We start from the raw sequence: 288358 nt of genomic DNA, 5'->3' as shown, positions 1-288358 counted from the left end.
CTATCTATCTATCTATCTATCTATCTATCATCTATCGATCTATCGATCTCCACCCATCTATCTCTATCCATCCATCTATCCATCCATTCATCTATCTATTTACCCATGTTGTATGTATAACATACACTCTCAGTAAAGCCCACCAATAGTGGTAAGCAAAGAATACTAGCAATAGTTGAAAACAGCACATACAAACTATATGCTAAATATTATAAACCATTACAATCAATAAATTATAAAATACAACATTTTTGTCTGTGATATCAGAACCCACCCTTTACCACTGTATTTTTAAAAGAAATTCCTACAAGAAAAATTAAGGATAATTCAGTGACATATGCAGTTGAATCCTAACCAAGAATGAACATGGAGGATTTAGTCTATATTACTATATCCCTTAAAGGCCTAATCACATCTCGAGCAAAATTACTTTAAAAATGAAGATAATAACATTGATTATTAGGTAAAAGATATTGGTGGAATAAAGTGCTTTGAATATTATACACTTATAATATCATATAATTATAATTGCTTCTCAAATGCAATAATGGAATTTCATATGGCTTCTATCAGACAGTCTTGGAAATGTTGAATGATTCATTTAGAGCTGAAGAAATGGCTGAAGCCATTACCAAACTATTTTTAATTGGGGCAATTTCTATTAGCACTTGATACCCCTATATCATCCATTTTCCAACCATCAATTTCCTGTACACGATTGGCAATATTTTTGCAAAATAAATTAAAACTGAACTGTCATCATTATGGCCAAGTACATTGTATGAATTCAGCCAAATATTTATTCAAGAAACTATAGTTGTCTAAAATTGGGACTTGGTACAAATTTGGACTTGTTCCAATAGTAGAGTCCATCTGAAATGAGTTTTGAATTGCCCCTGTTGCAAAATGATGCTCTTTTTCCCTACAATGCTAAGGCGTTACTCTAGATTCAACCATTCTATTTTGCATTGCTTTGATGATAAGGATAAAAACACATGTGGATGTGGGTTCTCTCATTTTCTCTTTCACTGATTGGAATCAATAATCATCAGGAATTCAATTAAGCATACAAAAACATTTGCACTTCCTTCAAAGGTGCTATGGAGATGAACAAAATCAAAAATAATGGTTTTGATCTAGAATCAAAACTTGGCTTTAAACAAAAAACATCACAGAAGTCCTACAATGCTCTTCTTTCAGGTTTTCATATTATCCTGACTGAAAACTTGCCTTTTTTAAAAAAAAAAAGTCAATCCTATAAAGACAAAGAAAAGAAAATGAAGTTTTTGTTTCAGTTACCACCTGGTAGTTATCTATCTGTTATAAGATTCCAGAAGAAAAGATGTCAAGGTATTTGACCTGCATAGTTTCTTCCAATCAGTGGGGTTAAAAAGAAGTTCCTGGCCTGCAAAATAATTATTTACACTGATAACACAAAAGTCCAGGAAAGCTAAAGGTTATTATCTAGTGTCAGCTCCCATGCCTGGTCCACTTCTAAAGGAGAAAGGGATGTTCAGAAGGAAGCCTCTAGGAGAATTGAAGACAATGGGTGGAAATGTGTGGAGATTCTCAGAGACATGTTTATAAAATGAAAAATGTTACAAATGTACATTTTTTTTCATATGCAAAGGAATATTGGCATTTTTGCAATGTTGAGTAATTACTTTTGTTTAAGTAATGTGAGAAAGGCCATCTGTATGGAGAAAATATTTGGGAGTGAACTTGCCATTGCTAAAGAGACAATCCTACACATACGTAGGTAAAAAAGCATCTCTGTGGTGTCAATAAGATTTGCTTCTGAATAAACAATTATGTAGGATTGTGTAGGAGATGACCAGGCTGACCACAAGGAAGGGGTCAAACGCATCATAAGTCACGAGTCCTTGTGCGCTCACAAGAGATGTAAGTCCAGCCCAACTTGAATGCCCCTTTTATCTCCCATGCATTTCCCTTAATGGCCAGTTGATCAGATTCTTGTAGAGAGCTGAAGCTTGCAATAAATCTTTACACTCATTTGAACTGCCTGTATCTCCTGATTTCCCCAGCGCTTGACAGAACGTTCTATATAAAGTACTAGCTGATAACTCAGCATTGCCTAGTTATTTATTTATAGGAAATGTCCAGACCAAACGTAATTTGTAATGTTGGATTTTCCCCCTTACCAGAGGGAGCCCCCTTGTGGAGTACTGTGAAACCGTTACTACCATGGCAACTCCTCTGCGCTGTACAGTAGAAGCCATTTAGAAGCCATTTAAGGCATAACAAGCTGTATCTTAACAGAATGCACACCCTGAGGGTTGTTAAGGGTGTCTTTCACCCACATTATTTGTTTTCAGAGAGTAAGTCATCTGTGTACCAAGTTTGGTTGAAATTGCTCGAGGCGTTCCAGAGTTATGCTGGAACACACACACACACAGCCATATATATATTTATACAGTTGTCCATACACACACACACACACACACAGAGTATATGGATAACTGTGCTGCTTTTGTTGTTTGGAAAACTCTCCTAACATATCAGTTTATCATGAAGGACACTTGTTACAAATACCTTTCAATCTCTCCAACTATTGGCCATGTTAGCTGAGGATGCTGGAACTTGTAGCTTAGCAATATTTGGAGGGACCCTGCTGTTTATTTGGTGTCAGGTCTCTACAAGTAGAGAGAAGCTTAAAGGATGGCCACCAGGACATTTTGCAGGACTCCAGACCTCCAGCAGGTCCATCTCGATTTTTTTCTTGGCTAACTAATCTCTCATAAAAAGAAATGTGAAAGAGAGAAGAGTAAAAGTACTGGAGTTAGTTAAACTAACATCTTTATTCTCTCCATTGGAAGATCTAGAGCTTGTGGTAATGTGCTAGTAAGAAGAAGAAGATTTCTGAAAATAAATTCCTTCATATTTTCTATTTGTATCGCTGTTTTTCTCCACTGCCTAAATTAAATATTGTGTTGTTACATTAAAAGCCAATGCTGAATTTCAACATCAGAGTATTCAGCAACCATCTACATTTCTGTAATGATGGCATGTTGAGGGTTGTTCTAGCTTCTTATGGGGTACGAAAATAAAGCTCTGAGCCTTCTCTTTTTTTTAAAGTCCATATGTGCCAGATTAGCACATGGAATAACTTCATAACGGCTTCAAACAGAAGTTTTTTAATGGAAACTGCAACTCATCCTTAACTACGCCGATGTGAACATTGTGTTCTAGTATGTATGATGAAAAGTTATAAAACTGGCAGGACCGAATATTTGACTGCAGTAACTGTGTATTAACAGACAATAAAGCACACATCATTTATAGAAAATCCAGCTGGTTATAAATTTCAGGATTTACTGCCATTTTATAGCATCTATAATGAATAAGAAGCTGTGATTGTGCATTCAAATTAGGCATACAAGAAGCCATTTAGAGAAGAGTTTACTGTTTTCATTAACGCCGGGCATGGATCCCTTTCAGTAATGCTCGGAGATTCCATTCAGAGACAGTTTGCAATTCTCGCGTTTTTCTCACTTTTGTATCATCAATCCATCAGTGACCAGATGTTCATGATCACTAAATTATATCTTATAGCAAAGAACTGCTCTGTTTTTAGCCCATTGTTCAAATTACGAAGTTAAGTGAAATATGGAATATGTCATAGTACATGGAATCCTTGTATGGAAGAAGACATGGAAGCAAACTTTTACTTTCTGGAGAAGAGGTGGGAGGGAAACCCTGAGAAAGAAAGAAAAATGCTAATTCTTATTTTACTTCTATACAGCATGCTTAACCAGTACAGATAAAGATGTGGCTGATGCATTTGTACAGCATGCTAATCAGAGGTGAATTTCTGCCAGTTCGCCCTGGATCAGGCAAACCAGTAATGGTGGCAGCAGGAGGCTCCACCAATCCACCCGGATGCGTCTGCACATGCGCAGAAGTGTCACGCGAGCACGCACGAGCAAACCACTAGTAAAATAAATTGAAAGTCTCCACTGATACTAATCATAGAAAGTATTAACCTTATCTTGTTGGGGGAGGGGTTGGCTTAGTGTATTATGTGAACTGAAGAATCCCATTTCAAAATGATGATGATGACGATGACGACTCTGAAAGGGATGTGGTGGCTCAGTGGCTCAGACGCTGAGCTTGTCGATCAAATGGTCAGCAGTTTGGGAGTTCGAATCCCTAGCACCGCGTAACGGAGTGACCTCCTGTTACTTGTCTCAGCTTCTGCCAACCTAGCAGTTGGAAAGCATGTAAAAATGCAAGTAGAAAAAATAGGAACCACCTTTGGTGGGAAAGTAACAGCATTCCATGCGCCTTCAGCATTTAGTCATGCGGGCCACATGACCACAGACAGCGCTGGCTCTTCAGCTTTGAAACAGAGATGAGCACCCCCCCCCTAGAGGCGAGAATGACTAGCACATATGTGCGAGGGGAACCTTTACCTTTTATTATGTAAACTCACTTTGTACTACTATAAACCTCAGTGGTTTGTGAGAAGCATGTTGCGCAAATGCAGCCAATATGCAGGTGACGCGACCTATTACTGTTTGACTAGTCTGGTTTACTGCATTGTGGTTTGTAACCCATTTTTTATGATAGAGCTTGGCTTGTGAACCCAACTAACTGCAACCTATTTAATTAACATGATTCAATGAACCACAGTTTGGCATGATGTTTGGCTGTCTATAGGCTGCCTTTCAGTATGTTCGTTTCGTGGTCTTGATGTGTCTTTGGTAATCTAAAAGGAAACATTAGAAGATATTGCTAGGCAGAGGACTTAACTGAAATGCAAACCATCAAGGCAGCCTTCATTTATCTTTTGCTAGTTATTTCTTGTGTGTCTAATTACACTTGGCCAAATAAAGTTTTCTATTCTATTCTATTCTATTCTATTCCATTCCATTCCATTCCATTCAGGGGTGGGTTCTGGATTCTTTTACTGCCGGTTTGCTCAGGGAATGCACTTTGCGCTTTGGGCATGCACATGCTTTGGGCATGCACATGCTTCGCGCACATGCCCAATAGTAAAAAATGCTTCTGTGCATGCGCAGAAGCAAAAAACAAGATGGTGGCACCTATGGCACCACCAATAGAATTGGTTCGGATACATGGGCAGCCAAGTTGCTACTTACTCATCCAAACTGGTCCAAACTGGTAGAAACCCACTTTTCATTCCATTCCATTCCACCCTACCCCCATGAGTTGGCTGGATGGAGTCACTGAAGCAGTCAGCGTGAGCTTAAATGGACTCTGGGGGATGGTAGAGGACAGGAAGGCTTGGAGGAACATTGTGCATGGGGTCGCAATGGATCAGACACAACTTCACAATTAACAGCAACAATATACATGCATGCATACATGCTACACATACACACACACACACACACACTGTTATCTTCCCATGTTATATAATATATATGGAGGCCACATTGAGTAACAAATTTTCTTGCTCTGATCTGTCTGCCAGGATTGACAGCAGTGGGTGGGCTCTAGCTGAACTGGTAATTATTCACAGTAAATTTCCAATGTTCTCAAGCTTGGGAAGATAAGATGGTGTGTGTATGTACATGTGTATGTATATATGTGTGTATGTATATATCATTTCAGGGGACATCTAAAAAAACATCCTCAGTATCCCCCATGAGCATAAACTATGTAACGCATAAGTTAACCTGTTTGGACAGGTAATGGTTTTAACAGCAGTGTTAAGAAACAAACCCAGCAAACACCTGAAATGAGTTCTAATATTTCAGTTCTTTGCCAACGCTTCTCAAGTACTTAATGTTTTCTCTCACTTCCCTTTAATTAGGCTCATCCCAAAGTTAGTCACATCCCGCTCCACTAAACAGATTACGTCTGAAGTGGCAAGAGACATTTTGCAATCAGAATAGATTTTTATTCATTTAATGCTGGAGCTGCTAAATGTTACAATTTTGCAGGCAGCTCTCATGAGAAATTGAACAATTTGCCATTTAGATTGCCCATGTACAGTTATAAACTGGAAACAGCCAACGGTTTGCATTTCTGCAAAAAAAAAAAGAAAAGAAAAACTAACTAACTTCCCAGTTGATTTTTGCTCTGCTTAGCAAACCAGTCACACATGTCTTCATATGTTCTTTATTTTAGCTATCTCTGCTAAACTTCGCTTGAAGCTATTTAGCATCTCAAACTGGAATTTAATATGATGTAACACATTCTTTTTTTTTTTAATGCGGCCAATTTGTTTATTCTGTTTCAGAGGAGCAAAGCATTTTGTGTTCTTGCAATCACTCCTTTTACAATGAAATTGGTCTTTATTATCCTGGGATATTTTCCTGACGTTTAGGAAGTTAGTGGAAAAAATTGAAGTGTGAAGAAACAACTAAAACAGTTTCATTTCGGATGGCAGTTCTACTGGAAACTTCAGTTTGTTAATTCTACTTTGTGATTATGGCAATCGATAGCTTTGAACTCTGGGCCCTGTCTAACAAAATTAGGGTATTTTTCAGAGTGTAAGGCATACTCCCTCCCCCCCACCCGCTAAAAAGAGGCAGAAAATTTGGGTCCGTGTTATACTGCTAATGTAGCTTTTTTGAAGCTTTTTTTCAGCCCTGGTGAGGTGCTAATGAGTGAAGCAATCTTCCCTGCTTTGCCTGCTTTTCTCATTGCTGCTCCCTTCGATGATTAGCTGTGTTTTAGAAGCTGTTTTTTTTAATCCCCAACCAGGGGATAAAAAGCATGTGCATGTTAAAAACCAGCAAACTTATGTGCTGAAGCTGACCAGATTCAGGATGCTAGCCAGATGAATACCTGGTAGGCAGAATTTTTTTTCCTATTTTCCTCCCCCAAAACTAAGGTGCATCCTATACTCAGGTGCATCTTATACTCTGAAAAATACAGTAAATTCAATGTAGACAAAAGCAATATTTTACACCTAGGCAAGAAAAACCAAATGTACAGATACCGAAATTTGGCTCAATAACATAACTGTGAGAGAGATCTTGGAGTCCTAGTGGACAATCACTTACAGCTAAGCTGTATGAACAAGAGTTGCAGGAATTGGTTATGTCTAGTGAAAAGGACTAGGGATGACAGCAGTGTCCCAATATTTGAGAGGCTGTAACTTATAAGTGTAACTTTTATAACTTATGTCCCTAAGGAAACTACAGCTTGCATTTCTTATCAGCAAGAATACATATTCACATAGTTGCACTCAGAAGTTTCAAAATCAGAAATTAGGTAGGAACTTCAGGATCTTCAGTTAATTTAAGCGCACCAGTGTGCCTACCATCCTTGTCCTACTGTCCCATTTATATTCACTCTTTTTATGTGCTTATGGCTATGTTTTGCTTATTTATGTCCATTTATTTGTGCCATTTTTCATGTGTTTTTATACTTGTTTCCTTGTACTTGTTGACAAATAAATGAATGAATGAATGAATGAATAAATAAATAAACAAACAAATAAATAAATAAATAAATTTGTCCACCAGGAATTGGTTTCATACTTAATACATATCCTCAGAGATACATAGCTAGATCTTAGTCACTGGGGCTCCAACCCCTTACTGGGAAATTGTTTATTTATTTTTCAAATGTATATGGCCACCCAAGTCACAATAATTGATTCTGGGCATGTCTTGAAGGATTTCTGGAAAATAAGTAGGGATGGAGATGAATGGTGATGGCAAAGTGGTTAGAATGCAGTATTGCAGGCTAATTCTACTGAGTGCCAGAAGTTTTATCTTGGTGACTCACAGTTGACTGAGTTTTCTTCCGATGACACTAAAATGACAGATTGGGGCAACATGCTGACTCTATAAACCATTTAGAGAGGGTTGTAAAGCACTGTGAAGCGGTGTATAAGTCTAAGTGCTATTGCTACTGCTTTCTTCCATAAGACAAGTGCCATGGAATTGAACTCACAGATTCTTCTACTTTAGATGACTCTAGACAGTACATTAGTTTTAGGAGGTATCCAGGTTTTGGTGGTTAATAGTTCAGACAAGAAGCACAACCAGATGTGCTAGCTCTATTTTTATTGTAAGGCTACATTAACAGAATCTTACAGGTGTTATATAACATATCCCCCCCTCCTTCACCTTTACAGCTAAGAAACTAGAGGAGGTCCCTTCTGAGAAGTTTTCAAATTCCCATTCTTTCTGCACACTCATCTGCCTCTTATCTGAAGTTGCCTCATCTGCAACTCTTCCTCCTGACTCCCAAGGTCATTCCCACAAACCATTACACCATCGTTCATTAACAGTCAATAAACACGTTGTGCAAACCCAACCATTTGGTATGCAGAACACATTTAGTTTGGAGAATAATTCCCATGGTGTGATTTGAAATAAGGATGCATAAAATGAGTTTTTTTTCCCCCAATTTGTACAGCTCTTGCATGTTTCACTCATAATTTTGCTCCATCTTGGGAATTTCTTTTAAACATTCCTTTCAATTTAAATAGAAAGTTTATTTCTAATTACTTTTGCATAAAACAAAACATATGTTTACATTTTTTAAAGTATAATATATGGGGGAGGGGTTGCTAAACTATATAAAACTAATTTGTAGAGCACATTTAAATAAAGTATCAATGAATCATTGAATTATGAGACTGACTATCAATCTCTCTATCTATTTTCTGCCTTTATTTTATTTTATTTTTACAAACAACCTAAGGTAGTGGATATAACCAACACATCTTCCTCCTCTGACTCTCCCCACAGCAAACACCCTGTGAGGTGAGTTGGACTGAGAGAGTCTGACTGGCCCAAGGTCACCCAGCTGGCTTTCATAGCTAAGCTGGAACTTGATCTCACAATCTCCAACCTTTGAGCCAGGTGCCTTAATTACTACACCAAACTGGTTAGTTTCATATATCATATATTGCTATAGTCATTATAGACAGACAAACAGACAGACAGACAGACAGACAGACAGACAGACAGACATAGAGATAGATATTGTAGATGATAGGTAGGTAGGTAGGTAGGTAGAGATAGAGAGATAGAGAGATAGATAGAGACAGAGAGAGACAGACAGAGACAGAGACAGAGAGACAGGAGGGGGAGGGAGGGAGGGAGGGAGGGATAGAATAGATGGCTAGATATGACCTATCGGGACTAATACAACCCAATGAAAAATAAATTTTTATCTCTTTAAAATTTATTTATTTATTTATAAATAAATTTGTCCACCAGGAATTGGTTTCATACTTAATACAAATCCTCAGAAATACATTGTATTCGTAGTAATACAATACAATACAATACAATACAATACAATACAATACAATACAATACAATAGCAGAGTTGGAAGGGACCTTGGAGGTCTTCTAGTCCAACCTCCTGCCTAGGCAGGAAACCCTATACCATTTCAGACAAATGGCTATCCAACATCTTCTTAAAGACTTCCAGTGTTGGAGCATTCACAACTTCTGAAGGCAAGCTGTTCCATGGATTAATTGTTCTAACAATTTCTCCTCCGTTCTAAGTTGCTTCTCTCCTTGATTAGTTTCCACCCATTGCTTTTTGTTCTACCCTCAGGTGCCTTGGAGAATAGTTTGACTCCCTCTTCTTTGTGGCAACTCCTGAGATATTGGAACACTGCTATCATGTCTCCCTAGTTTTCATTAAACTAGACAAACCCAGTTCCTGCAATCATTCTTCATATGTTTTAGTCTCCAGTCCCCTAATCATTGTTGCTCTTCTCTGCACTCTTTCTAGAGTCTCCATATCTTTTCTACATCGTGGCGACCAAAACTGAATGCAGTATTCCAAGTGTGGCCTTACCAAGGCATTATAAAGTGGTATTAACACTTCACGTGATCTTGATTCTATCCCTCTGTTTATGTAGCCTAGAACTGTGTTGGCTTTTTTTGGTAGCTGCTGCACACTGCTGGCTCATATTTAAATGGTTGTCCACCAGACTCCAAGATCCCTTTCACAGTTACTACTGTTGAGCAAGGTGCCACCTATACTGTACCTGTGCATTTCGTTTTTGTTGCCTAAATGTAGAACCTTACTCTTTTCAACATTCAATTTCATTTTATTAGATAGTGCCCAATGTTCAAGTTTGTCAAGATCCTTCTGTATCTTAAGCCTATCTTCTGGAGTGTTGGCTATTCCTGCCAGCTTGGTGTCATCTGCAAATTTGATGAGTTCCCCATTTATTCTCTCATCCAAATCATTGATTAAGATGTTGAAGAGTACTGGACCCAAAACAGAGCCTTGGGGTACTCCACTGCATAATTCCCTCCATGTAGATGCAATTCCATTGAGAACTACACATTGAGTGTGGTTGGTCAGTCACTTACGAATCCATCTGGTGGTGATGCTGTCCAACCCACATTCTTCTACTTTATCTAGTAGTAGGTTATGGTCTACCTTATCAAATGCTTTACTGAAGTCCAAGTAAACTATATCGACGGCATCCCTCTGGTCCACTAATTTTGTCACTTTGTCAAAGAATGCAATAAAATTAGTCTCGCATGATCTAGACTAACCCATGTTGGCTTTTGGCTATTACTTTGTTTACTTTTAGGTGTTCGCTAATTCGTTGCTTGGTTATCTTTTCCAGAATCTTTCCTGATATTGAGGTCAGGCTGATAGGTCTATAGTTTCCTGGATCTATTTTTCCCCTTTTTTTGAAGATGGGAACCACATCAGCTCTTTTCCAGTCCTCTGGCAGTTCCCCGGTGCTCCAGGATCTCTGAAAGATATAGTTCAGTGGTTCTGAGATCTCATTTGCCAGTTCCTTCAGAACCCTGGAGTGTAATCTGTCCGGTCCTGGTGATTTGAACTTGTCACTTACCATTTTCTTCTCTATTTCAACTTGTGTTCCTAATCTGATTTTCATGGTGCTGTTTTTGATAGGTTGGACTGTTTTATCCCTTTGTGTAAAGACAGATGCAAAACATGAGTTAAATAGTTCTGCTTTCTCCCTGTTGCTTGTCACCTTCTTGCCACTTTCTCCCAGCAATGGACCAATTGTTTCCTTAACCTTTTTCTTGTTTTTAACATGTTGGAAGAAGCTTTTTTGTTATTTTTTACTTTTGTGGCAAGCCTTTATTCATTGTGAGCCTTAGCTTTCCTTATTTCATCTTTACAGGCTCGGGCTATTTGCTGATATTCTGGCTTAGTTATGTCCCCCTCTTTCCACTTTTTATACTTAACTTTTTTGTCTTTCAATTTGTCAGAGAGTTCTTTATGCAGCCATGCTGGTTTCTTTTGGGAGCTGTTATTGATCTTCTTCATTGGTATCGTGCTAGACTGAGCTTTTGTAATCTCATTTTTTAAAGTTTCCCAAGCTTCTTGAGTTGTTTTCCCCTTGAGGATTTTCATCCATGGAATTCTTCCCAAGCTCTCTCTAAGTTTATTGAAATTAGCTCTCTTAAAGTCCAAGACTCTAGTTTGACTTTGTTCTACTACTTCTGTTTGCATAATGTTGAATTCCAATATTGCATGGTCACTTGCCCCCAGGGTTCCTGTGGCTTCAACACCTTCTTTCATGTCCTCTATGTTAGTGAGAATTTAGTCTAATATGACCGATCCCCTTGTTCCCTTGTCTACTTTTTGGGAAACAAAGTTGTCTGCTAGGTTTGTTAGGAACCTGTTGGATCTTCCACTTGGTGCAGAGTTTGTTTCCCAGTTGATGCCGGGGTAGTTAAAATCCCCCATTACTATTGTGATGTGCTTCCTACATACCTTAGTTAGCTGACTAGCAAAAAGTTCATCTACTTCCTCTGCTTGGTTGGGTGGCCTGTAGTATAGACCTATGGCAATGTCATCCCCCCCCCAACCTTTAATATTGACCCAAATGCATTCAAGATACTGTAGTTCTCATCATTATTTTGCTCTATTTCTGTAGAGTTGTAGTTATTTCTTATATATAGTGCAACTCCACCACCTCTTTTATTTGGTCTATTTCTTTTAAATAATTTAAATCCTTCTAGCTGTATGTTCCATTTGTGGGTTTCATCCCACCAAGTTTCTGTAATGGCAACAATATCGTATCTGCCCTCATTTACTTGAATTTCTAATTCACCCTGTTTTTCCTCATACTCTGTGCATTGATGTATAGACATTTGAGTCCATTTTGATTGACACTGTGTTTACTGTCTACATAACCTGTGTTATGCCTGACTGCCCCTATTTTCTTGCCACTTGTATGATTCATGCACATGGTATGGCACTCACTAGTAAATGCTTGGTTTTGCTTGACAGCAGGAGTAATAATCTTACTCACACAAACATCTATGTTACATGCACTGATAACCCTATGAGTTTTAGATTGCTGGGGACAGAAATCTTCTGTATCAATTAATTCTCTGTCCCCGCTGTTCAGTTCAAATGTTTTTCCAGAAAATCTGTGAATTTAATGCAGAGAGAGAGAGAGAGAGAGAGAGAGAGAGAGAGATTATAGAGAGAGAGATGATGGATGGATGGATGGATGGATGGATGGATGGAAGGAAGGATAGATGATAGAGAGAGAGAGAGAGAGAGAGAGAGAGAGATGAGAGAGAGAGAGATTGGATGGATAGATGAGAGAGATGAGAGGGAGATGAGAGAGAGAGAAAGATTGGATGGATGGATGGATGGATGGATGGATGGATGGATGGATGAGAGAGATGAGAGACAGAGATGAGAGAGACACAGAGAGAGATATGATAGAGAGAGAGATTGTTAAGTAATTAACAATTACTCTGCATACTCGCTCTCCCGTTAGGTGAGCGAGTATGCAGAGAAGCGTAATTAGAGTGGTATGGAAGAACACGCACAAACCAACACTGAATAGTACAAAAATATAGTAGTTTACTATGTAGAAATATAGAGGTATTCAGAGTCCGGTTAACAGTCCAAGTCATACACGGTTCAGTAATTCAGTTATCAAAATAGTCAGTCTAGCACACAAAATATAGCTAACAGTTGCAAACCACAATACCTCACAATACATGTATCAGCGTCTAACAAAACAGAGCTAACAGCCATTCTGGCTCCTTCATATGGCTGCTTGAGGTAACAAACCAATTACATCTCTTAAGCATTTAAAGTAACAGATACATTTGTTACAATCATAGCTTATATACATTGCCAAGCGAAGCCTAGGGTTACATCCCTAACAGAGATGTTGGATGGATGGATAGATGATAAATAGATATAGAGAGAGAGATGAGAGAGAGAGAGAGAGAGAGAGAGAGAGAGAGAGAGAGAGAGAGAGAGAGAGAGAGAGAGAGAGAAAGATTGGATGGATAGATGAATAGATGAGAGAGAGAGAGATGAGAGAGAGATGAGAGGGGGGTAGAGGGGTGGGTGGTGTGGTGGCCTAGATGTGGAGCTCTCGCCTCACAATCAGGAGGCTGTGAGTTCAATCCTGGGTAGAGGCAGGTATTTCTCTGGGCACAATATATCTGCTGAACAAAGCTCCGCATTGGCGACAGGAAGGGCATCCAGCCAGTAAACACTCAGCTCCATTTAGTTGCCCCGACTCCACCTCGCAAGGGATTACAAGGTCAATGAAGATAGATAGATAGATAGATAGATAGATAGATAGATAGATAGATAGATAGATAGATAGATAGATAGATAGAATCATCTATCAAACAACATCCTCATAGGAAGAGCATGTTGGATTGACAGTCTGCCTAAAATTGGGATTCTCAAGAGACCTCAAGAGTTTCCTTCCCTGCATAGGAAATAAAATCCAAGAAAAGTGGAATTAAATTCCAACACAGATGAAGAGCATCAGGATGTTCAAGGTTAAATAATATTCTTTCTTTTATCTGAATGAAAATCTGTATAGCGCCAACCCTTTTCTCCAGGCTGAAAGCAAATACAGAGCAGAATGGGAGTTGAGGTAAATTGGCTGAAAAATGCAACTCGTCTTCAATAAAACTGTCTAGAATTTCCAGGCCAAGAACAGACAGACACAAAAAGCTCCCCTTACAGACATAAGCAGGGGTGTTCCTGACATAAACCCAAGGAGAATGTGCTTCATTTGCAGGAAGAAGATATTGGACGAATATCTGCCAATATCCTCTTTGTTTATTTTGTGGTAGAATTGGGAAATTATTCACAACTCTACTACAAGGAGATATTTCTAATTCATGGAAAGCACCGCCAGGAAAGACATAAATATTCCACATGGTACCACAGGATGAAAATAATGGCTCCTTTCTGATTCATTTTTTTTGACTCTCCTATATAATACTTTCAAGTCAGCTTCTACTCATCCCGGCAGACATAAATTCAAAAAAGCAATTAATTTCAATTGTGTAGAATTTATTTTTTTAAGTTGCACTGTAAATGTAAATTGTGTTCACACAGAAATTTACAGTGTGAATAATGGTTGCGTGTGGGGGTAGGAGTGAGCAAGGAGAAGGATGAGTTAAGATACTGGTAGTCCTTGAGTTACAACTGTTCGTTCTGTGACCGTTTGACTTTAAAACAACACTGAAAAAAGGGACTTATGACCGTTGCAGCAGCCCCAAGATCACGGGATCAAAATTCAGGGGCTCGGCAACTGACTTATATTTATGACGATTGCAATGCCCTAGGGTCATGTGATCACTTTGGGCAAACTTTGCAAACAAGCAAAGTCAATGGGGAAGCCAGATTCACTTAACAAATGGGTTAGTAAACTTAACAACTGTGGCGAGAAAGGTGGTAACATGGGGCAAAAATGGACTTAACCAATGTTTCACTTGGTAACAGAAATTGTGGGCTCAGTTGTGGGTCGTAAGTCAAGGACTACCTGAAGTCTAAGGAGAGTGCCAGGCTGGTACTAAGAATCTCAGATTCAGCTCCTCGTGTTCATTAGACAAAACTGAACAAATTACTCTTTCAGCTGACCTATGTTCCAAGGCCATTATTTATTTATTAGTTTGTCAAACATGTACAAGTTAACAGGTATAAGTATAAACATGGCAGTGGTGGGTTCCTGGAGGCATCCGCATGGACATGTGCAGCACGCATGCACACACGCATGCATCTTAACGCCTCCATGAGCCACCGCGATGCTCTAGCTGCTCAGCGGAGTGTCGCACAGGCGCTGTATGTGCCGTGGGCAGAAGCACCGAAGACTTAAAAGACTGGTAAGGAGCTTGGGCGGGAGGGTGGGCCCTCCAGAGCACTGTACCGGAACGGTATCCGATATTCCGGGCAGGCTCTGGTATACCCGTATCGGGGCATACCGCCTGCAACCCACCATTGAAACATGGACATGAACAAAGGAAATGAATACAAATAAATGGAGACAGTAGGACAGGGACGGTAGGCACGCTGGTGCGCTTATGCACGCTCCCTTTACGGACCTCTTAGGAATGGGGTGAGGTCCATGGTAGACAATTTAAGGTTGAAGCTGTGGGAGTTTGAGGACGTAACAACGGAATCAGGTACAGCATTCCAGGCGTTGATCTCTCTGTTGCTGAAGTCGTCTTTTCTGCAATCAAGTTTGGAGAGATTTACCTTGAGTTTGTAGCCCATGTATTATTGAGGTTGAAGCTGAAGTAGTCATTGACAGGTAGCACTACTGGCAACCTTTGCAGTTGGCTTCCAACAAGCAAAGTCATTGGTGAAGCCTGATTCCCTTAACAACGGTTGATACATTTAACAACCATAGCAAGAAAGGTTGTACAACTACCTTGTTTAGCAATGGAAATTTTGGTCACAGCTGTGGCCAAAGACTACCTATAAGCATCTGTAAAATAATAATGGATTAATGTAGCCCAAAGCAAAAAAAAGAACCATTTTTTCAGTCCATTTTTCTCAAGGACACAACAGTCCAAACAGACATCTTGTTGTCCTAACGATTGGACAATTCATGTCCTGTATTAACAAACTTTTTTTGTGCCCTACAAGCATCTGTCTTTTGAAATTTTGCAGAAAATTACAAAAGAATGGGAATCTAGGTGGTTTTAAGAAAGAAAATAAGGAAAGCAGACATTCAGTTTAACAGAATAACAGAGTTGGAAGGGACCTTGGAGGTCTTCTAGTCCAATCCTCTGCTTAGGCAGGAAACCTTACACCAATTCAGACAAATGGTTGTGCAATCTCTTCTTCAAAACTTCCAGTATTAGAGCATCCACAACTTCTGGAGGCAAGTCGTTCCACTGATCAATTGTTCTGTCAGGAAATTTCTCCTTAGGTGTAAGTTGCATCTCTCCTTGATTAGTTTCCATCCACTACTTCTTCTCTTGCTTTCTGGTGCTTTGGAGAATAGGATTATCCCCTCTTCATTGTGGAAACCCCTTAGATATTGGAACATTGCTGTCATATCTCCCCCTAGTTCTTGTTTTCATTAAACTAGATATGCCCAATTCCAGCAACCGTTCTTCATATGTTTGGCTGAACAGACTTTCTAATTGGCTGAACAGATCTCTTACAAATTCAGCACTTATTCCAAAACTGGGAAAAATAGAGACTCTCCATTTCATGCAATGTGGTGGCTTTTTTTGTTTGCTTACAACTACATGTATCTTCATGTGCAGCTATAACATTTACTTCTACACTTATATGAGCGTCAGCTGAGTAAAGCATTTCTACTCTTGGAAGCCTAATTTCAAAAGATTCTCCTGAGAACAAAGAATCCAGTACTGAGATCTGCAAATAAAGGATGAGATGCAAGTGTTATTAAAAAAAATAATGCAGATCATTAGAGCGTGAATTGCCAACATTTTGGATGTAATGGATAGTACATTTCATTGTGTTTATTGAATACTCAAATATTCCATTGTTGTCTCTTTAATTCAAAAAATTAACAAACTCACTCTTTCCTTACTCATTGCAAGATAATTATCGAAACAACTCTTGATAAAGTAATCAACCTGGTAGTCCCATGTTGGAACAATGTTCTTACAAGCCTGGCTAATCGGTAATAGGAAAAAGCAGCCATGCTTGGTGAAGTTGCTCAAGCTCTCTAAAAAAATCTTGGAGTCTGATATTTGATAGCCCATTAAATAATCCATAAAATGTTAAGGATGATTACACCTTGAAGGATTGTTCCCAGAGGCCTCTTAACATCAAAAGTGCAAGGGGTAGAAGACTCCACAATTTCACAGCTGGGGTTCTTTAAACAGTGTGTGGAAGTTCACCTTTAGAACACGCAATTGTCCAACAACTGGGCCATGAACCGTTTGATGAGTTTTATCTTTATGATTTGCAATATGACTCAATATGATCTCCATGTCCCAAATGACCTCAAGGATTAGAACATAATTATGCATCAGCTTTTGCAACACAAAAATGTATACACCGTATTTGTGGTTTATTTGTCCCTTAGGCTTTTGGAGAAGTGTGTGTATGAAGGAGGTGAAAAACAGAAGAACACAGAGACTCCTATGTACGTATGTGTGTCTGTTTATATACATAAAACTACATTTGTGTGTACACACACATATATATACACAAACACACACACTTCTTGCTGTTCTGGTAATGGTGTTTCATGTGTTGCTCTATGAATGCAAAAGCTGAAGTCGGAAGAAGCAGGATAGAGGGACTTTTGATGTATCTGAATTTTCAGATACCAACAAAATAGACAATGGACCATAGAACATATCAAACCTGAGTCTCAATCGAAGCAGCAATGTCCAAGCTCAAACTATTGTATTTTGGCTACATCATGAAGATACTCCTTTTCCTTGAGTATGTTCATCAGGATTGGAATATCTGAAGGACATAGAAGAGGATGGCTAGTGACAGCAATGAATGGACACTGCGAGACCTAAAAGGCCAAGTTGAAGACAGATCACTCCAGAAAGAATCTATCCAAGATCAGCATCAATTTCATGGCATTTAATTGCTCGATCAATTAATGACAAACTGAACACACTAATTTATTTCTTTTGAAGAGATTTTAGGCTGGAGAATCAAGACATAGTTCACTTCACTATCTAGTCCTAATCTGTGAGCATTTGTAAGGAACCAAAAATATGTAGACATTCTATTACAATGGAAAGATGGCCATAAATATTGTTAGGGACAAACAAGGCTTACGTAGGTGAAATTCCATCAGGGCAATATAGCAAAAAGTAAAATGGGCTTACTCCCATGTAAGCAATTCTAGGATTGCAAATGAAGATGGAATTATAATGGTGGCATACTAAGGCATCAGTAGTGGGATTCAAAAATTTTTACTACCAGTTCTCTGGGCGTGGCTTGGTGGACATGGCTTGTATTCGTGGGGGTGGCTTAGTGTGTGTGGCAGGGGAAGGACAATGTAAAATCTCTATTCCCTCCCCACTCCAGGCGAAGGTTAGAGCAAAATCCCCATTTCCTCCCAATCAGCTGGGACTTGGGAGGCAGAGAATAGATGAGGGTGGAGCCAGTCAGAGGTGGTATTTACTGGTTCTCCGAACGACTCAAAATTTCTGCTACCAGTTCTCCAGAACTGGTCAGAACCTGCCGAATACCACCTCTGTCAGGCATCCAGTAAACCTTTAGCAGATCACTTCACGTTTGATTTTCACCCACTGATTCTAATTTTTTTTGGGGGGGGGAGAAAAACACACCTGTGTTGAGACACCGCAGTTGAGAAAAACAGCTACAAGTACAAATAAAGTACACTTCTTCAAATATGACTCATTAAGAGATAAGTTATCTTCTCTCTAGTGCTCTTGCTAAGTCCTTTTATTTTTTCACATTCATGGTAGTGGATTCTGATGCAAAACTCCAAGCTCCCACATTTGATTGCACTTCAATTTCTGAAGGAGATGCTTAATCTCCTCTATCTTGAGTGAGTCTGGATGGAAATGCAACCTCTCACATCCCAGAACAGCGTGAAAGTTTTGGGGAAGAGTTGTGGTTTAGTGATCAGAGTGTATGCTTTGCACGCCAAAGATCTCCCGTGACTGACTAAACCAGATTCAGCCAAAAAATGCCCCTCAGCCTGAAATCTCAAAGAATCCTGGTCATTTTTAAATGTATTTTATTTATGTATTCATCAAACAAAAATTACACATTCAAACAAGGAAAATAAGAAAATCAAAATGGGACAGGGACGATAGGTGTGCCAAGGTACTTATGCATGTCCCCCCCCCCCACTGAGAGATCTTTTAAATATGGAGTGAGGACCACAGAAGTTAAATTAGAATTACAGTTGTGAAAGTTAATGGCAGAGACAACTGAATCAGGTAAGATATTCCAGACTTTGACAATTCTGTTACAAAAATCGATTTTTTTTTACAATTGAGTTTAAAGTGGTTTGCACTAACTTTAAACCACTTCTTCGCACCTGTTACATTACAATTAAAGATTAAAAAGTCATTTATGGATAAAGTGTTACTATGTACAATTTTGTATACAATATCTGAGTTTGGTCGCAAGTGCCGCAGTTCTAAACTATCCAAACCAAGAATTTTATAAACATGAAGCATGTTTACCCATAAGTGTTGAGGCGTCCATAGGTATTTTCCTCGTAACCCTTTAATATCCCTTATGTTATTTCTTTATTTTATTTTACAATATTTACAGTACACCCTGAGACTGATATTGTAGGAGAAGATCCATGTAAATTTATAGCTGCAAAAAATCAGGAGTCTGGTGGCACCTTTTCATACACACACACACACACACACACACACACCATGGTGGTTTTTTTGGAGTATAAGACGCATCTTTTCCCCCCCAAAAAAGAGGGAGAAAATCTGGGTGCGTCTTATACACTAAATACAGCCTCCTGAAACCCTGCCCCCTTCACAAAAATGGATGTGCAGAAGGCTTTGGGAGGCCTCCAAAGTGCTCCTGGGGCCATTGGTTGCTCGTTTTTGCCCCCCCCCCCCAGCCCCTAGGAGCACTCTACAAGCTTCCTAAAGGCTATGCATGACCTGTTTTGGCAAAAAAAATGGGTCCATTTTTATTCTTCGCACTTCTAGACCGCCCCCTCTCCCAAAGAGGACTCGGGGCGGTGTACAGTCCACACAGCAAATAATAGATAATAAATGCAAATATAAATATAGATATAAATATACATATGGAGGAGGTTAAAAAATTAAAAGAACTGTACAGAAGAATATAAATATGGCTCTAAAAGCCCTAAAATCAATTAGATTTAAAACAATACCCTTAAAATACCAGTTGAGAATATATTTCCAGGAGGTAACAGTTGTAACAGTTATAATTATGCCAGGCCAGCTAATCGAAACAGGGTGTTTTTTGCTCCTTTTTGCCCTCCCCCCCCCCCCCCCCAGCTCTCAGGAGCACTTCGCAGGCCTCTCAAACTCTCTGCATGCCCTCTTTTTCACAAAAAAATGAGGTTTGGGAGGCCTGCAGGGTGCAAAAACGTTTTTTAAAAAAAATAGCTCTTCAAAATGTTGGTGCTTCTTATACTCTGGTGTCTCTTACAAGTCAGGCTGGCTACAAGATCACAGGCAAAACAACAATTGAATTTGGTTGCTATATCAGATGTGCCTGTGAGGCGGAGGAGCGGGGATGTGTGAGAATACGGTTAAAGCAACATCTGACTGCTCAGCGTCATTCCCTGGGGATGAGTAGCCCAAGCGGTGTGTGATAGAGGAGGAAGAAATAGGAGCTAAGCCTCCATCGATTAACATGTCTGAAGCAAAACTGACAGAGCTAATTATAGGTGGGAGGCGGGTGGGTGGGCCTATCTCACGTGCAATGGCCAAATTGATCAATGATGCATAAAGGCGAATATCTCTTCAATGGTAGTTTTTACACTCTGACGATGTTAGCAGAGGCTAATGAAAGCTAAGTGAATAATGTATTTTAAGTTCCAGAGATCACGATGTCTGTCTCTTCTTTTATAGCTACACCTGGAACTCGTATTTTTAGGATAGTTCAATATATATATACCTATACCTATACCTATACCTATACCTATACCTATACCGATAGATGGATGGATGGATGGATGGATGGATGGATGGATGGATGGACGGACGGACGGACAGACAGACAGACAGACAGACAGACAGACAGACAGATATCTCTAGTCATCCCATGACATTCTTCTGATTTTTTCTCCCCATATTCTTATGAGTTGTGATTAAGGTACAACATGTTAAGGTTCTTTTCATTAAGAACCATTAAATTTATTTGCAGGAATGCCTCTGGCATCCCACGGGTATTTCTGCTAAAATAAAGGGCAACTGATTACAGCTCCAGGGTTTGTTTGAAAGGTCGTTTCAAAAGAAGGAAGACTGAATGATAACATTATTTGGCAAAGAACACCCTGGAGAATTAAAGAAGACTAGAGGAACAATTTCATTGGATGACTTCAGCTAAATGGTTGTTTTGTGATTGGCCAAATATACCTGGGAAACCTTGTTGTGAATATTAGTCTTCTGTCACCACCTTGGAGGCACTCATTCAAAATTCCAGGCAGCTCCATCCATGCCGCAAAAGTTAACTTTGATAAGACACGCACACAGAGAGATTATCTGTCTCAATATATAATTAGCTTCATACTTGATATATTTGGTAAATCAGTAATTTGTGAGCCTGGCATAACATCATGACTAAAAGGACACCTTCACTTTAGCCCTTAATCTACTGTAGGGGGATGATAAGGCTAGCTTAATTTTAAGAAGAGGGACTTTCTCAAGTGAGGTACATGAATTTCATGGAACCTTTGAAATGTACTCGATAAAGGCTGAGAGTACCATAAAGCCAAATGCAATTATTCATAAATCCCATTTCAGCTGAGAAGATTAGAGCATGGGTTAAACAGTTCTTTCACTTAAATGTGTCTTGGACAGAATTACTGTCAGTTTGAGTTTTTTTTAAAAAAATGGCTAAAACTAAGCTTCTCTCCCCACTGTTCCTTTCTTTCCTTTCCAGGAGCTTAAATATATTGTTGTGTCCTACCAGCGGCCAGCAGAACTGGCAGCAGATTCGGACAGTGAGGAGGTTGGGGAGGAACCTGGGCCGGTCCTGGAGTCTGGGGAAGGCTCTGATGAGGGCTCTGTGTCAGAGGCAGAGAGGGGACCAGAGCTGTATGCCAGCTATCAGCTACCTTCAGAATCAGACATCAGTGAGGCAGACGGACAGCTGGAGCCTGTTCCTAGTGTGTGCATGCACACAGTTGCCAGATGAAAGGAACAGCTAAAGAACAGGGGTCGATTTGGGAGTAAGGCCACAGGTGGATGATGAATGGCCCCTCCCAGAGGAAATAAAAGAGGAGCAAAACAAGAGTGGAGTTTGCAGGAGACAATTATTCCACTTAATTGGTTTGCGACTCTCTGAGACTCCTTGCCAAGTTTTGCAGATATCAGCCTGTCAGCTCTCCAAGCCAGATAAGGTCTGTGACTGTAAATCCTCCCTTGAAAGACTTTGCTGGATGTGAATGAGCAGAATTCACAGTAAATTAATAAAATGATTTTTTGTTGGGACAAGGAGTTTGCTTCATGCTCTCGGGAAGCCTTGGTCAGAACATATTTTAAGGTAAAGACCATTCAGGATAAGGAACAATTCCATTTCAACCTTAAAAACTGCTACTTTGTACCTTGAAGTTGAGGGAACTGAATGTGTGTGTGTGTGTGTGTGTGTGTGTGTGTGTGTATTCCACAGTGGAGGGTTCCAGATCCCGTTGCAACCGATAACTCTGGAACGCCTTGAGCAATTTCAACCAAACTTGGTACACAGATGACTTACTCTCTGAAAAAAACATTGTGTGTACAGATCTAACCTGTTGTGCCTTAAAATGGCTTCTACTCTACTACCGTAAAATGGCTTCTACTGTGCAGCACAGTGGAGTTGCCATGTAACTGCTTCACAGTATTTCACAAGGGGGCTCCATCTGGTAAGGGAGAAATTCCAACATTAGAAATTATGTTTGGTCCGGACATTTCCCCCCTATAAATAAATACTTGGGAAACACAAGGTTATTGGCTATTACTAATAAAATCAATATGGATTTGAATTTAGATATCCAAATGATCATCTCCATGGACCCTCTTTCCATCATATCTATCTATCTATCTATCTATCTATCTATCTATCTATCTATCTATCTATCATCTATCTATCTATCTATCTATCTATCTATCTATCTATCTATCATCTACGGTATCTATCTACCTACCTACCTACCTACCTACCTTACCTACCTACCTACATATATGGTCATTTTCTGAGATGTTCTAAATCCAAGTTTAACTGAATTCCAATTTCTATCATCCATGCCTGATCATAGTGGATGGAGCTCGTGATGCAAACCCAAGAACACTATGCATTTCCCTCCGCTGTCCTAAATAAATAACAGTGAAAATGTTTTGCTTTTGCCCCATGCAGGTGCTATTGAGGAAGCCAATCTCCAGAATGATTTGATATTCATTGTTTTATTTAGCATGAGTTAATCCTAGGAACCTGTCACATCCCAGACTTCTCATAGAAAGCTGAATCCTCTATGTCATGGAAACACATTTGTTTAAGTGGCTTTTAACCTCCCTGGCTTTTAAAATCACAATTCTATTTTATTTTCTCAGATGCTGCTGTATTGGTCTTGCAATGATCTGGGACTTGCTTTGAATCCTTACAGTGTAATTTTTCATGCGTTGTGTCTCTGCAGCAGGACTATTTGTTAACTTGCCAGAGTACCAGTAATTGGTTCAAATGCTTAGGCTCTATCAACCTTAATCATATTACAGAAAGTAATTTTTTCACTCTTCTTTAAGTACTGTGTCCAATTCTGGGCACATTTAAAAAGGACTCTAACAAGTTGGAATAAGTTCAGAGGAGAGCTATCAAAATGGCCAGAACTCTGGATAGAAGTCCTTTGACAAACAAATGCAGGATTTTGCAATGTTTAGCTTGCAAAAAAGCCTTCAGATATTTGAAGAGATGGACTTCAAATTAGGGAGGGGGTGTACTTATTTTATATGGCCCAATGCTACAGACCAGAACCAATAAATTGAACCAGGGGCGGGTTCCAGCCGGCACTACTGCCGGTTTGCTCGTGTGTGCACCATGTGCATGCTTGATGTGTTCTACATGCGCATGTGCAGTATAATTAAAATTGTTCTGCGCATGTGCAGGACCAAAAAATAAGATGGTGGCGCCTACAGTGGCACCCAGAGAGCCAGTTTGGGGGCGTGGCAGGCCTGGGTCACTGCCGGTTCCAGCGACCCAAGCCACCAAACCACTACTGGTTCAGCTGAACCGGTTCGAACCAGTAGGAACCCATCACTGATTGAAACTAAGAAGGATAAATTAGAATTATCTGACTGCATGAGTTGTCACACTGCTACATGAAATGATGCGTTCTATTTTACTAGTGATCTTTAAACAGAAGCATCTCGAAAGATGCCTATCTTCCACCAAGTAAAGGATTGGACCAGATGACTACTAAGTACTTTCCAAACTTAATTTATTTTTTTTTGTACTGCTGATACTTAATTTAGTAAGCCACTTGGGTGCAGTGGTTGAAGCATCAGGCTAGAAACTGGGAGACAATGAATTCTAGCCTTTGGCCTGAAGTCAACTGGATGACCTTGGGCCAGTCATTTTCTCTCAGGCCTAGAAAGGAGACAATGGCAATTACATGGTAGATTTAAAAAAAAAACCTTACTTCTCAGCTCAGACACAAGGAGAGAAAAGAATGCACTATAAGAGAGAGAAATACCCTCTAATAGCCCCCTGTATATAGACCATAGCTGCAATGAATCAGCCTTATTTCATCAGCCTTGCCTTACATTGCAGCTTACTGATTACAGCTTACAACCTTTCATCAGCTGGCAGCTATTAAATCCTCAGCACCTTGACAAACCACTTCTGAAAAACCATGCCAAGAAAACTGTAAGGACTTGTCCAGGCTGTCTCCAATAATCAAACATGATCGAACAAAAGAAAAAAAAAACCAATAGCCCATGTCCCGTTTTTTATTTTTTCATTTAAATGTCATATCAACTTTCTTTGGTGGTGCCATTCAGTGCATTTTGAAAAGTCCAGGAAGATACATTTTTTTTATTTGGGGCAAATGGAAGAAACCAGGGGTGGGTTTCAAAAATTTTAGCAATGGGTTCACTACCCAGTTGCTGGGTGGGCGTGGCCATGGTGGGCATGGCCTAGTTGCCCTCCTGCACAATGGCAGGGGGTTGTTTTCACCGTCCCCAGGCTCCGGAGGCTTTCCTCAAGACTCTGGGAGGGTGAAAACTGCTTCTCCTAGGCTCTGGAGGCCAGAAATGGACCCATTTCTGATCTTCTGGAACTTCCAGGAGGTCCGTTTTTCCTCTCCTCAAGCCTCCACGCAGGTTATGCACTTATCTCACATCCAAAACGGGCCTCGTGAAGTTTCCTGGGATGGGCGGGGCAGGGTGGGAGAGGTAGCCAGGGGTAGGATTTGGAGGTTCTCCAAATGGGCTATAACGTTAGCTATGGGTTTTCCCAAACCTGGCTGAACCCGTAGCAGCCCACCCCTGGAAGAAACACCAGACAAGTCTCTCCCCCCACCCAGGAGAAATGAAAATGCAAAAAGCAATGCCTGAGAAACAAAAAAGGAAGTTAGGAACTCAAATTGAATTAGTTTGCCTTTCAGACTTTTCAAATATTGTTTTACTTTGTTGATACATGAAATGCAAATCTACAGGAATGCTTATCTGGCTTTCATTTAATCATAACCTGGATTCTCTCCCCTCCCGCTCAATGCAAGAATCCAAATTAAAACACCACAGACAGATGGCTATCTAGATTGTGCATAAACATTTCCCATCACCTCTCTGGGTAATTGGTTCCAGTGTTGACATTTTTTTCTAATATTCAATCAGATTTGCCTTCTGGTAACTCAGATTCATTATTCCAAGTCCTGCAGACTGGAACACGGAGAGAATAGGTCTTAACCTAATCTCGGCATCATCCTTTCACATAAGTGAAGAGCGCTATGTGCTGTGAAGACACCTTCAGCCATCCATCTCACGGCTGAATATACCCCCTGCCTTCATAGCATTTAGTATCTAATCTGATTATTCTTGTTGTCCTTCTTCAAACACGTTTCATGTTTGCTGAATGTTTTTAAACATATGACGCCCAGAACGGCACACAATAATTAAAGTGGGGTCTGACCAAAACAGAATAGCTTGGAATGACGATGCCTTGTGATTGGAAATATATGCTTCTATCAAAATCCCAAAAAGGCTTTTCCAAAAAGCTGGAATTCATTGCCTTTTGTCCAGTTGCCTTTTGAAAAAAAATACTTTTTGGGACAACCGTGACCTGGATGACTGTGAATCTCCATAGATACTTCTATTGAAGCCACATAAAACTGCAGTAGACTTCCTACTGCTGGATCATATTTAGTTTTCTATCACCTAGTATTGAATTACCATTTTTTTGGAGTATAAGACACATTCTCCCCCCCTAAAAGAGGCTGAAAATTTGGGTGTGTCTTATACTCCAAATGTAGCCCCTCCCACCAGCCGGGCCCCACCCTTCGGCCTCCGTGTGTCCTCTTTCTGGCTGCAGAGATTGCCACAGATGGCTTGAGTTTTTGGTTTCCGGACCTCACATTTTCAGCCTCCAAATGATCCGTTTGAGACCCGTTCAAGGCTGCTGGGATCACCAGAGCACATCATCACCAATCGTCACCTCTGCACACCACCTTTTCGGGCAGCAATCAGAAAGTTTGGAGGCTGAAAATGTGAGGTGCAGAGCCCAAAATGGCAACCCGGAACAGCTTTTGCCTTCTCTTACCTCGCCTGCTTTACTAATTGTAGCCCCCTGCGACAATCAGCTGCTCTTTAGAAGCTGCTTTTCAGCCCCAATGCTTTAGTGCGCTCGCTCACAACCGGCAAACTAATGTGCTGAAGCTGTGCTGAAGGATGCTAGACAGATGAATACCTGATAGGCAGAAATTTTTCCCCCTATTTTCCTTCCCAAAAACTAAGGTGTGTCTTATACTCTGGAGGATCTTATACTCTGAAAAATACGGTATTTTCTTCACAAGGACTATTACAAAGCCAGGTATTCCCATTTGTTTCACGTTTATAAACAAAATCTTGACAGATGGAGAACTCTGCTATCTGCATCTACCATATACTCTGAATTATTAGGGAGGGATCCACCCTCTTGTCTCGCACATAATATCTGGATTGAGTTGCCTCTTACTCCTTTGGAATGTATCCCCTTCCTTTCTGGGAATCATCTCATCAGATACATAAAAATGTTTTGCTGTTATAGGACCTTAAATACAGTGAGTTTAAGAGGGGAAAGGGTTTAAAAAAATAGGTGAGTTTTTCACAATTGCAGAGACTGGAGAGAAGACACCAGGGAAAGTTGGGATATCACTTTGTAGATACAATGGACAGAAAAAATATGATTTCCCCACAGTTAAGAAGGGCAAAGAGAAGAAGATCAATTCAGAATACCTCAGAAAATTATTTCCTTAAAGATCAGTCCAATATAGGTAAGAAATCAGTCCAATATAGGTAAGAAAATTACTTCCTTAAAGATCAGTCCAATATAGGTAAGAAATCAGTCCAATATAGGTAAGAAAATTACTTCCTTAAAGATCAGTCCAATATAGGTAAGAAATCAGTCCAATATAGGTAAGAAAATTATTTCCTTAAAGATCAGTCCAATATAGGTAAGAAATCAGTCCAATATAGGTAAGAAAATTATTTCCTTAAAGATCAGTCCAATATAGGTAAGAAATCAGTCCAATATAGGTAAGAAAATTACTTCCTTAAAGATCAGTCCAATATAGGTAAGAAATCAGTCCAATATAGGTAAGAAAATTATTTCCTTAAAGATCAGTCCAATATACGTAGGTAGTTGTATCAGATGGGATATTCACCACCTCTCACCATATCACGGTGGGGAAAATAAGAGAAGGAAGGAATATTAAATATGTTAGCCCTTTGAGTTATTTATAAAAACAATGAAGGTAGGATATAAATAAACACAAAAATGAAATCAATTCTTGATTCCAGCATTTTAAGCCAAACAGACACCCACACAGGCTCAAACACACACACACAAAACCCTAAATCTAATATTTTGTGTTATTATCTGCTTGACCTGCTTAAGCATACTGTATGAACACAGCTACTTCCTTCACCACTTTTGTCTTTTATTCTGTTATTTGCTAAAATGTTAATCCTTTCTTCAGTATATTTGAATAACATACTCACAGCTACAGTTAAAAATCATATCCAGTTAATAAATATAAATCAGATTTTCAATTCTTGAGTATTTATTCAATTTTACTCTCACACTCTTTTTTTATTAAAAGTTTTTTTTTTTTAAATTTTCAAAACAAACACAACACAAAGAATCCTCCTTCTTTACATACTGTAGAAAGTGTATCAGTTGTTTACAAAAAGCTTTCGTGCGTCTCTTCCACTGTTGTCACAAAATTCATATTAACTCAAGTATTTTAAATCAGATATTTTTATACATATTACCATCATCATACTTTCATTTTCATTTGACTATAATTGTTTAACCGTCCTTCATCATAAAATGTACCAAGATTTAAAACCTGACAACATACTGGCATTTCATTTGTTATTTCTAATATCCTCCAATAACATTATATCCTTATGGCCTATTCAGACTAAATATCAATAATATTTAGTAACAAAAATTTCTAATCCTCCTTTCCAAATCACTGTTTACAATTTACATCCAATTTCCTTATGTTGTACCCATACATATATATTTATTTATTTATTTATTTATTACTTGAACTTATTAGTCGCCCCCTCTCCCCACAGGGACTCGGGGCGACGTACAAAGGTATTATATAGCATATAGAGGAGGTAAGAATAAATAAATAAGTTACAATACTTAAAAAGTTAAAACCCCAGTGAAATTAACCCTTAAAAACTAAAATTACAATTAAAAATGCCCTGGGCTGGGGAGGTTGTAGAGTTATGCCAGGTCAGCTAGTCGAAACAGGTAGGTTTTCAGCTTCATACGGAAGGAGCGAAGGTCGGTTGTAGTTCTGATGTCTGGGGGGAGGTCATTCCAAAGGGTGGGGCCCACTACAGAGAAGGCCCTACTTCTGGGCGCTGCCCTCTGGCACTCTCTGGAGGACGGCACCCGGAGTAGTCCCTCTCTGTGTGAGTGGACGGGTCGCAGGGATGTATGGGGCAGGACGCGATCTACATTGTTAGCATAATCCCTCCTTTATTTAACTCTATCCATTATCATAGCATTCCCCCCCAATAATCAAAACTTAGCTAAATTCAACTTAGTTCTTTTTTATTAACCTTTATATATGACGAAATAATTTCTAATCTTCCTTTCATAGGTACCATTCAATATTCATATCCAATTACTACTTGTCATACCAATGCATATGTATACATTATTATCATTATCAGTTGTTTATTTAACCATATCTATTGTCACTAAATTTCACTTAATTTAACTAGTTTTAGATTATACACTTTCATCTATCAACCTATATCTTTCCAGTAGCAAAACAATCTCATGTCTTCTGCCATTTGTGATATCAGTCCTCTAATCATCTCCTTAATCAAATTTGCATGGACTCCTCTTTGCAACTCATTGCTTATTTAGTCTCTCATGTAATTTCGATGCCCTTCTTCTGTTTCCTTGATCAGCTTATCTTTAATTGTCAGTGGTGTTAGCAATGATGTTGCTAATAAAATTTCTCTCTTTAAATCCATAAATTCATTTGTTTTTTCTTCTTCTGTATCTTACCATCCATTTAATTCCCTCCATTTAATTCCTCTTTCTGTATTCCACTCTTTCCATTTCCAGACACAAATCAATCACCATAGATATCAGCGGATTTGATTTTGTTGTGGTCATTTTTCTCTTTGGTTTTTAGGACTCTAACCTCCACTTTTTCCACTTGATAAACATCTCCAACTTCTTCATCATATTTTACTGTTAGATGCTCTAGATTTTCCAACTTCTTCTCCGTCCTCTCAAATGTGTTTGATAATTTCTGAATTTCAAACATTATCTTTTGCAAACTTAAAGCTTCTTTCTGCTGTTGAAGTTGTGCCATAATTTCCAGCTGACAAATACTGCTGCTCTGGCTTGAAGGATTTTTACAAGGTTACACATAAATTCACAGTAAAATCTTCTTTTCACTTTCTCTGGTTAGAGATATAGTTCAAAAGGACACCTGTGTAAACAATTCATCCTTTGGTTCTTATCACTCTCTATAAACAAACTGTGAGACTTTGAATTGCCAAACCAGACTGTTCAGTGAGTAAAGTGAAAGTGCTTTGTTCCCAATACACAAGCCTCCAGCCTCCGAGCAGCAGCACTAACTTTCCCTCTGTTGTTAGAATTCTCTTTGTTTCCTTCTTTTCTTTTCTTTTTATATTCCAAGTTAAAAAAATAAAAATCAAATTCTTGAGTAAAATAGAGGAGAAAAAGAGGAAAACACACGTAGTAATGAAAAAGGAGAATTTTAGTCCATAGGTTGCAAAAATAATAATAAAAAAAAAGATAGAAGAAGAAAACTTAATCCATTCGTTTTAAAAGGCTTGCATAAATTCCATCCATAAAAATAGCATTTAAGAGCAAGATAACGCACTGACCAAAACCATTCAAAGCTTAATTCCGCCGCTTATTTCTTCTGTTCTCAGATTTAAATTAATTTTAAGGTTTTTTGTAGCCAGTCTCTTTTAAAATGGTAAAAATTCCTCACCAGCTGTAACCACTTTCCGTTTCCTTCTGTTTGGAGCCATCCCAACTTCATCAGCCTAGGGGCTGTGCTTTTATCGCCAGCTGGAAGAACTTCTCCTGGGTCGATCAGGGACTTTGCGGTGTCCCTGACATCAGCAGGACATATTCTTCCTGTTCCCCATCTCTGCGGGATGGTTTAGGTCCAATTAGACCACCCAGCGATAAATGTTTCAGCAGCGATCTCAGAGCTTGAGATCGCATGTCCATCTCGTAGCGACGTTGGCTCCTCCTCTCTACTCTCACACTCTTGAGGCAATTCTTTTTTTCTTGTTAAACAAGCATCAGACATAAAATTAGCTTCAAATCATTAAAAACATTTTAAAGGCACTACCTCCAGAAAATATAGTGTGGACATAATAAGCCTTCATTCATTCATGTGTGTGGATAACTTTCCTAATCATTTAAGTAATGGGAATTTTATATTTATCTACAGAGATTTATGAGAACAATTAGCCCTAGCAGGAATTTCTAGAATGAGAATTATTAGTAGTAATAATTAACCTGCATGGGAATGAAGACTGATTACTTACTCTATTGGCTTAATCATAATTAAGAAAATGATTAAATTTGCCATTTTGGGTATTTAAAATAAATCTGAACTCATGTTGATGATAATTACAACAGGGAGAAGAAAAATCTGCACCAATATTCACTTCTAATGGATTGCCTTTCCAGTAAACTTCAGCCTTTGATTCCAGAGATCAATTCAGCTGGATAATTTGACTCTATTCATTCTAATTTTGTTACCAATGTTTTAGTAGTCCAGCTTCATTTCAAACCTCCAGGTGAGTTTGAAAAATGGCTTGTTAGTCACACTGGGAAAACAGAATTCAGCTTCTATTACAGTCAATGAAATTTCCTTCCTATTTTCTAAAATAATCCTGAATCTAATTGCTGTAGTATATCACAGATATCTATGAGACAACTTGTCTCTACTTTATGCCAGGGGTGAAATCCAGCAGGTTTGGGTAGATCAGAGAACTGGTAACTTAAATTTTGAATAGTTTGGAGAACCGGCAAATGCCACCTCTGGCTGGCCTCAGAGTGGGGTGGGAATGGAGATTTTGAGTAACCTTCCCCTGCCAGACCCATCAAGCCACACCACGCCATGCCCACCAAGCCACGGCCACAGAACCAGTAGTAAAAAATTTGAATTTCACCACTGGTTTATGCCTACCCAGTACATTCCAGTAAAGTGTGTGTTTTCCATTAGACATGACTTCTATCAAGGAAGTGTGCCTTCTGTTTTGTAGCTCCTACCTTCTGACACAGCATCCCTCCAAAGATAAGGTTGGTACTCTCTTTTTTTAAGTTCAGGAAAGTTTTGAAAAACTTGGTTTTGATCCTAAGTCTGAGATTGAAGTTTATGATTTGTTTAAGGTCCATGTTTTGTTGATTTTGTTGCTTATTAGACTATTTTACTCCCGGTTGTCCGATTTATGAGGGTTTCTTTCCAGTATGGTGCCCAGAGTGTAATAGAATTGGGTGGCCAATAAATTTAAAATCATCATCATCTACATCATCATCATTATCTTTGAATGTCCAGCCATCAATGTAGTTAATCCACAATTCCGAGTGTTAAACATTTGGTTAAGTAAGTAAAACAAGCTAAGATTGTGTTCTCGTAGCCAAAAAGTGGTCTCTAGACTTCTTCTAAAAGATCTGAATCTCCAGTCCTTTTTCAAAATCTATAGCCACAAAATAAGGTTTAAGACTGTTTTCACTAGCAATAACCATAAAGTAGGATTAAAAAACCCAAGATGGCAGCCAGAAAGATACAATCAAAGCTAACAATGGATTCATATATGTTGGGAGGGTTCACATCAGAGGTGGGTTGCTCCCAGTTTGGCCTGGATCGGGATCAGCAAGCATACACAAGCAAACCTGTAGTAAAAAAAAATGGAAACCCACCACTGATTCACATGCACCTAAATTTATAATAATAAATAAAATGCAATTGGGCGAAAGGCAGATAGTTGGCCATTAGTCTAGCACGGGGGGGGGGGGCAAACTTAAACACTCAAAGAGCCATTTGGACCCATTTCCCACAGAAAAGAAAACACCGGGAGCCACAAAGGTCCTAACTGGAAGCCCTCTGTTCAATTCTGGAGCTGACCGGAAGTTCATTTCCCCCACCATAGAGTACTTTTTCCTGTCATAACCGAAAGCCCTCCCAATTGTGGAGACAACTGGAAAACCCTCCCCTTGCCATAGAGTCTTCTCCTGGCGTACTGTGCTTCTCTCCCCCCGCCCCCACCGGAAGCTCCTCTCAAAATTGTGGCGCCGACCAGTGACGGAGCCGCAGCAGAGGGAGGAAAGAGCCACATGTGGTTCCAGAGTCGCAGTTTGCTGACCCCTGGTCTAGCACATTGTAGCTATTGACAGGTATTTAAAAATCAAATGAATAAATACTGTAAATATTTCCCCCCAGTAATTTGACTTTGTTTTATATTTGTTGACTGAAGCTGTTCTTCCATCACTCAAAATAATTTATCTGAAGTTCAGCTGTAGTAGCAACAGCTTCTTGAAAAATATTTCCACAAGCAATTGTTTCTCATTTCCCTATAACCACTGAATTCTGATTTCAAAGGGAGAGATAGAAAAAAATATTCAGAAACTATCTTTTCCATAAGCAAAGAGACACACCTGGCAGGCTATTACAAATAACTTCCATAAAACCAACTCACCGTCTGGTCCTTTTGCCCTCCCACCCCATTTAACTTTTCTAAAGAACATTTGGGATCATCTGGTCATTAAAACCCCTATTTTTTTCTAAAGTCTTTTTTATAGCAGGCAGACGATGAATTCTTAAACACGTCCAGAAAATTATTTGAATTTCTTGTAACATGTGAATAAAAAAAAATTGCAGCTAAGCTTCAGCAAATTCTTACATTCTTTGACCTTCGCATTTAATAGGGAAAACTGCTTTCTGCTTCTTTTCCTCTGATTGATATAAATTTTATGTGGTGTGGTGATGGTGATAGTATTCATGCAAACATAGTTAAGCAGCTTAGATGCTTAGACCTGGCAGATGTAGTTGCACGATATGTTGATTATTGCTGATTTGAGTAGATTTATGTACGAGATGACCTGGCTGAGCCCGAGAGCAGGGTCAAACGCATAGCAATAGCACTTATACTTATATACCGCTTCACAGTGCTTTACAGCCCTCTCTAAGTGGTTTATAGAGTCAGCATGTTGCCCCCAACAATCTGGGTCCTTATTTTACCCACCTCAGAAGGATGGAAGGCTGAGTCAACCTTGAGCTGGTGAGATTTGAATAATCGAACTGCTGGCAATTGGCAGTCAGCAGAAGTAACCTGCAGTACTGCATTCTAAACGCTGCACCACCCCACACCATAAGTTTGGAGTCACTACAGCCCTATAAGAGACCCTAGTCCAGTCATCCTTGAAGCCCATTGACTTATCCGGCACCAATTTGCCTTGATCATTAGTAGAACAGATTCTTGTATATAAGATTCCAGATTGCATGGAACAAACTCACAGTGCTTTTGAAGTCTACCCTGGATCCTGATTTCCTACACCTGATAGTTTGTGTATAATTCAGCATAACTAGGTTAAGAGCCACGGTGGCACAGTGGTTAGAGTGCAGTACTGCAGGCTACTTCTACTGACTGCCGGCTGCCTGCAATTTGGCAATTCAAACCTCAAGGTTGACTCAGCCTTCCATCCTTCTGAAGTGGGTAAAATGCAGACTCAATTGTTGGGGGCAATATGCTGACTCTGTAAACCACTTATAGAGGGCTGTAAAACACTGTGAAGTGGTAAGTCTAAGTGCTATTGCTACTGCATGAACAAAGACACTGATTAAATAAGCATAATGAAAGCTTGTTAAAGCTTTTAAGAGATCCCAGGACAGAATAAATACCAGCACCAGCACTTACACAACTTTTTTGTCCATTAAAACAAATGGTCCCACTGAAACTCAAAATACAAATAACCTGGATATAGTATAACATTAGTTTTAAAGAAATCAATCAATTAAAAATAGGGAGCCATACTTGGGGGGAGGGTCCTCTCAAGGGATAGGGACCAAGGATAACAGATCCCTTGTAATTTTTTTTCTCACAAATATCTAAATTAAATCCTAAGAGAATCCAAAGAAAGCAAAATGTGGTACCTTTCTCAATAGTAGTGACTGTGAGAGGGATCTTGGAGTCCTGGTGGACAACCATTTAAATATGAGCCAGCAGTGTGCAGCAGCTGCCAAAAAAACCAACACAGTTCTAGGCTGCATAAACAGAGGGATAGAATCAAGATCACGTGAAGTGTTAATAATACCACTTTATAAGGCCTTGGTAAGGACACACTTGGAATACTTGTCTTCAAAGGAAAAAAACAACAAGAAAATCTTGTTGCCTCCTGAAAAAGCACTTCATGAGTTGTGATGGTGGGAGATGGAAGGATAAGTCACATGAGAACAGGTGTAGCCCTGAATGCTTAAAGCTTTATTCCAGAGGTCTCAGACTCAAGGCCCGGGGGCCAGATCTGGCCCACGGGCTGCTTAGATCTGGCCCGCAGGGAAACAGCAAAGGAAGCCATTGCAACCAAAAATGGAGTGCAGGAGCCCGTTTTCACTGGCAGAGCACTCAGGCCACCACAGGAGTCCTTGACACAAGTTACATTGAGTTGGCCATGCCCACCCTGGCCACCCAAGATCAAGCACAACCCTGAGGCAGCCCTCCGTGAAATTGAGATGGACACCTCTGCTTTATTCCATGACTCTATCTCTCTTCCCAGAAAACCATCCTGGGTAGGATACATTTCTGCCACAGCGAATAGACGCCCATCAAAATTTGCTCTCTCTTCAACCAAGGCATTTGTGATGGTGACGGGGGAGATAATTGTTCAGTTTGCATTTTCAAAGACGGGGGAGAGAACCTGTTCTCAAGCTTAGAGAGCTCACACGGTTCCACCCTATGTATTTCACTTTCAAACTTTTTTTTTTTTTTTGCACATGGCTTTTACGAAAAGAAAGAGGGGGAGAAGCAGGGTAGGTTTCAAGTTCCATCACACCTCAGATTCTGAAGTAAACCTCCAGCCCTATTCTTACGGTGCCTGAAAATACCCACGCTAGGGAAATGGAACAACATGCCATTAGTTCTGAGCTGAGAAAATGACCACGGTGATATACGGCAACTGTGCAGGCAAAGCAAGGCAAGGCATCCCTCGTGGTGAATATAATTTAACATCCATGTCCAGACATCCCCTGTCATTCTTTCATCACCAGATCAGCAAGCAGTGACATTTTCCAGCAGAGAAGCTTGTTATGCCCCACACTTTACAAGGGGCCTCAGCTTGTTTAAGACAGAAGAGAAGCTGCTGGGTTTCAAAAGAGAACCAAACGAAGCATTCTAGCTTTAAAAAAAAAATAATAGAAGGCAAAATCAGCTCAGAAGGTCCGTTTCCTTTCCCTTTTCTGATTCATATCCAGTCTCCAAATATAACCTGCCTTGAACTTACAGCAAATTGCAAAAAATGGAAGTAATGCATTTGATCTTCCAGAACAGCTGGATTCTACTCTGAGTCCCTACAGAAGTTAATGTATTAGTTGGGGAGGGGGGAATCAGATAAGGTTTCTATAAACTCAGAGTTCATAAAAAGGCACCTTTTAATTCATTTTATCCATTAGCCTGATTTTAACATGTGTTGTTTTTACCAGAAACTAACACCCACTCAGTGGTGGGTTTCAAAATTTTTTAGAATCTCTTCTGTAGGTCGGCCTGCTTTGTGGGAGGGGCTTGCCAGCCATGTGACCAGGTGGGCGTGGCCAACTTGTAAAATGTGGTGAAACTCACTTAACAACGCTCTTGCTTAGCAACCAAAATGTTGGCTCAGAAACTCTGGCATTTGAAACACGCAAGTCTTAAAGCTGTCAAGTTACAACAGCCTTGCACCCCTAACTGTTTAGAAAAAAAAAAACCAGGGATGTTTGAACTTGACAGCTTTAAGACTTGTGGACTTCAACTCCCAGAATTCCTCTTCCAGTCACGTTGGCTCAGAAATTCTGGCATTTGAAGCACGCAAGTCTTAAAGCTGTTAAGTTACAAGATCCTTGCACCCCTAACCCTTTAGAAAAAAAAAACCAGGGGTGTTCAAACTTGACAGCTTTAAGACTTGTGGACTTCAACTCCCAGAATTCCTCCTCTCGCTCTTCATCTTGATGATGTGCGGACAGGTGGGGGAGGGAGCTGGAACCGGTTCTAAACGGCACTGTAGATTTGTGGAACCTCTTCTACAGAAGAGGTTAGAACTGGCAGGAACCCACCCCTGCACCCATTTCAAAAAAATGCCCATTTGTCTCTTTGAGCCTCCCTATTTAGCCCAAACAAGTTACTGTATTCATGCTAAGGCCAACTTCTTGGTCCATTATATGCCATGGAAAATTCTGCATAAGAGTTTCAGAATGCTTGAATGGATGGATGGATGGATGGATGGATGGATGGATGGATGGATGGATGGATGATGGACGAGCAAACAAAACTACATTCATTTAAAAGAAAGTGGAAGAAAACCCTGCTTCCAATGGCAGCTGTCTGTTATTTTTGGAAGGTGCTGCTATTTGCTTTTGCTAACTAGCATTGTCAATACTGTTTCACCCATACACTCCTCATACATCCGGTTGTACCCTGTTGTTACAATGCATGCCCATCACCTTGATAACTATTGTGCAAATTTGCATATGTCTCAGCCGAACAGCCTAGCTAAATATTTATCATGCTTAAAACTTTCCCTGGGAAATTGTGAAACAGAAGGTGGAGGCCATCTAGTCATTTATCATGATCGGTTAAACTACCTTGCTGCCACGACATAACCGAACATCTGTTCCTGCTGTGGTGTGTTGGCATCTTCCCTTGTTTTTCTATAATAAAGGTGAAAATCATATGCCGCTGTTCTGTGCTAATGCCGTAATCTTCGCGCTAATGACTGCTGTGTTAGGAGAGTTTTGCCATCCGATTTTTGATTGCAGAAACTTCCATCAAGGGTGCTTCTTATCACCTGTCAATTCTCTAGCAGTGCCCTCTTTTTCTCCCTCTGGATGCCCCTCTTCTAGCTAGAGAGGCTGAACAAGCTTCATCTGACTCAGGCCTTTAGAAAGGAGGGGAAGGCTGTGATTGAATGAGACATTGAAGTCAGAGGTTTTATTAAGTACTACATGAGCATTTGTACTGCCTTTTATCCTTCTTCCCCAACAGCTCTTTAAGCAAGCCTCCATTTGACTGCAAGGTGAGCGGCTCGAAATGAGAGCTTGTTGCCTTGCCAATTCCTGGGATGCCATCACCACTTCTGGAAATTCAGAACGATGGGTGCTTTGCGTTCAGCTGATGTGGCAAGCCACAAAGCATCTCAACTGATGGAAACACAAGTAGAGGCACACCAGAGCATCGCATGTAAAGAGGGTGGCAGACGGAGCTAGCTCTCCTGCTGAAGAAGGGAAGGATGTTTAAGACTGACTTTCCCAACAGTTTATTTAAACAGGGCTCAGTGGCTAAGCTTGTTGATAAGAACGATCGGCAGTTCGGCGGTTTGAATCCCTAGCACCGCGTAACGGAATGAGCTCCCGTTACTTGTCCCAGCTTCTGCCAACCTAGCAGTTTGAAAGCATGTAAAAATGCAAGTAGAAAAATAGAGACCATCTTTGGTGGGAAGGTAACAGTGTTCCATGCACCTTTGGCCACTTGAGCATGGACACATCTTCGGACAGGGCTGGTTCTTTGGCTTTGTAACAGAGATGAGCACCAGCCCCTAGAGTCAGGAACAACTAGCATATATGTGTGAGGGGAACCTTTACCTTTACCTTAAGCAAAAATGGTTCCCATATATACAATACATCATGCACTTTGACAGATATAAGCATTTCCACTTTCATTTCTAAGGGAGCCTCCATGCTTTAAAAATGTCACAAATTAGCAGAAGCACACAAAGTTAGAAACTCTTTTTTCTCCAAGTTTTTTCTTCTTTTTAGTTGTTGTTTGCTTTGTCTATTTTTGTTTCCAAGCTGCACCAATAATGATAATTAGCAACACAGCCAAGACCTTCACAGTAGAGGAATCAGCTTAAGGCAGAAACCCTTATTATAGAACAAATATTTTGATGGAATTTGCAAGTTTTTTTTTTTACTATAATGTTTTATTTAGTTCTGGATGAAAAAGCTAAATAATCTTATGCCTATTAACGTTGACACTTTAGGTAACAATTAATATTGATAATAGCTCTTTTTTCTATCCTTAATGTCTAAGTTACCTAAGCATTAGGGTGTTAATAAACTTTAGTCAATACTCTGCAAATACCACTACACCACAATAATATCACCTGTTGTGTTTTAAACAATATAATAACAGTCCTTCATTCTCCCAGGACGGGTTATTATGAAAAAGTCAAAATGGTGATTATGATGATACATAGCATTTATTCATTATTTATCTTTTTATTTCAAGGCTGCCTGACTCCAGAGAGACACCAGAGAGGCCAGTTTACAATTAAAAACTGAAATAGGGAAAAGAATGCAATTCACTGGGAGACAGAACCAAAAGCCACAAATCATACACTTTCCCCCAAATACTGGGAGAATAGCCAGGTGTTTTAACAGTTTGCAGACAGTCAAAATAGGGACGCGGTTGCTCAGTGACTAAAACGCTGAACTTGTCGATCAACAAGGTCGGCAGTTCGGCGGTTCGAATCCTTAGTGCCGCGTAACAGAGTGAGCTCCCGTTACAATGATCACAGAACCTTGTAAATACATGCCAGTTGGCAAGCACTTGATTTTTGATGACATGAGTGTGGAAATGTTGGGACAGTCGTTAAATGCAAGGACTGAATGTAGGTATTTTTTTCCCAGCAACATTGTAATTTCAGGTAGTTATTAAACAAAGAAAGTTGTAAGTCAGGGACTAGCTGTATTTGCTCTTTTGTGCGTATATATGGAAGGGTCACTATCTTATTTTCTTATTGGCATTTAAAGCCTAAACTGAATCAACATGTAAGGCCAATAGTTAATTATGCAGATAAATTTGCTGTTATTTTTCTTTTTTCTAAATTTCAATCAAAGTCGATGCATTTTAGCAATTACATGCTCATCCGTTGCACACAATTGCATTTCAAACTCAGTCTTAAAATATTCAAACCATAACCTCTGTTGCCTACTTTAAATCTTTCTAGTACAGGTAGGTAAGAAAATCATTGGCAACTACCTATAGTTGGCACCCAGATTTTCACCCTCTTTTTTGGAGTAAAAAAGTGCGTCTTATAGGGCGAAAAATACGGTATTTATCTCAGCCACCAGTTCTTCTCTTGAGTTTTTGTATTTCCCTTGACAAAATTCTAGTATCTCATAAAAGGTTAGCCATCCATGTTTGCCTGTTATTTCTCATCTATAAAAAATACTGCTTGTGCTGAGAGCCACCAAGGTGTTTTGGATCTTTGCCATATTCTCAACATGGGACAACTAACATAACGATTTTTAAAATCCACGTTAACCTTGACATTGCCATGCCTCAAATATCCATGCCACCCAAATCTCAGGTCATGTCCTTTTAACTCCAGAGGCTTCCTGTTTCTCAGCAACACTCACTCTTTCGTCCAAACCAAACAGCAAGCTGCAAAATACAATTTCAAATCAGGTTGATTCAATCCCCCCCTCTTTCCTTTCCATCTCGTAACACCTTATATTTAACTCATGATTTTCCCCTCCTGCCGTACACGTTTAGATATACCCTTCTGCCATTGTTTAAACGGTGCATCAGTTGTCAAAACAATTATTGAGTTTTAAAGACTTTATCCGTCACTCTCGCTCTCTGGTACAAAGGCAGGGGTGGAGGTGGGGAAGTGGGAACAAGCTTTACGTCATCAGGTTTGGTTCTTTCAGGAAATGGAGATTGGGATAATGAGAAGTTAATTGTGTTTAATTTCAGGAAAGGGAAGGTTTCACAAATTTAACAAAGGTGAGAAAGAAATGGCAGTGTTTTCATACCACCTTGTATCCAACACACAGAACTGTGTGTTTCCTGTTTTGCTGCCTTATTTCACTTTCTTAGAAAACTGGCAGCTAGTTCTCACTCCTAATCCATTGTTAAAGAAAAGAGACACAATATCAACATTACAAGCCTCTCTCTCTCTCTCTTTCCCCCCTCCCTCCCTCTCCCTCTCTCTCTCTCTTTCTCATCTCTCTGCAAAGATGAGAAGAAAAGGAAGGTACCATTGATTTTATGCAGACTGTTAAGTCGATTATATTAGATTTTCAGTCGATTATATTAGATGTGGGCTGCACAAATTCAGGGTGTGAAACCTGCACATAGGGGCAGCTATTTAAGCTGCTTAGACAAAAATATTCCTTCGACTCAGCTTCAACTCCACGTAACTTCAACAATTGACACAGGGGACTTCCTTGGCAATAGCATGGAAATGGTTTGCCCTCTTCTGGATATTTTTGACTTCCCAGACAAGTTCTAATCATCTCTCCAATCATCCAAATAGTAACCATCTTAGCTCAGACAAGTTCAATGAGGCACTGCTTACCTGCTGAGGTAAGCAACTTCTTGCTAGCAAAACTGAAGTTTGATTCATTTAGCCCAACAATGTGTCTATGCTGTGTTTCTCCAGAATTCCCATTTCATGTTTCCCCAAAAGTAAGACAGGGTTCTTTTAACCTCCCCGAAATAAGCTCTTGGCCTTATTTTTGGGGTGGTTTTATTATTTTTAAGGTGCAAGAATCCCCTTAACATTGGCCCGCAGATCAGCTGATCCAGAGAGGGCCAGAAGTTTTGTATCTGTTTCTGGCACACTTTTGCCAGCCCTACCAAAGCTGGGCCTACCATTCTTTTTGCGGCTGCCACTAAGAGAAGGGGTGTGGTAGCTAGGGTTTGTGGGAGCGGCCTCCGTGAGGTTGTTCCTCATGGATGGCAGGTGCATGTGTGGTGCATGGGGCATGTTCCCCCCTCCCCCCCAGGAAATGACGGGGACCGGCTGTGGCTGCATTTAAATATTTTAAGGGAGGGCTTATTTTCAGGGGAGGGCTTATTTTAGCGCATGCACTCAAAAGCCCAATTGGGTTTATTATCCGGGGAGGTTTATTTTGGGGGAAACAGGGTAGATGTTTCTCTGCTGCATCCAGACGATATCAAGCACTGGAATTTGGATTTTCCACAGCCTTTCTCCCACACCGATGCTATCAATTTCCCCCCAAAGTTAATGGAATGGAGGTAGCACATTCACCTGATATATTGATATTGACTATCCTGCCCTACATTCAAACAGCCTGGGCCACTTACCAATGTGTCATTTAGAGGTGGCACCATTTTGTAAGCTTTCCTGCTGTTTTACATACCTGCCCTTTGGCGTGATTCCTCTCTCTTTGAAATGGATGGGGATTGGATGTAAGGAAAGAATCTTGCTATGTGTTGGGGACCACTAAAGTCAGAAGAAAGGGGGCATTGGTGGTTTGAAATTAAGTCTAATTGCTTTGTCAGGTTGAAGGAGCTTCCTTGTATCATTACTCTGAAGGGTTACAATCATGGGAGATTTATACCGTTGTGCGTATCTGAACTTGTTATTGTATTGTGGTAATTTTCAGAAGCAATAATGAGGCTAGGTCAGTCAAATTAACTTTCAAATATGCTTCTATCTTCTGCCAAATAACCCATGAATGTTTTTTTTTCATTACATTGTTCTCCCCAATGTATCTAAAGGACATTTTTGCAGATTAAAATGGATTCCATCCTTTTTTTTCTAGTGCCTGCACTGTCTGCATTTTGGTCATTATCATGCCAAGATTTTTTTTTCCAATTGATCCTTAAGTTGAAATGCTGCAGAGTAACCCATGCTACAGTGCTTCAATGCAAGAAGTAGCATGGATGTGGTTTAGGATTAGGTCTTTTTAAAAAAAAAATAGCCCCCATTAAGCAACTACACTTGTAATAACTAATACAAAAACACAATGAAAGATTGAATGTTAGTTAATTCACATCAATTAACCCCATAAATTCAGCCTGGGAGGAATTGGGAAAGAAGTCTGCTAGGCAAAAATGTTGCTCTTGAGTCATGATTACAAGGTAATGTATTAAATCTTACATGTTTAAATGGATCAAAAGTGACCACATCAGCAGGGCTAATGATTCACAGCTTCAGTGTTGCCACACTGGAGCTGAGGGATAAGGAGGGGGAATTTGAGATAGCTGGGATTTTGTAGCCAAAACAAAATACTTTCTCTTGGGAACCAAGGACAGTCTCACACCTGGTCAGAGGAAGGCAGAGTGATGTCACCAGATAACCAGACAGCATCATGATTGGACCATGTGACTGATTGTTTTGAGAGAGGGACTAACTTTTACTTTTAATCGGATGAAAATCGCGGGAACCTTTAGAGTCGATTTTCGCCACATCTGTGCCAATATAATATATCCAATAAAGCTATTCTTTGAGGAATCTACCTGTCTCAGAGTTATGCTTGATATAGGTCTATTATTTGGAATCCTGACAGTTAGCTTCTGCACGGGGACGCTATTGAATTATTCATATATTACCCTATGATATATGAGTATAACTAGGTTGCCAGGTCTGCTTCCCAAAAATAGTGGACAAGCGGGGGAGAGGTGTTAAGTAGTAAAAAAATTTAAAAAATTTTTTTACAATTAAATTTTATATTTTCTTACAAACATTTTAACACGTATTAAAATAATCACTTCAAAACTTTACTTAAAATTCAAAACATCAAATATATTATAATAATATGTAAAATATTAAATTACATTTCACTTTGCTGTCGTGTGTTTGACAAATTCGCGCTCTACATATTGAGGCTAGTCCTCATTGAACCTCAAATGATGATACGTTATTGAGTGTTCCAAAACATACCTATCCAACTAAGAAAAAAGTATAATATAAAAATAATAGGTAAATGCAAGTTAAGAAAAATAGTATGTAAATAATTTTATATACTTTTATTAAATGTCTTATGAAACAATTGAGTATGATTACTAATTTTTTCGGAGAATCGAGTTCAATGGATATTTGATCTTTGTCTCATTCTAACTTATGAAAAAAAAGACAAAACATGATTCTCCTATCCTTATTCTCTTAGACTGTACAGCTTTAGATTGCGTACCATTTCATCATAAAGCTTTTGAATAAAAAAAAATGTCCACTATTTTGTGAAAAAAAATAGTGAACATAATGTGAAAAAAGTAGACTGTCCGCTCAAATAGTGGACACCTGGCAACCCTAAGTATAACTACAGGCAATTTACAACATAAATATTATATTGTTTTGTTATATAAATAGGAAAGGAAGCTATACATGAATCCCATATAGTCTTAACTCGGTTAGAAATAGAGTGTAGGGAGACATGCTGGGATTCAAGAGAAGTTGTCTTCTTGGTCAAATAATTCCTGATGATGCCCTTGAAATTTGGCCTGATCAAGATTCCCATAATGCTCAAGAACCATGATTAGCTGGAGCTGCAGTGGCACAGTGGGTAGAGTGCAGTTTTGCAGACTACTTCTGCTGCCTGCCGGCTGCCTGCAATTTGGCAAACTGAATCCTTCTGAGGTGGATAAAATGAGGACCTAGATTGTTGGAGGCAATATGCTGACTCTGTAAACCACTTAGAGAGCAGTGTAAAGCATTGTGAAGTGGTATATAAGCCTAAGTGCTATTGCTATCAATGCTGACTTAGATATTAGAAAGTCGTGGTCCCAAAATTTCAAGAGGAGATCTCTAACTCTTTAGATGCAAGATTACTACAAATGACAGCCACGAAAACAAGTTTCGGGGAGGGCTTATTATGGGGGAGAGGGCTTATTTTAGCACACACGCTCAAAAGCTTGCTTGGGCTTATTATGTGGGGAGCAGAAAAAAGTTTTTACTACCATTCTGTGGGTGTGGCTTGGTGGGCATGGCAGGGGAAGGATACTGTAAAATCTCCATTCCCTCCCCACTCCAGGGGAAGGTTACTGCACAATCCCCATTCCCTCCTGATCAGCTGGAACTTGGGAGGCATTAAATAGATGGGGATGGGGCCAGTCAGAGGTGGTATTTCCCGGTTCTCTGAACTACTCAAAATTTCTGCTACCGGTTCTCCAGAACTGATCAGAACCTGCTGAATACCACCTCTGCAGGGGAGGGCTTATTTTCAGGGAAACAAAGTACATGAAGGGAAGGCAGAAGCATCATTTAGCTTGCTTTATTTTCCTATCTTCCACTAAGAATGTCCAAAATGTAGGACTGATTCATTATCTTGATTAGTGTTATTTAAAGAGGCTGTTATCATAGACAAAGGCCTGGCCGCTGCTTATTATTGATTGTCAGTGGAAAATAAAGCAGAGGTTTTATCTGACCTTCTACTAAAGTTGGATGGATTCCTATTTAATTATGTAATGTACTGCACTCTTAAAACAAACTCTCTTTTCTCCTGTGTTTTTCCTTCGAGCAAGACCAGTTGCAGCATTTAGCAAAACCAGGAATGAGCCCGAAGAAGAGCAGTCAAGGAATGGGGTTGATAATGGTGGAGAAGTGAGCTGTAGAGCCAGCTAGCCTGCTGCCCTCCAGTAAATCACAGGGTTTGCTTTCACTGCCCATATGGAAATAAAGAATCCAGGAATCCTCTGCATTGCTTCTAGTTGAATGACAAGTAGGGCAGAGAAATATCTGGAAAAGGAATGTATCCAGCAGTGCACTGCTAAAAAAGCCAACATAGTTCACGGCTGCATAAACAGTGGGATAGAATCAAGATCATATGAAATGTTATAATGCCTTGTAAGGCCACACTTGGAATACTGCATCCAGTTTTGGTCGTCACAATGTAAAAAGATGTGGAGACTCTAGAAAGAGTGCAGAGAAGAGCAACAAAGATGATTAGGGGACTGGAGGCTAAAACATATGAAGAATGGTTGCAGGAACTGGATATGTCTAGTTTAATGAAAAGAAGGACTAGGGGAGACATGCTAGCAGTGTTCCAATATCTCAGGGGTTGCCACAAAGAAGAGGGAGTTAAGCTATTCTCCAAAGCACCTGAGGGTAGAACAAGAAGCAATGGGTAGAAACTAATCAAGGAGAGAAAGCAACCTAGAACTAAGGAGAAATTTCCTGACAGTTAGAACAATTGATCAGTGGAACAACTTGCCTCCAGAAGTTGTGAATGCTCCAACACTGGAAGTTTTTAAGAAGATGTTGGATAGCCTTTTGTCTGAAGTGGTGTAGAGTTTCCTGCCTAAACAGGGGGTTGGACTAGAAGGCCTCCAAGGTCACTTCCAACTCTGTTATTCTATTCTGCTCTGCTCTGCTCTGCTCTATTCTATTCTATTCTATTCTATTCTATTCTATTCTATTTTCTGATTATTAAACTGAAGACGAATCTATGCACTGGTAGGCTTCTACTTTAATGAAATATAAATCCTCTCTTTACAACAGCCTGCAAAAATCAACCGTTCTTGAACAGCTTGGGGGGAAAAAATCTTAAGAAGGTCAGGGAAGGAACTGAGGTTTCAACATTCTGCCTAGTTCTCCACCGCCGCCTAAAGTGGTAAAGACCAGTTCAAACGCAGAGGACAAAAGGCATTTGACCCTCTCTTTGCTCTTCCTTGCGGTGAGCGGATCAGCAAGGTTGTTTAGCTGGTCCTTTCTGGAAGGCTAGAAGAGTGCTGCACAGGCAGAGGACTGTAAATGCTGAGCCAGCTTTTTCAGCCTGGTAAAAATGCAGCGCTTATCACAGTGGCATCCTTGGAGAAGTCTTTTAAGTGCTTTTTGCTTAGCTGGACGCAGATGCCACTGGTATTGACAAAACAACCCTGACCCTATGGTTTACAATACTCAAAAGCACACCTGGGGGTGCATTAGCAAAAACAGATGGGCAAGACATAAAAAATGGCAAAAGCTAATTGGGCGCCTTCCCTCCCCTTCCCTCCCTAGCAAATGCTTGAAATAATCAGGGCTTTATTGTGGCATATGTTAAACCTTTTCACTCGTGTCAAATATACTGCTTTGCTACAGACCATAAGGAAGGCTCTCAGGGGTGTGACTTTGGCACCTGCAATTGCCTGTCCAGTTGTGTATGTGATGCGTGTGAATTAGAACTGAGGAGAAACTTCCTGACAGTTAGAACAATTAATCAGTGGAACAGCTTGCCTCCAGAAGTTGTGAATGCCCCAACACTGGAGGTCTTTAAGAAGATGTTGGATAGCCATTTGTCTGGAACGGTATAGGGTTTCCTGCCTAGGCAGGGGGTTGGACTAGAAGACCTCCAAGGTCCCTTCCAACTCTACTATTGTATTGTATTGTATTGTATTGTATAATTAGCCCGTGCTACGAGTAAAATGTGTGTTGGCTTGTTTGCACCGACTCTTCTCTGACTGTCAGAAAACCACCTTTACCATAAAAAGATCAGCTTGAAAGTCATCCTAAGCTGACTTTTTTTGGGGGGGGCACGCTAGCAACATCAATACATGTACAAAAGGGGGGAGGACAATTTTCAGTCATGACCACCATCGTTTTGATGCTGTCACCAAGGTGCTTCTTCTTGTTGAAAAACAAACGGTGGCCTTGTTTACAGAAATCCAATTTGCAATCTCCACTCAAGATTTTCCAAAATTAAACAAGGCAATATTTCTTCTTAACTGGCAACATGGATTTGGATAGAAAGTATTTGGTCCGTAGACCCCACTCTGCCCACGGAACGTCAATGGTGCCCATCAGGCTTCCTGCCCCATCCAATATATTATTTTGTTTTAAACAATTGTTTTAATAAAAGCCAATAGGATGCTGTAAATTATACAGCCAAGTTTGAGTGTCTTATTTACTTCTAGCAGTGGTGGAAGAGAAGGGACTTAGAACGTAGACTTAGAATAACTTTATTGTCACTTTGAATGTACACTAATTGGCGTACATTAAAATGAAATTTTGTTGCATACAGCTCTCAAAAGGTCTCCACCTCTAATATACACTACAAAAAACATGACAAAGTAAATAAATAAATACAAAATTATGCACATACCCACACATATTATATGACAGGGAGAAAAACACAGGGGAAGGGGAGGAGGAAGGACAAGGGGGAAGGGAAAGAGAAAGAGAAGGAAAGTAAAAGGAAGGAGGAGAATAGAAAGAGAAGGAGGGCAAGGGGGGGGAGGGGGAGAGAGATGAGAGACAGAGAGAGAGAGAGGGAGAGAGAGAGAGAGAGAGATAATAGAGAGAGAGATGATGGATGGATGGATAGATGATAGATAGATAGATAGATAGATAGATAGATAGATAGAGAGAGAGAGAGAGAGATATGAGAGAGAGAGAGAGAGAGAGAGAGAGAGAGAGAGAGAGAGAGAGAGAGAGAGAGAGAGAAGATTGGATGGATGGATAGATGAGAGAGAGATGAGAGAGAGAGGGAGGGAGGGAGGGAGGGAGGTGGGTGGGTGGGTGGTGTGGTGGCCTAGATGTGGAGCTCTCGCCTCACAATCAGGAGGCTGTGAGTTCAATCCTAGGTAGAGGCAGGTATTTTTCTGGGCACAATGAGAATATATCTGCTGAACAAAGCTCCACATTGGCGACAGGAAGGGCATCCAGCCAGTAAACACTCAGCTCCATTTAGTTGCCCCGACTCCACCTCGCAAGGGATTACAAGGTCAATGAAGATAGATAGATAGATGATAGATAGATAGATAGATAGATAGATAGATAGATAGATAGATAGATAGATAGATAGATAGAATCATCTATCAAACAACATCCTCATAGGAAGAGCATGTTGGATTGACAGTCTGCCTAAAATTGGGATTCTCAAGAAACCTCAAGAGTTTCCTTCCCTGCATAGGAAATAAAATCCAAGAAAAGTGGAATTAAATTCCAACACAGATGAAGAGCATCAGGATGTTCAAGGTTAAATAATATTCTTTCTTTTATCTGAATGAAAATCTGTATAGCGCCAACCCTTTTCTCCAGGCTGAAAGCAAATACAGAGCAGAATGGGAGTTGAGGTAAATTGGCTGAAAAATGCAACTCGTCTTCAATAAAACTGTCTAGAATTTCCAGGCCAAGAACAGACAGACACAAAAAGCTCCCCTTACAGACATAAGCAGGGGTGTTCCTGACATAAACCCAAGGAGAATGTGCTTAATTTGCAGGAAGAAGATATTGGACGAATATCTGCCAATATCCTCTTTGTTTATTTTGTGGTAGAATTGGGAAATTATTCACAACTCTACTACAAGGAGATATTTCTAATTCTCGATCGATCCAGCCAGCATCTCACTATCCTCCTAATGTACATTTGTGGTTTTGGGGTTTTTTTTATTCATCAAGCCTGCTAAGCAACCATATTGTAATCATTCCCCATATTCTAAACATGCCCTGTCTGAAAATGATGGGATGTATGGATATATATACAGTGGTGGTATTCAGCCAGCTCAGACCGGTTCAGGCGAACTGGTAATAGCGACCTGTCTTATTTAGCCACGTTTTCTAAGCCGCAGGCATGCATGCAAGCCACGCACACAAGCAAAGCGCATGCGTTGAAGGCCACGCATATATGTGGAAGGCGCACTCTCTCATGAAGCAAGCATACGCATGCATGCTCACAGTTTTGATGCATGGCAAAGCGGTGGTAAAATTACATGAAACCCACCTCTGGATATATACAGTATAACATTTTAGATCACTAAACTGAAAAGAGAATATCAGGATCCAATGATTCTGAAGATCTCTAATTGGTGCCCTCATCTACCTGAGATGCCACATTAGGAAGCCGTCTCAGCATTTGTTCCCAGTTAATTATGTCACCAGGAAGACTTGTTAGCAGGAAGGATGCTTTTAAGAGAAGAAAAGAGAAGACCAGATAACTCTAGTGCCTATTTAACAATGGCTTGCTGAAGTACCTGACTATGAAGATGACTTGGTAGTTATTTTCATATCTAGAGTTCCCAAACTTTGTCCTCTATAGGAGAGGGACAGCCTGAGTGTGGCAGGGACTGATTTGAAAAGAGGACCATAGTAAAAAGTGGGACTAGGCAAAAATCTGGGAGTGGGTTTTGTTATATTCTTTCCTCCCCGACTTACGACCGGGGATTCCCCCTGTTGTCAGCCAGCAACAGCCATGCTGCGCCTTAGCCAATCAGGCGCGGCATGGCTGAAGGCGGGCTGATCTGCTCTCCTGATTGGTTCCTCGGCCTGACAGCTCTCCCTTAAATAGCTGTCAGGCTAAGGAACGGGCGATTCTCTCCTGTATTGCTCGTTGTAGTTAATTCAAATAAAATAGAGTTGGACGTTCCTCAGTGTGTCAAGCCTCGTCTTTCCCCACCCTTCTTCAGGTTTTCTTTTAAAAAATCAAGATGGTAGCCACGAACATCTGAAGTCCTGTTTCCTGTTACATGGAAATTAACTTCAGTTGTATGGTTTTACTTTTGAACTTGGCACTAAAATTAAAGAAAGTGGGTTGGTTGGCCTACCAATTTGTTTTTGGGTGGTGTTTTGTTTTTACATATTCATACATACCATAGCAGGGACACGGTGGCTCAGTGGCAAAGATGCTGAGCTTGTCGATCAGAAAGGTTGGCAGTTTGGCGGTTCGAGTCCCTAGCGCTGCGTAACGGAATGAGCTCCCGTTACTTGTCCCAGCTTCTGCAGTTCGAAAATATGTAAAAATGCAAGTAGAAAAATAGGGACCACCTTTGGTGGGAAGGTAACAGCATTCCATGCGCCTTCAGCATTTAGTCATGCTGGTCACATGACCACGGAGACGTCTTCGGACAGCCCTGGCTCTTCGGCTTTGAAACGGAGATGAGCACTGCCCCCTAGAGTCGGGGACGATTAGCGCATATGTGAGAAGGGAACCTTTACCTTTATCTTTACATACCATGGATGCCACTGGGTTTCTTTTGATCTAAGGAAGGGGGTTAAACTGGTGGCCCACGGGCCAGATGTGTCATGTGTAGGCCACGCCCACCCCAGCTCCGCGAATAGGAAAAACATCGTGAAACATCACGTAATGGCAACGTGACGCTGGAAGTTTGTCACCTGTGGTCTAGGAGAACATTTTGGATGGGAGTACTTTCTTTGTGATATAAATGATCTTAAATTAACAATGCGGATTACATTATACTTCTAAATGACTAGAACGTATGCCCCCAATTTTGAACAATAGGGGTACCAGGTGCTGTAAAATAGAGACTGAAATGCAGACTCACTCCTCCAGCAGGTCAGCAACTTTTAATTTAATTAGCAAACGTCATTTACTAATCAACTGAGTAGTAACATTTATGTTATCTTGCTGGACTTTTGTTCCTGGCAGTCTTTCTGGGGAAAATAAATTAATGAAGGCATTTGGGTTGTGCCAAAGAAATTATAAGGTGGAGGCATATCATTTGTTTATAACAACAAAATGCGTTGAAAACTTATTTATTGTGTAACAAGTCTTTGAGGGTAATGAGAATGTTATCCTTCCTTCACTTCCCAAAAAAAATACATGAAGGAGAGCAACAAATATCCCAGCCTTAAATCAGTATTAGACATGTAATGTGAGATTTCTTGGAAACATATAGGAAACACATTTCCAGATTCTTGTTCTGAAATGTCCACGTTTTGACAACACCAATTAGACGTGGAAAATACTGTGCTGTGTGAGATTCTTTTTCTGAATATATTCTTTGGCCAACAATTTTTTTCATCCCCCTCGAGAACAATTACCTGATCTTACAAACTGTGCTATATTCTCATGAAATGCACAAACAAGGAAGTAGAAGGGTTCTTAGTTTTTCAAAAGTGAACTGGGATTTCACAACAATCATGATTTAAATCCCTCTGACTCCAGCCTATCTTTAAAAATAAATACATACAAAACCTCCTTTTGCAAGAGACAGTTATACTTCAGCATAAAGCACAGGAGAAATGGCTCTTCTAGAAAATTGCTGTCTTTAACACAACTCTATATTCTGAAGCTAAAATCCAAATGTCATTTCTATTACAATTGAGAAAGGTCACAACCCTTGTTGGAAGGAAAATCCATGTGGTTCAGCTCCCAGCGTGAGAGAAAGGAGCTGGAAATAAAATGAAGTCTGATTGGAAAGAAAGCTGGTTTATTGATGAAGCAGCAACTTATGGTTCTGGGTCAGCTGACCAAATGGCTGGATGAGTGGATGGATCTTTATAGTTTCTGTAACTTTGAAGTTTGGGATTTGTGCAATATGGCCTTTGCGTTCTGAAAGGGTGTTGGGTAATTCTTATTGTTGCGGATGGCTTTGTCCTGTGTTAGATTTTTTGGAGGGTGAGGGGCTGCTTGCTCTAATCCTATCACTTTTGTTAGCTGTCAAAATTGCCGTAAGGGGTTTCGAAATATCCTGTCTTGAATGGACTTCTGCAGTATTTGCTTTGCTTATGAATGGAGCCATCTAGATAGATGGCTTCCTCTTTCAATAAGCTCATTATCTCCTTAAATGCAGGCAGTTAGCTTCTTGTTACAAGGTTTTCTTTAGGTGTCTAGCTGGAATGTGGAATGGGCTTCAGGCAGTTTTTTTATTAGCATCTTGGTCTTTTCTGAGGTGTTTACTTACGGCGGATATTTCTGAGGATTTTCCTTATGGTTAACATTTTATTTGGGATAAGGGGGGTGAGTTTGACTCCTTCTTACACCCTTCTCAGACATTTGCAAAGCAAGTAGCTTCTGACTTTATTTATCTATTAATTTACTCCTGAGTAGATCTTTGGCTAATCTGATGGAGTCACCTCCTGGGCAGGACAGGGGAACACATCAAATTACGTAATTGTTCTGACCGAGGCTTCACAAAATCACGAAGCAGACTTCTTGTCCCGACAAAACCCCTTTTTATTAAGCTAACGGGAGAGCCTTCTCTGTGGGAGCGCCTTCCCTCTGGAATGAGCTGCCCCCGGAGTTTCGCATAATCCCTGACCTCCGGTCCTTCCGACGCGCCCTAAAAAGTTGGCTTTTCCAGCAAGCCGGCCTGGCCTGTTAATTTTATCTCATTTTTTAAATGTTATTGTCCTATTAATTGGGTTTCTTTTTTGGATATGTATCTAATTTCTTTTTAACTTTCGTGATATGTGTTTTTTAATGTTGCACGCCGCCCTGAGTCCTTTGGGAGAAGGGCGGCATATAAATCCAATAAAACAAACAAACAAACAAACAATTCCTCTCATTCACATCCATCAAAGTCCCGGCAAACAGTCTTTCAAGGGTAAATTTACAACCACAGACCTTATCAGGCTTGGAGAGCTGCCAGACTGATATCTTCTTCCAAACACAATGCTGTACAAGAAAATACTTGGCAAGGAATCTCTGAGGGTCACGAACAAATCTTTACACTAATTAAATGAACTAATTGTCTCCTGCAAACTCAATTCCCCTTTTGTTCCTCTTTATTCCTATGGGAGGGGCCATTCACCGTCCCCCTGTGTCTTTACTTGCGAATCAATCCCTGTTCCTTAATTGTTCCCTTCTCCTGGCAGCTCTGCGTATGCGCACATTGGGAACAGGCTCCAGCTGTTCTTCTGCCCCAGTGATCTCCAACTCCGAAGGCAGCCGATAACTGACCCACAGCCCCGGCCCCATCTCTGCCTCTGACCAGAGCCCTCATCAGAGCCTTCCCCAGACTCCTGGACTGGCCTATGTTCCTCCCCAACCTCCTCACTGTCTGAGTCTGCCACCAGCTCCACTGGCGGGCCACAACAATATTGTACACAAACAGACACCTCTGTTTTTCGCCAACTTCACCAACTCCCCATCTCATTCCACTTTGCCAACGCTCTGCTGCTGATATGGATGCCTCAGTCTTCTTTAGGGTAGAGATGGTCAAGACTTCGTTTTTGCCTAGTATGTTAACTGTCTTCTCAGATGATATCAGGGAACAACACTAGAACCGTATTCTCTAACATTTATTTGTTTAACGGATTTATGACTGCCCAAGTCACATACGAGTGACTCCAGGCAGCTTACCACATTAACAACCCACAACACCAAACCCCGCCCAACCCCATGGCAACAGCAACACAATCAAATCAATAACTTGATCGGCTCCATCTCCATTTGTGGTTCCCAGGCCCACTGACAAAACCACGTCTCCAGGGTCATATTTTGAAGAAACAGGGAGGGAAGTTGCATAAAGACTAACATTCCAAAAATCACAGCAGTTGCATTCTATGTCAAATGTTCAGGGAATTTAAAACAGGAAAGATATTGCCCCAGAGTTTCTTCCTTTCTTTTCTTTTCCTTTCCTTCCCTTCCCTTCCTTCCCTTCCCCTCCCTTCTCTTCCCTTTCCTTTCTTTCCTTTCCTTCCCTCTAATTACAGTATGATTATTGAGTTTTCTGCCATTTAAGATGGGAAAACACATAAGCGCTGTAGTGGATGCATCCCAACAGGAATGTCACAATTATAAAACAAACTTTCAAACCTTCACACCAGAAAGTTACCCTGTCTAAATATTATTTATGGGACTCACCCATTTTCTCTCTCACAGACACCTTTTCCTCAAAATTGATGCTTAGCAACAAGAGTTTTCTTTAAGTCAAAGTGCCTACTCTGAGCCAATATGTGCCTATTCTAGCTACTTGAGGTAATGTAATTATACATATATAGGTTTTTTTTGTTATTGTTTATTTTTGCAAGTATAAAGGCCATGTCCAATTGCATTCCTTCTCGGAGGCAACTGGAAAAGGTAGCAGAGAGCTGTCTTCCATTGCCTGGAGTTACTTTAGCTGACAGGAATTTAAAACATGGGAGACAACGCTGAAAGAAAAGCAATGGATTTGGATTACTTCTGTCAGTTGCAACCGTGACAGACTGAGAGACCAAGCTCTGAATGTAAAAACTAAAATAGAGCCTAGTTGTGGTTGTAGCTCATGCATTATTTGGATAGAAGCCACTGTGGTGGTAATTCTCTTCTAGCTCAACGTAAGAAATAAGAACAATCTTCAGTCCTTTTTGGACATGCTTAGATGCAAAGTTTGATGCAAACGACACAAGTAAATGAATGGTCTCCCTTCATCCATTCTCCTTTGGAAGTTTTTCCAGAGTATTACGTCCAGTATTCAATTTAAAATGCCTGAGATCTTGTGGGACAAACAAATCTTGTAAAAGTTCAGGATATTTGCACATTTTTCAGGCTCTTGAAAGAGAGCTCGGAACTGGAGCATTCTATGGGATTTTAGCCCATTTTAAAATACATATTGGAGTATTGTGGAATCTGTGGTATTGTAGAAGATGGCCTTACCTTGTTCCAGGGAATGGATATCTTTACATAAAATAGTAAAAACAGCACATCTAACGATTACAGATCTTTCTTTGGCTGCATTCAGACTATTCATTTAACTTGGTTAATAAATAAAAATAAATTAACCAAGTTTTTCTTTGCACAATACACTGAACTATAAAGTAACCAAACAGGGTGGTTTTTGGTAACATACAGAGGCTACAAAAGACAGAATCAAAGTCAATACTAACCAAATGTAGCACCTACCCCAATATTTAAACATAGGATGTGAACCCAGATCTCTCTACTGTTTCATCCCAGTTTAAAATATAGGCAAATGTTTTGGGAGCGAAGCTGAGATTATTCCTCCCACCACCACCTTCCTCACTGTCTCTGCTAATGAAATATCTTTCTCACAAAAAAAAATATGATATACGCTACGGTAGTTAAAACAGAAGCAACTTACCTTTTCACAGATAAAAGGGATTGCTAACATTTACAGCCCTCCAATGACCTATGGAGGATTAGCAAGTGTAACTAAGCCAAGGGCTAAAAGAAGTAGAACAGGGAAAATGGCTTTCAAATGCCTACACATTACCAAGATCTATTGCCCTCTTATGAAATCAATTGATCACTCATAGGGGTAAATGTTCCCAGCATGGATATATACACACAGTGAGCAGGTAGATAGAAAAGAAACTGCTTGATAGAATTTTAAAACAGCCTAGCTATTTTTATAGAAGCATATCGGTAGGTAGAAATCCGGGAGGAGAAATAAAAGGCATTTTCTAGAAAGATGCCGTTTATGGAGAATATAGTACAGGAAGTCCTCGACTTACATTTAGTCACCCTTACGACCTCCTCATCGTCCTTTGATCAAAATTCAGACGCTCGGCAACTGGTTCGTACTTATGACGGTTGCAGTGTGGCGGGGTCATGTGTGAGCACCCTTTTGGAACCTTTTGACAAGCGAAGTTCATGTAACAGCCGTATCACTAATTTAACAAGCGCAGTCATTCACTTAGCAACGGAAGAAAGGGAGTTTATAAAATGGGGCAAAATTCATTCAATAAAACTCTCACTTTTAGCCACAGAATTTTTGTGGTTGTAAGTCAGGGGTGTCAAACTCAATTTCATTGAGGGCCACTTAGGGCTGTGGCTGACCTCGGGAGGTTAGGTGGGCATAGCCGACTGGGTGGGTGTGGCTGACTGGGTGGGCATGGCTAGCTTGATGCCACTCACCCAGTATGGCCAACTGGGTGGGTATGGCCAACTGGGTGGGCGTGGCCAGCTTGACACCACTCCCCAAACTGTTGGCATGTTTCCCCTTTGCATTGGGTAGACTGGGCCAAAGCGACATGGGCCGGCCCCTTACATTTTCCAGGATGGCCCCATGGGCCGATCTGATATCATAGGCTGGATCCTGCCTGCAGACCTTATGTTTGACACCCCTGTTGTAAGTCAAGGACTATCTGTAGCTGCTCCTCTTTTCAGTCCCTGCAATTTTTCCACACCAACAGTAAGAGCTGTGGAAGGTATGAAAGGAGTTTCCAGTTAAACCCTCTTTCACAGCTGCTTCTCCAGGTAGCATCACTCCCTTCTGCACTTTTAAAGAGCACACCATTCCTGCTGACTTATTTCACTTTGCATTGCTCCAATAGATTTTTCTTCACTTTCAATGAAGCCTCTAAAAGCTGCTGGAGAATTATAGGAAGCCCTCAGAGCAATGCATTGTTGATGGAGACCTCCAGCGCAGCAGACTTCGGAAGCACCAGGCTGAATTTCAGTTGTATTTACGGCATTGGCCGACTGACCTTATTATGCAAATGGAACAAATCATTGTTTGTGTCAATTTGCATGATGGTATCATTACGTAAATGATGGGCGATGGTACAAGTGCTGTGATTTGCATCAACAGCGTAAAAGAGATGCAAAGATGACGCCGCAAGAGATGAGATATTCCCCAGTTTAAAAGGCATTTTGTAATAATGGCTACCCTCTGCCCCAGTTGGTGCAGTAAATCAAGGTCGTCCTGAATTTGATACAGTAAAAATGCATCTGTGCTGTAGCTCAAGGAGGGAATAGATCTAAAAAAGGTTATTACACACCTCCAGAAAAGTTTCTGTTCTAGACTCTAAGTTTTGGTTTAATGAAATGTTTAGCTCTCAACTTTGCATTGATCTTATAAGACATTATGATTCCATGAAATTTAAAATAGACAAAATTACCAACTAAGCCATAGCATTTTGCATTAAAGTTCTAATATAGCTAGTCCTCAAATTACAGCCATTTGTTTAGTGACCGTTCAGTTACAATGCCATTGAAAAAAGTGACTTATGACCACTTTTCACACTTATGACCATTGCAGCATCCCATTATAATGTTGCCAGCAAATATGAGTGACCTATTATGGTAGTTTTATTTCCAATGGGATCCCAGCCCTCTGCTTTTTTATCTATTTTTTTTTTTGTTAGTTTTTCTTTTGTTTTTCTGATATTCCGAATTGATTAAATCGTTAGAACATTATTTACAAAGTTTGCTTTTGTTGTTGTTCTATTCCTACTTGTCTTATTAAGAAAATCAATTCAAGATTTGTTTTAAAAACATGCAGCAAGTAACACCACCTCTATGACAAATATTGCTGACCCGAATTGATAACATCGCTAATAGTGTCATTGGAGTTAGCTTTCAGAGTAATAGAAAGAAAATAGAATTAGTTGCCAAAGTAGATTTGGCACAGAAGATAGGTCTGCTAGGAAAGAGAATTTGTTGTGGGCCTTGCCATTGAAGGACTGTGTGTCAGGCTTGTCCCAACTTGGGTACCTAGGAAAGAAAGACCCTCAACTCCATGGCTGAAGTGAAAGGTTCACAGCATAAACAAAGCTGGATCTGAATATTGCTCTGCAAGGCCTGCATTTTTCCTCTTTCCTGGCCTGGTCCATCAATGTCCAATATATTTCACTTTAGATATTTTGGGAACGGCTTTGAAGTTTCGTGCCTGTTTGTGGAGTTTTGCATTTCATTTTCACAGCTCAGTCTTTGGTTGACTGGTTCCTTCTGGATTGACACCTCTGGTTCCTGACACCCTGTCATTCCCCCCTCCTTCTTCCCCCTTGCTGCTCTCTACTTCCCCAATCTTCTCCTTCCCCCTTTGTTTTATGGCAGGATGCCAGCAAAGCTAACTGTGCTGAAGATGGTAGATCTGACATTGTGCTGCGCAGGCATCCTATAGTGAAGTTTTCTCAGTGATTGCCCTCCTTTTGTGAAAAGGCTTGCTTCTGATATTCAGACTGCCCCATCCTTGTTGGGCTTCTAAAGAGCTTTGGAGAATTGGCTCTTCAGAAAAGCATCTGGGGCCAATGAGGACCAGACTTCATTGGCAAAAATGAGGGATAGCGGCCCATATTTTAGAATAGAATGTTACTTACCTGCCCCTCAAATAGCAAGCGTAATAAATGTTTTATGATGAGTCATAACAATCATTTTGTGAAAGCCTTCCAAATACACTCCCCTCCACACACATTTTTGAACTTTGCTCTAGTGAGGTCATCATGTTTTCTATAGTTCCTGAACATCCTTTTTGCAGATGGACTTTTGTTATGATTTGGAACCCAGAGTAATCAGGTTATGTAGGTAAATTCTTAGCTCATGTTGAAGTTCATCCATTTTTTTCTCATTATGCTGCATACGCAGAAGTTCATTTTGGTTCTGATAAGTAGACCTGCCACCAAATGCCTAGAATTTACTTGTCATTCTGACATTTGATTCAGTATTTGGGATGTTTTCCAATGCTGGAAAAAAAAAAAACTACTACAGGCTAATCTGCTTGGAATGGCAAGGAACCTAGGGCTAAAACATTGATGTATGGATTGTCTATGCTGATAACTCTGTACTGGGTTTTGATGAATGTATATATGAATATATATGAATATATATATATATATATATATATATATATATATATATATATATATATATATATATATATATATATATATATATATATATATATATATATATATATATATATATATATATATATATATATATATATATATATATATATATATGATGGATGAATGAAGGTTTTATTAAGTCAGCCCGAACATACTTAAACTTCAGTGCAGCTGTGTATTTACAGCCCACTTGCTCCTTATGCGTGAAATTCTCAGAAAGAGCACTAAGACAAGACACTAAAAATATACATTGTATGTCTAGTTGAAATTCTGGGTTTGTCTTTCCCACTGAAATTTTAAAGGAGTTTGAAGCAAGCAATATTTCTCTCCCTCTCCCTCTCTCTCCAATTAGCTTTGTAATCCAATTAGTTTTAATGCTTTATCATTTTTGAATTCATCATTCCCATTAATAAATGAAAATGCTTCTGTGCCAAAGGGTTCTCTATTATTAATTTTGTATAATCCAGATATTGCCTGTAACTCATGGTTCATTTCCATCCCAGCCAAAGGAGACCCTTTCTCTTTTGGAAACGAGTAATAGTGTCCTCTTATTTCAGAGGATCACAATTGCAGTTGTATGTGTGAAGATTTGTGTCAACGTTCATGTCATCACTTTTTATTGTGGTCTCTCAAAACCCTAAAAATTGTGGATAGGCAACTTGATATTGTAAATACCAAGAATCAAAGAAATAGTTCCAGTTGGCATCCTCCACCCCTTCACCACAATTAAGGAAGGAAGGAAGAAAAAGAACTAAAATGGTTAAATATTCATGAGGTCATAACATCTTTTGGGATTGTTCCTTTACTCATCCAAAATTTCATCCAGCTTCAAGTGAAAACACCAAGATGTATGAAATTACAGAATTATATTGCTGACATTTAACAATCAAATATTTATTTATTTGTATCCACCTCTATTATTTTTACAAATAGCTCAAGGAAGCAAACATATCCAATATTTCCTCCTCCTATTATCCCTACACCAGGGGTGTCCAAACTTGGGAACTTTAAGACTTGTAGACTTCAACTCCCAGAATTCCCCAGCCAGCCATGCTGGCTGGGGAATTCTGGGAGTTGAAGTCCACAAGTCTTAAAGTTCCCAAGTTTGGACACCCCTGCCCTACACCAACAACACTGTGATGTGAGCTGAGCTGAGAGAGAGTGACTGGCCCAAAGTCACCCAGTTGGCTTACATGGCTAAGGTGGGTCTTGAACTCATGGTCTCCCGCTTTCTAGTCTGATGACTTAACCACTAGCACAGACTACCTGAACATTTCATTCACTTGAAGCATTTAATGTTTTGATAAATGTGTCCACAATTTGTTGTGGGCCGCCAGCAGCCAGCACAGCTGGCAACAGAGTCGGACAGTGAAGAGGTTGGGAAGGAACATGGGCCAGTCCTGGAGGCTGGGGAAGGCTCGGATGAGGGTTCTGCATCGGAGGCAGAGATGGGGCCAAGGCCATCTGGCAGTTCTCAGCTTCTTTGGAACTAGACAGCAGTGAGGCAGAGGAACAGCTGGAGCCTGTTCCAAGTGTGCACATGCGTAAAGCTGCCAGAAGAAAAGAACAGCTCAGAAATCAGGGTCAACTTGGGAGTAAAGCCACAGGTGGATGGTGAATGGCCCTTCCCATAGGAAATAAAAGAGGAGCTAAAGGGGAGTGGGCTTTTGCAGGAAACAATTCATTCATTCATTTCAGGAGTGTGAACATCTGTCCGTGAATCTGAGATTCTGTGCCAAGTCTTTTCTTGCACAGCACTATGTTTGGAAAATATTTACATGACAGCTTTCCAAGCTAGATAAGGTCTGTGGTCATAACTTCACCTTTGAAAGACTGTTTACCAGGCCTTTGCTGAATGTGAATGGGAGGAATTCACATTCGTTTAATAAAGGGGTTTTTGTCGAGACCAGGAATCTGCTTTGTGCTTTTTGGGGAAGCCTGGGTCAGAACATAATCCTAGGGAATGACACCGTTTACCAGAAAACATTTCTCATCCATAGTTTTTATCCCTAACGAAGGCCACTCCTGTGGAGGATAGAGAAAGAAAATTTGGATCTTCATGATTGGAGCTTCCTTCCTTCGAGCCCGCTGGTGGAGTTCCCATCTGCCCATGATGAGGAGCTGCCTGCTTTCCTTTGGCAGACAATTCATTTGCTCCATACTCTTAATGATCTACTTAACCACTGCAAACTGGGAGAATCAGGATTGCAATCATTGAGTGACGTGGTCATAGGGACATCTTACTTAATGACCACGTGACTCAACGATTGAAATTCTGCTTCCAGCTGTGATTGTAAGTCAGGGACTCTGCATTAGAGCGACCAATGTAAAAAAAAAAAAAAAAAATCAGCAGTTTCATATCGAAATTTTCTAATGATTCTCCAACAGGAATATATTCGTTTGTGCCTCTTTATTCTTTGGATTATCTTCTTGAAAGTTGGGTGTAGATCTTGAACTTCACTTTAGAGTAGGGGAACAAAAGAGTACATTCAACTTCTTACCAATTATCTTTCTTTTGTGCACTTCTCTAATTCGCCTAACTTCTAGCCTTGTCCTGAATAGCTTGACCACTAAGCCATTGTAATAGTATGGCTGGGGAAACCAAATTCAAACCTTCATTTAGTCAAAATGTTCCGCCATAACTTTTTCTCAAATCCCCTTTTGTTGTTGTTGTTGTGAGGATAAAATAAAGCTTAATCTCGATACACATTTAAAAGCTTTAAAAGAAAGAAATTATAGCCAACTACAGGTTGCATTTGGAGAATGAGTAGCATTTTTTATTTTTTTTGTTATATTCATTTAATATATACATTTACTTATAAAATGTAATACCGCCCATCTCCCCTGTAAATGACTCTGGACGGCTTTTACCCAACATTTCTTTCCTACCAAAAAGGAGCATAAAATCTTGATGATATTTTCAGTCTCAACTCTAAAGGATAATTAATTGTGAACTGGTACTCTTCCATTCATTTTCCCACTGGTTTTCTCTGACAACTTTTAGATACTAAGCCTACGTTGTTTGATTGTTTTTCACTTTAAGTGAAGCTTCTCATTTCTGAGACACGTCAGTTCCCCTGGCTGAGTTGGGAACAGGAGATATTCATGATCAAAGCTACCTTGGAAATCTTGGATTTTAACTTTTTATTTGGTCATTTAAATTCACTTTTAAGAAGTTTCATCACATTCCCTCTGACCACTGATGCTAATATGCACTACAGCCACTTCCCCTGGAAGTTATGCTATTCTATGAAGTCAGATTAAATATGGAAATCATCATGTTCCCTTTAAATAGACTCAAAATTCAATTTTAAACTCATCTTACAAAATGCTATCCCTTGTTTAAATTATTTTACCTTATATGGTTTATCTTTCTTGTTATTTCTCTCTTTTTTTCTTCTTAAATTGAGATACTTTGGTGGTACTTGAGATACTACTTTGAACATTTGAGTCATTCTGTTTGGATCTTTTTGAAGTCTTTGGTTGAAAGCAAATCCTTTTTTATTGTGATCTTTAGTTTCCATCTACACTTTCAGTAGGCTAGGAGGAGACCCAAATCCTGGACTCCCCATCCAAAACAATAATCAGTGTAGAAGTGGGTAATTTCTGGACAAATGGCAATTCCAGCTTACTAGGTTTTAGTTCCCATCCAGACTCTCGCAGTCTACAAGCACTGCATCAAGACTTCCACAGCATCCAAAAGAACCTTAACAGCCCATTTTACTACCAAAAACCTCTTCCCTCAACTTCCCCCCTCCAGAATTACAAACATCAAACATACTTATATAAACAAAGAAACAAATATGAGGCATTTTGTATTCCAAATGGAACGGTTCAACTTTGAAATATTTTAATTTAAACTACAAAAGGCGGAGGGGGAGGAATCATATATGAATAATATATTTTTTCTTTCAAAAAACTGAGGTGAGCACAAAGGGATCTTTTATCTTGCATTTGCTTCTTACTAACAGACAGGAGTTGACTGTTTCAGTGAGGGGAACTTTAGATTCACAGAGACTACGCTTTGTTAGAGTTCTTAATTTTAGCAAAAAAACGCTGTTCAAAAATGTAGCCAAGCACAAATCACAGATTTTAGAAATTCTGGTTTTAATAAAATAAAAAAAAATATAATAAGAAAGATGATATGGGAAGAATCCTTAAATGCAAAGATGTTCAGTTGGCTGTGCCATCTTGAAAAAGTAATTAGTAAACTGCTTACTTCAAATGCTTACTCCAATCAGATGACCAAAAAAAGCTTGGGAACTCAGTTCCGAGTTTGCCTACGTCCTTCCATCTAAAGGATACAGTGACTTGAATAGCACAGTCTGGGAGCAAACTTAATGTCAGCGTTCCAAATATCATCCAAAATTAAATCAGAGGTCAAGGCAGATCTTTCCTCAAAGTTCCAATTTATTAAGAGAGACATGTTGGTACATCTATGGAAACCCGAATCTGAAAACATCCCGGGGTTTCCACCCAGTTGAAAGTTCATGATCTTGCCCCCACACCCACAAGTCCATCACATGGTCCAATCTTCCATTGCCACACTGGCATCTCCACCCATCCACTTCCAGTCAGGTACAGAGGTGCAGAGACAAAGAATGACCTTGGGTTTCTAGAAAGGAATGTTTTATTTTGACAACAACACATTCTACTCCTTACTATTCCCCCTCCCAATTACCCCACTAATGAAACAGCATAGTAAAATAACAGAGAGTGTGACAGGCCAAAGATCCAGCAAGGAATATGGCTGCAGGCCTGACAGGGTACAGGTCAGTAAAGATATGCTGAAGAATCTTCTACCAAATTTGAATGCCTTCAATCCCAAAGCCAGGCTGGAATGTACTCTACAACACAGGTATCAAACCTGTGGCCTCATGTTACCATCATGTGACGTTTCACAATTTTTTTCCCTTCACGGACACTGGTGGAGGTTGGCCTGGGCGTGATGCACCCGGCCTGCCAGTTTAACACCCCTGCTCTACAGTTCTGAAAGACCTGCTTGAAGAACTGTTGGGACCTCCTGGAAAACTGAGGAGATGGTGGAGGCCTAGAGAAATGTGGTCTCCCTCTTCAAGAAAAAGAGATTTCTCTTCCAAAACAGGTGTGTGGAGGGCATTAAAGCCAGACAGAGTTGAGTCTCTTCTGAATTTGGGGACTATAGTACGATATGAATGTGAAGCTGCTATAAATGATAAGATGTAGTTATTAGGTTATATTACAAGAAAAAGCAGCAGCTTCTCTTTGGCCTTCTACATTTAAGATACTTTGCTTTAATATTGATCAAGGTTAAGCTGAATCTAAGGTTAAGATAGAATGCTCAGTTTTTTTTAAAGTAACTACCGGTATTTTCCAAGAAAATTTGAAATTATTTCCCAATATTAGGTAGGTCAATCCACTAGGGCTGTACAATAATTTTAATCAATAGGTAAAGTTGTTTATCCAGAGACTAGGGTCAAGTTTACTAACTCCTGCTTCCTGTTGAAATACAGTATTGGGAACAAAACAGATAAAATGGAAAAATTGTTCTAACCTAGGCTTCCCAAAAGCACAAAGCCGACTCCTCGTCCCGATAAAACCCCTTTTATTTGGTTTAAAGTGTATTCCTCTCCAGTAAAGTCCCGGCAAACAGTCTTTCAAGAGATTTCACAATTACAGACCTTTATCAGGCTTAGAGAGCTGCCAGGCTGATATAATACAATACAATAGCAGAGTTGGAAGGGACCTTGGAGGTCTTCTAGTCCAACCCCCTGCCTAGGCAGGAAACCCTGTACCATTTCAGACAAATGGCTATCCAAACGCCACTCTGTAGCAGACCATACTTGGCAAGAAGTCAGGAATAGATCTTCACTCTAAGGAATTGAACTAATTGTCTCCTGCAAATTCCCCTCCAGGCAGAAAACCATTTTTTTTTATTTTTAATGTTGCCTTTTTATATTTGTGTTGTATTTGTACTGATAAATAAATAAAGGGAGACTAGTATAGATATATGGTTTTCTGCCTGGATGGTTTTCTGTAATGAGCCGAAGGACAGAAAGGGGGAGTAGTGAGCTCCCTCCCATATTTGGGCATACCAGGGGTTGTAACACAAATACATACCTATTTCCCTGGCTCAGCTGATAAGGAGGAGAGCCTGTGGCTTAGTGGCTAAGACTCCTGCCTAATATGGAATACACCCCAGGTTCAAATCCCAGTAAGGGTATGGCTAGCTGATGAGAGCTAATTAGCTCGAAATAGATCTATACTAGTCTCCCTTTATTTATTTATCAGTACAAATACAACACAAATATAAAAAGGCAACATTAAAAATAAAAATATGGTTTTCTGCCTGCATGGTCTTCTGTGATGAGCCGAAGGACAGAAAGAGGGAGTAGTGACCTTCCTCCCATATTTAGGCATACCAGGGGTTGTAACACAAATACATACCTATTTCCCTGGCTCAACTGATATACTAGTCTCCCTTTATTTATTTATCAGTACAAATACAACATATATATATATATATATGTTGTATTTGTGCTGATAAAATAAAGGGAGACTAGTATAGATCCATTTCGAGCTATTTAGCTCTCATCAGCTAGCCATACCCTTACTGGGATTCGAACCTGGTATGGCTAGCTGATGAGAGCTAAATAGCTCGAAATGGATCTATACTAGTCTCCCTTTATTTTATCAGCACAAATACAACACAAATATAAAAAGGCAACATTAAAAATAAAAATATGGGTTTCTGCCTGGATGGTTTTCTGTGATGAGCCGAAAGGACAGAAAGAGGGAGGAGTGAGCTCCCTCCCATATTTAGGCATACCAGGGGTTGTAACACAAACATATATATATATATATATATATATATATATATATATATATATATATATATATATATATATATATATATATATATATATATATATATATATATATATATATATATATATATATATATATATATATATTATCATTAATTTACCTAAATTATGTAAATTTAAATAATTACCTAAATCTCTCTCTCTATTTATTAGTTTTTCATCCCGCCCTTATTATTTTTATATATAACTCAAGGCTGCCAATATACTTCCTCCTCCTTCCTCCTCTTTTCCCAACAACAACCTTGTGAGGTGGATTAAGCTGAACGAGAGTGAGTGACCGTAGTGACCCAAGGTGAAACCTGCAGCTTCCATGTTTAAAGCAGTGCTCTTATACAGGAGACCAGAACAATTTTAATACACAGGAAACTGATTCAGCTTATTCACAAGTAACACACGGGCAAAATGACTTTGAAAAAAACCTAAAAATTATTTAATGAGAGCAATGAAAATTATACATGTTTCATAAATATATTTCAGTATAATAATTGCTTTTGCTTAATAGCCGGAACTTCTCTTTTCAATTCCAAAAATTATGTCCTTTAAAAGTACAATCTGAAGTAGAATGAAAATCTGAAAATTTAGAAAAAAATGAAGATCATAAAAAAACTCAATAAAATGAAACAACACTCATACTAAAACCCGAGAGAAAAAATTATAGAGACACGTACCTAGAAATACAGAGTACTACAACCTTCAGATTTTATACAGAAGTTTGGATGTTTACATTACATACATAAAAGGCAGATAATAAATTTGCCAGATTGTTGGAAAAAATAATTTTACTAGTGAGCGTACACACAAAATAAATGGAGATTGTACAGTACCAAAATTTAATGGACTGCACATGGTGGGAATAATTCACTGAACTATTCAAGCTCTAGCGGGGGAAAAAAAAACACCCCAGGTAACTATGTAAGTTTTCAACTAGTTTTCTCAGCTTGTCTATTGAAAATAAATGCTAATTAACCTTTTAGTTCTGCTGTAAATCCACAGTGTACTATTTATAAAGCACTATTCGGTATAAAATCTAAGACTTCCCACATTCTAGTTTTAAATTATCACAGAAAACATAAACTCTTCTTTTTTAAAAAAAAAGACAACAGTAATCACACCTGATGGCTAGCAGCAGCTTCTTCTTACTGATTTTTCAGAAATAAAGCGGCACCACATTGGATCCATTGATCTTGATTCCCTCCACATGGGACATCAATATTTGTCACCACACAATCTCTTTCAGCACTAGTGTAAACAGGCAGAGAGATGCACTCTTCAGGGGAATAGGGCCCATAAGTATTCTGTCAACAAAGAATCAACCCTTTGAATTAGACGATATGGTTACAATCATTTTTACTTACACACACACACACACACACCATATTAGCCTGAAAATAAGACCCTGTCTTATTTTTTTTGGCCACCAAAAAATGGGATCATGTTGTCCACTGACTCACCTCAGTTGCATGCATCGGCTCGGGCGTCCTTTTCGGAGCTCTGTTATTGGCTATAGAGGCCTTTAGGAAGGCCTTGCCAGATGGAGGAGAAGAAATAGGCCAGGTGTTGGGGTGTGTGAGGCCTGGCTGCAACTGTCCAAAGGTAAGTAGTAGGAAGCTTCACCCACCCCCCATCCCCACTCTAGCTTAATTTTTTACCCATGCGCCCTGGAGTAGGCGGGGTCTTAATTAGGTCTTATTTTTGGGGGGGGTACGGCTTATATTGGGTGCACATGTAAAAATCAAGCTAGGACTTACTTTCAGGGTAGGTCATATTTTCAGGAAAACACGGTGTATATAAATAAACACACACACATACAAACATACACACATACACACACGCACAGACAGACCGACCGACCGAAAGATATAGATATAGTCTTTCAGGTACTTCTAAAACTGCATGGAATTTACTTCTGAGAAAATGTAGCAGGATTGTTCTGCACGGTCCTAATGAGGTAGGACTAGAACTTAATTGTGATCACTTCAATTCTGTATAAACAGGCTTGGTAGTCAAAGACATTCCCTGGAATAACCTACAATTCTGTCTATAATCTCTTGCCAGGTTCCTAAAAAGAACTTGGGATGGGGTTGAGGAGTGATCCTGAAGCTGCAGCTAGTGAAGGACTGGAGGGTCAAACTACCTAATACTCATTGCATGGAAGAAACAGCAGGGCTGCCTATTAGCTGCTGAGCAAGCATCAACATTTGGCTCTCATAAGGTCCAAAATAACTTCAGACCAGTGCTTGGTAAATTCCCTATCCTCATGCAGATCAGGATAAGATAATCAGAGGCTATCCTGCTGTTTGTACCATGATTTACAGAATGCTATCTTTGAAATTACTTGCAGGCAAGGCTTCCCTACTGCTATACTCGGTTTCAAAATATCTCTACCGTCATGCTCTCCCTCACAATATCTGGTTGGTGTCAACCGTGAAATGGCCTTAAGACCTGCTGAAGACGGCTCTCTTTAAAGAACCTTTCCTGTGTCCGTTTGATGTATAAATAAGCTTTTCTTCTTCTACGGCTTCATATTACAAGAGGAGGACCAAAAGTCTGGCCCTGTAGGCCAATCACAATATACATTATTAATTTCATTAATTTTTTCCCACAAAAAAAATGTTATTGTACTTAGGAATAATCAAAAGCCATGCATACATGAATAAAGGTTTGTAAGAAAACGGCAACTGATTCAAAACTTTAATGTATTTTATATAATAAACTATGCAGCCTGATTTTTTTTTTTGGATATTTTCTGTATATGTTTTCATATGGGGTCTTTTTAATATATCATAATTTCATTTTTTTAATGCTGTAATAAACTTCATTTCACCTGAGCTGTGTATTCTGAACCCTTTTTAAAACTGCATATTTTTGAAAATGTCTGCAGCCCATAAATATTAAACAAATGCCTCTCCATATAGGATTCAATTCACACAGGCCTGAGAAATTTAATTAATGATGAGAACTATGTCATTAATCCCAGAAAACTGTAAAGATTAGGATTGTAAGAAATATGCAGACAAAGCTTAGTTTTCGTAGGTAGACAAATTGCTGAACTGTAGTCTAACAGTATTTGTTCGTTTGTCACTCTGACAACTTGGCAGCAGTAGTTATGTTTGGTTTGGAGGTTAATGTGAGAATATGTGAACATTTTATAGAACTGGATCAGGAAAAAGTACATTTTTATGCTGATGTTTTACATAATAAATTATTTCGATTGTATGGGCAATTTTCTTTGCTAAATTAACTGTATGGAATTCTTCATGCATTTTTCAACGTGGAAAATTTAGTGTATCTTTGGTGGAATGTGTAGCGGGAGAAGTAGGGGGGAGGGTTTTAAGGAATGGCTCCTTTTTACACTTGCTATTTTTCTCTGTTATTGTCTGACTCTTTGTCAGGCCTGGTGAAAGCCAGATTAGAAAACAAGAACCTTCAAAAACCCAGATTGGAGAGCAAGGGACCAAGAGAGCTAGATGTGGTATAGATTCAATGTCCTTTTATGACTATGAAAGGAGGTGGTGTTGTGAGAGACACTGGGAAAGGAATGAAAGTAGACCTGAACAGTGACAGCTTATCCTATAAACAACATCTTAGCTGAGGTGGCCAGAAATCTTTTTAAAAGCATCTTAAATAAATCAATATTCATTATTGTATTGCTCCCTTTCTTTCAGTTTTAGCTTTTTCCCTTTATTTCTTCTTCGTTCTATTTTCAGAGTAAAAATAAAGGGAAAACTGTTCCAAAGAAACTTAATTAACTCAGTATAAATAAGAAGAGGACAAGCCTCCTACGTTTTCAGGATTCTTTGATTACCCAAGACATGCATTAAAGATACCTTCCTGATATCCATGTAGCTCTTGCTTCATGGATCTTGCCCAGGTATGTTGGGTTTGACACATGTAAGAATTTATTCTACTTGTTTGTATGAAAGAAAATCAACCTTTCCAGAAGCGATTACTCTTCTTTTCCTTTTTGTTCTTTCCCTGTTTGATCTTTTGAACTACATTCTAGTGTGGTCTCATTTTCTTCTCTCTTTATGAACTTGCGTTCTTAAAGAATCAGTGACAGTCATTCAGCACAAGAGGACCAAACGTTTTTCCATTTCATCAGCGTTTGAAAGAAGGAAGATTGCCAATTGCCTCTTTCTGAGTAAACCAGAGCAGAAAAGATTTTTTTCTGGGGGGAAAAAGCAGCTGGTGGCAGCATTGTTGAATCAGCTCTTCTCCAAAGTTTCGGGCGGGTACAGTAGGTTTATAAGGGGAAAGTTCAACGATCCCTCTCTTGAATGCCAGTGGGCACCAGGCCACCTTATTCCATGTGCAAGAGAAAAAAATAGTCTGGTTTGGGTTACTTCTGAAAGGTTAACAGAATAACAGAGTTGGTAGGGACCTTAGAAATTGTATAGTCCAACCCCTTGGTTCAGGCAGGAAACCCTGTATCATTTCAGATAAATGTTGTACAATCGCTTCTTCAAAAACTTCCAGTGTTGGAGCAGTCACAATTTTTGGTAGGAAGTTGTTCCATTGATGAATTGTTCCATCAGGAAATTTCTCTTTAGTTCTAGGTTGTTTCTCTCCTTGATTAGTTTCCATTCATTGCTTTTTGTCTTGTTCTCAGATGCTTTGGGAAATAGGTTGACCCCTTCTTCTTCGTGACAGCCCCTCAAATATTGGAATAATGCTATCATGTCACCCCAATTCCTGCAACCATTCTTTATATGTTTTAGCCTCCAGTCCCCTGATCATCTTTATTGCTCTTTTACTTTGTGGATTATTTGCACATGAAGTTATTCTGAGAAAGATTATTCTCAATCTTCACAGCAGCAGGGGTATCACTAAAATTTTCAGGATTTTGCAGGAATGATTTCAATGTGCATACATTTATTTCAGGCTAATTTTGGGTTTTTTGATCTAGGATTGGTTTTCTTTGGGCGGGGGTGGGGGGATCAACCAAGTTTTGATTCATTGGTTGCAAAAGAAAGTGAACAACTGGCTTGTTCGCCCATTCATGACATGATGGGTTTTCAGAGGGTAACTGGCCCAAAGTCAACTCACTGGCTTTCATGCATAAAGTAGGTCTAGAACATACAGTCTCCTGATTTCTAGCCTAATGCCTTAACTATAACACCAAACTGGTTTGCTTGTTGTTGTTGCAAAGTCATCTTCGACCCATCGAGACCCCATGGACAATGCTCCACCAGGTCTTCCTGTCCTCTACCATCCCCTGGAGTCTATTTAAGCTCACACTGACTGTTTCAGTGACTCCATCCAGCCACCTCATTCTCTGTCATCCCCTTCTTCTTTTGCCCTCAATCTTTCCCAGCATGAGGCTCTTCTCCAGTGAGTTCTTTCTTCTCATTAGGTGGCCAAAGTATTTGCGTTTCCTCTTCAGGATCTGGCCTTCTAAAGAGCAGTCAGGGTTGATCTCATCTAGGACTGACTGGTTTGATTGCCTTGCAGTCCAAGGGACTCACAGGAGTCTTCTCCAGCACCACAGTTCAAAGGCCTCAATTCTTTGGCGCTCAGCCTTTCTTACGGTTCAACTTTCACAGTCATACATTACAACTGGGAAAACTGGTTTGCTATTTCAGGCTAATCCCACAGGTGCAAATCCACCAGAAAAGGCAGTATGATCATTTGAATGTAAGCAAAATATTTACACAAAATATCTTAAAATTGGTATTTTCTTGAAAATCTTTTGTTGGCTAATCAGTTAACTATGAATTGGGATTAAAATATTTATCCAGATTTATTTTAAGAAAACATGACCTTTCCATACATCTCTTTTACAAGTCCACTAATTCACTTGTGCTGTTTTAATAGTGATTAAAAACAAAAAGCTTTCTAAGAAATGGACAATCCACTTATAAAACTACAAAGAATGGAGTCATTAAACTCTAAAGTACTTGATCTTTTCAAAAAAGAGGAAGAAGAGTGTTATCAGTCAACTACTGAAAACCTCGTATTTGAAAAAAAAAAATTGCAATCTTAACATTTTGAGCCCTTAAAAAGAAAGTACCTGGGGAATCCAAGCCATGTAACAAGGCGGAACAGTTGAAACACTGGATGAGTCATGTTGGTTTTCAGAAAGTCGATTTCCATCAAAACTACAGCCTTCCAATTGAAGGCCACTGATCTGTCATGGAAACACAAAACATTCAATTTGGCTAAAATGTGAGCAATGACTACATTGTATTTTGACATAAGTTAAAACTTAGTTCTCTGGATGGCTCCAGTAAAGAACAATATCTATGGAAGATTATTACAAGAGAAGCAAGGTGATTGTTGCTTGAAAAGTATGCTTTTAAACAGATCTCCTATAGCTGTGATGGCAAACCTATGGCACGTGTGCCAGAGGTGGCATGCAGAGCCCTCTGGCAGCGCGGTTGCCTCAGGTCAGATCTCCGTGGCGTTTCTTTCGTGAGCTTCTGTTTCCCTGCAAACGACGAAACAGAAGCTCACGAAAAAAAAGAAGATCTTGCCGTGCTGCCTGTGTTGGGATGCCCCACTTCCTGCTGGCCAGCTGGTCTTCGGGTCTCTGCTGCGCACAGGTGCATGCATGTGTTCGTGCGCACACACACACACACCTTTCAGTTTGGGCATTTGCGTGTGTGCAGTTTGGGCACCCGGTGTCTAAAAGGTTCGCCATCCACCTCCCAAATGGGCGTCTAGAGAAGGACTGATGACTGATGACGGGTCCTGTCCCTAAAAGGTTGCCTGTCCTGGTTTCTTTCAGAGCCCTGGGCATTAGGGCATTGGAAGGAGGCAGAAGTGGAGGAGGAGTTAGGGTTGCGAGTCAGCGGCTCGAAAGGACTGCTTCCGAAAGGAAGAATTTCTATGGTACGGTTTACGCGAGACGGAAGGCATAACCTTTCACTTGTCCTTATTCTCCACAGTCTAAGGCATCCCCAAACAACTTGCCACCCTTGAAGGGAGCAGATGCGAGCTTTCATTTAGACCTCATGTCCGCATTCCAATGGCGGAGCCATAAGAGCCGGCGGGAGGTGATGTTAGTGGCCATGGCTCTGGAAGCAAACTTTGCTGCGTTAAGGGATGCGTCTGCGGTGTATTCAGTGCTGCCATTATTTTGTTAACATCCTGGCGGAGCCTGATATCCCCCTGGGGAATACGGATGAGCAGTTGATGCAACCAGGCAATGGAAGCCCTGCTAAAGAAAGAGGCCGAGGTGGAAGCCCTAATGGCCCATGCTGCAGCCTGGTGTGTCTTATGACAGGCCCTTTCCGTTCTCTTATCTTCCGCCTTGAGCCCTTCCAAGAGATCTTGGGGAAGAATGGAATTAGAATTCAGGGCCACTACCAGAGCACCAACCTCCGGCAATTTGAGAAGATCTTTCATGCCAGACTCTATGGCATAAAATCGCTTGTCATTACTCCCTCGGGGTCGCCCAGGTCCCCGACTGCACCCACTGATGTTGCACAATGTCCTTGAATAACTTAGGTGCAGGCACCAGGTCCTGAGCTTAGATGGTTTCATCAAACAACTCCCCACTGGGGTCAGCAGGGTCTGTAGACTCCTGAGTAACGGTGGGGGTCGCCTCCTGGTGAGTAATGACTTTTGCCTTGTATAATATAGACTTAAATAAAGAAGGCTTGAACAGGCCGGTAAAGGCAGGCTTATCAATTACCACCCCCTCGTCCTCAGACAGATCTGGTTCAGCCAGATTTTCCCCCTCCGAGACTGATTCAGCACTAACCATGGAGGGTGGAGGCGAGGAAGGTCTGGGAGACTTTGACTTGCTCTTGTGACCCTGGCCCGACTTTTCAGCATGTTCCTGAGGCTGAGAAGCGTGCCGCTCCATCCGGAGCGAATACGGCTTCTCAGGGCAAGGCAAACGATACAGCTAAAGTAAGGAAGGCTAACTAACTGAAAAAGAAGGTAAAACAATAAAGATTTAAGCTAAGGAAAAGTAGTATTTGAATTCTGTCAGCTAAGGCTATTAAATACATCCGATGGGCTTTGGACTGAATTGAAAAACTGAGGATGGAAGGAGCCAGAGGGCATGGCCAAATATTTTCAATCCAGTCCTTGGGCAGTGGGACAGAATTTAATCCTTGCTTGGACACTCCAAGCAGTGCACCGGAGAAAGAGAAGAAATAAATCCCAGAGAAGATATGGCATCTTTTAAAAAGTATGACAGCTTTCAAAAAATAGTTTTTATAGGTCAATAAAGTTTTTTCGTCTCTCTCTCTCTCTTTCTCTCTCTCTCTCTTTAAGCAACAGGCCAAATAAAGGGATTTTAACTCCATGAAGAAACAAAGCCTTGGAAGAAATACTGTTCACTTTATTTCTTCTCTTGGGACCATCGTGCAATGAGAAACATGTTTTGTAACTTTAATTTTAGGAACTAATCTTAATAGCAATATATTTCAAGGCAAATTGCTTTATTTTTAATTTTAGTGGAAAAAAATGGATCTGCAGGATTCAATGATAACTTTAACTACAGCATCTGTATTAATCTCAAATATATTTTGAACATCAGCATTTCCATTTTCTCTCACAATCTTAGGGGCAGATTCCTTGGTATTTTAATTTTAACTCAAGCCTTGGTATGATAGTTGTCTTCTGCCTTTTGCAGTCAGAAGTGATGGGCAGATAGTCCTGTCGAAATGTCTCCTGAGATATAAGCATGGAATAATAGAAGTGAATACAGATGCAGACCCCTGCTGCTATCTAATTCGTTGTAAACATGAAGCGTGCATATTCTAGACCAGGGCTGTCAAACTCGCAGCCTGCGGACCAGATGCGTCATGTGCTGCCCACGCCCGGTTTAGTGAAGGGGAAAAAAAAATCACGATATGTCACGTGATGATGATGTGAGTTTGATACTCCTGTTCTAGACTAACTATATGCACAGGCAGGTGAACATCAAAACAAGGAAGAATTTTTTTTGTGATAGTATTACTTGTCAGGGTTCTGACCAATGCCCTAATAAAAGCAGCAGCCTCAGGCCAATTTTCAAGAAAAATCCAGTTGTTTATTAGGACTGCCATATCGGTGCGAATCAAATGAAGCCAGTGCTGACTTCACCCAGTTCATGCCTTGCCTCTGACTCTGTTTGCCTCTCCCCCTCAAGGTGTGTCATCAGTCACATTCCCCAACAAAGCAATTTTGCGGGTCGTGGCACTCTCTCCGGCTGTTACATGTCTCCGTGGAGGTGGCCTTGGCTTCAGCTGGCTAGGATGTGTTTTGTTTTGACTGAGGTGTGAATTCCTCGGTGCAGCTGTGAGGCCCGATTTCCCATCACCCTGCCTATGGCAACTCGGGAGCGGGTCAGGAAAGCTTCGCGAGTTGACATTACTATTTAGAAATTTACTCCCATAGTTTAGACAATACTAGGTTACTGAATATCACCATAGAAAACATAAACTATTGCTATATTAGAAGCAGGAATGCTGCTCTTATTAAATAATCTAAATAATGTATATGATTTCAGACAAATATTTGATATATTACAGAAAAACCTCTAAGTCCTCACATGTTCCAATTGTAAGCTGTGCCTTTCTTTAGGATGCACAGATCCAAGTTTTAAACATTATGTATATTTATATCCACAATTTAACATATTCAGACTTTACTTCTTCTTACTGGGTCCCTAAACCCAGTTTGAATTCATAACACTCTAAAAATATTCTTCAAAGCATTTCCTCATCAATTCCAAATGGTTTAAGATATCATAAGAGGCATGAGTTTATGTTAATAAATCAAAAAATGCATTTTCACATGCATTGTCGGGTAACAGTTTCTTTACAAGCAACTCTAAATGTCATTAAATAAGATTTAATTATATACAAATTGATTCTGAATCAAAAATTTATCATTGTCATTTCCGGAAAAAATTATTCTTGTAATCAGGTCTTGAGGCTATTGGTTGAATTAATCAACCATTTCAAGGATGATAATATCTCCGGGCCAAGTTGTAAACTTGGTTCAGTCAGTGTGCCTATTTTAATATGCACATGCATTTCAAATTTTCTTCCAGAAATGACAGCAAACCTTTAAAGGTCAAGCAGTAATGTTGTATTTGAAATCTACATGACTGAAACATTAATTTCTATATTTTTGCAAATCTTTTACAAGATTCTTTTGGTACTTCAGGTTTAATATTCAATAAAGTAAAAGAAGAACTTTAATTGAAGAACTGATTTGCAAAATGTAGGCCATATCTATTTGGTCTATTTGTTCACTGTGTTCAGCAGGACAAATTAGATAGCTGTATAAGGTAAAGGTTCCCCTCGCACATATGTGTTAGTCGTTCCCAACTCTAGGGGGCAGTGCTCATCTCCGTTTCAAAGCCAAAGAGCCAGCACTGTCCAAAGACATCTCCATGGCAGGCATGACTAAATGTCGAAGGCGCACGGAATGCTATTACCTTTCCACCAAAGGTGGTTCCTATTTTTCTACTTGCAGAAGATGGGACAAGTAATGGGAGCTCACTCCATTACACGGTGCTAGGGATTTGAACCGCCAAACTGCCATCCTTTCTGATCGACAAGCTCAGCATCTTAGCCACTGAGCTACCTTTTAGATAGCTATATAGTAAAGTACAAACTTCATCAATTTCTATTACCAGCCAGAGATAAAGAGAATATTTTTTTTCTCTTTAAACACCTTTTAAATAATTTTATCCCTGCTAGCTAAGCTGAAAATGTTGCTATTGGGAATTGCTCATTTTTTAGAAAACTCCCCACACTCCAATTATTTTCTTGGTCAGACTTTTTCTAAAACGCATAGCATGACTTGGGAAAAACCCAAAATGTTTGTGATATTTTACAGAGAACTGAACAGAGCTCATTGATAAAAAGAAGGAGCAGTGTGGATAGAATAGCAAAGGACAGAATAAGTAACACAATTATATTAACAGATAACAGATTAACAAATAATTAATATTATTTTAGGTTCTCTTTGAGGTTGGAATGGAGTGAGTTATGCATTTAATGAAACAAAATAATAAATATTTGACTATATTTAATTTATTTATAGATCTATAATCTCATAGAAGGCTTAGCAAGTATAATTTCAACAGGTTGATTACCTGAACTTGGAGTTTTGCTTCTCTTATTTGACCTTTCCAGGATGCTGTAAATTTTAGACTATCTACAGAACAGGTCATTACTCTGGAAGAGAATAATAAATGAAAATATAAATAGTTTATTTGAAATGAAATAAACCATACGTTATCTCCCATACATTAAAAGATAACACACAGCTGCTGATTAAGTGAACCAGATTCCTAAAACAATCCACACCACTCCCACTGCTAAAAAAAGTACAGCATTCAATAAAACAATACATTTGGATTAATGAAAATAAGATGCTGTATTGTTAATAATAGTATTTTATGCTAAGTAAGAATGTGACACTGTTTAAGAATATGCACAAATCATTTAGTTTAATGAAAAGAAGGACTAGGGGTGACATGATAGCAGTGTTTCAATATCTCAGAGCCACAAAGAAGAGGGAGTCAAGCTATTCTCTATTCTTATATTTTTCATTCCATTAATGTCTCTTTGAATGCTATTCTCAGGGCTTTTTTTTAAATGCATTAATGCTAAAAATCAGAATCTTTTAGCATTTCTAGTATTTCATTTTGCTTGTACACAATACTTTGTGGCACTAAATTTACTTCTAGAAAGACTATCATGTTATTAGAAATGAAGGTTTAGCTGCAGACTTGCAAAATCTGTTTCCTAAAGCATCATATTTGCCATCAAGTTAACAAGTTAAATATATCTGATTTATTTTAGGAAATGTCTGTGCTTTTTTTCACTAGAAAGGACTCGATATTTTTTTTCAAAAAATTATGAAATGAGATAAAACATCAATAGAACAGATGACAGAGGATAATAAAACCAAACAGTATTAGTGGCAAAACACATTTTATGGAAGTAGATGAAAAGCTTTGCCACCAAATCTGTTCTTTACATAAAGACAGAAGACATGAGAGAGAGGACCAACTGGACTTCCTACTGAAGACAATCCTATAGTGTAGTCTTCCATAGACAATGAAGATGAGAAAATGAAAGAACGAATGAAGCAATAGTACTGAGAGACACATACATGACATGCAACAGTTCACCTACCTTGCAGTCTCTTGCCTTAAGGCATTCAGAAAGGTATCTGGATGGAAGAGTTCTGAGAGGTCCAGAGTATCCAAAAGTAAGGTCTGCTTTTCTGCTTTACTCACCCAATTCTAGAAAGATAACAGCAGTGTATGCTAAGAGGGAAAAAATCTAGCTAACTGAACACATTCAAGTGCCTATCCAGCATTTTCTGAGGAATTCAATGAGAATTAATATGGAATAACACATAGGACTGTGACCTTAGAAGTAAGTGACAACATAGTTCAAAACTGATTACATAAATGACTTTGCAAGTCAAGTATGTGACAAAAATGATATTGCGGGACATGATGCACAGTGTTGCTAGGCTTCATTATTAATATGGTTCAAAAGATAATTTCTGATACACTGGCAATCATGGGAAGGGAATGGACCAGTGGTGGGTTACGGCCAGTACACCTCGGCCATAACTTACCACTGGTCCATTCCCTTTGCACAGGTGTACTGGTGCCTGCTGGGGGCACTAGGTACCGTTCTGGTACAGTGCTTCGGAGGGCCCACCTGCCCACTTTCCCAACTGGGCCATTTGCGCACGCCGAGCAGCTGGAGCGTCTCAGGGCGGTGTTGTGCATGCACGTGCAGCATGTATGCATGTGGTGGTTGCCCAGCCCCGTCGCAGCGCACCGGTTGCGACGGGATCCGGAACCCACCACTGGAATGAACACCTTGTTTTATTCATAAATCCCAATTTTGGAAATATCAGAAAGGAAATGTATTATACATAAATGTCTCCCACCTCATTTCATGATGGAATGACATCTACAAACCAGGTAAATGCCAGTCAAAAACCTGCCAGCATGTATGCCAACACACACAGCTTTATAGAAAGAAAACAAATGGATTTGACATAGGAACCCAAGCCAATTAATCAGAACGGTAAGTTACAAATTTAAAACTTCTGATGTGTCTGCATTGGGCAAACACATAATTTCTTTTTTTTTTTTTTAATAAAAAATTATATTTTCAGACAAACACAAACACACAACACATATAACATAAAAGCCTCTTCAACTACACACAGTGTGTCAATTAGTTACAAAGTCTTTCTGTGTCCTTTCCGTAGCCTTCACTTGAATTTTATCAAAATTCACATATTGACAATCAAGATATTTTTGTATACATTGCTATTATGCTTCCTCCTATTCTGTCATTCTATCATTTTAGCATTGATTACATTCTCTAATAATTTCCAATTCTATGGTTTTTTCCCCATTATTAGTATCATCAATCTATTATACATGTATACAAATTGTTATAATTAGTAAACATCCATTAAGCCTAGCTATTATTACATCCTTTCAACATAAGGCATATTAAATTTGAAGTAAATTTATATTATGACATTTTATTACATCATCCTGAAATCATCCAATAATATTACATCTTTATATTCTATTCTATATAGAATTGTTTATCTTTTATAAAAAGGCTTTTCAATATCATCTCCATGATCCTCACTTACAGTTTGTATAAGATTTCATATTATCAATCTAGTACATATAAATGCTTTGTTATCATTATTAATCATTTATTTGACTATAGCTGTTATTATGTTGTACATGGCACTCAAAATGTAACTGTATTTAACTAAATTTATGTCCAAGAGAGGAAAAGAAAAAAAAGTGTAAAAATTATGCTCCTTCTCAGCCTTACGAGAGAAGAAGCTTTTAATCCACAAATACAAAAATGGAGAAAGTATAGAGGAAGAAGGAAAAAAAGAGACCAGTCCATCTATTTTTGTCTCTCTTTGTAAATACCAAGTTCTGAGAGAGAGAGAGAGAGAGAGAGAGAGAGAGAGAGAGAGAGAGAGAGAAGTAAAAATTAAGCTCCGTCCAAGCTTTACGAGAGAAGAAGCTTTTAATCCACGAATATAAAAAATGGAGAAAGTATAGAGGAAGAAGGGAAAAAAAGAGACCAGTCCAGTTTAAAAGTAAGAGGCTTTTGTAAAGATTCCATCCATAGAAAACAAACAAAATTAAGGTAGAAAAGATAACACGATTGTCTTAAACCAGAGTTAATTCGCCGCTTCTTTTCTTCCGCCTTCAATTCTATTTTAAATTCCAATTCTTTTGGGTTTTCCCTTCTCTAATAATAAAATTTTTTCTCACCAATTCAACACCACTCCTGTACTACTTCTGTTTCAGAGGCTTGTCCCAACCTTCGGCAGCCATTTTGGTTGCTTCTCTTGTAGCTGGCAAAAAGAGCTTTCTCCTGGATCAATCAGGGGCTTTGCGATGCCCCTGAGATCAGCAGAACATGCTCTTCTCTATCACTGTTCCTTCCAAAAGGACCGTCCAGGAACAGAGATATCGACAGCAATCCTGGAGACCAAGATTGCAGGTCGTGTCATTGCGACGTCAAGACCCGCCCTCGGGCAAACGCATAATTTCTTAATTCACAGTAAAATATATTCAGCCATTCTTAAATAGACACTGCAGTATTGTGTCTGCCTCTGAGTAAGTTTTACTGAACATAATTGTATCATATACCCTGTTTCCCTGAAAATAAGACCTCCATGGATAATAAGTCCAATCGGGCTTTTGAGCACATGTGCTAAAATAAGCCTTCCCCAAAAATTTTGCCTCCTCCTCCACCTCAAAAATAATAAGAACTCCCTGAAAATAAGGCCAAGTGCTTATTTCGGGGGTCAAAAGAAAATAAGACCTTGTCTTATTTTCGGGAAAACACGGTATTCAACTTCAAAAATAATGGAGCATTCTGCTACATAATACACATGATGCCATTTGACATAAGCAAATAAGTCCCTAAATTTTTATGTATGAAATTATGGTTCATGAATAATCTTATCAAAAAATAAATAATAGTTTGTTTGATAAACAATATTGGTTTGAAACATGCGGAAGAGGCTTTTATCCTGCAGTGGATAGACAATGGCTAGAATGATGATGAAGAAACAATAATTTATGTTGTTTTTCAACTTGAAATATGCTATGAAAAACACAAAGCCCCATACAAATTTTATAAAGACATATAATGCCCGTATAATTTTTTTAAAAAAAAGACTAAAATGGTTACAATAAATTCCTCTTGTTAACTTAATATGCTATATGTAAACAATGATATTGGTTACAAAAACTGCATTTTAAAGCAACATACCGTATTTTTCGGAGTATAAGATGCATCTTTTTCCCTCAAAAAAGAAGCTGAAAATCTGGGTGCATCTTATACACTGAATACATCATTTTTTGCCTCCTGACACCCCGCTCCCTTCACCAAAATGGCTATTGATGCCTTTGTTTGAAAATAACTGGGCCTGTTACCGCGAAAAACGGGCCGATTTTTGGGAGATCTGCAGAGTGCAAGAACATGTTTATTTAAATTTTCCTCTTGAAAACCTTGGTGCATTTTATACTCCAGTGTGTCTTATACGTCGAAAAATATGGTATTTATTGTAAAATGAAAATCTATCGTAAATTCATCAGGAAATCTGGGACAATGCAATAGTTATAAATACGAGTCAGTTGCCAGGCGTCTGAATTTTGATCCAACCATGGGAATGCTGCAACAGTCGTAAGTGTGAAAAATGTTCATAAGTCATTTTTTTTCAGTGCTGTTGTAACTTTGAACAGTCACTAAACAAACAGCTGTAAATCAAGGACTACCTGTATAGCAATCTCTCCAATTTTATGAAATAAAATTAATTAATAATCTAAAATCCAACCTTATTCAAAGCATGTTTCTAATACAGAAACCTTTGGACTGGCAGTAGAATATGAGCAAACTTTATATCCATGACATTTTAAATCACTATTTCAAGCTATGGAAAATGTTTAGATTCAATTTTGTATGTTCCTTAGCAATGTGTCACATACATCTTTTGCCAGCATTTTGCTGAATATTTCCAATCCTAGTATAGATACACTTTGTATTTCACAAGAACATAATGGAAAAAACACCAAGAGCTTCATATAGCATTTTTTCCCAACAATTTACTGCCTTCCTTCAAAATAACTGCCTAAAACCAGACAATTTTCCAATCAATCAATCACATTCTATTCTTTTCTTTTCTTGAATTTGTATGCCACTATTTAAATTGAGACCATATGATTCCCCTATTTAAAAAAGGTTCATTATCCAAGATGAAAGCAAACATGTCATTTCTATTTAAATATTCCTCGTCACATTTGATTTCAGATAGAATCTTTTAGCCTAATAACACCAGAAAATTTGCAAGTCTTAATTGTTCTATAAATCTCTTTCTAGTTCTACTGTTGAATGTCTATTGCAAATGACAAAATTGGAAAAAGAGGCTGAGATAAATTAACAAAAGCGCTCTTATTAAAGATATTGCTACCACCCTATGAATAATGGGGAGAAAGGCCATTGAAGTGATAATCACATAAACTACATAAATAAATAAACTACATAATTTGTTGTTCTAGCATAGTAACTCCCCACATTGCTGTTTTTTTCCCCCTGAGACAGAACAATTTAATCAAATGCCCTTTATATGTGTCACAACATAGATTACAAATGTTTCTCCCAGATAATTATGAATGATCTGAGTGCTCTCTTCCCCTCCCCCCAATTCTATTTATACTCGTGAGCTTGGTCATATCTGCACGATTCTTTCAATGATGTATCAGTTCCTGCTATATTATGGCAGTAATTGCAGTTTTTCAACCAGAAAGATAGCATGAAGTAAAGTGTTCATGTCAAAGTGGTCATTAGAGTCATTTGTAATTTCAGATTAATATATTCATTTTATTAGTGTATTCAAATAAACATTGGATTCAAGAATTTCAGACATCTATGGGCAAGCAATTATATTCAATTAAATTCTAAGCAACTGTAATGATTAACAGCAGCAGTTTGTTTTCAAATATGAAGTAATTATTTTGTAATTTGCTTGTTTAATAAAAAGTGAATTACATGGTGGCTAGTATTTTAAAACTATATCTGTCTGTCTATCGATGTTCTGATAGCAATGCCACTTAGACATATATACCGCTTCATAGTGATTTACAAAGCCGTTTACAGAGTCAACATATTGCCCCCAACAATCTGGGTCCTCATTTAACTGACCTTGGAAGGATGGAAGGCTGAGTCAACCTTGAGCTGGTGAGGATCGAACTGCTGGTAGAATTAGCCTGCAATACCACAATCTAACCACTGTGCCACCACATCTCTAATAATAGTTCACTTCTAATAGCTCACTTTTAGTTATCAGACATGAGAAAATACGATAAGCAAAAAAAAAAAACAGTTTAATTTCTGAAGCAATAAACTGCATCATTTTTAAAGCATCTTAAAAACCAAAAGGCTTACTATGTAGACTTTTTTCTTGTCTTAGATGGCAAAATATCAGCTGCAAAGGATGTGTGTATTCAGCCTGGACATCATTCTATGTAACATAATTTAACTGAGGCTTAAAATTGGTGAAAGTAGCATTTCACGAAAGGTTTTACATACTGATACATTTTACATGTAACTATATAGTTGATAACTATAGTATAACAGTGTAATAAAAACACAACAGAGATGAAAAGGAATGTGATATTTCGCAAAATTCAATTTTAAAAGAGAGCCAGGTTTTAAAACATTCCATCACCACCATCATCATCGTCGCCGTCTGGTGGTGTTACATTAGCCAAGAGACTACAATTCTATTGCAGAGTACTAGTTTGGTTGCCTGTTTACCACCTCTGTCAGGTACCCGCTTGCACACTTCCCATGGTGCACCACAAGAGGGCGAGCTAGCTTCGCACCAGAAAAAAGAAGAAGAGTGGCTCTTCCTGCAGCAGCATTTTAGTCCCCCTCATAAACAGGGAAGGTTCAGAGCAGACAGGAATTAGACTGCCTGCATGGAGCACCAACTCATCTTCTCACAGAAGTGGTTCCCATTTATCTACTCGCATAGAACATGCAAGCTGGACAGAAACTGAGGCAAGTAATGGGAGTTCACTCCACCATGCAATGCTAGGGCTTGAACTGCTGAAGCAGAGACCATCTCCAGCATCATTAAGCCACTAAACTACTGTGCCTCAAAAACATTCTGTTATCATAGCTTGTATCAAATGTAGGATTCCAGGAGGATTCTAGTATTTCTTGTTGAGTCTGTTTCCTGACCTGCTTTATCTTGAAGGTTGTCATTAGTCTTGAAAGCTTACCTGTGTTTCTATTCCTCTCCTCTTATACCAAAGAGAGTTAAGGTAGAGCCAGTTTAAGATTCTTTCTAATATACTCTTCTTTCCCCAAATTTAAGCCATGTTTTCCAGTTTCTAGTTATCACATTCCTTATCCAAGGTCATCTGTGTGATTTTCTATACTTTAGAACTTGAAGCCACTGGGTGGGCAGTATGGATACTCTATTCCAAATGTCTTGTATATTATCGCCATTTATTTCTGTGATGTTTTAAAATGTATGGCAGTAATACATTGTTGCCTTAGCCTCAATGCATTCATTGAATGCATCATGTAAGATAGTAGCACCAGTTTTCCATCCAAGAAAACCTCAGAGGTAATAGAGCTTCTAATGAGATTTCTGAATGAACACTATTACACCCAAAGATATAGCAACCCCCCACTCTTTGCAAGGCCAATGATAATCTATTTCATCATAAAGCCATATAGTTCAAAGGTATTGGGATGAAGGGTTAGTCTTTTCTGACACACAAAGGTAATGCACCTGCCTGTACATTTGTACAGTTGTACTAGCTCTGACACCATATCACTGTGCGTCCATGATTTTAACATTACAGCTTCAATGGAAAGCCTTGTATTAGAATTCTGTGCAAGAGAGATGAATGCTAACGATTGAAAACAATTCAGACAAAGCCAAGGTACTTGCTAATGTAAGATTACTTTTTTTTGCAAGAATGTGGAAGGATGAATGTAATGTAGCAATAGGAAAATTGGTGGGATGGTTATCACATGGTTATGAAATGAAATGAATAAGCTAGGAAAAAATAAAATGAAATAAAAGGTATTTTAAAAAATGAGAAAATGAGAACTGGAATACCTAACAATCTCTAAAAGATTGGTCATATTTTTCCAGAAAGTTTATTTCATAGATGATGAAAATCTTCTGCTACTATTGCCTTTCTATCTGTTGGAGCTCTCTCCTTCTATGGAATAAGTGTTCCTGCTACTATTACTGTAGCAGAGCCTACCTGTTGGTAAGATATGCTTCCCCAAACATATAAACAAACAAATTATTTCTCTAATTAGGGAGATGAACAGAGTGTCCAATTTACAGCTAATGCAAGAAAAAGCAATATAGTACAAAATTATTCTTAAAATGTCTCAGAACTTTCTTTGAAAATTGCTTCCTGCTTAAAAGGAAAGAAGGGACTAGCTGGGAAGCTCCTATTAACCCATGACATAAGGACGCTATCTTTACCCAGCAAGGAACAGCATTTTCCAAAGTACTGTATATATAATAAAGAATACAGATAGTTCTTAAATAATGACTACTTGTTCAGTGCCCACTTGCCGTTACAATGGGACTGAATGAATGATACTTATGATCAGTACTTTATGTTCCAGCCACCCCAGCACTCCTGCAGTCATGTGATCACAATCTGGATGCTTGGAAATCAGCTTACATTTACGATAGTTACAAGACCTCCTGGTCAGGTGATCATCACTTACAACTTGCACAAGCAAAGTCAAAGAGGAAGCCAGCAGGGAAGATCCCAAGTCACTCCTGTTAAGTCACTTCCACCATTTTTTCTCCTGAGAAACAGCTATGTAGAGATACTGGGAATCTTGTACTTTGTGGCACGTGCCCTCCAACAGCACCTCTCCTCCCCACACACCTGCCCTCCATACTGCATGTCTGCCAACCTGCCAGCATCCACCTGTGCAACCTCCTGCCCCTTGCAGCAGCCATACCCACTCTGGCTGTGTTTGCACCCACCTACCTCTTCACTGGTCTGCTTGCAAGCTCCATAGGACTTGCAGTTTTTTGTTGGCTTCCCTATTAAGTTAGGACTCTGTAAGGAGGAGATCTTAATCCCTAATTTTCACTTAGCAACAGAAATTGGAACTGCTGGGACTGCTGTTGCTAAATGATGCAGTCATGTGACACCACATTTTACAACTGCATTGCTTAGCAGTGGAAACTCTGGTCCCCATTATTGTTTTAAGTGAAGAGTATCTCACGGATGAAGGTGAATATACGTGTCCCGGAATAATGCTGCAGGATCCAATCTGGGTCGGTCACTGGGACCAGATGTTTTGTCTTCTGTGCTTTTGGATTCATGCTGGAGGCCATTTTCAGGGAATTTTTCCTTAGCACCAGTCTGAAACTCGGAAGACAAAATCTCTGGTCCTGCCTGGTGACCGATCCAGATTGGATCCTGGAATAGTATTTGTAGACAACAGTGCAAGATATGCTTCCAGGGTTTCAAACTTTGATATATCAAGTATTGTGACATTATTAAGTGCAAAGTACTAATGTCACACAGCTTCCCCAAGGTTTAATATATTTTCATGTCCATACAGTTGTCTAATATCTCTAATAATCCTTAGCAATATGACAACCTGAAATGTTAATTTGCTAGTGCATTTCTCATTTCACTGTGCGTTCCCAAGAGTAAAGCAATTTTCGTTGAAAGAATAAAATTAAAATACTCTTTTATTATAGTACTTCCTAATGCAATATCCATCCGCTACAGATAATTGTAGGGAGTTTATTATGCGAATGAATTTGGGAACAGACAATAATAACCTTTTAAATGCAATATGAGTCCAGGGACGTGTTGTGAATAGACCTTTAAATCAAAGCCTTTAAATTGGAGAGCCTGTCAAGGTATTTTACAATATCAAAATCACTGATTTTAAACAAATAAGTTCACTTGTGTTTTTGAAAACAAGTAATAAAATGTTACCATTGTTTTCACTAAGCATGACAAATGTTATCTGACTGTGTGAAATGTTCATATTTGTATTTTTTATGCAAAGGATGCATAAAAAATTCCAGATGCAATTTATTTTTTTAAAAAAATATAAAACTACTTGAGAAAACGTATGGGTCTGAAAGACGTACTTGAATTTAATTACCCAATAAATATTCAATAAAGATATATGGTAGACTAGGAAAAGCATCCAAGACAAAATATCACGACAGAGATACCATCAAGAAATTTCCTAATGCCTAATAGTAATCTTTTTACAAGGATGCTCAAAGGAAATATCAAAAACCTATTAATTATTCAGAAATAAAGTAAAGGTATATTTGAAATTGACAACATATACAAGTAACATAATCAATTTTAAGGACAGTAGCAGAAATAAATCAGGCAATTACTTTTGTTTTCTCATTATTGCTGAATATATTATGATGCATTATTGCAAATATATATATATATATATATATATATATATATATATATTTTCAACCCAACCACCCGTAATCTAAGCACAATAGTCAAGATGCTATGTAAAAATGATATAAAGTTAATAACCTAAGACATTTTAATGCATTCTGGGCCATCCATTTATTTGTTTGTTTATACAATTTATTGGCTGCCCATCTTTGTCATAGGGTATTTCAGGGAAGCTTACCCATACCCACTTGGGTCATTCTTTCAGAGATATGTCTTGACCAGATTCCTTAATGCCTCCAAAAATGACACAGCTTCTAATGTATTGCCTTCTCAGGAAAAGTTGGGATGCATTCAGAGATGTATCTGCCTTGAAAAAAGCCCATGCTGAACTGTATAGCACAGTCAAGCATTAGCCCAGGAAATGTTTTATGACATTTTGTAAAAAAAAAAACCTGCTAGGTGATAATGCTTATGTCATAAAATGTTTTATAAAATTTGCCAAATTTCAGTTACACAAGAGTCCTTGGTCCTGGATTTTGGGCACATTCTGTAAATTAGTCCATTTAAGATACCTTAGTTCAAAAGGTTTTGCCCTATGGTGCAACGTTTCGTCCAATTAAAAATTATAGGAATCAGAGTTTAGTAGTAGCTACATAACATAGCATATTATCTGGTTCGCTTTAGATTTCTTTTTAAAGCGTTGCTATCACCTGGACACATTTTTAGAAGGGATGTAGGGTCAGTATTCAGTAAGAAACCTTATTATGCCATCAAATGCATATATTCTATAAAAGATCTATCAATTTAGCATTACAGAAGTCCCAATCCAGCTCCATGCTAGTGTATCTTCACTGCTGGTGCAATTCCACGGTATAAATGGTTAAAATGAATCAGAGACCTAAGCCCATTCTATCCTCATTCAAAGGTAACAGATCTGGGCCTCTAGAAAAGTAAACTCATTGCCTCTCTGGAAAAAAATATGACGGCCAAGGTGAGATTTTAAAAAGCTCGTACCAACTATGCACACAGCTATGATTCAAATTAGTTTAGTACATAGTGACACGGGGGAGGCAATGTGGCATGAAAGTCGCTCTCCAGGCTCGCGTTGGACAAACTTAGCTCGTGTAAGGAGCTAATAATGGAAATTGATGAGAAAAGAGATTCTGCAAAATAAGGCGCTTTATCTACTTTGCCTCTGAATATTTAAATAAACTGCATACAGCTAATATTGGCCTTTTCAGTAATCTTCCAAATGTATGCCCACGCAGATGCAACATCACTCTGTACATTAAGGATAAGCAAAAGAATGGAAAATTTATGGTATAAGTCAATCTGTTCTGAGTATCTTTCTTATTGCTTTTTATCCCTTTTGTCTTTGAGAGGTTTTTTTTTTAAAGATTTACAAGAAAAAAAGCCCTTCTTCCAATGGAGCTGGGAACTATATCCGCAAACAGCTGGTGGACACCTAGCCTTTCACTCCAAACAATGCCACCAGCAGCTAAATGTTCATGAGCTCTTTCCTCTTGAAATATCAGTCCATCAACACAGAACATAATCTTCAATACACATATCGAATCAGTTGACTTAATTTCTATTCTTATTTTTTCGAGATGGATGATATAAACTTACAAAGACTTATTGTTACCTAGTAGATAATTATGGAGGTAAAGAAATAAGGGTTGTCACAAATGAAAGAATATTAATGGTAACTTGAACACACAATGCTCAATGAAATATTTAACTATGTTTAATGGATAATCAGTGACTTTATTCCTAATTGTAAAAACCGTTGCACAAAAACTTGTAACCAAACGACATGCTTGATGAAATTGTGTTTCTTTTTCTTTTTTCAATATCTTGCTCTTGTTCTGTATGTGTTGTTTTGTCTTTTTCAAAGAAAAAAAAAACACATATCGAATCATAGCGCAGCACCTAACAGAAAGGAGTACATATCGATTCGTTACTGCTGCCTCTTTTCAAACAGAGGGCAAATACATGAACAGTAACTCCAGATGTGTGCTCTTGTTCGCGCTCGTTTTCTTTTTATGAAGGAAACTGTACATCGAGGGCCATAAATTTTTTTTGAAAAAAAAACAGAAGGCATAGAATGTTGTGTTGTGGCTGCTGCTATTGTTTGTTACACTGTATGTGTCTTCTATTTTCTGTGGGCAGCTTCCCAGCGACAAACTTCTGCAAACTCAGGCTGGTTCAGACTTGCACCAGGATCAGGCGGCTTTGAAATTTTCCAACTTGCTTTGTCTACAAAACGGCCTAATACCACTGATCCCTTATGAAGCCTCAATGCATTTTACACTATTATCCCCAACGTACCAAAGGAACTCAAATATAAAGACATACACTCCATGCCATTCTGTGTGATATTTTAAAAAGGTGAATTCCTATAGGTGGCTTTATAAAAGAAGTGGTGCAACTTGAATCTGTGGGGGGAGACGAGCTGGAACTGGAGCTGACAGAGATCGAGAAGGCGGCTTCGTTAGCTTTGGAGGAAAATGGGAGGAGCAGGCCCAGTCAGGCCAGGGCTTTTCAGGATCAGGACAGCTTGTAAGCATGGAGGAACAGGAGCAGGATGACCAAGAGAGACTAAGCAGTGAACATGAGAGACAGAGCTCAGGCAATGAGTATGGACCACCCCCTCCTGATCGGCGAGTACGGAGAATGGAGAGAAGGCGGGAACAGCACAGACTGAGGCGACTACTCAGGAGAACGCCCCACCCCTCTTCACAAGGCATACCTGGGACTGAGACTTAAGGAAGCACTGTAGGGAGGGTCATTTGTCTGGAATAAACGCTGAATTCCTGGAGTGTTGAGTGCCAACGTTTGAATTTTCCTGGATTCCTTGTATTCTTTCTAGGTTTCTGGATTACTTGCCTTTCTCCTTTGCTTCCTGGACTCTTCAACTTGCCCTGCTGGATTTATTGCTGTGCAGCTGTGATGTTCACAGCATTGGGCTCCACTATTTGCAGCCAGAGCCTGTTTGAGGGGTATGTGTGTGTGTCCGTGTGCGTGTGCGTTTGTCATCACTTTATTCTAGGACTTGCCAGAAACGTGGGAGCATTTGGGGAAATTTGGAGCAATAAAGGGGCGGTTTGAATTGCCAGCTGCCTGTCTTATCTCTGTGTCGTGCCCTGGGTCATCACAGATATCTTATATGTATGAATTTTACTACATATTGTAAACCTATTAAACTTTAAAAAATGAATAATGTTGCAATGGGACACTACCTGAATAGCATGTGCTCGTGCTACAACAGCTCTCAGATACTGTAAAGGATCTTCTGGGCCTTCCCATTTGCTCTGCCATGTTAAAGGACACTGAAAAAAAGAAAAAAAGAATCACCACTAGAAATCTTGCTGACTGTTCTAATTCACAAATCTTGTCTGCATTTCCCCAGTGGATAGGAAAGCTTTTTACCTCTTTGATTAATAAGTAAACGTCATCCTTCCTCAATTAGATGTGGTTCAAGTTTATTTTAGTTACTCAAAAATTATGCATCTTGTACCCAGAGAATTGAAACATCTTACCTTTTGGTTTAATAAAGCGCTGGCTAATTTTTGAACTTCTGAGCTTAAGAGTGAGGTTCCTCGAATTACTTTACTGAGAGCAGCAAGAGACTGATGAATACCTTGAACTAAGCGGATGGCATTAAATTGTTCTAAGATAATGAATGAAAGGATTGGAGATCCTTGACGTTCAGAAGGAGGAGACACTTTCTGATGAATCAGATTGGAATTCTAAAAGACAAAAATCCACCAATGTTCAGTTAATAGGCTGAATGAAATCATCCTTGAAAATATACAGAAATAGATACTGATCCCAGAAAGGGGGGGTAAGGTAATGGTAAAGCTTCCCCTCGCACATATGTGCTAGTCATTCCCAACTCTAGGGGGCGGTACTCATCTCTGTTTCAAAACTGAAGAGCAAGTGCTGTCCGAAGAAGTCTCCGTGGCCATGTGGCTGGCATGACTAAATGCCAAAGGCACACGGAACACTGTTACCTTCCCACCAAGGTGGTCCCTATTTTTCGACTTGCATTTTTACATGCTTTCGAACTGCTAGGTTAGCAGAAGCTGGGACCAGTAATGGGAGCTCACTCCATTACACACTACTGCCAACCTTTCTGATTGACAAGCTCAGTCTCTTAGCCACATAATTGACATAATTCCTATCCTTCAAGGTATATATCTAAGTATCCTGGAAAAATATCTTTCTCAGAATTGGAGATGTCTGCATTGCTGCAGTGATAATGAACAAAGTAGGAAAGTGGCCACTGGATCTTGAAACAAGCAGAAAACGATAAAGCAAAAAGAGGCAGTTATGTTATTATACTCTTCAAAATTAAAGATTTTGAATTATTCACTAAGACTTGGTAATCTGAATAAGAAGATATAACAATAAATTGCAACAGTTAACTCAGTTTAATTAAATTCTTCCTTACATACAAGGCCACTCTTGTCAATTACTGTGAAGAGACAACTTATCTATTATTTTTTAAGACAGGAAAAAAATTCTCCGGAAGCTCAATTTTCAGAAAGATTTTTCTTCTTATTCTGGATGGTACAGCATTCACTCAGCCTGACCTTAATATCACGTACTCAAGTGGTAGTAGTGACAAGGCATGCTTTTCTAGAACTTTGAATGAAATTCAAATCAGATTAGGCTATTAGAAAATTCAATCTATTCGGCTGGCTTGGAAGGATGTTGGAAAGTATAAATGGTGCAGAATTCAATTGCCAGAAGTAGAAATTGATGATTTAAACTATATAATAATCATATTTGTTAAACAACATTTGTTTCTCTGCCAAATTCAAAGTGCTGATTATGACTGTTAAAGCCATATCCTGTAATAAGTCTTTCTGAAAGCTTCTTTGCTTCCAAATACGATGGTGTGGGCGGTTAATGGCATTAGTTTTTTTGACATATGTTACATTACTGCTCTGCAAGCATCTTTGGCTTCCAGTGTGATTCTCAGTGCAATTCAAGAAGCTGATAGTAATTTTTAAAGCCCTTCACGGCTTGAGACCATGGCTACATATCGGTCTCCCCACAACTGTTTCTACCCATTGTACCTGGTTTGGCAGGATAGGCCTGCTCTGAGTGACATTGGCTAAAGAGTTTTGGCTTGCGGAGCCCAGAAGGATGAACTTTTCTGTCATGATGCCAAACCTGTAGCCCATCATTCCATTTGAGATAACATGAGCTCAGGCCTTTCTGGCTTTTTGTTGTGTAATGAAGTGCAGTTGGAAACTTTACTATTATTTTGCTATTAATTTACTAAGTCACTTTTGCTAATAATCTATGAAATTTCTTAACATATTAGCATTAGTGCTTTTTTAAAGTTTATGTTGATTTTTGTTTGTTTGTTCAATTTATATGGTCATCCATTTCAAGCAAATGGATGCTTGAATGGGTGGCTAATAATTTTAAAAAAACAGAGCAAAAACCCAACAATTGTCAATATAATTGCAGCACAAATATTTCAATAGAACGCAGTGCACAGGTTCTAAAATTGGTGAACTGATTTATTAATTTTAAGTTACCAGATTAGAGCTTGAAGCAGAGGTGGTATTCAGAACTTGAAGCAGAGGTGGTATTCAGCAGGTTCTGATCAGTTCTGGAGAACTGGTAGAGAAAAGTTTGACCAGTTCGGAGAACCGGTATATACCACCTCTGACTGGCCGTGCCCCATCTATTTTCTGCCTCCCGAGTCCCAGCTGATTGGGAGGGAATGGGGATTTTGCCATAACCTTCCCTTGCCATGCCCACCAAGCCATGCCCACAGAACCGGTAGTAAAAAAAAGTGAATCCCATCACTGGCTTGAAGGCATTCTGACTGAAATTAATGGAATTTACCGGTAAATTGTGTCACAAGTAAATTGTCAGTTTAATATGAATTAGACCTCAGATCCATTAATTCTGGATCCAATACAATATATGGATTATTGTATTGCTTCTAAAACATAATGCTGTGTTTCCTATTTGAAGATAATTCTGGCTGAAAAGCTATAGTCAGCCCAATGCATTCATTTTCAAAAGTGCTTAGTATGGAAGTGGGATTCTAGTGATGCAGGAAGAGGAAATAATTGTTTTAAAGGCCCAGACTTAGTACTTACTACACAATAGATATAAATATAAAAGTCTGAAAATGTTTATATCCCAACAGCAACCCTTTACTTCTTTTCTGCACAGGCAAAATGGCAATCTATTCATAATGTGTTACGCCTCTTGTATCATGTAGTCACCGAAAATTTGACATTCACAAATCTGACCAAACTGCAATTTTTAATTTCTCAGATTAGTTTTTGTGGCTCGGGAGCCTTGACCTCACAAAAGTGGCTCAAATCTTAATTGTGGTTACTCCAAACCTACCATCCAGTTTCTGGTCCGACTTTTGTGATTTTAATATGTGTTAGGAAAGTATAAAGGTTTTAGCAATAGAAGAATCATAGGATTGAAAATCAGTCTTCAGTCCAAGTACGTATATACCCCAAATCTTTTGTCCTAACAGTATAAAATATCATTCTGATATCAGAAATAATTATCTATTATATAAAACAAATTCTTCTCAAATTTTAATAAAAAAAAATCTGGGGAAGCTGGCAGAGAAGGGTGCAAATAGTGAAGGATCATGATCACAGGATGCTTGGTAAGCAGTTGTAAGATTAGGTTGTCAAGCACCCAAAATGTGATAATGTTACCCCAAGAGTGGGGCAGTAGATATCACTTCAAAGATGGGCCATTAAATAATCATTCCTGAATCTCTCATAATTTCAGACAGTCATTTGCGACTGATTGTAAGTTGAGCACGACTTGTATAATTTCGTTCTCTTTTCATTCATCTCATATTTTCAATCTCTTTGGTTTACCATAACTTAGTCCTTTACTATATTTTGCATAACATTGTATAATCTGAGAGGAATAACCTGTTGCTTATAAAATCTCAATATGTGTGAAAAATATGGTTATTAACATCAAATGAGTTTTTTCTATCCTCCAGCTGATCTTACCTGATTAAGCTTTTTCCATAGATTGAGGACTGGAGAAAGCTCATTTGACCAGATTTCTCTGTCAAATTTGCAACCGGCAGTTACAGACCTACTCAAGATCCGAAGTTGTGAAATTACCTGTAAGAGAAAAAAACAAACAAATGAGAATATGGAGACAATTCCCAATAAAATTACAGGAGAGATTCATTCCTACTGTACATATTTTGATAAATATCTTCGGAAGGGTATGAACCAGATCATAATTACAAATAAAGATTTAACCATAAATTATATGAGAAATGTCTCATCAAAATGAGCAATTATTGCTAGCAAGTATATTTAGCATAGAGTGTTTTCATTAATTGATTATTTGTATTAATAATTACATTACCAGAGATATTTAAGGCTGATTACAAAGGATTAACGTGATACTATTGTTTGAGATCGTAAGAAAGAAATGTTGATCACAAGAATTCATATGAGATAAAGCTGGTTAACTTGAATTAGAATTATGTGACAATTTCTAAAAGGTTTGAAATCAAATCTGTTTGAATAATTATTTGAAAACTTGCGTAGTGCTGTGTCCTGTATTTGTTCTTGTAGCCATGTAAACATTTAGACGTTGCAAATTATGGAGTTTATAAACAAATACTAATTAAGAAAAGACTATGGAATTTTTAATTGCAAGTTTTGAAAATATATTTTGCACGATAGTTTTAAACATGCTGATCTAGGACATAAAGTCATATTGAGAAAACTTTGAATTTATCTCTAATGAAAACATAGTTTAAAATAGTCAAATATAGAACAATCATGTATATAGACATCAGTACAACAAATTTAAATCTTGAATGTGGCCACCTGGCCACACTCTGTAGAACTTGCCCATTCGCCTGTTTGTCAGCCTCCTGGCCTTTCAAACAAGGAACATCAATTGGAAAATTAGGAGAAAGTTGCAAGTTGCAATCAGTTGAGGTCCTCAAAATAATGATCTGCAATCCTTGCTTAACAACAGCAACAGAAATTGCTAGGATTGCTATCACTAAGCAGTACAGTTATATGACATTGCCTTTATAAGCACATCACTTAATGGTGGAAATTCAGCTTCAAATTACTGTCAGTAAGCAAGAAGTATCTCCAAAGACAAGCCATTCATATCCATATCCATATCCTTTTTATGTTTATTTGAGGATCTGAAAGTCAGCTTTTAAGAGTTCTCTAAAGGAATATTATAATATAATCCTTATATAGGTTACAATGCAGTAGAAAATGCAGGACAGTATTTTATTATAAATATTTGAGTTTCTATATGTAGCTACATCTGAGGTTTACATTACAATTTACCATTGTTGAAATGCTTAAACATCTCTTTTGTTTTCTTCTTCTTCTTCTTCTTCTTCTTCTTCTTCTTCTTCTTCTTCTTCTTCTTCTTCTTCTTCTTCTTCTTCTTCTTCTTCTTCTTCTTCTTCTTCTAATGGTAGTAACCCTTAAGTAACTGAGTCGGTTCACTTGAGTCAGGTTTACTTTTGGCGACATTATGGCTATCCAGTTTTTTGCTTGGAAATAACATGAACAAATCAACTAGGGGCTATCAACCTGCCAGGAAGTATCTTTCAAAATCATTATTTGTGCTTTTAACAATAGATTGATCATGCCTAAATTAAGTTCCATTGACTTCAGTGAAATCTATTCTAAGCACAATTAAATGTGGATTCAGTTTAATAGTTACAGAGTACCATAAAGACAGCTCACACATGAAAATCCATTATACTTGGTCTCATTGACATTTTGTTATCTGTATCTGTGTCATCTATATTGATATCCATATCTAACTACCGTGTTTCCCCGAAAATAAGTCCTCTCCAGATAATAAGTCCAATTGGGCTTTTGAGCGCATGAGCTAAAATAAGCCCTCCCCGAAAAAAATGCACTTCCTGAAAATATTGCAACACAGCAGCAGCCATGAGGAGACCATGTTCGCCTCCTCCTGCACCTCAAAAATAATAAGACCTCCCCGGAAATAAGGCCAAGTGCTTATTTCAAAGGTCAAAAGAAAATAAGACCCTGTCTTACTTTCGGGGAAACAGGGTACTGTCTATCTATATCTATTTATTTATTGTACTATATGAGACATATCTCATTTCATGAGGCTGCACTATTCAGTTGTTCAGTACTCTGAATTAAGTACTTAAAGTTCACTTGCTTCTGTATTTTTGATAGAGTTTCTAACTTAAAAAATGTGCAGTGATGCAGTGTTTCATTTTGTTTGATAAATTGAATACTTTTTAGTTTATCAAAACAAATTAAAACAATTTATTACACTTGGTGGAACATGAAGCTTCACTGGTTTGTAAGCTGTGTTATTTTAAATTGTATAATTGTTGTTATTAACTTATTTATTACATTCTGAAAAATTAGTGCTTTAAAAATAACAGTTTCAATTTAAGTAGAAAATAGAGAAAACTTTTAATACTTTCTTTTACAAACTAGACACATATTGTTAAATCTTAATGAAAATGAATCACCTTGTATATGAAAATGTTTTTCTTCTTCACAGAAATTGAAATGGAAATTGATATGTTTGCTGAACAATAACTAAATTATAGTTATAATAGTATAGGATCTCCAAATTAGATACTTCTTTCTTTTCTAGTATAACCAGGGCTAAAAAAAAACCTCTTGTCAAATCAGTTTATACTTAAATTAGCCAAAGTATCTAATTTGAATTACCTTCCATTCTCCTTACAATTATTATTCTCCATGCTAAAATCTCACATAGAAAATTCAGTGGGGAAAAAATTGTATAAGAAATGGAATCAGGATTTAGGCTCGACATATGCTCAGGCAATAAAATGTTTGTAAGGAAACAGATCTTTCTGGGCAATTTGGACAGTGGTAGAAGTAAAACAGATGAAGGAAGCAACTGAAAGATCCTGGAGTTAAGTACCATTCAAATGAAAAAAGCATGATATGTAAGAAGTCCTCAATTTATGACTGCTCGCTTAGTGACCATTCAGAATTATGATGGACCCAAAAAGATATTTACAGCCCAAATTTGAAGTTCTTTTAATCAGCCTTTCCCTCCCAGTCACATGATCACATTTTGTGTACTCGGCAACTGGCACACATTTATGTGAACATGATTCAATATGTTTCAGTTTCTGGCAAAAAAGCAACCATTGGTAACAATGGGTTCACTTAAGGACAGTGGTGCTCATTTAATGACTGCAGATTCACTTAACAACCATGGTGATTCGCTTAATGACTGCAAACAAAATATATAAAATTGGCTCGATCATGTGATGAGCTACTTAAAAAAACTGGCACAACTTACAACTGTAATTCCAGGCTCAATTATGGTCGTAAATCAAGGACTACCGGCAGTGGTTAAACAATTGCAATGAGATTGATAAAATCACCTTAGCAACAGAAGATCACCGAGTAGTTTTAAGCAATCTTTGTCTCGGTCTAAAGATCTATTTCCCATCTTTTAGGGTGTTACGCTTGGTGGTTCTAAGAGACATGCCTTCTCTGCTGTGTCATCACAGTTCTTCCCCCCTTAAGGAATGTTCTCCCCACTCCCCCAGAAGTGGGTCTCGCTCCATCCCCTTCAACATTCTGCAGATTTCTCAAGATCTAGCTATGCTGTCAGGCCTGGAGATTCCAGGGGATCCTATTATGGCTCCTTTACTATGGCCAACGTTATCTTCTTTGCTCAGGTATATTTTGTAGCTTTTAATTATGACAGTTGTGTATGTTTATTGGTTTTCTTTTTAATTCACTATTATATAGTGACGAGAGTCGTGTTTCTGTGGAATGGGCAGCCATATGAATATGATAAATCAATAGATTGCTGATAGCTAGATGTCTAGCTAGACAGACACACAGACAGAAAATGAGAGCTCTGGATCTGTGATGACTCCCCCACATGTGTCCCCAGATACCTCTCCAGATATCAGCTTGGAGGAGGATGAACCAATTCTGGGCACATCTGGAATGGAGTTGGTCAATGGCTCCAAACAGCCATCTGAGAGGGATTTGGCTGAAGCGCAGCTGCAGGAGGACAGCCCTGAGGCTTCAGGTGGGAAAACCATGCAGCCGCAGCTGGTTAGTGATGATGATGATGATGAACTGCCTTCTGTAACTGATCCGAGAACACATAGGGCACAGAAAAGGCAGGAGCAGCCACGGTCATCCCAATTACTCATGAGGAGGCAGCCTTGCCTCTCTCGATTGGCTGCACCAGAAGTTGGCTATTTAGCACAGCAGACAGATGGAGACAATATTGGGAACAATGCGTTCATTTCCTAGCTGTATGTTTCCTGGTCGTTGTGATCCCTGCCTTGCTTTGGATTGACACTGTGACTTGACTTTGGATCAGGCCTTGGGATCTCTGGATGTTTCTTGCTTCATGATCCTTGTTATGTTGTGGATTTAATTTTTCCTGGTGGATTTGTCTTGTTTGGGAAACTTTCAAGTGCCTTGTGGACTCATTGGTCCTTACTCTGTGGTTTAGCTTAGGTCTACTTTTGGCTGGACTTAATTGGGAGAGTTCTGGGTTTTTAGTAAAGGGAATTGCTGTGGGATACTAATAAACCTACTAAGCCAGAGGTGTCCAAACTTGGGAACTTTAAGACTTGTGGACTTCAACTCCCAGAATTCCCCAGCCAGCCATGCTGGCTGGGGAATTTTGGGAGTTGAAGTCCACAAGTCTTAAAGTTCCCAAGTTTGGACACCCCTGTACTAAGCCACCTTTAAATGTGTGTGCGAGTGAGCAGGGCAGCATAGTATGTTACCTTAAACTCTGAAAGAGGAAAGGTAGGACACAATTCTAACAAATAAAATATATGCTAGATATGAATCATTGCAAAGTTGTAGGCAGCTTATTGGGCATATATATCATCCGCACATAAAAAAAGGTACTGAATCTATTCTATTTGGAATTGGATCCATTGTCGTCTCTTTTCTAAGAACAGTGAATATTAACAGACCATCGGTTATTTTAGTAACCTTCTAGAATATGCATTCTAATTTTCCATGTCTCTGAACTATAATTTATGATAGTTATTTGGAAGATGAGGGTTTTACTAAATATCAGAAGTTAAACGTGTAGGCTTTTTATTTTGTCAAAAGACTGTATCAGCACATTTTTTTCAAGGGAATTAGGTCTTAAAAGCTTGAATACAAATCGTAGGAGACATGCTAGCTCATGCAATTTTTAACTTAAGCAAACTAAGAGTGAATCTTTCCGTCACAGTAAAGGAAACACTGCATTCATGCTGTCAGCTTTGAATTTTATCAAACTTCCAAACAAAATGTCTCTTGTTTCTTTGAAGAGGCCATGCGTGGCATGTTATAAAAATATGGTCATTTTACATAAAGCTATGTCATTATGAAGAAGATTCTGTCCTCCACTTCCAAGAACTAGCAAGCAACAGAAGATATCTTGGGCATAAACAGCCCAACTGAATATGTACATTTCTACTGCTCCAGTTGCTTGTGTAGGAAAGAGAAAGTAGAATAGAATAGAATAGAATTCTTTATTGGCCAAGTGTGATTAGACACACAAGGAATTTGTCTTTGGTGCATATGTTCTCAGTGTACATAAAAAGACATGAAAATATACATTCGTCAAGAATCATAAGGTACAACACTTAATGTTAGTCATAGGGTACAAATAAGCAATCAGGAAACAACCAATATCAATATAAATCGTAAGGATATAATCAACAAAGTTACAGGCCTGCAGTCATAAGTGGGAGGAGATAGGTGATAGGAACCACAAGAAGATTAATAGTAGGAGAGAGATTAAGATTAAGCATTTATCCTTCCTTACCATGAAAGAAATATTTCTCAGCAATCGTTTTCAAAGAATACATTTTCACAAAATCATTTCCATCTCATCCCTAAACCACCACTGTCTTCAGTTGCTCCACTGTAAAATGATGTCTTCTCCCAACCCCAAATCTTGTGCTACTGACAATCTATAATACAATGAAAACATGGATGGTGGCTTGCCCAGTTCCTGCTGCTCAATTAAGCAAGCTGTTTCCCATCTTGCTGTTGGCCCTCTATGGCTGTTTTGGCCAAGGCTGCAAGAGAGACTGAACACCTGGCTTAAACAGAAGCATCTGTTTGCAAAATACCTGGCCACCACTTCTGAAATCATGGTGACGCATTCTAAATGATGTGCCTACCAATCCTCTGGAAGATGGCAAGGCCTGCTTTTAAACATGTAAACATATTTTTTAAAAACTGATAGTTTGTTATGTATGTATTTTTGTATGTGTCTGTGTATGAGTGAGTGAGTGAGTGAGTGAGTGAGTCTGTCTGTCAGTCTATCATCTATCTATCTATCTATCTATCTATCTATCTATCTATCTATCTATCTATCTATCTATCCATCCATCCATCCATCCATCCTCCCACCCACTCTTCACTGCCAATCACCTTTTACTGAGGAAGAGCGATGTCACTGAGTCTCACATTAATCAAAAGGTTTTATGCAATCTCATAAGATCTCAACAAACACAATCAAATTACAATTGTTAATTTTGATAAGGTACTTTTAAATGGTTTCGCATGTAATCTGTTTAACCAACCCTGACTTCAGTTTGCTTTATCCTACCTAATCCAATTTGGATCTTACAATAGGCACTATGCATCTGATGAACTGGTTAGTCTGAAAATGTGTCACCAGACTTCTGACTTTTTGTCGTCTTATGTGCACATGTAATATTGACGGGAAAGCAGAGGTATAGTCCATAAGCCAAAAACACTTGTCAATATGCCTAAGAAATTGCTTTATTTAAAAAAAAAAATTCTGCAATGGGAAGCCAGAGTTAATATTGGGAGGTGGCATATGTATTGTATGTGATTCATCTATAATATAAATGTTTATGTGTTTTATATGAGAGTACTCTACTAATAATGCTACGGAAATGATGTAAATATAGATATTACTGTATTAGTTTTGCCAGATTTGGGGAGGGTAGTGGATGGGCATAAGCCTCTGCCAGATAATATTAACATTACTCATGAAGTTAAAAGAAGCTTCTCTTTTTTTGCCCATATCCACTTCTATGTATAAGCAAAAATATCAGCAACGAAAACACTTTTGCTTCAAGAAAAGCGATTTTGATAAATTCACAGAATGATAAGCAAGATTCCATAGCAAGAGAAACTAATAGGAAAAAAAAAAAACCAATACATATTGGAGTTCTTAAAAGAAGAAACTATTGTACTAAAAGCACAATTGCCAGCAATATTAATCAAGAATAAAATGAATAATTAGCTCTTAAGCTATGGACATTTTAGGGGAATTTCAAAAATAGACTGGCAATAGAATTGGAAGCTCTGATAAGGCCCCACCAATGACTTCATATTCTTAAAAATGCTACAACGGTATCAATGGATTTGAGTTTCAGTTCATTTATCAAAAATTATCAAAAATTAGAATATACTGAATGCCCCAAGGAATGCATTTGAAAGGATGTACATCAGACTTTCTTTGTAGAGATGGTTAAAAAAATGTGAGGCTTTAACAAACCTTATGATATAGCCCTTGAATCATTTGTCATTAGTTTGGAAATATATTTTAATGAACATCAGTAGATTTATGTTTTAAAAAAAGTTTAAATTTTAAAGATGTTAACATGATGTTGAATTACATGCCAAATCTTGGAATTTGTCTATTAGGAATTATGGTTGCATTATACGTGAAGGGTAGCTGAAAGTATAATATTTGGAAATTGGAAAAAGTGATATTATTCCAGCTGTTAAGGAAAAGTTTTTGGAAATGTGTAATTCATTTGTCCTGGAAAAAGCAGTATCTTTCTTTTTAATTTACTATTCATGCTTTAAAAGAAAAACAAAGAGTGAACAAAAAGAAAAAAAGAAAAGAAAAATAATAATTGGTACATAATTATATTTATAAGTGGGCAAAGTATAATCAAGTTTATACAGTTAGTAAATCTTTGATTAGAAATTAACCATGGAAAACATTAAATTACATTTAAATACATTAAGTTGTTTTAACCCTGTAGGGAAGAATTTAAATCACTATGACAGCTGCAACTTCAAGGAAAGTCACTTTCCCAATTTCTCAATATTTTATTAGATTCTTTCAATGCAGCAAGAAGAAATCCCTGCTATTAAAGGAGGGATCAGCTTCAGTGATCCTTGCAGCCAAATGTTCAATGATTACTACCCATTTACAGACGTACTTTTCTTTAAAACCTCATCAGCAAATATATTATTACTTAAATGGGTCATTCTATCCTTTGCTCAAGAAATAGACGTTAGGATAATTCAATAATTCTTTTTAACCTTACTTCTATTTTTTCATGATTTTGTTCTCAAACTGGCTATCAAAACAGGCCAACATAACGCTTCATGGAGTCCACTAACTTATTCCATCAGTTTTCTTGTGGGAGAGTTAATTCGGGTTTCTCCCATTTCTTTCACAGCAGCTGATTTCAAAATGGTTATTTTTCCAGTATTTACAGTAACTCTATTATGGTAACTATCTATACTATCTATACTATACTGAAGTCTTTGTCTTGTCGTAGTACTAGATAGGTCAAGGGTGTCCAAGCTTAGTAACTTTAAGACTTGTGGACTTCAACTCCCAGAATTCTGCAGCCAGCATGGCTGACTGGGGAATTCTGGGAGTTGAAGTCCACAGGTCTTAAAGTGGCCAAGATTGGACACCACTGAGGCATTTTAACAATATAGAGAAGGATGGAGCATCTTCAAACAAATGCCCGCATTGCTAAATATTCACAGCAGTAATAGAAGCTTTAATGAACTATCAAAATAATTTTAAATGCCAACTATCACTTCTTTTAGTATTTTGAAGTTTCTGTTTTTCAGACATGCTTCCTCCAGCATCTTAAAATACAAAATAATTCTCATAATGAGCCATATAATGCAACCGCACCTTACAATTTTTGGATGCATTATTTGCTTTACATGTATTTCCTGGCATACCTTCAAGGAACTTTATCAAAATATTCCAAATGCTGACAAAGTCTCTTTTACAGTCTGCTGCTTTATTCAATATTACAAACATTTCTTGATTGGAAAATCTTCAGAACCAAAGAAATGAGTTTTCCATTCTATTTACTACACAACTATCCTTTCCACTTATATACAAAGCCCTCTACGTTGACCTCTATGGTGACCTATTCCATCACCTTTTACCCTCGTTGATCTTCCCATTTTTAGAGAAGTTACCATATTCACTTTCTTTTATCATAGTACATTGTGATGGTGTGCTTCATGGGAGATTTTATGATTGCAGTGCTGCAGCAAATTTTTGCATTCCGTACCAAAAAAAAATTGAGCTATTCTAAAGCATTTAAACATTTGTTACTGTAAAAGTGCTAACTATGCCATTTCCAAATTAGAAGTTTCATTAAGTAAAGATAATATTTAAATTGGCTGTCTAAATATTTCTTGTTTTTAATATGCTACTGTGGAAGGATGACATATCTAAACAGAAATGATAGGAACATCAACATAAAATTTAAAAGTTGCGTAAGATATTGATCCCAAGCAGATTGTCCATTTGATTTCACATTTTAGTAGAAAAGTACAAGGAGGAGACAGAATAATCACAACATACCATCCAGACAAAATACACACTGCACCCATTTAACATTGGCTTCAAATAAACTGTATCTGAAATACATATTTCACTATGTACTGAAATATGAAAATTCAGCAGTTTGAATGAAAATAATATCAATATAGAACCTAGGAAACTATAGCACAACTGTGGGGCTGCTTCACTCTCTAATAGCCCTCCTTTCAACTTTCAATTAATTAATTTTTAACAGTGCTTTAATCCCCCTTGCTTCCTTTAAATTTTCAATTTTTATATATTATTTTCAAGTTTTAATTTATTAGTGTTTTTTTTAAATTATTATGTACCGCCCAGTCACTCTATAAGGGAAATGGGGGCAAACATGTGATAGAGATATGGATGGATGGACGGACGGATGGGTAGGTAGCTAGATAGACAGACAGACAGACAGACAGACATAGACAACATTACATTACGCCTAAAAATCATTTTAACTTTTTTAGTCTATTTTCTCTTGGTAAAGGCCATAATTTTGTTTACTTTTTAAAAACTGTGATATGTACAGTATTTAATCCATTCAGAGACATTTTGGACTGTAATGGCATATAAACTCTAGTGAATAAATGTGTACATGTACTCCCTGGAGTTTACTATATTCCTTTTAAAACTTTACTGTGACATTTTCCTTCTCACAACAAGTGATAAGAGTCCTAATCCCCTCCCTTGCGTCCACTGATATTGCCGAAAGAACTGCATAAATGAGTATCAGCTTAAGTTCCCTCCCCCCCTTCCTATTCAATTGTCTCAATTTCTTGAAGAGTTGCATGGACAAGTCCCTCCATTTTTCTTGGCAAGGTTTTTCAGAAGTGCTTGCCATATCCCCCTTTCTAGGCTGAGAGAAAGGTCAAGATCATTTTTTTTCTGGGGAACCCAGCCTATTTGTCCAAAGACTGGGAACTCCCCTGAACACGTCCTATCGGGTGGACTGAGTTTTTAAAACTGACCCTAGGGAGGCAAAGGAGGCGTGACCAGGGGAAAAAATCAACTCAGTCCTTGGGCAGATAGGCTGTGTTAACCCTTCCTTGGACTCTCCAAGCAGCGCCATGGAGAAAGGTCAAGATCACCCAGCTGGCTTTGTGTGCAAGGCAAGACTAGAACTCTCAGTCTCCCAATTTCCATCCTGGTGCCTTAACCATGGGACCAAACTGGCTCTCAATCTGTTAGGGAAATGGAATTCACTTCTAGCACTAGGGGAGACATGATAGCATTGTTCCAATATCTCAGGGGCTGCTATAAAGAAGAGGGAGTCAAACTATTCTCCAAAGCACCTGAGGGTAGAACAAGAAGCAATGGGTGGAAACTAATCAAGGAGAGAAGCAACTTAGAACTGACGAGAAACTTCCTGACAGTTAGAACAATTAATCAGTGGAACAGCTTGCCTCCAGAAATTGTGAATGCCCAACACTGGAAGTCTTTAAGAAGATGTTGGATAGCCATTTCCTGCCTAAGCAGGGGATTAGACTAGAAAACCTCCAAGGTCCCTTCCAACTCTGTTATTCTATTCTCATCAGAAGTGCCATGCCGTTTATATAGCATTTAAAAAGAAGGAAAACCAAAATAAAACCGTGCTTAGATTCTTTTGATGACGAGCTCCAACTTCATATTCTACCTAAATTCTCGCTAGCCTGTACTGAAGTGCAATTTAATATAAATTCTTCTAAAAGAACAGCATCAAAATCTAATTTCAAGTTCTACAAAGAGGATTCTCTGTGCTGTAGGATGAGGGACTGATCTAGGAGTGATTTTCTCTCTCTCCTTCTTTGGACTTGGTTTCAGCTCTAATTGGCATTTCCATTTTGACATTAATTAAGCAGACAAAATTCAGAGGACAATTGGCTTGCTAATTTTATTCAGTTTTGCTATGCTTTTTTTAAAGTGAAGCAGAGAAATGCTTGTTAGAAATCCCTAAGGAATCTACTAAAATGTAGCATGTGATTCTAAACAGAGGAACGTCACAAATTTGTGAACAAAGACATTTTTCAGAAATGTCTCAAAAAGAGTGTTTTATTTTATAAAAAAAAAACTTTACAGATCCTGTCTCTTGTTATCCAGCAGAACAATGGGAAGACGGGACTAGTAATTATAATCATCATTGTCTCAGTAAGGAAATACTTGTACATACTGGGAAACATTTACGTTTTCATGAGTATACATTACTATAGTAGTAGGCACTTCTCATATTTAAGGAATCAATATGGTTTACACACCCGAAGCTGATAACCATTCAATATGTGCACAGACAGTTACCACATGCTCTGTTTGAGGTTCAGCTCTTTCATGACATGGAATGTTGCTAGTCAAGGTTTTTTTTTTTTTACCATAGTTTTAAAGGGAACTAAGATTTGGTGGAATAGAATGTATGCCAGGATTCTTGGAAAACTGATTTAAAACTTACAATAAAAAGACACAGTCTCTTTATAAATGATATGTGCATTATTGATAGTAATTAACGTCTTCCCCACAAAACTCTACCAATAAGGAAAACTCCAAATCTTACCAAAGAACTGATCATTCGTTGAGATGAACGTGCAATATTGGCAGGCAAGCCAAAAAAATCCGGCTTGTCATCTTCTGGAAGGCTTTCAATCACATGGCGGTAATCCTATGTAGAAAGTAGTAACAGTAAACATGTGTAAATATGTGGCTTATATATTTTGGAAATAAATTTTAGATTATTAAATTAATAATCCTTTGTTCTGACCTAGGCTTCAGAAAATCACAAAGCAGACTCCTTGTCCCGACAAAATCCTTTTTTATTAAGCTAATGTAAATTCCTCTCATTCACATCCAGCAAAGTCCCAGCAAACAGTCTTTCAAAGGTGAATTTACAACCACAGACCTTATCAGGCTTGGAGAGCTGCCAGGCCCATATCTTCCAAACACAACGATGTACAAGAAAATACTTGGTAACGAGTCTCTGAGAGTCACAGACAAATCTTTACACTAATTAAGCGTACTAATTGTCTCCTGCAAACTCCACTCCCCTTTTGCTCCTCTTTATTCCTTCATTCATTCTCCAACTCCAAAGGCAGCTGATATATGTCGGAAGGTCCTAGCCCCATCTCTGCCTCCGACGCAGAGCCCTCATCAGAGCCTTCCTCAGATTCCAGGATTGGCCCATGTTCCTCCCCAACCTCCTCACTGTCTGAGTCTGCCACCTGCTCCACTGGCCGGCCAAAACAATCTTAAGGAATTACCTAAATCTAACAAGGTGCTGGACAATGATTAATGCATCTTTAAAAACTAAGAAAAAACCAGAAACTATTATTAAGCTTATTATTCAACTAGTGAATAATAGTTGAACTATTACCCTGTTTCCCTGAAAATAAGACCTCCCCGGATAATAAACCCAATCGGGCTTTTGAGGGCATGCACTAAAATAAACCCTCCCTTAAAAATAAGTCCTCCCTGAAAATATTGCAACACAGCAGCAGCCATGAGGTGACCACGCTCGCTGCCTTATGCACCTCAAAAATAATAAGACCTTCCCAAAAATAAGGCCAAGAGCTTAGTTTGGGGGGTGGGGTGTCAAAAGAAAATAAGACCCTGTCTTATTTTCGGGGAAACACGGTACTCAACTTTATTATAAGTTAAAAGTACAGCTGAAAGAAGTGTGAAACATGAACTCGGAAAAAGGCAGATAGGAATAGGGTGGATCCTTTTGAACTGTTAACGCTGGACGCGATTATTATGCATCCCATGGATTGGAAAAATAACAAACAAAGAAGTCCTAGATTGAGCCTCACCAAATGTACGACTTGAAGGCAAGATCACCAAACAGAGGCTGTGATACATCGGTCATGCCATGAGAACTGATTCACTTGAAAAGTCAATCATGCTGGGAGTGATCAGCGGGAGAAATAAAAGGGGTCACCCTAACATTAGCTGGCTGGACACTATAAAGCAGGCATGTCCAAAGTGCGGCCCGGGGGCCAAATGTGGCCCTTTTTCAAATTTCAAGCGGCCCGCAGCCTCTTCTCCCCACTGGAGTTATTTGTTTAGTCTTTCATAAAATACCGTATTTTTCAAAGTATAAAGATGCATCTTTTTCCCCTCAAAAAAGAGGCTAAAAATCTGGGTGCACCTTATACACTGAATACAGCATTTTTTGCCTCCCAAAACTCTGCCCCCTTCACCAAAATGGCTGTGCATAGCCTTTAGGAGGTTTTCAGAGTGATCCTGGGGGCTGTGGAGGGCATAAATGAGCAAAAAACGGGCCATTTTTTGCTCAACTTTGCCCCCCCCCAGCCCCCAGGAGCACTCTAGAAGCCTCTTAAAGGCTATTCATGCCCTTTAAAAAAAAGGCCCATTTTCGTGAAAAATGGGCCATTTTTGGGAGAGTGCAAAAACCTTTTTTTTAATTTGCCTCTTCAAAATCTTGGTGCGTCTTATACTCCGAAAAATACGGTAGTTAATTTGCATTTAGTGTTAAGGGTTCAAAGAATGTCAGGCTGAATGATCGGCCCCACACATTTTCACATCACCAAATCTGGCCCTCCTTGCAAAAAGTTTGGACACCCCTGCTATAAAGGATGACACCGGGATGACCATGGATCTGAAGCAGGTGGTATGAGACAGAGGGGCATGGAGGGTGCTGATCCATAGAGTGGCCAAGGGGCAAACACAACTAAATGACTGTCAACAATGACTTTAAAATACATGCTTTTAGTTTTGCTTCTTGGTTAACAACAATGTTAAAGGGGGGGCTTAAAACTGTGGCTCCTTTCCTGTTCAAACTCTGTGTGTATGTGTGCATCTGAGAGGCTGTGCTTGGAAGTTCTGACAATGCAACTGACGTGGTAGTTACTAAAAAGTTCCTGTTTTAATCAGACATGTCTGGCTTATGGGACAATAATTTTTAAAAGGTCAGTAGATAAAACACATCATCAATCGCATCAATAGCTACTTTGGGAATCAAAAACAACAATAATCTACCATTTTAATAAAGCCAAAGAGAATTAATTTTAGTGTGACCATCTGATAAGTAGGGAATATACTTACTAATATATTGCAAGAGCTAGGTAGAGAAATAGAATAAGGAAATCTGCTCATCTTCTTGCTCCGGAAATTTGAGTCAGCAATGACTCTGGAGTTAAAAAATTGTTCCAGGTAAGATCGCAGGACCCTCATATCAAAGTAATTATCTATGCGACCTCCATAAATAGCATTTTCCAATAAGCCATGCACAAACTCCCACTGAAAATCTTTGGTACCTGAAATGAGTAAATATAAAGCAGGTTACAAAGTAGTGCAATGATTTGATGGCAGATTATTTTTTTCGTTAAACTTGAACTTAATGTAGGAAAGCAATAAATTCTGCTCCCATAGGACTCATGTCTATACAGATGACTGAAGGCTTTTATGTAATTGTGACATTCTCCACATTATACATCTTTATGGAGTCCTAACAACTTTGCCTAATGGATTCTAGTCAGTTGCCTCTTTCCTTATAGTCCCTCAAAACTGCTAAATATATGCATAAATAAATATATAAATCTACAATTGGACAACAGTCATAGTTATGAGAACAATTATATTAATATCTTTATTTATTCAGAGCCATCCGTTCTATATAACTGTTCATATAACTCTTAGCTATGAGCTCCATATTGTTGTACAAAGATTTTCTTATATAGAATAAACTCATGAGTCATTAATGTGTACACTCCTGTATTTTTTAATAATTAATTTGAAGCCAACTTTCAAGGGCAATAAACATCATAATGAATAAAGCACCTACATATTTATTGTTTCAGAAAGCTAAGCCACATAATGGAACAAGGGTTCCTTAAGCATATGATGACTCACCATCAAAGAGTCTGTCAATAATATCATATCCTGCACGAAGATCAGATAAGGAAAATTCATAAAATTTGGTCCATCCCTTGAGAAAAAGGATTAGCAAATGGTAAATATTAAATGTCCACGTCACATATCACTTAAAAAAATATTCAAAGGCATCTATGCCAAATTTCATATGAAAAATGTAATGGAAAGCAGAATAAAATAATTAAATGCCAAGTAACTTAAAGTAAATTCTCTTTGGAACTGTCGACTTTTACACACACACACACACACACACACACACACACACACACACACACACTCGCTCTGGCAGAAGAAGCATGCTCCAGATGCCATTGGCCAAGGAATTGTGTCTCGTGGGGTCAAGAGAAGAATCTTTTCTATCGTGGCTCACACCCTTTGGAATATCATGCCTCCCCCCGGTGAGATTTGACCCTTCCCTCTTGACTTTGAGAAAGAGCAAAAACCCATAGTCTTGCCTACTGGCTTGGCATCCACCATTTTGGAAGTGGCTAGTAGATTAGTACAGCATCTCACCTCCACCTTGTCTACGCATTGGTTTTTTAAATCTGTTTTAATATTAATTTAATTGCTTTAACTTTTAATGCCTAATCTTATAATTGCTGTATTCTGTTATTTATGGTATCATAAGCCATCCAGAGTCACTTGGTAGACGGATGGGCAGATTACAAATTTAATAAATAAATAACATAGATTGCCATGGACACAGTATATATTTGGGAGGGCAAACTTTTTGATTCTTAGTGTAGGTTACTGGAAGACTGGTTTCCAGTCCCTTTTTAGAACTGCCAGGCTTTCAAATCAAAGACTTCTCACTGAAGTAAACAAAAATCCGAATCAGGTTGCTGCTGAGATACAGTATGTGGGTATACATAACCTGCATCTCAAATTTTTCGTTCCTGATGAATCAGCTCAACATTCTTAATTTTCCATGAGAGTTAGCAGTGAAAAGCCTATTATCTATCACACCCAGGCCAGTTGATCACACCCGACAATATATGTCAGGGGGAAAAATAAGTTTGGTGGGAAGATATTTTTTTAGCCTGTGGCCCGTAAGCTACAGATTCTCTATCTTCAAAGGTACTTTTGCAGAATTTACATAAATGCTGTAGAGTTGGAGAAGGCTAAATTAATTTTATAAGGCTATAAAACAGGTTTTCTGTTTTGGTGGGAGGAAAAAAAATCTTTAAAGTTCAAAGAGGAACTTAAGATACCAAATATGTAGGATGTAATTAATTAGAAAAGGACAACATAAGATAAACTCAGTTTTATGAAAATAAAACTTAAAAAATACTTATTTAAACCACCACGGCCTCAAAGCTTCTTCCCCCACCATCTTTAAGGCATTTATCAAAAAAAAAAAAAAAAAAAACAACCAAAAAAAAACAGTAAGCATTTAAAATATACGCATGCAGTGATTTGAAGCAACTTCAATCACCTAAAAAGGAAGTTTGGAAAAACAAGCATCAATTCTGACTCTTTCATAGTTCATTTTAAAATTACTTGTGAAATTAATAAGATTAAATCAAAGGAGTTGAAGATACAATATATAACAATAGGTATGATGTAAATAATTTCTTTACAGTACTTAGCAGAAATACTTAGTTTAAACAGAAGGGAGAAAAATGAATTAAATTAGATTTTATCCCCTTTAGGTGTTTATAGCATTATAGCCTTTATTTGGTTTTTATGATCTTGGCAATCAAGAAAGCAGTTACTATCCACAATAATTGTTAATACAGGGAAGAAACATGAATAGCACAACAGTACATTAAATGAGAAGGGAAAAAATAGTAGCAATTAAAACATTTTTTTACCTGGGGGATATAATTCCTTCGTTCTTGACAAGCAGCATGAAACCAAGCCAGGCTAAAAAGAGCATGAGCTCGAGCTAAATTACCCTTTTTACTAATTTGTTCTGGTGTCCAAGATTCATATGTTCGCATTAGGTTCTTTTTGAGGCCTGGAGGTGCCTGGAAGAGAAAATAATCTCTTATCATAGCATTGAAGCATGGTGACTGGTATCACAAAGAATGCAAGCAAATGTCTGCTTGTACTATATAGCTTTTCCCACTTCCTTGTTAGTTTAGTTTATTACATATGTTGGAAAGAGAGGCTGCAGGAAGCTGCAATGGGGCCGAGGAAGAGAATGGCCCCACAACTAGAACATGCTTTTCAATGGATAGACAAGGTTAGAGTGGGGAAAAGGACAGACTGCATTCCTCTGTAATTTGGGCTGCAATCCGATGTATTAAATGACACTGTTTGGAATTGTAATTATTTTGCCAATAAGGCTAGAATTCCTTAGAGTTTCAAATCTTACTTCGTATGTTATCTTCAGACTTGATTGGAGTAAAATGGGAGAAAAGCTGGGATGGACTTCAGCTGTCAACCAAAGACGAAAGCCAGGCTGAGGCTGTAGGTTATTCAGCTCCTATTGTAAAAGAATTGATGCTCAAAAGGCAAAGAAATGATTTACATTCTAATGTCAAATTGCTCTCTGAAAAATATGGACAACAATTACATTTAATATACTGAAATATGATAATAGAAAGACAAATCAATTTCATCATAAATTGAACAATCCTTTTTTTATCCCTGACATGAGATGATTATATTCTCTTGAACTGATTGTTTGAGAAAAATCAGGATTTGCAACCACATTTTGTCTTCCGCTTGATTATTATTTTCTGAGTCAAGATGTCAAAGGGAAGAAAGGAATAGAAGATATACAATATATATAAATAAAAAATTCATATATGATCAAAATGAGAAACAATGTCTTCCAAAAGCAATTTTTGCTTTTATTATTTGAATATCACAAATTGAAGGATTTATGCCAACTGTAACTATATTTTTTTGCCAGTTAATTTTTGAAATATAAATATATTTATTTGGTATGAACTACAAGTTACCCCCTGAATGAATCATCTGTGGCTTTTTAAAATATTTCAAAAGTATGTAAACATCCTTTTACCAAACTCTGCCTTTATTATAAATATCACAGTAACGAGGGAGTTTATATTTGTAATACACATATTTCCAGGGAAATAATTTTAGGGAGTAGAACAATTTGACATAAGAAAATAATAATTTGTTTAAAATAGCACGCTCCATTTTCTACATCATCACATAGATTTACATCGCTGTAACTTTTACAATAAGAGTTGCCTCAAATACACTTGGGAGCAATTTTGCAGAAAGGATACAACTCCTGCTAAACCACACTTCTGAGATCTTAGAAGTACTACACCTGAATAAATTACAAATCCTTTAATCTGTTTAGATTTAAAATAAATCACAAATGCTAATTTGACATGCCCAGTACACAGTAAACTATAGGGCATCTATCCATTAATCACTGATGACAACTTTTCCAAGGCATAAATGTCAGCGAGTCTCCAAAACATAGGAACACTTCTTTAACTATTGTGAGACTGTAGAACTGGGCTACAAACAAAAATGTACTATACTGACCTTCCTTCCGTCCTTCTTTCCCTCCCTCCCTCCCTCCCTCCCTCCCTCCCTCCCTCCCTAGTGGAGCAATCAAAGCTGGGAAATAATTTAAGAGGAAACCAATTGGGGTGGTCTGATGGTCATGCACTGAGGCAAGCACCCATCTTCTCTTGGCTCCTGCCCGCCTAGCAGTTCAAAATGCAAATGTGAGCAGATTAATAGGTACCACTTTGGTGGGGAGGAAACAGTACTCTGCCACCTCATGCTGGCCATCTGACCGTGGAAGCATGTTTGGACAGAGCTCGCTCAATGGCCTTGAAATGGAGATGAGCGCTCATCTCATCGACGATGACTAGCGGAGTAAAATCTGCCATGGTGGCACAGAGATTAGAGTGCAGTACTACCGGCTACTTCTGCTGATTGCTGGCTGCCAGGAGTTCGGCAGTTCAGGTCTCATCAGCTCAAGGTTGACTCAGCCTTCCATCTTTCCAAGGTCAATAAAATGAAGACCCAGATTGTTGGGGGACAATATGCTACCTCTGTAAACCACTTAGAAAGGGCTATAAAGCACTATGAAGCAGTATATAAGTCTAAGTGTTATTGCTAAGTGCTGTTACAGGGACATCTTTCCTTTCCTTTTATCCTTCCAGATACAAACAAGGTGGCTATAGAGTAGAGAGAATGTGGATACACAGCTATATAGCAGGGAGAATAGTGGTTTCTCAATTACTGTAAGGTTGGAACATCTGTGCATTTTTTCTTATCAGGTAAAAGGGTAGCAACACTTCAAGAAGCAGAGACTCAGAGGAATAAACCTTCTATAATATACTAATGTATGTATGTATGTGTATATATATATATATATATATATATATATATATATATATATATATATATATATATATATATATATATATATATATATATATATATATATATATATGATGCTAAATTATACATACATATATATGTACGTAAGTACATACGTACGTAAATATAATTTTCAAGATTATGTGATCTATCCACCATTTTCCAATAAATAAGTAGGAACCTCAGAGAATCTAATTTTCTCAGTGGCAAGCACTTGTTATAAGAATCATATTCTTGGTTTCCATTTATTTATTAATTAAGAGTCAAAAATCAGCAAGACAACTATGATTTAATTAATTTGTAATGGTTTGAGATAAATTGTGAATGTCACCAGTCCAACCGATCCCTAATAATCCTTGCATTCTAATGTAAATTAACAACTGGAATTATTTGCTTCACAAGAACTTTACCACAAAATCCTTAAAAGGGTTATCTAAACTTCCCACTGAGTGCAATGTAACTCTCTTTCAGGAAAATGTGAGAGGATTGCAAACTATTCCTTTTATGATTCTTTTATTAATTTTGGGGGTGGAGGTTTGTTCTTGGAGCTTGTGGGTTAGTTTCCTAATGTTTCGTTACCAGGCTACAGTAAAGGTAATGTCTTTAACAGAATTTAGGGGATATCAGAGTCAGTGTTCTTATGCTTAGAAGGGCTTTGTGTAGTAGGTCTTGTGATGGGGCAGTCATGTCAGATTAGGATCACGTCAGATCAGGGTCTTGTGATGGGTCAGGTGTGGGTCATGTCTGGTCAGGGTCTTGTGATGGGTCAAGTGTGGGTCATGTCTGCTCAGGGTCTTGTGATGAGTCTTGTGATGAGAAGGTCACCTCAGATGAGGGTCATTGAGAAGTGAACTGCTGGTTGGGGGAGTTGCATGGGTTGGTTAAGGGTTGATGCCATCGCTAGTAGGCTGTGGTTGATTTGAATTCTACAGGGCTCATAGGTTGGTTGTATGTCAATGTGTTTGCTGATGGAATTGCTTGTGGAGTTTTTATTCATTTTATTAAGTTGATAGATGTCCTGAGCACTACAATAATATTGATAACATTTTTTCCCCATTTGCCACAAAAAACAGCCCAAAAATTACTGAATTCTGCAAAATACCTTACCTTTTCCAATATAGGCAGCCACGATACAACAAGGTGCAAATTCTTCAAGCACAACCATTCTCCATTCCGGGCACAATCTTTTACCATCTGAATAGCTAGATCAGCTTGACCTTGGCCCATGGCCACCTACAAAACATAGTAGAATATTGTTCTTTAACCATAGTTTTAAAATGTATATATTTGTAGGAGTCCTGCAGATTAAGCATTGAAGTACTGAATTTTAACACTGCGACTACATTATGACATTGAAATTGTAATAATGGCACAAAATGTCAAGTGTGAAATTACTGCCGTTTATATGTGGACAATTTTGGATCATATTTGTAATTAATGGACATCATTATGTGGTAGTCTCATAGAAGATGAATTATCTCATACGTAATATATAATGGAGACAACATATCAATTAAAATACCATTGCCATTTGTCTTGTATCTTTATTATCTCTAGAATTGTTTCAGTATAGCTTATAAAGAGGAGAAAGGTCTTTTATTTTTTTTAGAAGAAAACATATTAATTATTTGTCCTTCGCAACCCTAACCCTAACCAGCCTGTATGCAGTTGTGTGGCTCAGCAGCAACAGGTTGATTGGCCAGTATCTGCTTGTTTGTCTGAATCTGGAGGTTCTACAGGGACTTAGTCCTGTTATTCTCCACAACCTTCTGTAGAATCTCCCATCTGGATATCGGAGGATCTGGCTCATACATTGATATTCTTGTAAACAGCACCAGCTATTTGATTGTGTCATTCAGTGTATGCTCTTCCTGCCTACCTCTTGCATTCTGCTGCAGACCGTGTTGGACTGTCTCTGATACACCTCAGATCCTGTCTAGTGTGGTAGAACCATGCTTCTATGGACTGGGCCAGTTTTTGTGCTGCTATGATCAATGCCTCAGTGCTGCCTTTTAGTCCAGACCTTTCTAACCACAAGTAGGACTTCCCAATGTCTGCCACCTCTGCTATCTGTTGATGGTACACTAAAGATGTGTATGTGCATGTATGTATGTATGCATGCATGTATGTGTATGTATGTGACACGTACACACACAAACACACCAAGGAGCAAGTGTAATCAATAAGGTAAAGGTAATATGACAAATTGTGTGTTCAACCCAAGAACCAGAAACATGGGGAGAAAAGCATTTCCCTTCAACTGATGCACGGCGGTGATTCACCTGGTGGTAGCATTCTCCATTTCTTTCGGTGCTTGCAAGCTCCTGCAATTCTTGAGAAGGATCAGCCCCAGGGGAAATAATAATCAAGATGGGTTCGATTTCTAATGTCTCTTTGTACAGGCGTTTCAGATTGAGTGGGGGTGGTGACAGCTCTTTAATCCCTAGAAATGGAAAGCATTTATAATAAAAAAAAGTAACATATTCCAATTCCAGTAAACCCACAAATACATTTTGAGTTGCCATTGTCCTCTGAACTGTTCACAGAACTGCCCTGAATATTCTCAAGCTCCTTGTCCCTATATAAATCTTTGAGATGGATGCTTTATAAAATCAAAATAATCAGATAATAAATCTATGATAGTTTGGATATAGACACATCTGCAGACCCTTGTTTTTGCTGACCCTGCAAATGATAACTTTAAAAACTTCTTAAAAAGCTGAAAACATGAGATTAAAAATACTGTAATTCAAGTAAGTGCTCATACAAGTTCCAGAAATGCAAGGCAGATCCATTTTGGAAAACCCAATTTTAACAAAACATTTGTATTGTAAAATACACATTCTTCATAAAGATGTCTCCTAATAACAATTATCTGCTAAAAGTAGCACAAATGACAGAATACCTGTTTAATATTTTTAAAACCCCAATAGAAAAGAATACCTCCCGCTCAGGATTGAATTGTGGAGCCCTTGGGACTCTCTGGGTTGGTTGTTGGTGCTCCCAGTTGCCTGCTGGCAGACACTTCATTACCCAGCTAGCAACATAATCAGTGTCGTTATGTTACCTAGTCAGGTAAGGAAACAGCTGCCAGCAAACAACTAAGCTCCGAGAACATGAAGCATTCCACATTTTTCAAACTATTTTGAGAAAGCACAAAGTTCTAATTTAAGGTCAGCATCCATAGATAACATCAAAGACAGCAGGACAAATAAAATATTAGTATAAAAATATGAAGTAGAAAAAGGAGCTACATACTAGGGCTATAAATGTTTTAAACCATTATTTGGAGATATGCTTCAGAATTCACATGTGTGCAAGCATGCACCTCTCTGCTGCTTAGTAAAGCTTCCATAGATGCTTCAAAACTGCATCTACTTTAAAATGAACATGCCTCAGTCTGTCTTTTCCTTTCTTTATCTTGATTGTTTATACGCTGCTTTGGCTGCCAGAGTCTTTACTGATTCAATTAATGGCATAGGGACAAATTATTTGTGGGACTTCTACCTACATATGCCTATTTCATCCATCAGATCTCCAGGAGAGGCATGATATGACTCCTTTCTATTAAAGAATATCATCTGACTGAACCAAGGGAAAAAAACTTTTGGTGCAGTGGCAACATCATTCCCCTGGCAGATTAATATTAGTTAAGGAGAAAGCGATTAGCACAGCCAGTTCCAATCAAACGGAGTCTAAAAAAGCGGGCGCATGCTCCTCAGAGGCGATATCATCACTTTGGTAGACTCAGTTCTATTGGTTACTGACTGAGTTAACCCATGCATGACCGCTGTTTCCACCAACTTTGGAGAATAGTTCCAATCCTACTGACTTTTCATAAGGTCTTGGACTTAGCTATGTCTCTGGGCATGGGGATTGGAATGTATGGCAGAGACTGTGAGATGATTATGTTGATTTGATTTGATTTATTAAATTTCTATGCCATCCATCTTCCCTACAACTCCGGGTTATGTTGATGGATGTTATCATGTATTTATTGTTATGCTGTTGTTTTGCTGTATTTTTATCTGTCATTAGCTACCTAGAGACAAAATGGGTGGCTAACATGTGACGTAACGTAACATGACGTGACATAACGTAACATGATGTAACGTAAGGCGACATAATTTATTACGATTTGTTTACCACCTATAATATAACAGTAATACATGCATGTGAAAGCCTGCGTTATTTTACACATTACTCTTTAGATGAATTAAAGTGGAAATATATACCTTACTATATATGTTCTGGAAAATATATCAACTCACCCAAAGTTTTACAAGCAAAAAGAGCCATTGCACTCTGTAGCCTATCTGGCCTGACAGCCTGGACCACAAGGACCTGCAAGTAAAAATGTTCACATCAGGCTCCTCAGCTGATTAGCAAACATCATCAAACACTTCCACATGGTTGGCGCAAAGAGTTGGATAAGTGAAATGTATCATAAAGATGAGGGTTTTTAAAATTACAGCTTTCTAAAAAATGTGATAAAAGCTGCTTCCAATATTATTTATGCAATAAATTAATCCACTGTTTAATTAGTAGTGGAGATAAACAATGGAAAATAATAACCCTTATACAATTATGCATGGTATGCAAAAAATGCACAGAGGAAAAAGTTCCTGGAACTTAGAAATATGCAATGATATTTAGGAAAATTACTTTGGAAAATTATTCCCAGATTTCTCTTTACCTGGGCTAGTTGCCATTTATGAGACAACAGACTCACTCAGTGCTTTCTCTTCCATTCTTTTCTCAGCCTCCCTACAATCTTTCATAACAAGGCCGATTTCAGTTTTGATACAGCAGACCATCAACTCAATTCCAGACAAACATGGCAATATTTCTAGCACTTGTCTTTCATTTAAGAAAGTTTTCTGGTTGATTTACTCTTGACATTGAGCAGTTAAAAGAAACATTTCTCTTATATTTCATACTTCAGATCTTAAGATATAGTAGATATCTAATGAGGATAGCACATTCCTTAGTTAATATTAACAGATAATGTATTATTTATAAAAGCTTAAGTGCAGGGCATGAATGAGAAGGTACTGTATATAAATTATTTAAATGCAGTCATCAGCACTGATCAGCCTCTTTAACAGAGACAATTCCAATTAAAATCTGATTAAAATTGGCAGTTCTGAATCTATGATTACTAAATGAATATACAGTATTAATTGTGCTGTTCAATCAGTTAATATTTTACTTTCCACTTTATTAAATGGCAGCTTCAGTGAGCTGGAAAAAGCTAGCCAGGCAGCTAAATTTAGGGAAAATAAGCCACCTGTAGGAAGGATAGCAACATTTTCAACGTTTACACAGTAAACATTCGGTTGATATGGATAGGTTGATATAAAACATAGGTATGACCATTTACTGAGTAGCTGTTTAGGCTAAGATCTCTTTGGAATGCACAGTTCAAACACATATCTATTTTGAACTACAAAGAGCAAGAAAGAATATAAACTTAAATTCATGATCAATTGGATGGCTTATGATTTTAAACATTTTAAAAAATAGTGAAAAGTACAAAGATGATGGATTCTGAATGTGGAACAGTCAATGTTTTGATACTGTCATGAATAGATCTTGGGAAGAAATAAGCAAGGGAAGAAAGAATAAAAGAAACAAAATGAAATGATAGGAGGAAAAGCATAATATAATATAGATTGTTCTCCCAGATGGAAAGCTTACATAAAAAAGCAGATGTGATGGCTGCTTCGGGCAGATTGAAAAGAGTTTCATTATAAAAGTGCCAAAAGTCTGTGAAGTTGAACTAATAGGAATTATGAAGAAAAAATTTGCTTAGTAAATTGATAAAAGAGGCTGTTGATGAGAAAAAAAATAATGTAAGAGAAAGATTTCTGCAAAAAAAAAAAAAAAATTGAAGCAAATTTAACAAAATATTCTTTTGTCGTATTTACTAGGTGCCAAAAAGATTCCTTTAAAATACTGGCTAATAAATTAACCGTGTTGGAAGGGTAAACAGAATGGAGGAACACCTACTCATACTTTTCCTCAATTTACTTTGATATCTATACACTTGTTAATCTGGTATTATAAAGATCAATGTAATTTAAAAATGTGAGTATACCAGAACATTGAGTATGGAAGCAATAGAAATGAGCCCAGATTTACAACTTGCAATCAGTCTATGCTTATTTTATGTTTATGAGCTGGATGTATCATGGAAAGTGTGATCAATATTATCAATACCATGAAAAGTTGAACAGTATGAATTTAATGTGGTCAAGATCTGGAAGTTAAGTTGAATAAGTTCTCGTAAGCATGTTTTTGCTTGGTTTAAGAAAGATACACTTTATTTAATTATACATATACTAACTGCAGCGCGCATAACCTATGCACAGCATTGGAAAAAAGAAAATACACCATCAGAGCTAGATATAATCAGAAAAGTGTTGGCCTGTGCAGAAGCAGATAGGTTCACTCTTGAACTTAAAAATAAAGGGGAATCAGAATATTTTGAAGTATGGAACAGATTTTATGATTGGTATAAGACAAGATGACAAGACTGGAACAAATGTATATATTGTGATTGGATAGAAGGACAGACAATGAATTAAGTAGATTAACTGTTAATGATTGAAACTAGCTGTACATAATGTGAATGTATGGTCACTCCGACTCCGCGGTATTGCATTGTTTTAAATGTAAAAATAATAAAAATATATTTTTTTAAAAAGCATGCTTTTGCTTGCCTTCATTTTTCCCCCCTGATTTTTTTTTGCGGGGAGGGGGGGTTTATATTGAACCAGGGTATATTGACTCCCTGGAGAAGAGCCTAATGCTGGGAAAGACTGAGGGCAAAAAAAGAATGACAGAGAATGAGGTGGTTGGATGGAGTCACCAAAGCAGTCGGCGTGAGCTTAAATGGACTCCAGAGGATGGTAGAGGACAGGAAGACCTGGAGGAATGCTGTCCATGGTGTCGCAATGGGTCAGACATGGCTTCACAACTAACAACAATAACAATAGTGAACTAATATTTTAAAAGAAAAAAGAAAAAACAAACACAGTAACAGTCAAAATGGTGAAGCTTCTGGTTATAGGAAGGCTATTCACCTCAGGTCTACTGTAAACAAATGGACCACTTCATGTTTCTTTGGACCTGTTCTATTCATCTGTTCTTGCAGGTATATTAAGCCAGGTGGTTAAGAAAGTGACAAGAAGGCAATCTTATCTGTAATTAAAATCTAGAATCCAATTCAACGTCAGCAATTTACAGAGTCAACTTTACAACTCTCTTGACATCACTGCAGAGATCAGAACTTCTTGTAAAAAAATCAGCTGATGTTTTCAGTCTTCACATTATTAAGATGGATACTTAAAATATTCACATTTTCAGCTCTGGCTCAATCAATGTTTTTTAACTGAGAATAACAGTGACTGAATAAGAGATGTTAATATGGAAGGCTTGTACATTCAATTGGTGACTTATGGATCCTTCATAATGGGGGGAAAGCATCTAAAACTGCTTGCCTTGGCTCAACAAAATGAAAGATTTGAATCTACAGCTCCAGTAGGTTCACATTTAACAAATTAAGTCACATTTTCTTTGGTGTTTTATAAGATTTATTACGCCATAAAAGCTGCAAAAGCATGCTTTGAATAAACATGAAATCCAGCAGTGTAAGAGAAAAAGGATGGAGAAATATTCTGTCTCCTGTCCTCTCCAACCACTCCACCCCCAAAGATTTGCATATGATTTATACTTGTCTAAAATTGTAGGTCGAAAAATACCTGCTGAAATAGAGACATTCTATTTGCTATAATAGATGGAAATTCTTGTTCACACACTGAGCTCCGTGAGAAAGGCTGCCACAGTGCTTCATCTTGAAAGCAAACCGTTTGATACAAAGTTGGGAGAGAGATCTATAAAATAAATCAACAGGTTTACATGTAAGAGGGGAAACATCTATTTTTTTATGCTGAATTGAAAAAATTAATTAACTGTCATATAATTTTAATTCTCAAACCATGCCATTCATTGCAATTCTGTAAAACCACACTGGAATAGTTGCTTTCATTAATTTTCAAGGAATGGTTGTCGTGTGGCTTAATAAATGTACCTGGTGTGTTGAGACAATATAACAATTGGAAAACCATATGTGTAGAAGTGGGGTTTCTTGTATTAAAGTAGAATTCCAATCAAAACCTCAGTGGGAGCCTGGATAAATCAAACTAGCCTATTTTCATAAAGCTGAATGTTATATTTAAACCCTTTCCTTACATCTAATCTCAAAAGAGCTTACATATTATATAATATGTAATATAATAATAATATTTATATATCAAAAGAAGACAATATATGTAGTTCAGGCTAAATTATGGAGCTCTTGGTGCTCTCTGAGCTTGTTTGCTTGCAGACATTTCACTGCCCAACTAGGTAACACCATCAGTATAAGTGAATGGGTGTGTGGGGGGGGTGTTGCACCTTGTTTAGATACAACAGCTTCCCCTGCCAGTACAATACAATACAATACCAGAGTTGGAAGGTACCTTGGAGGTCTTCTAGTCCAACCCCCTGCCTAGGCAGGAAACCCTATACCGTTTCAGACAAATGGCTATCCAGCATCTTCTTGAAGACTTCCAGTGTTGGGGCATTCACAACTTCTGGAGGCAAGCTGTTCCACTGATTAATTGTTCTAACTGTCAGGAAATTTCTCCTCAGTTCTAAGTTGCTTCTCTCCTTGATCAGTTTCCACCCATTGCTTCTTGTTCTACCCTCAGGTGCCTTGGAGAATAGCTTGACTCCCTCTTCTTTGTGGCAACCCCTGAGATATTGGAACACTGCTATCATGTCTCCCCTAGTCCTTCTTTCTCTTAAGCTAGACATACCCAGTTCCTGCAACCGTTCTTCATATGTTTTAGTCTCCAGTCCCCTAATCATCTTTGTTGCTCTTCTCTGCACTCTTTCTAGAGTCTCCACATCTTTTTTACATCGTGGCGACCAGAACTGAATGCAGTATTCCAAGTGTGGCCTTACCAAGGCATTATAAAGTGGTATTAACACTTCAGGTGATCTTGATTCTATCCCTCTGTTGATGCAGCCTAGAACTGTGTTGGCTTTATTGGCAGCTGCTGCACACTGCTGGCTCATATTTAAATGGTTGTCCACTAGAACTCCAAGATCCCTCTCACAGTTACTACTATTGAGCACGGTACCACCTATACTGTACCCGTGCATTCCATTTTTGTTGCCTAAATGTAGAACCTTACTCTTTTCACCATTGAAGTTCATTTTATTAGATAGTGCCCAATGTTCTTGAGTTTGTCAAGATCCTTCTGTATCTTAAGCCTGTCTTCTGCAGTGTTGGCTATTCCTGCCAGCTTGGTGTCATCTGCAAATTTGATGAGTTCCCCATTTATTATGAAGGAGTTTTGAAGTGTTGAAGGAGTGTGATTTTTCCCCCCTGATAGTGCTAATTTTCAGGGTATTTTTGATACCTTTGGTTCTATTATAATTAGATATTAAAATGAATGGAATTATGAACATATTTATTAATAATAGTCTAGATTCATTGAAACATAATATATGTGTATTTGGGACATAATTTTTTTCTAAATAAGCAGAACAGAACATAGAATACTAGAATTATAGGTCTATCAAATATGTTATTTTCAAACATATTTCTAATTATATTATTTGGTCCACACATAGTTCTTTAAAGGTCATTCTGAAACATCAACAATAAAGAACAGATTTAGGATTTTAAAGACCTTTTAGAGACAACACAATACATCAGCTACTTTACTTCTTTAGGGGTTCAGCTTAAAGTGTTGCTTTTGGTTTTTGAATCTAGCTAAGCATGGCAAAATGAAGATTAAAAAAGGAACCTAATATGATTTTTTAAAAAAATAGACAAGGTTTTCAAAATTCAACTACAATTATTTGGAAATGACCATAGTGAAGCATGACATGAAGATTATAAGCATAGCCCAAAGTTACTTTTTAAATAATATTTTAATTCACATAATTTGAGAGGTAGGGAAGAAGGAGAAATACTATTAACAGAGGCATTTTTAAAATTAGCTAATTACACATCACACATTAACATATATTACTGACCCTCCCAAACGATCAATTTCTGCATCATTAACTTGAAAACAAAGATGCTACTATGGAAGGGAAAAATAATACATGACTATGATTTCAGGGTACAGATGTTTGGAAGTAAAACTCAGGTTTTCTTAGAGGTAAATTATTTTTCTGCAGAAAAAAAATAATCAGTTAGAAGTGTACCTTTAGAGTTGCCACTGCCCAGCTTCTTTCCTGTTCTATCCAAGGGGGAATCTGATCTCTGATGCTTTTGGTGGAATCCTGAATGATACAAAAATAAATTTTATTGCAAATGTTACAGGGCATGTATGTAAGGAAGAGAAACAAAATATTATTTGGTTGTGACAACCATTATCCCCAGGGCAATCACAAATGACTTGGTCAGTCATTCAGCAGGCATTTTTCAGTTCTCCCAGTTGTCACAAAAGAGGCTGTCACATTCTGTTCAGATCTTTGCCAAATATATCTGTGAGCCTTAAGATTTGTCAATAAACATTAAGGCCAAAACTCTGATTTCTAAGACAGTGATAATACTAATGAATACATGATTCATCATTCTTCTTTTTTAAAAAAATCTGCTTCTCTTAGACTAGACCCATCTCATCCCTCTGCCTACCCCCATGAATTAAATTTTAAATGTCAAGACTCTCGTTAGCATTCACCATGAAAATATTCAGGGTTTGTGACTGTTTCTTTTGCAGGACCAAATCTGGTTTAGGGATGATGGAGAGGGATGGTGAGAAGTCAGGAAAAGAAAGATCGAGCTGAAAGTTAGCCAGTTCTGGCTGCAAACTGCAGAGAAAAACAATCTGGAAAAAATTTTTCCCAATGTGTTGTTGTTTTTCCCAAAAAAAACTTCCCTGAAGTAAACATTTATCACTAATAACAAAATTATGAAATGTCTGATATAACTTCTCCTGATAGCATAAAGAGATTGTTATCATTGAAAGAACTCTTACCAATAACAGTTAATATTCAAACATTGATTATTTTATTAAATATAAAAGTTTATGTTGAAGAGAACAGAGTTATGATCTTATTATGGCAGAGAATAATCTATGGCAGACCAAACTTTTTGTCATTGTCAGAAAGATAATGTTAGATAGTACTTTTGCTCAGAAGAAAAAGGTGTTAAGTGACACTTACTGATTTTCTTAACATATCTCCAATAATCACACCGGTAAATGTGTCCCATTCCTGTAAGAACAATACAATTTTTAAAATGCTAAAGCATAATGGAAATACTCAAACTGCAGTCAAGGTTGACGTTTTCAAAGAGAAAATGGGGACATGACTAAATGGGCGTACTTGGAATTAGAAGTGCCAATTTTAATTTCCTTTCCTACTTTTGTTCCATTCCAAATTGCCCCTTCTCAACAAAACATTTATTGCATTTAATAACGTGTTGTTAGAGATTAAGATAGCCCCAACCCAGTTGCTGTTCTCCAAAGCTTAAAAAACTTGACTATTCCCTCAGGCATTCAGATAGGATTCAAGATGAGCCTGACTGATTGTATTGTGGTTGTTGGATTAAAATCTTTTTGAGGACCTTGGCTGCATTGCATAAATGTGTCTTATAGTATTGAGGTTTTATGCTCAGAGTCATAGGAGTAAGATAGTTAGTCAAATAATGTTTTTAAAATAAATTAAACAAATAAATATTAGACTTCAGTCTGAAAGATATACACACATCTATATCTATCCATCTATCCATCCATCCATCTATCAATCATATACATCTGAGTGGTACAATGATGGCAAGTGCCCATGTACATTTTTTCTATTCCCAATCTCTTCTTCAATTAGTACTAATTACAGTAAAACATTACATTGGCAACAACATTAAAAATAACTATAATAAACAGTAAATTTTAGTAAATTCTAGTTCTCGCCTTATATTAACTCTCAGATCATACTGAAAAGGACATCTATGCAGCATCTCCACAAAATGCCTTAAGCTGTTAACAGTCTCACTGAGGTTGACAGAGTCTGTGTAACTACAGTTTTACATTTGAAAGCAAACAAAAAAACCTGAATGACATCACTTGACTTATGACCACAATAGGGATCAGAATTTTAGTTGCTAAGCAATTGGTCATAAAGCAAAACATCAGATGACTGCATTGCTTAGCAACCACAGTCCCAGCAATCCATATTGCTGCTATTAAGCAAATTTTACCAGTTGTTAGCCAAGCAATCATCCCCAATCCAAGCTACTCTGGGCTTGGACTCTCCCAGCCCCCAACATCTAGTAAGGTAAAGGATTGCCTTCAATTTCCCCCACCTGCTTCTCTTCTCCCCACCCTCCCTTTTGGTGTCCCTCCACAATGCCAATTCACTGACACCGTCTTATTCCTAAGGTTGACAAAGTGTGCCTGGTCTGGCTGCTGGACCATATGAGGCTTGCACTGTGCAGCATTTTTTTAAAAGCACAAAGCAGCTTAAAGGGGCCAGAGTGAGATATATATATATATATATATGGCAATATATATATTGCCATACTCTTGGGGCATATGGGGATGACCAAAAACAAAGCACAGCTTCCCCTTCTGGAGTCAGAGAGATTTAAAATGCCCCTTTTTGTTCTATTCCTGGATCCCATGCAACTGGCTTTAAGGGGAATAAAAGGCTGCTTTCCACTTTTTTTCCCTGCAGCTCAAAGCTTGCTCCATGTGATCCACTGCAAGAGTGCAGTGAAGAGGCCTTTTGATGTACTCGAGCTCAAGGACGGGCTGCTTCGTGCTTCCCTCCCAGTGGTGGGATACAACTGGTACGCCCGGTACGGACGTACCGGTGACTGCTGGGAGCACCAGATACCGTTCCGGTATGGTGCTCCGGAGGCCCCACCCGCCCTCTTTACCTGTATTTGAGCCGATTGGGGCTTATGCGCATGCACACGGAGCGTACGGCGCCTGCACGATGCTCCACCGAAAAGCTGAATGTTGCGGAGCATCATGGGCAGTAAGTATGAATGCGCGCTCTGCACGTGTGCTGCAGGTGTGCATGTGGTAGACACCCAGCCGCGTTGCACTGTACCGGTTGCAACGGGATCCAGAACCCACCACTGTTCCCCCTCCCCTTTTTCGTAGGACAAAGCCAGCCCCATACAACTCAGCAGTCATGTTGGTCATGCCTTGGCAGCAGTGGGAGCAAGAAAATGGTGGTGAGTGTCAGCTGGGGTAGCAGAGCACAGGTGTGAGGGGGCCAGAGGGCATATAGATGGCGGGGGGGGGGAGGAAATAATCAGGTGAGATTAGCTGCAGTGCCCCTGTGTCTTAAGTGTGGGCAAGGTGTTTGAATTTAATCATGTGTCTGGGGGGATGCTGCAATGGCTGTAACTTCAGGCACGGGCCCAAAGTCCTTCAGCGCCATGGTAACTTTAAATTTCCGCTGGATGAACGGTCATTAAGTTAAGGGCTAATATTGTAAAAACCATCAGAAATAATGGCCAATTAAAATTAAAGGGTAAGCATTACTATGTGACTTACATTGTTTTGAAAAAGTTCAGGATGCATTCCTTTCACAAAATGTAATGCAAACATTAGCTGATCAGCCTGTAATCAGAAGACAAAGCATTAATAACATCTTATGCAATGTTCTCCTTGGAAAATAATACCCTAGAAAGTATTTTTTTTTATAGAAACAGATAAAGAAACCATGCAGCTGGTTACATATCCTCAGCTTTTGCTAAGGAAAATTCTAAACCGGAGTATCTTGGTTGAAGGCAATGTGATATTTTATTTCAATATTTTTCACTCCCGTGATTTCTGTGACTGCATTTTTTATCTCTGATCTTTTAAAATAGAATCCTACATTCTTATTCTTATTCCACCATTCTCCAAAAAAGTAATCTTGGGCATCCTCATTTTTAATGTAATATACAATGATTCCTTTAAGCAATAGAAATGATGCAAAATTGAATTGATTGTTCAACAGTCAAAGGTAATATAACTTTGGTTTGGAAATCTTTTTATAATACTGAATGGCTACATTGTCAATATAGGAAGCAATGCTATATTTCAGCTGAAGTGAAAGGTAATTGAACTAGCTCATTTCTGAACCAAGCAACTACATAAATCCATAACTATTAGTTTATAGTTTTTCCAATAAATTCACTTTCTGAACTAACCACCACCATTTTAAAATCATCTGTGATATCTAGCTCAAATAGTCACACACTTAATGCTCGTGATCTAAAGTTCCACTGTAATAAAAGCAAATGGTATTCTGAGATTTAAAATGATTTGTCTCCTTCCATATATGTAATCATACGTGCAAGTTTAATATGATGACACTGAAGATGTGTAATATAGGGTGAGTATATTTCATTGTTTAGGATAGTGGAACTTTCAAGGATTGGAAACAATTTACTTTCAAAGGTTTTAAAATAATGAATATTGAATGTTCTCTAACGATGGGAATGATCAATAAAACCTCCTATCTAATTTGTGTGTTTTTGTTTTGAAAAAAACTGTTGATGAATTTTATATGACGTGGAAATCATATAAAATACTTGGGAAAAATGCACTTATATCCGTGATGGCAAACCTATGGCACGAGTGCCACAGGTGGCCTGCAGAGCCATTTGGTAGGGCATGTGAGGTGTTGCACTGTCAGCTCCAGCACGCATGAGTGCGCTGGCCAGTTGACTTCAACCTTCTTTTAAAGCTGTTTTTCACCGTCCAATCCAACATGCAAACCAGAAGTTCCAGTTTGCGCGTTGGGATGTTTTTCGCCCTCTAGAGGTTTCAGGGAAGCCTCCTGAGCACAAAAAACGGCCATACGGGCAAACCGGAAGTCCGTTCTGAACTTCCAGTTTGCCTGTAAGGGTGTTTTTCACGCCCTGGAGGCTTCAGGGGGAGGTTTAGGGTTAGGGTTAGACTAGGCTAGGGAGGCTGTTTTTGCTGTCCCCAGGCTCCTAGAAAGCCTCTGGAGCCTGGGAAGAGCAAAAAACGGGTCCATCATGTGCCCAAAGCAGGGGGGAGGGGGAGGGTCACACACGCGCATAGCATTATAGCTCCCCCTTATGCTCCCCCTGATTTTGGCATGCGATGGGAAAAAGGATAGCCATCATTGATTTACATTATTTGATGCAATGTCAAAAGTAAGTGATGTTGAACTCAATTCTCGTGATTTTATGTTGTCAATTTTCTTGACAATAATATGATGTGTTGCCATTGCATTCTTCCAGGAGTTTTGTTACTAAGAATATTCCTAATGATTTTACAGTCACACAACAACTAAGGTCAACCTTAATTGGGGGGGGGGGAGGACTTGCTTGCAAATTTATGAATAATTTCATGCCAAAATTTCTGATCTCTAGGGGTAGAACCAGGGTTGTCCAGATTTTAATGCTAGTTCACAATATATCCATATAAATAACAATTGAATAGTTGATTGGCATATTTTGTAACCTATGACTTTCAAAAAAAATATAGTAAAAATGTCATTGTGGTCAATATTACTTCACACCTCTACCTGTACTTGTATTTTGTAGTTAGATTGGCTTCAAAATACATAAATACAGTCAGAAGATTGAGAACATATTATATTGGCTTAACCAATATTATAGAAACAGTAATTTTCCAATATAACACATTAAACTTCCAAGGGAGTGAATTTCATAGTCTGGGAAACAGAAGGCTTTCTTTTGAGTAACTACCCTAATAGTGGAGGCACATTCAATGTATACAGGAATGGCTCGCAATAATGAATATGCACATATCACATGAGTGGGCATATATAGAATGAGACTGAACAGCCCAATTGAGATATCTATCTTCCTTCCACTTGAGGATATAATTGTGCCTATTCTTTTCTTCTAAATGCTACGCATGTCAGCTAGAGCCATCCACTTGAAGAGAATAGGAACAAAGAATTATAATATCTCTGGGAAAAGGCAGAAATGGCTATGGTGGGTGCAAGAATACAATGTTCCACAGCATGTAAAACAATTATAGGCCAGAAACTGATAACCTTATGAATAAAACATTCCATATATTTCAGAAGGACGTTTTATTAGGATACCAGTTAAGAGATCCCAGAAAGAATGTCGTTTTTTTTGTTTTGTTTCAGATAAGCTTCAGTCTCTTATCAGCTCATTGAAACAAATTTTCTTCTTAGTTTGAACTTAGTGCTTCAGAAGTTATTATTGTCTCGGTGCTGTAATGAGGCAAGTCCCATGGTGAGCAAAAAGACTGTTCATAAACCAAGAAAATTTGTGCTGCCAAGCGGGACAAAAGGATCCTATATACAATTCACATGACTTGAAAAGTACCATTTACTAACAAAAAACAATATTTGGCATCTTTGTATATCCGCTGATTCATATTTTCAAGTGAGCCAATTTATGGCTGCTCCGGAAATATAATTCCACATTCAACGCAGTGAATCAGTGCAAAGGAAAACGGCAACTTACCTTAAATAAACAACGACAGACATATTCATACACCAAGTGTTTCAGTGAGCTGATAAGAGACTTTATTCTTTCCTCGGTATTTCCCAAGTCCTGAAAAAGAATGGTCAGATATTTAACAATATTAAGCAATACTTTATGGATCAAAAATACCTAAAAACAATTTAAGATTGAAGGGTTTTGTCTGAAAGCACACACATTTCAGAACAGTGGTCACACAAGTAGAGCTGGGTGCATGTGGATTCTCCCCTGCCACTTATGTGACCTGATTCTGAATATTGAATCCAGCGGTTGGGAACCCCTTTTTTTCAGAGAATGGGCTTGATCTATAATCAACGATTTAATCCAAAATATGATCTAACTGCATCATAAATTCTAAAAGAAATCTGGGCCCGAGAGACAGTGTACATATGCATAGTTCTCCTGCCGATGAATATTAGTCTTTCAAAATTTGTAATAAGAAGCATTACAATGTAATATCAGAAAGCTTTATTTTACCTCATTTAAATGCAGTCTGAGGTAACCTAATTAGCTTAAAACCGTTTGTGTTTACAGTAAACTGTGTTTACAGTTCTTTATTATTTAAATTTTGCTAATTAACCTGACAAATGAAGATGAAAAAAACATTCAAGGAAAACTAAGATCTTCCATACCACAAATAATTGGTGTTGGTATAATTGGGCACCCCTTAATCTTGAAGTGACACCTCTCTCTAGTACACTAAAAAAACACAATAAATTCTTCTATCAGGTTCTCTAGCCTACCTTTTCAGACTAATTGCCTTACCTTGAACAAGGTATATAAGTTCTAAACTGAGTAACTTAACATTAAAACAAGGCAGTAGGACATCTGTCAAGAAACTGGTTCATGTCCACCAAGAATCATCAGGAGTCAATTAGAGGAGACACTTCTCTTTTTAAAACAGGAATTTCTGCCTATTGTTTCAAAACTAGCAGAAGCCAGGATCTACATGGTCCTAAATGGAGATTTCATTATTAATTAATTAATTGTGGAATTAGCTGATTTCAGAAGAATCAGAAGTTTGCTATAAAAAAGTTTGGTTGTTCCAAGGTTAAATATACAACATTCCTCAATTACAAAATGGATTAGCATTTTAAGGTGTTAGTGCCTTGTACAAAATTTTACAATCAAAGAGATATCTGAAGATGAAGACAGATTTTATTTTACAATGTGTTGCTGAATGTAAGACTATCTACTAAAATTATAGCAGGTGTGGGGAGGGGAACATGGAGGCCCCACAGTGACATAACCATATCACCCATAATGATGCAAGCTCCCCCCTTTTCTGTGTGGATTGTCATGTGACCTGCCTGCCCCAAAGAAGTGAGACTTGTGATGCAGCACTGTGATGCTTTCTTCCTTCTGATTTAGTGGTGAGATCCAGCAGATGTTGCTGTATTACTGTATCTAGAATAGAAAATCTGTTTTTTTAAATTGTTGCTGCATTATTGGAAAATGTGATGTGTTTTCCTTTTCCCACTGATTATTTTTTCTTAAGGTTTGAGACACTAACGGTATATACTTACTTCATCACCTGGAAATTGTAAACTTTGATAATGTACTTTCAGGTGACTGAAATAGAGAAAAAATAACTACATATTCCAACTTGTTTGCTCTGCTATTCGGTTTACTCAGAATGCTAACATTCATCACATTTCCAACTGTTTTGTTGGAACAACTGAACTGGAGAAACATAATACACTTTCCTACGGCTTGTGCAAAAGGGAATTAATTTTTAGGCCCAAAGGGAACATTAATCCCATCTTATTTTCATGGAACATACAGAACTGAGGGTTTGAAAACTGGGCTCCAAATCCAAAAATAATGGTAGTGGTCATAAGTGAAAAAGCTCTCTTGACAATGGGATCCGACTCCAAGAATAATATGATCCTCCTGCAAGTCAGTCAATCTGGTTCATACATTGAAACAGTAAAAAGCTGGTCATATTATGGGTATCTCAGATAGTGGGGAACTATGAGTATGTCTTTTTTCCCAGTCTCTTAAATTGAGAAGGGAAGGTAATGCATACAGTAGCTCAGTCTAGTTCAATCAATTTTCTCTTAGGTTTGGAAAGCCCTGCAATATGCTATGTCTAATCACTCTGCAGTTCCAGTCAACTTAGCGTTTCCTTTGGGAGTTTGTTCAGAAAAGTTAATTGCTTATACTTTGCTTCAGACAGAAATCTATATGGATTTGCTTTTTCCAAACCAACAGAAGAAATGTTCCAATCGTTCATTCAGCCATATTTCGTTAGCAAACAAAAGAGAAGTAAGATTTGTCCAAAGTAAGATACTAATAAGCATGCTTTCTCACTACCTGATCAGTCCTGACTATCAGTTGTAATGTGGGTGTGCTTTTGATGCTATGAAAAAAAGCAACTATTTGAGTCATAATTTTCTTTCCTGGCTGCTGAAAATCGCTTATTTTGCTACCATTTTGGCACTTCCGAAAGTGAAATCTGCCAATTTGGATCACGATTCTGAGTCTGGAGCTCAGAATGTTGCAACTAGGTGTTTCAACTTTTTTTACTAGAGAATCTATGCTTTGGTTCTAATCCAAACCATTGAGCAGAAAAACATTCAAAGAAGGACAATGCTTTCAAGTTTGTTCAGTAAATATTTTTAAGGCATTCTTAGACAGTTTAGGTGTGAAATTAGGTGCAAAGGATGGAGAAAAGATTAAGGCAAAGGTTCCCCTGCACATGTGTACTAGTTGTTTTCCGGCTCTGGGGGCGGTGCTCATCTCCGTTTCTAAGCCAAAGAGCCAGCGCTGTCCGAAGACATCTCCGTGGTCATGTGGCTGGCATGACTCAACGCCGAAGGCGCATGGAATGCTGTTACCTTCCCACCAAAGTGGTCCCTATTTTTCTACTTGCATTTTTACATGCTTTCGAAATGCTAGGTTGGCAGAAACTGGGACAAGTATCAGGAGCTCACTCCGTTAGGTGGTACTAGGAGAAAAGATTACATCTGTAGTAAAATATGTATAGAATACAGCTTGGACTTCAAATTCTTGTATATATTTGCCTTCACATGTGATCTTGGGGGTATCTCTTGCACCACTTGGAATTATCATGATAGTGATGGCTGTTACCAAAGTATCAATAGAGATACTTGGAGCATTTCAGGAAAAATATAGAATTCTTTGGATAATTTATGAACTTGCCTTTTTTAAAAAAAGACCCAACGTCAACATACTGTTACAAAGTATCCTGGGATTAAAAGCTTTTTAATGTATGAGGGTCACTTTTAATGTTTTAGAGGAGTCTAAGAGCACTAGCTGGAGGGATGATGATTCAAATGAATCGTGTTGGGAATTTTTTTTCTTGATGTTTTTAAAAGAAATTTTCAGGTCTTTGTTTTCTAGCCTGTATTAAGTTCACTGTACGACATGTGCTGATGTTTTCACGGGCTTCCTATAAAAATTGCAGAAAATATTACCACCAGCTTCAATAATTACAGCTGGTAGAACCTGTGGTGCCTTTAAAATATGGGCTTAGGAGTGTACATGGCTTTCAGGCTGTAGGCTACCTACCTGTAATTTAAAACAGGCAAACAAACCCTATAAAAAGTCTGCCCTGTCCTCCTATTGGTAAAAATTCTTAATTTAATGATGAATTGTGGTACTGGGCTGGGACCGTTAAGAAAGATTGTTGTTTGAAAATTAAGAAATACATGAGGAATTTGTATTTACATAAATAGAATCTCATTTGCATTCTCTTGACTATGGAACTATGCTTTGTTTAGCCAAGGAGAATTATATGTTTTATTTAGGTCTTTTGTCAGGTAATTTTATACAAATATACCAATAAATTTCCTTCAAATACAATGATTATTGTGCAATGCACTAGGTATCAATGGTGTGCACTCACTAATGGAAGGAGTTCCTTTATTTCATTTTTTAATGTTACTTCAGCCAGCCCTATTTCTAGTTCTTGAGGCAAAAAAGGTAAATGCAGTAAGTGTGTGTATGTGTGTGTGAGAGGAGGGAGGGAGAGAGGGAGAGGGGAGATACACGCACACACTGGTTTGAACTATTGGCACATACCAGTTCACTTTGCAGAGCCCTTTGAAAAAGTCTCAGGAAAGAAGCCAGACTAAAACGATACATGTTGTTAATTTTGGACAAGTCAGAAATAATAAAATACATCTTGCTACCACTTTCAGCCAGAGTCAGATATGCATCCCTTTCCTGAAAATAAAGAAGATTAAATGTTAGAGCTCTATTGCCACCTATTGGAGATGTATACACACAATGAAATTAAAAATACAAATAACATACAACAATTCAATAGAATAGAAGGTACTTTATCAATGTCAACATGCATTCAGGTGTGCACATGACAAAGCAAAATATTTATGTTTTATTAGATAGTCAGTTCTAGCCAAATGGGCAATCGCCCCTTGCCCCAATATTGACTTATAGCAAGTTGAAAGCGGTAAGAGGATGCACAAACATCTTATTATATTTCTACATCATTTGCAATGGCCAATATTGGCTACAATCCACTACGGACAAAAAAGACAGAGTCATATATTATTCCTAGTAATTGACATCTGTAACAGAGGATCTCTTCCTTGCCCTACTATAACATGCTCCCTGTGCAGTCATCCTTGGAAACAACCTGTAAAGGCAGTTAGTACAAAATTGCCGCAGCTTTTGTTGGTAAGACACCACTGCCCATGTAGAAGAAGTTCCTGCATTAATTACTAGCAGATGTCTGGGCCCAAATCAAAGTACTGGTCATTATCTTCAATGCCTTACTCAGTGTACCTCTGGGATATATAAGACAACACCATGGCTGAACTGACTCTGCCCATCTAGTCCAGACATTTAGAGAAGGGCTGACAATAGTACTTACCTGCTAAGTGGTACATGGGATATGAAAAAGATAAGTGAAGGGGGGAAAAACCCTTTTCTGTTATAGTTCCTACCCTCTGAAAATTTTCCCATTGGTGGTATGCGCAGCCCTAAACCTCCTGGAATTATGTAAGCATGCTGGAATCAATTATGTCTTGATCTTGATTGTTATATGTCATCAAATCTTTTTTTAGTTTACTTTATTGTCATTGTACTTTGTACGATGAAATTAAATGCAATCTTCAGTGTATATTATAACTATAAAAATAAAACACACACATCCTCCACATTCTATACAATTGAACTGAAAATCAGATATTGCATTAATATTGCACTATACAGTGGAATTCAATATGGTTACTGCCCTGGGATAGAAGCTGTTTTTCAGCCTATTTGTCCTTGTTTTTATTATCCTGTACCGTCGGTCAGATGGTAATAGTTCAAAAAAATGATGCCCAGGATGAGATGAATCTTTAAGAATGTTTTGAACTTTCTTAAGGCAGCGGGAGCTATAAAGCTTTTCCAGGGAGGTTAGAGGGCAACCAGTGATGCTCTGGGCAATGATGTTAACCCTCTGTCCTATCTGCCATTGTGCAATTGGCAAATCATACACAGGTGCAGTAAGTTAAAATACTCTCTATGGTGCAGTGGTAGAAGGTCACAAGCTCCACTATGAAATCATATGAAATTGTACTAGGATTATTTGGATATATTTTGCTTTTATAATGTTTCTTTCTTTCTGCTGTTCACCAACAGACTATTTAGGGATCGAGATGAGCTAAAAAAATTATTAAATAAATAGCAGTCCTGATGCAAACGCTGGCGTTCTGTACTAATTTATTTATTTATTCATCTGTTTATCTATTTAATGAATTTTACTGTGGATGATGTATTTGCTGTGTGGACTGTACACTGCCCCGAGTCCCTTTTGGGAGAGGGGGCGGTCTAGAAGTGCAAAGAAATAATAAATAATAATAATAATACTGCCTCAACAACGGCACAAGTATTTAAATCACAGTATTTAAATGATAATACTATCACACAGAATACATTACTGGACCCCTTCCATAGGTTCCTGTTCTGATAAATAATGTTTCATAAAGTTTTCAGACTTAAATTATAACTGTTGAGCACCCATTTAAGCAACCAGGGAAAAACAGATGGGAATGTATAACATAGGAGTGAACTGGTAATTTAGTGTTTGGCTATTTATGGAAAACCACTTTAAAATTCCAAAGAGCTTAAAATGCCATCTGTGATTTGGCATATGGATTTTCTATCACAACCAAAGTCTAAAATATAACTGGATGTACCCCAAACCCTCAAGAGAAATTTTGAACTGCTCTTGCTAGATATGTACTCAGGAACTATTTGTGAATTAATCTACTGTACTTTCAATGAACTCTGAAATTTCAGAACTAAATCATTAAAAAAATTATAGGAAAAGATTTATTCTCACATTCCCATTAACCTGCAGGTTTCTCTTAATTGAGGTATTTATCCACTAGCATATAAATTGTATTATATTGCAGCAAGTCAAGACTTAATGGATCACTTCCTGATAGGAAATGCAATGAGGCAGGCGTTAAAAGAGAAAAACAGCTCTTGATAGTTGGACAAAATAAAAAGAAAGAAAGAAAAAGGTGATAGACATATAAAAGGAAAAGACAGATACTAGTATCTTTGTGATAAATTAACCAGTTTACCTATAAGCATGAATGAGAAATTTTCTTCACATATCTTTTTAAAGAGGAAAAAAAATACATTCTGTATTAAATCTTTTTTGTAGGTTAGTAAACTTTTAATTGTTTAAAATAGAGTTCCCAACCTTTCCAGCTTTGTGGGTGGGTGGAGGGAGAGAGACCGTTGGCTTACCTGAACGGTCGTTCTCTGGGCGCTGCGGGAGAGTCCAAGCATGGGTTAACACAGCCTAACTGCCCTAGGACTGACTGAGTTTTTTCCTTGACCACGCCCCCTTTGCCTCTGGCAGGTCAGTTTTAAAAACGAAATGTGCAATAGGACGCCTTCAACCAGTCTCTGCAGAGATTTGGATCTGGATCCTCGAACCCTGGGTGGGTTTGGACTCTCCCGCAGCGCCCAGAGAACGACCGTTCAGGTAAGCCAACGGTCTTTCTCCTGTGCGCTGCTTGGAGAGTCCAAGCATGGGACATACCCAAGCTATCGTGTCCCAGGGCGGGCAGAGTCATTGACCTTTGTAGCCTCCACAACCCTTTGTAGTATACGTCTTCCAAAGGAGGCTTCTGCCGAGGCAAAGATATCGATCTTATAGTTCTTGATGAACGCCGTAGGCGAGGCCCACGTGGCCGCTCTGCAAATGTCTATGATGGACGCCTGGGTCGCCCAAGCAGCTGAAGTTGCAGCGCTCCTCGTTGAGTGCGCGGTTACTCTTCGTGGTGCAGTCTTGCCTTGTGTCTCATAGGCTAGCTTGATGCAAGCCCTCAGCCAACGCCCAATTGTGTGGGATGATACTTTGCGACCAAGGGACCCAGGGTGGAAGGAGACCAATAGGGATTCGGATCGCCGAAAATCCTTTGATCGATTTATGTAAATTTTGACTGCCCTTCTTACATCTAATTTATGCCAGATTTTTTCCTTCTGATGTACTGGATTTGGACAAAAATTAGGAAGGATCACTTCCTGGGCTCTATGAAACTGAGTATTCATCTTTGGGATGAAGGATGGATCAAGTCTCAGAATGATTCTGTCAGTATGAATAATGCAAAGGTCCTCCCTCACAGACAGCGCAGCCAATTCAGAAATTCTGCGAGCCGATGTTATAGCTATGAGGAAGGCCGTCTTAATAGTCAGATGATGGAGGCTTGCCTTCCTGAGAGGTTCGAAGGGAGCCCCCGTTAAGGCCTTCAGGACATATGGCAAATCCCAGGAGGGATATCGATGAACCACCTGAGGAGAGATGTTCATCGCCCCCTTGAGGAAGCTCTTTACTTGTGGGTGCTGACTAAGTGATCTAGCCGATTTACAGGTAAGAATGGTGGATAGTGCCGCCACCTGTCTCTTGAGCGTATTGGGCGCGAGACCTTTGTCCAGACCCTCTTGGAGAAATTCTAGCAAATTTGGCACTGAAGCCGAAATGTCTTGCACACCCTTGCCCTGACACCAAGATGAAAAAGCGTTCCATGTATACTCGTATATCCTAGTAGTGGACGGTCTCCTGGACGCTTGAATAGTTCTGATGACCTTGTGTGAAAATCTTTGCTTCCTCAGGAGGTCCCCCTCAAGCGCCAAACGGCTAGTTGCAGCCACTGGGGATCTGGATGCTTGATGTGACCTTGGCTGAGGGAGATCTGCTCCTGAGGAATCCTCCACGGACTTTGGATGGAGAGGCTGACAAGGTCCGCGTACCAGGACCTCCTGGGCCAGTGAGGGGCCACTAGGATTAGATCGGCCTTTTCTGACAGTAATTTGGTCACTACTTGGGGTATGAGAGGGAGCGGTGGAAACGCGTACAGGAGTCCTGAGGGCCAAGTGCTCCTCAGCGCATCCGTCCCTTCCGCTAAGGGCGAGTGGTATCGAGTGAAGAAGCGGGGCAGATGTGTGTTGGTGCTTGTTGCAAACAGGTCTACTTGCGGTTTGCCGAACTTCTCCACGATCTGAGAGAAGATGTCTGGATGCAGCCGCCATTCTGAGTGGTCTATCGTCTGCCGACTCAGCCAATCCGCTTCTTGGTTGCTCGTCCCCGATATGTGGTCCGCTGTTATGGACGCCAGATGTCGCTCCGCCCATCTGCACAATAGTTCCGCCTCCTGCATGAGATTTTTGGAGTGCGTGCCTCCCTGCCTGTTGATGTGGGCCTTTGTGGCAACATTGTCTGTTAACAACAGTACATGATGACCCACAATCTGAGAAGCAAAGTGACGTAGAGCGAGGCGAGCGGCCCTCAGTTCTAGCCAGTTTATACTGTGGGCCGCCTCCCTCTGTGTCCATTTTCCTTGCGCAAGATGTCCCTGGCAGTGCGCTCCCCATCCCTGTAGGCTGGCATCTGTTGTTACAACCAGCCTTTCGGGCTCCTTGAAGAGGCACCCCTTCCTGACCGCCGCTGTGCTCCACCAATGCAGGGAGCGAAGTACTTTTGGCGGTAGTTTCACGCGTCTTAACGAGTTGCTGTCCCTTGATCTCTGCATTGGCAGAAGGAACCATTGCAGCTCCCTTGCGTGAAGCCGTGCCCAGGGAACCACCTTTAGGCAGGAGATCATGATGCCCAGGAGCTGGGATAGTTGTAAAATCGGCACTGACCTGGGAGCTTTGCATAGACGAAGTTTGTTCTGAAGATTCGCCATCCTGTCTGGAGACATAAATACCTGGCAGGAGACGGAGTCGATTATTGCGCCAAGATGTTGGATTCGGGTGGTCGGTTCTAGGTGACTCTTCTGCAGGTTCACTGAAAACCCGTGGTGTTGTAGAGTCCGTATGGTCACCTGAACGTCCCTTCGGGCCTGTTTCTGATTGGAAGAATGAATTATTATGTCGTCTAGATAACACTCTAGCCGAATTGGTCGATTCCGGAGGTGGGCCGCCACCACTGCCAAGATTTTGGTGAAGGTCCTGGGGGCAGACGAGAGGCCGAATGGGAGGGCCCTGTATTGATAATGCCTCCCGTCGTAGTGGAACCTCAGGAACCTTCTGTGGGCAGGGTGGATGGGGACATGGAGGTAAGCTTCCTTCAAATCTATCGATGTGAGGAGATCCCCCTGTCGAGTGCAAGCCAGGATGGAGTGGAGGGACTGCATCTTGAACCTTTTGTATGCCAGATGCTGATTTAGGCACTTTAGATCCAAGATGGCCCTCCACCCCCCTGAGTTCTTTGGGACTAGAAAGAGGATGGAATAATATCCTCGTTTCTCCTGCTCTTTGGGAACCGGTTCTATGGCCCTGATTTCGAGCAGATGGAGGATCTCCTTCTGCATGAGATCTTTCTTTTGGGGATTCTTGGGGATGGGGCAGCGAATAAATTTTTGTTGAGGGAAGGATAAGAATTCCAGCACTAGGCCCCTCCTGATCGTGTTGAGGACCCAAGTGTCCGAAGTTATCTCCTCCCACCTGGCGGCATATATTTGGAGCCGACCCCCTATGGGAGGATTCCTGTGATGGTCACTTCCCCCTACGAAACTGTCGGGAATTGGATCCCCCACGAAATGGCTTCCGAAAGGAATGCTGTTGTTGCTGCCTTCCCCTGGATCCGAAATTTGTCCTGTCCTGTCCCCTGTCACCTGTCTGGGGAAATGGCCTCTGATAAGAAGAATTAGAGCCGGAAGCTTGAGAGTTATCCTGCGCTCTAAAGGGCTGTCTCCTGAATGAACCTGAACCCTTACGTTCGGCTTTCTTCAGGGTGGCCGGGAGAATTTTGCGTTTGTCCTTTGTTTCTATGACAAACTTCTCCAAGGCCTCTCCGAAGAGTTGCCCTCCTTTAAATGGGGCGGAAGCAAGCTTCCATTTGGCCTTCATATCAGCCTGCCAGTGGCGGAGCCACAGCAGGCGACGTGATGTCACATTGGACGCCAAGGCCCTAGATGTGAATTTGGCCGCATTAAGGGAGGCATCTGCTGAATACTCTACGGCGGTTATTATTTTATTGATATCATGCCGCCATCTAGAACCTGCTGAGGGAGGTTTGGACCTGAGTTGTCTTAGCCAGAGGAGAGAAGCCCTGGTGAAGAATGATGCCGAGGTGGATGCTCTAATGGCCCAGGCAGCCGCCTGGTGCGTCTTGTGGCACGCCTTTTCTGAGCGTTTGTCCTCGGCCTTGAGTCCCTCGAGTAAATCTGCTGGAAGATTAGAAGTAGAAGTTAGAGAGACCACCGGGGCATCCACCTCAGGCAACTTCAGCACCTCATCCATTTTGTCCTCTACAGCGTAAAGGGATTTGTCCCCCCCGCTGGGATTGGTCAGGGTACCAGGTTGGACCCACTGCCTTTGGACTACGTCCAGGAATAAGTCCGGCACGGGAATCATTTCCTGGGTAGGTGAAGGTTCCTGGAATAAACCTTCCTTGTGGTCCTTAGTGGGAGGGGGGGTGGCTGAGGCACTCTTGGGAGTGGGCCCAAGTTCAGTGGCTGCTATGGCCTTGTGAAGGATGGATTTAAACAGGGATGGTTTAAATAACCCTGTAAAGGCCGGTTTATCAGGAGGAAGGTCCTCATCCTCCGATAATTCAAAATCCTCTATTTCCCCCTCCTCCAATCCTGTGTCCTCCGTGGCAATAGAAGTGCCAGGCGAAGCAGGGGCTTGGTCTCCTACAGGGGCAGGGGTTGCCCTGGCTTTAGGAGTGCTAGCAGAACCAGTCTCTTTCTGTTTGAGACCATCAGCTATTCCTTGGGAGATGGCCTTAGCTATGATCTCCTTCATTTCAGCTGATAATGCGGGACCCTTGTCCTCCTTTGGGCGTCCCTTGGAGCCCTTGGAGGTTCTCTTTTCCTCCCTCTGAAATATATCCTGATATGGTTCCAATTCCTCCCTAACAGAAGAACTGGGAGAGTCTGGGTACCCCAGGAGGCATCCGGGGAGGAGTCCCTTGAAATCCCCCCAGTTGATGGAGGTGATCCATCCTGGTGGGGAGAATCCTGATCCTGAACCTTCCCTTGGGGAGAATGAGGCCTTGCCCATGCCTCCTCTTGATCTGGGGACCTGCTGGCTTTCTGGGCCTGTGAGGTATGGCCTCTACGGGTTCCCTCCTTACTGGTGGGTAAGTCCCCTGAGGCTCGGGAAGGGGATCTATTGGGATTGCCTCTCCCTCCCTTGTTTCCTTTGGGGGGGGCTCCACTCTGGGCCTCTTGGAAGAAGGCCCAGCCTGCACCTCCAAACCTTCGTCTGCCATTGTTCTTCAGAAGTCACAGGAAGGCTGGATGGGTCTGGAGGGCACCGCTGGGACGAGCCAGACGGCCACGAAACGTCCGCGGTTGCTGTAATAGGCAAGGGAAGCCAGCCGGCGAAATCCCTGCCTTAGAGTGCGAAAGCGGCTGTATTCAAGATGTTCGGCCTTGCCGGAGCCCCGGACAAGGCCCTCAGTCACTAAACGTCGCTGCTGCTGCTGCTACTGGCGAGGTCCGACTGCGAGATCTGCAAACTCTGCCGTTTGAATCCTGAGGCAATTTGGTGCTGTAAAATGGCCGCCGCTGCGCGCGCAGCCTCAGTAACCAAGGCAACCCTCTCCGAAGTGGAGAAAAGGGCGCGAAAGGTTTAAAATGGCCGCCGCTGTTGCCAGGCAGAATTTAGAAGCCGTTAGGACACTTAAGGTTCCGAAAAGGCTTCCGCGGCTTTAAGGAAGAGATCCCCAGCGCCAAACAGCTGGTAGTCCCTTGTAGCGATTCCGCTCGCCAGCTGGAGCCGGACAAGCCTCAATCCTACCTCGCTCAGCCTACAAGCAGCAGACAATGAATATCAGACCTCCTGAGCTGTCAAGAAAAGCCTTAGCTGATTGTCAAAAATAAATGGTCAGGAATTTCTTTAAATGCTGATGTGGGGAGTCCAAGCAAAAAGCCTAAACTGGGGAACTCCCCTGCAACAGTCCTATCGGGCGGACTGAGTTTTTAAAACTGACCTGCCAGAGGCAAAGGGGGCGTGGTCAAGGAAAAAACTCAGTCAGTCCTAGGGCAGTTAGGCTGTGTTAACCCATGCTTGGACTCTCCAAGCAGCGCACAGGAGAAAGGGATGGTTCTGCATTAGCAATCGGCAAGCGTATGCCCACAGATCCATTTGGATCTGCAGCATCCATTTGCGAGTATGTGTACATGTGCTCAGCCACTGCTGGTGCAAGTGGGGATGCGTGGGCATGTGCTTGCCCGCTGTTTTCGTGGCCCAGTGGAAAACAGCTCATGGCCCACTAGTGGGCCGCAGCCCAGAGATTGAGGACCCCTGGTTCAAAATAATTTTTATACTGTTTGCAAGTAATCTATCTATCTTCTCTATCTCTCTCTCTCTCTCTCTCTCTCTCTCTCTCTCTGTGTGTGTGTGTGTGTGTGTGTGTGTTCCAGCATAACTCTGGAATGGCTCAAACAATTTCAACCAAACTTGGTACACAGATGACTTACTCTCTGGAAACAAATACTGTGGGGGTAAGACAACCCTAACACTTCTCGGGGTGTGTATTCTGTTAAGATACATCCTGTGGTGCCTTAAAATGGTTTCTACTGTATTGCCATAAAATGACATACTGTACAACGCAGTGGAGTTGCCATGGTAATCGCTTTACAGTACTCCACAAGGGGGCTCCCTTTGGTAAGGGGAAAATCCAATATTAGAAATTACATTTGGTCCGGACATTTTCACCCTATAAATAAATACCTGGGCAATGCTGGGTTATCACCTAGTTATCAATAAAGGAGACAGTACTATTAATGGCTCTCTTGTCTCCTTGCAGATGTCAAAACCAGGGTGACAGACAGCAAAGTGAAACCTGTGAATCTTGGCTATGTGATACAAGTGGACAGTGGGCTATTTTCTTTGATAAAGATGAGAAAAATCGGATAGAAAGACAATTGATAAAACAGATGGAAAGCAACCAAAGGAATATTAGAATTAAAACAAATTATTATCAGAGAGAAGTAGATACAGTGAACATTTGACCATAAAGTCGGCAAGAATCAAGCCTGACTTGATCGGTCTTAACTAGTTCAATCAAGGTTAGATACACTGTCACGATGGATTAGACATGTTGGACCTCTATCTGACTTGAAAGCCCTAATATTCTGTGCCATCCACATTTCATTTTTCCTTATATTTTCCCAGTCGTTTCTACCCACCCAGTTCAGTCTGGCAGGTTGGGAATGTTATGGGTACCATTATTCAAGAATTGTCAGGTAGTGAGTACCAGAATATGTGGTCTCTTTGTTATAGCCCCTGCCGGATGATTCTAATCCTTGTGGCCTTTCATAAGGCTAGGAAAACTTGGTGGTCAGCCTGAGCTTGGGGGCTTATTTTTTGGGTGTATTAACATCCTTGGCAATAGATCTACTCGGTGACCATGTATATTTATTTTCTATTGCTCTAATCATTTTAATTTGTGTTAATGTTTTTATGATATACACTGCCCAGAGTCATTTACTGTGAGGGGCAGCTCTAGAAATCAAATAAATAATATTTAGAAAAAAAGATAATAGTTTTAGGTTTCACTCTGATATGAGCAAGAGAAACAAAAAATATTTAACATAAGGCTCTAAAATCCTAGGTTTTTTTTTTTTACTCACATACATTTATGATAGGTTCTTCTAATTAATATATGTTATTTGATATATGAAGGAAGCTAATCAGGATAACCTTATCTTTTCAACTGTCTTTCAAATCTATAGGTGCATACCAGACATAATTTAAAAAATACATTCATGTTCATTGAGAGCAGAACTTCAGTTATATTATCTGCTTCATCACTGAAAGCTATCCCCCAAAAAAAGGAATATAGGAACTGTTCAGTTCTATACGGGATCTAATGAGTCATCTTGCAATATTTTCTCCACTGAAATCATCATAACTTAGAAGTGCCTTTTTTGGGATGTGTCATACAAATGGATTATTTTAAAATAGACTTTGAAGTTTCTCATGGTGAGATGGCAAAGGAATATTTTTTACTGATATTACGCATTTTCAGAATAAAAGATAAAACTCTTTGGGTTGAAAATAACCTCAGGAGACCACAGAAGATTTTCTAACAGACAGCAAAATCCAGTTCTTGAATTTATTAATCCACTGGGAGCTAAAATAAAACATGTTATTTAAGTAATGTATCCTCTAATAAACCAAACCAAATACCTACCTGATCAAGGGAAATCTGAAGTCTATAAAACTCAACAAGAGATTCTTGAATGAGGGCACTACTTGCTTTAGTTTGATTCAGAGATTCAATCAGATCCTTATTTTCAAGTATATTTCCCTTACAAGTTGCAAGCGTCTGAAACAACAACAAAAATTCTTTCAATTTTTAGAATGCTTTGAATCGTTGACAGATAACAAAGGTATTTAAATCCACATTGTCTGAATAGATCACAATTGGTTAATATGTCATATCTTTCAAATGCTCAACTTTCTTAATCAGGTCTCAAACTCAAAGGTGCTTTTTCCAAGAGGCAACTGGACTTTCTGGTTTTTCTTAGAAGATGTTTTGCTTCTCATCCAAGAAGCTTCTTCAACTCTTGGATGAGAAGTGAAATATCTTCAAAGAAAAACCAGAAAGTCCAGTTGCCTCTTGAAAAAAGAACCTTTGGGACAACCATGACCTGGATGACTGAGAATCTCCATAGACATTCCTTAATCAGGTTTTTGTGGAGAGATACAAAACAATATACTAAATGTAAGAATTCTTCCTACTCTCTTCCAAAATTCAGCATTACCTGTTTCTAAAACAACATTGGTCATATTTTGAATTTATGTTTATGATAAGCATAGTCAAAATTAATTCTACCAATTTCTCATAATTCCTGGTTTGAAATTTCAAACATGAAAAAAAACCAATAAACTCACAATACCCATAGAATTTTTAAAATGTCACACTATGTAATCATTTCAATCAACCAGGCCATTTTTTAAAAGTCATTGTATATAGTACGTCTTATGAAAACATTGGCCATGAGCTATGCCAAAGAAATGTTATATACTCATATAGTAAGATGATGAGTGAATGTTTTTTGAATTCTTCCAGGCTCTCTATAAGCAGTAGCTACAGGCTCATGTACACAGGACAGGATAGGCTAGGGCAGTGATGGCGAACTTTTGGCTCATGTGCCAAAAGAGGGGGAGCCACACCCATAATGCAATGTGCGGCACCAGCGTGCATGACCAATGACTTCCGGTTTGCTTGTAGAGTTGTTTTTTGCCCTCCGGAGCCTTCAGGGAAGCCTCCGGAAGGCCCCTGAAGGCTCCGGAGGACTAAAACCGCCCTACGGGCAAACTGGAAGTCCGTTTCTGAACTTCCGGTTTGCCCGTAGGACTGGGTTTTTTAGTTCCAGGGGCTTCAGGGAAGTTCCTGAAGCCTTGGGAGGGTCTCCGGTGGAGGCTGTTTTCGCCCTCCCTAGGCTCCTATAAAGCCTTTGGAGCCTGGGGAGAGTGAAAAATGGCCTAAAAAAAAGGTTGAAGTCAGCACGCCTCATGTGCCCTGACAAATGGCTCCGCATGCCACCTGCCACGCGTGCCATAGGTTCGCCATCACAGGGCTAGGGCGTGTCAAATTTTCCTACTTTCAATTTCCAAACATTAGGGATGTTCAAAAGTTGTGACATACCTTGGAGATTGTAAAGATATTTTGGTTACTTTAGATGCACTTGGTAAGTTACTACATAAATATCACAACTTTTTAACATTTTGTTTGTTTCTGCTCTGGTTCATTTGATTGGGAAGAAGGAAGGAAGAGAGCTTAGAATGATGCAGTCCCCAACATCCTAGACCACAATCAATAGCTATGGAATGTCTCTTCCATAGTTTGCAGTGTAAGAATTTGGGGGAATGTTTTAATCATCAGATCCCTATCCAGATCCAGCCTAATGCTGAAGTTGATTTTCTCTTTGCCAATTTCTTCTCACACCAAATTTGGTCTTTTTCTGTTTAGTTTCCAGAGAATTATCTGACAGACAAAGTATGACAGTACTTTACATCATTTCTTTCCAATAGTTTGCTGACTTGGAAAGAATAATAAACCAGCACTTTTCATCTTGAGAGGTTTAAAATGCATTTGCAACTGTAACAGTTACAAAAGAATTCACGGCAAAATGAAAAATGTTACGGCCTTTAAAAATATTTCCCATTCCAATTACTTTTTCAAAGAATGAATTTTGAGTGCAACAGCACTTCATCCTAAAAGCTAACGATTGCTAGATTTTGCCTATAAAAATACTAATAGTATAATTTCATGCATTTAAATATTTCCACATAATAAAAAAAGAAACATTTACAGTACTTTTTCATGTAAAATGTCAGAGCTGTTCAAATCCTTTCAAATAGTGATTTCAAAATATACTAATGTGTGCTTAAAGTACTTTTAAAAAAACATTATAACAGTTGTGTGTTTTTCTAGGTTCATCCAATTTCTTTGGAAATTGTTCTCAGGTATGTTCTGCAACCATGTTCACTCTTTTAGGGGGGAAAAGGGAAGTGGGATGTCTCTGCACATTTGAAAAGATAATTAAGAGTAGTTTCCAAATTACCTACACAGGCCTGAAAAGTCATAGATGCTTTAGTAAATGTTGTGCAACTTTATGGGTGCAAGGATATTTAAAACTTGGGTTAATATGTCTCTGGGAAGTAAACAGGAAGAGGACAGCATTCCCAGGGGTGGGATTCAGCCAGTTTGGACTGGTTTGGGCGAACTGGTAGCTCCGACGATCAACTGAGAGTGAACCAATTCGCTCCGATGATCAGGTGGACCCGCCCGCCTGCCCCTGCTCTATACTGATATATTCTTTCTTCTGAAGCATAGCTGATAGGCGTGGCAGAGCGGATTACCGTGCCTCAGCTGTTTTAATGCAGTAGAAGGTAAGTTTTTGCATCTGTTTCCAAATCCACTGCACGCACGCAGAGTGCGAGCTCAGAGAACCGGTAGTTACACTGGTTGAATCTGAGCATTCCTTGAATCTTCAGAAAAATTGGAAGACACCATCTAATCTACCTTAGTGAGATTTTCAGACCAGGAGAAAACAGGAGAAAATTCCTTGAATCTTTCATAGATGAAGCACTAATCTGAAGTATTTAGAAAAAAAAAAATCAGGAAATTCAGAGACAACTGCACTTTTAGTCTGGTGGATGAAACATCTCAAAAAAAAAAAAAAAGCAGATTACACCTGGATGGCTCCTTGCAATAAACAAAGTTACATAAAAATGTTCATGTGAGATTGATATCTCTTACCTCCAAAAGAGATTCTTCAAGTTTGGCCAGCTGTATTTTCTTTTCTTTTTCCTGCTGTAATAATTTTGTTTTTTGTTCTTCCAAATCTGGCTTTTCATGTTGGATGGTCAAAGCTAAAAGCTGGAAGGCCAAGGTATTTTTGAGAAGGCAGAAAAGTACACAAGCATTATTTGTTTAGCATTTATATAGCCTTCGATCTTATGTTATGATAACCCTGGGCAGCTTAGAAACAATAATAAAACAATAAAAAGCACAAAACCAATATTAAAATTCCTAGCTTCCCCAAAGACAAACAAACCTTTCTTGTCCAACAGAAAGCTTTCCTCAGCTCCAGCCAAAGGCTACAGGAAAATACAGAAGTCCAGAATGGTGAGGGCTGGGTGGTTTTCAGGGAAAGAGTGTCCCTAAGTGGACACAGGTAACATAGAACATTATAGCTTAAGTCCTACTAGTTGGCAACATTTAAGAAAAGGAGCATGCCCATCCTACTGGATATGATGAAATAGGAAGATACCCTCAGTGAGAGGCAGTCCCCCAGCTAAGCTAGAAATTATCCTTACTGCTGTTGTTTTAAACAACGTAATACTTCCCTTTTTACATGTTTTGTATCCAATGATGTTTTTTGTGAATAGAAAAGACAATTTTCCTCACACAAATTGTTCTCACTGAATCCTAACAATTTTCCTTTCTTGCATTTCTCTATTCTTCATTCATGCTATTTTAGAGAAATCTCTTACTTATGAGCAGTTTTGGAGGAAACAGCAGGAGAGCATAGTACAGTGCAATGAATGCAAGAAGTTCCTTTATTCAAGAACACTTTCACTCCCACTGCTGTCAAACTTATTTTCCTATAGATTTCAATAAATTTTAAGAGCATGAAATGTAATAACATTCTAAATTTATATCTCTAAATGTAGGGTGAGCAAAACCAGCACATCAAAGACATAGAGACAGTGAGAAATGCAGAGTGACAAATGTATCTTTCTTTATTCTGTACTTCATGCATTAATGGTTAAAAAGATCCATTGATTATTTTAAAATATAAATAAATATACATAGCAATATATGTATAATTTGCTTATATATTTACTTGTATGTTAATTTTTGTATAATAGCAATACAAATTCAAATTTAAGATGTTTGATAATTAGCATCTTCCCATCTCCTAAAACTAAAAAAAATATTATGATCCTTGTAAATTGCCATTCTAGAAATACAATAAATAATATTTTTACACTCATGTAAGATTGCTAAATATTCTAATATTTCCTCTAATGGTTTATCTTCAGCGCAACAAAAGAAAGACTAAGAGAATGAAAGGAAGGGAATACATGCCCATTGCAATCTTATCAAATCCTAATCTGTAAAGTTTGCCAACTTTTTTGAATGCAAAAGAAATTTCATCCATTTTTGCAAATAAATCCCAATGCAGTGCAAAAAAAATTGAACAAGCTAATTAAAAGCTGCTTGTATCTCATCTTAACAGCACCAGTAGGCACAAGGTAAAAAGAAGAGAGAAGAAACTGGAATTATATATATTTTTAAAACCCAGATTTTTAAAGTAAATTATATAAATCCTTTTACCGTATATCATTTGATTAAAATGAAGGGAATCTTATTGGAGATGTGCGTTCTTACCTGCCCTCTTAAGCCACTACGGGTGATTGTAAAATTAACCTCGGTAACAATAGATGCTGCATCAGGTGGAATATATGGATTTGGGTTTCTGGTTGACAGAAATAGGTTGAATTCCTCATTATAGTCTATTATTTTGTCACCTATCTGTACAACATAACGGGGTCCTACAGGAAAAGGGAGAAACACAAGTAATGAAAATAATGTATTTAGAACAGAAACCTTCTAAATCCTAGTGTTAAAGTTAGCCCAGAAAGAGATACATTTTTTTTAAAAAAAAAGCAAAGGCTAATTGTTCTATACAATCAAAAATCAGTAATAATAACAAAACAATCAGTATCATGATTTCCTATGTGAAGCAAAGACCATGCTGATTGGAAATTATAGGAGTTAGCCCAGCATAGCTAGGTCAGCATCAGTGTGAAAAAGCTAAACTAAACCATGAAAAAATAGGCAGATAAACTATTCACTATCCAACCTTGATTACTTTAATTTTGATGTCTTGTTTACTCAAGATTTCATGTTTAGAAAAGATGCATTCTTGGCTGTTGATTTCAATGAACCTATTCTAAACATGACTAGGTGAATCTTAGTTTTCCTAGTATAGAAAAGACAACTTGATGACCTTTAAAAGTTCTGTACTACAAATTCTACAAGCCTCAGTCAGCAGTATTAAAAATAAGAGATTATGTCCAGAAGACACATTCCAGTCAAATCTAACTCTGAATTATGTACAATTACATCTGTGTTACTCTGTTACTCAGATTAAAATTGAAAACAAAGTACAAATCCACATAATCCCACACAATTCCATCTACAGGAATCGACACCACCAAAATTAAAACACCTTCCATTGTTAGATGGGCCAGTAATATCAGGGTCTTAGTGGACTTTTGGAATATTAAAAGCAATTTGGATGTCTGGCAGGACTGCTGTTGCAAAGAAGGAAGTGGTTCAAAAGGTGTGCTTCTATGTGGTCCCTGAAGAAGACAATCCCTGAGTAAGGGAGCACAGAATTCACCATACTTGATGTAATCAGATGAGAAGATATTAGTAGTAGGGAAAGGTCAATCCTGCAGATAGTCAGATCCTGAATCATGAAGGGTTTTAAAGGAGGAATCTAATATCTTAAATTGCATCTAAAACTAACAGGTAACCAGGGATATATGGGCACATTGGGAAGCATGTACAAAAACATCAGAGCACTGAAATATATAATCAAGTAAAAGAAATATGTGAAAATACAGAACTTTTTTCTTTGAGATATAGGAAGAACAGTGAAAAATCTTATGGCCAGCATTTATTGTCATCCTCTACCTAAGAGCAAAGGGGCTCAACACAACCCTGGGAAAAGCTATCATCTGCAGATTGTTTCAGATAAATTTGATGCTTTGGTTTACTACCTTGTGACATAAATTTTATCTGCATATTGTAACATGTAAAATCCTAAATAGGATAGGTACCAACTCACCAAAAATACACATTTTTTTAAAAAAAATACAGCACTGTGAAGCAATCATACGTAACTGTCAGAAGCAAGATAAAGAAAAAACTTATGTTCGGTTTCTATGATTACATTTCACAGGAAAGGCCATCTGAAAATTAAGGTCAGGGGGAAATTCTGCATGGCAAAATTGTTACTATTTCCTCAAATAAATCACTTCAAAGTCTGAAGACCCTGAGATCAGTACAGAATTGGGGGGGGGGGGAAGCTAGCAAGAATATGAAGAATACAGTAGTTCTCGACTTACGACTGGTACCTTAACAATGTTAGAAGTTATGATGGATTTGAAAAAAGTTACTTTCAACTACTGTATCACCCCGTAGTCATGTGATCGCATTTCTGGCACTTGGCAACTTTATGGCATTTGTGACCAGTTGCAACTTCTATGATCTCATGACTGAATTTTGTACTATTTTTTCCCTTTTCCCAGCAAAAACACCCTTTCAATAAAATAGGTTCATTCTTATGACTTACAATATATGATTCACTTAATGACTCTGATGACTTGTTTAACAACTGTCAAAAGAACAGTTGCAAAATTGTATCTAGTTAATGTGGTGTCTTGACTCATGACCCCAAAGACTTAAAATTGAAATTCCAGTCCCAATTTTGATATATCATGGACTATTTGTTTATTCATTCTACATTCCACTATTACAAATTCTAAACCAAATGGGGGGGGGGGGGGAGCCATAGTGTTAAAATCAATTTCATTTGCTGCCCTCACATCTGTAGGACAAAACACATACCGAACTCATATAAATTTCAATTATTGATTTAGATTATTTTCATTTGCACTCCATCCCTTTCTGTGCAACTTGTCTTTTCTACCCCTGCTGGGTAGGAGTCATAATAGAGATGATTTATTCCTTTAGATATTTTTATCCTGCCTTTATTTTATTTTTAATAAACGGTGAACATAATAATCTTCCTCATCCTATTTTCCCCTTAACAACAAGCTTGTGAGAAGAATTGGGCTGAGAGAGAATAACTGGCCTAAAATCATTCAGCTAGGTTTCATGCCCAAGACAGAACTAGTAATTCATAGCCCTCCGTTTTCTAGCCCAGGACTGTCAAACTCCTGGCCCGTGGGCCAGATGCGTCACATGCTGGCCACGCCCATGCCCAGTTTATTGAAGGGAAAAGTCCTGATACATCACATGACGCCGCCGTGACGACGTGAATTTGACACCCCTGTTCTAGCCTGATTCCTTAACACTAGAAAATACTAGCTCTGATGGGCAGCTAACAATGAAGTATACTTTAGTTCAGATCCCTGTCCTGAGTAGGAGATTGAACTGAATTGCCTATGATTCTATGAACAGATTTCTGCTCCCACCTAATGTCTCAGGTGAAGAAGCTGAAGAAGTGGGATCTTTTGTTGACGGATGCCATTAGGTCAACAAACTGACACAATTGGTAGAATATATGTTAGACAAATATAATAGTAAATATGGGTAACAGATTGTAAATAAATCTTTTTAATTCAATATTTTACCTGAGAATCAAAACAATAGTTACATATACCGCCACATACTAAGTTGGAAATTTACCTTGGGCAACAAGATCCTTTCTAAGCAGAGGATAAAGCACAGGCTCAACCCCATCCATTTCCTGTATAATAAGAGTTTTTCCAAATCGCACAGCCAATTCAAGGGCATTAATAAAGTTTGTATCCTGCAAAAATGAATTTTTTATACAATAGATTTTTTTTATAAAATACAAAATACTATGAAACTATTTTTGCCAGAACTATGCTTGTGTACACGTTCTTCACTCTTTTTTGCCATTTTAAATATAACCTTAAAATTTTCACTCCAAAATCTCTATTTTCTTGGGGGGAAGAGTGGGGCGGGAAGAAGCTAGACCAAACCAGAATTTAAACTATCACAATAAATAAGGAGAAAAATGCAGTATAGTGTAGGTGCCCTCCCCAAATAGATCACAAAAGAAGACTTCCATGACTGTAGATCTAATGTCTGATTCTGTATTTCTAGACATACTAAGCAAACAGTAATGATTTACCGTATTTTTCAGCGTATAAGACCCACCGGAGTATAAGACGCACCATGGTTTTGAAGAGGTAAATTTTTAAAAAAGTAGATAGGTAGATAGATGGATAGAGAGGGAGAGAAAGAGAAAAATACAGTAGGTAGGTAGGGAGAAGAGAGAGTAGTTAGGTAGGTAGGTAGATAAAGGGAGAGAGAGAAAGAAATAGAAAGAAATAGAGAGATAGAGAAATACAGTAGGTAGGTAGTGGGAGAGTGTAGGTAGATTGGTAGGTAGAGGGATAGAGAGAGAGAAATAGAAAGAGATAGAGAGAAATACAGTAGATAGGTAGGGAGAGAAAGAGAGTAGGTAGGTTGGTAGATAGAGGGAGAGAGAGAGAGGGAGGGAGCGGGAGAGAGAGAGAGAGGGAGGGAGAGAGAGAGAGAGAGAGAGAGAGAGAGAGAGAGAGAGAGAGAGAGAGAGAGAGATACAGTAGGTAGGTAGGTAGGTAGATGTTTCCAGGTGTATTTATCCATGTGCTGGAGAAGGAAAACGCTGACAATCTGCAGCACCTAAGACTTTGTTTCTGCTGGCACAGCACTTGATCAATGTAATTTTCATCAATCAGTTAAAGAGCTTTCCAAAAGGGAAAAAAAAGTCTTTGCACTCTGCAAACCTCCCAAAAACGGCCCTTTTCTCGCAAAAATGGGCCTGTTTCTCCCCCCAAAAGGCATGGATAGCCTTGGAGGACTTGCAGAGTATTGGGGGGGGAGGGGGGGCAAGCAAAAAGCAGCCCGTTTTTTGAGAAAACGGGCCCATTTTTTGTTAAAAAAAATAGCATACATAGCCTTATGGAGGCTTACAGAGTGCTGCTGGGAGCTGGGGGAGTAAAAAATGGCCCATTTTTTGCTCATTTCTGCCCTCCCCAGTCCCCAGGAACTCTCTGAAAGCCTCCATAAGGCTTTGCACAGCCATTTTGGTGAAGGGGCGGTGCTTCAGGAGGCAAAAAATGCCGTATTCGATACATAAGACGCACCGATTTTCAGCCTCTTTTTTGAGGAAAAAGGGCGCGTCTTATACTCTGAAAAATACGGTAGTTGAATAAATTTTGGTTATTGATATATTCCAGATGTCTCAACACTTTTGCACAAAGGTGGAAGTCCACACATCTATGTTGCATGCAAACTGAGTTTTTACAGATTTATCCACTATGATCCCATGATAATTTTTTGGGTTAAATTCTCACTTCTCCCCCTCAATGTTTATATGAAATTTAAAAAAAAAATCAATGTGATAAAAATATCCTTTTGGAGTTTTTTACAATCACTTTTCTTTTTACCACCCATAAAACTAGGTAGCTCAGTCTTCTCCTATGTCAATATTGTTTATCAAAGAATTGAAACCCTGATCTCAATAAAAATCCTTAAAATATGCCACTTCTTACTGCCCTCCATTGAGAAAATGGAAAATTATTAGTTTCAAAAGCTGATTATATAATCATTGTAATTAACGACGTAAAAATTCTCTTTTTCTTGGTCAGTCATTTTAAATGAAAGAATGAGTGAAGTATTCTTTCTACTGTAATCCAGAAGAATTTATAAGGTTCAAATAATACCTGTTGGTTGATAATTTCCAAGCGTGATTCTTTCAAATGTGTTTTTAACCATTCTGTAGCTCTGGAAGAAGGGTCTATCAAAAATGGGCAAACTTTACTCTGTTGAAAGAAAGAGAGAGTTTTATTTTATTTTATAAGGAAAACATTCAGGAATAAAATTACATTTAAATATCTCTCTTATCTTTTTCCACAATACTAAAGAAACATTTGGAATATGGGTACTGGCAGTTATTTAGATAATGTACACAGGAAGAAAGATAACAGTAATGTAATTGACTAGTATCACTAGTCAAAAAAAGTATGACGCATCCTACGTTTTAGAAATGGAAATTTTTGCACTTCTTCGATACTTAGCATTTTAGATTTTTAATTACGTAATGGTACACTTAGATTTGTAAGCGGGGAAAAAATATTCCCAAACCATCCTCCGATAATGCAATATAGCATTAATAGGTTTTCTTGACTTCCAATTCTTCATAAATATCAGAAAAGGATATCTGTAAATATTTCATCAAAGAAATAAATAAACAAGAAGCGACTTCTTTGCCATCAATCCAAGATATAGAATTAAATAACCTAATAGCAACAGCAATAGCACTTAGACTTATATACTGCTCTATAGTCTTTTACAGCCCCTCTCTAAGTGGTTTACAATGTCAGCATATTACCCCCAACAATCTGAATCCCATTTTACTGACCTCTGAAGGATGGAAGGCCTTGAGCTGGTCAGGAACGAACTAGTGGCAGTCGGAAGAGTTAGCCTACAATACTGCATTCTAACCACTGCTTTTTTGATTCTATTGTATTCTATTTATAGTCAAATAAATGTAAGTCAATCACAGCTTTAGACTTTCTTAATCCAACCCACAGTTTTTAGAGATTGGAGGGTACAAGTGTCAGTCAAGCAGATTTTGGGAGTAGAACTGGCTCATAAACTCCTGATCTAAACTTTGGTAAATGTGAATGCATGCTATTCGAGTGCAATTTCCAAAACGTAATAATACAAGTACAATTTACCTGAAGTATTACAAGAGCATTTTCTATTGACAGATCATCAGAGGGCAAACCTTCACTTTTCCAAATCAATTGCTCACTCTCTGTGCATAGAAACCGCCTAAGATCAAATTCTAAAAAAAAAAAAGGGGGGGGGATTCTTTTAATGTTCCTGAGTTTGCTTAGGCATTATACATTTCTCATTAGTACCTAAGAATTTTATTCACTAGAGCAAATAAATCACATTGTATCATATGCCATATTTGCTTCATGATACTGTACAACTACCACTTCCTTAGGAATTGTTGATAATGACTGTGTTATATATCACATATACTTAATATATATATTTAGAGAGATTAGAGTGATTATAAAACATTTATATAATATAATATAATAAGGAGGAACAGAAAATCTGCCTGGATTGAAACATTAGCTTCAGTTCTTGAAAATAAGGTTTAAGGTCACAGAATCCTTAAACTGGTGTAGATATAAATGTATGAGCTCCCTTAGAATAAAAAAGAGGGAGAACATGACAAAGGAAAAGAGAGAAAAGAAGAAAAACATTTTGATTATTGAACCCATTCATAACAAACTTATAATTATACAGTCAGAAAGAAATATATTTTATTACACTCAATTTATGTCCTATGAGCAACCCATTATTTATCTCAGTATATAATACAGAAAGACTGAAACTGTTTGTAGTAAGCAAGAACCATCCACATCAAGGTTACATTTCAATATTACCCTGACTGAAATTTTTGCTCCTATTGCAACTGAACCTTAAACTGAACTTGACTAAACTACTAAATGTGATTCCTCTAAAGAAGAAAGAAGTAAACCTAACAACGAGACCTCATTCCTCTGCCTGCCACTCCCTTTAAGCCAGGGGTGTCCAAACTTGGCAACTTTAAGACTTGTGGACTTCAACTCCCAGAATTCCCCAGCCAGCTCTGGCTGGGGAATTCTGGGAGTTGAAATCCACAAGTCTTAAAGTTGCCAAGTTTGGAAACCCCTGCTTTAAGCCTTTAAAATTGAACAAAATCAGGCAAAATATTTTCCTTGCCACTCAGAGGACAGATATTTATGCTAAAAATATTTTTTCCTAAGATTCAAACAGAATATTTCTTGACCTGGGGCAGAACAAAGCAAAAGCTTACAAAGAACACAGTATTCTTATACCATTATTCTTTCACTATCTTAAGAAGAAAAGCTGTGTATGTTTTCTTCCCTTCTGTGCTCAGCTTGATATCAAGAATCATACATTCCTGAAGAACAGGAATTGCATAGATATTTTTTTTATTGTACTTCTCTATGATTATATTCTTGGAATGATAAGAGATTGTGTTTAAGGTGGTCTAGAACTTAATTTCAACGCAATGATCTTTGATTTCTTGGGAAACCTGTGCTTTGAACTGGTCAAGGAACAGGGATTCTTTTTTTTTTTTTGACAATCCTGTAATCCAGGACTGTCAAAGTAGCAGCGGGTCAGATGCATCACGTGCTGGTCCTGCTCCCGCCTCGTTTAGCGAAGGGGGAACAAAGTCCCGTTATGTCACGTGATGCCGCCATGACCATGCAAGTTTGACACCCCTGCTGTAATCCCTTGTTTCAGGGTGAGGTCAGGGCAATTGAATGGAGCTGAGCGTTTACTGGCCGGATGCCCTTCCTGGCACCTATGTAGAGTTCGCAGAAAATATTTTCTTTTTGCACGCTGATAGAGAAACATCTGTCGCTGCCTAGGATTAAATAAGCTGCTAATTATTTCTCTCTCCCCCCCCCGCCCTCCCCCATCCCATTAATCAGTTATGGTAATGTTGAGATTTTGTGTAACATTTAAAACTGCAATTTAAAAGCAGAGCGTGAGAACAACTCTCACTTTCAAGATTAGCAGATTTTGTCCATGAATCCAAGCTTGCTTTTCTTTGGTCTTCGGGTGCAGCTGAGAGGTAAGTGATAAATGCTGCAGACAGTTGAGCTCTCCTTGGCAGTGTACTTAATTCATCCGCTATTTCTGACACCTGAAACAATTTCCAATATGATTATTGATGTAGCTAGTCAATATATTGATATGCTAAATGACCAGATCTTTCACTGAGGGGGAAGTTGAGTTAATCAGTTTGTGCAATTTGCTTCTTCGTCTCCAAAAATACAATGGATCTTAAAGACCGGCATAATGTGGAAACACTCACCATCTTTCTTATGTACCAATGTTTAATGGACTAAGGTGAAGAGGTCACATTTTAATTTACTTCTTTTCTATATATAAGCAGAAAGACATTTAAATCAGGTGCGGGCAACTTTTTGATAGCTGAAGGCTGTACTTAATATTTTGTAGAATCGAAGAATGGTTTAAATCATGCAATAAATATGGCAGGACTGGGATTTCTTCTTTTTTTTATAGAAAGTTTTTTATTTTTTACCACATCTTATATCATCATTAGTCATACAGTGTGTCATCTGGGTACAATTTTTGTGTCATCATATTTAACATTTACTATCATCTTTAATATATCTTTATCTTATCATTTACCTTTACATTTCACTGGGATTTCTGTGGTTTTTGTTTCCTGGTTTTGGGAAAGTTTAGTTTGTAGTTGAGTTTACTTTATTGTCATTGCACATGGTACAACGAAAGATTTCTATATCTTTGAGTTTTTTCTAAAAATGTTCAGCCTATTTTAAGGTTTTGTCTATAAAGCTAGAGGATGAAATGAAATTATTTCCTAATTAATCACCAAAGAGTTTCATATCAAAAACACAAGAATTGAAGGAGGCTAAAAATGCTTTCTGGAATAAAACACTGACTTCTTTTGAAGTAAAATGGCAAAAATATGGATCAACTGAAAGTTTAATAACCAACCTGTGCATTCCATCTTTTATGCTCCCTATCAAGCTGTTTAATCAGTATCTCTGCAGCTTTCACTGTCTCTTGAGCCTTCGCAAGTTCTGTTTCCAGTTTAGCAGCTTCACTGGTTCTGGCCTGGAACCTGCATACCAATTGCATTTTTAAGATAATCAACTAATAAAGGCAAGTTGAATTAAAGTATAATTCCATTTCAACAGGAAAGTGTTAATTTAATACAAAAATGGTATAAGAATAGTATTAACAAGTCTTAAATACATACTTATCTTTTAATTCTGCCACCTTCTGACCAACGGAATTAAGCAAATCTTCTAACTTCCGTTTTCTATCTTCTGTTTTTCTGAGATTACTAAAATATATTAAAAATACTAATTGAAGTGTTGACAAGAACAAACAGTAACATAAAAATAATCAATTTCCAGAAATTAACATTTTTATCAGTCTCTTTCAGAGACTAAACAATGCTAAATTAGTAATCTATAGCATAATAGGATTCTGGAGCAATGCTAAAGGCAACAAAACCTCACCGTTTTCTTTCACAAGCTTTGTGTCTTGATCAGTTTCTACGATTTTATTTTAACTAATAAAACCTTAGTGACTTAAAAAAAGTTGGAAAGCTCTTTCCTTAGAACAATTTTCTGAATCTATTCCCTGCTTTAAGCAATATGTCTAAACAAAATAGGTAAGCAGACAAAGCACAAAATAGGATTTAGAAATAGCAACAGTTTTTCTAAGGAATGATGCTTAACAGGCAGTATTTTGAAAGCAGACTTGAACACAGTGTAGCTTTCTTTCCAGAAGAGCAGGGGTGAAATGCTACTGGTTTGGACAGGTTCACCTGAACCGGTAGTAAAAAAAATACTACCGGTTCAGGTGAACCAGTATTTCCAATGATCCGCTGTGATGCGCGATTTATATTAGCTAGCAAGTAGAATTTCCTGCTTTCTAATCTAAATTGCATGGCACAGCGGATTCTCCTACCCCTCGTTGTTCTACTTAGCTTTGCAAGCGCACTCGGTAGCAGGCACCGCCCACCTGCCCAGACATCATCGTGTCCGCTTTTGACGCTCTGTGCATGCAGAGAAGGTCCTGCGCATGTGCGGAGATGGGCACGCGCTCACATTTGCGAACCGGTAGCGAAGATAAGTAGATTTCACCCCTGCAGATGAGGCTATATTTGTTTTTAAAATTTGAGCCAAACTTTCTTCTGTCAAATCAGGCAAAGAAAGGAAAGTTTTCCTCTTTTAAATGTAATGGCTCTCTTGCATTTCAGAATTATAATGATAATGATATACATACACACATAGCCCTTTATCCTTCATGCACTACTTACGCTTGTAGACCAGATTGTTCGGTTTCCAGAGGCTGAATTCGTTCTAACACATATGAGTACTGAACGTTAGCCTTAACCCATGCTGCTAAGGGTGCAGCTGCAGTACTGGCCCTTTTTGCATTCTGAAATATTGAAACATACATGTGACCTGAAAATATGCACCAGATGTTTTAGGTAACATCTAAAATACTCTCAGAAATAATATACTATCACTAGCTGATAACCCGGTGTTGCCTGGATATTTATTTATAGAAGGAAAATGTCCAGACCAAACTTAATTTCTAAAGTTAGATTTTGCCCCTTATCAGAGGGAGCCCCCTTGTGGAGCTCTGTGAAGCTGTTACCATGGCAACTCCATTGCACTGTACAGTAGAAGCCATTTTAAGGCACAACAGGCTGTATCTTAACAGAACATACATCTCAAGGGATGTTAGGGGTGTCTTACCCCCACAGTATTTTTTCCCAGAGAGAAAGTCATCTGTGTACCAAGTTTGGTTGAAATTGCTAGAGGCGTTTTATATATATAGATTGATTATATTCATTGAACAACCAGTATATCTATTCTGGGAATTTAAAGCCAAAAATAAACTTTTGGTTGTTCAAAAATAAATATAAAAACATTTTCTTTATCCACCAGCTATTGCTGTGCAAATTATTATGTATTGAGTAAAGTATCTGCAGTTTCAACAATGAACTATTATGACTTGTGACTTATTTAATTAACACGTGTTAAACATTTCCAATTACCTTTGAGTCAAAAGATCCCTTGTTTTTAGTTAGAAGATCTTCTACACTCTCACGAATTTCCTTTGGAATATTTCTAGCATCAAAAGTTGCGATATCTTCTCTCACACCTCTTTTTGCAAGGAAACTGCAGAATACATATTAAATAACCATTCCAATGTGGTAGAACAACTTAGTGAAAGTAATTATTGTACAATCTAGGGATAATCTATTGTTATTATTGCAGACTTTTTCTGGCATTCAGATGAAAATAAATTAGGATTTCAAAAGAAATAGAACATTGTTGTCTTCTATTACCTCTTCATGCTCACCCATGATGTATCAAAGATACCCATCAACCGTAAGACACCTTCTAGTATGTCCCTAATGATATCAGGTGGCATACGTAAAGAACGGATTTCAGATAGAGACTCTGGTTTGATATTTCCAACTGCTAATTTAGCTTCATTAACCAGTGGCTAAAACAGAAAACAAATAGCAAATTAAAGTGGCTTAATTTTTAACACATTCGTTTATCTTTTTAATCACAGAATTCATCAATATCTTCATAATTTGAAATTTGTGACATAAGAGTCAAAATTTTGCCACTATGCTGGCACTATAATAATTGGTTACTAATCCTTTCCTCCTGATTTTCCTACTTTGTTCTTAACTATAGCCACTTTCTTACTATCCAAAATCATTTCTATTTTCCAAACCATTTCTTTCACAATAATTTTTCTGTCTCCAGTGGGACAGAAAGTATGAGTTCTCTTGTCTATTTGGGAAACCATACAGTTTCGGTATTAAAGGATTAACAATCAACATAAAACGGAAAACTAGGAAGACATTAAAAAAATAAAAATAAAATACATCAATTAAGAAGGAGTAATCAGAAAATCAATAAAAGTCAAAAGAGGAATACATGTAATAAAGAGAGACATGAAGAATCATTGCCAAACTATATTACTAGGAAAACTGTCAGACATAGACCAAAAAAAAAAACAAAGATATAGCTATGATAAAATGAAGAAAACTACTCTTCCCAATTTCTTCAAAAAACCACAGCTGATGTTCCATAATTGAGAAAATAAATAAACACTGCATGGAAGTTGTTCCAAGACGTGCACGACATTTAACCTTAATGATTATTCCAGCTTGTCTCAGTACTATAATAAAAGCAGAAGTTGTTTCAGAAAGTTATATGAAATATATGAATATTCTCAGATTTTAATATGTTTTCTATAACACAGGCAATTACTATTCAAATACTCTTAAAATCTTAACTACTCTTTATTGTATCAAAAGAAAAATAACAGAGAAATTACAGAAAAGTATACTTCTTAATAGGATTATATTATATTATATATATAAAGCTGATTACCTGAACCTCTTTCAATTCATCCTCAATTATTTTTTTTCTTTCTTCAATTTTTACTACTTCTTGGGCTATTTTCTGTTTTATTTTTTCCATTTCTGATTTTTGTTCACTTGCATCCTACGACAGGCATTAGTCAAGACATCAGTTCAGACACCTATACATTTCTTCAGAGTGAATGCAGACAGCCATTTTTCTTTGCAACATTTTTAAACTCTTTGAAACTGAACAACTATACTAGGTGACCACCTATGTACAGAATATATGACATTTGGACAATATTTTTGACAATAAAGATGAAAAAATTTCTTCTGTAAAAAAAACATTTACAGCCGTAACTTAACAAAAAAAGGCTCAAAGTTATTAAAGGCTGTCTCATACTGATTTGGGTGTAATGATACATAAGCAACTCTGCCTAAAATCTAACAATAATTTGCACCAATCTAAAACATTTTTTCCTTCATCTTTTTCTTCCCAAAGTAAATTCATGTAGAAAGTCCTGGTCAGTTTAGAGCTAGTGCAGTTTTGTACTATTGAACATACAATACAAAGATAATTTTTATAAAATCTTTTTTTCTGTCAAAGCACCCCATGTCCTTGTATGCTTGCCACTTCCTGTCCTTTTTTTACCTGCATAGAAACAGTGATTTCTTGAAGAGCAGCATCTGCTTCGTCTTGCTTTGTTTTGAGTAATATGCCTTGTTCTTCTGCTTTCCTGTTTAATTCATCAACAAGTGCTTTGGCTTCATTTAATTTAGCTACTCCAGCCTACAATTTATAAAGAGAAGTTGGATGAAACTTATCTGCAGGGAATCAGATCCATAAACACATATTTCATACTAAATAGAGGCAGTCCTCTAGATATGACTGTATTGAAGCCTGCCAATGGAGGCACCCATGTCACCTGTTAAATGAAGCATCTCACTTAATAACCCTCCATCTCTGTTTTCTCCAATTTAATTAAGCATGCAGTCGTTAAGTGGAGCACAGGATGCTTCAAAGGTGGCGGGAGGCCCTTGCAGGCCTAGCACAGGTCCAGGACCCCTCTATGGTTGTACGCTCTGCAGGCAGCTGCCCACAACCATAGAGCGTGCACCCAGAGCGGCCACTGCCGAAAGACTCGGGTTGGAAGCCACAGAAAAAGCCAGGCTGGGATGGCGGTGGCGGCAGAGGTGCCCTGGCTCCGTAATGAGAGCTGGGCCATGCATCATGAGGCTGGGAGGTGGGTGAGCGAGAGCGGAACAGCCGCTCACGCAACCGCCCTCTCCAGCCATGCAGGGCGCCATTCACTGGCATTTGGAAGGTGCCAAGCTGCTGGAGCCGGGTGGTGGCAAACAGGCGCTCACACGGCTTGGCGATACCCCTAGATCAGTGAATGGCGCTGTGCCCGGCTGCAAAGGGGGTTTGCCGAGTGGCTGTTCATGAGCGTGGTCGCTTCATGGCTGTTGTGTTGCGCTGCTGCGATAGTGCAACACAGCCATTCGCTCATGAGGCTGTGCCCGGCTCTTTGGGAGCCAACTCACAAGAGATCAGCTGCCTGGCAACCCCCCTCTTCAGCTGGGCACAGCGCTGCTCACCAACCTAGCGGTATCCCGAGGCGCCAAGCAACGTGATCACCTTTGCCTCCTCCCAGGTTCCTGCAGCTTGGCACCTTTAGGATACTGCTAGGTTGGTGAGCAGCGCTCTGCCTGGCCGGAGGTGGGGGGTTGTCCAGGGGGCTTATATGCAGGGGGAGGGCTTATATTTTTGCCCACCAGAAAAATGTGGCATGGCTGTATTATGAGGACATGTCGTATTTTCGGGGAAACACGGTAGGATATTGCAATGATCAGATAAGTAAGAATTTTTCTCAAGTACGTTTACGGCAATAAAAGTGAAGAAAGAAACCAAACAAAATAATTAAGGGATTCTTATGAGGTTGAATAATAACATTTTTTTCCAACTTAGACAAAAAGAAGTTCATGGTGGATAAATACATGCATCATTTAAAAAATATAATGCAAATCCAAGGTATCCAAACATACCTGCAAATGACTTTGCCTTTTTATCAACTCTGTCCTTTTGCTGTTATGAATAGCAAGATATGTATGCAGGAAAGTCATGTATCTTCTGGGTGTAGCTCCATAAAGTTTACATGACTCATGAATCGTCAAAAAGGACTTAATAAATTCCAAGTCACCTACAAAGTTGTAAATGCACCAAGAATATACAAGGTAAGTACTGCTAAAGACAAAGCTGGTATTGAATAAACAGAATGGAATGATGATTTAAGTATAATCCATTATTTTTAAGATTAATTTTATCCTTTTGCAGATTTCATTTACCATATAGCTATGTTCAACATATATGATAAATGCCAATTTGACTTCTCAAACATTTGAGAATGTTTGTAATATTATAAATAATATTTTGCTCCTTTCTCAGAAGTAATTTTGTTATACCTTTATGAAAAAAGGAGAATGTTACATTTATTTGATTGGTCTTATGCTTTCGTGAAAGAAAATGCACTAAAACTGTATTACACAATAGCAACTTACCAGAGTTCTTTTTTTTGTGTTCTTTTGATGTTTTAGCCACTTTTTCCTTTTCATCTGCTTCAGCAAATAACATCTCAGGTATCTAGAATGTAAAATGTAAGCTAAGAACAAGCCGTACCATTAGAATAATTTCTTCCCCTAAAAATTGGCCAATGGCTTCATGGTTACCACTCTTCTTCAGCTTAAGAAATGATGCTTACTCACATGGCTGGCTCAGTTCAGTTGTACACATTAAAAAAAATGGAACTCAACAAAAGATGTAGAAATAGCTTTTTGCCAAGATTCAGCTGAAAGGAGATTATATGATTTTCCTACTTTAAGACACAGTTTTCCACTTATGGAAAGGAGCCAGAGGTGATATTCAGGAGGTTCTGACAGGTTCTGGGGAACTGGTAGCGGACATTTTGGGTAGTTTGGAGAACCGGCAAATGCCACCTCTGGCTGGCCCCAGAGTGGGGTGGAAATGGGGATTTTGCAGTATCCTTCCCCTGCCATGCCTACCAAGCCACGTCCACAGAACCCGTAGTAAAAAAAAAATGAATTTCACCACTGACAGGAGCTATGAATACTGTGAAGACTGAAGCTGGCAACATCATAAGTAAAAAGCCTGACACCAGACAGAACCATTATCAAGATGGTATTCAATGCCTTCAACATCCATGGTCAAGAAAAGGAGACAAAATACTGCCACATAGCAGCAAAAGAGACTAATGTAAAATTTAAAGCCAGGATCTGACATACTATAGAACCATGATGGCGAACCTATGGCACACATGCAACAGGTGGCACGTAGAGCCCTTTCTGCTGGCATGCAAGCTGTCGCCCCAGCTCAGCTCCATCACACATGCGCACACACCTCCTGCCGGCCAGCTGCTGCATGTGCAGAGGGTGCAGTGCACATGGGAGGGGCTGTGCCAACTTACGCAGGGGGACGCATGCGCGGGGGGCATTGAAAGGGTGCACATGCATGGGGGTGGGGAGTGCGAGGGGTGCACGGGGGGGGCACACATTGTATTATGGGCGTGCACGCACACGCATTTGGCACTTGGCGACAAAAAGGTTAGCCATCACTGCTATAGAATCACAGGAAGATTCCACAGTAGCTGTCTTTCATTCTAAGAGCTCCAATCTCATCTGCAATGAAAATGACTCATCTACTTGACCTTTGTCCTTGAAACTTCCACTGCTAAACTCATGACTGTGCATTTGTGTTCCTAGAAAGTGATTGATTGTTGTGTGTAGGATAAAGCTCTGAAACTACCAATCTAGATTTCTCTAAAACAAAAAACTTCATACATTATTGAAAGAAACTCCAAGGATACATCTCTAAGCATTTCAAATGTATGTCACCTCTATTTTATAATCGAAATTAAATTTTAGGACATTCAATGAAATATGAAAGGGCAGAACTCAAAAAGAAAGTATTATGGTGAGTGTGTCCTTGTTTCAAGTTCTTCCACTTACCTTTTTCATACTGCTTTCAGACCAGCCTTCCATCCAGAGCACCTGACACTTCTTATGAAGTGCAGGGTTACTTTCACAATTTATTGTGAAATTCAAATTAGTGGAATCCATAATCAGTACAACGTGAAGATTCTGCTGAATTCCTAAAAAGTTACAAAAGCAGTGTAAAATACGTAAAATTATCCCTGGATAAAATTACTTGCAACTACTTCAGACAGAGCCCTAGGAAGGGGACAATGGCAAACCACTCCTGAAAAATATTACCCCCCCCCCCACCTGCATGGATCTGTCCGGGCGGTCTCTGAGAATTGAACACCATTGAACATAAGAAAAAAAAATCAAACTACTTTCAATATTTGAAAAGTTAAAATTAGAAAACAATAATATATTTAAAAATAATAATATATTTCCCAATAATAAATAAATGTATCGGTATCTTGCAACTCACAAATATAATACAAACGGAGATACAACTACCTTATGTGCTTTAACGATGACGTAATTAAAATCTTGGATCTTAATGTTAGGAACTTGAATTATTTGTATATAGTCATAAATAAAGTAAAAAAAAAAACCAACGAGGAAGCAATGATAAGAATTTAAGTTTAGTTTGCAGTCTCCCTAAAACCTTTTGGGGATGCTTAAGACTATACCAATGGCGATTTACTCACACATAGTTGTTTGAGAATGGGATGGTTGCTCATTCACAAAAATGATACCATGGCAGATCTAACTAATCATAAAGCACCGATATACCAGAATGCTCACTGCAATCCCCTCACTGTTCCCATCACACTACCAGAATACTCCCTTCCTCCCTAGCTTAAATGTTGCCCCTTTTCTGGGAAAACGGGCGCAATTCCAAACAAAGTACTTAACAGCAACATCCTCCCATTCCTATTTTGTAAGAAACTATACGGAGACCAGTGACATTAATAAATATTATGATCTAGCACTTCGCAGCATGCCAGTTGTTTCTTTTTTTTTAATGTTAAGAAGTCTGATGGGACACTGTTAAATAGTAAGCAATGTGTAAATGTTGTAACAGAGATATGTTAAAGATTTTCTTGAATCATAGATTCTAGCCACAATGAAATTAATCTTAAAATTCAATTTCAAACTAAAAATATTTAATAAAAGAAATCCCATCAGAATGGTTATCATTATTTATGATCGCTTTTCACATTCAATTTGAATGTACCTTTTTTCACTATTTCTATAATAGCTCACGTTACTATATGGAGTCATTCACTTACTGTAAGTAAAATAGTTGAAAACTGGTCCCGTAAATCCATCCTGTGATGCTTGATCTTTCAAAGGGGACAGGAGTGGCTCTAATTCTTCTATTGTGTACAATCCAGAAACTTCGCCTATTTCAGATAGTTTTCACAATGTTTTATATGTGCCAAATTAAAATCAAATTACTACTGTATCTTTGAACATTATATTTTGTAAGAAGTTGAGGGAAATGTTATTAATTTCAAAAACAAATAGATCCTAAGGAAAAGGAAATATATAACTAAATAAAAATTATTATTACAATAATTTTCAGTTTATACCATGTTTTCCATTTTCACTTTAGGTTAGCCACATTATAGGATGTTATTTCATCTTTCAATTGTAGAGTGAAGAAAGGAAAGCTCAAGATTTGCAGAAGTTTGCTCATAACACATAGATTATGTTTTGACTTACATTAGGAAAATTTTCATTCTCTTAATCCAGGGCTGTCAAACTCGCGGCCCGTGGGCCAGATGCATCACGTACTGGCCACGCCCACGCCCAGTTTAGTGAAGGGGAAAAAAGTTGCAATATGTCATGTAATGACTCTGTGACAACGCAAGTTTGACACCCCTGTCTTAATCTGATTTTGCAGCACGTTTCCAAATCTTAAAAATATTTGCATGTAACAGAATGTATAGTCTCCAATCATACAGTTAATATCGCACTAACACTGAGAAGTTGTGAACATCTTACAATTAATCTATTTATGTTTTCAATAAACAACCCATGATCTACTGGCTCATCCTTTCAGAGTTATTTCCTTACCAGATACCTCAAAATCTTCAGTGACAGAGCTTCTAATGTACTGCCTTTCGCTGGAAAATTTGGGATACCTTCAGACATGTATCTGACTTGAAATAGCCCATGTTGTGCTGTACAGCAGCCAAATATCACCATAGGAAATATTTTATGACATTTTGTATTGTGTCATAAACTGCTTTATGATGTTTATGTCACATGTTTTTTTTTAAATTGCCATATTTCAATCCCACAGGAATTACAGATCTCAGATTATGGACACAATCAGTAAATTAGCCCATTTGAGGTACCTTGGTTAAAAAATTGCCCTGACATGCACCATTTTGCCCAGGGTAAGGATTACAGGAATTAGAGTTATAGTAGTACATAGATAGACTCTCTATAGTAGAAATTATTCTGTGATCATTTGATAGCAATGTGCTTTGTTGAGTATTATCCCTAAACTCTTATCTAATTTTGCAACAATATTATTATTGATGATCTAACTATAGAATCAGAGTGTAATTGATCACATCTAATATACTACAGACCCAATGTCTAGTGTAATTTGAGCAATTATTACTTTAAACAATTTATAGTGACTTTATTTACAAACTATCAACCAATTACATTTATTTATTTATTTATTTATTTATTTATTTCTTGGATTTCTAGACCGCCCCCTCTCCCGAAAAGGGACTCGGGGCGGTGTACAGTCGATGCAGATAAAAAATACAATCATAAAACAATTAAATACATTTGGATGGAGGAGATAGGCTGTACAAGAAATAAATATATTCTAAAACCCTAAAAAACATCCCCAATTAAAACCCAAACCCAATTAAAATAAATCCCCGGGAGATAAAACTAAGAGAGTGCCAGGCCAGCTGATTGAAATAGGTGAGTCTTTAATTTTTGACGGAAGGAACGGAGGTCGGTGGTAGTTCGAATGTCGGGGGGGGAGGTCATTCCAGAGGGTTGGGCCCATCACAGAGAAGAACCTATTCCTAGGTGTCGCCCGCTGGCATTGCCTAGCGGACGGCACCAGGAGGAGTCCCTCCCTGTGTGAGCGGATAGGTCGCAGGGACGTGTGTGGTAGGATGCGATCCTGCAGATAACTAGGTCCTATGCCATGGAGCGCTTTAAAGATGGTAATCAATACCTTGAAACGCACCCGAAAGGCCACAGGTAGCCAGTGCAGCTCGCGCAGGAGAGGTGTTACGTGGGAGTAACGTGTACTCCCCATGATAACCCGCGCGGCTGCGTTCTGAACTAGCTGCAGTCTCCGGATGCGTCCCAAGGGAAGCCCCATGTAGAGGGCATTGCAGTAGTCCAGGCGAGACGTCACCAGCGCATGAGTGACCATGCGCAGGGCACTCCGGTCCAGTAGGGGGCGCAATTGGCGCACCAGGCGAACCTGGTGGAACGCCCCCCTTGCCACGGCTGCCACATGGTCCTCCATTGACAGCCGGGCATCAAGGAGGACGCCCAAATTGCGCGCCCGCTCCACAGGGGACAGTTGTTCGCCCCCTATGGCCAGCGATGGTGTCAGCTGGCTGAACCGAGGTGCCGGTACCCACAGCCACTCAGTCTTGGAGGGGATGAGTCTGAGTCTGTTGTCCCCCATACAGTTTTCTGACCTGATGATAATAAGCTGTTGATCATCTCAAGAAAAGTGGGCTGGACAAACTGATAGTCTTCCAATAACAGTACAACATGTTGAGCTTCAATTCCTGCAAGTTGCATGACCTGGAGAAAAAGCATTCTTTCTTTATAATCTGAGACTGAACTAGAAAAAGAATTCAGGTTTCATATTATATAATTCCAAACCAAAAATATCTGTGATAAGGTCTACCCACTAAAACAAGAAGGACTTTAAACAGTTTGCAGTGAAAAAGAAATGGAAGAAAATGTAAAAGTAATAAAAATAGTAATCTAATATATTTTATTTAAATGAATACTAAAATTTAATAACTTTATTGAACATGGTACCACTGCTTTATTATAATATATTGATTATACTCTGGAAGAGCTACTTTTTCACCTGATTCTAGAAGCCATAAGGTTTTTTTTTGGGGGGGGGGGTGCGGTCATCAGGGTGCAAACTATTCCAAAGGAGAGACATACAGAGAATACCTGCTGCTGAGAACCCTCCAACCATAACTCCTGAAAGACAGTTTAATAGAATAGGAAAAAGAACTGATTCTTGGGGCACACCAACCCAGCATTTGGTGGTGGTGGTGGGGAGCTCACACAGTCATAATTCTTGTCTCTGGAACTACAACTACAGCTCCTTTATAGCTTTTGAAAGCACTTGAGAACTTGAACCATTTCATCCAGCTTCATTGCTGATACTATCATTGGTGTATAGTTCTATATTTCAAGCCATATGGCCATTGCCCCCCCACACACACACACACTCTTTCCCTGAAAATAAGACAGTGTCTTATTTTCTTTTAACTCCCCAAATAAGCACTTGGCCATTTTTTCGGGGAGATCTTATTATTTTTGAGGTCCAGGAGGCAGCGAGTGTGATCACCTCATGGTTGCTGCTATGTTGCAATATTTTCGTGGAGGGCTTATTTTAGCGCATAGAATCTTCTCCCTGTCTTTTATTTACTTCCTCGAGAGACAATCTTAAATGATACAAATATTTGATAAAACTTACATGTTTCAAATCATTTTTGAACTGTTTCATTTCATAGCCTCTGGAAATCTTGGGTGTAATCAGAATGGCCCCGTGCATGTGACTGACTAAAGATGTAATGGTTCGACGACCCACTCCGCTCTGCCCGGCTAACAGAAGGGAGCCTCCAGGAAAACTCAATACTCTATCAATTCTAGACACATAATCAAAGACTTCCGTGAAAAGTAAAATCTCTATTTCATGGTTATCTCGTCCATAATGAATAATACCCTAAGGAGGGGGGAAAAAACATTAGTCAATATACGAAAGTGAAATAATGAAATGAAGCAATATAGAACACTTTAGAAAATATTGTTCTTGGAATTGTATTTCTGTGAGGTATATAAAACGTTGAAAAAAATCTAGTCAAAATGGAACATTATAAAAATCTTTCATGTCCTCTTTCTTCATTTCTCTTTTGCGCCACTGAGTTAGTGCAGTGTTGGCAACTGCCTGAACTGGTCCCTGCAGTTTTCCTATCCTACAGCTCATTAATTCATTTTTCAAGAAAGTAAAATGTAGCAATGTAGAAATGCTTGTGGTTTAAAATGTTTACATTCCTGCTTGGCTTGCTAAATCTTGAGACAAATTTGTCCAAATGGGAAATTACCTAAATCTGTTCACATTCTACTGCTCATTAATTCATTCTTTTGACAATTCCCATCATCTTTATTCAGGAAGCAATTTTTTAAAAGCTAGAATATGGTAAGGTAATGAGATTTGGTGGCTCAATAGAAATGCTTTTGAAAAAGAGCATTGATTGCATTGCTATTTTAATGCTTGTGTTATTTCTGGTGCTCCGTAGGGGTCTTCCACCTAGTCTCCTTCTTCTGCCATGAAAACACTCCACTTACTGCTTGCTGAGGACACTTTCTCCTAAAAGAGACTCTGTTTCATGGGCAGCCAACTGCTGAAGTAGGCTAAAGCTGTTGAGGGAGATACTGGCATGAAAATAGCACTCTTTTTCTGGGAAAATAGAAAAAGATCCCCATCTGAACAATTCATGGTGCACTGATATAATCAAAGCTCATAATCTCCTTTACTACAATTGGCCTGACAGATCTGCTATGAGTTTGTTCCTTTTGGTCCAGTCCCTAAGTTCACTACCTGTTCTGCACTGCTGCTTTAGCTGTTTTTAACTGGGTTAGTGGACAGTTGTCCTAGAGCAGTGATGGCGAACCTATGGCCCCCGTGCCACAAGTGGCACGCGGAGCCATTTGTCAGCTGAGTTCACCTTTTTAAAAGCTATTTTTCGCCTTCCCCAGGCTCCAGAGGCTTTATAGGAGCCTGGGGAGGGCGAAAAGAGCCTCCCCACCCTCCCCGGGGGCTTCAGGGACCATCCGGAGGGTCGTTTTAAGCGCTCCGAAGGCTTCAGGGACTGTCCGGAGGCTTCCCTGATGCCTTCAGAGTGCTTAAAACGACCCTCCGAGCAACCCGGAAGTCACTTCCCGTTTGCTCGGAGGGTGGTTTTAAGCGTTCCGAAGGCTTCAGGGAAGCCTCCGGACGGTCCCTGAAGCCTCCAGAGGGCCTCCGGGGGGGCGGGGGAGGCTCTTTTCGCCCTCCCCAGGCTCCTATAAAGCCTCTGGAGCCTGGGGAGGGGAAAAAGCATGTAAAAATGGGGGGGCACGCGTTGTGCGCGCATGCGCACTGGGGGATCGCGCGTTGCATTATGGGTGCGGCACGCTCGCACACGACCCCCCCACGCTCCCCCCCACTTGTGGCACGTGAGCCCAAAAAGGTTCGCCATCGCTGTCCTAGAGAATACAAACCTCTGAACTTGATTACCTTACTTGTTTAACACATGCATCTGGAAAGTGTCATGGAAAGAACTAGCAGTATTGGAAAGGGGCAGCAGAATTAGCAGTCCTGTATGCATCGCATCCAAGGACATGGTGGCTCAGTAGCTAGGATGCTGAACTTGTCGATTGAAAGGTTGGCAGTTTGGCGGTTCGAATCCCTAGCGCCATGTGATGGAGTGAGCTCCCGTTACTTGTCCCAGCTTCTGCCAACCAAGCAGTTCTAAAGCATGTAAAAATGCAAAATAGGAACCACCTTTGGTGGGAAAGTAACAGTGCTCTGTGCACCTTTGGTGTTTAGTCATGCCGGCCACATTACCACGGAGACATCTTTGGATAGCGCTGGCTCTTTGACTTTGAAACTGAGATGAGCAGCGTCCCCTAGAGTTGGGAAAATCTCACACATATGTGCGAGGGGAACCTTTACCTTTTTACACTTTATTCATCGCATCAGATTGCACTCGTGTTGGAGGTACCAAAGCACTTCCGGTTTTAAAGGATTAGCCGATGACATGACCATTGTCTGGGAGATACCCAATTGGGGGGGGGGGGGGGGCTTTCATGTCCCTGGCAGGAGCTGGACCAAAGGATGGTAGTCCCTGGCAGCACTTGGGTCTCGAAAGCGAGCTTGCTTCTTGCCAAGCCAGCAGCCTAACCACGCATGCCACCATGCTCTCCTGTATGCATATATTTTATATATTCCATGAATGTTCAAAGCCTCCTCATAGCAGTATAATCTTAATATGCAGAACATGACTTGTCTTTCTGAAAAGTCACCCTTTGAAAAAATAATCCCCTTGTTGTTATGAAGACATTTTTGAAATATGCAGACAAATGTGAAAACCACTGAATTCCCAGTGATCAGAATTCTACTGAGTCTTATGCCCTACATCTGAAATAAAAACCTCTGAAAATGCCCTCTCTGAGTATATATGTGCTTATGTGCGTGTGTGTTTTAACATACCTTCCTAATAATATCTTTTAAGTCTGTTGAGTTAAGTTTGCCAAGTGGCCTCCCATGAGGTGGCAGGGTCTGTCCAGGAGCCATAATGGTTCCCAAGTCACGGTGGGCTCCCCATGTCGCATAAAAGGTATCTGTGTAAATACAAGGTAAGTGGAATTATACTTCACATTCTGAAATAACCCTGATGGGAGAAGAGGAAAACAAATCTACAGTATTTTATCTTACCTGCCATGTTGTCCAAAATATCAGATCCCCAATCTCCTTGAAATACTTTCATTAAAATATTATCAAATACATGAACTTCTTTAGCACCAACAATTTTGTCACGGAAAAGCCGTTTTGCTTCATATGCAACAATTTCCAAGACAGTATCTACCGAGTGTGTAAATCCCGCTGTGAAGTACACATTAACAACATGCCATTATACATTACAGTAATCAATTTCTGAAATTTTGTACTACCGTGTTTCCCCAAAAATATGACCTGTCCTGAAACGAAGGCCTTGCCACATTTTTTGCATCGGCAAAAATATAAGCCCACCTCCGAAAATAAACCCCCTGGATAAGCCCCCCCCCTCTGGCCAGGCATAGCACCGCTCACCGACCTAGCAGTATCCCGAAGGCGCCAAGCCACATGGCGCTCTGCCCGCCCCCCCAGCTCCCATGGCATGGAACATTAGGATACCCCCTTGGTCAGTGAATGGCGCTCTGCCCGGCTGGAGAAGGGGGTTGGGTGAGCGCCTGTTCTGCCCCCAGCAAGCATGCCTCAAAGCCTCACCATGTCCTGGCCCAGCTCTCCCTGCAGGGCTAGGGCGCCACCGCCACACTCCAAGCATAACTTCTTCTCCGGCTTCCAAACTCCAAAACTCGCCTGCCAAGTCTTCCAGCAGCGGCCGCTCTAAGAGTGCGCTCTATGGTTGTGAGTTGGCTGCTGGAAGACTCTGTCTGGAAGACTCTTTGTCTGGAAGACTCTCTGTCCGGCAGCCGGCCCATAACCATAGAGCACACTTCTAGAGCGGCCGCTGCTGAAAGACTCAAGCAGCCGAGCTTTGAAGTTTGGAAGCTGGAGAAGAAGTTATGCTCATAATGCGGCGGCGGCGGTGCCCTGGCGCTGCAGGGAGTGCTGGGCCAGGGAATGGTGAGGCTGGGAGGCATGCTTGCTGGGGGCGAAACAGGCGCTCGTGCAACCCCCTTCTCCAGCCAAGCAGAGCTCCATGCACTGATCTAGGGGGTATCCCTAATGTGCCAAGCCGTGGGAGCTGGGGAGCGGGCAGAGCGTCACGTGCCTTGGTGCCTTAGGGATACCTCTAGGTCAGTGAATGGCGCTCTGCCTGGCTGGAGAGGGGTTTTGCCAGGTGGTTGCTCATGAGTGTGGTCACCTCATGGCTGCTTCGCCCCTGAGGCTGTGCCCGGCTCTTCAGGAGCCAGTTCGCAAGGGAGCAGCTGCCCGGCAACCCCCAAACAATAAGCCCTCTCCCTATAATAAGCCCAAGGCCATATTTCGTGGGGCAAAAGAAAATAAGACCCTGTCTTTTTTTTCGGGGAAACATGGTACAATTTAAAGACATAAACAAAAAAGGATGTCACATACCAGAAGACAACCATCAAAAGGCAGCAGAGGAAAAAAAATCCAAGAATGAAATATCAGAGTCATTTTATGTTTAACAATATACAATTCCATTTACTTTATAATGAATAATTCATACAAAATCCAAGAGAAATATATTTTTATTTAGGTCAGTGCTGGTTAATTATTGAAGAAAACTTGTCAGTTAGTCTTTCTGTAAGCAGGAATGCAAAACAATTTGACATGAAGAACTATTGTATTCAGAATGGATTCAAGGTACATTTGTTGGTCATACGTTCAAAGCAGTTAAATCTATTAGGTCTGCTCACCCCCAACCAATCCTGACAAACTGTTTAGAGCCCAAAATGCCATTGTATTTAGAGAATGAAGAGGAATACACAAAAAAAAAACCCCAAACCTGCAAGTTATCATTAATCAAAATTGCTAATCTTTTTTTTTATTGAAAAAGTTTTATACAAACAAATTTTCCCCCTTTTAACCCCCCCGCCATACAATGTAAATCACATACAGATACTATGCCCCCTCCCCTCCCCCCAACCCCAAAAAAATTCTCATTCAAATATTATACCAGATACTTTACCCCCTCCCCTCCCCCCATCTTAAAGTAGATTACTCATTCACATATTGTACCCCCTCTCCTCCCAACAATCATAATATAAGTTTCTCTTAGAGTAGCAATAGCCCATTAATCCCATCTTCTAAAGTAATTAAACATATATAAATCATAATATAAATTTCTCTTAAGATAACAATATTTCATTAATCCCATCTTCTAGTTTAATTATGCATATATATTACCCCACCCTCCACCCTAGCCCTCCCCCACCTCCCACTCAAACCCCCCCTGACTTCCACTATACACCACTCTAACAATTCCAATCTTTAATGCACTAGAGAAATCTTATTATTATAACCACAAACATAGATATTATGTATTAGATTAAAAATTTATTTATGATTAATAATTCTGTTTCCTGAAATCAAACATGACCACTGCTGCTTCCTATATTGCCAAGACAGTACCAGTCATGAAATAGTGCAATAAGGAAGTATGTATCAGAAGCTCAAAACGGCATACATGCTCTTATTTTCCACACAAAAGCAATCTTGTGAGGTAAGTTGGACTAAGAGAAGATAAAGTGGTCCCAGGGAGCATCCACACCTCCTGAGGAGATACTAGAACTTGGTCTCCCTGATTCTAGCCCAATATCTTTACCATGATCCCATAATGCCTCTCAGAACTGGGGTACAACCATAGTTTGGACAAGTACAAACTATTTGCAGGCAAACCCCCACTAATAATAGGAACCAGAAGTTCTGTAGCAAACTGCAGTGACATCAACATGAAGATACATGTGCTTTAATATCAAGGAAATGCTGTGATTATGTCTTTGAGTTCTGGGATTTAACAAATGCATTAACGTACAGCACTGGTATGATGACATCAATAAACCTGTGGGAGCAATTCCCCCCTCTCTCCTGACCCATTAAAACATATTTTAAAATATTTTTTAAAATGCTATGTGTTTTGTCAGCATGGAATGCTGACTAATTATTGCAGGAAATAATGGACAGGAAGACAGATTAAAAACTAGGTTAAAAACAATAAAATGAATTTTATAATGAAGGAGGGTCTCATTGACTGGATTAATGAAAAACATATTGAAACATTTTGTCACTTCTTGATGTTATCTCCAGCTTCCTTTATAAGTATCACTATAATATTCACAGATAACCTGACAAAGCTACTCAGAAATGAAAAACTGGCAAAAATCATAATTAGGTATTCTGACATGCCAATTAAGCCGGGGTTACTCACCTCCTGTTAAATCGTATCTGAATAAACCTAGAACCCACTGAGTAAGAATACAGGGTGTAAAAAGGTAGTGGCTGTAGTCATCAACTGTGAATTTGGCTCGAACCTGGAAAGACAGATGGGGTCAATTCTACAGTTTTAACCCTGCCGTTATTTTTTGCAACACATTGTAGTACTACTTTACATTGGTTCAAAACATTTTATGGACAAATTTCCATGTAAAACAATCACAGTCTAAAGCAGGGGTGCAATCTCATGGTCCGTGGGCCAGATGCGTCCCATGCTAGCCACGCCCAGGCCCTGTTTAGCAAAGGGGGAAAAACTCATGACACATCACATGACAACACCTTGCAAGTTTGACACCCCTGGTCTAAAGTCTTTAGAATTTTACATTCGTTATTGAAGACTTAGATCGGAAGCTCTCTGAAAAAGTGATTGAGCAAGGCTACCCAAATTATGCCACAGAGATTTAAATGCATTATTTTATCCATGTAAAGTTATCCCAGGAAGTGACACGGTGAGAAAGATACTGTACAATCTGGAAAAGAAGGTACCATCGGCTTATATCCTCATAAAATCTCTCATACGTGAGAAATAAATTATTAAGTAAATGTTATATTGGAAGGCATATAAAAGGAAAGCATATGCAGCAGCCGTGTCAATTAAATGGGCTGATGGGTTAATTATTTCTTGCACAAAGTTTGGATACACTAGTTGCACAATTTATTTTATAACTCTTGACATAAATCGGTCTAATGTACAGTATTTTCAAGCTAAAATCAACACACTGTGTTTTATACACCTTACAGAAGCACTCTGGGTGGCTACAGTTTGGCAGAACCAAATTCCAAAACGTGATTGATCCAGATTTCAGGCAAAAGAAAATCCCGAGGCTTCTTGGAGCAGGCAGGACAAGGCTGGTAACCCTCACCCTTCCTTCCAATCCTCCACGACTGTGGTTTGCATAAGAAGCATTCCACAATTAAACTTTAATTCAGAATTAGTAAAACAAAACTTTGATAAAATATGCAAATTATCATTTATTCTATAAAATCCATCAGATAAGCTAATAAATGGCGAGGCAAATTGTTAAATAGTGTATGTTTCATTGCTGAAGGGATAAGATCCTGAAGAAAGGAAGGAGAAATTTATCAAACAAACAAACAACCTAAACCAGGCACGAGGGCAAAAAAAAATGTCCTTCAAGATTTCTACGAAGGTTATGATTAGGAATTCTATTGTTGTAATCATCTTGATTTTTATTAATTTGCAACAATCTCTTAAAACCAGATCTCCTGGCAAAATACATTTCAATCAAATATGTGTTCAGTTAAGAAATACTTTCTTTTCTATCTTGAATCTCTTACTAATATTTTACACTGAACCACTCCTACAATTTACCTCTCTTTGCTTTCATAAGGTATTGTGTCTATTTTGTTTTTAAAACATCAGATTTTTAATTTCTAAATGTTTAAAATAGCTGAGATACAAAATCTCACTTGCCCGTCTCCTCCTTTTTACAGTACTTGTAACAAGAAACAGCTAATCATCAGTGAACACAACACATCCACAACAAAGAACATCACAGTTACAAAATAGTTCATTTTAAGTCATACCTGCTCGTATACTTGAACCATGGATCCCGCTAACTGGTAAATTTTTGCTAAGGATCCCCAAGCAGGATGATTTTTTAGATTCTTGTGTAGAACTGGTTCTAAGTATGCACTGTAAATGGTCTGTAGCTGATCTCTTTCTGGATAACTAAAAAAAGGAAAGTTTAAAATTCAGTTACAATTTCAAAGTTTATTAAAATCTAATTCGAAAATGCAAGTTAAGAGCAGAACGGTTGTTATCTGGCTGAGAAACAATAATGTCTAGAAAATATTCTGTAACAAAACCTGGTGCCTGAATACCTGGCCAAATTTGACTTGTCCCATATGAATTTCGAGGGAAAGAATAAAATAGGATCTCCCCCAACAAGAGACAATGGGCACTCATAATACAACAATTGTCTTTAGTTAGTCAGATTAGCTTATATGAGCTACTGGTTCTACTGGCTTTTTATTCTCTGATTTCAAGGCTGGTTTCTCTAGGTCAGGGGTCACCAACCTTTCAGACCTCAGGGATCATTAAATTCATAATTTTAAATCCGGCGGACCACTAATATGATCTGCCTAATGACTGGCGGGTGGGTGGGTGGACATGCCTAATGACTATGTGGTCATGTGACCAACTTGATATCATCTATGTCGAAGTGCATCTCGCCAGCCTCTATTCGCCCCTTCCCTGCCAGCCACTCCTTGCCTGACCGCCCAGGCTCCTTAGGCCCACAACAGAAAGCAGTTGTTGGAGCTAAGCAGCCAACAGGAGAAAGAGTTGGCAAAACAGCTGGCTCAGTTCAAATTGGATCTGACCAAGGAGGAGGCTCAGCAGAAGCACCTCACTGAGGACTACGAGCATAGGCTTTCCAAGCAGAGGGAAGACACATTGTGGTTGTGCAAGGCCAGGTACTGGCGTCTGGAGGCTCAGCAGGCTGAGATGGTCAGCCAGTTCCAGGCCATGATGCAGTCCCACTGGAACAAGGCCCTCCGGCTCTTCGTCACCAGCAGCACTTCCCTCCAGCCATCGTCCAAAGTCCCACAGCAGGAGACTGAAGCAGGCCCCAAGTCAGAATTTCTGCCCCCCTTGTGCCTCGCACAAAAAGACCTTGAAGGGGGAGACTCTCTGCAGCAACACAAACGTTCATAGTTTGAGGATCCCTGATTTAGTGCAATATAAAAAATGCAAATAATTTTTCTGCGGACCAACAAAATTTTCTTGCAGACCACTAGTTGGTGACCGCTGCTCTAGGCATTTTCCTCCTTAAAACCTTAAAGTTGACAGGTAACAGTTTTTCCAAACTTGCTAAACTTTTTCAATTATATTACCCAGAAATAGATGCTGTACCTCCATTGAGAAATAACGTGCATTTAGATTAAATACTGAAGTTATTCTTGAGATTGTAAAGAGAGAGAGGAATAGATAGGTGTACATAGATGCTTACTCAATCGCACAAAGACGGACTATAGAAGTAAACCTGGAAGTAAGTTTATGTCTTCCCACTGTTCCTCCAGCAGACATGGATGCCACAATTTGGATGTTTTCCAACCCTACCCACTCAAGATTTTCATCATAAAATCCTTGATATGTAAGCACCTTGGAAATTAAAACAACAAATATGAGTAATGTTTAATATCTCTAAGATACACTATTTGGATTATGCAAATAGCATTAGAATAATACATTCTTATCAGCTATGACCATTATGGATCAGATTACCAAAATAAAAAAAGAACACCAAGGAAGATGCCAGGATGCATGTAATTAATAACAATTTATTAGATGGTCCCAATCTAAGCATCAAAGAGGTGTCCCTACATTGAGCAAGGTAGTTAGTCAATGGATGTGATGTAAAGACACCATTTGGGGTAGCTCCTACAACCTCTAATTCACTCTTCTGCTCCTGGGCATGTGCACTCCAACTCAGGAGATTAATTTTTAAAAAGTTTACTATTCACCTTGATCAAATTCCAGTAAAGGGCAAAGAGGAAAGGAATACAAAAATAGGTAATGGGGTAATCCTGCTGAAAGGAATAATTGTGCAGGCTCTTTGTCTTGCCAAATAGCAGTGGCAAGATGGGAGTCATGCCAGAGGTGAAAGCGATAAGTAATTAACTTATTAGGGTCAAAACCAAGAGCCTGTTAATAACCAGAATCAGCGCAGCAAGACAGAAGCTATTCCAGAGGTGAATAATATAATACAATAACTTATTACTATCAGAACATTTTTTAAAAAAAATACTAGAAATTTTAAATGGAGTTTTTGCTGAAAGAAGAAGAAAACTGAATTGATGCTTTTTGGATTTGAAGATATAGATTAAACAAGGAGGTGAAGGGATCTGCAAAATATTTAAGAAGGAGGAAGTAGAATACGATTGTCATCTGTTAAAAAGAAGATCAGAGGTTATTAATTTATTTCTTAATTTTAAAACTTCTTGCAATTTGTAGGTTTTTCTTTCTTTTTCTCTCATTCAATTAGATTATTAAAACTCTTAATAAATATAAATTTAAAAATAAAGGTTAGAGTAGAAGGATTGTTAATTTGGGTTTGTATTTGTTAAGCAAGCAGTGCACTGGGAAAATGCTACACAGTAAGAGATGTCTTATATAAGTAATTTCCCTGCATTAAGAAAGGGGGGTGGGAACCCTCAGATCAGTCATTTAAAATAAAATAACAATATTATTAAAGCTACAATGGCACTGAAAAAAGTCCCTTATGACTGTTTCTCATACCTACAACTGTTGTCATGTCTCTGTGGTCATGTGATCAAAATTCAGACACTTGGCAACCAACATGTATTGACAATGGTTGTAGGGGGATTCCAGCAAGCAAAGTCATTGGGAGAAGCCAGCTTTGCTTAACAACCACATGGTTCACTTTATTATTCTGATGATTCATTTAATGACTGTAGCAGAAATCCATAAAATCAGGCATTACTCACTTAATAACTGCATCCCTTAGTAACGGAGGCTCTGGTCCCAATTGTGGTGGTAACTCAAAGACTATCTATATACTTATCAGAGGAGGGCTTCAAAAAATTCAACAACAGGTTTTCTGCCCGGTTGCTGGGTGGGTGTGGCCATGGTGGGCGTGATCTAGTTGGCCTCCTGCACCACGGGGGGGGGGGGGGCGTTTTTGCCTTCTCCAGGCTCCGGAGGCTTTTCTTGAGCCTCTGGGAGGGCGATAACCGCTTTCCCCAGACTCTGGAGGATCTCCAGAGCTTCTGGGAGGCCTGTTTTTCTCCCTCCCCAAGCCTCAGTGTGGGTCCTGCACTTACCTCACATCCAAAATGGGCAGCATGGAGACTCCTGGAAGGGGAGGGGAGGGGTGGACAGGGCCAGTTAGGGGTGGGATTTGGAGGTTCTCCGAACTGGCCATAACGTTAGCTACGGGTTCTCCTGAATTAGGATGAACCCGTAACAGCCCACCCCTGCTTTTTGTCATATTGTAAACCTAACATTTAATATCAGAAATATGGAAAATATTTGAGGGGACAATTAAATAAACTTATTATTTAAAAGTTTTAAAAAAACTTATCTTCAACTTAAAACAAGTTTTAAAAAACGTGTCTTCAACAAAGAACAAGCTATCAACGAAATAAAGCACAGTGTTGTAAAGGTAAGGAAAATGCAAGATGAAACATTGTAATTTTTTTTGGGGGGGGGGAGAATTTATATAAATGTTAACAGATACAGAATTCAGTTCTATTCCACACAACTATTTTAAAAAATGAAGAACGTTATTCTACTCACCTGCTGTAGGAAAGCCACCAATGTGCTTGTTCCCCATTTGTCAGGCTTAGGCAAATTTATATCTTTCAGATATAAAACCAGCCTTTCACAATCCTTTGGCCTATATACTCGTCCCATATTAGTGCTAATTACTAAACATGTCTGACTTAATTTTTGCAGAAGATGCCGAGATGTAGTCTGTGCACTGCAATGAACTGTAGCAATCTGAGTAGATCGAAGCTGGGAAAAGGCATAACGGAGTAGCATTCTATAAAAATCAAAAAATAAAATAAAATAATAAAATATTTACAGAAATTATATAAAGTATGCCTTAGGCTTGTGAACTCTATGCAACTGATATAAAATCTTGTATTCATGAACATGTACTTCTCTCCCACACATACACAAATGGAACATGTACTTCCCACCAAAAGAAATGGAATAAAATTGTTTAAAATGTATATTATTCATGTATGTATGTATGTATGTATGTATGTATGTATGTATGTACATACATGTTTCACTCTATATCATTCCCAAAACAAACAGACAATTGTGGCTCTAAAACATAGTTGCTGCTTAGTATTACACTTTGCTTTATTGCTTTTGCTTTATTGCCTTGAATTAATTTCTCTTTCACTTAATTTCTTTTGGGAATTTTTCTATTGTCCAATTAGTTCACTGCTAGATTAAATACCATCCTTTTTTTCTTTGCCATCCGATATATTATTGGTTTTACATCCAAGACAGTGACTGACTTTATTTTGTGACTTTGAGCTGGGCATAATCTCATGCTCCAATGTACTCTATAACATTAATTAGGTAAAGTTTATTACTGGTGGAGATCAATATCATAAAATGAATAAGCATAGCTGATATGCAAAGTTGTGTTTATAAAGTAAAATAGAATGCAGACTTATGCATCCAGGGGAAAGGCAGGATATCATGGCTAGTAAACTGTAATTTTAAGCTATAGGATAGATTCATGACAGAAACTTTAATTTCCAATTATACTTCCAGCAGTATAATTTTTAACAGCACCACAACAGTATTTTTAAATAATGTGAAAACACAAATTCTTACCCTTTACCACATCCTTCAGGTCCAACAAGAAGAAATGGTTGCTTGCTATCAAACCCTAACCAAGGCTTAAAATAATCTAATCCTCTTTGCATATCGGGTGTTTGAATTACTGGAAGCGTCTGAGTATTGCTGAAATCATCTGCCGTAAGGTTTTCAGGCTTTTTCAGTTGGTAGGATGCTAGCTGTTGACTATCAGGATCAAAGAAGGTATCCATTGGTTTGTTGGGGTTTGGAGGGGATTCTCGGGCCCAGGAAAAAACCTAAACGCATATTTTCATAAGACTAAAATTAAAACATTTTTTTCAAATAAGTGTCCCTATTATGTCAATTATTTTTCAAATAAGCAAAGATAAAACATAACATCCAGAGTATATAGTATAACTTCAATACTAGGAAGAAAAAAATAAATTTGACTATTGGCTTCTCCCCTGCTGGTGGCCTCATCAGACCAAAGTCTCTGTAATGTCCCATATTTCTGTCTTTAATTAAAATAAATAAAATGCACTGCTTAAAGAAAAATTCTTTTTTTTAACCTAAGCACAAAAAAGATCATAAGTTTTCATCTCATGAAAAATCCCCTCCCCAAAAAAAATGTCTTGCTGATACTGGATTTGAAAAGATAAAAGGTACATCTACAGTACAGACTGCATGTGAAAATCTTCACTGACATCTTCATTAGTATTTCACTGATTGGGAATTATAACAAAGAAAAATGAACTTACTTGAAGTCACCAGGCAGAGAAATCTGATTTGTGATCTCAACGTTATGGTACTATGTTTTAACACATTTTCCCATTACAGTTTTGAAAGAATCCCTACTTAATTTGATATTTAGATTGGACAGTTACATATTTTATAATTGAATGCTAATGCAATTTCTTACAAAAAAGATCCTTTCTGTAGCTAATGAATGAAAATGCTAATGATCTGCTCTGTTGTATCAATAATTACCTCTTTGGTAAATTCTTGCCGTGATTTCATATTGAGATTTCCCCCAAGTCCTCTTATCAGGCTTATTATAAACTGTCCACGTTCAGTGCATCCATGAAGATGGGACAGCCCATTCATCACAGTTCCAACCAAACTTGTTTCTATCACATAGTCGTTCTGTAAAATACAAAATGCCCTAAGTATTCCAATAGGACAATTTTAATGGAGACTTTTTAGCAGAAATAAAATACGAACCTATTTTTACTATTTATTATCATTCTGATAATAATGATTCTAACAGTGATCTTAAACAACATTTATGTTATTTCTGCTATTTTAAAATGTTTCTTTTGATATATGCATAACAGCTATGCAATGGTACATCGGTACCCATAGGTAATTCGTTCCGAAATACCTGGCAAATACTAAAACCAGTGAGTACCGACAAAACCACATGACTTACCACATGATCTGCTATTTCGACCAGAAGAAATAGTGAGTCATGAGGCAGCCAATGTGAGCAGGTTCTTCCTTGTGTGTCAACTACTGGGAGGATGACAAGGGCCGGGACAAGATTTTTGATTCAGAACACGTTGAATACCGAATTCAACGAATTTTGAAGCATTTGGGTACTGAAGTATGAATAAAGTAATGTATTCCCTCAGCAAGACCCAATCCTGCTTAGTTTCCGAACACAGACAAGGTAGGTACCTGCTGCCACCTGCTGATAATAAAGCATAATTAATAAAGGGGCATTTCGCAGATGCAGATAAACTATTACAAAGATGCAAACAAAACAAAGAGTGAATGAGGAAGAAATCTAGTTCAGTTGGAAAAAAATAGTCAACTAGAACATATTAATACAAATGACAGAAAATGTACAACTCACCTGCTTTAGTACCCAATTTAAAGCTTTCTCAAAATAATCTCCAATCCAGTTTTCAAGATTGTGTCTGCATTCTTCAGGTTGGTTTCTCAACCAGGATTTGATCAGTGAATTAAGATCAGTATCTTCATCGCTAGAAGGAGATACACTTCAATTAAAGCAACACATTTTGAACAATTGGAATATAAATATTTTGTAGTAAATAGCTCTCATTTATAAGTATTACAACAAAATTAAATGTACAGTATTTCAATAAAGCTTATTCCCAGGCAACACAGTCAGCAAACAAATAAACAAGAAATAAATAGAAAATATAAGCAAAAAGTGAAACTATCTAAATGAGCAAAATAAAATGAAACATGAATAGAATATCCATAGCATTTCTACCCAGGCTTCTCTGCCTACTGTATCCTTTTTCCCAGACTTTTAGATATTATCTCCTGGAAATCTACTGTCAAGCAATACTTTATTTTGGATTTTAAAAAGCTATAGACTAATATAATAAATTGGTCTTTACAATTTGTTCAGATATGATTTGTTGAGTTAAATATATTTAAATATATAGTCACTATTTCAGTGGCTTTAAATTTGTAAAGTTTCTACTGATGACAATATTTCAAATATCTAAGAAGGACCTGTTGAGATCCTCCCTTGTTAAGTGGTTCAGCAGATGTGGACCTGCTGCTAGGCCTTATAGTGATGCCCAATTTAATAAACTTAAAATTTAATAAACAGTTTATTTTTAGGAGCTTCGGCAGTCCCCAATACACCTTGCTTTGGGCAAGTAAGCTAAGTAGGAAATGTTCTTTTGCCTGGTAGCTCTGTTGGTAAAGTCTTTATACTTCAATATATTGAGCCCTGGTGGTACAGTAGTTAGAATGCAGTTTTGCAGGCAAACTCTGTCCATAGCCTGGAGTTTGATCCTGACAGGAGCTCAAGGTTGACTCAAACTTCCATCCTTCCAAGGTCTGTAAAATGAGGAGTCAGATTGTTGGGGGCAATATGCAGACATTGTAAACTGTTCAGAAAGTGCTATAAAGAACTATGAAAAAATATATAAGTACTATTGTTACATTCAATTAATTCTTAATATTTTAATTGTGTTGATTGTGTTATATTTCAAATTGTTGTACGCTGTTTAGAATCGATATGAATTGAAGCATCTTATAATATTTTAAAGAAAAAATAAATAATTTCAACAATATGGTAATTGTAACAAAGTTTTATGTTAAACTATTTCACATTACCTAAGGAAAATCATTCCCATTCGAGATATTGTGGCAGGAGAAGCACAGCTCAAGTCATGAGTTTCAAAAAGAAAGTTAACATTTGGACCAAACTGAATTCTTTCTCCGCTAGGCATAGTAAGTAGTCGATTATCATCAAGGACAGAATTCAGAGATTCAATCCATTCAGGATCTATGTCACCATCACAGATTATCCATGAAGTAACATCTGTTTACAGGACATAACAAAACATTTCAAGTTGATTAAAATTTCTAACAGTTTTTTAGAATGAATTCAAATTCTCTTTATTCTCATGGAATGTATATGAGTAAGAAAGGAATAATCTCTGTTTCTTACAAGGATATTTTTTATTTATTTATATGAATGAAACTCATTTAATAAATATAAATAGAATCAGATTGCTATATACAACATAAGTAGAATAAGTTCTACTTAAGTTCTACATAAATTTGAATAAATTCTTATTGATCATTAGGCTTTACTTTGTTAACCAAGTACAATGAGATGATTTATTGCTCTTCTATAATGTAATTTAATAAACAGTGGTATTATTATGAGTTTTAATCTGGTAACTTTGTGAAAATAAATGTGTTATTATAAAGACAGAAAGTATGCATATGCTGCAACAATTAGCTTGGCATTTTAGTGATTATCTATCTATCTATCTATCTATCTATCTATCTATCTATCTATCTATCTATCATCTATCTATCTATCTATCTATCTCTCCAAACTAAGCCTCTAAGCCTGAAAACTATGCATGTTTAACATGTGGGGGGAAATCTAATTAAAGCTATTTCTGCATACATTCACACATAAACAAAAGCAAGAGTCCTTTTTAAATAAAAGTTACTACCTGCAAATTTAAGAAAAATACCTGGAGGTTCTCGTACTACTTGCCGAGCACTATTTGTAAGCACACCATCTGACCACTCCCTTGTGTCCATATCAATATGACCGAGTAACTGACGACGGGGCATAGCTTTAGGGTTCATGGTATATTGCTTCACTACTTTGCCAACCTTTCCAAGAGCTGCTCTTAATGTCCGCCAAAGGGTTGATTTGCCTGCACCACTTGGGCCTACAATAACCACACCCATTCTTTGACGGAGTTGCTCGTACAATTCCAAAGCCTTCTTTACCTTCACCGAAAATAAAAAGATAATATATGTTTATATTCCTTCATCATTAGCCACAGTCCAAAACTATTTTCTGAATTTCATTTATTATGAAAGAAGATGGTCTAATAAATAAATAGATTTCTTTGTCCGCCCAACTCAACAGAGTGATTCTAGGTGGCATATAAAAATCAAATATTCCTATGCTAATCTGAAAGGGAGGGAGGGAGGGAGGAAAGGAAGGATGGAAGGAAGGATGGAAGGAAGGATGGAAGGCAGACAGACATGCAGGCCAATTATCAGCATAAAATGGAGATTTTATTGGGATTCTACTCTAGACCCAAAGGCATGAGGAAAGGCAGGATTGGGGACAAGATATATGGGAGGAGCAGATTATTACAAAAAGTAATAGCCATCATTGAGAAAATATATGAAATTACTGCTTAGAGTATTCTATCACTTTCAAATGTGTTTTTTATTCTATATATAACCATTCAAAAGTATGACTTTGCCTTCAAATGTGCAGCCATGAGTGTCATAATAATTAAGAGGACATAGTAAGGTACATTAAGCAAAGGTTTGTGGCCAAATAAACTGACTGGATGGGACTTCCTAAAGGACAGGTTGAAGTCACAAATCATATATAAAGATGGAGGTTAATGTAATTACTGTTGTCTATTGTAGTACTCAATGTTTACCTGGGAAGATATGATTTCCAGATTGGCCTCCTCAAAGGTTTTTTGCAAAGCACTATTTAACTCAGCATAATCTACATCATTGAAGTCAATTCCAGGAAAGACATCTTTAACCAGTGCATCAAATCGTGCACAATCTGCAAAGGTAAGCTTTGACATGGTATTAAGACGCAAAGCTTGAACCACAATGTGGCTTTCATTAACTGTGTGGAAACAAAAGAGACATAATACAATTTATTTTTGCTTAAAGCTGCAGTATAAGCAAACGAGTTTAAAACCCCCACAGAAATGCATAACTTTCAAGTAACAGACTTTTAAGTTTCAAGTTTTAGCAATAGCACTTAAGACTTATACACCACTTCATAGTGCTTTCACAGCACTCTTTAAGTAGTTTTACAGAGTCGGCATATTGCTCCCAACAATCTGGGTCCTCTTTTTACCAACCTCAGAGGATGGAAGGCTGAGTCAATGTTGAGCCGTTCAGGATCAAACTGCTGTCAATTCAGTGAACTTTTAATGAGTATATTATTATACAAACAAAAACAACATGGTCAGATTGCGAATCTTAGGGGGGGGGAATCATAGAATAATGTTCTTTACCTTTCCTTTTAATTCCGTTCTTTTTCAGCTGTCGAAGAAGATTTCCACATCCCCTCAGAACAGTCTTTAATGCTCGCAGTCCCCAGTCATAGTGCTGCTGAGGAGTCAAGAGCTCTCTGGGGGGGGAAAAATGAATTTTAATGTTTTTCTTATTACTATTAATGTCTGTCCTTGTTGAAAAGAATATTTTGATGCATGAAAGAGAGGGAAAACTGGTTAAGAAGGCTAACAAGTTTTCACAGACAAGGTGAATGAGGAAATAGCATTCATCCATCACTGCCACCTTTTTATCATAGCCCTGCAGAAAAAGACCAAGGTCTTTGAGGTAAGGGTTCACATTCTATAAGCCATTTCTATGACTACAATGGTAACAAAATGGGTGGTATAATGGAACTTCCTATTTTTGTGTATTGCACACAGCAGCTGAGCATTTAGCCATTTTAGCATTTAGCATTATGAGGGGCTATGTGAAAGTGACTTTTTTGTTGAAATGTTGAGGAATGCACTTAGTTTAATAAACTGTTATAAAAAATAAATCATATATTGGTATTATGACCTCAATGTGACTAAAGTTATGAAAAAGCAACATTGTGATCTTTGGATAAGGAGACATATTTGACATCTTTACTTTGTCATGAAAAATTTCAGAGGAATAGATTATTTGCTGAAAGCTTGATGCTATCAAAGTTAGTGGAAGAAGAATTCAAGAAAGGGCTTTTCAGGATTGACTAAATATAACTTGTTAAATTTCAGATTGGGAAGCCTATCCTGACCATAATCCCTTTCTTAAGACTTTTTTTTTACTTGAAATATAATTGTTATTTTTTTTCATTTGTGGGGATGGTATTAACCTCATTTTTTTCACCATTTTTATCAACAACCTGATTTAACAACAGCATTTGGCATCAACTTTAAAATCATTCATTCTTTTTTTGTTCCACCAAGTTTTAAAGTACAAGAAAATAAGGATTAGAATCTATAATCTATTTTCAATTTAATAAAGCCTATCTAATTTGAAATAGAATTTCCAAAGGCCTTTCAGCCAGAGAAAAATAGCACTATATTTCTCCTTTTATAGATATTAAAATATATTATACATATTTTACTGTTCCCATTGATTACACATTTTCAATCACATTTTAATCTATTATACATTATAAAACAGCACTAGCACTGATGATGTTACCTAATTAGGGTAATGAAATATCTGCAAGAAAATAAGCAACTTCAGAGAGCACCAAGGACCCCTCATTTCAACCCTGAGCCACAAATATTCTCCATTATTGGTAAAACAGCATTAGATAATATTATTTTCCATAAATTACATAATATACATATATCTTGCATATTATGTTATCATTAATGGCTTACGTTTTCATAATAAAATCCTCTGATTCTTTATATCAACAATTTTCAGTCGCTCAGATACACTGGCTTAAAACTGGCTTGCTAAAGATCCTCAAACTACTTTCTTGACTGACATCTGAACTAGTTGAATCTAGTTCAAATGTCATGTTGTTAGCTGTATAATATCAAAACAATATACCAAAAATGTTAGTGTATTGTATGGCCTAAATTTTATGATATTCAAGAAAAACCAAGTGCTTTTACTGTAATACTGAAGAGCATCCAAACAGAATAAAGAGTCAAAATGCTTATTTCCCAAAGACAAAGATGGAGGAACAAAAAGAGGAGGAGAAAGAGGTAATAAAATGCCTGGGGATAGGGAAATGAAAAAATATATATTCCCAAACGCTTACCGTGCTAAATTGAAAATATCCACCAGTTTTCTTCCCAGAGGTTTAGCATCTTTAAAGCCTTCTGAATATAGTATCACTTCTGCAATTAGCTCATTATCAGGACGAGTCATAGCAACTGGTCTAAAAAGCTGTTTAAGATTGTCAGGCAATTTCTGTCTGCCTCCATAGCCTTTCCCAGCAGGATTCATGGTGATAAAAATTCCGGAATTATGATCCATTTCTACCTGATATTTAAATATGCAAATATCTTCAATAAAAACTCAATAACCTATATAAACCATTAAATAGGAACTTGACAATCTATGTAAACACCAAAGCATGCTGTATATTTTATATAGAATTAAAAGCATCTGAAAGACATTCAAATGGCTGACATATTTCCATACATTTTCACTGACCTTTTGCCAGTATGACAAGATCACTTCAATCTAGCCATTTCTTGACTTTGTCTTGTAATGTATCAGTTCCTAACTCAATTCAAATTCTAAGGGACAACTGTTTTGACCTAAAGAGACTAATGCAACAGACTTAAAACCCTTAAATTATTCTATGCAATTCTTGCAAATTTGCATTTCCATAAAATTTATTTTTAAAAATCCAATCAAGTAAAATTTCTGGAATTGTGATTTTATCTGAAAATAGAATAGAAAATAGAATTGTGATTTTATCTGAAAATGTTCAACTTTTTTTATTTTATTTTAAGGAACAGGAGCCACATGTTTAAATAAAACGAATTCCTTCACACATGAAACTGAGACAGATGTTTATTAGTTATTATGGATGTCCCTAATTTAGAAGGTATTCGACCTGTTTCTGAAAGTCATACATTACATCCCATATTTATGTTCAGTTTCCTCTGTCTGACTATAGCTTGATTGCTTCTTGGACCTGTTCAAGACTTTGCCCTCTCAGGTTTTGGCTGAGATAAATTATTTGGGGTGAATTTCTGATTCATTGACTCTGAAGTTTCCTATTTGCTGAGGTTGCAGCAAAAGTAAGTTAAGTAAGTAAGTAAGTAAATATTGTACAAGAGTTTAAGATTGGTACCTCTTTTCCAAGTAACTCACAAACAGGTTGATGTTTCTTCAAAGCATGTTGAATTGTCTGAATCTGCATAGATACAGCAGAAAGCACTGCTTCTTCCAGACGATTAAACTCATCAAAACAGCCCCAGGCGCCACATTTCACCAAACCAACAAATATACGCCCCATTGATTTCACGTCAATGCCCTTAAAATAAGCAAGGAATGCTACTTCAGCTACATGATATATAATATTCCTTTTCCCAACTAAAAAAAAAGTGTAATGAAGTTTTAAAGTTTGTAACAAAAGTATCAATGCTTTGGGGGAGTGAAACATGGCTGATTTGATCATTTCAGGGAGCAAACATTTGGGTTTGCGGTTTCTTTTTCTGTTAACAATAAAATCTCAAATCCTTTAAAACAAAAGATTTTCAAAGGAAACAAGAAAATACATTTAAAAAAAGAAATACTACACTCCCGATCTCATCTGTTACAAACATTGTGGTGGAAAAAGTACTGAAATCTGCATAAATATAAATTTGATAAATATATTCTATGCCTTTAATATTATATAATTATAACTTTAAAGGATTCGAAGAGAACAATTATCATCACTGTCATCTTAATGTACTTGACTATGCCCAATTTCAGCCTTAGCCACCCCAATTTATAATTTAAATTAGATTCATTCATTCACTCAATCATTCATTAATTTTGCAAATGTATATGGTCAACCATGTTATCCCAAAAATTCTGGGTAACTAACAAAGTCATAAGTAGACTTTGAAGATGAAGGATAGGAACAATATTGATGCTTTTGCCATTTGGTTTTGGAGAAGACATCTCAGAATAAAGTCAACAGCCAACGGGATAAATAAAGTTGAACAAAAATCAACTCATAGTTCTCACTTGAGCACAATGAGATTCAAATTATCCTATTTCAGACATATATAATATAACTTAGCTGTCCAGGAAAAAAATCTAATGGTGTAAAGTTGCTAGGAGTCAACAACTTGATGCCACCCAAATATGCTATTTTTAAAGGCAACTGAAGCTCTGAAGCAAAACAAACTTATTGGATGAGAAGCAAAACGTTTTCAAGGGGGAAAAGAGAATCCAATTGCCTTTTAAAAAGTACCTTTTAGACAGCACCTGAATTATTGAGAATCTCCATAGACAACTTAATGACATATAATCAATCAATCAGTCAGTCAACAAGACCTATGAGCCATCTTCATACAACATGTAGACATATTTTACTTCACCTCATCACAATTAAACACCAAAACTTGTCTTCCAAGTAATCCCCCTAGAGCCTTTACAGATTCTGTCTTGCCAGTTCCAGCTGGGCCATAGGGATTTCCTCCAAGGCCCATCTTCATAGCTTGAGTAAGCGTAAGGTAACACTTGTCAGTTAATGGTGTATAAACAAGCTTTGGTGAATTTCCCTAAAAAAATTTAAAAAGAAAAAAATGCAATTAAATTTATGAACTCAACCTAGTTGTCCAAATTAACACTACCACAAAAAGTAAATTCTGCTCCTTTTTTCCTTAAGTCTACTATTTGCAGTGGAAGGAAACCAATTAATGGATACTTTGTGAGAATGAGGAAGTTCCAATTAGAATTATGAATTGTGTTAAAAATCAGATGGTTGCAGTTTTCTTCCAGTAAACCAAAGTTCATCTCTAACCCAGGCCTCTATTATTGAAGAAAATATTTAAAAATATCCATTGCAGCAATAAAAAAATATTCTTAGAACCTTGCTCAATTGTATTTATTTATTTATTTGTAATGAAAGTTGATGGGAACTGTACTTTAACAAAAGTCATACTTTAAAAAAATATGTTTATCACAGCCAAGAAAAGTTTCAATAACTGAAACCCAGGAAGGATTTTCCTTTTTCTGTCATATTGCGTGTTGAGAACGTCAGAGCCGCTCCGCTGCTTCAAAGGAGCCTCCGACACTCACAGAGAATAAAAAAAGCCTCTGACGTTTTGAAAAGGTTTTAAAGCTGCGCGGCTGGCTCCGCGGCGTGGGGCAAAGCCCCTTGTCGACTTTGAGCACTCCCCTCTGCCTGCAAGTCTTTAAGGATGGCAGAGGGCTAAAGATTAATTTTGGCAATGTCCAATTAGTGGTAAAAAACAGATAAGTCACAGAGAATTCAACTACACATCCAGTCCAAAACTGGCTAAGTCTAAAGCTGAGGAGCAGCTGCACAGAGGATGGTTTTATAAACTGTAGACTCAGCCCTATTGGTTTCTGGATGGAGTTAACCCTATCTGACTGCTGTCTCCACCAATCGTGGAGAAGGTGATGGGATTCTGCAAACGTCATAAATATGAGCCAGTTGCCAAGCATCTGAATTTTGAACATGTGACCATGGGGATGCTGCAATGGTTGTATGTGTAGAAAACAATCATAAGTCACTTCGTAACTTTACCATTGTAATTTGAATTGTCACCAAATGAACTGTTGCAAGTCAAAAACTACCTACAATGCTACATGTCTACTCATAAATAAATTGTGCAAAGCTGAATGCACCTACTTCAGACAATTGATTATAAGACTACAATCTTAAACTAATTAAAACAACTTTCTTGCTTTTGTACATTTAGTTGAAAGTAATATGAGGATGGGAATGAAAGAATAAGACATAATTTACACTAAACTTAAAATACCTGATATTCATAAGTGTACTGAAGTTCAGCATCCACCATCTGAATATAACATTTTTTATCCTTAAGATAAAATCTGAGTTGTTTCTTCCAGGCCCAGTCATCAGTACTATTGACCTGAGCTGCAATAAGCTGTTGTACAGTATCAATGTTATGAATAACATCCAAAATCAGGGCTTTAAGCTTTAATTCAAGGATTCCAGATTCTGGGGGAAAAAATATTACAGTTTAAAATAAGGTCAATTTATATGGTTTCATCCATCATAATTTGGACATACAGTTAGAAATGAAAAGTAATAAGGGGGAAATGGTAACACCAACAAATGTTAATAATTATTTAGTAATAACTAATGATATAAAAGACAATTAGTGCCTGTAGTTTTCTGAGAATTTAAAATTAAAAGTTATTATGCAGTGTAGTTTGTACTTATAATTTGCACAGAAGAACAGGATAAAAACTGAATGAATTAATGAAGGAAACATTAATAAATAAATAAATTAAAAGAAACTGAATAAATAAAAATAAAGATAAGAGAAATACTCAATTCAACTGAATTGGAGACTCAAACCAAACCCAGGATAATGCTATTTTACCATTTTTCCAGTCATGTAACATGAAAGGTTTTGCCCTTTAGTTTATAAATTATGCTTTACAGTTTTATGTCATGTTTGGAACGGGCTACTACAGCTCAGTAAATAAACCATGGTGTGAACAAAATGGTGGATTAACATAATAGGTGAATTCCTTGTTAGTCAAATGGAGAAAAAATTAACAAATTGCAATATCAATTCAGATAATGCAGTGTTTGGTGGCCTACAAAAGAAAGTAAAAAAAAACAAAAAACAAAGAAATCAAGACCAACAAATGCAAAAAACAACACAAATGGCAAGAAGACAAAGTGACTATATTGTGAGGATGATTCAAAGTCTATATAAAGAATACAAAGTCATTTTAGAATATTATACCTGCTATCTTCTTCCATACCTGCATTGCCCGAGTCTTCTATATTAGTATCTATACTGGTGTAATGTTCCAACTTAGCCATTAATTCCAATTCTATCTGTTGCAAATTACATTCCTTGACTGCACACTCAACATCTTCTGTGAATTGAATTTGTTCAGCCAAACATAAAACCTATTTGAAAAACGGAATGCATAAAGAAGAATAGATTATAACATTTAATAGCATCCATGTTGGCTATTTAAAGAAATCACACCACCCCATTTATTCACAAATCCACAATACTCTCCTACTGCATTTTTTTTAAATAGTTCATTTATATATTTTCTCTTTACATACAATAAGTGCTTAGTGAACAGCGTACTGTCTGGGTCAATTTGCTTACATAATAATACTTTTTCAGTTCCTAGTTTCTACGTCTATTATCTAACCATTGATAAAACAAGTTCCAAATTCTAAAATATTCTGTGTCTTCTTTTTCTGTTATCTTCAGTGTTAGTCTATCCATTTGTGCACATCTAATATTTTTTGATTATATCTTCTTCTGTAGGTATTTCTTCGTTTTTCTAGTATTGTGCAAAAACAATTCTTGCTGCTGTCAATGTATGTAAAATTAAATATACTTTTTCTTTATCATATTTTTCTGATATTATGCCTAACAAAAATAGCTCTGGCTTATATCTATATGCTACCTTAGCATTTTTTCTAACCATGTATGCACTTTCATCCACATTTTTTTTGCTTTTGGACATGTCTACCACATGTGATAATACGTGCCCAGTATTTGATTATATTTCCAACATTTGGCTGACATGTTTTTAAACAGTTTTGCTAACCTTACCAGTGGTAAGTGCCACCTATAAAACATTTTATACAGATTTTCCTTATAGTCCTCCTAGATGCCCGGCTGTCAATGGATGACCATGTGACAGCCGTGGCAAGGGGGGCATTCCAACAGGTTCGCCTGGTGCGCCAATTGCGTCCCCTATTGGACCGGACCGCCCTCTGCACAGTCACCCACGCGCTTGTGACGTCCCGGCTGGACTACTGTAACGCTCTCTACATGGGGCTCCCCTTGAGATGCACCCGAAGGCTGCAGTTGGTTCAGAATGCGGCCACGCGGGCAGTTTCGGGAGTCGCTAGGTACTCCCACGTAACACCTCTCCTGCGCGGGCTGCACTGGCTACCTGTGGCTTTTCGGGTGCGTTTCAAGGTGTTGATTATCATCTTTAAAGCGCTCCATGGCACAGGACCTAGGTATTTGCGGGATCGTATCCTGCCCCATACATCCCTTCGGCCGATCCGCTCACACAGAGAGGGACTTCTCCGGGTGCCGTCCACTAGGCTGTGCCAGCGGGCGACGCCCAGGGGAAGGGCCTTCTCTGTGATGGGCCCGACCCTCTGGAATGACCTTCCTCCTGATATCAGAACAACTACAGACCTCCGCTCCTTCCGTAAGAAGCTTAAAACCCACCTGTTCAATTCAGCCGGCCTGGCCTAATCCCAGCTTACCCACCTCAAGTCTGCATTTTTAAATTCTATGGGTTGGTTTTAGGCCGAGTTTTAATTTTTATCAATTTGTACAGGGTTCAAGGTTTAATTTGATTTTAAGGGTATTTATTATGTATATGGTTTTTTAATGTGGTTCCTGTACATCGCCCCGAGTCCCTTCGGGGAGAGGGGGCGGTCTAGAAATCAAATAAAATTGAAAATTGAAATTGAAATATGTAGTTGCCATTATCAATTTATAGTTTCTTTCCCAAAGTTTTTGCAATTTGTCTAATTCTATGGTATATCCAAAAAAATTGCCCATACTAATAGGTAACAGATTGTCACACAGTTTATTATATCATTAATTATATCATTAATCATTAAAGAGTTGCATGCAATGTTGTTTATCAGCCACTAGAAGAGATTCTGCTCTTTTCCACAATCTTCAGTAAATATCCCAAAGATTCAGTGCAGATTGCAGGGATACAGATGGCTTGAGGGATGGGGATATGGGCAAAGGAAGCACTTTTGTCTGATGTTGCATGAAATCCAAATTGCAAACCAAATTTAATTCTTTTCACATCAATTATTGGATAGATATATTCAAACTATTATTTATTTTAGATTCAAATTCAATTCCACTGAATAGTTGAGCTACAAATTAATAAGCAAATGCCACTATATACTCAAAATCCCTCCTTTTTTGCATAGAAAAAAAAACAAACTTACCTGTGAAGGAAAGAGTGATGGATCAATTGAACCCTGCAATCTTTTCCCAGTGGCAACACAGTCAATCAGTAGTTTCTTTAATGTCTCCTTCATCTCTAAAGACAATTTGTTCAGCCATACCTAGCAAATAATATATCAAGAAAACCCAATAAGCAATGTTAACATAATTAATTTTGACAAATGGGAAATTGGGGTGGGGGGAGAGGAGGAGCTTAATTTCTTACCTCAACGTCATTGGATAGCAGAATTTTATTTTTGAAAGGTACGGTTTCACCTTCTACAGATTTCATTGCAATAATATTTTTAAAATCTTCATCAAAGCTTACACTGTGAATTCCTGTTAATTAATGGAAAAGTGTAACATTGATTAGCATTAATTAATTTAATATAGGAATGTGTAAAACCTTCTGTGTTCAGAAAAACTGGTTTTGAATGGTCCATGGCTGAGAACCTGTTCATACATAGAAGAAAATTGATCTGGATAATTAAATTATTCTACGCAGAAAAGGTTTGAAGTGAGGATGAGACTGGAAATAAGCCAAAGACATCAGTTACAGCAATTGGGAAAAAAATAGAGAAAATACTGAGAATATCAGGGATGGGAAGTGGGATGTTACAATGCGAGTCTGATCCATACTGCTGATTCCACAATAAGGAACAAGCATGTGGACACATTTATTTATTAGCACCTATTCTTTGCAATTAAATTTTCCTTGGAATAATGCCCAGAGTCCTATCTCCTGAAGTTTAAAAGCACAAGAATTTATCAGGTTTGAAGAATGATGACAATCAAGCATTTGATTATTACATAATTTACTTGATTGTATTGCATTGTGATTTGTATTGTTGCTGTAGTGTGCTTACCTATAAGCACATGTGAAATAAAAGCATAATTATTGAGTGACTGATGTAATTGCCCTGCCTATCCTGTAAATCAAAATTTTGATATTCTATTAAATATTCAAATTTTGTTCTATTATTTAGATACTAACCTGCAACAGTTTATCGGACATTTTGCAATGTGATGGTTTGTTTTAGGTTCAGGACAATGCCTATTTTTTCTACTGTGCACATCTCTAATATAGTTATATCTCTTTTTACACAAATATGAACTTGGATTATAATATGGTATTTAAAAATGGAAGTTTATTTGACGTCAAATTAAGGCCTTCAGACCTGCCATATGTTCTACTGTGAGAAAATCCTTACCGGCAAACAGCTTCTTCAGATGAGATTGGATAACTAATGGATTAGTAGACTGACCCAAGATTTCCAGAAGATCATCATCTCCAATGAAATAAAATCTGGGGAATGCAGAACGCTTTTCCTATTTAAAAATAAATAAATTCAGATGGCCACTCCAAGACAGCACAGTAATTATTTCTGAGCCAGTTAAACTAACATCTTTCCCAAAAATGAAATCAGGAATATGTGTGAACTAGCATCTCTACTTTTACACCCAACTCCCCAAAATCTCTCTCTATCACTTGCTTATTTTTCAAAAAAAAATATTAATATTTAGTGGTCAAAGTACTTTGGAAATAAGAAATGAAGACTAAAAGTAAGACAGCAAATATATGAATCAAAAAGCATAACTTGAAAGATGTTAGGTTTGTGCAGCACTTCAACTTCAAAATGAGTATAATGACACAGGTACTTTAAGATGTCACAGAAAAATGCTATATTTGCACTCCCACGAGGGTTTGCATATGTATGAACACAAAGGTTTATTAATATTCTCAAGGAGATGCACACAATTTTACTGTTCATCATTTGAATTCACAATTAAATGGAGTGATCAGAAATGTTTACCTCCAGGAATTCATTTAAAGATTTTTGACATCTCTGAAGCTGGTCAAGGATAGTAATTAAGGCAGTCCTTATTCCTGCTCGAGTATTCAAAGAAATTACACGATTGTCTTGTTTGATATCTGCCATTATTGATCTTTAAAAAGAAACAACATGGTGTGAATATATGCTGCTATGAATTATTTAGTTTTAATAACCCCAAAATAAGCAATTGAAACTATTATTTATGACCTGAAGTATGAAAATACAAGAAATTGATTTAAATTTTACATACAATGCTTATGCTTTCCTCTGAGGAATGTTAAGTTGCATTAAAAGACAGAATATAAAGTCAACTGACCTAAAGTCTTCATCTACTCTGTTGAAGCGTGCTTGCTCTTTAGGCAAAGCTCCACGGCCAAAAATGGGCTCTAGATATACCCATTTCCTCTGAATTTGATTTAGGTTCTGTAGATATTCATCCAGTTCAGCAAGTTTCTTTTCCCAAACAGAAACTTTATCTTGGAAACCTTTGTAATATGGAGAGTCTTTCAATGACTGAAGTAGGCAGCGATTGTCTCCAACTTGATTGACTATGTCTTTCCAATCTTTAATCAATTTGATCATCCGGTTCTGGCTATCTTCATAATCTGTTAACGTAAAGACAGCTCCAACGCCCCAAAGCTCAAGCTCCCGCAAGGCTTCTCTGATTGTAACCTCACCATGAGCCCTGCTGTTCAAATCCTGTTAGCAAATATAAATTAGCATTAATTTAAAAAAAAACCTACAAAGAAAAGAAAGGGGAGAGAGAGGAAAGGAAAAGCAAATCAAAACAACTCCAAAAATGTAAAATCATCTATCTAAATTAACATTAATTTAAGCTAATGATATAACTACTATTATAGGTAAATCCAAAGAACGAAGAAATGTCAGACACTGATTTATAAAGCACTATATTTATGTTTTAACTAAACATTATGGTGTTAGCAATAGCAATAGTACTTAGACTTGTATACTGCTTTACAGTGCTTTACAACCCTCTCTCAGTGGTTTATAGAGTCAGCATATTGCCCCCAACAATCCGGGTCATTTTACCCACCTCGGAAGAATGGAACACTGAGTCAACCTTGAGCCTGGTGAGATTTGAACTGCCTAATTGCAGGCAGCAGAAGTAGCCTGCAGTATTGCACTCTAACCACTGCACCACCATGGCTCACTTACATATTGCTATGGTATACAGATTTGTGATATATTTCCGAGGTCTAAATAAAATCAGTAACAAAATAAAATCTCTAACAAAATTATCTTGAATAATTAATCTTTCTATATTAACCAGCCAAATTATTTTATCAGATGACTGTTCCCAAATAAATATGAGGATTTTCTATAATACAATGTACTAGTAAGGGTCACTGTCTTCAAGGGAGGTATAAGAACATTACTAGAGTATAATGGAATTTCTGTACTACATATGAATAATAATATATCAATACTACATGTTGAAAATTATGATTTCTTCCTTTATACAGAAAGAACTGATTTAGTAACTATTTTTATTAAACTTAGATAATAACTTCAGGGCATTCTTTGCTTTAAGTGGAAGCCAAAATTTCTTCAAATCATTTTCTTTATATTAAAAGACAATTCACACCTTCAGTTCTGCTGCTTTTTCCACAATGACATCTGCCACTTTTAGGAGGTCTCCAAACAGCAGAGTTCCTAGACTGGTACCCCTAGGAAGACCAAGAATACGAAAGAGGTCCAACCAATGATCTGATGACAAATGTTCTCCCTTAACATACTTCAATACAGGAAGGGTCAGCTGTAAAAAAAAAAAAGAGAGCATATATTAGCAGTTATTTTTCCTTTTGTAACAAGGAATGTATTTTATGCTTAAACAAACGACTATGAAAAAATCGTGAGTAACAAACACTTGGATCAGGTACATTCTTATACTTACACACTGACCTTAAATCTAAAAAAATAATATTATTTCATACTATTTCACATCATTTTAACTTGGCATCTTTCTGTTTATGAAGTAAATCTAAAAATTATTTCAAAATTGAATGTTTTAAATTTATTTCATAAACAGCAAGATACCAAGTTAAGATCTCGTACTTACTTACCACTGGATCTGAACAATACAGGTAAGTCTTCACAATGTCTATTTCTTCAGCAACCAGTCAAAAAGTTACAGCACTACTGAAAAAAGGGACTTGCAATCCATCCTGCATAAACAAAACATTCTAAACATTCCAATATTTCCTATTTGTCTTAATTCTCTCACACAACCATTTTACCTTGTACTGATCCACCTCTTTTTGCAACTTCACAGTCATTATTGTGTGTTCTTCAATCTTTCTCAGTTTTTCATGCCAGTTCAACAAGAATTCTTCAAACAGGTAGGTCTTACTCCTGTATGCAATATAAATTAAAAGATGTTCAACCGTTATTATAATTAAGAACTATGTACAGGTAGTCCTCAGGTACCATGGCAATTGGGACTGGGATTACTAGAGCTAAGATAATGTAGTTGCAAAATGTAACACCATGTGACTGCATCTCTTAGTGACAACAATCCCGGCAGTCCCAGTTGCCATCATAACCCCAAGATGCAAGGATTGTTAAGTGGGAAGCGATGGGAGTCCACAGTTAAGGTGCATGGAGTGATGAGGGGGTTGCAGGGAGGTAGGGGAGGCTCAGAGCAGGATGTATGCAAGTTGGGAAATGTTGTGTTCTGACCCAGCTCCCCAAACACGACCCTCTGAAGTGAACTCAAAGATTCCCTTATTAGGAGTGCCAGCAGCCCCGACAAAAGGTTTCTCTCTCAACGCAGGCTAACAAGGCCGTCCAGCCAGAAGAATAGTTGTCTGCACATCTATTCATCTCCGCCCCCTGCCTTTTATCCCCAGAGCTATGGCGGGGCTTCGTTAGCAGCGGTGGCTCTTCCTTCCAAAGGCTCGGCCCATGGATTTTCACTGCTCTCCTTTCCTCTGCTTCTGGGCATCCACGTGTCAGGCACTGGACCCAGCTGTTCCTCCTCTTCCTCATCAGCCACCTCCAGACCTGGGGGCTGTTGACTCTCCATCTGAGGGCTGACCAATAGCCCAGGCTCCACCTCTATCTCTCTCTCTTTGCCAGCTCCATTCCTTCTTCCCCCTCAGAGCTCTCAGGTTGCCTTGATGTTGGCCCTGACTCCCACGCCTCTTCCTCCTCTGATTTGGCTGCTGGAGGGGCCACAACATGCTGTGTGAAGGGGGTGATACAGCACTAGTGTAAGGAGGCCATGGTAAAGGATGGCGTAACACCACAAGAGCATGGGGAAACCGCCAGAGGGGACTTACCAGAATGTCAAGCGACTTTCCATGCCAGCTTCCCCTTTGACATTGCTTGTGGGGAACCAGCAGGGAAGGTCACAAGTGGCAATCATGTGCCTGTAGGGTGCTCCAAAATTGTAAGTGTGAGCTTATTGTCAAGCGCCCAAATCACAATTGCATGACTGGTGGTAGCACAATGGCTGGAACTTTGAAGTCTAATTGTCAGTTATCACTTGTTCAGCAGTGCTGCAACTTCAAACTGCAACTGATCAAGTGGTCAAATAAGAAAGCAAAGACTACCTGTAATCTTAAATGTACCTAAATGTAATCCAATCTTCGTTGGCTTTTTCTTGAAAACCTTCATAAAATTGTTCATACAGTGACCAAACTTCAGCACAGCATTCAATGTCTCTGCGTACTTCATTGGCTAAAGAGAAATCAGGCTCTTCTAATTCAAAGTGACAACAGTCATTACTGAAGGAAAAGAACACAGCGATGAGTTATTTAGAAAAATAATAAAGGCAGAATACAAAAAAAAAAAGGTTACATTGTATGCCAAATAAATATGTCTAAATATAAAGGGATATAAATTGAATTAAATTGACAGCATCACCACCAGATGGATTGGTAACTGGCTGACCAACCGCACTCAACGTGTAGTCCTCAATGGAACTGCATCTACATGGAGGGAAGTATGCAGTGGAGTACCCCAAGGCTCTGTTTTAGGCCCAGTACTCTTCAACATCTTCATCAATGATTTGGATGAGGGAATAAATGGGGAACTCATCAAATTTGCAGATGATACCAAGCTGGCAGGAATAGCCAACACTCCAGAAGATAGGCTTAAGATACAGAAGGATCTTGACAAACTTGAACATTGGGCACTATCTAATAAAATGAAATTCAATGGTGAAAAGAGTAAGGTTCTACATTTAGGCAACAAAAACGGAATGCACAGGTACAGTATAGGTGATACCTTACTCAGTAGTAGTAACTGTGAAAGGGATCTTGGAGTCCTAGTGGACAACCATTTAAATATGAGCCAGCAGTGTGCAGCAGCTGCCAAAAAAGCCAACACAGTTCTAGGCTGCATCAACAGAGGGATAGAATCAAGATCACGTGAAGTGTTAATACCACTTTATAATGCCTTGGTAAGGCCACACTTGGAATACTGCATTCAGTTCTGGTCGCCACGATGTAAAAAAGATGTGGAGACTCTAGAAAGAGTGCAGAGAAGAGCAACAAAGATGATTAGGGGACTGGAGACTAAAACATATGAAGAACGGTTGCAGGAACTGGGTATGTTTAGCTTAAGAGAAAGAAGGACTAGGGGAGACATGATAGCATTATTCCAATATCTCAGAGGTTGCCACAAAGAAGAGGGAGTCAAACTATTCTCCAAAGCACCTGAGGGTAGAACAAGAAGCAATGGGTGGAAACTAATCAAGGAGAGAAGCAACTTAGAACTGAGGAGAAATTTCCTGACAGTGAGAACAATTAATCAGTGGAACAGCTTGCCTCCAGAAGTTGTGAATGCCCCAACACTGGAAGTCTTTAAGAAGATGTTGGATAGCTATTTGTCTGAAACGGTATAGGGTTTCCTGCCTAGGCAGGGGGTTGGACTAGAAGACCTCCAAGGTCCCTTCCAACTCTACTATTGTATTGTATTGTATTGTATTGAATGCAATAAAATAAAAGATATAGTGATATAGATCAATCAGCAACATCCTGGAATTATGGGAACGGTGAGAATATATATCTTCCACTGTATATAAGAAAATGTTTTTTTCTTCTATTTCCTTTCAATAGATACATCAATAGATACTTTAATAGACATTAAAGAATAACCATGGCATATCTGAGGAATAACAGAAAAAGCTAGAAACTAAAATAATATTTATAAAATAATGTAATATCATATGTATTACTCAATTTTAAAATAATAATTCCTAATGCTGATTCTTCTAACTAGAGATCAAATAAGTGAAAATATGTATTTTCCACAGTTGATTATTTTTGTATACAGCTTACATAGTAACAAAATAAATAAAAATCATTCCAGCCGCCTCCAAACTCTGGAGCTCTGATTGCTTTCAAAAATTGTATTTACAAAACTATTCCTAATATGCTGATATTTGTTCATACTTATACAAAAATAAGCATACACAAGTGTTTGCTTTGCATCCTCAAGTTCATCGAACTCAATTTTCTTTTCCTTTATGATCTCAGCACTTCTCTGTAGCACATCATGATGTCCTGTTTCAATGACATCATCACTAGGTTTCAACTGGTCCCACCGAGCTTTAAATTTTTCCAGTTCCTGAAGGTAAGTATTAACACGGGTTTTCACATTGCCTTTCATCACTTCGACCTGAAAGCCAAAGAGTAAGTAAAACAGGAACAAAAGGATTATTATTAATTAGGATTACTATAAAAATAATGATTAACATTGCTCTAAGGGTAGTTTATCAATATATCATACTATTCATTTATAGTCTCAAATACAATTTCAAATTAGCAACGTGGTGTTTGATACTTTCTTTAAAAAGAGTTAAAGGAATCCTGAAACTGAAGATACAATCCAGATCTTGCCTTACCACTTCAAAGTGGAACACTTACAGATTCGAGCATATCCCAGATTCTGGGAAACAGTACCAATAACAACCATATGCTGGAATCTCATTTTTTTCATGAAATGTTTCCTTTATCACATTGTATCCTAGGTTTAAATGGAGAATATTATAAAAATTCAAAAATTCAGAACAACCCCCTAGAAATCTGGGCATTTTATGTCAAGTTTTGAAGACGAAATAGCTGTTCTTGGCTCAGACATGCGGGGTGTGTCTGTGCATGTGTACATGTATGTATATTTGTGTGTATGTGTGTATGCATGTATATGGAATGGATTTATTTATATACACATACATACCTAAATACATGTATATGTGTGGATGTGTGGATGTATGTGTGGATGTATATATGTATGTATATAAGTCTGAAAGCTATGCATGTTTATGCTATGCAAATTAAAGCTATTTCTGCATACATTCACACATAAAAAAGCAATAGTCCTTTTTAAATAAAATTTACTGTTCCACCCAGACCCATAGTCAGCTACATAGGCTCACCTCTACAGAATCTTGCCAAATTCCTTGCCAAACAACTCCAACCCTACGCAGAATCCATCACCTCACATGTACAAAACTCACTCCACTTCATAGAAACAATAAAGAAACAAAACCTACAACACAGCGACCTTCTCATGAGCTTCGATGTCATATCCCTCTTCACCCAAGTGCATATAAAAGAAGCCTTGACAGCTATCCAGAACAAACACAACCCCCTAACTAACACATACTCATCCATAATGGACAAAGATACAAGCAGATAGAAGGAGCACCCATGGGATCACCCCTCTCACCTGTCATCTCAAACTTATACATGGAACATTTTGAAACTAAAGCCTTAGATAAATCTGAACACAAACCCAAACTCTGGCTTAGATATGTTGATGGCACTTTCCTGATTTGGCCACATGGGAAAGAAAAACTGGACAACTTCCTCACACATCTCAACAGCCTACACCCCAAAATACAATTCATCATGGAAATAGAAGGAAACAACCAACTTCCCTTTCTGGACGTCCTAATCTACAAAAACCCCAATGGCTCCCCAGGACACACCATCTACTGGAAAAACACACACACACCAACCGCTACTTAAACATACAATCCTATCACCACCCTGCACAAATCAACTCTGTTGCCAAGACCCTCACTTCCAGAACCAAACGCCTAGCTGACAAAGACCACCTGAAAATTGAATTACAAACTCTCACCAACGTATTAATCTCCAACAGATTCCAAAGAAAAATAATTACCAACCTAATCCAAAGGGACACTCTCCCCCAAAACCAAGACACAGAACAGGACAACGGCATCGCCCTCCTCGCTTACATCAAAGGCACCACAGATAAAATCAGCAAAATTCTCCACAAACACAATATCAAGACAGCCTTCAACACTGACCAAAAAATAGCCAACATCTTAAGAAAACCCAAAGACAAAATCCAGCTAGAAAACCAAGGACTCTACGAAATACCATGCAAAATCTGCCCTGCAACATACATAGGACAAACGAACAGGACAATAAATGCACGCATCGCAGAACACAAGAACGCAGTAAGAAAAAAAGAAAAAAAAATCCTCCCTTTTCCAGCACCTTAAAGCTACAGGACATGAAATTAATTTTGAAGGAACTAGGTTAATCTCCAAAACACTTCAACAAGAGAATAATTATGGAAGCTATCAAAACAGCCCACAACATGACGATACCTCCCGCCTACCAAACATCTGAAAACCAGCCTTAGTCAACAAATGAGCCCCACCCACCACCCACGCCATTACAACACAAAACAACAACGGACATACAGCCAGCACCAATCAGCACCAATCTACCAATCATGATACAACCACACAACCAATCATTCCACTTACTGAAACAAAGCCAACACTCCACACACACCCCACCACGATTTATAGAAAGGCGGCAGCTCCGACCACGCTTTAAGCCCAAAATCCAGCCTGAAGATGGCGAGTGAGACCTCGCCGAAACGTTGCCAAGACAATCTCAATCTTACATGGGAAAAGACCCGAATATAACAAGACCAGCATATACATATACATATACATATACATACATACATACATACATACATACATACATGGAACGACTCTTAGTTACCTGTTCTTTAATCATCAGCTGATGACTCTCCATCATTAACTCAAATTTATCCCATGTAGCTCTCAAGCTGCTAATTGTTTCAATGCCCCCACCAGCCACAGTTCGGAGAAGCTTGTTTTTACTTTCTGCTTCTTGAAAAAGAAGAAAGACCTAAGAAGAGAGATTTTATAGTCACATAAAGTTCAAATGCATAAATACATTTGTATGGGTCAATAAATAAATTAACATCATCTTTTATGATTATGCAATATTTGGAGTAGAAGAAAACACATGTGGATGCGTACATAGGATGTAGGGAACCCTTCAAACGAACGTGCCTTTTCTTGGGATTGTGCAATATTGCCATAATGAAATACATATGGCAATAATGAAACTCAAGAAAGTCTATTAAGAAATAATTAACAATTTCAGATAATATTCATATTCCAGAAATATTCAAATATCAAATTTGTTCAGTTCTTGATAGTAGAGAAAAATATTACCTCTTCTTTTTTGTCTTTTACATTTTTATATTTTAAACTATCTTCCGTTATTTCTTCCACTGACTGGGGCCTTATTACTAAGATATTCATAGCGTCATTGAGAAATGAAGAAATATCATGTTGATGACCTACATAAACATCAAGAGAAAAAACAATAGAGTCAAAAATAATAGCAACAACAACACTCAATAGGTGGACAAAAATGACAAATCCAGTCTAAAAAATTGGTTGACATTCTATCAAACATAATATTCCTATGGACTAATTTGTAACAATCCATCCATCAAACATTTAGGACTAAATATCCCATTATATCCCACATTCTCGCATGTGCCAGAATTATAGGTGAGATACTAATTAGTGTGTGTGTTCATTGTTTTGTTATTGATTGTATAATTGAATGATACTAGACCTCTGGTATATATTTTATTGATTGTTTCCAGTTCTCCTTTTTTTAAATTAATTATATTGCATTGCTGGTCTTTATTTTAATTTTCTGTTCCTCATCATGAGGCATCATTCTAACACAGGTAGCCGTATAAATTGCTAAATAAATAGACAAATAAAGCTTCTTTGGGGCAAAAACATCTTATAGTTAGACATTTTAGACTGAAATGAAATGTACGTCTCACAAACTTGTATTATCAACCAATCAGGACACAAAACAAGTGAAAAAGCAGAAAAGAATGCTGTTTTGTCTTTGTCTTTGTCTTTGAGACTTTATTCTAAAAGGAAAATATCTGGCTTATAAGAGAATACGCCAGGCATTAAAATATTTGTGTGATTACTGTTAGATGTGGGGGGGGGGGGGGGAGGTATCCAAGCATTTTGCAACACCAAAAAGCTTGTTTATATTTATTTAGTTTCAATTATAGCTTGCAAATTACTGATTCAGACTAATCTAACCTAAACAAAGCAATAAAGTTAGGAATTATGCTAATCCTCAAAGCTTGGTTTTCCTCCCATTCATTGTAAATGAAAATGTCAAGGAAGAAAATCCCTGAAAATAGCTGAATAAAATCAACCATAACTGTCTCCCTCTATTTGCCAGAACAAGGTGAAAATTATTGGAAAAGACGGTGTTTTTCTTGCTTCCTCAGAACTCCTTGCTATAGCCTACAGCCATGATGACAAACCTATGGCACGCGTGCCAGAAGTGGCACACCGCGCCCTCTCTGTGGGCACGGACGCCGTCACCCCAGTTCAGCCAACTGGTCCTCGGGTTTCCTAGGCACGCATGTGTGCTGGCCCAATGGCCGTCGGGTTTCCGAGGCGCACATGCATGTTGACCTGCTAGTCATCGGGTTTCCGGCACTCTGGCGCATGTGCACCTTCTGGTTTGGGCACTATGTGCCTAAAAGGTTCGCCATCACTGGCCTACAGTGTTCATTTAGGGTTACAACTGCACAAAAAGACCAGCTTTCACTAAAAATTAACAACAGTAAAATCTAAGAAAATTTATTTGGTGAATTAAAATTTCAGAATATTTAGTCACATTGAAATTAATATTAATTCTGGAGCTGCAAATTTAAGAATGGCTTCTTGGATACAAAGCAAGATTAGAAGGTACTCCTGCTACAGTAACACTTTTTGATATATATATTTATTCCTATTTTATATGATTTTTAAATTTATTGAACATATTTAAATGTTACAAATTCATTTCATTTCAAGTACTGTATTTTTCCGTGTATAAGACTTTTTAAAATATTTACCTAAAAATGGAGGGGTGTCTTATACACAGGTTGTGGGGAGAGGAGAACCGTGGCTGTGAAACTGCTGATACCTTATCTTTACAAACTAGCTTCACCAGCAAAACTTCCAATTGCTTAAAATATTGATTTCTGAATTTGGGGTATGAAAAGTGGGGTAGGGGGTTCCTATACATGAGGGTGTCTTATAGACAGAAAAATATGGTAATTAAAATAATACTCTAGGCAAAATAATAAATGTTCTTTAAAGAAAAAGCAGGAATAAATGAAAGGCTACCTTCTAAATAGTTTTTCTTCTGAACATTTACCTTGTATAGATTTTCTCAAAGACATCACTAGAGCATCATACAACTTCTGGATAAGATCATCGATGACAGACTTCACAGGATTACAGTTCACTATGAGGCAATCTACCTTAACAATGCTTCAAGGATTAGAATAAATTCATTATATTTCATGTTATTATATGACATTTAAAATAAACCCCAAATTCTAATAAGTGTTATTCAAGCAACTACATTAAGATCATTGTTCTTGATAGAAGTATCTTGAGATTTATTGGGTCAGGGAGGAAGCAAATGTTCCTTAGAATCCTGGATAATGGGACAGTAGCAGACTTATTTTTATTTATTTCATTTATTTTATTCGATTTATAAGTCGCTCCCTCTCCAGGAAGGGACTCGGGGCGGCATACAATTAGATATACAAGCATATGACACGGAGGAGGAATATACATAAAACATTTTTACAATTCATAAATAAAATAGCCATAAAGTTAAAAGCAGTCACAATAAAATTAAAACAATTAAAATACCCTAAAATTTGAAATTTATCATTTAAAATTGCCAGGGGGATTAGAGAATATAGTTCTAATTTACGCCTTGATCAAAGCAATTTTGAAGGGAATTAGAAAAGAAATGGATGGAAGCCACTGGCTGAGATTTTCCCTTTACAACAGTTTTTGAAACCTAGGGCTAAGTACTGTATTAAAAAAAAAAACAGCTATTTCAAAAGACTTATGCTTGTAAGTCTTTTACTGTGCAGTACCTTGGAAGACGTTCCACTTCTTTTCCTTTCACTTTTAGGGTTTTGAAATTTTTCTCCCAATCCTGTTCTTTGGAAAGGTGAATCTCCACCAAAGCTTCCATATCGACTTGTCCAATTATCACCCATTCCTTCAACAGAGAGGACATATTTTTTATTTAAAATGTATATTACTCATTTCAGTATGTTCCTATATAAATCCCAACCATTTAGGTACATAAACAGTAAAAGAAAAATGCTTCAAATGCATTTCAGTAAGCACTTTAATCCAATACCTTTGGTTTGAAATTTTAGGCATGCAGCTGTTCACCACTGCTTATACCATTCACTACTACAGCTACCCCTCACTTACCACTGGTAATTGTGATTGGGAACTCCATTGCTAAGCAATAGGGACATAAGGTGTGACATCACATGACCACACAAACCTACAATAGCAGTCCCAGTTGCCACTGTTAGATGAATCCTGCATGATCACAGCCTCTGTCAGCCACATGATCACCTGCCAGTTTCCTCATTAATGTTGCTTGTCAGAATATTTCTTTAATGTTTGACTGCAGTCTATATCTCAAAAATGCCACAATTAGAACAAGAATTGTTATTAGGGATATATAATGTTGCTTCTCAAAAACTACTTCTCAGCATGTGAAAGCAGGAATGCATCACTTATTGGTGAACTGCATATATAATTCCTTTAATGAGTTGACAACCCAGGTGTTGGGTTCACACTCCTATGCATTCCAAAGCAGCTCTTCTAAATTCACGCTGAACCATTGCACCAAGTATTCTGCTGCTACAGGATGCACACATCTGATTGCATGGTAAATATTACATTAGTGATATACACAATTTGAACTATGTTATAAATATTCCAAATTCATGTCTGCTTTTGACCTCTTGCGTTGCGTATATCACCAGTTTATGACAACAGGAAATGACTGGCCTGTGCCATATGGAGCAACTGCCAGTGCTTGATATGAACAGGCAAAGTAATTATACAAGTGAATACCAAAGAACTTCGAAAACATCTGTCCTAAAAGGTGTTTGAGCAAAAGCAAGAATTTACAAACCTTAAATTGATCTAAAACTTCTGCCAGTCTGCGGAACAAGTCTTCTGCTTTATTAAATGTGGTCAAAAATCCACGTGCATTTCTTTCAGTCATGACAGAAAAGATGCACTCTTCATCGGTCTCACTTACTCCCTTAAATTGATTAGGAATAGAAATGAATCTCTTCATCTCTCTGTAATATCTTGCTCGTACTTCTTCAAAGGGGGGTTTGAATTGCAATCTTCCTTGTCTGAAAAATATTTTTAAAATATTATTAATTAACATTTTATAACATTAATAACCCTATCAGAACCTGTGCCTTGGAGTAATCTGGTTACACTTACTCCATTCAAAGATACAGACATACATACATTTTTCATTGTGTTATCAACCTCAAGAATATCTTACTTGTAAGTTAAATCAATGTTTATTTCTGGCAAATTTTCATTGAGTGCTTCCAAGCCCATCTGATACTGATGCTCCAAAGCTTTGTAGAGTTGGTGGTTCCAATGAAGTCTCCATGCTTTCATGTCATTTGAAAGGAAACCCTATAATTTGATGATATTCAGGTTAAACATTTTGCAATTAATCATGGACAAATTTATTGAGAGACTATAGCTGTGATGGCAAACCTACGGCATGCGTGCCACAGGTGGCACGTGGAGCCCTCTCTGCTCTGTGTTGCCCAGCTCACCTCCACCGCGCATGCACACCCGCCTCCCGCCAGCCAGCTGTTTTGTGGGTCTCTGCCACACATGCAGAAGATGCATGTGCAGGGAGCAGGGGGAGCGCAGGGCAGTGGCACTTCCCCCCATGCCCCGTTTTTGGTCCCAGGAGGCTGCTGGGAGACTTGAAAGACCCAAAACAGGATGCAGGGGTGTCGTGCGTTCATGTGCAGGGGGGCAGGGCACATGGGTGTGTGTGGCATGGCCGCATTGCATTATGGGTGTGGGCACACACACGTGCGCTATCGCACACGCTTTCAGCAGATGAGGACAAAAAGGTTAGCCATCACTGCTATATAGAAACTTCTCTCAAGAAAACTGTATTTAGACAACTCAGAAAACTCTGTGTCTATGGAATAACTCAAAACGTGGCAAACAACTAATTAAACAAAAATTCAGATCAATAATTTCCAATTAAATCAGCTCAATGCAATTTCTTGGAGGAACAGAATATATTCACATGCCTTACATTAATAGTCAATGTAGACTTTCCCCAATATTGAAATTCTTAGGGGTTATTGTAATGGTATATGGGAGTGACCCTGGAAGACAGGGGGAAGAGTCACAATCAGGACAATAGTTAGATAAGAGGCTGCTTAGTCCTCAGCAAGAAGGTCTCAGAAGGAACCCTCCCTAGTTTGGGGGAATGTAAAAGCAATGAGGGGGCAGAAATATACTTTCTGACTTGCAAGTTTCCCTTACTATCTAATCTACAATAAAATAGAATTAGTTCATCTGGGTGTGCTTCTTTTCTGGACTACCTGGCAAGACTGACACGCTTCATGAATACCATTCCTTGAAAACTTTGTTCTGGATTATTTGATTTAAAAGATATAAGTAAGTTTCAATTTTCACAACAGATACTTTGCTTTGAATTACAATGACACTGCTTTGATGGGTTTCCAGTAGTAAGTATATAGTATGCAAGTTCATCTATTCTACTATAGAACAGTGCTGGATAGGAAAATACAGAAATATATTGTAGGTGCCTAGGTGGTTAAGAGTTGTTTCCTAGAAATCCCAACAAATTATAGCATATGCTTCTATTTTACTGTTTACTTTACCAACTATTCTGCCATGAAAAATTAGAAGAAATATCCTCAGTCACATCAGTAAATTACACAGACAGTAGCATTTTCTGCAACAAACCTAGATAATTCCACGATTTTCCTAATATTTTTTCAGTTACATGACAAAGTGATAATTCTGTAATAAGCATTTTGCAACTAATGTTTTGTAAGGTTAGCCATCCATTCATCCACACAAACATTCCTATCCTATTTTACTTAATACTTAAGTAGCAATAAATTCATGCCTGTGATTCAAGGCTAGAGAATCCTCCCCGAAGTTCTTGTAAACCATCTTTCCAACGCTGCTGTTGACGAAGCAGATCAATGTTCATCAGGCCAACAACCTATCAAAAAGAATTACAAGCATGCCACACTTTATTACTGAAATAAAAAGTAAAAATAATAATAATAAGGAAATAGATTGAGGTGATGAAACATACCTTTTCTACAAAACTCATATGCCATTTTCTTAACTTTCTATTTTCTGTGGCAAGCCGTTCTGCTGAACTTTGGAGTTTCTTGATATACATGTCTAGTTCTTTAGGATTGTCCCATGTTATTTGTCCTTCTGCTTTTGAGTGCTGTCAAAGAAATACTTCAAGTAAGTAAACAATGGAATTCTAATGATGCTCATAAAATGAAGAGTTCTCTCTCACCATGTTTACAGAGCTTGAAATGAAAGAAAAGACAAGAAGTAAAGGGAAGAAACCAGACAAAATATATATTCAATTGCAAACGAACTGTGATTTTCTGTATTTTATTTTTTGACAGTTTACAATGTGTTTATTCTACTACAGAAGTTTATAATGTATACTACTTCTATACAATATTCAATATTGTTATATCCTTCATGGAAATAAAGGTTATAGCAATAAATATTCGAAAAAAACCTTTCCCCATTCTATCTCTGTTCCTGTAAAAGCTGCACCAGAATCAACGTACCATATTTTTCAGAGTATAAGATGCACCGGAGTATAAGACACAGCAAGGTTTTGAAGAGGCAATTTTTTTTTAAAAAAGTGTTTGCACTCTGCAAACCTCCCCAAAACGGCCTGTTTTTCGTGAAAACGGGCCTGGTTTTTTTTTCAAAAAAGGTGCATGGATAGCCTTTATAAGGCTTGTAGAATGCTCCTGGGGGTGTGTGTGTGCCAAAAATGAGCAAAAAACAGTCCGTTTATCACAAAAACGGGCCAGGTTTTTTGTCAAAAATAGGGCATGGATAGCCTTTAGGAGGCTTATAGAGTGCTCCTGGGAGTTGGGGGGCAATTTTTTTTGCTCATTTCTGCCCTCCCCAGCCCCCAGGAGCTCTCTGAAAGCCTCCATAAGGCTATGCACGGCCATTTTGGTGAAGGGGCAGGGTTTCGGGAGGCAAAAAATTTAGTGTATAAGACGCACCCAGATTTTCATCCTCTTTTTTGAGGGAAAAGGGTGCATCTTATACTCTGAAAAATATGGTAGGTGGTGCTTGATTCCAAAACAATAAGCAAATAAGATTAAATGACAAGAATTCAGCATTTTCATCTGATTTTAGTCCTGCCTCTAGGGCAAAGTCACCCATAGGCAAACATTTGGGAGAAAAACAGGTATGTATATTTCTATCACTTAAGCATGATTATTGCAAACACTGCTTCCCAACAATTTGTAATCTCTGGCCTTCCCCCAAAATTCATTCAAAACATCAGATCTCAAGAATCCAGAATCAAATCCCGTGTTCAATCAGGAAATATGTACAAGCAGAAAACCTTCAAGCTTTTAGAAGGCAAAACAGTAATAAAAGTGAAAGTAATAAACATGCAATTACTTTAATTATCTGTTCAAATGCTAAAGCCGACTGCAACATCATTGGTTTCTGACTGGGAATCATTTGCTGATCGATGCTGTTATAAAAGTGTGCCACCTGTTAAAAAAATATAAATCCACAGGGTTTAAATGCCACGTTCATATTAAAAATGATTCCTTTTTAAAAATTATTTTTATTCATCACTTTAGCTTTCCCTTTAACGTACAGTTTTAAATTTCAACTATAGAAGATTCTTAGTAGAGTCTTCTATAGTTGAAATTTAAAACTGTACATTTTAAATCTCATTGATTTTCAATTCCAATCACTTCTTGGGACTAGGCTGGACTAAACATTTTAAAGGTATTTTTGTCCTCTATAAAGCCATATTAAAAATCTCCTCTGTTGTTTGCTTTACACTAAATGGGAGGTGGGATCACACTCTGAAAGTAATGATATACAGACATGTTGGAGGGTTCAGATTTTTTGCACAAATATATGAAAACATTCTAAACTGTGAATTAAAACTTTGACAAATGGAAAGCAATTTAAACGAATGCTTAACAATTGCATGGCGTTTTACATTTCTTCTATTGCCTTGCTGCACGAATTAAACTGGCAAAGATACAATGAAGCTCAATGCTTTAGTGAAAATTTTACTGCAAATTCAACCGTACACTTTCAATTTAATATCACAATCAGTTAGAATTCTACATGAATTTTACATTTTTTGGAAATCAGGCAGAATTCACGCTTTAGCAGTGCTCACATATGTAATGAACTCCAACAGTAGTATACACTTAGAATAAAACTACCATTTATCTATCTATCTATTTTGCTTTCTATCTATTATACATATATTATGTCTGTTACACAGCCTCCCATCTCACGCAGTGACTACCTTGAAATCATATCTAAGAATCAATCCATGAATTTCAAAACTTTTAATAAGTTATTATACCTGTTTGAGAATCACTGCTTGTTTGCAAAAATTTTCAGCAGTGTTTGAAGCCTGTTGTATTTTGACAGGAATGACAAACCCAAGTGCAGAGAGCTGACGTACTTCTCTAAGGAGAGTTACCAAGCGATCTGAATAATGTATTTTTAAGGCTCCATCGGAATGATTAAGTTCCATGACAGGACTATTGGCCTGTATACTAAAATAAAATTAAAATATTAGTCATTATATTAGAAAATATTATCTTTTTATTCCGTACAGTATCTACGGTCTTCTATGTTCTAGCTATTAATTTGCCTAAGTAGATTTTGAACAGGGTTATGCAAAACATCAGATGTTGTAAACTGTCTACGGAATAGGAAGTATAAAATCAATTTAAATAAATAATATAATACAATTTCACTTTTGGACTGTACCCATTTGATTGTTATATGTATGAACCAGCAGTTTTGCAGAACTTAATCTTCTGAATCAGAAGCAGTTTGTGGTATTCTTACGTGATTTGGCCCATTTCACATTGAACTACCTGTTTAGAAGCCCAAACCCCAAGGACTGGCTAGTGCAGGGGTTCCCAAACTTGGCAACTTTAAGACTTGTTTTATGGGAATTCTGGGAGTTGAAGTCAACAAGTCTTAAAGTTGCCAAATTTGAAGACCTCTGGGCTAGTGGAAACCTGCTGGACCATCCTCTGATGTGCTGCAGTTCTTCAAAACAGTTCACCCGTGGACTTTTTTGTGTGTGAACCTAATTTTAAGATTGTTCTTACAAAGTCAAATATTTTATACTTACCAAAGACCAGACTTTGGGTTTGAGAGACCTGTTTGAATGTCCCTGGACCAATCATCAAACTGTTCTTGTTCATACATTTTTAATTGTTCTAGAAGGTCATCTGCAATTTGTCGGAAATTTTGAAATCCAGATAGGTCTGAAAGAAGGGCCTCTGCAATCTTAATGGCATCATCCACCTTAGATATTGAAATAATTGAAAAGTTTAATTGCATTTGGCATGTTTTATGCTACTAAAATATTCAAAGCTAACACATAAAATATACAAGGTTTAAAATCTCAGCATTTTACACTATGGAGATTATACAACCACAGGATGGGTTGCTTAACAAAATTCAAACAATCCAGTTGCAAGAGCAACTAAATATTATTGCATAATTGTAATCAATAGGAACGCAGGAGTTGTCCATGCAAAGCACACAGACTAGGCTTTAGATATCATACATATTTTCTTTTGTCTAATGCTAACTCATTCAGTTTTCCAGCATTCTATAATCATTAGATACAGAGTGGTCCATGGGAATCTATGATAATCTTCTCCATTATATTATACCTCTATCTATATAACTATTTTCAAAGGGCAAAATGTAATTTGGAAGGTATATAAAGTATATAATACAGTTATATTATATACATAATTATATATATTATTGTAAAAACCTTAAACCAAGCATGTCTTTTCCCAAAGTTGCAAAGTAGCTATGAAGGCAATATGCAAGCTCATTCCTCCAAGCATACATTAAGCCTATTAGATTCATTTGATAGCAACTGAAGGTTTCCTGCTTCTAGTTAGCAGCATCTTATTGGCAATAGTTTAGGGCCATGATGGCGAACCTATGGCACGTGTGGCTGAAGTGGCATGCAGAGTCATCTCCCCGGGCACATGAGCCATCGTCCATTGCTCTTCCGGGTTTTGGCACGCTGGCCAGGTAGTCTTCACGCATGCAGGAGTGCCGGAAACTGGAAGAGCAGCCTCCCGATCCACGTCCGTGTGCCAGGAAGATGATCTTCCGGTTTCCGGTGCGCAGGTGCATGTGAAGACCAGCTGGTTGATGCGCATGTGCACGCCGGAAACCGGAAGATCATCTTCCTGTGCACCAGGCAGTTGCTCTTCTGGTTTCCGGCATGTGCGCGTGCACTCCGTTTCAGCACTTGGTGCCAAAATGATTCGCCAACACTGGTCTAGGGAATTGGCATCCAACTAGTTACAGCAGAAATGGAATACAGAGTCTGAATACAGGGCTTCAAGAAGATCTAATAAAACAATATTACTAATAAGTCACAGAAACCTATTGAACAGCCTCACTTGGTCACAGAAGCATCAGAAGGACACATATACAGTAGAAGCAGCTGATGATGATGAAAAGGTTTCCACTGAATCAGAACTAATCTTCAGATTTCACTCCATAACATTTATAACGTTTATTTAAAGATCATATTGGGGGTCAGATGTACATCAGTTTTAAGACAATCCTTGAAAGTAATTTAAAAGGTTATCCCTATTTAACTTATGTGTCTAAAATACATCACATTATTTCTTATAGGTTAACATACAACATCAAATGATAGGTTTAAGTCAATACCTTCAATTCTAGCTGGCGCACCCAGACAATATTATTCACAACCTCAGAGAGGTTCTTCCCAGCAAGCGGCCCTGATGCATCGCCTGGAGTGCCATGGCAACGTGTCTCAAAATCAGTCTGATAATCTTGAAACAGCATTAGGGAGAATATTAGTGAGTTCTGCAAATAGCACCAAATACTGACGCGTAGACTAAGTGCTACAGTGTAAGTATTACAATTCTTTATAGGGCAAGTGTATTTTGTTTCAATAAAGAAAATGAGCATGATTTGAAAAACAGAATTTTAAACAAGAATTTGTACCACTCTGTAATCAGATTTATTCATACAAACTGAGTGTGATGACTAAACATATGACAAGTCATAATAGTTTTTAGAGAAATTACGTACAAAATATACACCCTATGTATCAAATAATTGCATATTTTCATAAAAACAAGAGGTGATGGAAGCACTCATATTATTTCATATATACATGCATATATATTTGTATACCTTTAACTGCACCTTGAAGTTTTGCCAGTAAAGTTTCTCTTTCTAAAAGCAATTCTTTACTAATGCTTGGACGTCGTACTAATTCTTTGTATTTCTGGAAAGCCTGAAGAAGCTAAAAACATAAAACATGTACAAATACATAAAATGAAACAGATTACTGTGGATTATGTTTATAAAATTAATCTACGAGTACTCCTTAATGACCTTAATTTGGACCAAAATTTCAATCACTAAGTAATCATTGTTTAAAACATCACACAACTGCGCTGCTTAATGACAGCACTTCCCAGCAACAAAACTGATATAAAATAAGTAATGCCGTATATACTTGAGTATAAGCCGACTCGAGTATAAGCCGAGACCCCTAATTTTACCCAAAAAAACTGGAAAAAGTTATTGACTCGAGTATAAGCCGAGGCTGGGAAATGCAGCAGCTCACGGTAAATTTCAAAAATAAAAATACAGGTAGATAACAATAAAATTGCTTTAATTGTGTGTGTGTGTGTGTCAGTCTCTCTCTGATTCCCTCACTCACTCCCTCTCTCTGTTCCTCTCTCTGTCTGTCTGTCTCATTCACACACACACACACACACACACACACACTGTGGTCACCTTGTTGAGTGTTCCAATCACTGTGTGTGTGTGAGTGAGACAGACAGACAGAGGAACAGAGAGAGGGAGAGAGAGAGGGAATCAGAGAGAGACTGACAGAGACGAATCAGAGACGAACTTTTAACTACCTGGCAGCGGCGTTTTACCTTGGGGGGCTCCTCAGAACATCCCAAGACTTCGGAGGGAAGTTTACAGCCCTCCCTCGGAACGCTTGGGAGGGAAGCTTCTGCAAAGGCGAGTGACAAGTCTCCCAGGCTTTAATTTGCCGAGCTGTGCGCACGCGTCTGTTTTCCACGGCGTGGAGCAGTGGCGAGATTCTGCGCAGCGAGCGATGATTCCAGGGGCCATCCGGGAAGATGAGGAACGCGAGGGGGGACCCTGCCCCCCCCGCTGATGGCCCCTGGAATCATCGCTCGCTGCCCAGAATCTCGCCGCTGCTCCACCCCGTGGAAAACAGGCCCGTGCGCACAGCTCGGCAAATTAAAGCCTGGGAGACTTGTTGTCACTCGCCTTTGCAGAAGCTTCCCTCCTTTTTTTTGTTCACTGGAGTATAAGCCGAAGTGGATTTTTCAGCCCAAAAAGTGGGCTGAAAAATTCGGCTTATACTCAAGTATATACGGTAATTACAATCAGGGTTTGAAATAATGAAAATTAAAACATAGTATCAAAGTGTACACAAAAACTCCCAGTTTTGAAAGAGGCACAGTGAAGAAGCATAAGGAATATGAGTTAATCATTTTAAGGTATAGTTCAACCTCTCTTCCAGCAGCAAAATGAAACTCAAAACTATTAATATAGAAGTTAGATGTACAAAATGTTTTTAATAAGCAAGTCATTCAGCATCAGGTTTTGTGGTCAATAATATATTTTTTTAATTACCTGTTGTGGACTATCCTGGATTTCTGAAATAAAGCTTTTCAACTTGCTTGCTATTTTTTGTTCTGCTGGAGCAATAATTCTTTCATATTGACGTACTGCTGCTTTCCATAAAGGCTAGAAGAGGATAACATATTTTTATTCTGGTGGACTGAGATAAACTTCATCTAACTGAAGTTTAATTTATGTATACAATATTTTACCTCGGTGTAGGGATTGTAATGCACAGGATTCAATCCAGCAAAAGGTTCAAACACTTGGGCAAGATGCAATGCTTGCTGCTCACCAGTTGGCAAAAAATATGTAAGTTTCTCATGAAGTGATCGAATATTTAATACCTAAAATGAAAGGAATATAATAACTTGACCCATAATTTTTCAGTTAACTATAACAAAAGCTAGAAATCCTCTAAATAGTAAGATGTGCTAAAATCATACCTAAGTGCTTTTGACAAATGAAGGATAGAATAGAATATAGTATTAATTATGAATGTGATGTTACATTTCTGTAGTATATCACATAATATTACTCCATTGAAAATAACCGCCTATATTAATATACCATTAAGGATGGTGGGAACACTGGAGTTTAGTGTATTTGAACTACATGTTAAGATATTGTAAAAACAGGTCTTACAAATTCATATTACATTAATAATTATGTTTCTACTAACTCCGGTAAGATTTCTGCTAAACAGGTTCCAGGGCATAACCTAGATGCTGTCTATTCTCATTGTCAAAAATCTTCCTCTTAAATTACCTTGGATTATTTTTTTAGAGATACTATACAGGGATTGCAGACTTCTGATTTGTAAAAGAGGAGATACTTTACTATAGATATTTTCTAAAAGTTTGACTCGATCCAAAATAAATTTCATTCATCTGCAAATATGTGAAGCTGCCTTGTACTGTGTCAAACTATTTACATATTTCATCTCATATTGTTCTTTTATTCATAGCTTCAGAATTCATTCTATCAGAATTCATTCTAAATGGGCAACCTTTTTTCCTAAGTAACATGATGGTAGGACTGAAATAAATACTGTGTTTCTTTTTCTATGATATTTATTTTTCCTTCCTCTTCATTCTGACACGCATACATACTTTTTAAAAAAAATCTCAAACTGCAAAGTGGGAAATACAATATATTTTTAAATGAAAATCACCCTACCCAAAGTTTGGGGACAAACAGCAATTTTGGGAATTTATAAGCTGGGAAAGGAAATTTAAAAATGTATCAACATCACGTCCCCAGCTTGTTTTGAAAACATACAATAAAATCAATTGAAGAGCCCTTATCATTTCATCTACTTTTCCTTACAGTTATTATCAGAGAGCCTTTAGTTAAAGATCCAAGAACCTAAATTTTATAGCTCTTTATCTAAAAAGCAAGTACTAGTCCATTAGAAAACATCATACTCAAAAGCCTTCAGATAGTACTTTTCCCTAGACCTCACATCCCTAAAACAAACCAAAACAGTCAGATAGATACCTCTTCAAGACGTTTGCCAAGTTTTCCTAGTGTTTCAGGGATATATTTCTCTCCTCGCCATATATGCGGGGTATAACGCTGCCATAACTGTCCTGTTAGATGGTCACAAGCTGCAACCCACTGTTCAGAAATAATGATGCCAGCTTTCAGATTCTCTTTTACAGTGTGAAACGAATCCTCCCATAGGTTTAAAGTACCTAACTTCTTCTGAACAAATCTTCCAAGAGAGCCAGCTAAAAATCATACAAGCAAAAGCAAATTAACTGTATTTTCAATTATTTCTATTTTGTTTGGCAAAGCAGTTTTTCATGACTACATTTGCGTCAAAACATGCCTCTTAATATACCCATTATACCGACGTAATCATTACAACCCAAATCGCAAGGCGTTTGTGTGTATAATGCCATTATTGCCACCTACACTATATTTAAATAAAAAATTACATTACTTAACTACACAAAAAATGAAATCACCTTTGCAAGGGCTCATAAAAAGGAAAGTTTTAGTTTCTTTTAATGTTTTGATAAATTAATCTTCAGGTATAATCATAATGATTTGCTTCCAGAGGGATGGGTCAAAATGAGGACATTTCTCGATGGTGATGTGGTTTGTTAGAATTGGAGGTACCATGGCTAAAGGACAGGCCATAAACAAACTTTCCAAACAAATGGATATGCCTATACATATATGATCCAATGAATCTGCGTAGCAACTTGTATTTGTAATTTTTATGAATACTCAACCAAAATAGGGATTCATAATAGAAATAGGGGTTGTTTGGGAGAGATCTACAACAGTACAAGCAGAACTATTCTATACTCAGATCAGGTAGCGGAGATAGGAATTAAGTAAGAAGGCCACAAGATGGCTGTTAAATCTAGACACAAGACAAATTACAGTATGAACCAGCTTTTGGGCCATTTGGTGATAAGAAACTGATAAGAGTTATAAACACCTTTAAAGAAAATCTATCATTGATTTGGACTTCTAAGCTTCTTTCTATCAAGGAGCCTCACAGCTGCCAGCCTTAAAAACAAGCGAGGATGGTTTAAGCTGGTCCATGTTCACTTTGAGATGGGACTCAAAAATGGATGACCAAACTATGCCATTCAGAAGAAAGGCAGAGGACTCGACCTAGAGTTTTCAGCATATGTGTGATAAATAACCTAGGGAAGGAAAAAAAGGGGAAGGACCCAAAGGAAGTGCTTGTAAAGCTAATGAAAAGCCTTGCCATTTGAACTCAGCAATACCACTGATGAAGAAAAAAGTTAGGAGACAAAACCCTTCTTCCTAACAGAAAAGGTTTGTGAGGTAAATAAAACCCTGGAATGTGGTATCATCTGCACCAAGAGAAATGAGGCAGCACAATAATATTTGATATTTGATATCAAAATATCAAATGCCAAAAACCGATCTAGTGTCTTCGATGTTCAAAACAGATGCTTCATCTTGGCTGACAGAAATTGTTCAGATTGTATGGAAGTTAAACAATAATAAAAATTCAAATAACTTATTCCATATAACTTTCCTTTGTCAGGCAGTCATCTTACTCAAGCACTATGAAAGTAATGAGGAAGTACATACAAAAAAGGCAAGTTAGTCAACTGTTCAGGGGGTCTTTTTGTCCAGAACTTTACCTATGACATCCAAAAGGTTCTTCATGCGTGACTGTGGAAAAGGCTCGTGATCGGATTGCCTCCAGACATCATCAACAATGTCCCGTGTAGTCTCCACTAAATCCACAACCTCAAATAAAGATAAGCTGTCCAAATTGTAATAATCCTAGAAGCGTGATACATAATTAAAAATATAATTTCCAGCAAATATATTAGGGCTGCAATGATTCAGAAACATTCCTATGAAAATGTTATTACGGTATGTACTATCTGCCATCCATTTCTCCAAATACTCACCATGACTTCCCTCAACTCCCTACAGTCCTTCCCAGTTCTGTCTCATCTGCCTCAGTGTTTCAAACTATCTTATGAGAAAGCTGTCCATTCACCTCGACCTAACTACAATGAGTAAAAGAGCAATTGTTTCCTTGATCCATTCCTGTCAGGTGTAAACAATTCCAAAATAAATAAGGATGCTAGCTGAAAAGAATGCTATGACACTGGAAAAATAACACAGAAAAAGAGTCTGTCTGTGCTCTATTTTGATAAAGAAGAATGTGACAGCTGGGGATAAGAGATGAGGAAGAAATTTCTTAATTAAAGTAGAAAAACAATTTTTGAATGCCCAAATTTGAGGTCTGCCTGCTTATTTTCAGTCTCGGCTATGCCTAAAAAGGTTAGTGAGACCTTTATGCCACATTGGTCAGGCACATCTGATTTATGCTGATCTCAGGAAATACCACATTATTGTTAATCTAACTGCAAGTTAAGTATGGCAAATGCCACTATTATTTATCAATATATTCTAATAAGGACAAAAATCAAATGTTCAGATAGCAGAAAGCCTCATGATTTCTATGAAGAGTTAAAAGCATTATTGAAACATTTCTTCAAATGTCATTATCTATAATATGTAAAATATTGATTTCCTATAGAAATTCATGAAGATACATTTTCAAGCAAAGGTTACAATTTCATAAAAACCAATACTTGCCTATGAAGGAAGGTTCATCTGTGCACAACTCAGTTCTATTATAACTGGTTGTATGAATCCAACACATATATAAAACTATAGACTGCTTTATGATTTACAGTGTACATAAAAAGAGAAGCAATGCAGCAGTATTTAATTTGGATATCATAAGGCAGCTTTCTCTGACACAAAAGCCCTTCAGATCTCTGCATGTTAACTTCTTAGAATCCTTCAGGCAGTAAGGCTGTGGTAAAAAATCCTCATAGGCTGTCCATGTATGTGGAAAGTTGGGGGAGATTAGTGAATTGAACATTCAGCTTTGTTGATATTTTTTAATTATTGTTTTTATTTATTTGATCATTTATTACACTTTGTTTGAGCAATCTTTGGGGCCCCTAGAATGGCCCATATTCCACTTCTGCTCCACAAACTATACTGGCTACACTGCTTCCAGGTGCAATCCAATATGCTGGTTATGATCTTAAAATCTTTTAATGGCATACGTGCAGCCAACTTGATGAAACATTGCAACCTACTAGAACAAGCCTGCCCCACTCTTGCTGTCAGAGGGTCTACTGTAGATTCCATCGGTCAAAGAACTCCAACGATCAGGATCCAGAAGAAAAGCCTTCTCTTCCTTAGTACACACTGTCCTAGGTGAGTTCTGCCTCCACCTTCCTATCCTTCTGTAAGAGCTTGATGACCTTGATCTGCTGGTTGGCTTGGAGACCCAATGGGGGACTACCACACTGGAGATGGCTACTAGATTGATAGCAACACCCTCTCACTCCCTGCTTCCCTACCCACCTATCTTTTATTCTCATATCACATTTCTCAATGTTTTCTTTCATTTCTTCATTTTTACTGTTTTAAGCCACCTAGAGTAGCCCCATAGAAATATAGCAAATAAATTTAACAAATAAATAAAACAAATGTTACACACATATGCAATGGCTTCAAACAGCTCTTTAAAATGAGAAGCTCTGTCCTTGCTACAAGATTTACTTCCATGTTGAGCACGCTCTGTCCAGAATTGAAATTCATCATTTGGGCAAAATACAGCTGTAAAAAAACAAATATTCAGTTGATTGCATAACAATCAAGTAGAGGATCTTTAAAAGCAACAGCATATATTTTAGTAATTTACTCCATATAAGCATTAGTACCTTTATTATAACAGATTCATTGCATTTCAAATACAGTATATGCCATATGACAAGATACTAGTATATCTATGATTCTGTATATCATAATTCTAATGCTATCTGAAATATTACTGAAATAAATAGAACATTTTATTTATTACACACTTTCTATGCCTATTCACTGGACTATATGACAAATTATTTCTCTCTATATTCATTTTAAATTTCACAGTTTATAAAAAGTAAGTATTATATACCTTGAACATCATCTTCCCGATATTTTGTTCCTGTATAAGCAGTATCTGTTTTCCTTAGAACAGAACCTAAGCCAGTTTCTAACTCCCGCAAAAGATTTTGCAGTTTGGGATCAAAATCTTTACTCCATTTTTCATCCTAAAATAAAGAGTTTAGATTATGTAACTTTTCTATCAAAATTGCGTATCTTCATTATTATAACATACAATTTTCTCTATTTAATTCTGCATACATTATCTCATTCTTTGGTTTTTTTCTCTGTGCTGAAACATAGTTGACATGCTTCTTAACGGTGAATAAACATTCATTACAAGAAATATAATTGTAACTGTACTAGGCATGTATGTAATTAACTGTTAACAAATAATTCTGAATGGTAATGACGAGAGCTACTTTCTATAAATTAAAACTAACATCGTGTCAAAGCAATGAAGTAAATTCTAGAATAAAAGAAATATAAGAAAATAGTACATTTTCAATATATGAGAAAAATCCTGTGATTTATTGAAATAACCTGGATTCTGCATACTCACTTTCAGTAGTACCGGTGCAAATACCTGTCGCACTGCTTGATAAAGCATATTAACTGGAGAATCTAACATAGATGATACAAGAATATTGGTGTGAAGATTATCTTCTGTAATAACATCTGGTCGCAGCTTGAAGAATACTAGCATTTTGTCTTCCGAATTACTAGCTTCAACCTGCATAAGTGTGAAACACAGAAATTAATTAACTATTAAACAGAAAGCTAATTCAGCACTATGACAATATTTGCACTTTTTATATTATAGGACACATTCTACAAATATTAAACTTTTCTACCTCAGAGAGGAAAAACAGAAAGAAAAATTGGGCTATGTTTTAATATAATATTACAATATTACATATAAAGAAAAGCAAATAAGGAAAACAGGATTAACTTTAAAAAATACTACAGTAGAACGTGACCTTTTATCTAAATCAAGAAGAAAAGAAACAGAAATAGTCATTTTGGTAAGATAAATGGCACAACATATAGAGAAAGAAATATATGAGTTTGCTCTCTCTCTTTAATGAAAAGATTATTTATAATATTACCCTTAAAATCATACTAATTAAGAAATAAAATCTACCTGTAAAAGGCTTGTAGACAGCATTAAATGTGCTGTGGGTTGATACCTTAATAATACAGTTATAAAGTCATCTTACAAACAACAGGCTTTATAACTGTTCTAAATGAATGCATGGTTCTAGTTTACCAATCTGCATGAATCCAATCTCTGTGGTTTATTCAAGAGTACACTGTATAAACCAGCTTATTGAATCAGAGCATCCATCTATCTAGAGTTCTCGACCATTGTAAACACTACCTGGAAGCAACTATTCAGGATTAGGGAATACAATTTTCCCCACCTTACAATACAGTATTTCAGTAGTATCTTAGATTATCTGCATCAAAAGTATGACTTATATTACAGACTAACAAATATCACTATGATGCACTCACTATTTATATTAATAGGAGATTTTGATATAGGTATAGATAAAGTAATACAGGTAGTCCTCAATTTATAACAATTCATTTAGTGACCATTCAAAGTTACAACGGCACTGGAAAAAGTGACTGATGGTTTTTCACACAGCCATTGTCGCATTCTGTGGTCACAAAATTCGAACCACTTGCAGCAGGTATGTGTTTATGATAATTGCAGTGTCCCAGGATCCAGTGATTACCTTTCCATCCTTCTGACAAGCAAAGTCAATGGGGAAGCCAGATTCACTTAACAACCATGTTACTAACTTAATAATTCCAATGATTCACTTAAAAACTGCAGCAAGAAAGGTAGTAAAAGGGGGGAAACTCACTTAACAAATTATCACAACAGAAATTTTGAGCTCAGTTGTGGTCATAAGTCGAGGACTATCTGTACTTCTTCCATACTCATGTATATTTGTGTGTATATGCATGTGTATGTATGTACGTACGTACGTACATACATACATACATATATACATACACACACACACATATACATACTCCTTCCTACATACTCCATATTTGTTTGTTTGTTTTTAACCATTTAGACTTGTCTGACTTGCTGACTTTATACGCAAGTGCTCCCCATGCTACCCTGTCAAGCATAACTTCTTTCAATTGTTGGGTGTTCAGTTTTATATCAGATTTGATGTTACCATGCCAGTGTGTTCTTTGCTTGCCCCTTTATCTTCTTCCACTAACCATTCCTAGCATCAATGACTTTTCCAATGAATTTGCACACGTGACATACTGTAGCCAAAGTAAATCAGACCTAGTCTTATGATTTTAGCTTCCAGTGATTTGTCTACAATTTAACACCTCTCTGTTAGTTACTCTAGCTGTCCAGGGTATATGCAATAATTTACAACAGCACCACAGTTCAAAGACGTTAGTTTTTCTTCAATTAGCCATTCTTAGTGTCCAACTCGCACACCCATACATCTTTATGGGGAAGCCTATTGCTCTAACTAGCCTGCTTTTTGTATTTATATCAATCTCTCTGCTAAAAGATATATAGATATAAAGGAATAGAATAGAATAGAATAGAGTTGGAAGGGACCTTGGAGGTCTTCTAGTCCAACCCCGTTTAGGCAGGAAACTCTCCACCACTTCAGGCAAATGGCTATCCAACATCTTCTTAAAAACTTCTAGCGTTGAAGCATTTACAACTTCTAGAAGCAGGTTGTTCCACTGTTTAATTGTTCTAACTGTCAGGAAATTTCTCCTCAGTTCTAAGTTGCTTCTCTCCTTGATTAGTTTCCACCCATCGCTTCTTGTTCTACACTCAGGTGCCTTGGAGAATAATTTGACTCCCTCTTCTTTGTGGCAGCCCCTGAGATATTGAGATATAGATTGAGATAATAGGTATAGATGATACAGAATCTATATTATATATGATATATAGAGAAATAGAGATACTATAGATTATACACAGAGAGAGAGAGAGAGACATATATATGTGTGTGTGTATGTGTGTTGTATTTGTGCTGATACCAGGAGTTGTAACACAAATACATACATACATACATACATACATACATACATACATACATACATACACATACACAATATATATATGTGTGTGTGTGTGTGTGTGTATGATATACACACACATATACACATACACAAACAATATATTAATAAATAAAAGATGGAATAAATATCTAACATTGAAATAATATAATTAAAAAGGACGTCACAGTACCTTGTTTGAGACCGCAATCTGGTCTTCCGAGTGCTGCACACAGAGAAGAAATTCGTTGCCATCATCCAAAAAGTTGGCCAGTTCGGGACTGGCAGAGAGGGGTGCCAAGCTCCCATACGACGACAGCCCAAAGTAGTTGCCGGCAGTGGCCGAAATGAAAATCTTCCTCTTGTCGCCATCGCCGTCCCCATCGAGAGGCATGAGTGTCGCGACTCCGGAGCTCCGCCTAGGTCGGAGACCGGAGACAAGTCCTGGAAACGCCGCTTTTTAACCAAGTCGTCCGCCCTTCTCTCCCGTTCCCAGGAAAAGAAAAGAAAAAACCAGAAGAATTTAAGGACATTTGTTTTAGGGAAGAAAGTGAAGAGAAAACGCAACGGCCAAGATCAAGAGGAGGACCTGAGATGAAGCGGTAGCGCGAAGAAAAACGGAAAGACGCTCGCTTCCCATTAAAAAAAAAAGACAATAACTTTTTTTATGAGGGTCTATTTTGTTTGAAGAGATGCTGTTCTATACCGGCGGCAACGATACACCGGGCTGCCGCGAAAGATAAGGAAGAAACGCCTGTTTTGATTTCTCAGAGATACCCGGCGAGCGGCGTTGCTAGGCCCGGTAACTAGGGGCAACCAAAATGGCCGACGCCGCCTAACGCTAAGACGCGTTCCTTAAGGGCGTATCAAGCGATCCGCATCCACTTCTCCACAGTCCTGGGATACAGTGAAGTCCAATCGGTGTGATAGGTAATCGCTAGGCGCGTAACTCATGCTTGGCTTTGAGTGGATGCGGCGGGAGCGCTGACTTTGGGGTCTCCAACCTTGGCAACTTTAAGACTTGTGGACTTCAATTCCCAGAATTTCTCAGCCAGCTGCCTGAGGAATTCTGGGAGTTGAAGTCCACAAATCTTAAAGTTGCTAAGGTTGGAGACCCTTGGAAAGCGTTGCTGTACTCCATGGAGGATCTGTTGAGTCTACAGATGGTTGAACTGCGCAGCTCACCAACCGCCAGCTACTGGTGAAGGACTCTGGGTGATGCATTTCAGGAAATATATGGAATATAAGCTGTGTAGAAATCTGTTTGGTGCCCTGTATCATAAAAGAACTTCCAGTTTGCTTCCATTTCCTCCTTTAATAAGTCTAATATTAGACTTATTAAAAATACATTGTTAGACTCAAGGAATGGATCATATGCTTGGTTCAATAATCTCACAAAAGCTATAGTTCTCTGAAATTAGTTGTAAGCTTCACTGAACTGAGACTTAACTGAAAATATAGTTCTGTTTTGTTATGTTCCTTCATTAGAGGATAAAACCACAACTACAGTTTATCCTGATCTCAAGGCAACAGATAACAACTTAGACAAAATCCCACAACACCTTAACTCATTCCTGAGAGCACATGTGGTGGATTAATTATTTCAGCTACCAATCTTTATGAGGACAGCTCGAGGAGGTGCACATGAAGTTCTCCGATTTAATCTTCACAACAATTCTGTGAAGTAAATAGAGCTGAAAGTTTCTGCTTATCCCTAAATCATTATTCATATGGTGTACCTGGGTCTCACTGGTTGTGGCCCTGTGTGCCAGACATCTTGCTTCTATTTAATGCTTGTACAGTTTTGTCATCAAGGAAAAGATTGATGTTTTCTTTTAGCTATCTTTTAAACTGAATCCAAATAATTAACTATTCTTTTCTCACTGCTGAGACCATACAGGTGCCTGCCCCAACATGCTGTTTGGAATAATCACTCTTCAAATGTCATATTCCAGGTGTGGTATCATGGGAACGCCCTTTAATACATCTGGAGGATAACAAATTGGGGGGAGTTATTATATATACCACTCTAAATGATACAGCATAATATAATACAAATCCCTTTGTCTTTCGCCATTTGTATTACTCTAATTACCTTACCATAAAGAAATTTGGATATTCTCCTTTACTGGAAAAACTGATGAAAGCATGCCTTGATTTTGTTCACCGTTGTTCAGGCTTTCAAACACTGATGTCAGCCTTTCAAGGTAGGCCAAGTCAGGAAAGACTGCAGGGATTCCAAGAATGCTGCATACTTTATTGTTGTAGAATAAAGTAAGAAAATACTGAAAACCTGCCAAGTTTTTATCTGCCCGTCTTATGATGTACTAAACAAAATCATTTTTTTCCTCAAGGTTGCTTCAATCTCAACTGTGTACTATCTTTTCTGCATACCTCTCCTTAACAGTTCTTTCATATCTTCCCCAAAGGCCTCTTTAAATTCCTTTACACTTAAAAAACAACATTTATTTATTTTGACTCCAGGTCATTTTGACTTCTGGCAACTAAAAGCCCCTGCAGTTTTCTAGGCAATATTTTCAGAAGTGATTTTATCCTTGTCCTCTTTCTAGAGTTGAGTGAAAATGTTTCGCCCAACAATATATTTAAAAATAAAATAAATTAAGCATTTTCTAAAATTCTGGGCATGTAACTCTGGGTGGCATACAAATCAAAAGACATGTATATTTTTATGGCTGTATACCATATTAAAAGCAACAATGCTATCAATGGGATTCAGCTTCACCATCATATGGTTTACAAACTTTGACCCCCAACTATTTAAACCATAACTTAATTTTTGCAGGCTCAGCAAAGTATAGATTAGTTAGAAATAAGCCAAACACGCTAACCATGGCTGGGCATGAGATGAAAACCCAACCAGTAGCTGGGAATACAAGTATTCCTCAATCTAGGACCACAAATGAGCCCAAAACTTATGTGGCTAAGTGAGTTTTGCACAAATGTATGACTTTTCTGGACACATTTGTTAAGTGAATGACGACAGTTAAATTAGTAACACGGTTGAGGGAATCTGGTTTCCCCATTGAGTTTGCCAGTCAGAAATTCACAAAAGGGGATCGCACAACCCTGGAAGTAAATGTGCGTTCAGTTGTCAAGCATCCAAATGCAAATCACGTGTCCATGGGGATGCTGCAATGATTGGAAGAGTGAAAAAATGGTCCTTTTTTTCAGCCCCCATTAACTTTGACGGGTAATACTGTAAATCAGAGGTCTTGAAACATGGCAACTTTTAAGACTGGTGGACTTCAACTCCCAGAATTCTCCAGCCAGCATAGCTGGAGAACTCTGGGAGTTGAAGTCCACCAGTCTTAAAAGTTGCCAAGTTTGGGGACCCCTGCTGTAAATCGAGAACTAACTGTAGTTCCCTTTGTCTTCCGAAAAGACCTCTGCCGAATTAGGCGGGACAATGCCTGATCACGCCCGTCTGGGGAAAGCCCTGATTACAGGTTCACACAAACCACCCCAGGGAGAAATTGACGCCCCCCCCCTCCTCGGCCGCCTCCAATCACGTCACAACCTCTTTCCAGTGACGCGCGAAAACGCTCCCGAAAGGCGGGGCTAATCCCCGCGTAGGCGCCGTCTCTTAGCTCCGCCCTGGAGGAGGCGGGGCAAGCGGGTGCCAGTCGAAGGGGGCGGCGGCGGAGGCGCGTCGCTGTCACTTCCTGCTCCCGCCTCTTCGTGTCAGGGCGGCGCAACGCGCTCGCGACTCCTCTGCGCCTTGCCGGCTTTTTCCCCGCCGCCGCCGCTGCTTTCTACCTCCGTGCCGAACGGTCCGTGTGACACCCCATCCCGCGCTCGCCCTGGCGGCACCCCGGCGGTAGCAGCATCAGCCGAGCCGAGGGAAAAGGCAAGGGGCCGGAGAACTGAAGCGCTGCGCGGCGGCAGCAACAGCCGAGGACGGAAGAGGCGGCGGCGGTCGCTCTCATCACCCGGGAAGTGGAGGGGGGGGCACGCTGGAGGGCCTGGCTCCCCTCGTCTCCCGCTCGCTGCGCTCTACGGTGAACAGAGGAGATGCCCGTGAAAAAAAAACGCAAATCTTCGGGGCAGGCGGGCGACGAGTCTGGCCTCAAGAAATGTAAAATCACCAGGTACCGGATCTGCCGGCGGGACAGGCCCTTCTGTGGCTCTGGGGCCGCCCAAGCGGGTCAAGGGAGGGTTGGGGGGGGGATTCTCCTTTACGGGGGAGGCGGATTCAGAGACCCTCCTAAGGGGGGAGGAGGAGGCGACCAGAGCCTTTCTTCTTTTTTTGATCCCCTCTGATTTGAGGAGGGGGGGTTCCTCCCGTCCCCACACCCCCACAATGGCTTGTCCTCTTTTTTCTGAGACAGGTAAGAGAGGATGGAGATGTCAGTTGCAGCCATCAACCCCCCACCACACACACACACACACACACACACACACACACACCATTGAATCTGCCTTTCAGCTAATTGCTTCCTCTCATCCATCCATGGTCTTTTTCTCTCTCCTACTCTCTTAGGAAGTGTGTTTTTCCATACTTTCTTGGCCAAAATTGCATGTTTCTTAGGGTCGTGATGGCGAACCTATGGCATGTGTGCCAGAGATGGCATGCAGAGTCCTCTCTGTGGGCACGCGTGGTTTCCGGCATGCCTGAAAAATGGCCTGAAAACAGCCCAGAAAATGGCCAAAAAACAAGCATGTGCATGCAGGGCAACTGGTCTTCGGGTTTCTGGCGCTCCAGCATGCACGTTCCAGTTTGGGCACTCAGTGCCGAAAAGGTTCGCCATTACTGTCTTAGGGTGACTTTTTTTTTCTCCCCTTCTTACTGCTCTTGCCTGAAGGGGTTGGTAGGTTCACTGGTGATCTTGTAGCAACTTTCTCCCTTAGTGCTGTCTCCCAGTTTACCCCATTAGCAAGAATTCAATGCCTTGCTTGGCTGGGTTGTATGGGAGCTGAAATTGTGAACATCCTGGGGAGCATCCAGGTAGGGGAGAGCTGCTCTGCACAATGACTAATGTTTCAAGAGGCCTTCCTCAGCTCCTAGTCTGCTTGGTCTGCACTAGTGATTTTAAAATCCTTGAGTGATTTGTAATGAAGAGTAGTAAAGTCATCTCCCTCAACCAAGAGCCTACCATGGCATCTACAACAAAGCACATGGTGTTAAAATAACAGCATCTGTTATTATTATATGAAGGATGAAATTGCATCCAGTCAAGTATATAAATTATGTAATTTGCTTGCTGACATCACGTTGCATGTGTTATTTGCTCTTCCCCTGCTTATCCTTCTCCAGGTGCCTATGGACAGGATAAAATAGAACATGTTGCCTTATGATGATGGGAGTTGCAGCCCAACACGTTTGTAAGGAGGCTGGTTAGGAAATAGTGTAATTTCAGCTTCAGCTGATTTCATTTATACATAAACATATCTGTATGTGTGTATGTGTACATGTATACACACAGACACAAACTTATACATACATAGATATGTATGTACTCTCTCTCTCTCTCTCTCTCTCTATATATATATATATATATATATATATATGTATGTATGTGTGTGTGTGTGTGTGTGTGTGTGTTGTATTTGTGCTAATAAATAAATAAAGGGAGACTAGTATAGATCTATTTCAAGCTATTTAGCTCTCATCAGCTAGCCATACCCTTACTGGGATTTGAATATGCTAATTAATTATATTAAATTTATTATATTATGTATGTGTGTAATATTTTAGATATATATAAAACACCATACACATACACAATACAATAAATTTATATGCCATCCACTCTGAAAAGTGTATGTGTGCATATTTTGATTTTTGCTAGATGGTTGGAGAAGCAAGTTGTCATATAAACTGAATGAAGGCCAGACAGATTTCACTATATCTTAACTTTAAATTTTCTGTCTTGATAAGTACAGACCTTTCAGGATTTAATATTGGGCACTGTGATGTGCCTCCCAGCACTTTGGAATTCTTTGCCCAGTCCCCAGGTTCATGAAGTACCATCCCTTACATAAAATTGTTAAAGCAATGATATTCTACTAGGGTTTTTAAAAAATCTTAGTCAGTTGCTTAGGGACATCCATCTTGGGGTGGGTTGATTAATCTTATGTGCTTTTTTATGTTTTTACTCTGTTGCAGAGAGGCAGCTTGGTATAGTGGCTAAGGCATCAGAATAGAAACTGGGAGATTTCTAGTTCTGCCTTGGGCACAAATCCAGCTGGGTGATCTTGGGTTGGTCACATTTTTTTAGCTCTAGGAAGAAGGCAAACCACTTTTGGAAAAAAAACCTTGCCAAGAATTGTCCAGCCAGTTTCTGAAAATCTGACATAATTGAACAGAAAAAGTTAAGATGTTCATTTACCTCGATTATTCTGTACCCATTATTTTTCAAGTACAAGTCAAGATATAATGAAAGTGCCTAAAGAATTACACTCCATCAAATGTATAAATTTTTGTACAGACTTCATCTTTTTAACACTATTAGAGACAAATTATATGAAAATGATAGCTAAAGCGTGGATTTTGTCATAACATCTTAAAAGTTTACGCTAGAAAGGAATACATTGATACATCTCTTTCGTAGTTTCTCTGCTTATATATTGTGTGGTAATGAATCAGTGTTTTATTTAAAAAATATAATTTATTGGATATATTTGCAGAAATGTTTGCAAATTGATTGATAATTAATGTAAAAGTTGAATTCTGTTCAGAACTATAAACATTGGCCCCCAAGTCTAACCACAGCTTTTTCAGTCTACTATAAAAAGGCAAGGTAACTATACTGTTCTCTTCCTTTGCTCTCCTGAAGCTGCTACTTATTTAGAAGTGCAAATACTGTTAAATTCAGCGTGACAGACTTCTAAATATACATGGATAGAATTGTGTTGTTAGAATCTCAAACATATTCTACCTGTTCCTTGAATACCAACTAAACTGTTATGTGGACCATAGCTCTAGAATTGCAGACTTTAAACTTGCTGCAATCAATAGTGAAAGTGTATATATTGGACTAAAGATAGTATTATCTATTGAACAAACATCCTATTTAATAGTCTGACAGATGCTTCAGATCTAGTTCTAATGGAAAAGGATGCCTTGAAATAGTAACACCTGAGATTGCAGATGGAGCCATGACATTCTCCATATGAAATTGCACTTCATTTTAGTCTATTGCTACTTAGATTTCTTGAAAAAGAGATGAAATGAAATCAGTTAGTGTAGTGGTTTAAAGTAGAAGAAAATAGCTTTCTGCAACTTGCTAAAAATCATTATAGAAAGAAAAATAGCACATGTTATTTCAGGTAGTTAGATGTTCTTTAAGAAATGAAAGATGTTTGTGCTCTTTTTTTGGGAAATGTTCATCAAAAGATTAGAGAATAAAGAATAGGTAGAAAGAAGAGAAAAAGAAGCAACCTTTCCCAGGTTTATGTATAATAAACAATGTGTTTTATCATTTATTATAGCAGCCATTTTGTAAGTAGCTTAACATACTGTGAAGACTACAATATAAATGAATATATATGAGCTACAATTGCCAGAGTTTTAAATGGTAGCAGCACTTGCCCTCAGTTTTGTATTACAAGCATAGTAAATACTGAATCACTCAAGGGCAGGTAAAATGAATTAAATGCATTCAATTATCTTTCTAATTGCTTGCCTTTACAGCTGCTAAGTGTCATGTATAAGATTACATCCAGTCTCTACTTTGTGTAGGAATACAAATTAAAGAGTCCTGACAGAATTCTCCAGTCCACCCTTAGGTTGAACACATCTAATGCAATTTCACTACTCAATTCATTCTACTTCTTTTACTGCAGGATGGTTTCCTTAATTGGAATCTGCTTCCTATTACTTAAGATCCTTATTGTGGTATTGCATTCTGCCACAGTAAACAACAAATTGCATCACCCCATTATTTTTCTGAGAGGTGGATGTGCCCATTTTTCTCAGTTTTTCATAGGATTTAGCACATAGTTTCTTAGCAATTGTCTTTTAGCCTTTCCTTGAATCAATTCCAATTTGTCTGAGAGCTTCTGAGGCTCGAAACATAATAGATCAAATGTTTAGATGTTTCCCAACTGTGACAGTTCAGTACAGTACAATTTTGGCTTATATTTTTAGTTCTGGGTATGAATGTTGAATGTCATCTAGAATAGGCTTTCAGTTATAGTAAACATTACTTTCTGTAGACGGGCACATATTATTACATGGCCTTTAAAATATGACTCATCTATCACAATAAGGAAAACGTCGTCAAGTTGAAATGTTAAGACCTCTTGAATTTGATAGAATTTACTTTTATACTAATGTATTTAAAAATGGAATAATTATCAAAACATCTTGCCATGGGCATGATCTCATGAGATGTCAGGCCTAACATCTTGCAAGGTCATCTGGGATTCCTTCAAGCCTCTACCTCATGAGGAAGCATACGGGTTCCTCTGTGGGATGAGCTCAGGTGCCTGCAAATTAGATCAGTGCTCTTCCTGCCTGATATATGTGGCCAGAAAAGGAATTAAGATATTGATACAGAGGATAAATGTCTTCTTGAGGAAGGAGATCACACCAGCCTTGAAAAAGATGGTAGTGTAACTTCTTCTCAAGCCATCATTCACTAGGTTGCCCTAAATAATTTCTGGCAGATACCCTTTTTAATAAGGTGGATGAGTTGGTTGGAGTTAAGTATGCAAGTTCCTAGATGAAATGGTCTGGATTTGTTCCCTTTGGGTTTATACCTGGGGATGGGAGGGAAACTGCATCAGCTACTCTTAGCATTCAGTATCATCATCTTTGGTATAATTTTGAACCATCAGTATGGCTTGGGTATCAAACCTTAGTCCTATAGCGGTTTTGCTCATTTCTTAATGTGTTTCTAATCAGTTTTGATAGAGAGTTTCACCTTGAGCTTCCAGTGGAAGCTGCTCAAAAGATTTAGCTCCATTGCCCATTTTATTTAATATCTAAACCAACCCAGTGGAGAGATTATTCATTATGTTGCAGTTACGTCTCATAACATGCTGGCTATGTCTAGTTTTAGGTCTTTATCCTGGAGGCTATAAGAGAATGAATGAGGCAGTAGATTTGGAGTTAACTGCAGCAAGACAGAGCTTTGATTGGTACAGAATCCATGAACCCTTCCATGTATTCTAATACAATTGATTTTTGCCGAAGTAGATATGTAATATGAGGTTTTCTTGGACGCATGGTTCCTTGTGGAGCAGGAGATAGCAGCTGTGACCTAAAATCCTTTCAGAATCTTTGTTTGGTATTCCAGTTGCATCCTTGCATGGTCCAGAGGCTTATTTATTTCTTTGTCATTTCTCAGTTAAACTACTGCAATTTACACAGGAATCACTGAGTTGCAGCTGTGTCATAGAATGCAGCCATTTACCTACAGATTAGCAGAATAATGATTGTATTGCAGGAGTTGCATTGCTGGTAGGTTTCTTGGCCCAGTTCACATTGATGATAGATATATCTGGAAAAGCCTATGTGGCTTGCTTTGGGCCACTGTTACCTTTAGGATCATCTACTATAAGTGGAGTCCATTTGTTCCATGCAAGAGGTATTGAAACTGATGTCAAAGAGTTTTGTGAGGAGCCTTTATTTCTGAAGTATAAATGTATATTATAATGGCAAGATGTTTTGCAAATTAGTGATTGAAAAAAATTGACAGAATAAAACAACTAAATCTTGGTCTGTTGCGTAGCTGGTTAATTCTTTAAACTTTAGAATGGGTTGTGAGAATATCCAGAAAAGGGAAAAAAGACATCACTTTTGTACTTCGAAAGAAAGTATAGTTTGCTCCCTAGAAAATATGTAAAAGTAATAAATTAAAGCTGCAAATTTAAGTATTTTCTAGATGTTATCTATTAATAAGCCATAATTGGGGATTTTTTGAAGTAACAGCAAGTTTACCAACATCTTTTTAAATATGTATTTAAGTTATTGCAGGTCAGCAGCTTCCAATAAAGTGATAAGTGGTGAGGAGCATTTTTCAAGCAAGAAGTGCCTGGCTTGGTTTTATGAATATACAGGTATGTAATTAATACATGATTAATGCAATTACTGGTGCTTAGTAATACTAAGACTGCGCTCTGCTTAAATCCTCTTTAAGGTGAAACTAACCATTTGTTTAAAAATATTCCAATATAACATGACTGGTGTCGTCACCACACTAGAGGTAGCCCTTGACTTACGATCACAATTGAGCCCAAAATTTTTGTCGCTAAGTGAAACATTTGTTAAGTGGATTTTGCCTCATTTTACGATCTTTCGTTCCTCGGTTGTTAAGTGAATCACTGCAGTTGTCAAGTTAGTAACACCGTTGTTAAGTGAATCTGGCTTTCCCATTGACTCTGCTTCTAAGAAGGTCACAAAAAGTGATCCCATGACCCCAGGAAACTGCAACCATCATAAATGTGAACCAGTTGCCAAGCATCTGAATTTGGATCACGTGACTATGGGGATATTGCAACAGTTGTAAGTGTTGAACACAGTCATAAGTCACTTTTTTTCAGTGCTCTTGTAACTGAACGGGTCACTAAATGAACTGTTGTAAGTCGAGGAGTACTTGCATTGTAAAAGAAAGAGTGTTCTCTGGTTAGAGAAATGAACATGCACAGGAATTTCTCAGGTGTGAAATTCTGTTCACGTATTGAGCTATATGATAATTTTTAAGCTGAATATTCTGATTTGTTTGGTTCTGGGTAGGTGAATGGTATAAATCTATCCATGGAAGCTTGAAAACTAATATTTATGGCTTAACGAAATATATGATCCACACTAAGGGTTGCTTATTCAACAAATCTCATTTGAGCAAACTGTAGTTTAGTACATAGAGCAGTGTTTCTCAAACTTGGTGACTTTAAGTCCTGTGGACTTCAACTCCCAGAATCCCCCAGCCAGCTATGCTGGCTGGGGAATTCTGGGAGTTGAAGTCCACAGGACTTAAAGTCGCCAAGTTTGAGAAACACTGACATAGAGCATCCTCATCAGCCTAGGTATGCCTACCAGCTAAAACAGAGGAATAATTTATTTTTATGAAGCCAAATAAACATGGATACAAAGCATTTCATCCTCTCAGAAAAGCGAGTTGGGTTGAGAAACAGTGACTGGTCAAAATTAAACCCATTAAGATCCAGTGGTATGAGATTATTTATTATTTATTTACCCAGGACAGCAGGAATACCAAGTCACACCAGAAAACCATTCGTTATGTCAGAAAAATGTAATGCTGCAGAAACCTGGATTTGTAAAGAGAAAGAGAAAGATATATTCAGTTGCACTATGAACTGCAATTTTTTTAAAAAATATTTTGTTTGCCAAATGAATGAGTACTTGTTACATAAACAGATGCACTGCAAAAACCCTTTAGATTTTTTCCATCTTTCTATATTCATAGAAAAAATGCTAATCTGATGCTGAAATCCTTAAATGATTATCAGTCCTTCTTTATAATTGTATGAACATCATACGTCTCCTGTTATATAGAGATGGGCAAATCTAGAGTCTGCTTCAAATGCACACATATATGTATGAGCATACCTTATGTATTCTTTTGTAATGCAAATTAATCATTCAAAACTGGAACTGAACATTGGACGGCAGAAACTGATCTCAGTAAAACTTCTGGAATATGGTGTAATTAGGAAACTGTATGCAACTCTGAAATGACTCATGAGTACAGTCTGCTGCTTCTCTCTGTTTTTTCCCATCTTACTCCAGCTTTGGCTATGATAGGCCATTGAGTGAGGCAAGTATAAATTCATATAGTGTATGCCTTTTTTTTTCCTTCGAAGGTGATGATGAAGTTGTAGGACCTGAAGGAATGGAAAAATTCTGTGAAGATATTGGTGTTGAACCTGAAAACGTAAGCCACAAAATAGCTAATATATTTTTTTAAGTATTGTCCATTCTTTGGTTACATTGTGTTTTCTGCTCTTTCTTAATTTTACTGTCACAAATTAGCAAATTACAAACTTTAAAAAGTTGTGGTTTTTTTTTTAACTATTTCAGTTTTACAACTGGAATCAATTTCTTAATACATTTGGGCATGGGCAGATCTGAAAGTGCTGAAACTACTTCCTATATAATACCCCTATGTTTTTATATTTTTTCCAAAGTCAAAAGTATGCGAAGGTATACCTTTCCTTGGGATTCTGGTCTAGTGAGCAGCTAGCTGCATGACCCTAAAAAAAAGACGCAGGTATTTTAAAGAGTTGCAGCTACTGCAGCTGCCTAGTCGAGGGCACATTTTTTATCATTTTAATATTGCATGGTTCAGTGGAGCCTTTCTTACGATTATAGGAAAAGATCTTTGATAGCTCTCCAAGCACCAGATAAAAATCAAAAGTAGCACACCATCGAGGAACAAAAAAAAAAATGTTGGCCACCTAAAACCTACTATCGATTGGTATCAATCAGTAGTATTGTTTTGTTGGCACCAAAAGTATTTGTAGTATTTTATTTGCTTTGATGAATTGTTTTGATAACTCCAAAAGGACGGTGCCTGATGCATCTCTGGTGCATTTCTGGGGGTATGACATTCTAAAACAATGGAGATGTTCTGGAAAGGTTTTTCAAAAGGTAGGATCAGGCACTTCCTGCAGTGGTGGCTTTCCTGCAACAAGCAATTAGGGAGAACATTTTAATGCTATGGAGGGCAGAGCAAGAAAGGTTTTGGTACAATTTCTTATAAAGGCTTCAGATGAGGCTATCCTCTTCTTGCGTTTGGGAAGCCTTGAAGACCTGTCTCTTTTGCTTAAGGTGGGTGTAGTTCCCGTCAAGAAGTGGGTGGGTGTTTGCGGCTGCCTGGTTTTGCCAACTTCTACTTTTGTTATGTTTTTACCGTTTTATTCTTTTACCTATTTTTGGTGAACCATCCACAGTCATTGGGAGCCAAGCGATGTGCAAACTGGATTAAGTAGATAAACTAATAAAGTAAATAGAAATGGAAATTTAGTCGTCAGCAAGGTCCTGAGAGTTGTAGCCCCGACACATTTGAAAAAAAGTAGCAATTTGGACTGATGAACAACTTTTGCGGCCAACCACTGTTTAAAAAAAATGTTTCTTGTAAATTTTGATTTTTTTTTTCGTCTCTGAGCCCACTTTTATTCCTTTACAGATTATTATGCTAGTTTTAGCCTGGAAACTAGAGGCTGAAAGCATGGGTTTTTTTACAAAAGAAGAGTGGCTAAAAGGAATGACCTCATTACAGTAAGAACTTCTATTTTAAGTTCTCTTTGATATGTCAAAATATTTTGATACATACGCACATTTTCATTTAACAAAGTACTGCAAATATGATTTAACTTTGCGTGTACGTTACATCTTTCAATTTAATCTGAAGATACTAGCTTGTGACGGCTCATGTTCTTGAGCTGTGCAGTGCTTCAGATTTGAGCACACAAAGATGCTTCAGAGCATCCGTCGAGGTGTATATACAGTACCTTTGTGCAACTCCTTTGAGCAGGTAATTATGCTATCCCCAGAGAACACCGTTTATTTAAAGACATATAGGCAGAGACTATGTGAGCCTCTTTGTGTACTGCAAAGAACATTTTATGCTCGAATCTGCATAGCCCAATCAGGTGTTTCCCTGTGGTCAAAATCAATTTACTTCTGCTGAATTCTCAGAATGGTTCAGATGTGTTTCTGCGCATGATTAGCCTTTCTGCCGCTGTATACTACTAAAATTCTCCCGTCTGTAGCCTGAGTAAAAAAGTACATCATAGGGCAATAATATTTGAAGCAAGATACTTCAAACAGGTTAATTTAGAGAAGGCATCCCAAAATCCTGGATCTATGACTCCTGTGGGATTGAAATTTGGCAAATTTGTGGTCACTATAGTGCTGCCATGCTGCTACCCAGAAATTCAGTAGACCATTCCCAGTCCAGAACTCTAGAAGCCACGGAGTCAGGTAAGCCCTCTTGCACCATTCTCTGTGAGGGGGCCATGAACCCACCGTAAGCTGGCAAGCAGTCAGACGTTGCTCACGCTTCCACTGCTTTTTTGTCCTTGATCATTGTGTTTCCCCGTCTAGGTAAGGAAGTAGCTCTGAAGGGATGACCCAATGGGTCATGTTGCTGTCAGCTTTAGGATGGGGTAATGCATCAATTGTAGCCTGCCTTGATCTTGACCTGTCACGCAGTGACAACGATAACCACCTGCACCAGTGTAGTGGGAGGGACAGACACTCTTTTATGGTGATTCTCCTTCATTTGAATCCAGTTTTAGTTAGTATTATAGTGGGAGAGTATTCTGGTTCTGAGACCCTATTTTGTGACATAGCTCTCCCCTTTCCTTTTGAACATCTATATGGAGCTGCGGGGGGAGTTCATCCATCAGCATGGAGTGCAGTATCATCGGTACAACTCAGTTATATATCTTGGCCCCTGGTTGTCCAAGTGACACTGTCTCTGGTTTTGTCCCAGTGTCTGAAGGTTCTGGGGATCTGGATCGGGTTCAATCTGAAGCCAAATTTGTTCTTGATCTCCCCCTCCTCCCCTGATTGGCTGGGTGTTTTCCAACCAAAAAGGAAAGAAGAGACAGAAATAGAACCAAATTAGCTTCAAAATTCTAAAACAAAGTGGTGAGCTGTGAATAGTCACATCATATTCATATCTATAAAGGCGAATGTTTGTAGCAGGGTTGAAATGAGGGGTCCTTGGTGCTCTCTGAGCTCATTTGTTTTCTTGCAGACGTTTCATTATCCTAACTAGGTAACCTCATCAGTTGGAGCAAGAGTATCTTTTATTGTTGGTGTTATAGTTAATCTAGGGTACTGAAGGCTGCAGGGTAGAATCCATTAGCCATTTCTGGCTAGATACTGGGATCATGAAGCTCTTGTACTTGTTATGGTGTTCTGAATAGAGCAGTTTCCCAAGTTTATTCTCAAGCTATCCATTGATACAATGAAAGCATTTGAATTTTTGAAACAACTTTATTTTTTATTTTTTTTAAATTATGTCTTTTACATTTTTAATCGTGTTACCCCCTCCCCCCGTGTCTTGGATGTAACCTTCAGATCTCCTCTAAAAGCTACCATTAAATTGCCAATTTTAATAAACAGAAAGGGAGAATGATTACATACATGGGGAAATGCTCCCATTTTCTGTATTTGATTAATTATTATTTCCTTGAATCTGAAAAAAGACAGAAAGCAGGGCCTGAATGCTGAAGTCTTCTCATACACTAAAGCAAAAGGGTCTGTTGAGACAAAAATTTAAAAAACGAGGAGTATCACAGACTGCCATTAAACATAAATTTGTTAAATTTTAAAAAAAAACCTTAGCCCTATCCCTGGTTAGCCACACATCTAATACAGTACATAAAATCCAGATCATAATTAGAGAATTCATTCCTTTCATTTTCATTTTGTCTTTTGAGAAGTGCTCAAAATTCAGAAATAATATGTTGAAATGTACTAAACAATAGAGAATTTCTGATTTAATGTACAAGCAGATAAGATAAGATTAGAGACATTGTAGACTGTAGAAAATGACTTGGGGAGTCAAGGGCTTGAGACCCCTGGAGTCTAATAGCCAGTATATTCAATCATACCTACACGCATTTCCTCTCCCCAAATATTTGACATATAACTATTTTACTTTTTAATTTAAGATGTGACGGTACAGAAAAGCTTCAAAGTAAATTTGATTTTTTGCGATCCCAACTGAATGACATTTCAACATTTAAGAATATCTACAGATATGCATTTGACTTTGCAAGGGTAAGTGAATCATCTAAGAAAATAATGATTTAATTGTGCATTTATACATTTTCTAAATTGCACTTTTTTTGAACCCATATAGGATAAAGATCAGCGAAGTCTTGATATTGACACAGCGAAATCTATGTTAGCACTTCTTCTTGGAAGGACATGGCCACTGTTTTCAGTGTTTTACCAATACTTGGAGGTAGGAATGCATTAGGGGGAAAAAATCAAACTATGTTAATGTTTTAATCCACCTTCACACATTATATGCTAACTGTCCTCTGCAAATTTTTATGTTTTTTTTAATTTTTATGATTTTAGATTTTCAACACACATTTTGTATTTCAGAGCAAATCTATGCATTTTTAGTACATTCTCTGCCAAATATCTCTTTCAAAATAAAGGCAATGATAGTTGGCAGTTTAAAATGGAAATTTATTTTAAATAGATTTAGATTAAATTCACATGGAAACTTGCTTTTTCTTCAAGCATTTCTTGATACACTGTAGACTGTTACCTTTTAAAAGTATATAATACTTGTAATGTATGGCCCGGTATATCAAATGATAACATTTCTTATTTTTCTGCAGCAGTCAAAATACAAAGTAATTAACAAAGATCAGTGGTACAATGTGTTAGAATTCAGTAGAACTGTCCATGCGGATCTTAGCAATTACGATGAAGATGGGGCATGTGAGTATTTTATGCTCATTATTTGTTTAGGGTTCCAGTTGCAAGTTTCAGTTTCCATTAGAGTTTTAAAGAGATTGAAAGAGTAACATTCATATGAAAACAAAAAAAAAAACCATGAATAGGAGGTTTGGGTAGAGGTTTGTTTGACGTATGTTTAATTTCAAGCTTGGAACGAAACACCCCTGCTTGTAATGTTACACCAAAAGACTTTGCTATAGCATGTTAGTGGGAACAAAAATTGCCGCAGCTTAACTGTTTTCAGTGTACCTTTCGAAAAACAACTCTGAAATTTTAGAGGTTTTCCCATGAGACAGAATGATAACTCAGGACCAATTGTTGCTCTTCTATTTTTACCCAGGGCCACACAAACAGTGATATTCCATGCGGAATGTTGCTTACTGCTGAATAAGTTCTGTAAATTTAAAAATGAGCTATGAAAATATAACTTTTTTCCCCACTGAAAAATCTAAATTAGATGCTTATTATAACCAGTAGCACCCAATAGAAAAAAAGAAGATTATTGTCCTTAAATGAACCCAACAGATTACAGACTAAGAAAACCAGATAAATATTTTAATGATTTTTTTTTCAGTTAGTACATCTTACCTACAAGTTTTTTTCTTAATGTTTTGATTTTTTCTTTTCTTCAAAGAAGCCATTGTCTTGGTTGATGTTGTAAGCACTACTGGGTTTGTTTGCGTCCTCATTTTTTAAATTTACCATTCTTGCCAAATTCAACTCTACAGAGCCACTGAATTTTATTTTCCTACTATTTTTGCTGGCACTAGGAATGGTTGCAGGCTGCATAAAATAAGATAACTACTGATGCTTAAATGAGTCACATTTGATTAATAACTTTATGACAATGTGAAAACATGCAGACACAAAGTATAACTTGCACATATATTTAAGAAGTCAACCAGTTCCAATATTTTACTAAAAAACATAACTATCTCGGCAACATTAGTGACAGTTGTGTTTCACTGAAACTAGTATTTGACACATACAGCATTGTATTGTATGTCTACAAAGTGAAATACAATACAACACAGAAGGAGGCCACCAGCCATAGCAAACTTAAAAAGGTAAGGGTGGTAAGGCAGGTGTAAGAGGTGAAAGATGCAGCTATAATCAACCTTCTTTTGTTTGGCTTTGTGACGTACTGCTTCTGTCTTCTCACCGCCCCGAGTCCCTTTTTGGGAGAGGGGGCGGTCTAAAAATCTAAGAAATAAAATAAATAAAAATAAATAATATTTAAAACTTCTTTCCCTCATCAATAGGTGCAGTATAAGCCAATAAATTGTACTGCTTAGCCTGGGTAAAATATGATACATAGCAGCCCTGTCACAAACCTCCAAATAACAACTAAATTGCAATACTCAAAACAGTGAGAACACAAAGTGATGCTTCCCCAGAGATCCAAGTTTTATTTCATTCTTGGAATACTCCTAATTATTGTTTGAGCTTGGAACACAACATTTCTTTCAGATTAATACAATATTGTACTTGATATTATTTAGATCCTCTAGAGCAGGGGTGGGGAACTGTGGCTCTTTTGCGACTTGTGGACTTCAACTCCCAGAATTCCAGAACCAACATAGCTGCCTCAGGAATTCTGGGAGTTGAAGTCCACAAGTCGCAAAAGAGCCACAGTTCCCCACCCCTGCTCTAGAGGGATACAGTGTTGGAATCAGATATAAAAATAATAGCATCCGACCCAGTTAACATTGTTATTAGACAAAAATGTTTCATATGTGCTGGTCAGCATGTTTTGATATATATAGGTATATATTTATAACAGTGGTGAAATTCAAATTTTTTTTACTACCGGTCCTGTGGGCGTGGCTGGGTAGGCATGGTAGGGGAAGGATACTGCAAAATCCCCATTCCCTCCCCACTCCTGGGGGAAGGATGTTGCAAAATCTCCATTCCCTCCCCACTCCTGGGGGAAGGATGTTGCAAAATCTCCATTCCCTCCCCACTCCTGGGGGAAGGATGTTGCAAAATCTCCATTCCCTCCCCACTCCTGGGGGAAGGATGTTGCAAAATCTCCATTCCCTCCCCTCTCCCGGGGGAAGGATACTGCAAAATCTCCATTCCCTCCCCACTCCTGGGGGAAGGATGTTGCAAAATCTCCATTCCCTCCCCACTCCTGGGGGAAGGATGTTGCAAAATCTCCATTCCCTCCCCACTCCTGGGGGAAGGATACTGCAAAATCTCCATTCCCTCCCCACTCCTGGGGGAAGGATACTGCAAAATCTCCATTCCCTCCCCACTCCTGGGGGAAGGATGTTGCAAAATCTCCATTCCCTCCCCACTCCTGGGGGAAGGATACTGCAAAATCTCCATTCCCTCCCCACTCCTGGGGGAAGGATACTGCAAAATCTCCATTCCCTCCCCACTCCTGGGGGAAGGATGTTGCAAAATCTCCATTCCCACCCCACTCCTGGGGGAAGGATGTTGCAAAATCTCCATTCCCTCCCCTCTCCCGGGGGAAGGATACTGCAAAATCTCCATTCCCTCCCCACTCCTGGGGGAAGGATGTTGCAAAATCTCCATTCCCTCGCCACTCCCGGGGGAAGGATACTGCAAAATCTCCATTCCCTCCCCACTCCTGGGGGAAGGATACTGCAAAATCTCCATCCCCTCCCCACTCCTGGGGGAAGGATGTTGCAAAATCTCCATTCCCTCCCCACTCCTGGGGGAAGGATACTGCAAAATCTCCATTCCCTCCCCACTCCTGGGGGAAGGATGTTGCAAAATCTCCATTCCCTCCCCACTCCTGGGGGAAGGATGTTGCAAAATCTCCATTCCCTCCCCACTCCTGGGGGAAGGATACTGCAAAATCTCCATTCCCTCCCCACTCCTGGGGGAAGGATGTTGCAAAATCTCCATTCCCTCCCCACTCCTGGAGGAAGGATGTTGCAAAATCTCCATTCCCTCCCCACTCCTGGGGGAAGGATACTGCAAAATCTCCATTCCCTCCCCACTCCTGGGGGAAGGATGTTGCAAAATCTCCATTCCCTCCCCACTCCTGGGGGAAGGATGTTGCAAAATCCCCATTCCCTCCCCACTCCTGGGGGAAGGATGTTGCAAAATCTCCATTCCCTCCCCACTCTGGGGCCAGCCAGAGGTGGTATTTGCCGATTCTCCGAACTACTCAAAATTTCCACTTCTGGTTCTCCAGAACCTGCTGAATTTCACCCCTGATTTATACCTACATAAGAGCCCCGGTGGCACAGTGGTTAGAATGCAGTACTGCAGGCTACTGTTGCTGCCTGACAGCTGCAAGCAGTTCAGCAGCTCGATTCTGACTGGCTCAAGGTGGACTCAGCCTTCCATCCTTCCAAGGTCAGTAAAATGAGGACCCAGATTGTTGGGGGCAATAGGCTGACTCTGTAAACCTCTTAGAAAGGCCTGTGAAGCCCCGTGAAGCAGTATAGAAATCTAAATGCTATTGCTATTTATAATTAAAGATACTCTTAAACTTCTTCAGTTTTCTACAATAGGGAGAATATAATTATGCAGGTTGCCTTAAGAATAAATTTAATCTGATATAACATGTCGCTGCAAGGGTCGCGACACACTCGAGTCCGGATTCGCCTGTCTGGGCCTTCAGGGTTCTCCCTTGGGTGGGAGAACGAGCCCCGGTCCTCACCGGGAATTTGGAGGGTCCACACGTGGACGAAGGCCGCAAATTAAGACACCACACAAAGAGTTAGCTCGAGGTAGGCAAGCACAGAGTGCTTGGAGGATGTATGGCTACATTCCTCCTGACATGTTCTGCACAGACCCTTTTATTAAGCAGTTTCTTTAAGGCGGGGGAGTGGACACATACAAAGAAGTACATTCAGCAATTTTCCACAAGAAAACAATTAATAGGTATGTAGCAGTTAAGGGGTTTTCAAAAACATCGCCTAATAGTGCATCGTATACACAGTTAGATATTTGCAGTTAACCAACAACCTATACAAACGCTATGCTAAGCTAGATAAACGGTTAGTTAAATATTGTGGTCAGCAAACATCCTATGTAAGTTAAAGGTCACATTCTTATGCAGGCACTATGTTAAAGGTCACATTCTTATGGCCTACTTGCGTTTCAGCTTCAGCAAGGCCTGAACCAAACTACTGTCATGCATTCACAATAACATCTCATTTTAATCTCCTTTTGGAGCTTTCTACTTATTGAACACATTCATTTCTATGGTGCTTCAGGGTATATAAAATTGCAAAAGTCTAGTTTAATTGATTTTTTGTATCTGTATGAATCAGTCAAAAACAATGGCATTCCCAACACAATATTGAGTAACTACTAGGATAGTATATGAATTGAATGTTCCTGAATTATGGGACTTTGCCTGCTTGTGTTTCATGACTAGATAATATTGTGGATTGATATGTGGGACTGTTATTTGTTTTGCTACATCACCTCTACCATTTCCTTTTCAAAGATGTTTCTATGATATTTAACAAGTCCTTGTTGCCTTCCTTCAGATGATAAAAACTTTAAATGTATACATATGCATTACTCTGCACATGTCTTGGTTTTTAATAGCTGCATGTGTGTGTATGTATTATTTATTATATTTCTATACTGCTGATTTGAATCAACTGGTAGTTTACAGTATAAATAAATCAAAATCATAATACAATCCAGTCAATAAAACCAGAAGAAATCATATTAATAGGATTTTAAAAAAATAGGGATAACCATGACAAGCAATCTATGCTATATAGCAATAAATTACAATTAAAAGGTCCTGATTTAGTAACTTTCTGGAAAGTTCTCAAAGTAGATGCCACCTAGACTTTAGATGTCGCCTAGAGCAACAGGCCTTCTGTCCTTTTAACTGATATGCATCAGGAACAGCACACTAAGTAGAGTAAATTGTTTCATATTTGCTGGTTGAGAATGTACTGTGATATGCTTTTTAACATTTTTGTCACGTGCTAAATGAAGAAATAAGCAAGAAAGCATGCTGATTAGATTACTTCCACCTAGAAGAGGTGGTCCTGAAGATACCTGGAAGATAAACTAGATATGACTTTTGTAGATTAAAGCAGCATTTCTAATTATACCCCAAACCTATTGAAATCCCGTCCTAATCCTGGCCACCCATCCGTCCTCACACGCCTGCAATCACATGATTGCATTTTGGCACTCAGCAACCAACTATGTCTGTTTGCAGAATCCCGAGACCATGATTTGTGTGTCAATTTCCAGCATTTACTTCCAGGAAAAAAAATGGCTATTGGTAAAAATGGGTTCAGCCAACATCCTTAATGACTGTCGTGTTTGCTTCACAACCACACCATTCACTGAACAACTGCCACAAAACTAATAAAATTTGGATGTGGTCTCATTGTGGACTGCTTAACAACCCCCACAACTTAGTCATAATGCTCAGCCCAGGTATAGTTGTAAATCAAGAACTACCTGTATTCCATTTCATTTAAGATATTTAATTAAAAACACACCACCTTCTTAATAATCTACATTTTTGTAGGTTTTGGTTGGAGCAGGTGGATAGAGATAGACAAATAATTATATATATTTTTTCCTAAGGAAAAGCATGAAGAGAGAATGAATTTCTTCTCAAATTTCAAGTGAAATAAATCTTTAACTGAAGAGTATAGTATCAAAGTGCTTGCTGTTTTCTATCTTACCTTGGGTTTGTTGGAGGAATAAGTGGCTCAAGAGTCTTCCTGCAAAGAGAACATTCATTTTATAAATTTTATTATAGAGCGTTCCTCTCTGTAGCTCTTATTCTGCAAGCTGACTTGCTGCAGTTTTAGCATATACCTTGTCTTCAGCCTTTTTGTTTTCCTGATAAATCTTGTTGCAAGGCTGTTCTCCTGTGCGCTGCTTGGAGAGACCAAGCATGGGTTAAATACAATCTATCTGCCCTAGGACTGAGTAGATTTTTCTTTAACCACACCTCCTTTGTCTCATTGAGGCCAGTTTAAAAACTCAGTCCGCCTGTTAAGACTAAATTTAGGGAGCTCCTCAGTTCTAGACCAGATAGACTGGACTCTCCAAATAGAACACAGTGAATTTAGATTTTGTTATTTTTGTATAGATTCGTTGCACAGCATAGATTAGGTTGTATAAGAAGATTCCATTGATTCCGAACTTGCTGATGTGGCTGTCAGGGCTCTGTGGAGCTGCCGGTCGCACACAGCATGTGGAATAGTGGAGGTGCCTGTCCGGCGGCTGCCGGCAAGCACGGAGGCGGCAGGAGGCTTCCTGTCTGTTTCCCAGCTGCTTTTTTCCTTCTATAACCTCCAGATGCTCATTTAGAGCACCGGCGGTTTTGGCAGTTTCTCCTCAGCCCGACAAGCATGGTGACCATTTTGAAAGCATTTTGCACGCTTTCTGAAGCTGCAAAGTGAGGCGTTCGGCTCAGTGGCGGCGCGCGGAGGTGGCCATTTTAAGTGTCTTTTCCTACCGGATCGTCATTGGAAGGCTCAAAAAACCACCGAGTCTTCGTGCTAAAGCCCCTCAGCCGCAGATCGCCGCCAGGGAGCCTTTGACCTTGTCCGGGGTGCCGGCAAGGTCTTCTTCCCTGCAGCACAGTCAGGGACCACTGAGTGCAGCCTTCGGAGTTTTGGCTACTTAGTCACACCCCTATCATTGTTGATATGCAGGCGCAGCGGAGCCGGTCGGCCCGCGCCTAGTGCCACACTACTGCTACAGCCTCTTCTCTCCATCATGAGGACTCCATATTGATCTGCAAGTCACCATGGCTGACGGAGGTTTGGCGGCACAGGAGGAGATGGCAGAGCCCTCTTCGAAACGCAGTAGGCCAGATCCTCCATCACAAGGGGGGAAGGGACGGATAGGCACCACAGGGAAGGAATCCCAGGGACCTTTGGGAAGTAAAATCACCTCCAGGGAGGATTCCCTGAGGCACAAGCCCATTGAAAAACTTGCGGGGAAAGCAGGAGGGCAGTCCAGATCACCCGAGCAGAGGGCCCCCCTTGCCTGACCTATCTATTGATCAGATAGGGGAAGCAGAGCCCAGATCTCCTCAGGGTGATAGCTCCCCATCAGTGGTTGAGGAGGTGTCATGGGATCCTTCACCCACGGCCTCCTGGGGATACCCTGACTCCCCTGGTTCTTCCATTAGGGAGGGACCAGAGCCCTTTCAATATTTCCTCACTCAGGAGGAGGACACACATTCGAGCAGGGCTAAAAGCAGGTCTGCATCTTCTAGGGCCCGGCCTAAAGAAGACAAGGGGCCTGCCTTGTCTGCAGAGATGAGGGAAGTTATTGCCATAGCCATCTCACAGGATATAGCCAAGGAGATCTGCCAGAAGGGTGCTCGAGCCTCTGGTTCTTCCAAGTCACGACCACATCCAGTTCAGGACAGGGACTGCCCCGGCTTCTCCTAGCACCTAGGTTGCCACAGAGGAGTCTGTCTCTGATGGAGGAGGAGGGGGCGGAGGAATTTGAGTTATCGGAGGATGAAGATCTTCCTCCCGATAAACCCACCTTCACCGACCTATTTAAACCGTTCTTATTCAAGGCTATCTTACACAAGGCTAAGGCCTCCACCAAGTTAGGGACCAAGCCCAAGGATAAGACCTTTCCCACTACCTCTCAGGACCCCAAGGAAGGTCTATTTAAGGAGAATGCCCCAACTCAGGAATTGATTCCAGTTCCTGATCTTTTTATGGATGTTGTCCAATGCCAGTGGGCACAGCCTGGTACTCTGGCCAACCCGAGTGAGGGAGACAAAAACTTAGATTCAGTAGAGGCCAGAATGGACGACATCATGAAATTGCCGGAGGTAGATGCTCCGGTAGTCTCATTAACTTTTAATTCAGCGCTGCTGGCGGACCTTATACAATAATACAATAGCAGAGTTGGAAGGGACCTTGGAGGTCTTCTAGTCCAACCCCCTGCCTTGGCAGGAAATATTATACCATTTCAGACAAATGGCTTCTAGAAGGTCTTAAGGCGGAGGAAAAGAGGTCGAAGAAAGCCTGTCATAAAACGCATCAGGTGGCCGCCTGGGCAATCAGGGCATCCACCTGGCATCCTTCTTTACCAGGGCCTCTCTCCTCTGGCTGCACCAGCTTAGATCTAAACCTGTGGAAGGGTCTCGATGGCGCCATGACATCAGCAAAATTATCACCACTGTAGAATATGTGGCCGATGCTTCGCTGAACGCGGCAAAATTTACTTCTCAAGCGTTGGCGTCCAATGTGACCTTGTGCCGTCTGCTATGGCTTCGCCACTGACAGGCGGATATGAAGGCCAAGTGGAAGTTGGCTTCCGCCCCCTTCAAGGGTGGTCAACTTTTTGGGGAGGCCTTAGATAAGTTGGTGATAGAGACGAAGGACAAACGCAAGATCCTTCCGTCTACCCAGAAGAAGAATGAGCGGAAGGGCTCGAGCTCATTCAGGAAATAGAGCTTTCAAGCACAAGAGCCCACACAGGCCTCTTCTTCTTCTTCCTTCTCCTACCAGAGGTCCTATTCCCAGGCAGGGGACAGGAACCAGGATGGAAACTCATTTGGGTCCCATGGTAGGCAATGGCAGACTTCCTTTCGGAAGCCCTTCCGTGGCAGTTCCAACTCCCACCAATTCCGACATAACAAGTGACCACCAACAGGTTCCTCCATTAGGCGGCCGACTGCAACTGTATGCCCATAAATGGGAGGAGATCACCTCGAACTCTTGGGCCCTCAACATGATCAGAAGGGGCCTAGTCCTAGAGTTTCTATCCTTTCCCCAGCGGAAGTTCATCTGCTGCCCAACCCCCCAAAATCCCATGAAGAGATCTCTCATGCAGGCGGAGATTCGTCACCTTCTGCAAATAAGGGCCATAGAACCCGTATCGAGGGATCAGGAAAAGCAGGGATTCTATTCCATTCTTTTCCTGGTCCCGAAAAGCTCAGGGGGTGGAGGGCCATCTTGGACTTGAGGCGCCTGAATCACATCTGGCCAACAAGCACTTCAAGATGCAGTCCCTCCCCTGAGTCAACACCCTCAGGTCAAGAGTTTCATGAAGGGCGTGGCCAATATCCGTCCTCAGACTATACACCGATATCCTTCCTGGAATTTGCCGTTTGTTCTGCGGGCCCTGACGAGCGCGCCTTTCGAGCCGATTCGGACTGCGAGTCTTCGCCATTTGACTTTTAAGACTGCCTTTCTAGTGGCAATTACGGCTGCTAGGAGGGTCTCAGAGCTTGTGGCTCTCTCAATCAGAGAGGAACTGTGTATAATCCATACTAATCTTGAGACTCGACCCCACCTTTATTCCCAAAGTGAACACTCACTTCCACATAGCCCGGGAAGTGGTTCTCCCCAACATTTGCCCTAGACCTACGCATCCCAGGGAGCGTACTTGGCATAAGTTAGACGTTAGGTGAGCTGTTTGCATTTATGTTAGGAGGACTACGGAATTTAGACACTCTGAGTCCTTTTTTGTGTCATTTGAGCCTGGGTCGCTGGGCTGCAAGATCGCATCTTTAACCATTGGACGTTGGCTACGGGCCTGCATCAAGATGGCCTATGAACATCAGGGCAGGGCCGTGCCAGGTCGGGTGACGGCACACTCCACAAGGAGTGCCGCCACTACAGCAGCATGGGCGACCCAAGCGTCCATCATTGACATTTGCAGAGCAGCTACGTGGGCGTCCCCCACTGCGTTCATTACAAATTACAGAATTGACACCTTTACCTCAGCCGAAGCCTTCTTTGGAAGACGTGCTTTGCAGAAAGTTGCCTCGGCTCCGGATAATTTGGACACTAACTCTTCCCTCCCTGGGACACAATAGCTTGGGTACGTCCCATGCTTGGACTCTCCAAGCAGCGCACAGGAGAATGAACATTGGTTTAACTGAACGGTCATTTTCTGGGCACTGCGGGAGAGTCCAAACCCGCCCAGGGTTTAACTAGGTGTCCAAGAATCCTTGTCACGGTTAGAATTCCGTAGGGCGTCCTGCAGCGGATAAGACCTTCGTTTTTAAACTGACCTCAATGACGCAAAGGAGGCATGGTTAAAGAAAAATCTACTCAGTCTTAGGGCAGATGGACTGTATTTAACCCATGCTTGGACTCTCCCGTAGCGCCCAGAGAACAACCGTTCAGGTAAGCCAACAGTCATTCTACAAAAAAATATTACTACCTGTCACTATTTGTAGAAGGAGGGAAAAAGTCAGAAAGGTTAGCAGTCTCTGATCACAGGAGGCCATATATGTCAGCTTGTAATCAAAATAAATAGTTGCCATTCTGAACATTTACTAATGGAAGATCCAATACAAATGGGCCTAATTCCGAAGTGGATAAATTGGGCTAGGGTTCATTTTTAGCAGTAAGAATTGGGAAACAGAAGAAGATTCATTGTGTTCCTATTTCTTCCATAAATAGAAGTATTAGCTTTATCTCTGCTTAAAATAAAAAATAAAAAACCAACATTTTTCCAACCCTAGTATTTAAAAAAATATCTCTGCTACCAGTAGCAACAGGCTGGCAATGTAGTTGCAGTGTACTATATATTGGCAAATAACATGAAGTAGAGTCAATTAAGTTTGGTTAGTATTGTCATCAATGTCTATTTTCCATGCTTTCTCTCTGGAGTAGTACAGTGTAGAACATTGTTTCAAGAATTCTTTTCCTGTGTTGCCTTCTGCTTCAGCTGTTTCTTTTTTAAAAATAAAACAGTTATATATCAGCATATTTTCAGCTAACATTGTATGGCTTTGCAAAAATGCAAAGAATATGTCTTAGTCACAAGGGAAGAAAAGTCTAAATTGTATGTTAGGACACGTTTCTTCATTAGGCCTGCCTATAAATCACAAAACTGTGTCAAAAAATTCTTAATTTTCAGCATCAGCTTAAAAAAAAATGTCTTGCCTAAGGTTATAACGATAGTAGATTGCTTTCTTGTTTGTTTACAGAACTCCTAGGTCTTAGAGTCAAAATGAAGTGGCTTAAAAGCACAACAAATTAATTAAAAGAATGATTGATCATCCATTGTGGAATATGTTGTCTTTGCCACTGCCAGAAAATCTGAATTTCCTCTGAAGTACTGCAGTTTGTAATTGCCATTTCTCCCTCCCAGGGCCTGTTCTTCTTGATGAATTTGTGGAATGGCAAAAGGATCGCCAAGCATCATAGCAAGAGCAGCGGTGAAGAGAATGCTGGATCTTGCGATGCCCAAAATCTACAAACATTGATTCAAAACCAAGGATTGCGTTCACATCCTTATGAACTTTAGTCGTTTTTTTTTCCTTTTATTTTTAAAGGAAGCCTTGTTACACATGAAAAGGGCATTGAACCACACACTTCTGAGACTGAAAATTGGAGGTTTTTGTCTTAAGTTTCTATCATTTCAGAACAATAAAGATTCAGATTTGTAACAGTCTTAAAACGTGAAGGATATGACTGTGGGTCCTATACTCCAAACCAAAAAAAAAAAAAACGTTGAATGCATCAGAAATGTCCAATATGAGTGGCTGAATTCCAGATGTAAGTTACAATTGTAATACGGTAGAATAAGAATTTGGTAGGTTGGTTGGTTCTTGTGGAATGAATGCCTTTAGAAAGGGTGATTAACCTTAAGCCTTGGCTGGTGCTTTGCAAACACCTCTATCACTTGTGCCATAACTGAACATCTTCGTGGAGATAAAGCCTTTATTAATTTATCAGCAAATCCTACTACTTTTTAGTTTTGGTTTCTAGCAGAACATTCATGGTGGCCTGTTTTTGTTTTCCTTAGAAGCACTAGGAAGATGCCTTCGACAAAACAATTGTAGAACTTGAAATGTCATTTGTGTTTAATTATTATATATAGGTCTACATCTTAATAGGAAAATTAAGCTAGATCCTCTGATGTGCATTACGCTGAGAATAAACTATTGCGATTCTCCTCCCATGTCCAAATATGGAGAATATGTTTTTATTATCCTATTTTTCAGGTATACACATTCTAAAATTAGGAAGAGTTGCACTACTTTACATGATATATAGCCAGCTATCAAAAACTGATTAACACCCAAGGGCTACTCAGATGACTAAGTTTAAGTAAATATAAATGTTTACAAGACTTTAACTTCGTTTTGTGAAACAAATTATATGTAGGAGAACCGCTAGTAGGCAATTGGATGAATAGTCAGGAAAAATGTAGACCTTCTTCCATAGCAGAATTGTGAGATCCACCTGTGTGATATGATATAGTCCTCCTAGCTTACCATACCAGGTAAAAACATGGTAGTATCTATCTCAGGATAATGAAAATGCATTGTGCACAGTATAATCAGATTCAGGTAGAACAAGATATAATCTCTTGTCTATATGGTGCATTCTAAGTATTTTCATTTTTAAAAAAAAATATTATTGGTCATTAACAGCCCTTAAGAATCTTTCTGATGCTGGGAGATGTTAGACAGCATTTGGAATTGTGTGTTAGCTGCAGATTTCCATGGGATGATATAACATCAATGAGAGTGCTGTTTTTTGGCTGTCTGCAAAAGAAAAAGGCAGTTTGAAGTTGCAGGAGGAAGTACATCAAATACCTCAGACGTGCTGATCTGGCTCAGTTGCTTTTCTTAATAAGTATCCCACGATGCTTCAGAAATGTTTCCCATAGCCCTATATATGAACATATCTGATCTATCCGGGAGCTTTTTGGTGGATGTGCTGAAATCCACTTCTGATTGATGCCAAACCTTTTTTTAGGAAGTCATACTGTAGACTTAGACATAGCTGTTGCGGGAGTCAGATAAATTGAAGTAGATGGTGCTTCCAGCTTCTTTATTTTCCAGGGTGCAGCATTTCTAACCCAAGGACATAACTGGCCAACACAAAGTATTTCATGATTTCTACGGGTTAGACACTAAATACGTTACAGGTGGACAGCAAAAAATAAATTCAATGATTAGATGAGCACAGCAGAGACGAAGATGGTTTTCAAATGCCTTAATAAGGCAGGTGAAGAGATTGATTGCCTGATGTGTTTAATATTCACAACCTGAATACTTGATATAAGCCTTACTGTCGAACAACTAATGGTTAGGATGAGTTATGTTGAACCAATCTTTTCAAAATGGACAAATACCTTGGGTGTGGGTTGCAGCCAGATTTGGCGCTGATATTGTTGTTTCCCCAAGTGAAATAGTGCTTGTTTTCATTCTCTGATGTAGATGGGGAATAAAATTTCAATCTAGAGATGTGCATTTGTGAGTGAATCATGTATTTATTACTACTACTACTACTACCTTTCTGCCATAAAGAGGTATCAGTAGATCCCTACCCTAATGTGGGCATAGCCAGGCGGGTATCTATTGAACTTATGTCAGAAAAATATGCAAAGGAATGAGGATTTGCTCCTGGCATCCAGTTTCCCAAGCTCTGCTTTATAAAATCTTGGGTTTTCAAGTTGAAAAATGCAAATCGGGAAGATACAAATAATATAAAGAGAACATCTTTTGAAAATCCAAATTACAAGGTCTGTAGGAACAAGGTAATCTAATAAAGTTAATCCATTTATATCATCTGTTTCTTACAATGATACCAGATTGCTATGAATTGCTTCTCAGGTTTTATCACTTCTTATAATAAGTTGTGGTGTGCTAATTAAAAATACAATGAATGCTTTTTACTTTATAATTCATTTTTACAAGAGAATGGAAACTGGTAAATGGAAGCCCATTAAGAAAATATATTTCCTTCTCTTTCAAAATCAGCAGATGAAATTGCTTGAAACTCAAGAAATTTCTAACATCTGTTTCTTTGAGAAATACCTGTCTCCTGTTGCAGTCTCATCTCTGAAATATTTTAAGATACTCTGGTCAAATTTTGTATTAAGTTAATAAAACTCAGATTTTGAGTATCTGTTAAAAATAAGCTGCTGGAACAATGTAGCACAGTAATACACAGGGCAAAGTAGAAATAAAATTATGAAAGCAAAGGTTAAAATTTAATGGAAATAAAGGTATAAATGTGAAAATCAGGCAATGCAATGTATAATTTTTAAAACTAACACACATCCAGGGTACATTGCAGTTACATAAATAATGTCGGAATAAAGACAAATGTACTAGGTGGAATTTAAAATGAAAAGCAGATAACAGGTGGACAATGTTAGAAGTTAGTTGTGTAAATGCATACCAACTAAAATATTACTAAATAATAGGCAAAGATCAGTTTAATAGGCATGAGAGGAAAGACGTAGCAACTTTGTCACAGGAAAAAATATAACCAAATGGCGGAAGTTAGGGACTCCAGAAAACATTTTTTTAATTTAAATGCCAGACATAAAGAATAAATTCCAGATTCAATTATGTGCATGTATATACAGGGAATCCTTGACTTTCAACCACAATTGGGACCAGAATTTCTGTTGTTAACCAAAGCAGTTGTTAAATGAGTTTTACCTGATTTTATGGCCACCTTTTGTAAAGTTATTAAGAAAATTGTTGCAGTTAAATAAATCACTTGGTTGTTAAGTAAACATAAACTTTCAGTTTTATCTCCTACTAAATAGTCCTTATGGAAGGGCCCCAGTTTTTGGAATAGTTCAAAGAATCCTGGGCAAAGAGCCAAATATCTTAGTCACTTTCTCGTGGAATACTTGTGAGTTATGCAAATCCTTCTTGATACACACAAGGGGTGTGTGTGCGAATCCTGAACCTCTGCAAATGGTTAAGACAGACATGCCTTTTCCCAGGTTCACAAGACTGCTTTCACTGCCTGGAAACACTGGTTTACCATTTGAAAAAGAGATGCTTTGTATGTGCTCCTATGCATTCAGAAACACCTTTTTCAAAAGATCTGCACAGCTGAATGGTTAAAAAATGCTTATGGGGAAATATGATTATAAGACATGGCAAGTTGTTACCACTAGAGGGCACCCAGTACATTGTAAATTAAAGTAAAATAATATGCTAAAATAGATTGTACATTTTCCCTATATCATATATTAATCTAATAAGAATCAATCACACACAAATCTCAGATCTATCCAGCTACTCATAATTAAAATAGCTATGATCCCAGTTAGGATATTTCCTGTGGATTTAAGTCAGTCCTCTGTCCCTACTCCTTAAATCAGGGGTGTCCAAACTTGGGAACTTTAAGACTTGTGGACTTCAACCCCCAGAATTCCCCAGCCAGCATGTTGAAGTCCACAAGTCTTAAAAGTTCCCAAGTTTGGACACCCCTGCCTTAAATAAAGCAGTGTACCGAAATGTACACAAAAAGTAGCATTTTCCTGAATTAAGCCAGAAAAATCTTCCTCCTCCCCATTATTATTAGCAATTACAGTAAGTAGCTGTTTTGATGGTTTTCTCATTCAAGGCGTAGTTTGGGCCTCAGGCTAAAAAAAAAAAAAAAAAAAACCTAAAACTGCCATATTGAGCCTTTGGCACAGTGGTTAGAGTGCAGTACTGCAGGCTGCTTCTGCTGACTGCTGGCTGCCTTTAATTTGGCAGTTCAAATCTCACCAGGCTCAAGGTTGACTCAGCCTTTCATCCTTCCGAGGTGGGTAAAATGAGGACCCAAATTGTTGGGGCCAATATGCTGACTCTAAAACACTTAGACAGACCTGTAACAAACACTGTAAAGCGGTATATAAGTCTATTGCTATATTCTCAGATGGGTTTAATCAGATTGCCTTACAAGTCCCCCAGCTGCGGAAGAGTTTGTAAGTACCCCAGGCTAAATATTTGCCATGTTGTACTCCTCAACAAGAGCAGAGAATCAATATCCTCCTAGTTTCAGAATCTACCTGATATTGTTGGTTGCAAGGTTTACTATGACCAGTTAGACACTATTTATTTTAATCGGACAAATCTTAAACCTCTTAGCTTGTTCTGTATCATTGTGCCAAAAAATAACCCCACCATTACTTTATTTATTTATTTATTTCTTAGATTTTTAGACCGCCCCTCTCCCAGAAAGGGACTCGGGGCGGTGTACAGTCAATACAAATAAAATCAGTCATAATAATAAAATACATTTAAGATACATTTGGAGGGGGAGATAGGCTGTACTAAGAAATAAATATATTCTAATCCTAAAAACATCCCAATTAAAACCCCAAACCCAATTAAAATAAAATAAATCCCCGGGAGGTAAAACTAAGAAAGTGCCAGGCCAGCTGATTGAAATAGGTGAGTCTTTAACCTTGTTCAGATCTTAGATTACCTTGTTCAGATCTTAGATGGATCTGAGATTTACATATGTGTGACAGATTTAATTCAATTCATATATGGCATAGGGCAGAGGTGTCCAAACTTGGGAACTTTAAGACTTATGGACTTCAACTCCCAGAATTCCCCAGGCAGCATGGCTGGCTGGGGAATTCTAGGAGTTGAAGTCCACAAGTCTTAAAGTTCCCAAGTTTGGACACCCCTGGCATAGGGAAAGGACCAAGATTCCCCAGTCATTTTCTGAATGGCCCCTCTTTTTCAAACCTGGTGGGAAATGTTCTATTTTTTATTTTTTTAATAACTCTGACCAACTGATCACAGATGCTTTAATATTCTGTTCCTAAGAGCTTTGAACTTGCTTCAATGCTACATAGTATCACACTTCTCTATTAGTGAAATTCAATTTTTTTTACTACTGATTCTGTGGGCCTAGCTTGGTGAGCGTGGCAGGGAAAGGATACTGCAAAACCTTCATTCCCACCCCACTCTGCGGCCAGCCAGAGGTGGTATTTGCCGGTTCTCCGGCAAAAATTTACCCTACTGGTTCTGTAGAACCTGTCAGAACCTGCTGAATTTCACCCCTGCACTTTTCCCCGTGTAGGTACAAAAAAGGAACATTTGCAATTGTTACAAGATTTAACTCCAAACAGCGGGGGGGGGGGCAGAAATGCTAAAATGTGTATTAATTTAGTTAATGCTTTAATATATTCCCATTTTGAAAGCATTTAGGTTACAGGATCATTGCAAATTGTTTTCTTTTTCTTTGGTTTGGTAAAAAAGATGCCCACCAAAAACAAAGCAAAAAAAAACCACTCAAGAAATAGAAACGCAAGCAGTTTAAAAAAAAAAAAACACCTTAAAGCTAAAGCTCATAGATGAATCACCATGTTTCCACTTTTCTCTTCTCATTATTCACAAAATTAAAGCTTAATAGAATTTTAATAACTCCAGTAGAGATATTTGCTAACCAGCTTATACATGTCTACTTATAACCACTTGGCAATGTTAGGTCAGGTTAGGACAGATACTGGCTATAGTGCTTCAAAATCAAGTGGGGAGGGAAGGATCCAGAAATGTTTTGACTTTGGGGAAGGAAGCTTTGCATCTCTTCTAACCAAGAGATCGGTGGGATGGTAATAGAGTGTTAGATCATACTGAGGCAACAGCCAAGATCCAAAATAATATTAAACTATACATCTAGTTTAATAGATAGTCCTCAGATATGGGATTCAGTTGGTTCGGATCGGTTCGGTCAAACCGGATGCTAATTTTACATCTGGTTCGCCAAACCAGTATTTTGTCAGGCTGGCCCTGCTCCATCCCTTCCAGGAGACTCCATGCGGCCTGTTTTGGATGCCAGGTAAGTACAGGGCCCACCAGAGACTCTGGGAGGGCGAAAATTGGGCCTTTCGGAAGTCTGGAAATGGACCCATTTCTGGCCTCCAGAGCCCGGGGGAGGCCGTTTTCACACTCCTGGAGGCTCAAAAAAAGCCTTGAAAAACGGGCCTCCAGAAGTTCCGGACCCCCCCTCCCCCGCCGTGGTGCAGGAGGCTGAGTAGGCCACATCCACCATGGCCACGCCTATCCAGCAACGGGGCAGAAAACCGGTTGCTAAAATTTTTCAATCCTACCCCTGGTAGGCCTGTAACTGAGCTTGGAATTATGGTTATAAGTCATGCTGTTGTTGAGTGAACTGGATTTTACCACTTTTTTTTTTGCTACGTTCATTAAGCTAATCCACAGTCATTAAGACCGATGTATCCTTGGAAGAGAGATGAGGAACTTTGATTCTGCAACTCTTATTAGCCTGAACTAGCAGGATCAATCTATCCTGTAAGAGCTAAAGAAGCATCTTGGATGAAATGACATGAAATGTCTTCAAAGAAAAAAAAAGTCCAATTGCCTCTTGAAAAAAACACCTTTGTAACAACCATGACCTGGATAACTGAGAATCCCTACAGACTTTTAGCAGGGAAGATTGACTGTACAATCTTTTAAGAGATAAATATGTCTTTATTTACAGGTGTTTGAAAGTGTGCATAAAACTATATAGAAGAATTAAACCATTGTAGATATAACTAAAATACAATAAATTCCACACTTATAGCAGACTCTCTTGAATATTTTTATTATCTTATGTCTTTAAAAAATCTGATCCAGTTTAATGTAATGGTTAAGGCATCAGGCTAGAAATTAGGAGACTGAATTCTAGCCCCACTTTAGCTAGAAAGCCATCTGGGTAATCTTGGGACAATCGTTCTCTCTCAGCCCTAGGAAGTGGGTAATGGCAAACAACTTAAAACCTTGCCAAGAAATCTATGGAAAGTCAAAGGGGCACACGCGCGCACACACACACAAACACACAATCTAAATCTAAAAAGGCATCCTACAATGTTGCCAACTGGTGCAGATTTAGAATTAAAATGCCTTAAAGAAGATGAATGCAAATAACCTTTAGATGTCTCTGGACCAAAGGTAAAAGGTAAAGGTTCCCCTCACACATATGTGCTAGTCGTTCCCAACTCTAGGGGGCGGTGCTCATCTCCGTTTCAAAGCTGAAGAGCCAACGCGGTCGGAAGACGTCTCCGTGGTCATGTGGCCGGCATGACTAAATGCCGAAGGCGCCCGGAACGCTGTTAGCTTCCCACCAAAGGTGGTTCCTATTTTTCTACTTGCATTTTTTACGTGCTTCCGAACTGCTAGATTTGCAGAAGCTGGGAAAAGTAACGGGAGCTCACTCCGTTACGCAGCACTAGGGATTCGAACTGCCGAACTTCCGACCTTTCTGATCGACAAGCTCAGCGTCTTAGCCACTGAGCCACCTTCCCTGGACCAAAACTTAAGTATAATTCAGGTCTGGTCTACAATTCAGCAAACTTTCTTATATATATTTTTTTTTAACACATCCAGGAAAAAAAGTCTAATGCAGACTTCTTGGCAACCTGTCATTTAACATGATGTCCTTGTTGCTCCTGGAAAACTAACGTTTCCCTGCATGTTTATAAAAGCAAGTAATTGATTTCAGTGGGTTTGTATGAGAGTATTGCAACAGAGAATGTCTCTTGCTTGGCTAACCAGTTATTTCCTGTGGTCAGGTCTTCTTCCCCACCTGCAGCATGACACAGATATGCAATCCCATTTGAGATGACCCTGTGTCCTTCCCTCTTCCTATTCCAAGAAGGGACAAATCTGTGGTTTGTCTCCTCTGCTTACAAAGTCCTGAGAGTGACTTATTTTTGTGGTTGCCATTCCTGGCAATGAAAGGTTTGTAGGAGTCTCTAACCCGGTATTCTGTGGGTGACGAGTGAGCTGACAGCAATAAAATTGCAAAGCTAAACCGAACGTGAACTCAGATAGGAAAGGAATCTGAAAATTTGCCAAAATGAACATTCTTGTTCAATAAACCCTCAAAACCTTATCTAGCCCTCTGTGGCTCCTTTTGAATGAGAGAAAAAGCAGCAAGTTTTGCTTTCTGAGATGTCTCCTTAGGAGTAGAGACTAGAGTCCGTTATATATTATAATAATTATTTCCCTGCTAGTGCTAAGGACAAGAATGTCCTTACCATTAGTTTCATTACACAATAACAGCAAAAGTTTTTATGCACGATCATTTAACACCCTAGAAGATAGGCTCAAGAGCCAGAAGGATCTTGACAGACTTGAACACGGGGCCCTATCTAACAAAATGAAATTCAATGTAGAGAAAAGTAAAGTCCTACACTTAGATTAGAAAAATTAAAAGTACACATATAAACTGGGTGAAACCAGGCTTAATAACAGTAACTGTGAGAGGGATCCTGGAGTCTTAATGGACAACCAGCTAAATATGAGCCAGCAGTGTGCAGCTGCAGCCAAAAAAGCCAATGCAATCCTAAACTGCATTAACAGAGGTATACAATCAAGATGAAGTGAGCTACTAATACCACTCTATAAAGCCCTAGGAAGACCACACCTAGAGTACTGCATCCAGTTTTGGTCACCACACTATAAAAAAGATGTTGAGACTCTAGAAAAAGTACAGAGAAGAGCAATCAGGATGATTAGTGGACTAGAGACTAAAACATGTGAAGAACGGTTGCAGGAACTGGGCATTGCTAGTCTAGTGAAGAGAAGGACTAGAGGAGACACAATAGCAATGTTTTAATATTTGAGGGGCTGCCACAAAGAGGAGGGGGTCAAGCTATTTTCTAAAGCACTTGAAGGCCGGACAAGGAATAATGGATGGAAACTGACCAAGGAGAGATTCAACCTAGAAATAAGGAGAAATTTTGTGACAGTGATATCAATCAACCAATGGAACAGAAGTTGCCTTCGGAAGTTGTGGGGGCTTCATCACTTGGGACTTTCAAGAAGAGTTTGGACTGCCACTTGTCAGAAATGGTGTAGGGTCTCCTGCTTGAGCGGGGGGGGGAGTTGGACTAGATGACCTATAAGGTCCCTTCCAACTCTGTTAATATGAATCTGATTTTGGAATTTAAAGTCAACAATTGAATTTTTTTTAAAAATGGAAATAGTGAAATAGAAATGTGAGACAAACATTCAGAAATAATTAATGTTAGCAAATAACATGATCATAATTTATAACAGCCGAACATTCTGATGGTTTTTGGGGGGAAAGGCTAATATAGCCTTTTACATTTAATTTATAGAGGCCTGGAAGGCCGGGGGTGGGACTGAGGACAGATGTTTTACTATTGTTCCTGGGTTCTATTGGAGCCAATCTCCCAGTTTAGGACTAACAGCCCTGAGTGCTCCTACTGTCACTATGACCACTCTGGATCTTACTTTCCACATTCACTCTAATTCAGGGGTGTCAAACTCAAGGCCCAGGGGCTGGGGCCAACCTGCAGGGTGCTTAGATCTGGCCCGCAGGGCTGCCTAGAAAATAGCAAAGGACAGGCCTGCAGAACCTCTGCAAGTGAAACTGAAGCTTGGGAGGGCTGCATACGGCCCTTCCGACCTCTGTTTTCGCTGGCAGAGGGTTGCAGGAGGCCATCGCAGCTGAAAACAGAGCTTGGGAGCCTATTTTCACTGGCAGAATGCTCGGGCCACCACAGGTACCCGGACACGAGTGACATCGAGCTATCCACACCGACCCTGGCCATGCCCATCTGCCCTGCCCCCAAGGTCAGACATAACCCTGATGCAGCCCTCAATGAAATCGAGTTTGACATCACTGCTCTAGTTCCTCCTTCAGGCCCTGTCCAGCTTCTACTTCTTCTTCCTGATGTTACTATCAGTAGGGACCACTGCTTCTATCAACACCACTGTCTTCTGGTCCTTGTCTACGATGTCTGGTTGATTGATCTGGATCTGTCCAAGTGGATCTAGGAGTCCCACAGAATCTTGGCTCTGTTATTCTCCATGATTTCTATGGAATCTCCTATCTGAATTTCGGAGGGTCTAGCCTATATACTGTGCAGTTGCTCCTGTGCACAGTGCCAGCTACCTGGTGGTGACATTCAATGTGTGCTGTTCCTGCCTGTATTTTGCACCCTGCTGTTCTGACCTAGGCTTCCTTAAAAAGCATGAAGCAGAGTCTTGGTCCCAGCAAAACCTCTTTTATTTACACAATGGTGAATTCCTTTCATTCACAGTCAGTAAGGCTTGGCAAACAGTCTTTCAGAAGAATATTTATCAACATGAACCTCATCTCGCTTGGAGAGCTGCCAGATAACTAGTTTCCAAACACAGGGCAAGGCAAAACTTGGCACAGAGTCTCTTATAGTCACAAACAGAACTTTCCACTCTTGAAACGAATGAAGGAATGAATTGTTTCTTGCAAAAGCCCACTCCCCGTTCGCTCCTCTTTTGTTTCCTATGGGAGGGGCCAATCTCCTCCAAGGTGAGACTTTACTCCCAAGTCAACCCTGCTTTCTTAGTTGTTCTTGTCTTCTGGAAGCTCTGCGCATGCGCACACTGGGAACAGGCTCCAGTGTTCGTCTGCCTCATTGATGTCTAGCTCCCTCTCTGCCTCCGACGCAGAGCCCTCATCTGAGCTTTCCTCAGCCCCCAGGACTGGCCCATGTTCCTCCCCAACTTCCTCAGTGTACTGTTCCCATAATTCCATTTACTCCTTTGATTTTTTTTTAAAAATCCGCTGCTTGTTTTCATTGGAGGGCAAAATGTTTTCCAAACACAAATATGATGAATTTATGAGATGGCAAGGATGAAAGATGAACCAGCTATGCAGAAAGAAGATGTAGTCAGAGGGGATATTTCTATGAGTTTTATTTGGTTATTTCATAAATTTGGCAAAATTAATAGTAGCAAATGCAAAATTGCAGAATTGGGGAATATTTCCTGCTGGGAATTTCCAATTGACAGGAAAAATGACACGCTTTCAACATTAAAGACAGATGTGTGCTGAGCGGAGCAGAGCTGACAATTTTTTACACAGACTGGCAGAAATTTTCTCGCCCGTAAGAGTGCCGCTTCTATAGAAAAAAAGAAGGACACACCTACACATTTGCTTCTGGTTGGTGTAAAAAGTGATGCTTTGATTTGGTCTCATCTATGCTTATTTTGAAATCTCTTTCCTCGTGGTTTATAAAAACAGGGTTTATGGTTTAATCAATCAATTGTGGCTTATCAATTTACTATGGTTTAAGCAAGCCAGGAGGTAGTGACAGATTTTATTTTCCTGGGCTCCAAGATCACAGCAGATGGGGACTGCAGCCAAGAAATTAAAAGATGCTTGATCCTGGGGAGGAAAGCTATGGCAAATCTAGACAGCATGCTGAAAAGCATAGACATCACCCTGCCAACAAAAGTACGTATAGTCAAGGCTCTGGTTTTCCCAGCTGCAATGTATGGCTGTGAAAACTAGACCATAAGAAAGGCTGAGCGCCAAAGAATTGAGGCCTTTGAACTCTGGTGCTGAAGAAGACTCCTGCAAGTCCCTTGGACTGCAAGGTGATCAAACCAGTCAGTCCTAGAGGATATCAACCCGGGCTGCTCTTTAGAAGGCCAGATTCTGAAGATGAAACTCAATGAGGTTACTGGATGGAGTCACAGTAAGTGTGAGCTTAAATGGATTCCAGAAGATAATAGAGGACAGGAAGGCCTTGAGGAACGTTTTCCATGGGGCGCGATGAGTCGGACACAACTTTGCAACTAACAACATAACAAACAAGCCATGCCATATCAGGAATTTAAACCCAGTTGTTAAGTTGGACCTCTTGCAATGTAACATTGCAACTTCTTTCCATTGCTTGATGGTTTGAAGGAGACACTTGTAGGGTTTCTTGGGATTGTAGGAGGGAGTGACTGGTGGCTGGAGGAAAGGAAGAAGGATGGTTCAGCCATTAAAAGGTGAATTAATTGACTGGAGGAGGTGATGACTTAACCATTCCTGTTTCAAGATAACAAGAGGCAGTACCACCGATTTTCGGTAATTGTGGGAAATGGCGAGCTTGGAGGACCACATTAAAAAAAAAGGTGTGGAGCAAAGGCTCCTTTCATGATGACCTTTGCTGGAAATATGCATTTCCTCAAAACGTGCTAGCTCTGTTTTGTTTGTGGTTCTTCCTGTTCAAGGCCATCTTGCACCTCATTCTTCATCAAAGTTATTGAAGTGGTAAATGAAGGGAAAATAACATTGGTCTTTCCTGAAGTCCAAGAGTGGTAAAAGAGACCCATAAATATTAGCAGGCAGACAGGTAGGGACTCTATTTAAAGACTGTGGTGTAACAGAAGACAAATCAGGGAAAAGTGGAAATAATTGAGGCTTGGCACTTGACTTCTCTAGAGAGTGTGACCTTGTCCCTTGACCATCCTGGTCTGCAGGGCTGGCTGCTGTCTTTCCGGCGTTTGCTGACAAAAGCTGCCTCTGCTCCTTGGCTTGGCAAAGACTCTGTTGTCAAACCTGCAAGAGCCATCTCTGCTGGGAAGCAAGTGGTTCTTACAGCTCTTACCACAGACCAGAGAGGGCTAATCAGTGGTAAAGTTAGATCATTTGAGGCTCTAGCATTGAAGGTCTTATAGTGCCTGCCTCCCTCCTTCCTTTGAATAATAAAATGCATGTCTTCATTCACTTCAAATTGAAAACCCGATCGGTTGCAATTCCTCCTTATTTGACTTAGGGCACTCAATTTCATTGAGGGACACATCAGGGTTGTATTTGACCTCAGGGGACCAGGGTGGGCATGGCCAGCTCGACGTCACTCGTGTTGGGGTTGCCTGTGGCAGCCCAAGTGCTCTGCCAGCGAAAATGGGCTCTCGACATGGGTGGGTTCCGGCAGGCACAACTGCTGGTTTATTTATTTATTTATTTATTTATTTATTTATTTATTTTATTTTATTTGATTTCTAGACCGCCCCCTCTCCCCGAAGGACTCAGGGCAGTGTACAGGTACCAAATTAAAAAACCTTACAAATAATCATAAATATAGTTAAAATCGAATTAAACTTTAAACCCCTGTACAAATTTATAAAAATTAAAAACAGCCTAAGACCAAAATTTAAAAATACAGGAGAGCTGGAATTAGGCCAAGCCGGCTAGATTAAACAGGTGGGTTTTGAGCTTCTTACGGAAGGAGCGGAGGTCCGTGGTTGTTCTAATATCAGGGGGAAGGTCATTCCAGAGGGTCGGGCCCATCACAGAGAAGGCCCTTTCCCTGGGCGTCGTCCGCTGGTACAGCCTAGTGGACGGCACCTGGAGGAGTCCCTCTCTGTGTGAGCGAATCGGCCGAAGGGATGTGTGAGGCAGGATACGATCCCGCAAATAACTAGGCCCTGTGCCATGGAGCGCTTTGAAGATGATAGTCAGCACCTTGAAACGCACCCGAAAAGCTACAGGTAGCCAGAGCAGCCCGCGCAGGAGAGGTGTTACGTGGGAGTATCTAGTGACTCCTGAGACTGCCCGCGCGGCCGCATTCTGAACCAACTGCAGTCTTCGGGTGCATCTCAAGGGGAGCCCCATGTAGAGAGCGTTGCAGTAGTCTAGCCAGGACGTCACAAGCGCATGGGTGACTGTGCGAAGGGCGTTCCGGTCCAATAGGGGACGCAATTGGCGCACCAGGCGAACCTGGTGAAACGCCCCCCTTGCCACGGCTGTCACATGGTCGTCCATTGACAGCCGGGCATCTAGGAGGACGCCCAAATTGCGTACCCGATCCACGGGGGCCAGATGTTCACCCCCAATGGCCAGTGATGGAATCAGCTGGTTGAACCGGGGTGCCGGTAGCCACAGCCACTCCGTCTTGGACGGGTTGAGCTTGAGTCTGTTACTTCCCATCCATTGCTCGTATATGTGCTGTGCGTGCATGTGCTGTGCAATTAAGATTGCTCTGCACATGCGCAGAACTGAAAAACAAGATAGCGCTGCTATGGCGCCGCCTGGGGAACCGGTTCGAGGGTGTAGCAGGCCTGGATCACTGCCAGTTCCAGCGATCCAGGCAGCCAAAACACTATTGGTTTGGCCGAACCAGTAGGAACCCACCACTGGCTCTCGAGCTCCGTTTTCAGCTGCAATGGCCTCCTGCAATCCTCTGCCAGCAAAAACGGAACTCAGGAAAGGCACCCGCAGCCCTCCCAAGCTCCATTTTCACTGGCAGAAGCACCGTGGGCCAGTCCTTCACTGTTTCCAGGGTCATCCCTTGGGCCAGATCTAAGCACCCCTTGGGCCAGATCCAGCTCCCGTGCCTTGAGTTTGGCACCCTGACTTAGGGGGTTCTAGATTTTTGCCCTTAAGCCTTATCCAATGGGGCTAGTCAATTAGACTTTGAGACTACAATGCTGGGAGATAAGGAATTTAATAGGGAAAATGGGGAATTTAACGGGGCATTCTCAAAGCAAATTGGATACTCTGCCTTGTCTAAGACCGACTCAGCCAGAATAACATTGTCAGGGTTCCAAATAGCATCCAAAAGTACATCAGAGTCCAAGGCAAAGTATTGCTCAAAGTTCCAATTTATTAAGAGAGCCATGTTGGCACATCTGGGAAAGTTTCCCTGTTTTCCCCATCTAGTTGAAAGTTCAAGATCTTGCCCCCACACCCACAAGTCCATCACATGGTCCAATCTTCCACTGCCATGTTGGCAGTTCTACCCATCCAGTTCTGGTCAGGTGCAGAAGTGTAAAGATAAAGGATGACCTTGGCTTTCTGGAAAGAATTTTGTTATGGCTACATAGCATCTACTCCTTCCAATATCCCCTCCCATTTCCCCACAATAGAAAATGCATAGTAGAATAATAGAAAGCGTGGCAGGCCAAAGATCCCAAAGAAAATATGGCTGTAGTCCTGATACATACATCTGTAAATTATAGTTACAGCTCTCAGAAATACATGCCTTTCTACTTTTAAATTATCTTAACATTCATTGTTTCTATTACAATACAATACAATACAATAGCAGAGTTGGAAGGGACCTTGGAGGTCTTCTAGTCCAACCCCCTGCCTAGGCAGGAAACACTATACCGTTCCAGACAAATGGCTATCCAAAATCATCTTAAAGACTTCCATTGCAGTAACATAAATAAAATAAATATATAATGTGTGATTGTATAAGCAAACCGCATGATTAATATACTGGCATCAGACACAGACAGAATAAGGAGGGGTAATAAACAAGGTAGTTCCTTCATCAGGGGAATACCCAAAATGAAAAATCTGACTACATGAGCTGATTAAACTTATCACTTCAATGTCTAACTTGCATTGAATTTATAATGAAATCTACCAATCCCTGTTGCAACTTGAAGAGGCGTCTCGTGATTCTTCAATGTTTTACTCACATTTTCAAGTACATTCAAAAGACAAATAATACGTGGCAATGTATTTTGAATACATAATCGTATTAAGTTAGTTGTTAAGTTACTGCAATTTATTCTGATAGTGACCTTAGGAGACAGGAGGAATAGCTGCAGCCTAGACCACCATCATGCAAAAGGGTATCTCAGCTCACAAAGAGAGAATAGAATTGAACAGAACAGAATACAATAGAATAGAATAACAGAGTTGGAAGGGACCTTGGAGGTCTTCTAGTCCAACCCTCTGCTTAGGCAGGAAACCCTACACCACTTCAGACAACTGGTTATCCAATATCTTCTTAAAAACTTCCATTGTTGGAGCATTTACAATTTCTGGAGGCAAGTTGTTCCACTGATTAATTGTTCTAATTGTCAGGAAATTTCTCCTCAGTTCTAAGTTGCTTCTCTCCTTGATTAGTTTCCACCCATTGCTGCTTCTCCTGCCCTCAGGTGCTTTGGAGAATAGTTTGACTCCCTCTTCTCTGTGGCAACCCCTGAGATATTGGAAGACTGCTATCATGTCTCCCCTGGTCCTTCTTTCTATTAAGCTAGACATACCCAGTTCCTGCAACCGTTCTTCATATGTTTCAGCCTCCAGTCCCCTAATCATCCTTGTTGCTCTTCTCTGCACTCTTTCTAGAGCCTCCACATATTTTCTACAGGAGAAGTATTTTCAGAATTGTAAGATTCTGTTACTATCATCTTCTTTTAACGATGTTATAATCCCTTGTGGGATGGAGTCTCTGGGCAATTGAATGGAGCTGAGTGTTTACTGGCCGGATGCCCTTCCTGTTGCCAATGTGGAGTTCTGATAAGAGTCTGTTACTATAACCCTACCATAATGGCAATATACTCATGGTTAGTGTTTCATGTCTGGGCTACATTGAAGGACTGACAGGTACGAAAAATATGATGTTCTCACAAGAGCTGCATTTTGAAATCTATTATACAGGTGGACCTCGAGTTACTACCGCAACTGAGCCCGAAATTTATGTTGCTAAGTGAAACATTTGCTAAGTGGGTTTGCCCCATTTTACAACTTTTCTTGCCACGGTTCTTAAGTGAATCATTGCATCTGTTAAGTTAGTAGCATGATTGTTAAATAAGTTTGGATTCCCCATCGATTTTGCTCGTCGGAAGGTTGAGAAAGGAGATCTTATGGGGCACGGCAACCGTCATAAATAGGAACCACTTGCCAAGCATCTGAATTTTGATCACATGACCAGGTGGATGCTGTAATGATTGTAAGTATGAAAATGGTCATAAGTCATTTTTTATAAATTGTAATTTTGAACAGTTGCTAAATGAAATAGTGTAAGTCGAGGACTACGAATTTATAAAACATGCATCATTATAGGCATTTTTTTAGCTGATGCTGAGTTGTCAAATTCAGCAAAACTCAGAATCTGACAAATAATTATGTTGTTGTCCTTAGAACCTTATTCTGAGCGGAGCGAATCACATCAAATTGCAGTCCAAATGAAATCATTTCTCTTCATAGTGTGCGCAAGACAGCAGCCCAAACCAAATCTAAACAATTTTAGAAATGTACTTCATGTCAGTCCAGAATATCAGAGTTAAATACATTTCATTGCATATTCTTTTGACACTACAGGTTATGGGGAAAAAAATGTTTATCCTTAAATGAATATACATAACTACCGTAGGCTTTGCAGTTGCAGATTCTCTTTGCATTAATGGTTTTCCTGAATCCTGTGGGTGGGCTTTGGAGAAATGTATTCTTAGCTCATCAATAATATGAAATGTGACAGAAAATTTAATACTCAATCTTGAAAATGCAGTCTATTAGATAGCAACTGGGAATCAATGTCTATTTAATTATCTCTTTCTTTCTTTCTCTTTTCTCCCTCTTTCTGTCTGGACTTATTCATTAAATATTAAATTGACAGAGGGATCTTTTTAAAACTCTCCCAGATTTTTCTACACTTCTTAGATGATGTTGTGTCTGCATTATAAGATCTAATTTTAAATGACTTGAACATCATGTCACAACTTGTTAACGATGATTCAGGAGCGATGATAAAAGTGCAAAAATAAAACAAGGATTTCTATCTGCTACTGTAGCATAAACGGCATTCTTCAACTCAAGAATTAAATGTGCATGAGTATGCCTTTAAGGTATCATTTTAATTCAGTAATGGAGAACCAGGTGCTTGGTGATTCATTGAAAAATGTAGGAAGAGTATTTATTTTATTTATTCATCAAATTTTTTTGGGGGGGAGAAACCATCTCCCTCGCAGAGGAACACTGGGCACTATATAAATAAAATATTTAAATATAAAAATTTTAAACTGTAAGGAGATGATACCATTTTTTTCCTTAAAGGAATAGAAAAAAAAATGTTTGATTTCTTATTTGACTTTCTATTGTTTGGCAAGAACACAATATTGTCTAACACTGTGGTGGAGAACCTTTGGCACATGTGCCACAGCTGGAGTGCGGAGTCCTCTCTGCAGGCGCATAAGCCGTCGCCCCAGCTCAGCTCCACCAAGCATGCGCGCGCACCTCCCATCAGCCAGCTGATTTTCAGGTCTGTGCAACGCATACGGAGACGCACCTGCATGACATTGGAAGAGAGGCAGGAAGAGAGAAAAAGAATTGCTGGAATTTGGAAAGAAACCCAGGAAAAGCTTTTCAAAGCGTTGGAGATAATTTTTACGGTGCATGGAACTGATTTCCATATGCTTCATATTACTCAACGAAGGCAGCCTATTAAAACAATATGCAAACAAAATAGGCCCATTTGCACCGACAGCAAATTATTTCCCTTAGAAAAGGGGCACAAAACAAAAGTTGTCATTTTTAGTGTCAGCAACTGCTGTTGAACAATGAATTTAATCTCTTGACCACAGGCATGGAGTTTTTGTTAAACATAGTGATAGACGGACTTTTGACCTAGAATAGGAAGGTTGCGCTGTAGATAAATGAATGACAAGTCAAATTCCTAGATATGCGTTCTATAAAAAGGTATCCTGATTTAAAGTATTTGTTAAACCCATGCACTCCAGTAATTGTGTGAAGATGAAGATCTTTATTGCCTCTGTTTTCTTCTTTTGGATTCTTGCTTGCAGTTTTCCTTTCCCACTTCCGCCCAAAATTACGGTAGGTCCTAAGCCTGAGACAGTAAGCAGCCTCTCAACAGAAGTATCTGCCAGTTTTCCCTACACTGTTTTTAGTGTCCTATACTTTTTTGATCTTTTTTTTCCAAATGGTTTCCCCCTTTTATTTCTAGAGCTATCTGGACGCTTACTACAGTCAAGGAACAGTTTGGAAAAGAAGCTCAGCAGCATTGCTTAACCAGCTGAAATCCATGCAGTCTTTTTTTAACCTGGAAGGAAATGGACAAATGACCTTCGAACTAATGAAACGACCTCGGTGCGGCGTGCCTGATATGGCAGGGTATCATTTTTTCCCCAGGAAAATTAAGTGGCCAGGGTTGGATTTAACATACAGGTAAAACGAATGTCTTTCACTTGGTATTCATTTCCCTTTGTTGTGTTTGTACGAAACCCTTTTTGAAAGTATTGCTTCCGCGGTCTACGTGAGTGGGGTTTCTTTGCCTCTGTTTTTCTTTGCTGACATTCGGAAAGCTCTAAATTGATTTTTTAAAACCGTGATGCTCTTGAAATGACAGAATGGCAATCATTTATAGCAGCGAAGGTTAACCTTTTGGGTGACGAGTGCCCAAAGCACACGTGCATGCCCGACTCCCCCCCAAATGCAATGTGAGCACACACACACCCGTGCATGCACTCCAGCCTCCTGCGCCTGTGCCATGCACCCCCCCACCCGTGCCCCATTTAGACTTCGAAGGAGGTGCAGGAGGTCTTTGAAGTCCAAAACTGGGGGGGGGGGGCTGTGTCTGAGCAGTAGAGCTGAGCTGGGGTGATGGCTAACGTGTCCGCAGAGAGGGCTCTGTGTGCCGCCTGTGGCACGTGTGCCATAGGTTCCCCATCACAGATTTATAGCATGTTCTTAACCAAAATGAAAATTTGCGTGGAGTGGTTTTAGCCTAAATTACTCTCACCGAGGCACACCCAGAGTTATGAATGTGTTTTGAGAAGACAATCCCATATAGCAGCACCGAGGCAAAACATTTTAAACATCATTTTATTATTGCTCCAGTATTATGCTGATCTTTGCCTGATGTTTTTTTTTCTCTCTTTTGAGTTAATGCAATTCAAAGGCTGTAACCACTTATAATGGTCCATTTCCCCATGTTGTGTATGTGTGTGTGTGTGTATGCACGTTGTTCAGGTGTAGAAACAAAAATAAATCAATCTACACCGTGTATTGATCTGTCTTGTACGATTAAATTAGTCCTATTTTGATTTAGATCCACATGGTGAGATTAATTCCTTCAGGGGGAAAAAATTACAGAGAATGAATAAAAACCAAATGTTCCATATATATTTCTAATCATTATCAACATTCTGCCATACATCTGCACACATACACCTATATTGTTTACTTAGTATCCTAGTATGATTTCTGTTGATTTCTTATTTAGTATCCATGACTATCACTAAGTGTTGTATCTCATGTTTTTTGATGGAGGTATTTTTACAATGACTATGATAATGATCTATTACTATTGTTGTATGTACACTGAGAGCTTATGCACCGGAGACAAATTGTGGGTCTAATCAAGCTTGGCAAAGAATGCTAATTCTAATAAAGGAAAATGTTTGTAAGTTATGGTATGTTATAATAGCTAAGGTATTGTACTTGGATCAGGGAGAATCAAGTTAGTGGGCTCAGCGTAACACTGAGTTACCATATTTTTCAGAGTATAAGACACACCTTTTTTCCCCAAAAAGAGGGTGAAAATCTGGATGCATTTTATACATTGAATGCAGCATTTTTGGCGTACCCAAACCCTACTCTCTTCGTAAAAATGGACGTGCAAAGGGTTTGGGAGGCTTGCAAAGTGCTCCTGGGGGCTGGGGAGGGCAAAAATGAGCAAAAAACTGGCCGTTTTTGCTCATTTTTGCCCCCTGAGCCCCCAGGAGCACTCTACAAGCCTCTTAAAGCCTATGCATGCCCCCTTTTTTGCAAAACAAATAGACTGTTTTTGCAAAAAAATGGCTCGTTTTTTGCTCGTTCTCCCGCCCCCCAGCCCTCAGGAGCATTCTACAAGCCTTCCAAAGCTCTGCATGCCTCCCCCGTTTTTTCAATAAAACAAGGTGTGCAGAGGGTTTGGGAGGCCTGCAGAATGCAAAAACATATTTTTTAAAATTTACCTCTTCAAAATCATGATGCGTCTTATAGTCTGAAAAATACAGTACGTTGTGCCAGAAATTCACAGCCCAGGTAGTTTTACTGGATTGTTATGGAAACAACATGTAAGCCTCTGCATGTAAGCCATCCTGAGTATTCAGAGGAAAATATAACTGACGATTGGCATTTGTGATATGAACAGAATTGTGAACTATACCCTGGATCTGAGCTGGGAAGAAGTGGATCAATCAATGCATGAAGCTTTTCAAGTATGGAGTGATGTCACCCCTCTTCATTTCACCAGGATTTTTAATGGCACTGCTGACATTATGATCTCTTTTGGATCGAAAGGTGAAGTTGGAGGGCAAAATTGTACGCTGTGTTGTCAAGTTTATTCTAAAATTTGCTATACCCCTTAGATGTCTAATTAATTAGCAGTTATTTTGGGTTGTTCATTTTATAGAGCATGGAGACTTCGTTCCTTTTGATGGACCCTTGGGTCAACTAGCTCATGCTTTCCCTCCTGGTGACAATATTGGAGGGGATGTCCACTTTGATGATGACGAAAGATGGACTAATGATTCTAGAGGTAACTGTAGATTTATTTCTAGGACTCCAGAAGTACTAGATTGCCTATATAAATCCATTAACCTATCAATTACTAGGTTAATATGACACTTCGATCGTAAGTTTATTATCTCAAATCATGCTACTGTCTTGAAAATTAAAGCTACAACTTTTGTATGTTATTTTCTCTAAAATATCTAGTGTATTTCAAGGCCCTCTTCCAAATGCATCTGCTTTTATATAGCAAAGAAATTAACTTAATCCTCTTAAAGTAGTGTCCTTTAAAACAACCTTCATTTACCTTAAAATATGAAGGTAAGTAAATGATGAGGGAATGTGGTGGCTCAGTGGCTAAGACGCTGAGCTTGTTGATCAGAAAGGTCGGCAGTTCAGGGGTTCAAATCCCTAGTGCTGGGTAATGGAGTGAGCTCCTATTTACTTGTCCCAGCTTCTGCCAACCTAGCAGTTTGAAAGAAAGTAGAAAAATAAGAACCACCTTTGGTGGGAAGGTAACAGCGTTCCATGCGTCTGCAGCGTTTAGTCATGCCGGCCACATGACCACGGAGACGTCTTCGGATAGCGCTGGCTCTTCGGGTTTGAAATGGAGATGAGCACCGCCCCCTAGAGTCAGGAACGACTAACACATATGTGCAAGGGGAATGTTTACCTTTACCTAACCTTGACTGTGAAGTGTAGTCAGTCGTAAAAATATTAATAGGAGAGATAACCTTGTGTCTAGAATTGTTTGTGAGTGCTTGGAATATACTACTCTATAATATGTCTGGATTCCAGAGGGCATCCTGATGCTCTATTGCTAACTTGATGGCTTTGTGCTCTTTCCAGATTTTAATTTATTTGTGGTTGCAGCCCACGAGTTTGGCCACACATTGGGACTGCAACACTCCAGTGACCCTGAAGCTTTGATGTACCCTCTTTACACTTACCGTGGCCCAGAGGACTTTGTTCTTCCTGAAGATGATGTAGAAGGCATCCAAGCTCTTTATGGTACTTGTATGTTTATTCATTCTAAAATGGATAATGAAGACGAGTGTGCAAATTCAAAGGAGTGCTTTGCCATAATGAGGCTTCCCTTCCAAAAGCACCCTTTGTTGTGTGCTGTGACAAAATAAAACAGTTTGTATGTTCCAAACATCAGCATCGTTGCGCCAATTACGGCAACCAAACTGTGCATATAATACATACTGTATGTAGAAGTGCTGTTCATTCTGGGGGTTTGTTGAGCCCTTCTTTGTACTTCAGCAAAATTAAATGGCCTTCCTCCACCTACCTCTGATAGTTAATGATAGGCAGATGGTAGCCTGGTAGAATGGAATACAAGTACTGTGAAATGAATTCTAAATATTGTACATTAAAAACAAAGGATATCATGAACTACTCTCAATATTTGCAGGTCCAAAAAGGAGGAGAAGCAGTGCTATAATTCCACAAAGGTGTGATCCAAACTTCTCTGCAGATGCTGTTGCAGATATGCATGGTGATAAAATCATATTCAAAGACATGTAAGATGGTGGTAAAAATATCTACCCATTCTTCTGAGCACAGTCGTTAGGGTTATAAATAACTAATCATCATTAAATAATAACAAGGGATACAATGAAAGCTTCAGTAATAGATTGTAAATTTTTGGCTATGTTAATCTCCTATGTTAGCCCCCCCTCTCTCCTTAAATCCAACAAATTCCCAGAAAGTTAAACATCCCTTTTTCTCTCTCTCTTAAGATATGAGTGTCAAATTGGTGTTAACGCTAAGTTTGGCTTCTTTGAAACAAGCCAATAATCAACTATGGCAATCCTGTAGGCTTGCATAAACAATCTATAGTTAGCATTAAACCCATTTGAGATTGTACTTTTAATGGTAATAAAACTTCTCCATCTCTTTGATGTGGATACTTGAGGAGATGATAGATAGATAGATAGATAGATAGATAGATAGATAGATAGATAGATAGATAGATAGATAGATAGATAGATAGATGATAGATATAGATAGATAGATAGATAGATAGATAGATAGATAGATAGATAGATAGATGATGATAGATATAGATAGATAGATAGATAGATAGATAGATAGATAGATAGATAGATAGATAGATAGATAGATAGATAGATAGATAGATAGATAGATGATAGATAGATAAAACTGAGACTTGACTGGTTCCTTCACACTAAGCAAGAGTTTAGCATAAAGATGTACATTTTATATTGGAGCAAGGCAGGGGTGGGTTCCTGTCATCATTACTGCCCGTTTGGTGCGCGCAAAAATCCATGTGCGTGTGCATTTGCATATAAAAAGGTCTGCGCTTGCGCAAAACCTTAAAAAATGAAAAAAAATAACCATTTTTGCAATGAAAATTGTTCTGTGCATGCGCAGAACTGGAAAACAAGATGGTGGCACTGTCAGAGAACTGGTTTAGAGGTGTGGCAGGCATGGGTCACTGCCGGTTCCACTGACCCAGGCTACTAAGTTACTACTGGTTCGGCCGAACCGGTCCAAACCGGTAGGAACCCACCTCTGGATCAAGGGCTACAATAACCCTTGTGGGGTTTATGCTGCAAGGAAGAGGTGGGACACTTGATTTTTAACAACAAAACTGGGAAATGAAGTTTACATTAATTAAATGGTTTTACTGCTAAATCTCTACGGTCACCTTCCCTCAAGCACACCCCTTTTACAAGTATGGTAATTAGCCTTCATTCATATTTCAACTGTTTACAAGTTTTAATATAAATGAAGATATCATCATCTTCGTTTAATAACCCCATAATCCTTTGAGGGGTGGCGTCTGGGCAACTGAATGGAGCTAAGAGTGTTTTAATGGCTGGATGCCCTTCCTGTCGCCAGTGTGGAGTTCTGTTCAGCGGAGATAGTGTGCTCAGAGAGAGAAATATCTGCCTCAATCTAGAATTGGGCTCACAGCCTCCTGATTGTGATCTAGGCCACCACATCACTCTAATATAAATGAAGATATGTAATCAAATGAATAAATAGTATTTCATATTAGAGGAAGCAGCAGGATCAAACAAAGCCAAGAGGCACAGTGAGGCATCTTAGTGGTGTTAGTAGCGGATCGCAGAAGATGGAAAGATATTTAGTTTGTCAGCTTTTTTGAGACTGACCAAACCAAAACATGGACTCTACAGCAGTGTTTCTCAACCTTGGTGACTTTAAGTCCTGTGGACTTCAACTCCGAGAATTCCAGCTGGGGGATTCTGAGACTTGATGTCCACAGGACTTAGTCACCAAGGTTGAGAAACACTGTTCTGCAGGAAACTAAAAAACTACTTTTATTTAGACTGGCTATGGTAACATAATCATGTAAGTGTGATTGTGGTTCCCCTCCTCCCTCTTTTATATATGTGCAGATTAGATTAGGTGTTGTCTGAGATGTTTTTGTAATCCTCCTTCACCAATTGTACTTAAGCAATGTTTCCCTTTTTGTTGCTCTGGTAATATATCTTTCCCCTCTTCCTCTCTCCTCTCTGGGTCACCCTGGGTATTCTCTACGTCTGTCGCACAACAGGTTTGCATTGTTGTTCAGAACAATGTCCAAGTGCAGACTTTGATTTTTGTTGATGATCTGAGGATCCACCTAAAACGACGCCCCAATTTTTCTGCTTCTTTTCTCTTGCTCAGATTTGTGTGGCATCATAATTATCAGACGATTCGTGAAGATTGGATGGTTATGGATTCTGTTTGGCCAGAACTTCCAAACTTCCAGGTTGATGCAGCTTATTATTCCCCAGAGAAGGACCTCCTCTTTCTATTTCGAGGTGAATGTTGCTTTGCCCTTCATCCTTGCTAGCTTTCCTTCATCCGTGTTTTTACTGAGAAGGACCAACACATATCAATGTTGTTCTTACTCATTTTCTTGAAGGAATAACTTTCCCAAAATGTAGAATAATAGTTACGGATTCATGTTCAGATTGTGTAGCCTTTGGTGCTCTCTGCTTTTGTTTGTTTCCTTGCAGATGTTTTATTACCCAACTAAGTAACATCTTCAGTGCTAAAGACATTACCTACTTACTGTAAGTAGTGATACATCTGCAAGAAAACAAACAAGACTCCATAGTTCAACCCTGAGCTACAAATATTCTCTTGTATTAATATACATACTAATGTATACAATTAATACACATACTAATTTTAGGGGGGAAAATAATTATTTGTATCATGTCTTGCAAAAGACTTAGACCTCGTGGTAGCAGATAATTGCTATTGTACACAAATATTATTTGTATTATATTTGTATATAAATTTGATGAGACATGATGGCTCACTGGCTAAGACACTGAGCTTGTTGATCAGAAAGGTTGGCAGTTTGGCGGTTCAAATCCCTAGCGCTGCGTAATGGAGTGAGCTCCCATTACTTGCCCCAGCTTCTGCCAACCTAGCAGTTCAAAAGCACGTAAAAATGCAAGTAGAAAAATAGGGACCACCTTTGGTGGGAAGGTAACAGCATTCCATGCACCTTCGGCATTTAGTCATGCTGGACACATGACCATGGAGACTTCTTCAGACAGCGCTGGCTCTTCGGCTCTGAAATAGGGATGAGCACTGCCCCCTAGAGTTGGAAACGACTAGCACCCATGTGCAAGGGGAACCTTTACCTTTACAAATATTATTGAAGTGCAGTATTGAGGGAGATTACAAAGACGGTTCCATCTACTGTAGGTTTTCTATCTCTCCTATGTGGGAAGAATAGAGAATTTATGAGTGTCAATTGAGCGAATTACAATATTGCTAGAGCCCAACTAAATAGGTTTGCAGTTAATTTACCGGTATGTTCCACTTTTCTTTTTTGGCACATTCTCATGTCAAAATTTTAAAAAGTAAAAGCAAATTATTTTAAAATTAATTTTAAACAAATTAAAATCAACTAAAATCAAAAGTACTAAATCATTTACCAGTTGAGAGCTTAGCACAAAGATGTATTTTTCATATAAAAAACTGAGACCAAACACAATGGTGAAATCCATAGTCCAGCCGTATTGTAGAGATTTTCTCCCATGTGCTTGGAAGATGCACTTTAACAGTGTAGAGCAGGGGTGTCAAATTCAAGACCGACAGGCCAGATCCAGCCACGATGTGGTCATATCTGTCCCAGGGGCCATTCTGGAAAATATAAGGGGCCAGCCTACATTGCTTTGGCCTGGTTTACCCAGTGTGAAGAGGAAACATCGGACCAGCATGGCTTCGGCCTGGTCTACTCAATGCGAAGAGGAAAAATGCCAGCAGTTTGGGAAGTGGCGTCAAGCTAGCCTCGCCCACCCAGTTGGCCCTGCCCAACCAGCCCCCCCCCAAAGTCAACCACAGCCCTGATGTGGCCCTCAATGAAATTGAGTTTGACACCCCTGGTGTAGAAACATGGTCCCTTGAATCATCAGACCCTGAAACACTTAAAACATTAAAGGGAAGAACCAATTTTTCTTAATAATTACAGTATTTTTCAGACTATACGATGCATCGGTGTATAAGACGCACCAAGATTTTGAAGAGGTAAGTAAGAAAAAAAGTTTTTGTCCTCTCCAGCCCCCAGGAGCATTCTGCAGGTTTCGGCAGGGCTGAGGAAAGGCAAAAATGTCCCCGTTTTTGCGGGAAATGGCCCGGTTTTGCCCGGTTTTCGCAAAAATAGGCTGTGGGGGGGGCGGAGCTTTGAGAGGCCAAAAATGGCTGTATTTGGTGTATAAGATGCATCAACATTTCCATGCTCTTTTAGGGGGGTGAAAGGTGCGTCTTATAATCCAAAATACAGTATATTACTTATTTTTATACCATGAAGCAGATATTTGTCTGTCTTGGCTTTAGCATTAATTATGTCAATTTATCATTTGCTTCCACAAACTGTACAGGGAAGAGGTATTGGGCCCTAAGGGACTACAAGATACTCAGTGGTTATCCTCAGAAACTATACAATCTTGGATTCCCAAGCTATGTGCAGAGGATAGATGCCGCTTTCTATGATGTAAAATCCAGGAAGACAAAATTTTTCACTAGGGACCAGTTATGGAGGTAGGTAATAAGTGGTTGAGGAAGTGGCTCATCTGAACCACTCTTACGTCCGCACCGTAATAAAACTAAATAAACATTTTCCAGAAACCCTTTGAAAAACAGTTTTGAAACCCACAAAATACAGTTTCTCTATCCTGATGGCATATCGTATTTATACAGTTACATATTACTCATGATGCTGTGGTTAACCTGGAGCTCAGCTCCCTGGGCTTTTTGCAATGCAAAATTACCTCTTCACTTGGTGAAGTTTTTTCTCCCTTCTGCATTTTACATCAGGACAATCTGTTTTCAATTTCTCATCCAGTTTTCTTTTTCTTTTGCTATCAACAAGATATGGAGACTATACCATGATGTAGTTAGGGGACATGGCAGTCTAAACCTTCTTAAAGAATCCTAATACCACTGAACATTGCATAGACCAGCAAAAGCTGTGTGAATTGTGCAGGATCTGTTGCTGATTGCTTGATTCCTTCTCTAATCATAATAAAATATTCCCCCCCCCCCATGTTTTACTATATACCAGCAAAGCAGGGGTGGGTTCCTATACTGGTTGATACCGGTTCGCTGCGTGTGTGCATCACTTGCACGCACGCCAGCTGCTTGTTGTTGGCGCATGCACAGGTGACTAAATAATGTTCTGTGCATGCACAGAAACATGCCGGCAATGGCATAAGAGGTCGTGGAACCAGTTCAGGGGCATGGCCAGCCTGTGTCACTGCCAGTTCTGCAACCCAGGCCACAATTCCACAACCGGTTTGACAGAACCGGGACGAACCAGGAGCAACCTACCTCTGCAGCAAAGATACAACTCTTATACTCTGTATAATCAAGTGAAAACCTCTTTCAGAGGGCTAAGCCAATAATTTCCACCGTCTGCATATACTATTTATTCATATTCCTACCACACAGTCTTTGCTCAAACTGATGTCATTTCAAATCACTCATTCTCAATTGTCAAATGTGACATGGTCTGATTTACTGAAATATGGGGCCGAAACAGCCATTGCATAGCTCTCTATAAGTTTGGCTTACACTATTATGTATAATGTGCATGCAACTGAAAGAAAACTGTGATGACAAATTCATCTCTATTAGAATGTAGAATTTTTCTTTGCTGCATCTATACGCACGAACTATATACTTGCATTTCTCTTCCATGTTTCCAGAACTCCATCCATAGGATTCAGCTTAAGAGTAAATGCCTGGCAACACCCTTTCAAATACATAATTTTAAGCATTTTGCTTTAGCAGTGAGAGACTAATTGATCACAGCTTTGATTGCCCTTGAGTGATTTTTAAACCACAATTGACCCACAATGCATTTGCTCAAGTAGTTATGGGGATACCTAGTGGCACCTATTTAATGTCTTTATTTTGTGAGCTACAATGGGTATCACATGATCCTGGAATGCCGCAACTATCAAAACTATATATACTGGTTGCCAAGCGGCCATATTTTAGAAGTGTTGCAACAGTCATTCATGTGAGCAACAGTTGTAACTCACTTTTTTTCAGTGCCATTGTAATTTCAAACAGTCACTAGACAAATGGTTTTACTGATTTATTTATCAAACGTATTGGGTAACAGGGTAACTTTGGGTGGGTTGAAAACAGGGGTGGGCTTCAAAAATTTCAGCAATGGGTTCTCTGCCCCATTGCTAGGTGGGCGTGGCCATGATGGGCATGGCTTAGTTGGTCTCCTGCATCATGGCAGGCGGGGGGGGTTCATTTTCCTCAGGCTCCGGAGGCTTTCCTCGAGCCTCTGGGAGGGTAAAACTGCTTCCCCTGGGCTCGTTTTTTTCCCCTCCCCGAGCCACCGTGTGGGCCCTGCATTTACCTCACATCCAAAATGGCCTGTGTGGAGACTCCTGGGGTGGGCGGGGCCAGCCAGGGTGGGATTTGAAGGTTCTGCGAACTGGCCATAACGTTAGCTACGTGTTCTCCCGAAACCAGGCAAACTCTTGGCAGCCCACCCCTGGTTGAAAGTAGAGGTTTACCTATATGCAGAACCACCTTCTCCCAGCAACTTCTGCTTGCTTGTTAAGTTTTAGTAAAATGGGCTCCTCATATGAGTCCCCCACTCAGGAGCCACAGATACAGGATTTCTCAGTTTCCACCTCCTCCTGTGAAATGTATTCGTTCCTCCCAACATTTGAACAGTCTCTTGATTTCTGGCCTTCAAGAAATTAATAAAAACATGGGTGTTTCACCAAGCCATGAGGATGAATGAACTCTGTTCTTCTGTGCATCTCCCACAGTTTGATGTTATTCTCCTATATGATTTGGACTTTAAATTTGATTTGCATTGTTTTTCACTCCCGGTTAGACAAGAGGGAGTTGTACGCCACAATCAGTCAGCTAATTGGAGCAGCCATAAGCCGTGTAAATAAAGAAATACATCAGCGCCCTTAAACAGCTTGAGCATCAACCACAGAGCCTTCTAACATCAGTGCAAAGGACTTTTCTATATTCCTGGAAATTCCATGAGGAAGTCTGCAAACAAATGTAAATAACATTAGTTTTGGGCCAGACTGAACAATGAGTAAGAAGTGAGGTTATCAGATTTGCGCACTAAGCACAAGAGAGTTTGACGAAATAAAATGCTGCAAAATGTGGCTTATTGATTCAACTGCAGAGTTAGAACATACACAGAATAATTCTGCCTAAGGAAAATTTTTATTTATTTATTTGGGAAATCTATATGACTGTCCATTTCTGATACATAACTCAGGGGAGGAGGGTGTTCTAATAATTAAAAACAAAATCAGGGTGAAATATTTATAAAAGCAATGTCAATAACAGTTATTATATTCATTCCCCATCAATACTGAAGACAAGCCTTTGATCCCACTAAAGTAGATGCCATTTGCATATCCTACAGAGGTAATTGGAAAATGTTGAAAGGACTATGAAAGCAGCCTTGGCACATTAAGATGGTTTCTGATCAGCTATTATAAATCTTTTGGTTTCAGTTCACTCCCATTCTGAGTTCCCTGATTTCTTTCTAAACCTCATGCTGGTTTCTTATTATTATTCATTTTGGGTTACAGCTATGATGAGAGATTTCATTCTATGGAGCAGGGCTATCCAAAGCAAATAATGGAAGAATTTCATGGAATCATACATAAGGTGGACGCTGCATATCAGCAGAATGGTAAATATTTCAGTTTGTCATCATGTTGTGTGAAAGGGAATTTTTACTTAATGTGGATGCCATATTGTTACCAAGGATACTTAAAAAGTCACAAAGATGTCTTCAACACAGAATTTCTCATTCGTATTCATTAAATGTTCAGCTTGATCGCTCCCTCCCTCCCTCCCTCCCTCTCTCTCTCTCTCTCTCTCTCTCTCTCTCTCTCTCTCTCTCCTTCCTACCCTCCTTCTCCCCCTCTCTCTTTCACTAATATACTTGTACTGATGTTAAAGTCCTAGAGGGGGAAAAATGCACTCTTTGTATTCTCTCAAAATTCTTCCTCAGAGAGAAAGCTCTTCCTCTTGTGTTGCTATTGCACATCATTTTTGCATTCATCCAATCATGTGGGTTATTCCTTGTCAAAATGGTTTTGGTTTTTTTTTTTTGTATTGGCCAGCACGTGTGCCATTTTGAGGTATGAGACCCAGGACAACCAGATTTCGCAAACAGTATTCCTAATGACCATTAGATATAAAGTTATAGAAAACAATCTGCTGGCATAAAGTTGCAGAATGCTGGTCATCTTATTGCCAATGCATTACAATAGGGTTTTGGGAGGATAGTATAGAGAGCATCTTGATTTATAAAATGTCTAATATGGGGATATAACCAGTTTCAATACACTGATTTTCAACCATGCTACCACATGCCAGTTTTACTACTGCTGCTGATTTCTATTGTTGTTGTTTTGAACAAGTGGGTAACCCACCCGCAATTGTCCTCAGTTTCTAAGAAAATTGATTAACACCATTTCTGAGGCATTTTTAGAGATAAAAAATGATAACAGAAGCCTGTGCCTTACCTTGTGGATGCAAATTATGCCGAAGGCCTGTAGCTTGCTAACTTTCCAGTATTACACTAAAATATTTTTCAAATTTGAAAATTAAGATGTGTGAGGAAACCTACTGGTTAACAGATGTTTTGGTAAAGGTAAAAGTTCCCCTTGCACA

At 38.8% G+C, this 288358-nt stretch overlaps 3 protein-coding genes across 3 annotated transcripts in view; 2 read left to right on the top strand and 1 right to left on the bottom strand.

Annotated features, from left to right (window-relative positions):
- Window positions 1–66022: 66022 nt before the first annotated feature.
- DYNC2H1 (dynein cytoplasmic 2 heavy chain 1) lies at window positions 66023–229827 on the bottom strand. Its single transcript, XM_081950886.1, has 90 exons — window positions 229248–229827; window positions 226557–226727; window positions 226026–226161; window positions 225567–225685; window positions 223672–223816; window positions 222035–222267; window positions 220747–220881; window positions 220547–220660; window positions 219056–219167; window positions 218564–218688; window positions 216984–217159; window positions 216198–216393; window positions 215261–215356; window positions 213900–214040; window positions 213705–213803; window positions 212073–212212; window positions 211686–211914; window positions 210619–210746; window positions 209880–209995; window positions 207860–207987; window positions 207378–207527; window positions 204800–205005; window positions 202953–203108; window positions 201618–201732; window positions 200966–201136; window positions 199676–200058; window positions 199339–199471; window positions 198736–198853; window positions 197751–197863; window positions 197527–197646; window positions 195330–195480; window positions 194348–194550; window positions 192935–193117; window positions 191695–191877; window positions 190648–190871; window positions 188888–189003; window positions 188291–188490; window positions 187352–187616; window positions 186474–186681; window positions 185230–185359; window positions 184362–184517; window positions 183411–183670; window positions 182349–182595; window positions 180040–180191; window positions 178613–178757; window positions 177000–177102; window positions 173819–173986; window positions 173594–173724; window positions 170816–171064; window positions 169788–169896; window positions 167385–167498; window positions 166129–166271; window positions 164665–164746; window positions 164152–164306; window positions 162758–162895; window positions 162134–162247; window positions 161068–161228; window positions 160774–160897; window positions 160027–160148; window positions 158956–159042; window positions 158691–158817; window positions 157707–157848; window positions 155849–155958; window positions 154832–154930; window positions 152781–152904; window positions 149727–149890; window positions 148089–148208; window positions 145011–145145; window positions 134414–134557; window positions 130349–130438; window positions 127419–127484; window positions 125077–125127; window positions 124114–124191; window positions 121611–121742; window positions 118116–118188; window positions 116127–116287; window positions 114952–115077; window positions 111842–111952; window positions 111336–111491; window positions 109501–109576; window positions 108694–108905; window positions 106190–106294; window positions 94065–94181; window positions 90582–90791; window positions 90282–90371; window positions 77708–77817; window positions 76660–76741; window positions 71626–71742; window positions 66728–66910; window positions 66023–66185 (listed from the first exon to the last, which is right to left on the bottom strand). The coding sequence occupies exons 1-89, from the start codon at window positions 229446–229448 to the stop codon at window positions 66752–66754; spliced, it is 12915 nt and encodes a 4304-aa protein (XP_081807012.1). The 5' UTR covers window positions 229449–229827; the 3' UTR covers window positions 66023–66185; window positions 66728–66751.
- A 2894-nt stretch (window positions 229828–232721) lies between these two features.
- DCUN1D5 (defective in cullin neddylation 1 domain containing 5) lies at window positions 232722–258637 on the top strand. The gene is made up of 8 exons (XM_081952008.1): window positions 232722–233163; window positions 238989–239080; window positions 240845–240915; window positions 242170–242261; window positions 244670–244778; window positions 244861–244965; window positions 245354–245456; window positions 256533–258637. The coding sequence occupies exons 1-8, from the start codon at window positions 233087–233089 to the stop codon at window positions 256586–256588; spliced, it is 705 nt and encodes a 234-aa protein (XP_081808134.1). The 5' UTR covers window positions 232722–233086; the 3' UTR covers window positions 256589–258637.
- A 17150-nt stretch (window positions 258638–275787) lies between these two features.
- LOC309390568 (collagenase 3-like) overlaps window positions 275788–288358 on the top strand; it is a 13702-nt gene continuing 1131 nt past the window's right edge. Inside the window, exons 1-8 of the mRNA XM_081950018.1 lie at window positions 275788–275848; window positions 277818–277966; window positions 278079–278204; window positions 279026–279187; window positions 279594–279702; window positions 281840–281976; window positions 284056–284215; window positions 287266–287369. Of these exons, the coding sequence (XP_081806144.1) occupies window positions 277867–277966; window positions 278079–278204; window positions 279026–279187; window positions 279594–279702; window positions 281840–281976; window positions 284056–284215; window positions 287266–287369 (898 nt within the window). The 5' untranslated portion in view covers window positions 275788–275848; window positions 277818–277866. The remainder of the gene's footprint in view (window positions 275849–277817; window positions 277967–278078; window positions 278205–279025; window positions 279188–279593; window positions 279703–281839; window positions 281977–284055; window positions 284216–287265; window positions 287370–288358) is intronic.

This window comes from Natrix helvetica, assembly GCF_964273705.1.
Source record: "Natrix helvetica genome assembly, chromosome: 4".
NCBI classification, from domain to species: domain Eukaryota; kingdom Metazoa; phylum Chordata; class Lepidosauria; order Squamata; family Natricidae; genus Natrix; species Natrix helvetica.
The sequence above is the reverse complement of the archived record's forward strand: the minus strand, read 5'-3'. Positions and strand labels throughout refer to the sequence as shown.

What these genes read in the sequence shown, in the direction of transcription:
- DYNC2H1 (XM_081950886.1), bottom strand. Translation starts at nt 229,448, where the DNA reads ATGCCTCTCGATGGGGACGGCGATGGCGACAAGAGGAAGATTTTCATT. An exon ending in TCAAAAATGATTTGAAACAT is followed by an intron (nt 169,897 to 170,815) that starts GTAAGTTTTATC and finishes CTTTTTCTCCAG; the next exon opens with GTCATGCAACTTGCAGGAAT. An exon ending in GTCTGAAGATAACATACGAA is followed by an intron (nt 111,492 to 111,841) that starts GTAAGATTTGAA and finishes TTTCTCTTCCAG; the next exon opens with GCACCTCCAGGCCTCAAAAA.
- DCUN1D5 (XM_081952008.1), top strand. Translation starts at nt 233,087, where the DNA reads ATGCCCGTGAAAAAAAAACGCAAATCTTCGGGGCAGGCGGGCGACGAG. An exon ending in TTGGTTTTATGAATATACAG is followed by an intron (nt 239,081 to 240,844) that starts GTATGTAATTAA and finishes TTTCCTTCGAAG; the next exon opens with GTGATGATGAAGTTGTAGGA. An exon ending in TGTTTTACCAATACTTGGAG is followed by an intron (nt 244,966 to 245,353) that starts GTAGGAATGCAT and finishes ATTTTTCTGCAG; the next exon opens with CAGTCAAAATACAAAGTAAT.